This window comes from Sinohyriopsis cumingii, chromosome 13 (assembly GCF_028554795.1).
Source record: "Sinohyriopsis cumingii isolate HCF-2022 chromosome 13, ASM2855479v2, whole genome shotgun sequence".
In the NCBI taxonomy this organism is placed as follows: domain Eukaryota; kingdom Metazoa; phylum Mollusca; class Bivalvia; order Unionida; family Unionidae; genus Sinohyriopsis; species Sinohyriopsis cumingii.
Window position 1 is genome coordinate 40,678,142 of NC_142973.1, and position 231,308 is coordinate 40,909,449.

Below are 231,308 nucleotides of genomic sequence, written 5' to 3' on the forward strand. Positions count from 1 at the left end.
ATGCAGGCGACTCAGGCCTTTGGCCGTCTGGTTTTGATCCGGAGACGACACGATCATCCGGCAGCAGCCTGGGTGACCAAGCAGCCTTTTCTAGGGACATCACTGCTTGCTCCGCATGGAGAGGAGCCTAGAAAAGGTGGCATTACCAAAGCTTGTCTCCTTACCCCCGCCCCCCAGTTGGCCGGCCGCAGCCAACGGGCATCTTCCAACGCGGTCGAAACTTAACAGACAAAACAAGGCATGCCCCAACTGATTCACATCGTGGCAAAAGACTAAAACTGGCTTGTTAGAACATCAGAACAATGCTAGACTCAACCGACAGCAACAGACCATAACGACGTTCTGCCTTAATCACACACGAACTTTCTCGCCTCGCTGTTGACATTGTTCACTTAGCCAAGTCCGCCTTTCAGAGAAGTTTGAGAGAACTCGGCGCTGGATACACGACTTTCAGGAGTCGCTTTCATGGTAAAGGACTCAATCGCCACCAAGTTAACGAACCTTCCCACTGGTTACAACGACCGCATCATGTCCATGCGTCTCCCGTTAGGGAACCAACAACACGCCACACACTTCAGTGTATCTGTTCCAACACTCCAAGCAGATCCTTCTGAAAAGGATAAATTCTACGCTGACCTGCGCAGACTTATCAAGAGCGTCCCAGAGAGCGACAAAATAATAATCCTCAGAGTTTCAATGCCAGAGTGGGCCGAGACTCAGAAGCCTTGAAGGACGTCCTTGGGAAACATGGCGTGGGGGGTGGGGCTGCAATGACAATGGCAGCCTGCTTCTTGAATTTTACGCAGAATTACAGCTCACCATCACAAACACCGTATTCAGCAGAAAGACAGCCTGAAAACTACCTGGATGCATCCTAGATCAAAACACTGGCACCTATTCGATTACGTCATAGTAAGCCAGAGGGACTTAAAAGATGTCCTTCATACCAGAGTGATCCCCAGTGGAGAGTGTCACACAGACCATCGTCTTGTCCGATGCAAGTTCGACTTCCACTTCAAGCCCAGGCTCAGACAACAAGGATGTACCCCGAAAAGGAAGCTCCGGATAAAAAACATGTTGTCTGAAGACGTCAGGGCAGATTTTCAAGAGAGCCTGCAGTCTAGACTTGAAGAATTTAATTTTCCGCCAGATCTACCTCCGGAAAAGATGTGGAATAACATCAAGGCTGCCATTCTGCAAACCTCAGAAGTAATTCTTGGATTCACCACTAAGAACAACAAAGACTGGCTTGATGAAAACAACTAAGAAATTCAAGAACTTCTTGCCCAAAAAAGATCAGGTACCAAACCCATCTCGCAAAACCATCCTGTCCACAGAAAAGAGTAGCCTTCCGCCTTATCTGCAGCTTCCTCCAGTGCAGTCTCCGAGACATACAAAATGAATGGTGGACAAAGCTTGCAGAAAGAACCCAGCTGTACGCTGACACTGGTGACTACAAGGGGTTCTATGAAGCGCTGAAATCAGTGTATGGTCCTTCCTTCCAAATACAGAGCCCCCTACGGAATGCAGATGGCCAAGAGGTACTCACTGACAGGGAATCTATCCTGAACCGCTGATCCTAGCACTTCTAACCCTCTTCAGCACGGCCGTACAGTCCAGGAGGCAGCTATTGATCGCATCCCACAACAGCCACCTAAGATGGAACTTGATGAGGCACCCACACTGCAAGAGACTATAAAAGCCATAGAACAGATGAAGACAGTAAAGTCTGCAGGAAAAGATGGTATCCCACCAGAGATATGGAAGACAGGAGGCCTGGCATTGCACACCAAACTCCGCAAGTTCTTCGTTTGCTGCTGTGAGCGAGGGAAACTTCCACAAGACCTCCGAGATGCAGTCATTATCACTTTGTACAAAAACAAGGGGGGGGGGATGTCTAACTGCTCAAACTACCGTGGGATAACTCTGCTCTCCATTGCAGGCAAAATCCTTGCTAGAATGTTGCTAAACAGACTGGTGCCCACCGATGCCGAAGAACATGCTCCAGAGAGTCACTTTGGCTTCAGAGCCAATAAGGACACAATTGACATTGTGTTCGTCCTGAGACAGATCCAGAAAAAATGCCGAGAACAAAACAAAGGACTGTACATCACATTTGTGGACCTGACGAAGGCATTTGATACGGTGAGCAGAACTGGACTGTAGAAAATCCTTGAAAAACTTTGCTGTCCTCCTAAATTCTTTACCATGGTCATCGAACTACATGACGACCAGCTTGATCAGGTCAGCAACAATAACGACCTGTCACAGACCTTCCCCATTGCAAATGGCGTGAAACTCGGTAGCGTTTTAGCCCCTTTACTGTTCTCAATCTTCTTCATCATGACGCTCCAAAAAGCAACAGAAGACCTTGATGACGAAGATGGCATCTATATCCGATTTCGGACTGATGACAACCTATTCAACTTAAGGCGACTTCATACCCACACCAAGACCTTGGAAAAACTGATTAAAGAACTTCTCTTTTCAGACACCGCCGCCCTTGCTGTCCACACGGAAGCTGCCTTACAGCGCGTAACATCCTGCTTTGCAGAAACTTGCAAGCTCTTTGGTCTTGAGGTCAACCTAAAGAAAACTGAGGTACTTCACCAGCCTGCTCCCATGGAAGAGTACCGACCACCAAGCATCTTCACTGACCAGACAGAGCTGATCGTAGTCAACCAGTTCACCTACCTGGGCCGTGTGATATCCTCTGATGCCAAGATCGACAAAGCAATAGACAACAGACTGACCAAGGCAAGCAGCGCCTTCGGCAGACTCTATAAACGAGTCTGGCACAACGCCAGTCTCAAGACAGATACAAAGATCAGCGTCTACAGGGCTGTCGTACTGACCACCCTCCTATATGGTGCCGAATCCTGGGTCACCTACAGCCGCCACCTCCGCCTCCTTGAACCCTTCCATCAGCTCTGCCTCTGTACCATCCTCAACATCCACTGGAGTGACTTCGTCACCAACACTGAAGTCCTCAAACAAGCTGGGATCACCAGCGTTGAGGCCACGCTCATGAAGATACAGCTTCGCTGGGCAGGGCACGTGTCCAGGATGGAGGATCATCGCCTGCCAAAGATCGTACATTTTTGGTGAGCTGTAAACTGGCCACTGTGATAGAGGGGTACCTCGAAAGAGATATAAAGACACCATGAAAAAGACACTCACTACCTGTGGCATCGATCACCGCCAATGGGCATCACGAGTTGCTGACCGTGAAAGCTGGCGACGTACAGTTCACCAAGCCGCTGACACTTTTGAACAAATAAGACGAGCCATCTTGGAGGAAAAACGATGGCGAAGAAAAAACCGGGAAACATTAGCAGCACCCACCACAACCCAGACATTCCCCTGCAGCCTCTGTGGACCCCTTCCTAATCAAACGAAGTCAAGCCAACAACAATGATGTGGAGATGGTCGCTACCTAATGTGTTATCTTGATCAACCCACCAGTTTGTAAGTTGGGTGCGTATATAGTAAGATCGATTGCTGAGAGGGAGCCATCCTCAGGATTAAGTCAAGTTTAAGACCCATCACTGAGTATGGTTAGGTTTGATTCAGCAATCCATTCTTCAATTAATTTGCCTCTTTTATCCCTTCTACTTTCTCCCCATAGTTCACTGTGAGCATTGAAGTCGCCACAAATGATTAGGTTTCCATGCTGGTTAGTGGAGATTTGTCGATAAGATTCTAAGTTGATTAGGTTGTCTTTGCCCCCCGGCTCATATATATTATTTAATATTTTATATTATTCGATCCAATGTTGACTAATACAGTTTGAATTTCAGTTTTGTTATTTATAGCTATTGGCGTTGGGATCGTTAATGTTTCAGAGTAGGGCAGGGAATCAATTAGAAATATTGCAAGTCCTCTTCCCTTTTTCCCATTGCTACGACTTTTGAATATGTCTGGTGAGTATCCGGAGATTTTGGGTATATGTTTCGGTTTCTCTGGTAAGTGTGTTTCCTGGAGGCAGATGATGTCAGGTTTGTTGATTGCATTAATGACTTTGTGCATTAGTTCAGGTAGGTTTTTGGGTAGGCCCCTGCAATCCCATTGCCAGATAGTAACGTTTTTTTAAGTTATGTTATTTCTTTAGATTGGTGGTGGTTGTGGTTTTGATGGTGGTCTGAGGAGTAATTGTGAGTTTAGCATGATAATGTTTGGTAACACTCGAGTTTAGGTGTTCTATTATGTTTTCTAATGTGGGGCGTCTGGTGCTGTTATATTTAATTATCTCTTTGAACAGTTCAATCCACATCTGCCATGTGATGATGTTTTGATAAGCTTGGTGGTGGTGGTGGTGGTGATGGTGGGGTTACGATTTTTTCCTGATGCATTCCTGCTGATTTGGTTTCAGCTTTTGGTACAGTTTGGGGCGGATTAGTTTTTTGTGGAGGTGATTTGTTTTGTTATGGTTGGAGTTGGGAGGTTAAGTGACTTCCTTTGTTCCAATTTGATAAAAGTTATGTTGCTGTTATCAATTTTTTTTTTTTGTTGCTGCCTGATACGTCAAATGTTTGCATTCATGAAGTTAATTATTTGATTTTCTTTGATAGTATAGAGGCATTCAGATGCTCTGGGGTGGTGTGGTTCTCTGCAGTTAGGGCATTTGATAGTTCTTTTTACATGCCTCTCTATGTTGGCCCCTGCAGCGGCCGCATTTATATCTGTATCGACATCTGTTGGCGTAGTGTCCCCATTGTTGACAGCTGGTGCAGAATCGGGGTTTGTTGACAAAAGGTTCCAGTCTGTGTCTTTCTCCGGAGGGAGTTAATTTTATCAATGTTGTAATTGGTTCTTTTGATACTATAACTGCTTTTGTGGTGGGTAGTCCTTTACAATTTTTAAGTCGGTATGCTTTTTCTATTTTTTGAACCATTCTCATTTTTTTTAAAGCAGTGTTTGGTCATTTAGATCCTTATTATATTCTTTGAGGGTTAGTACTGCTTTGAAGTTCGTATTTAGGAGTGGTTTGGTAGTTTTGTTGTCTGTTTTTGATTCAGAGGGGGTTTTGCTATCAGGTTTAGTAGGTTTATTTTGTATTTTATGTATTTTGTATTTTATGGTGCCTTTCGATTTTAACTCTAGTGTGGCATAGGATTTCCAGTTACAGGAAGGAATTTTTCCACTTGGTTGAGCGCGTGCTGCAGTGAACAATTAGGTAGTCAGTTTTTTGTCTAATTAACCTAAATTGCCCACGGTGTGCTCGGGAAAGGGCGTCTATAATGCTGTTGTTACTTAGGTGGAGCAGTTGCTTGTCCCTACTGCTTATGCATAACGTATGTTCCAGTGAATCAAATCTTGGTTTTACTGCCTGGTTGTTGCCTGAGGGAGAGGGTTTGTTAGTACTTGTATCCTGTTTCCCAGTTTGGGTTGGAGTGTTGGTATTTTTTTTTCTCCATAGATAGCTTTCATTTATCTAAATAGGTTACTTGTTCCCTGGTGCTGTCTATAGTAGAAGGGCAGTTTGATTTAGGGGGTTTATTTTTAGGTGGTTGGCTGTTGGTTTTATTACCTTGATTGATCCCCGAGGGGCCTGGGGTTTGGCTGTTGTGGAGTTTTTCTTTTTTGTTTTTTTTTATTCTTTGAGACATCCTGTTTTCCATTATTATTGGATTTTGCTATGTTGAGTGTGATGGGGCGGGTAGTAGTTTGCTGTGTAGTTGTAGTTGGAGCTGTTACGTTTAGATTGGTTGCTGATTCGTTTACATTAGGAGGTTGGTTTAGTTGTGGTTTGGGTTAGTGAGAGTGAGTGAGGGGGAGTGTGAGAGAGTTTTATATATATAACAAAATCAGCTAAAAAGTATGTGTGTGTGTGTATGTATGTATGTAATGATGTATGTATGTATGTATGTATGTATGTATGTATGTATGTATGTATGTATGTATGTATAATTAAATATCGCAGCAATTAGTATGTTCAGACATGTTTAATAGGAGAGAAAGTAAAGAAGGAATAAGAAAAGAAAGGAAAGATTTATTTATATCCAAGACAGTATATAAATTAACGTTGATGAATATGTCAGTTGAGTTTGAGTCAAAATAATTAAAAGACGCACAAAGCATACAAAAACAGAATATTCTGCAAAAATAATCCAAATGAAAATATAAAAATATTAAAGATTTAATGGAAACTAGAATATTTTCATTGGGTTTTGTTTAATTGATATTAGAAGTCAAGGTAGTGCATCCATACAATGCACGAAATTATTTAAAAGCTACAAATAAAATACAAAAATCTTCCCAAGCGGGGAATCGAACCCCGGCCGCCGCGGTGAGAGCGCGGAATCCTAACCACTAGACCACTTGGGAGTTGTTGAACATCTGCATGAATTATTAGTATAAATAATTGTTATACATTTGTATTTTTTTAAAAATTGTATTTTATATTATTTATTACAAGAGAAAACATTTTACAACATTTTCCGCGAAAAATGGTTGTGTTTTGATTATATACTTTTTCATGCTTCGTTTATTTAGCAAACTTTTCAGCAAACTCAGTGTCTAATATGGCGGCTTACTGAAGCTCAGATGCAAAGTAGACGTATACGTTTCAGCGACTTTTCAATTTAGAATTGATATGGATGGTAATCAGAAAAAATTTGAAACATGCTCTTTCCATAATTATATCGTCCGTAAATCTAAAGGCAAACGCTTAGTTTTAGAACCACGAGTGATCAGAAATGCTTTATGTAATCTTTTTTCGAGGAAGCTTGATTCATGACAAGTTTGGTATTTTTGCTTTAATGTTTACGTTCATAGAAGAATATCCCTGAAAAGGATAAGTCAGGGAAGTTCCTTTAGTAATTAGTGATAACTTTATTTCCTTCTGTACAATAGTAAAAAGTCATACAGGTCATGTACGCGTTCAACACGGTTATTTAGTAAAATCTGCCGTTTTATTCAAAATCAATTTGACTGTACATACCTTTGCATGGCAGTTATTCACTTCATTTGGATCCTCATATGTATGTGTTTCTTTGGAAGTCATTTTTTTGCACGCCCCGATAAATACGTATGGTAAATTCAATGTTAAATTATGTAGACAATTTTAACTTCATACGAGTTAATTATGAACAGATTCGACAGTAGATAATAAGAAAATAATGCTCAATTATAACAGGATGATAATGCAGTTAATTATATAAATTCATGTTAAATACAAAATAAACTGCTAAGGAGTAATTTACCTATTTAAATATTGTTAGTTTTATGGAATGTGGCTTTGTGATATTTTCATGTAACAGTTAATGTACATTTTGAACATCAAAGCATGACATTGAACTGTAGCTGGTATATGTAGGAACTGTCCTGATTTAGTGTCATCTTAGGCTGGAAGCTACAGTAACAGGCATTGCAGCTGACTTCAGAGTAAGAATGGCACTCCTTTGCCAGTGCCTGGTGATGCATATAGATTCATGAAAAAGTGATGACAGAAAGTAATGTTGTTTCATTGAAATTACTTTGTTTTTTATATGAATGGCTATTGATGAGCACAACAGTCAATACAGTGTACAGTTATTTGTATTTATAAATTGTCATATGCATTAGCAATGTTTTTTCAAAGTTTATTACCATCTTATACATTGTATCAAGTTCCCCAAACAGTGTCTTGAAGCAAATGTTTTCACCAGATCCTGCATTTTTGCATTTAATTTCCTTTATTTCTTCATCTGTTTGTCTATTTGCATAATCTAGGAAATATTTCCACAATATGATTTAATTTGCATGCTTATTTAGCCATGTTGTATTTTTTAATCAGTGTTAAATGGGAATCTACGTTAAAATACAGACAAACCATGTTGTTATAATGGTCAACCATGTGTTTGTTGGAGGGACAGGCAAAAAATTAAATTCATTGTTTGAGATCCCCACTCCTGTAGTACATTAGGTGTAACCCATTGCACATATCCAGGGTTGAGTTTAGAATTGGCTCGACTAAACAACATCATTTTGATTATTGTATTCCTTGTAGATATAACAAATATTTGGTAAATGTTGCAACCTAAGTTTGCACTCCATGCTAAACCTTAAAAGCAGAATATTACTTATAATTGATGATACATTGATGCTAGTTCTTTTCAGTATGTTAGATATTCAATTCAACCTTTCCTCTATCAATGTAAACACTATCATATAAACTTCCACAGCAAAAGTGAGAGGTTTTTTGTAATTTTTATCCCACACCATCATAGTTTGATCTAAAAGGAGTTTACAAGCTGTGGAGGTTCACTGGTTATTATTCCAAGTTAGACTCTGATAGGCTAGCAAGCTGAATAGATTAATAACACTATTAAGGATTCAAAGGGTAAGATTTTTTGTTCTCCACAGGTTAAGATTTAAAAAGCAGACAGATAATTAGGTAATTTCAATATTTCAGGCTGACCACATTTTATGGATTATTTAACGTAGTTGCAGATGAGTAGACATGGTTTTAAGTGTAGATTGCATTATGCTTAAAATTAAAATTATAAAACTGAACATTTCTTTAAAAATTCCAGCATCTACAGCTTAATTTACATTTCAAAATGCCTCAAGTTTTTAAAAATATTGCAATATGTAGGTTGAATTACAGACAAGTACCATGAAAATGATAGGTACCTTTATTTTTGTGATACCATGTTTCTTCTACTGATTTCCTTAGAGATTTTCTTGAATTTCAGATTTTATTAGTGATTAGTGAAAAGACTATTTTGCAAACATTTGTATGATTTGCCTGGTGTTGAATAAATTTTGTATGCAAGGTGGTGTATATACAGTTTGGTACCATTCGGTAGCAATGTTGTTCATGCATATTGTCTGCTGGAATGGTACAGTTGCTTTTTATGGAATATGTTTTCTATAGTTAGCATGAAATGAATATGTTTGAGAAATTTGTGTAGGAAGGATGCCTAAAAATTATTTCAATTTTGTTCAAACAAAAGTAGTGGAATTTAAAATATTTATCACTAAAGTTATTTCTACAAAAGTGTTCGATCTGAAGTTTGACAAACATTAAGTCATTCATTTTTAGCTGGACAAACTCATGGACCAATTACTGTAAACTATAGTGTTTCTGGTTTCAAGTACATAGTCTTTTAAAATTTCAATTTTTGTAAGAAAACAATGTACTCATTTTATTGTTTAATAAAAGGAATTGTAGTGAACTGTGTCACTGTTTGTTTTATAAATTTGTTTCATTGGATATTTATTAAAGAATAAGAGAAATTAAAAGAACATCAAAAATGCCACCATGAGTATCAGTCCATATAGTGGCACTTAAAAGGGCACAGAAAAAATGGATATGTTTGATGTAAGAACAAATCTTGACATAGATGAAAGAATCCTTTGTGTCACCACAAGCATTAATAAAGTCATGGTTTGTTATTTTTTTCTTATTGATTTATGCATTTTTCTTGTAAATAGCTTACAGGAAGGAACTGGCTGAGGTGAAGAATGAGTTGAAGGCTGTTGGAGAACAGATTCAGCAGTTGCTAGAGCACCAGGATCGGCTGGAGAGAAGGAAACATGAACTTGAAGCATTATTTCGACAGAACAGCTCCAAATCTGCTCAGGAAGACAAACAGTGGGACAAAGCTGGTGGATATTGTTTATTCTCTTTGCAATATTTTTAGCCCTTCAGGGATATATATATATATATATATATATATATATATATATATATATATATATATATATATATATATATATATATATATATATATGTATATATATGTATATATATATTAGTCAAACCTGTCTACAGCAGCCACCCATGGGGACAGGTGACCTCTGAAGGCAGGTTTAGCTCTTAAACTTGGTTCATAACAAATTTATGTACTATGAACTGAATAGTATAAGCAGTATTATTAGTAGTAGTAGTATCATTATTATTTCATATGTACATGTATTATTAGTAGTAGCAGTAGTATGCTGCCAAGATACATGTATTTATTATAGCTGTTTAGCAAAAAGCAAAATAACAAAATTTGATAAAATAAGTTCCACATATGGATACTGTATCCTCTCTTGGATTTTTCACTTACCAATGACAAGAGGTGTTATTTTCTCTTCTGTAGAGAAATAACTGTGTGCATTTATCAGCACCTGACTGCTTGTTATTTAATGTCTCATAAAATCAATCTGTCATTTAATGTCTCATAAAATCAATCTGTCATTTAATGTCTCATAAAACCAAAATGTCATTTAATGTCTCATAAAATCAATCTGTCATTTAATGTCTCATAAAATCAGTATGTAATTTAATGTCTCATAAAACCAATCTGTCATTTAATGTCTCATAAAACCAATCTGTCATTTAAATACACCCTCATCAAATCAAGAATATGCCAATTGTATAAGTGCACTCATTCATACATCTCTCTCTTTCTCTCTGTCATACGCATACAGACACTTCTATCTCATTTTCAGTAGAAACAGCTCCTAGATAAAATTTCTAATTGACAGCTTACCTGTAATTGTGAAACACATGATTGACATTTTGTCAGGGCAGTTGGTATAATTAGGCATGAAAACAGGTGTTCACATTTTAAACAATTAATGGATTATGTAGTTGCTCATACTCTACGAGATAAAAAGACAGTCAGCTTTTGTTTGTGACTTTTGATGATTAGGTAATGAAAAGAAGCTTCCTAGGGCTGTTGTTAATAGCACCTGCACTGTTAGTCCAAGTTTCCTCTGACCCTTCCCACCTTTTTTCCCAGAATCAATTGCCTATTGAAAAGTTGGAATTTTCTGCCACTTTGTGGTGGCAGCATATGGTAGCCCCTCAGCACCAGGCCTAGCAAAGTTAAATGATGTATGATGCAGTCAAACCTGCATGAAATTGGTAGGAAAATGATTTATTTTCTGAGAAATTGTGAGTACTATAATCATTATATACTTAATCCACAGATAGATGAGACAAAACTACAACATTGATGAAATTTGATCCGGTACTTGCCATTTTTATTTCTAGTCAAATGACTATACATATCTCACAACCTACATGTCAATGACATCAGAGATCCAGTAGTCACATGATATCAACAATAAAATCCCTTTCCAATGTTGTTGTACAAAAATACAAAAATATTAAAATAAAGTTACACATTGTTTGTAAAAGAATGAAAGGACATATAATTCTCAGCATATTATTCTGGGTACAATGACCAGAAACCTGTTGCTGTTACAGCAACTTGGAGAAAGTCAGATTTATCAAGAAAAGAGAATGACATGAGTCAGCAGTGATTTTGTTGTATCTTGTGACTCATGTTGACATGCGCTCTCTGCTTGATGCATCTTTGTCAGAAACCTTTGAGTTTTACTGGATCACAGTAAGTACAATCAAAACATGAAAGATTTAAACATTGATTCAGGTAATATACCTTCATATTTACCATGCCTTGCTCACCAAACAAAAGAATTTTAATTTGTATACTTGGAGCTATCACTGCTAATATGCTCTAATGACTGCAGAATGCAGGGTGAAACCACTGCTTGGTTGAGAAACACCTGGCTGCTGGCCATGGAAGACAGGTGACTACTGATTACATGACATTTATATAGGACATTTGTGGAGGGGGTGAATTAGAATAGCCATTATGATAGGATGGCTTGTTGTGCATCATATGGATGGCCATTAGCACTAGTGTGTTATCACCACCACACATAAACTCCTTTCAGGTTTGCCATACAATTTGGCACACACACAAACACATTCATCCCATGGTCTCATTCTGGGGTCTCCATACTTTATGAGACAAGGGCCATATTCAGTTTTTTAATTGGCTTTGAGGTCGAAGCGATTGTAAAAAAATTAAATATGTGCAAATTGTTCAAAAAACAACACTGTACTGTGTCAGTATTGCATTAAATTCTAACTCAAGTATAAATTTTGCTGTATAATAAATGCAGGTACTGTGAAATGACACAAAATATTTGTCAATAAATTCAAAATCATTTCTACATTAAAAATTCACTATTTGTTATTTCTAAAAACTCCCAAATTTATATCATACAAATACACATATTTAAAAATAACTATTTATTATTTTAGGGTTAGTGAGAAGTAAGGTGCTGATGTTTTTCTGACAAAATTGCATTTAGCTGTGGTTCAAAGTTTGTGTTCCCTGTCATCAAAATTGATTGTAAATGTTCTATGAGACAAGGGTGATCTTTAGTTGGGTTTTACATATTTCATCACTGAAAATGTTTTTCCCACACATGCATAGTGCCAAACACTGACATTAGTCCACGAACAAAGTTTTTTTTACATGAGTATATTGATCACTTGGCAGGCATTTATAGAACTCTTACCAGATTTCTTTCCTTATATTTGTCCTTCATCATGCCATTGGATTGCAGGTCAGTCACTTCCTTTGATGTTCAAGTCGCAGTTTTTCAAGATTGCACTCAGTGGGTTTTGGAAGATCCTTATTTCTCCTGCATTCTCATCAAAGTCAGAGAAATGCTTCTGGAACTGTGGTTTAAGAACAGAAATGATTTCTTGTGCAAACATAGCTAGAAATCATGATTCAGTTTCTTTGTTGAACTTTTCACAACATGTAAAATAAGTAAAGCAGACTTGAAAAGAAAAAGTTTTTGCCTGAATGCTTTCACCTGGATGGACATGTCACAGATAAGCCTGATTTCCCAGTGTAGTCTAAGATTGAAGTCATTCATGTACTTTGTCAAGTCTACAAAAAAAAGCTAATTTCCAAAACCATTCACTGTTTGTGAGTAAAGGTAAAGGTTGGAGTTTTTTTATATATTTAAGAATACTTCAGTTCAGTTTTAAGTTTAAAAAATCATGACAAAACCTTTCCACAGCTAAGCCATCGAATTGAAGTGTGGTAGGGCAATTTGGGATATTCTGATTCTATTTCCACCAGAAATGCTTGGAACTGACAATGGTTAAGTCCATGTGAGCAAATGAAATTCACTTTTGAAACTATGGGTTCCATAACAAATGACAAATCCAAATATTTCCCACACAGTGCTTGCTGATGAAGAATGTAATGAAGAATAATAGGTTTGGGACAGCCTGTACTTTGTTGTTTTGTATAAGCAAACCTTTTTTGAACCACTTGTGTTTCTACCTCCTTTGATTGTAATGCACTTCACTTCTTTCCATTACAGGTTCTGTTGAGAAAGTGACTTTTCAACTAATTTGAAAATGTCTTCACCTTTGGTTTGTTCCATGCTTACTGTGTAAAGAAGCTAGTTCTTATATATCTTCAATTACTACCGACCCCATGAAGAAAGAACAGCAGCTGCAAAGTATCTGAAAAATTGGTTGACTCATCAAGTGCGAGGGAAAACAACTCAAACTTCTTGGCCTTTTCATTCAGCTGGAAAATCATATTACTGCCAATATCATTGATTCTACAAGCAGTTGTTTTTGCTGAAAGGCTAAATGTCTTAAATAAATAAATCTGGTCATATTTCTTTGGCTGCTACAATCATGCATATTTTAACTAGATTTGCCATCAGTAAATGGTTTTCCTTGTTTTGCTAATGAGTGTTCCACACATAAGCTGGCTCTTGTTGCAGCTTCGTTCTCAGTTTTCTTTTTATTAAATAGAAACTGTTGTGACAACAATACTCATTTCATGGATTCAAATTTATCTCACTGTTGCTTTCCCGTAAATTGAGTAGTTCGACAAGTGCTTTGTTTCATAATATCTATGAATGTTGTATTCTTTTAGCTCTGTGATAATTTTGTTATGTATTAAACACAATGCTTTATTAACTGATTCATTAACAAATTAGTCCACACCCCATTGTTCTTTAAACATGTGACATACAGAATCAGCATTTCTCTTCTGTTCTTTTCCCTACATAATCACCCCAAAAGCAATGGACTTAAACACAACAAATATATGTTTGCACAGTAAGTCAAGTTCTCAACCATACTTGTGGATGACTTGCACTTAGGGTAAGGAAGAAGCTTATCTATTTTGGGCCAATAGATCAAGGGGCAGTATCACTGTGACTGAAAGAAAAATGCTTTCAGTACAATAAAATCAGCAGTTTGTCATAAAATTGGAATACACTTTGTGGTTGGCTTGCACTTGCACTCAAGATAAGAAAGAAGGCTACTGTTTTGTGAGCAAATGTAACTGTAACTAAAAGAAAAAATGATTTCTGCACAAAAATTGTATTCTCAACTGATAATGCCACAAAAGTTTATGAATGTCTTAAATATTGGGTCAGAAAGAGGTCTGTTGATGTTAGGTTTAAAAGGTCAAAGGTCAAGGTCACTAAATGAAAAAAGAGAAATGGCTTTTGCATAATAACTAGATCATTTACCTAGAAAAGACTATGAAGAGGGCTTAAGTTATGGAATAGACCTTTTGATCTTCAGGTCATAAGGTCATGGTCATTATGACTCAAAGAAAAATGGGTTTTGTGCAATAACTTTGGTTCTTGAATAAGTTCATTGAAGAAACTTGGTGGGTGACTTTCACTTCAAACCCATTTGACCCATTTTTCACAATATGTGTGTTGGAGTATTGCTGCTCCTGGTGTCAGTCCCAAAAATCAAAATGAGGCTATATCTGCAGGGTGTAGGTTGCTTATTGTCAACATAGAGGACAAGTAATTGCAGGGAAGGCATACTCTTATTTGACAATTCATCAATAATTTTGGGGAACAGTTTTAGAATGTGATCACATTCTCCAAATCCAAGTTGGCTATTTGTTTGAGATTTGTACAAGAACAAAAATAATTGTTTTGCCTTTTACAGAGTGAAGTTTGACAAGATTAGTATATTGGTGATCTTACACTGATTTGAAATGAGTTGATGGGGTGGCGTTGGTGGCTTTTATGACACATTTAAAACATTTTTGTCAGTATCATGGAAATGGGCGCTAAGAGCCTTTCCAAAGGACAAGGCAGTCTACATTGGCTGGTCTGAGCAGGTCTTGAACCCATGATCCTTGAATTGTGCAGGTGGTGCTGTACCAACTGAGTTATGGTGGCTTCCTGAAATGAGTTGAATGATTTTTATCTTTTGTGAGCTTTGGCAGTCGGTGAGTTTCATGAATTTCATTTGAAATGAGCACAGATTCTAAATTTTATTTGTTACAAAGCTGTTTTTTTCTCAATGAATTGCTTGAAAATCACATAGGTTTAGCCAGAAATTAAGTCAGAAACTGTTAACATTATGGTCTTTTTTATTCTGAGATCACAGAATGATGCACCAGCCAAGTAAGTCATCTGTGAACTGTGACACATTAAATGTAAAATGCAGGAGATTAACATAAGGTTCATGACATAGTGTATATAAAATCACATGTTAAGAAGAGGTACATGGACAAAAAGGTATATGTATCGGCAATCAGAACATTTAATAACATGCTTCAATTTACAGATTTTCCTTGGTCCAGAGAACTGGAGGACAAGATGAAGTCAGTCTTTAAAATTCAAACACTACGGCCAATGCAACTACAGACCATGAATATCACACTGTCCAACAAAGACTGTATGCTCATTATGCCCACAGGGGGAGGCAAAAGTCTTTGTTTCCACCTTCCAGCTCTTCTGTCAAAAGGTTAGACATCAATATGCATCTTCATTTTTAAGATCTCCAACACTTTGTTTTCATTTTCTTCACTGCTCCAGTGGCCTAGTGGTTTGAGCATCCGCCTTGGATGTGGGAGGTCGTGTTTTGAAACCCTGTCCAAGTCATACCAAAGACTTATAAAAATGGTGCTAGCAGCTACCTCGCTAGGCGCGCAGCATTAAGAGGTTAGTGTTATGACTGGTTGGCCTGGTATCAGGATAATGTGACTGGGTGGGACATGAGTCTATGGCATGATGCCCTTGTGTTTCACATCACTATAAACTGTCACACTGCAGACATTGTAGCGATATGACTGAAATGTTTTTAAAGCTATGTTAAAAATACAAATCACACACACACACAGATTTTTAAATTTTCCCAACACTATTTATGATCTTGATAGCATCCTGTACACAGCAGTGAACATCTTTTGTTTTCCTGTTTCAAATGATCAGATGATAAAAGCTCAGTTACATGTTCTTATTGTTCATTAATCTTTATTCCTAATATTATTAATCATTGTACAGAATATTGTATTCTGCAGATTCCAGGTGTTAGAATGGAATAACTCAGAACTACTTGCACATTGTTTAATCATAACAATGTGAAGAAATCTCTTAGTGTAGTCACCTCAGAAAAGGAATGCCCCATTATATGCTGAGACTTTAGGGGGAAACAGTAGGCTTTCAATGCATTTTTTTAAAAAAGCATTAGGAAGCTTTACATTTATACATTTAATGTCGAATTAATATTATTATTTTTTTAATACAGGTGTAACTTTGGTTGTCTCCCCATTGGTGTCTCTTATGGAGGATCAAATCATGGCATTGCTGAAATTTAATGTTGCAGCAGCTATGTTGAATGCCTCAGCAAACAAAGACACTATAAAAAGGGTTCAGGAAGAAATGGTTTCCCATAATGCACCCTTAAAACTGCTCTATGTGACCCCAGAGAAGCTGGCAAAAAGCAAACGATTTATGGCCAAGTTGGAGAAAATGTATCAGCTGGGCAGATTTTCCCGTCTTGTCATTGATGAAGTTCACTGTTGCTCACAATGGGGCCATGACTTCAGACCAGGTTAGTAGCCAACTTATTTTTATTTAAATGAAATCTGTTTTCTGTGTGTCTTCTTTCCTTGAAGAAATTAAAACTTCTTGTTATAATGTGATCCATTTATAAGTGGCTAGATTTTTGTGACACCTGGACTATATTATATAAAAAAAATTCCTCTACTAGATTTTACATAAATCATATGCCTTTTTTTATCCAAAACTTTGTGGCTCAATAACCTTTACCGCATAGCATCTGTTGCTAGGGGTGAAACAGTATACCTATGCTGTATTGATATGATTCATGATACACAGCCCTCAGTATGATTTATTATCGATACACATATAAACTTGATGGTCTTTCCATCTTTAGAAGGTTTTGACAGTGGTAGGTGGTGCCCTTTTGTGTGCTGACGTATTGGTTGCATTTCCAGTATACATTGTTCAGAAAAACATAGACTTAGCATTTATCTATATGCCATTCTCATCCATGACAGATAACAAAAATACTTTCAAGAGACTACCTGTTGTCAATGATTTTAAATCAACATCATTTCAGGCTGCCCCATTTGATCAGAGTCATGAAACATCTTGGTCTTAAAAATATCTTATTACCAATTTCCTATCTTCACTTTAACTTGAAAGGCATTAAGGTGTTATCTTAAAAACAGAAGAAATAGTACAGTTTCCTTGTGCTAAAAAAATCTTACCTTGAACAAGCCTGGGTGATGGAGTGGGGATGAATACCAACAACGTCCACATTTTACTTCCTACAGATGCAAAATGTCTCCTGTTACTAGACACTTGTTTTGTTAGTAAAGAAGGAAACCTATTGACAACACCCACTCCCTGTCTATAAAAAATTTCGTTAAAAAAATGTATGCTTGGTCACAAACTTGATAGGTTTGAAATCTAGCCCCTTGCAGATTCTGTGCTAATTATCTTCATCCCATCGGCACTGATTAAATATCTCAACATAAAAGAGACATAACAAATTTGCTCCCATTATGAGATTTAAGTACTTTACAGATCTCTTAATAACCACTTTTGCACCAAGTTTCTCTGTTGCTTTACCAGTACTTCTTGTGTGCCATGCAAGGAATATGCTGTATTGAGTTCTGGTTGGTAGTCACTGTTTATCCTGGACTGGAACAAACTATAACCACGAAACAGAAATCAGTGCAACGTATTTCACTACATGATACACCAGAAGTATAGCTATCAAATTTGACCCAAGTAGACAAGATATGACTCAAAAGAGTAACTTCGAGTAAATGTGGGTATTAAATGATGAGTAAAGTACTATATTATACATGGGGGACAAATTTGAAATGTCTCCTTTATGCTAAACCTGCAGCAGGGATAAGACAATTGGCATGGAATCAGCAAGATGGTGGTGTTGGTGACCTTATGAACCTGTCACCTGGTTTTAATTTGAAGAAGGCAAGTGTATGTTGTCAATAAGTATTTCTTTTTTATTGACAAAAATGAGTGTCTGTTCCTGAAAAATCTGTCAGAGATGAATTTGCAATTTGAAGAATAAAAATGTAAACGATTCGTATAAGATAAGCATTGTTATGGATTGATTGTCCACCTCTTGTATTGATATGTGTGTCGGTATGGCAAAAGTATAAATGCATTGATATATCAGTGAATAGTTTTAGCCCTATCTGTTGTTATTTCGGCTGTCACTTTACATGTTCCAAAACCATGGTATGTAGTGTGCTGACTATAGATCAGATGTTATCTAAATTATTCCTTGTGAATACCATATTTGCTGGCCTATAAGTTGATGCAGAGTACAAGTTGGATGAGCAAATTTGGAAACTTTTCCATCTTTTATCCATATATAAATCAATGCTGAGTATAAGACTAGACCAAAACAATAACTTGGCTTTGTCTTTTTCACTTCATTCCACACAGCATCGTGAATTTTATCCTACCTGTAACTCAGTAACATTTAGGGTCAGGATCATTAAATATAACTGAAAGTACTTAATTCGTTTCACACAAAGTATTTTAAGTGTATTATGTACATGTCGCTACTTAAAATGAGGATGGAAATTTATTGAGTTTCAGATAAAATTCACAATGCTGTGTGGAATTAAACTGTAGTAGCTTCCGGTTTCATAAATATTAAAGGTATCACAATTTCAGATTTCAAACAATAGGGAAATTGTATCATTTATGCTAAAATGCTTTTTCTACAGTTCTTTTTTGATGAGATACACATGGAGAGGCATATATATTCCATGGCATTTTCTTCTTGCACCTTGTGATCAAAATAAAATATTATTGCCTGATATGAGAAAGAGAGATAGAGAGAGAAAGAGACAGAGAGATTTCAGCTCTTAATGTTTTTTTAAAAACCTTACTGCCCCAGTTTAGCTGAAGCTTTTGTCAAAGAGAGATTGATAAATAGTAAATGTAAATTTTGAAAATACATACCATACTCATGAGTTTTTATATTCACAATATTTATATCCATATAGACTCCATTTAGGTCAAATCCCAATAATGACCATTTCACATGCTGTCTAATGTTCTTTGCAGGTGCAGTGACCTCTCCATTCCCAACAAATAGGATTATTTTTTTAAAGTGCATGTAGTCTTCCTGTACCTAGGCGGCAATTGTCTTTGCTCATACTTTAAATTGCTGACAGTTCTATCTGTATGTTCAAAAGATGTCACTGGTTGAGAAATTTACATGAGTAACCAGCATTTCCTTTCATTATACAGTACCATATTCATAATACCCTATCGGTAGCCTCACTAATCTGATCTGGTCTGCCGAATCTTGACCTCAGACAGGTGTTATCTTGGTAAAACCTGACTGCGGCTGTAGCATATTTAATTAGTATTTAAATACCACTATAAAGCCATGTTGTTTTTGGACAATGGAAGTGTTAGCTAAAACAAAAAGGACTTGCTTACCCATTGGTATTTTTTGATAATGGAACAGTACTGCATTGTATATGAGTAAGTTCATAGTCATCAAGTAAGTGAACAATACATTTCTCTCTCTCTCTCTCTCATAATGGGGCATAATTTTTATTTGATCATGAGGTGCAAGAACAAAAATGTGATGTAATATCTGTCTTTGTCATGGTTATTCATCTTCTAACTTGTCAATTCAAATGCAAATATATGTAATCAAATTTAAACGCATAATACTAGTGCATGCTGCTTTTGCACAATTATATCTATTAATTTTTAATACTGCCGATCATGTAATTGTTTTAAATCCTTCTTAATGTGAGGTCCTATATTTTTTCATGCATGATCTTTTCCCAAAATGAAATATTTTTTGCACATATTTCGTACTTATTGGGGAAAAAAATTCATGTGAAAAATTACATGACATGTGATAAAACGATATGGATGACATAATCCATATAAGTCGATTTGGAGTATAAGACCAAGCTAAGATTTCCTCGTTAAAAAAGTATCGTCTTATAGGCCGGCAAAAACAGTAGGTCTTCCTGAAACATCTAGAGCAGTGTAATATATGTTAAGTTCAACCCAAATTTTTACCATTTTACCCTTTTTGTTCATATTTGTCATCTGTTGATATAGTTTTCACTGATTCATGTATTATATGCTTTAAAATTATAAAAATGTATTGATCTTCATGTTACAGATGTTGTGTGACCAACCAACCTTGAAATCTTACAGTTTATTGTCTGTACATGTAAAGCAAATTCATCCAGATCTTATAAATAATCCAAATCATAGTTGCCTACACATTAGAGGCAGTATCTGACTTGCTAATTACCCAAAACTCCGGATAATGCTAAATAAAGCCCATTTCCTTCACTCTGGAAATGGGTGATTCAGATGCAATTACAGTATATTAATAGATTATGACTTTATCTTAAATAGCACCATGTGATGTGACATCATGGTCATTTTCCTCAATGTCTATAGATTCTTGTAGGGTTATTCCCTGAAGGTGGTACTATGAAGAAAAAAAACAGTTAAAAATGGCCAACATTTATTGTTGGCATCAAAATGTTCTTTTATACAGATGGCGAAGAGGCTTCCAAATATGCTTGTATATAAATTGACTCAAGGCATCAAAATGTGCTTCATTACAAGTGTAACAGAAACAACCAGAAGTGTGAGGTTAAGTTTTAAACAAGGAGTGTACAGTTTTGTAGAGTTCACAGCACATTTTAGCAACATCTCAATTCATTCAGATGACTACAAAGTTGACATCATTTATATGAATGGCTTCTGTCTGTTCATCTTTTGATGGTCCATATACAGTACTGCTCTTTATGCATCATTACATTTTCTTTGAATGGAAAGTAATTATAGTGGCTCCCTAGGAGAACATTTTGTGACAAAGATCTCAATTTTTGATTTCTAAAATCTAAGGTAATCCTCAGTAAAATTCTTACTTTATAAGAAACGTTTGAGATGATAGCTAGTCTTCCTGTGCAAAGCAATTTAATGAAATTTTTGCTGTGTTTTTTCTTCTTCAGACTACAAATTCCTTGGGATTATGAAAAGACAGTTCCCTGAAGTACCCATCCTTGGCCTCACGGCAACAGCAACCAGCAAAGTTCTGGAAGATGTCAAGAAGATTCTGAACATTCCTAACTGCTCTGTCTTCAAGGCTTCATTTAACCGCCCTAATCTCTATTATGAAGTAATTGATTTTCAAATGTTTTAAATACATAAGGAAAATGTTGTTAGAAAGTATCCAGCATTATGACTTTAATCACCAAAACTTAAAGAGATTACAAATGGTTCTTATAACGAGGATAAAGAAAGGTCTACGGAATGACAGTAGGTTTTACCCAGTCATTCATTTTCCATCAGGAATGGCAGTAGTGGTTATGGTGTTTGTAGTTACTAAAGGTTAGATTTAGATTTAACCGTGGATTTCGAAGATTTGGAAAAGGAAAGCAAAGCATTAGTATTGTATTACATAATTAAATTAGTTTTGCACCAAAAAAGACTACATATTTATGTTAATATTTTTTTGTAACTTTGCATATTACATATTCTAGAGCAGCTTGCATTTGTGTGAACAGTGACACCAGTTTTGAACTATCAGGCTCAAATTATTAAGGATGGTTGCGCAGCTTGAAATTATATGATTTTTGTTTCATGGTTTCATCGATATGACATCACTTACTACCTAAGTGTATTATAGTATATGAACTACGGGCAAAATTGGACGTAAAATGACTGCTTGGGACTAGTGCTATGAATTATGGTGGAAATTGTATGTTAAATGACTGATTGGGACTAGTGCTGTGACTTATGGGGGAAATTGGATGTAAAATGACTGCTTGGGACTAGTGCTATGAATTATGGTGGAAATTGTATGTTAAATGACTGATTGGGACTAGTGCTGTGACTTATGGGGGAAATTGGATGTAAAATGACTGGTTGGGACCAGTGCTATGAACTATGGGGGCAGTTGGATGTAAAATGACTGGTTGGGACTAGTGTTATGAACTGTGGGGGAGATCGGATGTAAAATGACTGATTGGGACTAGTGTTATGAACTATGGATGAAATGGGATATAAATTGACAGATTGGGACTCCTATCTTTTGTCAAATAATGAACCCAAAAACTGTTTATCAGATTTCAAAACTGTAATAATATGCCTGTGAAAGAAAGTTGTGAAGTCATTGACAAGTATAAGAGACCTTTGGAAATCTTTAGGGATTTTATGACCTGATGTAGATTGGCTGTGCATTCTTCTTTGTTGCAGAAAACTGATGTCTGTACTGAAAAATTTCATTCACTACCATATGAGTTTTTCTTTGTGTATTTAATATGAGTGATCAACCAATGCAAGTTTTTGATGAATTTTTAAATACTTTTATGGATGGTTATTGACAGAACATTTGTCCCTTTCTATATTATGATCCTTACTTGCGGATTCATCTAAACATAGCACAAGAAAATGTACACCAGTTTTTGTTTTTCATTTATTTTGCATTGCTTAAATTTTAGCTATGTTGAGAAGATTAATTTTTCCAAAATTTAAATGCCCTGATATTTCACAGTCACCCTTAAAGCACTGTCACTCTAATTACTGTATATACTCAAGTCCAACTACAGACTATATAGACCCAGATCTACCATCACATACTGTGCATGGCAGAACAGGGCCTATATTGTTTGTTCCATAACATGCATAGACCCAGATCTGCCAACACATCATGTGATGGCAAATCTTGGTTTGTGCATTTTGTAGTTGAATTTATACATCAGTATATATTGTATGTCTGGATTTTTACAGGCGTGAGAATTGCTAAATGAAAATAGGACATGTGAATAAAATGTTACTAAAATATAATCAGTGCAAGATATAAACATTTTATTTGAGTACATTAGCCAGAAATGAAAAATTCATTTTAAAGCTTTCTGTTTTTGAACTTGTTGAAGGCATTCCCAAATTAACAAATTTGAGCCAATCGAAGGAAATATAAAGTTTGTGAAATATACTTTGAGATCTATTTCCACATTGTTTGCCTAAAAGTGGTTATGTTTTTGAACATATGGATGATTATTACACTGAATATGGCAGCCCTAAAAAAAAATGCTGATCTTTGTGAAAATGTGGTCTACTTTGCAATACACAAATGTGCCAGGTTAATTTTTCATGAAATTCTGATGAAAATTTCTATGAACTACATTATTTACCTTTGGGGGAAAAAGAAAGCTCATTGACAGAACATTCAGTAAGGTACATTTTATTTCAAAGAAACATAGTTTAAAGCAGGGGTCTCAAACATGTGACCCATGGACCGCATTCAGCCTGCCAAGCCGTATCCTATGGCCCGCAAAATGATTGGCGTCACAAGGTGTCATGAGAAAATGCCCTCGTGTAGCCCATTGGGCAGATTCTCATTATGTTTGAAGATACAGAACATGGTACACCACTGCCTCGATAATTCGCACCCTGATAACTCGCGAACCCGCTTATAACGTGGTGTCATGCGTGGATCCCATTTTTGAAACCTGAAAATACCCAAAAAAAATTATCCCTATTTGTTGAACTTGAAGAAAATCGCGATCAAAATTGGTAATGGAAACTTTGATGTATCGCTTGTTTTATCATTGAAAACGGTAGATAGGACCTGGAAATTTTAATCAACACTATGAAATATCAAATTTAAAAATAGCTCATACAAGTTTTTACATTTCTCCTTCAAATACGTTCCCTGATCACATTAATGTTGGGATATAAGCCTGCTACCTCTCGAATCCAGCCCTACTAAAAGATGAAAATTCGTCTTTTTGGTCTATCTCATATAGACCAAAGGGCAATAACTCTTGCCCCTTACCTCCCCTTGCCACCGCCAGGTGTCACTAGTTTTTAAGCTTCGCTTGTAGGGATAACACGCACATTATACCTCCAAACAATCCAAGCTATCTTAGCGTTAAATTGGACCATCGGAAGTTAAATTTGGATTTATTGCGTTGGGCAATCATTCTTCCTCAGGTTGTATACATTATTTTAACAATTTTTTTCAAAATTGAGTGACTTTGTCACCCTTAACGGATTTCGTTTACTGAAGACCATGTTACACACGCTATCGCGGAACTCGTGTTGTCAGTTAAGAGTCAACGCGACACTGACTAATTTCGCTTACTCCGTTAGTAACGGTTGTGATATTGGCGAATTAATAACATGCTGAATTGCTAATTTGTGCTTTGTTTTCTTTTCTTGTGTCGTTTCAGTAGAAATGTCAAACAAATGCATGAAATGCAAAAAGTTCAAAGCAAAAGAAGACAACCATGACTCTTGTATTATATGTACCAAGTGTACATCATCTATACCATGCAGCGTATGTAATACTTGGACAGAGCAAACGTGGGCTGATGTAGTCCAGAAGGCAGCAAAAGGGAGGGATAGACGGAATAAGTCGAAGAAAGATAGCATTGATGTCCTCAGTATACATCCGAAGACAGCCTCCATTGCGAGCCTTGTGGGGGACATTGGGGTCCCCCCTCCACCTAAAGTTCGTCGTTTGCAATCGTCAGCCACAGTAACATCAGCGGCAATGGAGGAAAATAATGTTGACAGGGTACAACAGTCCAACTTTGAACAGATGCGTCGTTTGGTCCAGGAAACGACGATGCAGCTGTTGACATCAGGCCAGATATTACCCTTATTTCCCTCGCTTGCTTCCACAGCTTTTTCTGACTCTTTGGGAGAATGTTCCCCCAATTTTAGGCTGCCCAGTGGGCGTAAGTCCCCCCGCATGTCCGAGCATGGCCTTCGGGCCTGTAAGTCAGGATGCATGGGGTTTTTACCGGATCCATCAGATCCATATCTTTATACAACCTCTACGTCACCGGCCGTCCAACTGTCCCAGCATGGGGACCCTATTGCTAAAACGGTCCGACCAAACATGACTTACGGGGATTTTAGTGATAAATCCGTCCATCAAGCTGTACCGCCAGCAACATACCATTACTATGGCGGAGATTTTAGTGAGAAATCTGTCCATCCAGCCAGGCCATTGGAGCAGCCGGTACCGGTGATAGCGGGACCGTCGCCAACATTCAGACCGACCACAAGCCAGACAAACCAGCCGGCAGGATTGGCCGTCATATGTTCACGGCTTATCCACAAGGGAGAGTTAGTGACAGTGTTAATGATGACGGAATCGCGTCATCTATACCACCTGGTATGCTCTATCCAGAAATGCAAGCTATTACAGAACACGACTCGGCACATAGTGAGGGTGACGAAACTCCTGCAAATCAGGCGTACACAGATCCAACCATGGAACGCACTGAGTTTGGCTTCAAGGCGGCACTGGAAGAAATTTATAGGGTGTTGGCAACTTCAAAATGCCCTCCACCTCCCACTGCCACTCAAGACTACAAAGTTAAGGCGTCTGTAGATCTTGACGGGGAGGAAGAGACGCCGTCCTTCCGGCTCCTTCCCCAGTCGGCAGAAATTAAGGAGATCAGTGATCGTCTATCAGGACGAATAGGTGATCTGGGGAATGCTAAGGTGTACTTTTCAGAAAGCCAAGTACCAGCGACGTTCTCGTGTTGCTGGTACAAAACTCATTCAGATGCCTTCAGTACGGATCTTCCGGCCCTGGACAAAAATATGGCAGCAGTTCACATGTCCGCTCCACTGTTTTACAAAGTGGACAAAAATGTGTTCCATGCCACGTCAAAGCTAGTCCGGAACATAGTCGCTATGTCTTCAATGTTAGACTTGGCTTCATTAGCCATTTTCCGACTCGCAGAAAAATCCGACAGTGACCACGCTTGGGAAACAGTGGCCCGGATTGCTAGAGTTACTAACAGGGCAGCTCACCATTCCATGGCTAATGCGTTGACTGCTTCTGCCAACTTAGACCTGATATGACGTGACGCATGTCTGCGGTCCACATCGCTCAAGCCCCATCATACTCTGGCTTTACGGATGACTCCGTTTGGGTTGCCTTTACTCTTTGGAGGAAAAATTGAAGAAGTTCGGAAGCAGGCAGCTCAGGAACTGCCCCTCCAACTCGCCGCCCAACCCTTGCAGGTGTTTAGGGATGATTAGCGGACCAGGGACAAGGGATCCTTACAATCAAATGTGCAGTATAGATCCCAACCCAATGCCAGGAGACAACAGTCTAATCAAGCTAGGAGGCAACCATACAGAGGCAGTAAGAAACAAAGTTTCTCCGTCTTCAAGCCTCCTAACTCTAAAAATCGACATACCCTCTCCACCACCCGCGGACAGCCTACCTGTGGGCGGCCGCCTCCTGCAATTTCAGGACCACTGGACCACCTTTTTTCCTCAGAACGATTGGGTGATCCAGGTCATTTCGGAGGGACTTCAGATTTCATTTATCCAACCCCCTTCCCTGTCCTCCTCTCCCCTCTTCACGGACGTACCGTCCGATCGGGAGAAGGATACCTTTCTACAACAGGAGATATGGTTGCTCATAGAAAAACGGGCGGTGGAGATTGTGAAAAAACCGCAATCACCGGGGTTTTATTCCAGGCTGTTTCTTATCCAGAAGGCAAATGGCAAGTTGAGGCCGATCATCAACCTGAGTCGCCTCAACCAATACATTTTACCACCGAAATTCAAGATGGAAACGGCGAGATCAATCTGTCTTTCCATCTGGCGGGACAAGTATGCCGTCAGTCTAGATATGACTGACGCTTATTTTCACGTTCCTATCCACCCCGCGTCACGGAAATTTCTCTGATTCGCTTACCTAGACGCGGTTTATCAGTTCCAGGTCCTACCCTTTGGCCTCAACATCAGCCCTTGGGCTTTTACCAAGGTTATGGATTGCGTCGTCAGCCTGTTCAGCTCAACTTCATCTACAGGGATGGCAGTGTACTTGGACGACATCCTCCAGAAACATATGGTAAGTTCTGTTCTGCTCAAAGGCAGAAACGATCTTTTAGCACTTTTAGATCATCTAGGCTTTCTCATGAACTGGAAAAAGTCAGATCTCTGTCCATCCCAGCGTTTTGCCCATCTGGGTATGGAGTTTCTGACCGATCTGAATCTGGTATGGCTTCCTCACGCTCGCGTAATCCGGATCGTCAAACACGTCGAGTCTGTTTCCAACAGGACATGGATTTCAGCGAGAGAATTCTTGCAACTCCTCGGATTATTCAATGCGGCAGCGGACTTGATCCTGCTTGGCCGTCTTTTTGTGCGTCCCTTACAAATGACGTTACTGGCACAATGGCGCCCCTTTCCAAGTCCCCTCAATCAAACAATAATGATCATGCCCGAGATACGATTGTTCCTGCGTCAGTGGCACAACCCCAGTTGGCTGTCCATGGGGATTCCTCTGGAGATGCCCCAAGCGGAGATAATGGTATGTACTGACGCCAGTACCTACGGTTGGGGTGCCCACCTGTTGCCGGACTTCGCTACAGTCAGCGGCACGTGGGAGCCAGGGGAGAGGCCTCTCCACATCAACCTTTTAGAAATGAGGGCTGTCATCAATGCCTTTCATTTCAGGAAGGATCAACTCTCAGGAAAAACTGTACTCATTATGTCAGACAACTCTGTGGTGGTGACTTACCTCCTCAAACAAGGGGGCACCAAATCACCAGACCTGTGCATTCTGATCTGGCAGTGTCAACATTGGTGCAACAACCTCCACATCAACGTACAAATCAGACACATTCCCAGCAGTGTCAATGTCTTGGCCAACACTCTATCAAGGAAAGGTCAAGTCATTCACACGGAATGGTCACTCCATCAATCAGTCTTTCTTCGGATTTGCACACTTTGGGGGCGTCCGATGATCGATCTTTTTGCGACAAGGTGGAATTGCAAGTTGCCCACCTTTGTCTCTCCGGTTCCAGACCCAGAGGCTTGGGCCGTGGATGCTCTGTCAATCAGCTGGGAGGGGTGGTGGGCATTCGCCTACCCTGCCATGGTTTTGGTACCGAAAATAATCCAGAGGTTAAGGGGTCAGAACTGTCGGATGATTCTGATTGCCCCTCTCAGATGGAACAAGTCCTGGGTCACTGATCTACTCGATCTAGCGATAGATCTACCCAGGAAGATTCCAACCTGCCCAAATCTTCTCAAACAATCGCGGTCACAGGTGTTCCACCCCTGCCCGGACCGTCTTCTTCTTCATGCTTGGCTCTTGTCCGGGCAGCCTTGCGAGACAATTTAAACCTTCGATTGTGGAAAGAATCTCAAGAGCAAGAAGGCCCTTCACTCTGAAGGCTTACGAGGGAAAGTGGCGTGTTTTCAGGGACTGGTGCCATATCAATAACATCATCCCTTTGAGTGTCTCAATCCCTCAACTGGCCGACTTTTTTCTCTGGCTTTTCGAGGAGAAACAGTTGGCCCCAATTACTATCAAAGGCTAGTGCTCCATGATATCAGACACATTCCGCCATCATGGTAGATGTGATATTGGGCATAACAAAGATCTATCAGATTTTTTAGCCAATTTTGATTTCAATCGACCAAAATCCCTCACCCTGTTTCCAAAATGGAATCTGTCCTGGGTTATAACATGGCTCAATTCAGACAAATTTGAACCTTTAGCCCACACTTCATTAAAGCTGCTATAGTACAAAACATGTTTCTTGATAGCCTTAGCTTCAGCATGCAGGGTGAGTAAGTTACATGCCCTTTCCAGTGACCCGAACTTTCTTCAGTTCAGATCAGATGGTTTGGTGGTCCTCCTGATGCAACCAGGCTTTGTAGCCAAAAATAGGTTACCACTAATTGGCAATCAAAGAATAGTCATTCACTCGCTTTCTTCCATAGATAAGTCAAGAGCAGCAGCCATGCAAGATCCTGTTCGTGCACTCAAGCACTATTTAAAATGCACAGAGGCATGTCGGGACACACGTAAGTGCCTCTTTCTTCCGGTCAAAGCTGGTAAACGGGATATTACCCCTCAAGCCCTTGCTTCATGGCTGAAGTGGGTTATACGCTCAGCATACTCTGAGGTCTCACAAGATCAGAGTCGCCTCATGAAGATTACGGCTCATGAGATTAGAGCAATCTCGGCGAGCCTGGCATTCGAATGCAATGTTTCGATCCGAGATATAATAGAAGCTGTTGGCTGGCATGCAGAGTCAACCTTCTCCAGTTTTTATCTCAGAGATTTGGCTTCTCAGAGGCAAACCTTGAATCTGGTAGGTCCGGTGTCGGCAGCCCAGATGACCACCAGACCCATTTAAAACAATCAGCACAGCCTGTCAGCTTCGCTGGATTCGCCAGTGAAATTTAGTAGGTAAGAAGATTTCAATAACTATCTTCTTAACCGTATATAAGGGTCACATATCACGTGACCCTAGGCTGTGTTGCTGATGAAATTAGGAGAACGGGTTATCGTTCAAATGGGGAATCCAGCCATCATTCCCTAGAAGGCACCCGGGGTGGAGGTAGGATGCTCAGCATTCCCTCCTCCTATTACTTATTCTCCTAACGTTAATGTGATCGGAGAACGTATTTGAAGGAGAAAGCAAATTTTTAGTAAATTGTGTTTCTCCGAGAATACTTACCCGATTACATTACTTAAAAACCCTCCCAACCACCCCACTATGCGAGCATCCTCGTATAATATATATCGATAATATATATCGCTCAGCTTTAAAAAACTAGTGACACGTGGCGGTGGCAAGGGGAGATAAGGGGCAAGAGTCATTGCCCTTTGGTAGAGATAGACCAAAAAGACGAATTTTCGTCTTATAGTAGGGCTGGATTCGAGAGGTAGCAGGCTTATATCCCAACTTTAATGTGATCGGGTAAGTATTCTTGGAGAAACACAATTTACTAAAAATTTGCTTTTCTTTCCAAACAACATTCCTAGTACACCGCAATTAATGATATGTAAGGAAATTTTGATCAATGAAAATGTCACTTACGCCGCGTGGAGGCAGTACTTTAATAAATAAATACAAATTAAATAAAAAAAATTATCAATTGAAGTTTGTGTTCTAGATCCATCTTTTAATTCCTTTTAAGTGTAATCGTCATAAATGCAATGTGTCCTCTTGTAATTAAACGTAAAATGCATCAATCTACCGTAACAGCTATGTCCGAGAGCATTTCTCTGAGAACCTAATTAAGTGCCGACCATGTTTTGATAACTGACTTGCGGAAGTATCTGTTGTATTGTTGCACTGATTTTAAAGCTAAAGTCGTATGTCGGGTGAACTCACTTCATTTGATCAATCGAACACTCTAATAAACGTTATTGTGTATGTAACAGAAACTACCTTAAATTCACCGACTCTTTCATAACTGTGATAAAAAATAACAAGGCAGCCAAGTGAAAAATGAATACTTCGTAAAATATAGAGCTTGGTTTCACAGATACAGACCATTGTGGGCAAGTGAGTTTCAAAGAATTCTTGAACTGGCATTTAGAGATATCCTCAGGGATGATAAGCAATTTCATTATTACTTCCACTGAAATCATGACATTAACATTGTACTAACTGAACAATAAAAAAATTGAGTTTCGACGTAGACGTGTCATGAAATAAATGTTGCATGTTTTTTAAAAATAAAAGGAATCTTGTTTGGTGGTGTATCAACAGCTAGTCTGGTTCCCAAATTATGGACTACCGATTTGGCAAGATACTATTAAACACCATTACGGGAACCAGACTCCTCAAGAAAACAAAAAGCAGTGATGTAATACGCAGAATTTTCGCGTACACGTGATGGTTCAAACCTGTTGGAACGATTTTTCATATAATGATATTTTGAAGATTTTTTTTTTTATTTAAACAGAATAACGAACAACTTCATTAGAAAAAGCGCATTTTTAAAAATTGTTATCGACGTGATTGTAAAATGAGGATTCAGTCATTAAACAGCCCAGTTCCCTAATGCGGCCCACACCCCTATTGTTTTCTCGATGTCAGAGCGATTTTTTTTTCAATTTTTGGAGGTCCCTCAGTAACTTGTGCCTCGCTTATAGTACGGTCTATGTTTGTGTACCCCGTTGTGCGTGAGTTATCGAGGGAGAGGTGTACCTGGTTATGTGGCAGTCACTGGCAAGTGAAACTAGATCAGCGAGAACGATAATTTAACTTTTAAATTTATAGAGCAAATAGTAGACAATAGTTTTATATTTATTTGGTATTATCCTGTATTTTAAACTGCTGAAATATCACTATGAAAGTGATATGTTTGATGTATTGTTCCATGCCTTGCAACCGAATATTGGATTGTGTCCCTTTATATAAGTGTTATTTAGACTGGCAGGAAATCTGCCAACATGTACTTCTTGTCAGAGTACATTGGCATGGAATGTAAACACCCTTTATTGATTGAAAGTCATTTATCGTTGTGAAACTTAGCTGCTTTAATGTGTTACATTCGTCACTCCACCGCTAGTGAAATACTGGTTGGTATTGTCATGACAGGAGACATTAATGCATCGTTTTGAATATGTTGAACATAAGCAGTGAGTTGATGGATCAATGAAAAACCACAGAAATCAAAACCATGAGCTTCTTTTCATATTGAGAGTAAAACAATATGAAAGTTGAAATTGGCACCAGAAAAAGTTAACCTCGTAAACCTTGCATAGGGCATACTCCTAAATTTAAAAAAGGCTGGAAAGGGTGTTTAAATTATAATTTTCACAGCATTTATTTTCTTATATAAACAGGTTAGAGAAAAATCTGGGGTACAAACAGAAGCCATTGATGAAATACATAAACTTATTCAGACTCAATTTCCCAATCAGTCAGGTAAGTAACATATTTCATAAGTTATTTAAATATATTTTGATGTTCAGTATATTTATTTGTGTGAGTTCGTTGGTATTGACAGTATGTTGCATGCCATAGTTATGCCCCCGCCTCAAGGTAAACATCCAGCAGCAAGTGAAGATTAACTTTGATTCTTGTCTTTGTCTGGAGTATAAATTCACCACTGAAAATGTTTTAATGAAACTAACCAGTTGTCTATCATGAACAGATAGCATGTCACATAACATATATACTCGCTTATAAGTAGAGTAAACTGCAAACAACAAAGAACCTGATCTGCCTTATCATAATGTGCCGGCAGATCAGGGTCTGTTTTGTGTGTTTGTTCTATTGATTACTTCTAACAAACTGCACAGACCCAGATCTGCAGGTGCATTATGGGTCTGTGCAGATTGCAGTTGGACTCGCCTTAAAAGTGAGTATATACAGTACGATAATCATGTCCCCATGACATTTGCTGTCATATCACATGCCGCTAGGTCCAGGTCACAGTATGAATAATGTTTGTGGCCTGTTTCCACATCAAGGCTGACACGTTTTAATCCCAACAGATATTTTGATGGAACTTTACACAGGACCAACCTTATCATAAGGTAGACAAGTACCTAGTGCAGTAGTGAAGATGGTACCATGTAGCCACCATTGAGCTTAGATGCCATAAAATTATATACATACATCCGAAAACAAAGTCATTAGTAGAGACAAGGTCACAAGATAGGCACATCATGTCCATAAATCTGTACCATATACATACATCCGAAAACAAGGTCATTAGTAGGGACAAGGTCACAAGATAGACATATCATGTCCATAAATCTATACCATAAACATAATCCGAAAACAAAGTCATTAGTAGGGACAAGGTCACAAGATAGACATATCATGTCCATAAATCTATACCATATACATACATTCGAAAACAAGGTCATTAGTAGGGACAAGGTCACAAGATAGACATATCATGTCCATAAATCTATACCATAAACATAATCCGAAAACAAAGTCATTAGTAGGGACAAGGTCACAAGATAGACATATCATGTCCATAAATCTATACCATATACATACATTCGAAAACAAGGTCATTAGTAGGGACAAGGTCACAAGATAGACATATCATGTCCATAAATCTATACCATATACATACATCCGAAAACAAAGTCATTAGTAGGGACAAGGTCACAAGATAGACATATCATGTCCATAAATCTATACCATATACATACATCCGAAAACAAGGTCATTAGTAGGGACAAGGTCACAAGAAAGGCATATCATGCCCATAAATCTATACCATATACATACATCTGAAAACAAAGTCATTAGTAGGGACAAGGTCACAAGATAGACATATCATGTCCATAAATCTATACCATATACATACATCCGAAAACAAGGTCATTAGCAGGGACAAGGTTACAAGATAATGCATATCATGTCCATAAATCTATACCAATATAAGTTTTTCATTTGGTCCATATAGATTGAATTAAGTTGTTTGTGTGATATTGACTCAGCAAGCCTAAAATCTAGATCCTGGTGCATTTAATTTTGTGGTCCCTATATATTAACAAACCTTGTAATAAAAAATAAATGCAGCTTGGATTACATCTATGTACTTTGTTGTAAAGATCATCTATCAAATGATTTGTATGAACTTGAGATCGATTATTATGTGAAGCAGCTGTATTTTAATAAATTATACATGCTGTCATTTGTTTTCAAGGGATAGTGTATTGCTTTTCAAAAAAGGAAGCTGATGATGTGACAACAGAGCTGAAGAGGCGGGGAATCAAGGCAGGCTGTTATCATGCTGATCTAATGGCAGTGGAAAGGAGCAGAGTTCATCAGGCCTGGCTTGCAGATAAAATTCATGTATGTTTTCAACATAGTTATCTCCCATATTTTTCATCTATCATGAAAAGGATCATCAAGTACAAGAGGCAAATAGAATAAAAAGAGGTGGATGTTTCTGAAAGTTGATGCTTTTACATAATTTCAAGTAAACAACTTGGAGCGTGATTTACTGGTCAATTATGCATGGAAAGATCAGGGTCTATGCATTCACAGCTGTGTGCACATTACACAGAGCTAAATTTGGTATTTTTCATAGAAATTTCTAAATCCGCCAAGGTTGTTCACAAAAATTCTTTTGAATAGGAATTCTGTACACTTTTGATTACAAGTATCTTGTATATAAATACCCACATTTGTCTTTCTTTCGTTGTGTAACACTTGCCAAACAAGAGGGTGCAAGTTTAAAACTTATATTGGCATCACAAAAAAAATTCAAACTTTTTTTTGGTGTTTTTATGCTTCATCTTTCTTTTAAACTCACTCATCACAGTTTTTCATTTTTACTTTTTTTTATTCCCATCCTAGAATGGGAAATTAATCTACTATTAACATAGCTATTGAAGTCCTAATTGGACTTCCCATGGATCCAGCAGAACCATTATTTTAGGTATATTTGACTTAGGCCCCCACCCCAAGGAGGGGTATATAGTTATCCTTGTGTCTGTCTGTCCATCCATCCTTCATTCTGCCAGTCCATCCTTCTATCTGGTACTTGTTAGTGCCACTAGTCCTGCAGTTGTTGATGGATTACCATGAAACTTGGTAAATATTATGGTCACCACCTGAAGATATGCTTATCAACAAATCACTTTGTTCTCACAGCTTAGCCTTTTTGTTGTGTAACAGTTTATGACACAATCTCATTAGAACAACTAGTTCCCCAGTTTCAATTGATTATCATTAAATGGGGTAAATTTTATAGTCATCACTTGAAGACGTAAGAAATCACTTAGCTTTTCTGCAGTTTTTGTTTTTAGTTATTGGCCATTTTTTCTTGGAACTTAATATAGTGTATGACAAAATCTTGTTAGTGCAGTTAATCAAGCAGTCTTTGATGGATTACAATGAAACTTGGTGAATGTTATGTTCATTTCCTGAAAATGTCAACAGATCTCTTTGCTTATACAGTCTTTATTAATGTTAATGCCCCTTTTTGTTTGGTATCTTAATGTGTTTTGTGACAGTCTTGTTAGTGTAACTAGTCTTGCAGTAATAGATTGATTACTATGAATCTAAGTAAATATTAGTCACCAGCTTAAGATGTGCATGGTGACAAGTCATTTTGCCCATGGAATATTTGTTTAATTTATTACCCTTTTTGTATTGAAGTTTAATGCAGATGTATGACACAATCTTGTTAGCACAATGTGTCGCCATTTTTGATGGATTGCAATGAACCCAGGTAAAAATATGTTTATCATGTGAAGACATGCATATCAATAAATCACTTTGCTTCTACAATTTTTATTAGCATTATTGCCCTTTTTATCTTGTAGCTTAACAATCCTGATAGCTCACTGTTTGCAGTGTATGCTGTAACTTAATTACAAGTTTTTCAGTGAATATCCATAACAGGTCTGAGGCATCAATTAAGTTTGCTGCAGGGATGATTAACAGGATGCATTTTGAAGTGCATGTTGTTATTCATATCGCCAGTAAATTTAATAGATGTGTCAGACCTGTCATGGATATTCACTGAAAATGAAGATTTTTTTAACTGTGCATTTGAAAGTTTTAATGATATGATATTAAAGTGTATATGATTTTGCAGAAGCTCTTAAATTTACAGAATGCTGCTAATAATGCAGGTATGAGGAATATTATTATCAAAAAAAACCCCAAAGCAATGGCTATAATTCAAAACAAAATGCATCCATTGTGAAAAAAGCTATGGTTTAATATATCATATGATAATGAAAAAAGGATGGCTGTTTGAATTCTGAAATGTATTAGTTTTTATGACCACAATCATATCTTCAGGGTATCTTAATGAGAAGAAATTTGTACACAAAAGTAACTTCTGTAAGAAAGAGTAACATTACAAAAAGAAAGTGCAGATGCAGTTAGTAGATGCATTAGAAAAGCATTTTGAAATCTACTCAAAGATGGAGTTTTGGTAATATTACTAGTGAAGTTGGTTCCATCATTTTTGATGTTTTTAATGTTGTATTTGGAAACATTGTTACATCATTATGTTTGAAGCTTTTTTTCCCCAAAAGATTGGTGTACTGCAGTCATTATTCCAGCACACAAAAAGGTGATAAAGACATTTCTGAATATTTATAAAAGTATTAATTTACAGTCTATTTCAGTAGGTTGTTGCATCAATTTTAATTAGTAGGATAATTGGATCATCTGAAGAAAAAAAAAACAAGTTAGTAGGTTTCAAGAAAGACTATAGTATTATAGATAATATATTTATTTTGCACACACTTTATTTTGAAATATCTCAGGAAATGCAATTGCAAATTTTGTTGTCCATTTGTAGATTTTGGTATGTTCAAACTTTTTGTTTTTGTTGCACTAATTGTTGATGAAAATACAATTAAATGCAGCTTTTGCTGAACAAATCTAAATCACTTTGTGATGAATGAGGTTTTAAAGATAATCAAGATGATCCTTCAATCCACCACTTCAAAAATCAAACATTTTATGACCTAACAGTGACGAAACTTTTTATATGTCGCTCAGACATATTAGTTTTAAAAAAATTTGTATGACATCTACAACGTACATTATGTACTAGAATTTTTACGATTGTTAGGACGTAGGAAAATTTTACAACTTGTTTTGATTTGACCCAATTGCACAGTTGGCTAACACATTATTGGCATTTTTTATTGTCCATTAGTACAACTAGACTAAATTTGAATAAGTACAGGCTGGCGTTCTTGGGAGTGCATGACATTCATGGCTGGCTTGCCGAGTTCCTTGCCCTCTTGCCTCTTTCGGACATCGTATAACGGTGGAGATGTGGAACAATTTCCACCTGCCTAAAGCTAGGTGTCTCGATGTGACGTCATCATTGCGACCAATCACAATGGGCGTTACATACTGCTTGGGTCAACACCTAGTACAGTCAAAAACGGCCTGAAATCAACTCTTTGTTAACATGAGTGTGTGTTGGGCCCATTCCCACTCATAAAAGCCCTTCATTCAGGTCATTAGAGACATATAGTCCTATGACCTGATGGCTAAATTAGCAGTGCTCCTTGAACACATAAATGCCTGGGGCATGTGGCACTAATTCCTTCCCCCAGGAACATTTAGCATCCTGCTGTGCAGGAATAAACCCATCGCATATGCCCTTTTGGGCGCACACGACGTAAATCCAAGTAATCAATCAATCAATCTAGATAAAACATTTTGTAGTTTTTTGAAAAGGAGGTCATCTAAAGAAGTCGGATAAATTGTCAGCTACCTTTAAATATCTTGGTATTGTTTTTTCATCACATGTGTTTTGTACAAATATCATGCAGTTTTTTCCAAACAAGTATGAATGGTATTGTTTTCTCATCACATATGTTTTGTACAAATATCAGAAAGTCTTTTCCAAATAATCATTAATGGTATTGTTTCCTCATCACATGTGTTTTGTATGAATGTCAGAATGTCTTTTCTAAACAAGAATTAATGGTAATGTTTTCTCGTTACATGTGTTTTGTACAAATGTTAGAAAGTCTTTTCCAAATAAGCATGAATAGTATTGTTTTCTCGTCACATGGTGTTTGGTATGAATGTTAGAATGTCTTTTCTGAACAAGTTTTAATGATATTGTTTTCTCATCATGGTGTTTGGTACAAATGTCCAAAAGTCTTTTCCAAACAAGCATTAATTGTATTGTTTTCTCTTCACATGGTGTTTGGTACAAATGTCAGAATGTCTTTTCCAAACAAGCATTAATGTTATTGTTTTCAGTCAAGAGCAGATTGTTTAAGTTTGGAAAACTGTTAGCACACACACTCTTTAAAGTGTTTGACACAAACATGCTGCTTATTTTATCATTTGGGCTGAAATTGTGGGTTTTAGTTATGCAGTTTTGAGAAGAATCATGCAGTTGACTTTTTCAGCGATAGCAATTTGAATTGGAGGAATGTTTCTTCAAATCTGTACATAGTTGTAGCATAGACTTTTGCTGAAGATATTTGCAAGTTTAATTTCTAAATTTAAACAAATTGTGACAGTGAATTTTCTCCAATATGTTATATACTTTGCAGGTGGTGGTTGCCACAGTTGCATTTGGTATGGGTATAGACAAGCCAGATGTGAGATTTGTGATCCACAACAGCCTCAGCAAGTCCATGGAGAATCTTTACCAAGAGAGTGGGAGAGCAGGTTAGCAAAGTCTCACTATAATGAACCTCTTTATCAAAAACACCTTCAAATACTGAATGCCCACATTGGATGCCAGAGAATTTGTATATGTTGTTATGCCTTATTATAACGAACAATTCACATGGACCCACAATTGTATCAAGGAACTGCTGTATACCATGATGCAGTGTATTATGGTACTGTCTGAAATATTTCATACATTTAAATTTTGTACACAAACAATTATGAAAGTTAATTTTGTAAAATTTCTATTTTTTGTGCAGATATTTCTATATTCTTTTAAAGTGTTTGCAGTTTTTCTAAGGTAAGAATAACTAAAAATTTATGATTAACAGTTCAAAATATATAAAACAATACAGCTGATAGTTATTATGCCCTTTGCATAAAGGAATGATAGGGCTATATTATACTAATCATGTCATCTGTTCATCTACTGTTAATCCTTCCATGATTGACACACCTGATGATCTGGAGAAAGCTTAAATTCAGCAGAAGGTGATCTGTTCATTACTCCACAAGCCGGTGGTGAAGAGAGCTCACATACTTAACTCTCTTAGTTTTACTCCAGGTTAGTCAGAAGCTCAGACCAGTTATAGACTTTGGTCATCTCAACAGTTACAGAGCAGTATTGAGGTTCAGAAATTGAGACGGCATGTTCCTTAGAAAGGTTTGAATTTATGGTCCATTTAGACCTAACCAATTTGCATTTTCACATCCATATAGAACCAGTATCAAGAAAGTTCCTTTGGTTAAGGGTCCAATGAATGACACACCAATATCTTGCACTTCCATTTGGTCTTAACATCATCTCATAGTCCTCATGTTGGTCATCAAGTAACTTGGGTGATTATGATAGCCCCCCGCCCCCCAATCCATTAGGTGGGACAAGTTTAGATAAGGTATATTATGCAGGTGCTCATTGTAATGGCTGGCATGATGTGGAGAAGGGGCCAGACTCTTCACACCAAGTGGTTAGTCAAACTACTCACTTTTGACTGGAATAATCTAAAATCTTTCACTAGTTTTCTAAATGGAATCTGTCCAGGGTTTTAATAAGGCTCAACTCAGTTAAGTCCTTTAGCCAGGACCTCACCCACCAAAGCTGCTGTCGTACAAACATGTTTTCTGACCCAAGCTTTGGCATGCAGAGTGAGCAAGTTGCATGCCCTTTCAGTGGACCTGAACTAAGCTCCAGTTCAGATCTGTTAGTTCCATGGACCTGATAATACAATCAGACTTTGTAGCCAAGAATAGGTTGTTGTCTGTCTGTGGGCAATCAAAGGGTGGTCATCTGCTTCCTCCCTTTGATCAGTACATTGAGGAAAGTGGCAATGCAAGATCCAGTATGTGCCAGGAAAGATGATTCAACCTCTCAAGCCTTAGTATTTTGCTTTGAGTGGGTGATACGCTTGGCATACTCTGAGATCTCAAATGATCATAAACACTTAATAAGTATCTCTGCTAAGGAGATCAGAGTGATCTCTGCAAGTCTCACACTTGAATGTAACATTTCTGAGACATAATAGAAGCTGTTAGCTGACATGTGCAGTCAACCTTGTCAGGCTCTTATATGCATGATAATCGTTCACAGAGACAAGAATTGAATCCATTGGGTCTGCTGTCTGCAGCCCAGATCACTACTCGACCTTTTTGACATCAGCACATCCTCCACGTAGGTGTGAGTTCATCTCTTTCACTGGATTTGCAAGGTAAGGAAAAGTCATATTCCCTTTTCTGGATACTTGTTATGGGTTACAAGACAGTTGTGCTGCCATCAGTTTTAGAGAGTGGTTTATCATTGATGTGGGGAATCCAGTCATTGTTCTCTCAAAAAGTGACTGTGGGAAAAGTAGGATGTTCATCCATTTGCTCCATCTATTACCTATTATTCTAACATTAATATGATTGGTGAATGTATTCAGCAGAGGAAGTAAATTTGTTAGTAAATTATGATATTCCAAAGAATATTTCCCCAATCATATTACTTTTGTATCTTTCCCAATCACATTAATGTTGAACCTTCCCAGTCATCCCCACAAATGTGAGTATAATTTTTGATGTATCACTCAGCTTTTCATTAGTGAACGTCCAACTAATGGCTAGCTACCTAGCAGTGGAAAGGGGATGTAATGATTAAGGGTTCTTACCCTTTGTGTATATGTTATAAAGATGGGAAATATAGCATTTTCATCTTTCAGGGCTTGTTGGATTAGGGAGGTAGAAGAGTTTATTTCCTGATGTGATATTTTATGAACATGTGCAAGGCTGCATATCTTGAGCTGAGACGAATCAGCTCAATTCGCAAATATCTTTCAGTTGATGCCACTAAAACACATGTGTGTTCATTAGTACTTTCAAGACTGGACTATTGTAACTCAATTCTGTCTGGTTCATCTCAATATCTACTCCACAAACTTCAAAAAGTTCAAAACACAGCTGCTCGGATAATACTTAGAGTACCATGATCAGAGCACACCTCCCCGCTGCTCTGTACCCTACACTGGCTATCCATTTGATCCAGAATCAAACACAAAATTTGTTCTCTGTGCTACGTTTCACTGTCGGACTCTAGTCCAACATACCTATCCAACCTCACCAATGTGTACTTACGCTCCACTTCTGACAACCGTATACTCATTATTCCCACTATGAAAACAAAGTCATATGGACAGTGTTCTATTGCATACCAGGGCCCAGCAACATGGAATGAATTGCCCATTGAACTTAGACACAAAGACACAATGATCACATTCAAGAGGGCTCTCAAAACTCACTTATTTCGACTACAAGAACAAACTTAAAGACCTAATAATGTTTCCTACCTTAAATATTCTCAGCATGTTTTTTTAAAAAATGTTTTCTAATTTCATGGTGTTTGTTTTTGTAATCATATCATTATATGTTTTTTATCTTATAGGTGTTGTGTAATGTTGTAAAGCGCTTAGAGCTTCTAAAGATAAGGCGCTATACAAAGTCCTCATTATTATTATTATTATTGGGTAAGTATTCTCTGAGAAACAAACTTTATTTTACCATAAAAATCAGTGATAAGGATTATAATGTAAGAAGTTTTCACATCAAGACTGATTTCGTTATGATCTTTTACAACATTTTAGGCAGAGATGACAAGAAGTCGCACTGCATCCTGTTTTATCGGCTGCAGGATGTGTTTAAGCAGAGCGCCATGGTCTTCACAGAACAGACAGGACTGGAGAATCTATATGGAATAGTGGCCTATTGTATTGATGCCAACCGGTATTTTTAAAAGTTCACATGTTTTTGTTGATGTATTGGCTTTTTAACTATGTCTAGAGGTTCTGGAAATAGAAAGGCTTACAATATCAGCATAAATAGCTCAATATACAACACAATAATGTCACATAATTCATGTTGAATTGTAGAAAACCTTATTACTTTTTATTTTATGAATGATTTTTAGCTCTACTGGTCATATAGCTTATGGCATGGCCTGTGGTTGATTGTCCAACATCTTTTAGCTGAAGTTTATTATCGCTGCCTCTCCTAAACTACTTGGAGGATTGCCATGAAACTTTACATACACACATTCATCCCAAGGTCTAGTTGGTCCGAAATGGAGGATTGCCATGAAACTTTACATACACACATTCATCCCACGGTCTAGTTGGTCCGAAATGGAGGATTGCCATGAAACTTTTCATGCATACATTCATCCCACGGTCTAGTTGGTCCTAAATGGAGGATTGCCATGAAACTTTTCATGCATACATTCATCCCACGGTCTAGTTGGTCCTAAATGGAGGATTGCCATGAAACTTTACATACACACATTCATCCCAAGGTCTAGTTGGTCCTAAATGGAGGATTGCTCCTAAATGGAGGATTGCCATGAAACTTTACATACACACATTCATCCCAAGGTCTGTTTGGTCCTATATGGAGGATTGCTCCTAAATGGAGGATTGCCATGAAACTTTACATACACACATTCATCCCAAGGTCTAGTTGGTCCTAAATGGAGGATTGCCATGAAACTTTACGTACATACATTCATCCCAAGGTCTAGTTGGTCCTAAATGGAGGATTGCTCCTAAATGGAGGATTGCTATGAAACTTTACATACACACATTCATCCCAAGGTCTGTTTGGTTCTAAATGGAGGATTGCTCCTAAATGGAGGATTGCTATGAAACTTTACATACACACATTCATCCCAAGGTCTAGTTGGTCCTAAATGGAGGATTGCCATGAAACTTTACATACACACATTCATCCCAAGGTCTAGTTGGTCCTAAATGGAGGATTGCCATGAAACTTTACATACACACATTCATCCCAAGGTCTAGTTGGTGCTAAATGGAGGATTGCCATGAAACTTTACATACACACATTCATCCCAAGGTCTGTTTGGTTCTAAATGGAGGATTGCCATAAAACTTTACATACACACATTCATCCCAAGGTCTGTTTGGTTCTATATGGAGGATTGCTCCTAAATGGAGGATTGCCATGAAACTTTACATACACACATTCATCCCAAGGTCTAGTTGGTCCTAAATGGAGGATTGCCATGAAACTTTACATACACACATTCATCCCAAGGTCTGTTTGGTCCTATATGGAGGATTGCTCCTAAATGGAGGATTGCCATGAAACTTTACATACACACATTCATCCCAAGGTCTGTTTGGTCCTATATGGAGGATTGCTTCTAAATGGAGGATTGCCATGAAACTTTACATACACACATTCATCCCAAGGTCTAGTTGGTCCTAAATGGAGGATTGCCATGAAACTTTACATACACACATTCATCCCAAGGTCTAGTTGGTCCTAAATGGAGGATTGCCATGAAACTTTACATACACACATTCATCCCAAGGTCTGTTTGGTCCTATATGGAGGATTGCTCCTAAATGGAGGATTGCCTCGAAACTTTACATACACACATTCATCCCAAGGTCTGTTTGGTCCTATATGGAGGATTGCTTCTAAATGGAGGATTGCCATGAAACTTTACATACACACATTCATCCCAAGGTCTGTTTGGTTCTAAATGGAGGATTGCTCCTAAATGGAGGATTGCCATGAAACTTTACATACACACATTCATCCCAAGGTCTAGTTGGTCCTAAATGGAGGATTGCCATAAAACTTTACATACACACATTCATCCCAAGGCCTGTTTGGTTCTATATGGAGGATTGCTCCTAAATGGAGGATTGCCATGAAACTTTACATACACACATTCATCCCAAGGTCTAGTTGGTCCTAAATGGAGGATTGCCATAAAACTTTACATACACACATTCATCCCAAGGTCTGTTTGGTTCTATATGGAGGATTGCTCCTAAATGGAGGATTGCCATGAAACTTTACATACACACATTCATCCCAAGGTCTGTTTGGTTCTAAATGGAGGATTGCTCCTAAATGGAGGATTGCCATGAAACTTTACATACACACATTCATCCCAAGGTCTAGTTGGTCCTAAATGGAGGATTGCCATAAAACTTTACATACACACATTCATCCCAAGGTCTGTTTGGTTCTATATGGAGGATTGCTCCTAAATGGAGGATTGCCATGAAACTTTACATACACACATTCATCCCAAGGTCTAGTTGGTCCTAAATGGAGGATTGCCATGAAACTTTACATACACACATTCATCCCAAGGTCTGTTTGGTCCTATATGGAGGATTGCTCCTAAATGGAGGATTGCCATGAAACTTTACATACACACATTCATCCCAAGGTCTGTTTGGTCCTATATGGAGGATTGCTTCTAAATGGAGGATTGCCATGAAACTTTACATACACACATTCATCCCAAGGTCTAGTTGGTCCTAAATGGAGGATTGCCATGAAACTTTACATACACACATTCATCCCAAGGTCTAGTTGGTCCTAAATGGAGGATTGCCATGAAACTTTACATACACACATTCATCCCAAGGTCTGTTTGGTCCTATATGGAGGATTGCTCCTAAATGGAGGATTGCCATGAAACTTTACATACACACATTCATCCCAAGGTCTGTTTGGTCCTATATGGAGGATTGCTTCTAAATGGAGGATTGCCATGAAACTTTACATACACACATTCATCCCAAGGTCTAGTTGGTCCTAAATGGAGGATTGCCATGAAACTTTACATACACACATTCATCCCAAGGTCTAGTTGGTCCTAAATGGAGGATTGCCATGAAACTTGACATACACACCTTCATCCCAAGGTCTAGTTGGTCCTAAATGGAGGATTGCCATGAAACTTTACATACACACATTCATCCCAAGGTCTAGTTGGTCCTAAATGGAGGATTGCCATGAAACTTTACATACACACATTCATCCCAAGGTCTAGTTGGTCCTAAATGGAGGATTGCCATGAAACTTTACATACACACATTCATCCCAAGGTCTGTTTGGTCCTATATGGAGGATTGCTCCTGAATGGAGGATTGCCATGAAACTTTACATACACACATTCATCCCAAGGTCTAGTTGGTCCTAAATGGAGGATTGTCATGAAACTTTACATACACACATTCATCCCAAGGTCCAGTTGGTCCTAAATGGAGGATTGCCATGAAACTTTACATACACACATTCATCCCAAGGTCTGTTTGGTTCTAAATGGAGGATTGCTCCTAAATGGAGGATTGCCATGAAACTTTACATACACACATTCATCCCAAGGTCTAGTTGGTCCTAAATGGAGGATTGCCATGAAACTTTACATACACACATTCATCCCAAGGTCTAGTTGATCCTAAATGGAGGATTGCCATGAAACCTTACATACACACCTTCATCCCAAGGTCTAGTTGGTCCTAAATGGAGGATTGCCATGAAAGTTTACATACACACATTCATCCCAAGGTGTAGTTGGTCCTAAATGGAGGATTGCCATGAAACTTTACATACACACATTCATCCCAAGGTCTGTTTGGTTCTAAATGGAGGATTGCTCCTAAATGGAGGATTGCCATGAAACTTTACATACACACATTCATCCCAAGGTCTAGTTGGTCCTAAATGGAGGATTGCCATGAAACTTTACATACACACATTCATCCCAAGGTCTAGTTGGTCCTAAATGGAGGATTGCCATGAAACTTTACATACACACATTCATCCCAAGGTCTAGTTGGTCCTAAATGGAGGATTGCCATGAAACTTTACATGCACACATTCATCCCAAGGTCTAGTTGGTCCTAAATGGAGGATTGCCATGAAACTTTACATACACACATTCATCCCAAGGTCTGTTTGGTCCTATATGGAGGATTGCTCCTAAATGGAGGATTGCCATGAAACTTTACATACACACATTCATCCCAAGGTCTAGTTGGTCCTAAATGGAGGATTGCCATGAAACTTTACATACACACATTCATCCCAAGGTCTAGTTGGTCCTAAATGGAGCATTGCCATGAAACTTTACATACACACATTCATCCCAAGTTCTGTTTGGTTCTAAATGGAGGATTGCTCCTAAATGGAGGATTGCCATGAAACTTTACATACATTCATCCCAAGGTCTAGTTGGTCCTAAATGGAGGATTGCCATGAAACTTTACATGCACACATTCATCCCAAGGTCTAGTTGCTCCTAAATGGAGGATTGCCATGAAACTTTACATACACACATTCATCCCAAGGTCTTGTCGGTCCTAAATGGAGGATTGCCATGAAACTTTACATACACACATTCATCCCAAGGTCTGTTTGGTCCTATATGGAGGATTGCTCCTAAATGGAGGATTGCCATGAAACTTTACATACACACATTCATCCCAAGGTCTAGTTGGTCCTAAATGGAGGATTGCCATGAAACTTTACATACACACATTCATCCCAAGGTCTAGTTGGTTCTAAATGGAGGATTGCCATGTAATTTTACATACACACATTCATCCCAAGGTCTAGTTGGTTCTAAATGGAGGATCGCCATGTAATTTTACATACACACATTCATCCCAAGGTCTAGTTGGTCCTATATGGAGGATTGCCATGAAACTTTACATACACCCATTCATCCCACGGTCTAGTTGGTCCGAAATGAAGGATTGCCATGAAACTTTTCATGCATACATTCATCCCAAGGTCTGTTTGGTCCTATATGGAGGATTGCCATGAAACTTTACATACACACATTCATCCCAAGGTCTAGTTGGACCTAAATGGAGGATTGCCATGAAATTTTACATACACACATTCATCTGAAGGTCTAGTTGGTCCTATATGGAGGATTGCCATGAAACTTTACATACACACCTTCATCCCAAGGTCTTGTTGGTCCTAAATGGAGGATTGCCATGAAACTTTACATACACACATTCATCCCAAGGTCTAGTTGGTCCTAAATGGAGGATTGCCATGAAACTTTACATACACACATTCATCCCAAGGTCTGTTTGGTCCTATATGGAGGATTGCCATGAAACTTTACATACACACATTCATCCCAAGGTCTAGTTGGACCTAAATGGAGGATTGCCATGAAACTTTACATACACACATTCATCTGAAGGTCTAGTTGGTCCTATATGGAGGATTGCCATGAAACTTTTCATACACACATTCATCCCAAGGTCTGTTTGGTCCTATATGGAGGATTGCCATGAAACTTTACATACACACATTCATCCCAAGGTCTAGTTGGTCCTAAATGGAGGATTACCATGAAACTTTACATACACACATTCATCCCAAGGTCTAGTTGGTCCTAAATGGAGGATTGCCATGAAACTTTACATACACACATTCATCCCAAGGTCTAGTTGGTCCTAAATGGAGGATTGCCATGAAACTTTACATGCACACATTCATCCCAAGGTCTTGTCGGTCCTAAATGGAGGATTGCCATGAAACTTTACATACACACATTCATCCCAAGGTCTAGTTGGTCCTAAATGGAGGATTGCCATGAAACTTTACATGCACACATTCATCCCAAGGTCTGTTTGGTTCTAAATGGAGGATTGCTCCTAAATGGAGGATTGCCATGAAACTTTACATACACACATTCATCCCAAGGTCTGTTTGGTCCTATATGGAGGATTGCTCCTAAATGGAGGATTGCCATGAAACTTTACATACACACATTCATCCCAAGGACTGTTTGGTTCTAAATGGAGGATTGCTCCTAAATGGAGGATTGCTATGAAACTTTACATACACACATTCATCCCAAGGTCTAGTTGGTCCTAAATGGAGGATTGCCATGAAACTTTACATACACACATTCATCCCAAGGTCTAGTTGGTTCTAAATGGAGGATTGCCATGAAACTTTACATGCACACATTCATCCCAAGGTCTAGTTGGTCCTAAATGGAGGATTGCCATGAAACTTTACATACACACATTCATCCCAAGGTCTAGTTGGTCCTAAATGGAGGATTGCCATGAAACTTTACATACACACATTCATCCCAAGGTCTGTTTGGTCCTATATGGAGGATTGCTTCTAAATGGAGGATTGCCATGAAACTTTACATACACACATTCATCCCATGGTGTAGTTGGTCCAAAATGAAGGATTGCCATGAAACTTTTCATGCATACATTCATCCCAAGGTCTAGTTGGTCCTATATGGAGGATTGCTATGAAACTTTACATACACACATTCATCCCAAGGTCTAGTTGGTCCTAAATGGAGGATTGCCATGAAACTTTACATACACACATTCATCCCAAGGTCTAGTTGGTCCTAAATGGAGGATTGCCATGAAACTTTACATACACACATTCATCCCAAGGTCTAGTTGGTCCTATATGGAGGATTGCCATGTAATTTTACATACATACATTCATCCCAAGGTCTAGTTGGTCCTAAATGGAGGATTGCCATGAAACTTTACATACACACATTCATCCCAAGGTCTAGTTGGTCCTAAATGGAAGATTGCCATGAAACTTTACATACACACATTCATCCCAAGGTCTAGTTGGTTCTAAATGGAGGATTGCCATGAAACTTTACATACACACATTCATCCCAAGGTCTAGTTGGTCCTAAATGGAGGATTGCCATGAAACTTTACATACACACATTCATCCCAAGGTCTAGTTGGTCCTAAATGGAGGATTGCCATGAAACTTTACATACACACATTCATCCCAAGGTCTAGTTGGACCTAAATGGAGGATTGCCATGAAACTTTACATACAAACATTCATCCCAAGGTCTAGTTGGTCCTAAATGGAGGATTGCCATGAAACTTTACATACACACATTCATCCCAAGGTCTAGTTGGTCCTAAATGGAGGATTGCCATGAAACTTTACATACACACATTCATCCCAAGGTCTTGTTGGTTCTAAATGGAGGATTGCTATGAAAATTTACATACACACCTTCATCCCAAGGTCTAGTTGGTCCTAAATGGAGGATTGCCATGAAACTTTACATGCACACATTCATCCCAAGGTCTTGGCAGTCCTAAATGGAGGATTGCCAGGAAACTTTACATACACACATTCATCCCAAGGTTTTGTCGGTCCTAAATGGAGGATTGCCATGAAACTTTACATACACATTCATCCCAAGGTCTTGTCAGTCCTAAATGGAGGATTGCCATGAAACGTTACATACACATTCATCCCAAGGTCTAGTTGGTTCTAAATGGAGGATTGCCATGTAATTTTACATACACACATTCATCTCAAGGTCTAGTTAGTCCTAAATGGAGGATTGCCATGTAATTTTACATACACACATTCATCTCAAGGTTTAGTTGGTCCTAAATGGATGATTGCCATGAAACTTTACATACACACATTCATCCCAAGGTCTGTTTGGTTCTAAATGGAGGATTGCCATGAAACTTTACATGCACACATTCATCCCAAGGTCTAGTTGGTCCTAAATGGAGGATTGCTATGAAACTTTACATACACACCTTCATCCCAAGGTCTAGTTGGTCCTAAATGGAGGATTGCCATGAAACTTTACATACACACCTTCATCCCAAGGTCTAGTTGGTCCTAAATGGAGGATTGCCATGAAACTTTACATACACACCTTCATCCCAAGGTCTAGTTGGTCCTAAATGGAGGATTGCCATGAAACTTTACATACACACCTTCATCCCAAGGTCTAGTTGGTCCTAAATGGAGGATTGCCATGAAACTTTACATACACACATTCATCCCAAGGTCTAGTTGGTCCTAAATGGAGGATTGCCATGAAACTTTACATACACACCTTCATCCCACGGTCTAGTTGGTCCTAAATGGAGGATTGCCATGAAACTTTACATACACACATTCATCCCAAGGTCTGTTTGGTTCTAAATGGAGGATTGCCATGTAATTTTACATACACACATTCATCCCAAGGTCTAGTTGGTCCTAAATGAAAATAGTGCTGTGCATACATTCAATATGGCTACCACATCAGCCATCTTGAGAATCTTATCGCTACTCTCCCTGAATGAATGTAGTTTTTGCTAAAAGACTTTTTATGATGTCTGGTTGTTGCTAAATGAAAATGGTGCCAGTCTGATGTCAAGTAAGACCACAGTGGCAGCCATCTTGAAAATCTTATTATTGCTACTCATCTTGAATGGAAAGTCTTGTCAGCCTAGTTTTCACCAGAAGACTTCTTTTGATGTCTAGTTGATACTAAATAAAAATGATTCCACTCAGACATCCAGTGTGCCTACTACAGTGACCATCTTGAAAGTCTTATCACTGTACCTCATTTGATGGTTATTTCAGTTTGGGGTTTTCAGTAAAAGTTATATTATGATGTCTAGTTAGTTCTAAAGAAAAAACGTGCAGATCTGATGCCCAATATGACTGCCATGACATCCATCTTGAAAATCCTATCGCTTCTCCACCTAAATGAAATTTCATGCTGACATGGCATGTTTTTTTATTTTATCTGATTGATCCTGAATGAGCATGTTGCTGATCTAACCTCAGATATGGATGGCATGAACTCCTGTTGCTACTTCTCTAGAATTGATAGTCATATTTATATTTTCAATGAAGACTTCTAATGATATCTGTTGGGTTCTAAATGAAAATGGTGCCCCCCCCCCCCCAACATCCAGTATGGCTGTCACATTGAACATACTGAAAATCTTGTCACTAATTCTCCAGAATGGATTGTCATATTGCATTTGGGTCTTCACCAAAGGTCTTCTAATGTTATCTAGTTTGTACTAAAGTAAAATATTGCTGATATTAGATCCAACATATTTGCCATAGCAGCTAATTTGAAAATCTTCTAACTTGAGATTATCAGAATAGTTTCAACAAGAAATGGACTTATCTTGAATTCCTAGAAATTCTTTTTGGAGTGTAGAGCATAAGCCCCTTTGAGGGTTTCTTGTATTTGCTTTGTTATCTGCTAAAAAAAACATTATTTATCTGAAGATGATCAGATGACTTGTATTTAAATCAGCCACCATCGTGACTGTACATTATCATAGTTGTTGTTGTTGTTGTAGGGTTTAACGCCATTTTTCAGCACACAATAGGCTATACATGGCAGCCAGTATTAATGGTGGAGGAAGAACACCGGAAAGAACCACCGACCCACGAGAAGCTACTGGCAAGCTTTCTCACATACCCACATTGGCTGAATCCGAGACTTGAACCGACACAGACAGAGTTGAGATGGCAGTGTTCCATAACAGAGAGCGCTTTAGACCACTCGGCCACTCGGGGCCCCCTACATTATCATAGAAGGTAGAATAATAATAATTTAACTCATTTATTGGTAAATAAATTGGTCTACATGATACTTTCTCAGTGAGGGACTGGATGTTGTTATTGTTTATTAATAGCGTAGAAAGATGATTATAAGCTAAGATATATATTGGACTTTTCTGTACGTCAGATGCATTTTCTGTTTGCCAGATGCGTTGTGTTTATGTAACCCATCTTTTCATTTCTTTTGAGTTGAAAAGGTTTTCTTAATGGGTAACAAGTTGTTTATGAACTTTCTTCCAGATGTAGAAGATCTGTGATTGCCAGCCATTTTGGTGAAGTGTGGGACAAAGCCCATTGTAATGGCATGTGTGATCACTGTGACCCAACAAGGCAAAGTATGTACCCTTGTCATGTAAGAGCCATTTTTGTTTGCCAGCTCAAAAATACAAAAAAACATTGGATAACTATGTTCAGGTTTATTGTGGGAGCATCACCATCACATTAAGCTTCATAATCTGATAATCTTTTCTGACAAAGCAGTTGTTGCATTGTGCTTAAGACTTAACTTTTGCTAGTAGAAAACAACATTGTATTGAACAGTTGTGAGCTAACAGTAAGACAGTATTCAAAGTACAAAAACACAGGGTCATATAATGGAAAACTTTACATGATCATTAAAACCTATAAAACTTCATGATGAAGTCATGATAATAATGGCATAAGAGAAATGGCATTTTGGTGAAATTTAGCATGTTTGTTAGTAATACCAAAATGCTGTCAATCAACAAAAGCCTTAGCTGTTATTGATTTGGATTGAATTAACATTTCTCCTTCAGATATGTTCCCCAATCAAATTACATTAGGAATATTAGCCTGCTACCTTGTGAACCCAGCCCTACTAAAAGATGAAAGTGGTCTTTTCCAGTATATCTCATATAACCAAAGGGCAGTAACTCTTGCCATTACATCCCCTTGCCACCACCAGGTGTTGTAAGTTTTTAGCTTCACTGCTGTACTGATAACATTGTACATTTTACCTCTGACAATCCAACCCAATTTAGTGTTCAAATTGGACCATCCAACTTTCATTTTGGATTTATTGTGTGGGACAATCATTGCCCTGCAGGTTGTATACACATTTATTTAAAACAATTTCTGCCAAATTTGTGCAACTTTGTCTCCTTTATGGATTTTGTCTATTTAAGACCATTTTACACAACGTTATCATTAACCTCATGTTGTCATTTAAGAGTTAGTGTGACACTAATTTCACTTCCTCCATTAGTAACAGAGTTTGTTTTAGCAAGTTATTAACATGCTGCGTTGCTAAATCTATGGTTTGTTTTCCCAGACCGCTTTTGTGCCCTAAGTGTTTAGAGCATCTGCCCTGGATATGGAAGGTCGTTGATTTCGAACCCAGGCCAATTCAGACTTATAAAAATGGTACTAATGCTCAGCATTAAGAAGTTCATGTTAAGGCTGGTTGTCCTGGTGTCAGAATAATGTGACTGGGTGGGACATGATGCTAAATATCTGTGGCAATGATGACCCACTGTTAGACATCACTATAAATTGCCACACTGCAGACATTGTTGCGATATGACAAACTATTAAAGCTACATTAAAACCCCAAATCACACACATACACACTTTGTTTTCCCTTATAGCAATTTCAGTAAAAATGCATGAAGTGTATAAGTTCAAATTTTAGACTAGAAAGCCTCAAGTGCAACACTGACTATTTTCAATTGCTCCATTAGTAACGGGAAATATATTAGTTAGTTACATGATTATTGCTTTGTTTTCTCTTGTGTCATTTCGGCAGAAATGTCAACGAAGTGCAATAAATGCAACTTAGGAGCATGGAAGTCTACCATAACTCATGTTTTGTATATACTAAGTTTAAATAACACACAATACACAGGTTCAATAGACACTTTATTATACATATAAAATAATCTTTGGCATAACGGGGGCAAGTCCTGTCACAGCACACTGCACCAGCCTAGCTCTGAATTGTTTGTTCTATAGGAATTACTCAGGAAGAGAGATTTGTGGGAGTTTGTAGGGTTGTGAAGTGTGTCCGACACCTGTATGTGGAGCTGCAAGTGGCTGATACTTGGTATATAGGGACACTGATAACTGGAAACTAGACAAGTCTGATCCTGAGGATGCCATGATAACAAACATCAGCCGATACTCCATACATGCACCTTAGGAAGCGGGTATGAAGTATATATGGGCATAATAGTTGAGTACATTTAAGTACTGACACAAATTGCGGGTTCAAAAGCAAAGTTATGAATGCCTGAAACTTGGCAATGGCCCAAACTAAGTAAAGGGAGCGCTGTGACTATGGAACAGTGTGACTGTAATGAAGGCCCCCAATTTAAAGTAAATGTAAGGATATATATGGATAATAATGATTGAAAATGCATGAAATAAGGTTGGAATTGCATGATAAGCCTGTTGTGCATAAACGTAGAAATGTTAGATATATGCATTAGATAGCCAGTTTGGAATTCATATGTCCACTAATAGGTGGTACAGTAAAGAAATGAATATTGCATTTATTGACACAAGCATGAACCAACTAATGAAGCACACGCTGTGACATCGGTCTCTGTGCAAAGTTAATTCTGTCTGGGTGCACCTGAATTTATCTACAATATGTATTAGAGGACCATTGACCTAAGGTTTGGATAAGATGGTCTGGAATTCCAGCCCTAGCTGCACTGGTAGCCGCCCCTATGTGGAAGGAGTGCCCATTATAACGACGTGAATCATAACCTAACCTGGACAAAACGTTCTTAATGGTAGTGATAAAGAAAGTTCTGCTTAAAGTGCAATCATTGTCCATGAGAAACAGAGGATCAGAAGGGCGAGCTTCAGCTAATATCCGAATACAATGGAATTTCTTCATCACACAGTATGGGTATATAAGGACATCACCGTTCATAGCATAAATACTGATATCCACCCCTTGGTGGAAAACATGTCTTAGATGCCCTAAGATGCAGAATGAATAGGCGCTTATCCGTATGGAATATTATATCCGACAGACACAGATTGTTTGTTGCAGAAAAATGGGCACCATGAATAGTAAATTCTCCACACCTCAAAAAAGCATAAAAAGCAAGTGCACAGGCAGTCTGTAGTAAGAGTTTAGTGTACTCACTCAGTCCATAGTGTTGCAAACACTGCCATATGTCACACAATATATCATATGTAATTGGAAGTTGTTTCTGTCTGTAGTCACATTGTACCTTTCTGACTCCTTTCAATATATTCTGTAATCTAATTAAAGAGCTACTATTAGTTAATGGTGTGTGGACACCAAGATGCAAGTATGAATGCCAAATACCAGCTAGATAAAGTTTTATAGTTTGATGTCAGGTGCAGCATCTGCGTACAATGCGCAACAAAGTAAATCAAGGTGTCCTCATTCACAACAGGTGGCAAACTAGATTCTGGAACCCACAATCCTACCATTAGCAAGAAAGACCTGAAGGTTTGGAAGCCTGTTGAATACGCACATCTGGTGTTCGTGGTCAAAGATGAGTCCCACAAGAAATTTATGGTAGGCTCTAGGTGAGCAGTAGTTTTGCTGGAGGAGGGCACTTGCATGGTTGTTGTGCTGCTGTGGGCGCCAGCTGCCGGAATCGTGTAATCTGTAAACGAGATAAAGCATCAGCTGTAGCATTTTTCTTCCCTGATAAATGTTCAGCATATATGACAAAGCCATTAGTAGCATCTGTCAAAGTTAGACGGCGCATTAATTTCATAATGTCAGGACTCTTAGATCTGCCTTTTTTTATTATTGCAACTGTAGTCTCATTATCACAGTGGAAAAGTATTTTCTTTTGCTGCCATTCCTGACCCCACAACACTGCTGCCGCCACTATGGGATACAATTCACAGAAAGCTATTGACAGTTTATGGTCCGCTTAAGAACGTAACTCATCTGGCCACGAATTTGCAAACCAGCGACTGCTAAAATAACCCCCAAAACCAACAGATCCTGAAGCATCAGTGTAAAGTTCCATATCTGCAGAATCAGAGATACTATCATCATAAAATAGAGAAATCTCATTCCACTGATTGAGAAAACCACTCCACATTTGTAAATCTTTCTTGCATTCTCTGGAAATATGTATGTGATGATGTAGCTCCCTAACAGACATTGATACCTGCAATAAATAAGAGACAAATGACCTGCCTGGGACATTTACATGACAGGCAAATTCAAGTGTCCCAGGAGACTTAAGAGTTCACGTTTAGTTACAGATTTTGTCTGGAGAAATTGAGTCAGAAGGTTTCTAATTCTGTCTATTTTTCACTCTGGTAATTTTGCTTGCATGTTTAATGTATCCAGAAGCACTCCTAAATATTCCAAACATGTGGTAGGACCAAGAGTTTTATGAGAAGCAAGTGGGATTCCCAAACAAGAGAAAAGCATTGTCATGATGGCCATGGTTCTATCAGTCATGGTGTGTGGGTGATCAATTGTAAGGATGTCATCCAACAAGTAGAGCAGATTATCAATGCCATACTTATCCAACTGATTGCTTGTGACAGCTTGGTGAAAATCTTTGGTGAAGACTGAGAACCAAACACTAGACATACATAGAAATAATACTGATTGTTCCATTTAATTCCATGATAGGGACACAGACTAGGGTGGATGGGGATGTTTTTAAAAGCATCGCAAATGTCAAATTTACATAACCATGCCCCTCTGCCTGCCTTTCTAACTGTCTTTATGACATCGTCCACCTAGACATATTTCAAGGAAAATTTCTTGATTATTATGTGGGGCTGAGAGATCAACAATATTTCCTAGAGTGTTTACCCTCAATGATGCCTATTGGATTGACACGGTAAATGGGGTAAGGTGAAGAATCAAAAGGTCCTATCAGAAATCCCTTTAGTTTCTCCTGTTCTATAATATCTTGAACTACGTGTGGCTGAGATCTAGCAGACATTAAATTTTTACATTCAAAGGTTGCTGAAGGTTCTCTCTGCATACCAGTATGAAAACCCTCACGCAAACTGTTTATTAAATCTATTACAAAATCAACATTAGGGTGAGCTCGGAGCTCTTGAAGAAGCACATCAACATTTATAGGGGTAGTGGCAGTTATAGGCATGGAAGAAACATAATTTCCTTGTATCTTATCTAGCGCCACACCAGGAACAGAAAAGAGTCAGTCCTTATTATTTTCTTTAGCATGACTTAAAGTTTTAATGGGGTTATCATTCTCTGATTACATGTGGCCTGAGGGTGGTCGTTCTTGCACAGTTTACATACATGTACTAAACTGCAGTTAGGCTTGCTACAAAAGGTCTCATTGAAATTGTTACAAATTTGTTTCCCATTGAACAGAATTATGGGACGGCCACGCCGATCCATTGGAGTATGACTAGCTGAGTTGAAATTCAAATATTTGGTAGTTCTCTTAGATTGTTGAGTATTCAAAGGCATTGTGAGGTCAGCCAGACAGAATCCACTTGAATGCAGAGTACTGTTGCAATGAATGCAAACCTCAGTCTTTCTACCAGAGAAAATAGCAAAAAACAACTCTGTATCCCTGGAAGACCAATCTACAACAACATTGTGTTGCAGTAAATACTGGGCAGCCTTGCATGAAAATGCATTATGATACTCATAAAAACCAGTTCCATTATATTTCTGATGCAGTTCATCAATAAAGTCAGCATAAGAATCTAATAACTCATGTTTTGTATATACTAAGTTTATATTGTCTATGACATGCAACATGTGTAATACGGAATAACTCAAGAAAGACCACTTAAAGTTCGTCTCATGTGATTCTGACTCATTGGGGGACTGGCAGCCCATAGGGTGTAAGTCCCCTTTCATATCCAAGCATGGCCTTTGGGCCTGATAGTCAGGATGCATGGGGTTCTGTTGTTGTTGTTGTTGTTGTTGTAGGGTTTAATGCCATTTTTCAGCACACGATAGGCTATACATGGCGGCAAGCGTTAATGGTGGAGGAAGAACCCAGGAAAACCCTGGAAAGAACCACCGACCCACAAGAAGCTACTGGCAAGCTTTTTCACATACCTACATCATGGGGTTCTGTACCGGATCCATTGGATCCAACTCATTATAGCACTGCACCATTACTGGCTGTCCAGCTTGTCACAGGCTATCCAGCCATCCCAGGATGGGGACCTTTTCATTGTAATGGTCCAGCCAACTACGATGTTCAGGAATCTTAGTGACAGATCTCTCCATCTAGCTTCACCATCAGTGACATACCTTTACTATGCCAGAAATTTCAGTGAGAAATCCATCTGTCCAGAAAGGTCCTTGGAGTGGCTGGTACTGTCTTCTATATTGCCACATCATGGCTGACCATATGCATGGCAAACTAGCTGGCATTTCCAGAGTTCTGAATGTTCACTGCTTATCCTTATGAGAGACCTAGTGACATTTTCAAATAGGATGAACTTGGAGTCTTCATTGCCACCTGGTATGACTTACTCAGGGCTGCAAGCGGACCCAGATTGGGACTCAAGTCAGTGAGTGTGACGCAGCTACTTCAAATCAACCATCCTCAGATCCGACCATGGAATGAACTGAATTTAGCTTTAAGGCCACAGCCAAAGGAGCGCAATCTACAAATCAACCTTCTAGAAATGCAGGCTGTCATCAATGCCTTTCATTTCTGGAAAGATCGACTCTCAGGCAAAATGGTCCTCGTTAGGTCCAACAACTCTATGGTAGTGACCTATCCCTCAATTCACCTGACCTGTGTGTTATGGTTTGGCAGTTTCCATTTCAATGTATGAATCAGGCATATTCTTGGCAGACTCAGTGTCTTGGCCAACACTCTTTGAGGAATGGTCGAGTCCTTCACACTAAATGGTCTCTTCTTCACTTGGTCTTCACTTGGTTCTGTGTACCTTTGGGGAGGGGTCCTTTTTACAACAAGGTGGAATCACAAGTTACCCACCTTTGTCACCTTTGTTCCAGACCCAGATGCTTTGGCTATGGATGCACTATCAATCATTTGGGAGGGGTTGTAGGCATAGTCCCGATACAGAAAATAATCCAAAAGTTACCGGGTCAGAAATGCACGATGATTTTATTAGTTCCTCTCAGATGGGACAAGTCCTGGGTCACTGATCTTCTTGATCTAGCTATAGATCTGCCCAGGGAGATTCCGGCCAACCCAAATCTTCTTGAGTAACCATGGTAACGGGTGTTCCTTCCCACAGACCGTCATCTTCTGCACTCTTGGTGCTTATGAGGGCAGCCTTGCAAGACAAACAATTTAAACCTTTGATTATGGAGAGAATCGAGAGATCAAGAAGGCCCTCCACTCTGGAGGCTTACAAGGGAAAGTAGCATATTTTCAGGGACTGGTGTCATACTTATAACATCGTCCCTCTGAGAGCCTTAATCCCTCAAATGGCCAACTTTTTTCTCCTTGAGGAGAAACACACTTTGCTACAGGGACTGTCATGGGTTTTAACATGGCTCAGTTTGAACATTTAGGACACACTTTGCTACAGGGACTGTCATACAAAACATGTTTCCTGATAGCTTTAGCATCATCATGTGGGTTCAGCAAGCTACATGCCCTTTCCTTTGACCCAAACTATCTTCATTTCAGATGGTTTGATGGTCATCTTGGCTCAGCCAGGCTTTGTAGCCAAAAGTAGGTTACTATCTGTCAGTAACCAAAGATTAGTTAGTTGCTCACTCTTTTTCATTGACAGGTTGAGAGCAGCAGCCATGCAAGAGCATGTTCACACTCTTAAGCACAAGAAATGCAAAGTTGTGGCATGCGCAAATGGTTCTTTTCTTCTGGTAAAAACCGGAAAACAGGATATCACCCCTCAAGCCCTTCCCTTGTGGCTGAAATGGTCATACACTTGGTGTACTCGGGTCTCACAAGATCAGAGCATTACTGCTTGAGCCATCTCTTAGCCTCGTATTTCACTGTTGGCTGGCGTACAGTCAACCTTCTTGATTTTTTTTATCTAGCTGAGGCAAACTTTGAATCTGGCAAGTCAAGTGGCAGCAGCATAGATAGCCTGGAAACTAAATTAAAGCAATCAACACAGCCTGTCAGCTTTGCAGGATTCGCCAGTGAAATTTTGTAGGTAAGAAGACTTCAGCGTTCCCTCCTACTATTACCTATTATCCAAATGTAATGTGTTTGGTGAATGTATTTGAAGGAGAAAGCAAATTTTTCAAAAAATTATGTTTCTCTGAGAATACTTCATTACTTAAAAACCCTCCCAATCACCCGCCATGTGAGAATCCTCATTAGTATATCATGCAACTAAAAACTAGTGACACCTAACAGTGGCAGGGTAATGTAATGGGAAAACATTATTGCCCTTTGTATGAGATAGATAGGAAAGACAATTTTCATCTTCTAGTAGGACTGGATTCATGAGGTAGCATGCTAATATTCCTAACATAATGTAATTGGGTATGTATTCTCAGAGAAACATAATTTACTGAAAAATTTTGCTTTCTATCCACATTACTGAAGCAATACACTTCAATATCACAACTGTGATTATATGCTATTATCTGCTTCAGAAGCTAGCAAAAAACAATACGAGTGACCTGCTTGATTGTTGAGACAGCCTGTACACTATTTCTGTCAGTTTCAGTTGGAATTGCATAAGGAACAATACGGTACAGTATAAGCCCCCTTTAGTGTTGTTCAGCAGCAATAACCAATGTAGATACATGCAGATGCTTAGGTATTTGTATTGTGGTGACATGTCACATGCCTGGAGTGGAGTTAATCAGTCTTGAGGGTTTAAGAAATTCTCCTGTCTAAGAAATGTGCTGTGGTTAATAGGTGTGAGGCAACAGTTATTAAAGCTTTACATTTCATATTTGAGAAGTGAAAGTGATGCTTTGCTTAGTCCAAAGTAAAAAATATACATTGATCAAACCTAGTACAGATCATTAATATTTACTGATCAGACCTAGTGAATGTATTGCTTGGCTAAGTTAGGATGGAATGATAGGCTGCCAGTACATTCCTCTGAATTGTTTTTTCGTTCCCAGATGTAGCATTAACATATATGGATTTATTCAGCTTTTAGGGAACAGAAAGAAATAGAAAAGCAAATGCCATAGCCGCTAAGTCACGTCAAGAAATGCCCTAATTTAATCTTTCACATAATAGATATTGGTACCAATTAAAAACAAGTCATAAGCCAGATAGTTGGACCCTGCAGAAATTTGCTTCATTCAGTGATATACATGTATACAATGCATATATACATGCTTGTTTGCAACAATTAGTATGGTTAAAGCTCAGTTTTGATCATTTTTTATTTTAAGAGTCCACCCAGAAGAAGGATGTAACTAAATACTGTCAAGATGTGCTGACTGTTCTTGACCATGCAAAGAGACTGGACCAACGACTGACAGCCATTAAAGTACTTGAATCCTGGATGCAGAAGGGACCAGTCAATATGCGTGTCAAAGGGGTGGAGGCCCCATCAAGTAACATTCTAACCTTGGAGAGGATACTGGCTTACATGCTTATACGGGGTTATATAAAGGAAGATTTTCACTTTACCCCATATTCAACTATCAGCTACCTAGTCCCAGGTAAAGAGATAGTTAATTGCATTAAAATTTCATTCCAGGTACTGTAAAAATATGTAAGAATCTTGCCTCTTTAGTTAGTTACCATATTGAATAGCTTGATGTTGCATTTACTGAGCCCCTCTCTTCACTCACCCAATTTCGTTTTCTCCAAGCAACATTAAACTCTATGTTTTTCCATCAATTTATAAATAGTAGCTTTTCTTTCATGTTTCTACTAGCAGGGTGTTTGGTATATTTTTTTTAAAACTATAGCTTTTAGCAGACAACTAAAGAAACATGTTGATTTTTGGAGACAAGAATGACCAGGCTTGACAATCAAATAGCTTCTCAACTTTAGTATGTACTCAACTCACAATTATCCTCCTCTAATACACAAAGTGAGACTTATTATCAGTACCTCCATTAGACACTTCTGAGTTATCAATCTGTTTTGAAAAGTGTATTTAGTACAACAATCGTTTTTCAGTTTGCAAATATCAATATGTACACTCAAGACTCGATTTTTTTATAGTTAATAACTTAAAAATCTTTTTTGCATATGAAATGTCCCTAAATTATATTTTATTACAAAGAAAAATATTTCTTTCTAAAGTAGATCATTTGTACATTTCAGCATCTAAGATTTTAAATGCTGTTCTTAAGCACAATGAATAAACAATTTTTATTTGTTTTGAAGGACCCAAGGCAAAATTGTTGAGCATGGGAATGGAAAACATCACCATGGATTTTATTTCATGTAGCAGCCAGACAGACAGACAGACAAATGGAGCCTCACCAGTAGCAGTTAAGAAATCCTTACCGACAACTTCAGCTGAGAACCCACCGAAACCAAAGTTGGTTGTTATTAATAATGAGAAGTCAGCTTTCTCAAACATGAAATTCTCTGACAGCACTGTAGCAAATTACAATGGTAATGATGATAACCCCTCTCATACTAATGGTGAGGGAGATAACTCTACCCAGAAAGGGGGAATCATTGCTAAGGACAAAAAGTCTGGAAATAGACTTAGGAAAAGAAATCCAGTTATTGTATATGATGATGAAAGTGATACAGATGATATGGATTTTGGAGCAAATATATTGACTGCCAAACCCTCCAAAGCTAAGAAAGCTTTGCGGGACATGTCAATTCCATCAACCAGCACTCGGGACACCATGAAAAATACAGATGCTATATTATTAGACAGTGATAGTGACTTTGGATGAGGACCCCTTCAGTTCATGCAGGACAGAGATCACTTAACATGACCTGCTATGTCAGGCATTAGGCTCAGTGAGCCATGTCCATTTTCGTATGCGAAAGTTGATGGGTCACACTTTAGTCTGATATCTTTGTTCTATGAAATACCAGAACTGCCTGCCAATAATGAGGCACAATGACACCTTTTACACTGCAGTATGTACATGATAATGGAATACACATTGGCCTGATAGTTTTGTTACAGGAAATACATGAACTGCATGCCAGGAATTAGGCATATTATGTATATGCATATTATTATATGCTCATTTTTTTCTCAGCTAACTTTACACTGTCAGAACTGTACAATATTTTATGATATTGCACACCTTGATATTGCACTCATGTGCATGGTATGTGTGCCCAATAGTGTATTAGGAACTACTTTGTAAACAAATCATGATGATTTGTGTAGTAGACACTTCACACTTTGGTTGATTAAATTTGTTTCTGAATGAAGTAAAGCAGGTGTTTCATGGACTGCCACATACCAGCTGCTTTGCAATATTATGCATTAACTTTTTTGATACAATATTTCCAATTTTAGCTTGCAGTAGATGCCAGACATGTCATAAAATTGCTGGGGTCCCTACAAATAACATGCAAGTGACAAGGCATAAACATATCTTCTTAAACTGGTAATAAGAATGGCAAAATATAAACTTAGTTTTACATCCTGAATTTCCTCAAAATGTACTTTCTTAGTTCTGCAAATCCAAATTACATGAGCCATGTCATGGGTTCTAAAGCTTGATTACACATTTCAAAATTGTACTGTAATTTCGACTACATTCCAAGTGCAATAACATCCTCCTTACTGCACTCAAAAGGAAATGAACATTATATTCCATAGCATCTTTTTGATAATTGCAATTCAAAGACTTCAATTTTTTCCCATGTTATGATTCCAAACACTTTAATGACAGAACAGAAACACACTTGCAGATGACAACATGCTGCTTCCTCGCTGCTGAAATCAGATGTACTTCATGCAGAATTGACAGTCCATAATCACAAAATTTAGTAGAATCGACAAAAATACCAAAATCTATTCATTCTAGACCAAATGGAAAAGTTGTTGCAATGTGCATTCATTCACAGTATGACTCTAAATTTCAAATTTAAGTAGACCAAAACACCATTTTCTTTCAAAAGTGATGTCTAGCACGCGACTACGTTGAAATTTTTCTGGGTGGAGATATGTGCACATTAATAATGTTGTTGTGTACTGATGAATCTACACTTGTATATTTAGCTTGGAATATGGCATAAATTCAGGTACTTTGTTTCTTGTAATGTATTTTTGTTGATGAGCATATAATAAAAAGGTTACTGCATTTGTATGGGAAAATATGAACTCGTTTTGTCAGATGGATATACTGCACTCCCAAGGTTGTGCAGTATATCCATCCAAAAAACTTGTTCATATTTTCCCATACAAATGCAGTAACCTATAATTATGGGACACATTGGCCCAGTTCCATTGTTCTAGGTATGTTTTAGGTATGTCTGATGCTATGTTTGTTTACTATAATTATTTAAAAATCTTCAAAGTTTTATCAGCGTTATACCAATATTTTGTCATAATGGTGTGAATATTGTACAAGGCGAAGTACACGGGAATGCCAAGTACAAAAGCAATAGATTATTTCATACAAATCTTAGACAGTATAACTAGCAGGATGAGACTTGGTATTGGTAGCTCTAAGCAACACATGAAGCTTTTCACTACTCCCCACCATGACACTGGTAGGGACATGTGTTATTAGTCTATCTGTCCATCACACATTGTTAGGATTCATGTTTAGGACAGTTTTTAGGCACTGTGTTAGTGCATCTCATTGCTACTGACATGTTTCAATCTTTTTTTTGGGTCTGCAACATGTTTTTATTGGAAGAAAAATATTTGACGTCCATAACTTGAGCATAAAATAAAGCTGGATGATGCATACTTAATGATTTTACTTGGACACATAACCCCAGGACTACAACCAAGATTACAAACAGTTATCAGACCTTGACATGTCTCAGGGTTCTGATATTTGATTTTCAATTGCCAAATCACTGATCAGTCAGACATCACATTTCAGTCTGAGTTGGAGTGTAAACATATTATTTTAAATAATCTTCATGTTTGATTGGCTGGTCAGTTGTGGTGAATACTGGTAATATAGATCAGAGGTACTGGTAATATTGATATAAGGTACCAGTGATATAGATATAAAGTACCAGTAATATAAAGTACCAGTAATATAGATATAAAGTACCAGTGATATAGCTCTTAGGTACCAGTAATATAGATATAAAGTACCAGTGATATAGCTCTAAGGTACCAGTAATATAAAGTACCAGTAATATAGATCTAAGGTACCAGTAATATAGATCTAAGGTACCAGTAACATAAATATAAAATATTTATGTTAATATAAAATATGATGTAATATAAAATCTGAGGTACTGGTAATATAGATCTACGGTACTGGTAATATAGATCTAAGGTACCAGTAATGTAGATCAAAGATTTCTGGTTAATATAGATCTAAGGTATTGGTAATATAGACCTAAGGTAATGGTAATATAGATCAAAGGTGTTGGTAATATAAACCAAGATACTGGTAATATACATCTAAGGTACTGGTAATATACATCTAAGGTATTGGTACTGGTAATATAGATCTAAGGTACTGGTAATATAGATCAAAGGTATTGGTAATATAAACCTAAGTACTGGTAATATAAAATCTGAGGTAGTGGTAATATAGATCTAATTACTGGTAATATAGATCTAAGGTACTGGTAATATAGATATAAGGTACTGGTAATATAGATCTAAGGTAATGGTAATATAGGTCTAAGGTACTGGTGGTATACATCTAAGGTACTGGTAATATAGATCTAAGGTACTGGTAATATAGATCCAAAGTCATGGTAATATAGCTCTAAGGTACTTGTAATATAGATCTAAGGTACTGGTAATATAGATCTAAGGTACTGGTAATATAGATCTAAGGCTACTTCACCAGTAATATAGATCTTAAGTACTGGTAATATAGATCTAAACTACTGGTAATATAGATCTAAGGTACTGGTAATATAGATCTAAGGTTATTTCACCAGTAATATAGATCTTAAGTACTGGTAATATAGATCTAAACTACTGGTAATATAGATCTAAGGTACTGGTAATATAGATCTAAGGTATTTCACCAGTAATATAGATCTTAAGTACTGGTAATATAGATCTAAACTACTGGTAATATAGATCTAAGGTACTGGTAATATAGATCTAAGGTTATTTCACCAGTAATATAGATCTTAAGTACTGGTAATATAGATCTAAGGTTATTTCACCAGTAATATAGATCTTAAGTACTGGTAATATAGAACTAAGGTTATTTCACCAGTAATATAGATCTAAACTACTGGTAATATAGATCTAAGGTACTCGTAATATAGATCTAAGGTTATTTCACCAGTAATATAGATCTTAAGTACTGGTAATGTAGATCTAAGTTGATGGTAATATACATCTAAGGTTACTGCACCAGTAAGAAAGATCTAAGATACCAGTAATTTAGATCCAAGGTACTGGTAATATAGATCTAAGGTATTGGTAATATAGACCTAAGCAGTGCACATCAAGCATGAAACCAAATGTTTGGATCGTAATCATCCTCAGAATCTTAACTGCACACTCATAGATAAAATGAACCCATACACATAAATAATGGTCATGTAACAAGATAAAATGAACCCATACGTATAAATAATGGTCATGTAACAGTCAGAGTATTCATTTGGTTGAGAAAGTGAAGTGAACAAACATTTGATTATAATTTGACATATTCAAATAATGATGATTAAAGGTTTCCTTTATTAGGTTATTTTTTAATACATTTTTTTATGAATTATTTCTGGAAAAGTAAAATGCGTGAATCTTATAGGCGATATGGTCTTCTGTTTATTTACCAGCAACATGGCAGATAAAATGTGCCTATAAATTATTAGACTTAAAGGATACAAGCCCCTTACCAAACTTGAAAACTACATTCTGTATGGACAGAAAGCAAAAAATATCACCAATTAAAATCAATGGTTGATCTGTCCAGATGAACCAGTCATGTGTCTTTAAATTTCAGCTGACACCCAACACTATGCAATACACCATCCAGCCACAAATTGATGAGAAAGTCAAAGGTGAAGTGTATAATTCTGTTTGTGCATCAAGTTTGTTCTCAAGTTACACTGTAAAACATATAATTAAATATATAATCTTACGTCATGATGAATGATTAGCAGAGAACTCCTGCTATCTTTACTTTCACACAGCTACAGCTGCATTGTTTCTCCTGCTGCCACAATGTTGTATCATCATGGCACAATCTTCTGTCTGCCCAAAATACCTACAGTGTATGTTGGCCTAACTGGGCCACTAAATGACATACCATTATGTCAGGCAGACCTCATACTGGCTATGGTGATTGTTTCTGTGATAGTCATTGTTTCTGTGTTAGCCAATAACAGACTTTGCACTAAATACCAGTTATGAATCGACAACATCTACTTCTGCACTCCCTCAACCTACATTTTTGACTTCTGTCACTGGGTAATGTAATCTATGTCCTGATGTACTTAGTCCACAGTGCTGCAACTAGAGTATCCCATCAGAGCACAAAGTACTAGGTCAACCAACACAGAAGATAGATTAAGTTAGAAAACAGGTCACCAAATAGGCAAACCTCATTCTCGCCCAGCGATTCAAGACGATACTTTCAATCCAACTTTTTTACTTTATAACCTCATTGCAAAAAATTATGCCATGCTTATGCTGCTTTTCTGATATCTCAGGATGCATGTGTGGGAAACATTCAACACTTTGCCAAGGAGTCACCTGAGACTCTCGCTAGACTTGAACACTTTTATCATTAACAGACCTCTCAAGTTCCTTGACAACACAACCCCCGAGATCATACTCCAGGCCTTTTTCAGACTGAAGCTGTCTCCACCACACATTCAAGCAACTGAATTCAGGACGGATAGGCCAAGATCAGTCTCCAGTGCTATTTGGGAGGGAGACCTTACAGATCCAAACCACAAGATGAGCATTCCTTGGCAGCAAGACATGAAATTCACATTTTCCTCTAGCCTTGTCTTGGATTCCTCACCAACAAGGACAAATATCTCATTCAATCCCAGCTCTTCATTTATCAGGTAATGGGGTTAAAAACTTCCTTGTTTTGCATTTGTTTCCCACTAGAACATCCCCTTTAGGATCATCTCTGTGGTGTTTATCCTTTCGATTCGTAGCCTGGAACCTCTTTGCTTCTTGGCTCTTCTCAGTGTCTGCAAACCATTTCATCCTGTGCTGCTGGTTCATGAGACCCCCACAGATCACCCTCTTATCTCAGTGGTGACCAAAATGTTGCCTTTACCTTCTGCTAACAATAGTTTTGAACTATACCGGTAATTGGGAGGACCTACTCCAGCTTGCGGCAGGTACCTTGTTGAAGGATTAACTGCCTGAATTCATCTGTATAGAGACCAGCATGACTGATGTTAGTGCCCACCTCCTGCTCCCTCGCCCTCTTTTAAGTGAGCACGGTTTGGCCCCTCTAAAAGTGCTCCATTTCATATCAGCATGAAGTCCATAGTGAATGCCTTTCAATCACAGTAGCTATTATATAAAAAGGGCACTCCTGTCAACTAAGTCCCCAGACCATTTTCTTCCAGTTTGGAATTTTCTCAATTGGTGTCATTGTTTATATATCTTTGTTCAAGTCTGCCACACCCCAGGCTGTCTCAGGTTCCTAGTGGACCCATGGTTCTGACAGAATAAGCAGTTTCTCAATGAATGGTCCTTTCACCTTTCATCTTTAGTTGAATCTGTACCTGCTAAAGGAAATCATTGCAGATGAATTTGTGACAAGGCAGAGTACCAATCTCTGAACCCTCATCTCACCAGCCACAGATGTAAAAGCCTTGGCAGCCAGTAACCTTTCATAGAATGTTCCTGTAGAAAGTAACGGTATCAAAGTGCCTTGTAATCTTGATTGTTCTGATCATTGGGAAAATTCAAGTATTAACTCAATATAATGATGGAAATTCCCAAGCAGTCCTATTTTCTCCATGTGCTTTTTGAGAATATACCTTGGATCAGTCAGGGGGATACTGGTCCACATTTTCAGGCATATTTTGCCAGAGAAGAAAGGATATGGGATAGAACAAAAACCTCTCCAACATTCTAGCCAGTTTTGACTCCTCTTGTTTGAAAGTCTTTGTTCTTTGCCTAAAATGGAATCTGTTGTGTTCTGACAAAACATCGAATTAATCACTGTCCAGAGCCTCTCTTATTCTCCTTTCACGCAGGATTTGCTTTCTGGACATTATAGGTACTGCAGGCATAATCAGTATGACCTATGACCTATTGGTCAGAGAATCTGCAGTTCTGCCACACGGTTTTGGTTTGTGTCCCATTTTTATTGGCAGTTATAAACTCCCACTCAGGAAGATCAGTTATTGGTCTTTCAAACCACCATCTTCTTTGGACTCTTGTTCCATTGGATATCAACAGAATCCCACCAGGGCACAAGTGGCTCCTGAGGTGGGCTGAGCTGATCAGAAGGGGAAGGTCTTGGTTGTAGTTACATCACAAATGAAACATATTACTTCACAGGTTTTGTTGTCCTGGACCCATCTGCTTAGCCAAAAAGGAAATAGTCCAAGACCAGGTGAATTTATTGTATACATTGACTTATGAGGTCTGGACATTTGCCACATCCATACGACTGGGTCCAACTGTTCCCTGACTGGCAGTTCAAAACAACATGGGCTACTCTACTTCATTGAATTTGTTGAAATAACATTTTTTTAAACATCATTGTACTCACCATGTGCTGACCCTAACTCTGTACATCGCAAGTGCATCTTCAAGTTACTGCACATACATTACGAGACCGGAGATATGGCCAGCTCTGGAGTAAGATGTGATCCATACTCCTCTTACATATTCTTCTGTAGTTTTTGCATAAATCCCTGTTTGTTTGTACTCATTACTCATTTCAGTAATGAAAATCTGTAATGTGATGAAAAGACACACAGAACTTAGTCAATTAATTCATTGATTTATAATTTCTAACCTGACTCTGACCAGAGTGGCCCAAACACTGTTGTCATCTGTACATTTCGTGCTTAATGGGATTTCCATACTAACATGGTACTATATTGCGTACACTGTGGGTGAGTCTATTTTCTTCTGACAACAGAGTGACATGGTACATCCTATTTAGTGACTGCCTTATAATTATGTAAATTACCATAAGGTTGAGAGTTGTATCACTTTGCATACATGTACATAGAGCTTTTTAAATCCACATGAAAGGCAAATTTTTGTAGTTGTCATTCATTTCCTTTGCTTGATTCACTTCGTAAATATCAGAAGCAGACCACGTAGTATTTTGCTTCTGTGTACATACATGTGTAGTCATGCACCAACCCTTTGCTAAAAATCTACTTTTCCAGGAACTGGAAATTACCAGCGAGCAGATTGTCTTTTAAGCTGAAAACTTCCATTTGGTATGAAACGTGCAGATGATAAATGTGTTAGGGCCCTCCTGGTCATAATCAGGTTTGAAATTATAAATTGATGTTCTAAATGCTGTGCATTTTTAAAAATCTCATTTGTGATTTTTTTATTTTTTTTTTTAAATTGATAGAGGGTACAAAGAAATATGAGCTATATTCATACTTTAATGTATTATGATCGTGTAATGTATTTGAGGAAGAAACCATTGGGGGTGGTAAAACATGTTTCTTAAATAATACTAACCTATCATATTCTTGGCACACCTGTTGATCTATTGTCCACTAGTAGGGGACATATCAGTCAGCTGCTTAACAGGCAGATAAAATCAGACATGTTCTCAGAGCAATACAGCTTTATTCAGGTTCCTGTGTGTATTCCATATATATTCCATCATAGTCTAATAATAGACCTGTCATGTGGCTACACTGAAAAGTTTAATGGATCTACTATGTTTCTGTTTCAAAATCACTATTTTTAATTATTTGTCAGTGGAACAGTTTCTGATCTAAGATGGATGGTTTGATTGAGTTGTTATCTGATATGCAGTCGCTTGAAATTGATGAACAGGTGACTTGTGTTATAGGCAACACAGATGGTGGATTCATAAAAAAATTCCCATTTAGGTCATCTCCAATGGCAAAACCATCAGTGAAGGGGTTGTTGGATGAATTCATTTTTTTTAATTGTTTTAAATTGTATATTAAAATTATAGGTTCATAATTATCTTTATATCATCGTTATAATGACATGATTGTCTTCTTCAGCATGTTCTTAATGACTTTATCAAACAGATTAAGCCTTTCTGTTTGCTTGCTGATGATTTGGGCTGACATTCTGTGGTTAATCCCCATTTTCTAGTGAACTGTGCTAACTCCTTTCCTGTAAACTGGGGTCCATTAACAGATATAATTAGATAAGATGTGATTGTGGTGGAAATTCTAAATCTTGAAAATTGTTTCTTAAGTGTGATTACAACTGAGATCCATTATCAGATATGATTGTGATGGGAATTCCAAATCTTGAAAATTATTTCTTAAGTACGGTTACAACTCAACAAAACCTTGTTATGGTTAAATAATCCACTTATTTGAAATTGAAAAAATAGTCAATCACAACGAGATGCTGTCTCTCTTTGATTTCAAACAGATCCATGCCTGCATTATTCCTAGGTCTGTCTCCATCAAAGAAAAGGTTCTCATTGGTTCCTAGATTTGCTTTCCTCACATGCTTCACATGATTCAATCATTTGTTTAATTTCTCTTGCCATTCAGGGCCAATTGTATCTTTCATCATGGATATACTATCATAGCCTAAATGAATGTTGTGAAGACAATTTTTCGTATCTGTTCTCAATGACTTGGTAATTATAATTGCCTCTCCACTGACAATTAATCCATCTTTTTATGCTAAGGACATCCCTCATATCAAAATATGGTAACGCTGAGTATGGCACTTTGTCTCTTGCTTCCAGGCCAGCCATCAATAATGAGTTCCATACATAATAGTGTCTTCCAAATTGGTTTTCTAGACTTTTTGCAGTCTCGCATCTGAGAAGTTGTCAAACTTAACATTCAGGGTCCTTGGTCAATCAGTTTCTATGTTGACAGTTTCTATGGTGACAGTTTTTATGTTGACAGTTTCTATGTTGATGGTTTCTAGATAAGCTTTTCTTAAGGCATCAGTGATAAAAAAGTGTTTACCATTCACAAATCTAAATTCGATGTCATTGGAACAGTTTCATCACAATATCTTGTAATCCTTTTGGGTCTTTGCTCAAAGGCTTCTTTATTATTGCAGCTAATGGTCTGTGATCATTTTGTATTGTGGCCTTTCTTCCATATATGTATTGGTCAAAGCATTCTAAACCATAAAGCATTGAAAGAGCTTACCTTTCAATTTGCACCAACTTCCTTTCAGATGGGTTTAGTGCCCTCAATGCAGATTCAGTTGGTCTACCATCTTGAAATAAAACAGCACCTGGTCCATTCTTGGTACTCTTTACTTGTAAAACTTTCTTGTTCAAAATAGGCTTGCACTGGGGCTTCATTCAGCCATTTCTAACATGTCTGGAAAGGATCCTTGTATTCTTCATACTAATTCCAGAATGAATCTTTATGTGCGAGTTGATGAATCAGTTCATTTGCAAGGTCTGGAAGAAATTTTGCCATATACTGCATCATGCCACATAGCCTCGTCATGTCAGAAATATCCATTGGTGTGGACATTTTGTGTATTGCTGTGACCTTTGTATTGTTTGTCTTGACTGCTTCACTGTTGATTTTGTCATTATGAAAAATGATTTCAGTCAATCCTACTTCTTTCTTGTTATCATTTAACATGACGTTCTATTCAATGCATCATTTATACAAGTTTTGCAATTTTCTTTCATTGTCTAGTTTGGCTTGTTATGAGTCTATGCTCATAAAATAAGTGACAGACACAAGTCCTAGTAATTGATAGTCCTGAATAACATTCAGTAAAAGTCCAGAATAAATCCAAGAACTGAAGATGATGGTGTGTATGTGGTAGCTTATAAAGTGTTGATGTGTCAACAGTCTTTTGTTGAATCACAATAATACATTATTCAAGGTAAGAATTCAATACACATTAGAGTAAATGTCTTTATCCAAGAATTTTATCATAGCACTTTTGTATTTCTAGAGAAAATAATCACTTGAATTCAGTAATTTGAAGAAATAAAATTCAGCCCAGAATTACTAGTTACAACATATTTTACAACTTGATTGTGCTAAGACTTAAAGCACAAATGAAATAATCCTCTCAGGTACAAGATATTTAATTCTCTACTTGACCTCCGGTCACAGTTATCATATTCTAAAATAAAACCATTACCAAATGGAAAATAACCTTCCAGAATGATCTTAATGTTTACAAAATAAACACTGTTACCTGGATTACAGTCGGGAAATTCCAAAACCTAGATCCAGATAAACATATTTCTATTAACAATGATCCTGATATTATACCCATACACAGAGAGAATAATTTAGTTATGTATTAGTTGTATACACAGAATAAAATTTTAAAAAAGTCAATCGGATCAAGCAGAAATGAACTCCGTTTTGGACAAGGTCAACTCCAACATACATTGTTACATTATAATAGCATGTAATGAAATAGAAAAATTAAAAGAAAACTAACAAACTTTGTAAATTTAATATACATAACAGGCTTCTTAAAGTCTCCATACTCAGCAACAATTATATGATTGGCAAAAATGAAAACACCTTCCAAATCTCCAAGTGTTTCAATGAATTTTCTCTGAAATATTTCACTAGAGACGGAGTGCAAATGGTAAGCTTGCCCATTTGTAACATCGAATGCTGTAATCATTGTAGTTAGCTTACTTGATTTCTGATTAAGTCTCACATGCCAGAATGTCTCACGGACATCATTTGCTGAAGACTTTGCATTAGCAAGTTTCAGTAACATGTCCTCAAGTGTCGGTAGTTTTGTGTGTTCTCTCATGAGTGCATTATTGAGTGGCTGTGGATCTATGCAAATTTCTATTCTGCTTTTGTACAACAGATGTCTGAGTAACCCATTCAGTAAAAGGTATTAGAACTTATCTTTTGGCTAATTTATCTAGTTCTCTCTTCACATCTTGTTTTAGTGAGAGTGGCAACTTTTTACATGGCAATATTTTCATAGGAATTTCTTTGTTGACTGTACGAGTTGCATCCCTTACATCACCGAGTTTCATAGTGTCAACCATTGCAAAGCTGTCACTTTTAATAGAAATCAATCCCTTTGCTGAATAGTTTTTGATCTGAAGAGATTCATGTGTTACGAGTCTATGCTCTAAAAAAAAAGTGACATAGAAGAGTGAAGACAACAAGCTTTGTAAAATTGAACAAATAATTTCTTTCTCAAGACTACAAAGTAAAAAATTGAGAAAAAAGAACTTAACGGTATTGCGAATTGAATCCAAATTGTAATCCAAGAATTAAAAAACACAAGTCTTATCAATGAAAAGTTCTAAGTGAATCACAGTTCAAATCCCAGATGGAAGGCGATGACATATGCAATAGTCAGTGTTGTACTGATGTGTCAACAGTCTCTTGTTGAATCACAGAAAATATTATTCCAGTTTTTGAATTCTGTATAAATTCCAGTAAATGTCTTTGTCCAAGAATTATTGTAGCACTTTAGTATTTCTAGGGAAAACAATCACTTGAAGTTCAATAATTTGAAGAAAATAAATAAAAATTCATCACCAAATTGGACACACCATAAATCAACTTGACGTCTCAAGTGTTAAGGCACGACTGATAGAATTCTTATCATAACATCACTTATAAGACTAACTAAAATGCAAAACAAATACCTGGATGGAGGGGTCAAGAGTTCATTCTTCTGGAAAAAATAGAAGTTTGTTTACGAATTAACACATGCCTCACATCACGTAGTCCAGGTATGACCTTATTCAACTAAATGATTCTTACTCTGAGAAAGAATTAAATTTTTAACAAATTGTTTACCAAAACTTGCTGATTTTAAGGTCAGCATCTAGATATAATGTTTCTATTATTAGGTATTTACATCAATGAAAAAAAAATCAAGTCAAACAGAATGGAACTTAATTCTGAAAAAAATCAAGTCCAGTAAACAATATTACATTACAATAACTTGTAATGGAATACAGAATGTAAAACTAACAAACAAACAATTAAATTAAATATACATAACACATGTAGCCGTTTGGTACAGTTACTAGAGTAGTGGTTGTTTCTTAGTATGCTGGTTAAGTATTTTCAGGTTAGCTTCTCCAAGTGGTCTCGTGTGTGACTTATTCCACATTTTTAAGGTTAGTGTTGTCAGCCTAACTTGTTCTTTCAGAACATACTTCTTACATATAGTGTTGACATTTGTGCTGCTAACTGGAAACACACTTCACAATCGTCGACATTCATTAATGCAGAAATTCTACTTTTCTGACTGGTTTCTATAGTATTAAGCCAATTTTCATCATCTGTTTGTTTGTGCGTTGTACTAATACTAACTAAATTGATTTTCTTGCATTTCACTTTGAAATGATTTCTCCCTTTTGCGTATGTCGCATGTTTTCCCCTATGCCGGACACTTTTCCTTCTTTAACTTGTATTTGTGTCCATAGAAATTACATTCCTTAAATCAAATGCTGATTTTACCGTGAACTGGTGAGGATAGTTTATTTTGTTGTTTGCCAATCCCAGGTAGACTGTTAGAATCTCTTCCTTTGGCTTTGGGTTTGTGCTTTATTTCCAGGAGTTAATTTATTCAGTCTGACTGCTAGAGGCAGTTTACCTCAGATCTTTTAAATGCCTATTTGAGGGCTCAAATGTACGACATTTTTGTATGGTCTTTTCAAAGTTCAGCTTGTCTTCTCCGAGTAAAAGTTCCTTTACTTGTCCTGTCACTATAAAAACTGTTTTATCATTCTTTGCATCTTTATGAAACTCTCATCCTAAGCCCAGTTAGGAAGCTGTTAAAAGGTTCTTGGCACAGTACATTCCAGAACTTAATATGCATTCCTGCAGAATTATTCGTTTGTACCTTGTCATCTTTATCACTCCACTTGTAGTTAGGTAAATCTACACTTGTCTTTTTCATTCCTTTCAGTTTTCTGAGACATTAATGTCAGTTACATTTAATATTGGAGGTAAGCAGAGTATGCTTTGGAGATGTCAGACACATTACTGTTAGTTTTCCCACCACTAGACCAATGGTAAGTGACACTGTGATAAAGCATGTAAAATGTATAACTTCTGAAATCAGTTTACCTCTAAAACTGCACAATTGTTGATGCATCCTTAGATGGTCATCATTGCCACCATGTTCATCTTTAGTAGGCAGATAAATCAGACATGTTCTCAGAGCAATACAGCTTTATTTAGGTTCCGATGTACATTCACTACACATTCCATCATAGTCATGTGACTACAGTGAAAAGCTGAATTGATCAACTATGCTGTTTTTAAAATAAGCTACCTTAATTTTATTCAACAACACCCTCCCAAGAACCTGCCCTCTGTACTGCTGTTGGCTGATAGTAGAGACATTAACTCGATCATCTGTGTCAATAAAACAAATGAAAACGTCTTGATCTTCTAGTTCTCCTTTATTCCAATAAATAGTTGTCTGTATGCATAATATAAACTGAAAATCCACAAGTACTAGAAAATATACAAAGATATTTAACCGGATATGATTGATAACTGGGAGAGCATATTTTATATTTGTCCAAGTAACATTTATAACATTTCTATTAATCTTGTAACACTAATCTCTTTCTTCACAACAGTTAACAACAATCTGATGCTAATATATGAAAACCTCTATCACAGGACAATAGTTTACACTTGATTTAATCTGCCACATAACAATTTTCTTCTAAGAGAGGACACAAAAGGAAGATTATTGAGACCTATCCTATATTCAAATTGAATATAATAACATCCTGAGTAAACAGTTTCTTTCTGATGAAGAAATAATCCCAAAACTATACTATATCCACACACAGCCACTCACCCATCCACTGCCATGGAAAAATCAATTAAGCCTCAGATTCATTATTTTCAAAGTTGACTGTGCTGCCTTTATTATCCTCTATTTCATTAGGCTTAACATTTCTGTATAATGTTAAAAATAAAAGATCTGGAATGTAAATATCATATAAATTGTAAACGATATCCTTGAAAACTCTCAAGCCATTTCCTACTCCAGTGTGGACCTGTACTTTAATAAAGCCATTTTAATACTGACCTGAACTAAATATTTCAATTCTGGATTCAAATTGGTATCAATATGCTGAGGGTAGTTAAATGATACAAGAAGGGTTGGAAGGCACTTGTTTTTACTGATACATGGTTGGTGGTGGGTACACCAGACTAATTTGAATGCTCTACATCTGCAATACCAATTAATATTTCACAAATGGTGGAATGCTTGAAAAAATCTTTCAGAAACAGCCCTATATCCCATAGCAAAGATATATTTATGAAGAATGTTATTAAATACATGTACATGGATAATTTTACATGTGTATTAGATATATTTATGAAACAAATAATAAAGTTCACAACGGAATATGATTGGCATGTTTTTCTTGTTAATAAGTTTTTATAACTGTCATACTTAGCCATGATATCAATGGTGCAAACAATCAATGCCTGATTTAGTATCAAAGCTCAGGTAACAATTGACAGTCATTAATAGATATGAAGACACTATAGTTAAAAGTCTTTGGTATTATAATTGTGTCAGGCATTGAATGTTTGCAGCATATTGCAGTTGCTGTAATTAACATTTGCTTGAGATTCTATTTATCACAGCTGCACAGACCTTGCATTTTGGCAAGTTTCATGGCAATCAATCAAATATTGTGGGACTAAATTGTGTCATACACTGCTATAATACGAAAGCTTTAGTAAGGTCAGCGTGATCTGCAGACATGTTTCAGATTATGCTCATGGTTATTATTAATATATACCAAGTTTTATGGTAATCCATCCCAAAAAAAGTACAGGGTTAGTTGCGCTAATAAACTTGTGTGCTGGATGAATATAAGATTAATTATTATTATTAATTATAATTACTATTAAAATTATATCCCATTTGAAGGGGATATAAAAACAAGGTAAACTATGTTTATTCACAGCAAGTAAATTTTATGATTTTCGAACATGGTTATTTAATTGTACAGATCTACTAATCTTATATGTTATAAAAGATGTCCAAAAAAATCTGAAGCACCTTAATTTCATAAATGGAATCACCTCACAACTTATGCAAAAAATAACATCTAAATATAAAGTAGGCTGACCACACACTGTTGTTATTTCAAAACATTAACATTTAAATTTATCTATTTAAAGCAATTTTTGTTTTCCTCAATTATCTTTCAAACCAGAATGTAATAAACTATTACCCAACTTGCCTCTACAAAGCTTGCAGTAGTCTCCAGCAGCTATTGGAAATATTAATTATCAAGCTGAGAAAGTAGTTGTTGTTGTAGGGTTTAACGCCATTTTTCAGCACTAGATAGGCTATACATGGCGGCCAGTATAACTGGTGGAGGAAGAGCCCAGGAAGAATCACTAACCCATGAGAAGCTACTGGCAAGCTTTCTCTCATACCCTTGTTAGCCAAGCCTAAGACTCGAACCCACGCAGACAGGTGAGATGGCAGTGATCCGTAACAGTGAGCGCTTTAGACCACTCGGCCACTCAGGGCCCCAGCTGAGAAAGAAAATTATATTTAAGTAATCGTGACAAGACCTTTGTTTTTGCAATTTTAAAAATATGTATATTTTTATAACTTGACTTGTAACACTTTACAGCCACTACTGTGCTGACTTGCTGTTGTATCATATACATACTTTGACTGGGCATAAATCAATGAAAAAGATGAAGATCTTTTCCAATGATATCCGAGTGGAGGTGTAAAGCCAGAAGAATGTTCGATAAAATGGCCTTGCTGTAAGCATAAGATTACTATTAGAGATGCCTACAATCATCTGCCTTGATGATTTTGGCTAGAACTGCTTAAGAAATAAACTGAAGACAGTCAACTGAATCCAAATCAGTGACAAAGTATACATCACAATTATCTACTTTTATGAGGGTGTGGTTCTTATCAAAATACATTCTCTCACCAAGTTTTCAGGTTTAATAACATGCATACTAGTGCTATAACCCAACTAAAATGCAATAACTTAACCAAGAAAGCATAAATGATGTACATATACAAAGCTACGAAACCCACTTTAAACTGCTCTCTTGGACACCGAGAGAATGAATGGCTAAGATCCAGTGAGAATGTACATGTGTATATTTTTATATGTGCAAACACTGATGCCAGGGGTAAACAACCACTCACATCTGCTGGGGGTAGAACAAAAGCTCACATTTATTTAATAGAGGCAAGCTAAAAAATGACTAGAAATGGTCAAGAAAAACTTAATTCTATTCATCCGAATGCATATGATTTAGCTACTGCAACAGCAATAAGGTTAAGGATATACTTAACATGTATATTTGTCCTGTTGATATCCCTCTATTAACCTCATGAAGCTTTCCAAAGTGTAAAAAAATCAGACATCTTAATGGTATTGTCATCTAAATAAATATCCACTTGTAACAGCAATCTAGATTTATATATGCCTCCGATAAGTGAAAATACTGAAAAATAATGCAAAAAAATATATGCACAAGCACCAATATAAACAACAAATCTGTATAAAAAAACAAAATCATAAGCATAAATCCTTAAAAGAATTTTTTTTCTTCGCATGAACAGATCTATATCTAACTTTAACAAAGCTACTGTAAACAGTACATGATATACCCACCTATGTTTAACAATCTTCTACATAGGCACTGACTGGTGGTCAGTGACCAATAGGTCTAAATGACCTTGATATTTTGTCAAGGTATGCAGTTCTAAACTCCAGAATATATGGGTTTCATTCTTACCCTATGTGTGAGACATCCACTGTGTTTGGTCAATGAACTTGATCTAGAACAAAAGTAATTGTTCAAGCCCCATTTTTCTTTGAATCACAATAACCCTGACCTTTGACCTTTGAATCCCAAAATCAATAAGCCTCTTCCTTATCTTAAATGAAAGCCCTCCACAAACTTTGGTCAAGATATATGATGCATAACAAAAGTTCTTAGACAATCACCATTTTTCATTTTTCAGTCAAACTGACCTTAAGCTTCGACTTATTTACCCAAAGTCACGAAGTTTCTTCTTTCCCAAAGTGAAAGTCATCAATAAACGTTGGTAAAGGTACATAGTTGAAAACTGTAATTATTACACAAGTCATGTCATTGTGTAAATAGTCATTTTTCTTCCAGTTTGGGACCTTGATTTATGCTTTTGAAATTTTTTTAAACATAAATTGACCAGTTTCTTTTTTACCCCTGGTGCAAGCTACATAAAATGTCTAGTAATAGTAGATGGTGGATAACTCGAGTTATTCTGCAGGAATGAAAAAGGATGTCAGAACGACTAGACTGATGGATGAATAATATCAAAACATGAAAAGCTCTGCCTTATGGCTGCATTAAATAAAACTGGTCTAAGTGCACTTGTTCTGCTTACAACCCTGTATATGAATCTATATATAACAACATAACAAAAAAAGAAGTATGCATGAAACATTTCTTTTTGTAAATCTCACACACTTTATCAGTGTGCAATGGATGTTCCTAGATGAAGAACACAAGATTCATAACTGAATTGAAAAAATAATTTACAGCAGCATGAGAACTTAACACAAGCCAGCAAGCAATTGAAATAATTATTCAACTCATATTGTGCATGAATAAATATTTTTAACAAATACCATTTTATACTTTTTTATACAAATGTTAAGTTTTATTACTACATTTAAGTTGTAAATGTTTACTTGGGAGAAGACTGCTCAAGGTGAGAGAAATTATTTTGTTATTTATACATGAATCAACAACAACTGTACACGTGAGTGCCGTAAGATGAAGTAGACTGACATATAAAATGAGGTTAAACATCTGAGAAAATGCCTTGAAATAATGTAAATCATCTAATGAAATAACTGTACAATTTAGACTGCCAAGGTAAATGCTAACATTATTTACCAAGCATGTCAGTAGCATGAATTGATCAGATCAACAGTGAAAAATATTAACATCTTTAAACATGAAATGTAGCAATTCTGAACAAAAGAACTTCCATGGGGTCAAATGCTCATGATTTTTCTTTTCATAAAATTTATTATGGGTAATTTTTGCAATCAAGCAGTTTATTTATATCAGCCATAATAAATGTTAATGATGAAAATCAGTCATTTTTCAGACAATAAAAGTTGAAAATTTTGTAATCTCCCCTCTTGTTGCAAAATTAGTACAAAAAATGTGTTTATCATCCCAATATAAAGTTTTTACCTTGACATAAAACAAATGGACAAGTTGGAAATGCAGACAAAATTAAAATGTATATCATCATTTAACATGCATCACAAATTGTATACATTATCAAATATGATCAAATTTGATATCACAGAAAATTTGTGACTCACTGTGGAGAAAAGTTCACAACCTATTATATAACAATTCTGTTTTAAAAGAAAACAATGTAATATTATTCTAAATGACTATTAACTATAAAAAATGGTGGTTCAAGTGGAATCAAACATGTATGGTAGACTTCACCAGTTTTTTTTCCCCAGAAAATGTAATTATAAAACTAATCATATTTTTGCAATTAGTTTTACACATCCATGACTTCTGAGTTTTCTTGAGATTCAAAAAGCAATATAGAGAAAATTATTATAACACACAATATACCAAAAGTTGAAAAATAATTCTCAAATTATATTGTTAGTTGGAACAAAATGAAACCTTGTAATAAAAAAATATTATAAACAAGAGCATTGTAAAAAAAATACTGAAAGTTTTTTTCCGAAGTGATAGCTGCTGAAGAAGCTAATAATAGATATGATATAAATATAATACCTTTATGCTAATAATATTCTCTATGTATTGTGCTTGGAATATTTATACATAAATGAGTAATTTTAAATATTTGCATCAGTCATGAATTTAATAAATCAAGCTAACTGGAAAATTAAGAATGTTATTAACAAAGGAACGTCCTGAAGACACCTGAATTTGAAAGACAATGGCCTTAATGGACAGAATGAGTACTATTTCTATTACTATATGTTTTCAGGCAGTCTGCATCTACAGACGTTTCTGCATCTTAGGATTTTTTGAAATGAAAATTGTGGATATGCAGATGGATAGCCAAAAGTGTGGATTTTTTGCCAATATCAAAATGAAACAATTAAACTGAAAGATTTTTTAAAAAAACTCCTTCAGTTATTACTTATTTTTCCTGCACGAGTTTGTGGAATTCTTAATAAAGCAAGCTCTGGGAAACAATGTCCCATAAACTACAAGTGCCTTTTTTTTACTGATTCCCTATAAATATGGACTATGTTTACAACTGATCAAAAGGACAACATTTTTGCAAAATTTGTGTTCAGTGTGTTTTAAATTAATCAATATGAATGTGGCCAATTAATCAATCAATATGAATGTGGCCAATTAATCAATCAATATAAATGTGGCCAATTAATCAATCAATATGAATGTGGCCAAATTCAGAGCAGATCATGATTATTAAAGATAAATTTAGTTCCAGATAAAAATTATGAAATTTTACAAAACAAAAAATTTAACTGGTTATATCACAACCCAATTTTGCTTTGAAACAGTGTGAACAATGATTTTCATCTTATGGCGATGAAGTTCTGTCATTAGAACCTCAAACAGCCATTATTTAATACTTAGCATTTGACAATTTTTGGACAACAGTCAATCTAAGTCAACAGTATATTCAGTCTAGGAATATTTAAGATACTGATATAATTTTGATTATGCATGGTGACTAGCAGTTAGAAAGATCTGTTTAGACATTTTAGTTAGAAAGATGTGTGTAGATACTTGTAGACAGAAAGATGTGTGTAGATACTTGTAGTTAGTGTGTGTAGACTTGTAGTTAGAAAGATGTGTAGATACTTGTAGTTAGTGTATGTAGACACTTGTAGTTAGAAAGATGTGTAGATACTTGTAGTTTGAAAGATGTGTGTATATGCTTGTAGTTAGAAAGATGTGTGTAGATACTTCTAGTTAGTGTGTGTAGATACTTGTAGTTAGAAAGATGTGTATTGATACTTGTAGTTAGAAAATACAAGCCTTTCTTCAAAAATTTTCAGTTTCAGTATGTTATATGTTAAACATGCATGCATGTTCCCAAACACTTGATGACTAAACCTATATGGTTAAATTGTGAACTGTTTGGAACCTAACTAAGAACCATGGCTGTGTGTGTGTGTGTGTTTATATATATATATATATATATATATATATATATATATATATATATATATATATATATAATACTGTCCAAAGCAGATTTATGTTTCTCAAAGATTATTTGTTTCTTAACCCTTTATCTCACATAAGTGCCTCTGGATGCCACATTCTAATGGAAGCACATTTCCATGCAGTGGTACAGTTTGCATACAAACACAATGGACACCTTTACACCATCTGCATGAAGAGTATTTCGATGCCTGCAGTAAACATCAACTATTTTGAGCTGGATTTTGTAGCACCACTTTTGAGTAAAACCTCTATTAGAAACAATAAGCACTGAGATAAACGACTGTTTATGTGACATCATGTTACTGCAATTTAAGATATAGCCATAATCTGCTATTAAAAACATCTGGGTTGAATTTGCCACTATCCAAAATGAAGACTGCAGATTTCACACAGCCCATTTTTGAGTCTGGGTGATTAAAATTGTGACCAGAACGGCTTCAACAAATCAGATTTAGTTTCCAAAAATGATGTAGGTAAAACTGATTTTCGATAATTTATCTAATCTGGATGATATCATTAATACAACTATTGCCAATGAACACTGGTAGAGCTAAAGGTTGAGAAAGGTCTGCTATGGTTGGTCATACAGTGACTTGACAATGAATGCATTCTCTCAAAAATTTTAAGCATATACAAAATTCTTGGGTGAAAAATAATTATACAGCCATAAATATATGACTGTGCTCTTGGACCTATCTGTAGATAACAATTATCTATAAAGAGGTTAAAATGGTTTGAATTTATGTTGAACTTAGCATAAACTGCACTGATCAAAATTTTACAAGCTGACTTTTTTGCACACAATCATTTAGGTAATAAGTGTTCTATTTATAGCACACTGCACCAAATGACTTTGGCATATATATAATGACAGTCTACACAGTAACAGATGCTACGAGGTAAAGGGTTAAGAGACCTGTTTTAATACCAACCATGGAATTAAGTTTTGCGTTTCCCTTCAAAGTAAATTGTTCAGCCCAATTAAGCAAAAACAAGTCGTGCAAATAACTCTGTAAATGGTGCATTCAAATGTCTATTCCTCACAATATGCCTCCTAATAATGCCAACAACATAGTACTTGCACAATCTGCTGTACAATGGATTCACAAAGGACTTTGAATGTTTCTCTGCCAGGCATAAATTCTTCAATTTTAAAAAAACATTATAACCTAAATGTACACATATATTCTTCTCTTGTTATAACATACTGTTATGAATAAACCATTTTAAGTCCCTGCTAGAAAAGTTTAAAATAGAAGTTTGCAAGTTACAGTCTGTGAAAAGACTACAATCTAAGGCTATCAGGATCACATCTGAGATATTAAAGTACTTTCATCATTTATCTTGCATGGAACTGCGCTGTATGTCCAAGATTGACTAGGGTTATGGATTCTGCAGCAGTTTTGGGGTGGTTTCCATGACCCTGACTAAAAGGTTGTCAATGTACCGTTCCAGGTCCCTGATGTACTGGTCCTTTCGGATCAGCTGAGCCTTGTGGATGATGACTAAACGGGTCAGCTCCTGGAAAGGATAAAAAAATCCGTAAGTTTTACACTTATACTTAAAAATGACAACAATGAGAAATAAAGCAACTTCCTGAAACATAACTGCATGTCTGCTGAACCACATGGTTTTGTGAAGAATTTTGAAATATAAACACTTCCTAATAAATGTAAACATGAAGTACAACAATATATAAATAGTAAAGATGTTAAAATTCTGTCAAATTTATTCAAAATAAAAGAAAATAAAAGGCAAGTAACACATAAAAAAATCCATAAAACATAAGATAAGCCTCTTATGACTGCTTATCAGGCATTTACTTTTCAGAAATGTGTGTAAAGGATCTTGAGAAAAGGCTGTTAAAGGCAGGTGATTGTTTAACAGGTGGTCTTTGTAGCAAGTCTGACTTAAATTTATGTTACGGTGCTGGAATACATATTACCTCTCTGGTCATGTTCTTGTAGACAGCCATAAGGTCATCTGGCAGTGAGTCCTCACGATTCAAAGGATTTTTCACCATACAGGTGTCTGACATGGACCTCTTCTGCCGCATGCCAATGCCTTGAATTGAGTATCTCCGACTGCCTACTGCAAAGAGTCATTATAGAAAAAGTTGTAAACCTTAAAAGGAGCCACAGTAAATACAACGCATGCATGATGGTGAAAAATTTAAGACTGAGATTTTATTGTTAACTGGGGTCTGAAAAATTTCACCGGATAGCCCACCATCTTAAATTCAGCAGCCTTATGAGGGTACTTTAACATAAAACTATCATCATGAGGACTGACAGGTACTCTTCACTGTGAATTATACATGTTTTAATCATTATATTCTGAACAAGAGGAATGGTGATAATTTATTTATCTAAATACACCCCTGCCTCTCCCACATCCTAACCTTAGTCCATGATCAACAGGAGTCTATACTAACAAATAAAGTAAATAAATCTGAAAATAGTACAGATCCACATGCCTATCATCCAGTAATGACCATAGTATGTTCTAACTTTCATAGCAATCCAGTGAAAACTGTAATAGCAGTCGTATTCACAAAATCATGTCACATGGCATCCTGCTTCAAGTCAAAAAGGGCAATAACTTAATAAAATCACTGACATTTCTACTGATTTCAAACATAAAGGAAAAGTGAAGGTCAGATTACTATGCCTAAGGTCAAATGGTCATGGAATAAATTGTCTTAGATTCATAAAGATTCATGCCAAGTATGATGAGATTTTGTCATGAGGCTTCAGAAATACAAGCAAATCACATTTGTTTAAAACCAAAACCTCATTGCACATTTTTTTATGACTATAGCCCAAGGTAAAATGAGCAAATGAGCATGTTGCAGAATGGATTATCTTAGCTTCAAAAAAATTCATGCCAGGAATAAACAAAATCTATCTAAGAGATTTAGGAAACATGCAACCAAAAAAGTTTAACCAAAACCTTAACAATGTGTCAATAATACACTTCTATGTCAAGCCAAGTGATTATTTATTCCAAACTCTAGATATCGCATAAACTGTATAAGATCTTATAAAAACTTTATAAGATCTCTCATAAATGTTTTAAGATACAGTCAAACCTGCTTATCTCAAATACATCAGGGTGTAAAAAAATCGTTGACATAACCAGGTAACGAGACATCAGGGTTTAGTTAACAAATCTATGCAGAACAATGATTATGCATCTGAAGTACCAGAATCTTTTATCAACAACTGCATTGTCTACTGCTTGGTTGTGTATGCAGTTAAAGAAGAAACATACGTCGGCTATTGTTTGGCATACAGAATTAACTTAAGTCAATCACAAAGATGACTTACTAGCTTCACTCATGGATAACATTTTCGATAATGTTTATTATGGCATAACACTTCAAGAACCTGGTGAAATTGTTAAATTTCAGAAGCCATGCCATAATCATATTATATTCAAATTCAAAAGCAAACTGTTCCCCCAAATGATAATAAACATTTTACACATTATTTCTCATTTAAAAAAAAACATTTTTCCAGGTATGATAAAAATACACGTACATGTATTTAAAATTTCTGGTACCACACCATGATCATATTATATTCTAATTCATATATAATCTGTGACCGCTCCAGTGGCCTAGTGATTAGAGCATCCGCCTCAGATGCAGGAGGTCGTGGGTTTGATCCCTGGACAAGTCATACCAAAGACTTACAAAAATGGTACTAACAGCTGCCTCGCTTGGCACTCAGCATTAAAAGGTTAGTGTTAGGACTGATCGGCCTGGTGTCAGGATAATGTGACTGAGTGGGACATCATGCTATATGTCTGCGGCATGATGCCCAAGTGCTAGACATCACTATAAACTGCCACACTGCAGACATCATAGCGATATGACTGAAAAATTGTTAAAGCTACGTTAAAAATCCAAATCACACACACACACATACACGCACTTTTTTTGTATACACTATTTCACGTATATAATAATAATCTGGGTACAAGAAAAAAACATGTACATGTATTTAAAATTTCAGGAACCAGGCCACGATCATATTATATTCAATTTCATACACGATCTCTTCCCCAAAATGATAAAAAAAATGTATACACTATTTCATGTACTTTGAATAGTAACAAATATTCATGAGTGAATGATTATATTACATTTTGGAAGCCAGGGCACAACCGCATTATATCCGAATTCATGTTATAGTGGGGTCGCACTGTAATAATTCGGGCATGCCTGGCTGCAGAAAAAAGAAGACTGGAGGTCTTTTAAATGAGATTAAGTTAACAAGTCACATGTTTTTATACCACTTAAGTTACTGTAAGAATGTCAGTGGTTTAAAGTTCTTTTTATTTCCCTGTGAATTGCCTCATCCCTTTGGTAGCCTCAGTAGGACAATCACGCTGTCCAAAATCTAGGCCAATTTAAGTACATGTACATGTAGGATTATACCTTTTTTCAACACATTAAACCCTGGAGGTTTTTGTCGTTTTCTCATGAAATTTGAGTAGGAAACACATTTTGAAAGCTATTTCTGAACAGATCCGAAAACATCAAATCCCAGGTGATCTTTCAATAACATACTGCCTAGTTGTGTTAGCAACATTGTTTTTCATTGGCTATTTGGCTTGCGCATGAGCAGAAGGGTAAAAGATGGAGTTCTTTTTTTTCTTTTTTTTCGAGACCACTCTTTATTCCAAATGCCCATCTTATCCTGCTTTTTGCAAAGGCTCATCTGTCTGTTTGCAGTTCATACTGGTTTGCCTTAAATCTCTGACCAAAAAGTCAAAAATCCGGACACAAAATCGGATCCCGACCACAGGCCAATTGTGGGTAGAAAAAAATCAGGTCCAAAAAATGAGGTTTTTCCCTCTGTATTTTGTAGTGCAACTAGAAATTCCAGATTATTTGGTATCATTGTAGAGCTACATCTGTCTACCTTTCTATAATACCACCCACTTTAGTGTATCATGCATGACCAGGACACTACAGAGCTCAGCAGTAGGCTACTACCTCCTGCCACGTTAACTCATCGCTAGGGGTTAATGTGTTAAAAAGTTTTTTTTTGTTGTTAGAGTTGACTTGTGACTTGCAGCAAAACATAACTGACCAATACTGTTTGTGAAAATCTATCATTTTTGTTGATCATCAGAGGCTCCTTTACACCAGTATATGCCAGTTTTTACTGATAAAATTTGTCTCTGTACTGGAAAAAATGAGACTGTCTGCATTCATGCACCGACAAACTGTAAAATGTGTTTTAAGCCTTTAAAGTTAATGGTCTCATCATCAAATTATGTATGAAGCCAACTTATTCTTTTCATACAGTAAGAAGCCAACTTATTCCATTCATACAGTTGTAGTCCCATATCCCTCCCGACTTTGATCAGTGGCCATTGGCAAGAATATAGCACCAGAAGGAGAGTTGGCCAATCTCTTTGATGGATTGCAAGACTTTGATATTGTTTCATAGACATTAATCCTACCAGTCACTTTCTGCTTCATTCCATTTGTGTTGAAGAATATGCAATGGCAATGCGATCAACAACATGTTTAAAACAATACTGGGCACTTTGAATATTTTTTATAATACCATTGGTGCTTTTATTTACTCTTGTTCAAAACAAATTAATAACCAAGTGTTGGGGGGAGTGGGGTTTAAGGGGAGGGGGACAAACTAAGTTTGGAATTTTGCAGGTTTCCATTTATAGATTATTGTGAGTTACACGACCTAGCCATGCTTAAGTTGAAGGCTTACACAAGCATCAAGCATGGAAACACTTTAACTATTACCGAGCACAAGTGTTGTACCCATACTATTTGTCTTATTTTACAGTGACCCTGACCTTGACTGTGAAATCAACAGGGTTCTTCTTTCTCCCACATTCAAGCTAACCACAAAGTCTGGTAACTGTAGGTTAAGGAGAACTGAGTTATTCTGCTGTAACAATTTTTATTCTCCAAAGTGACCTTGACATCCAAGTCCAAAATCAATCGGGTTCTTCTTATCTCCAAGTGCAAGCCAACAACACAGTTTGATAATTGTAGATGGTGGACAATTCAAGTTATTTTGTGGAAACCTAATGGTGATGGATGAACAAATGGACATTATAACATAAAATGCTCTGCAGGCATGAAATAGTCTTATCTACTCAATTTAATCAACCTAGAAAAACATAAATTATATTGAGTCTTATAATAGTTTTTTAATATTGGTTAAAAAGCACCATATCAGGCCAGCAGTAAATGAATGGATCGCAATCAAAAGCTACTGTCTCTATACTTTGAATATACAATGAATTGCTTGTCCACAGCAATTTGCTACAATTCAAAAACACAATTGCATAATTTTATCCCTCATTATTTAGAATGTTTTCAACATATAAAATAAATTTTATGGATAGATTTCATACTAAGGGATACAAATTTCTTACAATTTTTGCAGAATTTTTCTTTGTTGCGTCTTCTCCTGATCATCCCATCTAAATCATGGCCTGGTGGAGAGTTGAACTCAAAGCCCCTCTCTGGTGTGACCTTCTTTTTTCTCTTGCTGACAGACCCTGAGGACTCCCTAGAAGACTGCCTCTGGACACGTCTACTTCCACCATCACTCATAGCAAAATCTGATGGTGTATTTTCACCAGAAGCTTCAGACTCATAAAATACTGCCATTTTCTCTCTTAATCTCATTTCCCCATTTTCGGTACTACATTCAATACCAGCATCTGCTTGAGTATAATGCTCATTGTCCTGTCCATGTGTTGAAGAATCATCTCCATTGTCCCGTGCCTGTCCTTCAGTGGACTCTGGGCCAGTGTCACTAGGATCAGATTCAAGCCTGCTAGGGCCACCCAATTTGTGTCGAACTTTTGGCAGCTCAATGGGTCGATCTGAATCATCAGTGCTGGCTGAACTATCCAAGTCAGAGTCAGATGAAGTTATTGTCTCACTACTTCCATGATATTCTCGAGCCAAATTTGGCTGCGGCCGGTCTTCCTCTTCAAGAATGGACTGACTGCATGGATCAGACATCGAGTTGTACACCTCACATTCCTTTTGAAAAATTGACTCCAAATATGTTGACTGATCAGAAACTGATGGATTTTCTGACGATGATGAAAATATTGTGTTATCTAATACTGAACGGTTGCGTCGTTTCAGATTTGGGAGAGTTTGCGAGCCATCTGATAAGTATTGCATGGATAAGCTTTTGAAATCTGAAAAATGAAGCAACTCTTTTGACAGCACTGCTTATATAAAATGCAAAAAACATAAAGTAAATGATTTAATAAGAATGTCTTCCATTTGTTAGATATTTTGGAAAACTGAATACCTGAAAATTAATCCATAAAAATAAAAGAAAAATTTAAATCAAATTAAACAGAGTAATTTGAAGATAATGATTTATGTCAGAGTGATTACTGCACCATCAAATAAAAATATAGTGATAGTTGTTTCTGTTAGAAAGAAAGAAAATCACAATAGCTGATATAGCAAACACAAAATTAAACAACTAAAGCAACTCATCTCCACCATCTTTTGAACAGGATAGGCAAATCTATTCAGTTCAAGCATTTAAATGATACTGCATCGGACACATATAACATGAAAAACCTAATAAATTACTGCAAATATTTTCAACTGCTGTTTGAAACCATTTTGAAAGAAACTGACAAGTTGTTTTATATTTGTTTCATGCATGCTGTAATTACAGAGAAAGCTCCTGGTCTGAATGTGAATGGACTGAGCAATCAGTTCCTTCAGTATGTATAAATATATGTAACTGCATTCCTGGGCAGCGGCTATTAATATTGAATTGATTGTTAACAACAGATTCATCAGCATAGGGCAGTTGTATTGACAGAAAGGGAGACCAAAGACAGATAGACAAATATATAGATGGTTGTACATAGATAATATAAGCAACTGTTGAATATCACTTGTTGATAGAAAAAGAACTTATTAACAATATAATAAATTAGATTTAAATTGTCTGGTTCATCCAAGCTTCAATTAAATCTGTAATTTCAGCTTTCAATTCATCTCTAAATAAACTGCAAAGCCATTCATAGGTGGATGATCAAAGTATTAATGACATGATGCCAGCAGCTTTTCCTGGTATGATGATCATGTGGTTTCAAGCTGAAATGATCATCCTAAAGATTTTCAAACCAATGGACAGCAGTTTGAGTTAAGAGTTTTGTGATTTAATTCATGGTGTTAAAAAATTTAGATTAGGCCAAAAAAATTTTGAAGTATGTAGAGTATCCAAAATGTAAGACCCTACCTCTTTCTTTCCTGGTGACTTTTACAGATCCTGGAATCTGGATTTTATGCGGCACACTGTTAGTACTTCTTGGAAACTGAGAATCATCCTACAGTCAAAATATATACAGTATGTACTCGCATCAGACAACTTGAATCCAACTGCAACAACACAGATCCTGATCACACATCAGGGTGTACATTGTTTGTTTTACTAATTCATCCTAACAAACTGCACAGACCCAGAACTGCCAGTGCATTATGCAAAAGCAGACCTGGGTCTATACAGTCCACAGCTGGATCTGACTTGTATACCAAAAGTACATAAACAACCATCTGAATTCAAATTTGACAAGTACATACCTTAGCTTTTCAGTGTTTTATTCATTTTCAAGGCAAATATACTAAAATGAATAAATACATATTCTTCACTGACCAGTACTGCTGCTTCCAAAATGGCTGAGAGTCGACAGTTTTTAATCGGGTTAAACCCTCATCCAACAAGCATTTTGGCCAAAATGACCGTAAGTTACATCAAATAATGGAAGGAACTAATTATGGAGTTTTTGATTACATGGATTAATTCACGAAATTATCTCAAATAATGGTTCAATCCAAGAAATTTTCAATGTTACAATCAATAGAACATATGGCAGATTAGTGTCAAGACTATGCACTTGACACATTATTAATTAAAATATTTTCAAATCTTATACTGTATTGTGACACATCAAACATCCAGCCATTTCTTTTTCAAAATTCTCACTGAAATTTTAATTGTTTTAAGTTGAAACATGCAAGATAATATCAGTAGATGAAGAAAAGGTGACATGCAATATATGCTGTAAACCTTAACAACTGGTTTATATATTCATAGCACAATACATGGGACAAAAGGCAAAATATAAATGACATTGATGTTATTTATACATCCAATGTTCTTTATGACAGCATGCAAAAAATCAATCAGCATATCCAAATTTGTCAGGCATCAAGCATACAGCATCAGTGAATGAATATTTACAATTGACAGTGTTGACCCCTGTCAGAAATGGCATCAGTGAACACTATCACAATTGACAGTGTTGACCCCTGTCAGAAATGGCATCAGTGAACACTATCACAATTGACACTGCTGTCCCCTGTCAGAAATGGCATCAGTGAACACTATCACAACTGACAGTGTTGTCCCCTGTCAGAAATGGCATCAACATGCACCTTGTTGTTCTTAAAGTACATCCTGTTGCCCTGATAATGAACTCCTCCCATGCAAGCTCAACAACAAAACATTTACATTTTCTCTGAACAAATTACCATTTAATTGATGTCAATTGCTTTCATTCCTTAGCATGCATTTCTGCATTCAAATATTGATGGAATTCATGCATATTTAACATTTCTATGGAATAAGCAAGAAATACTAATGGTAATGCACTGATATTACAACCATCAAAACTGAGCAAATCTTTAATCTTCAAAAGTGCTATTATGTATTTAGAGGGCCTCAAGGGAGAATAGTCCTTGACTAATGAGTCACCCTCTATAAATAAAGCATTATTATTATTATTATTATTATTATTATTATCATTATTATCTAATTTCAAGTGATGTCCTAGGTAAACCACACCAGCCCTGTGTAACAGTCAGGGGACAACACTGATTATAGGGTAGAAACATTGCAAAACATGAATCCAATCAACTATAGCACATTATAACACATTCTACTTAATAACTAAATGTAGTACACTGGAAAAAGCTTTATAACCCTTTACATGCAATTTCATGGCAAAACAGTATATATATATATATATATATATATATATATATATATATATATATATATATATATATATATATATATTCATTATTTGATCCTTTATTGTACATGTATATGGATACTTTCTGCTAATATAGATACTGTTATGTTAATCTGACATTTGGAATATATTTATAGTTCTTTTAATTAACATCTTGGAATAACACATTATTACTCAATCAACTCAATTGCAGAACTATTCTTTTTAAATCTGTTTTTTTCCTTTTCTGTTAACAAAATATGTAGTGATTCACAAAAGTCTTTTAAATACACAGTGAAAATGTCATGTAAATTAAAATATCTGAAACTGTATAACTTATACAGTAAAAACAACAGGAGTCAGACCGCAATACAATTCTTGTGATGTGCAATAATGCAGTTGTTCACATCTAGTTCGAAAAAGAGTTGACCAGGAATCCATTACAAAGTCTATTAAGTGATAACAGAGCTGATCAGGAATCCATTACAAAGTCTATTAAGTGATAACAGAGCTGATCAGGAGTCCATTACAAAGTCTATTAAGTGATAACAGAGTTGATCAGGAATCCATTACAAAGTCTATTAAGTGATAACATAGCTGATCAGGAATCCATTACAAAGTCTATTAAGTGATAACAGAGTTGACCAGGAATCTATTACAAAGTCTATTAGGTGATAACAGAGTTGATCAGGAATCCATTACAAAGTCTATTAAGTGATAACTGATGGGCATCTACTGTGTGCTGACGAAATGTCAACTCATCTAAAACAGGCATAATCAACATTAAAATTTTCGAAGTGAAGGACCATAAGTTACGATGGCCCTTATATTCCTTTATTCTTACGAAGAAATAAATAAATATTAATCACTTTAAAGACAGGTTTGCTACTTGAATAAATTTTTATAGAATGTGCATCCATTATGGACAAACTTGTGTTCAAAATACAGTGGGACCCTGCTATAACACGGTAGTTGGGAGCCATAGAATCCGTGTTATGAACCAAACCGTGTTATAAGCAACCATGTACAGTACCAACACATTTGTGGAATTAACGAGGGGGGGGAGGGGGAGGTGGAGGGGGGTAATAAAAGCGGGTGCGAGAATGCATGCTTCTTTGGCACAATTACCATTTTAGATCAATGTATATTAAATGAGAAAAACATTTGCTGTGATAACATATATTGCATATATAATGTATTACTTTATTCAGAGAACCATGCATTGGTACATACACTTGTATAGTTTATATATACATGTCTGATCTATAGCATGAATAGAGTATCAACACCGTGTACTCACCAGCAAATCTCATAACATACATTGAATCCACAATACAAGTAATTCCATCTAAAATATCCACACACAGATGTAAAATATTCAATAATTTTGTCACAGATCATTATGTGACTGAATTCAATAGAAAAAAATAACAAAAATTACGTAACGGGTGTACGTAACGAATGATGAAACAGTACGTCCGAAGGTTAATTAACAGCGTCTGTATAAATGTCATACCACTACAATTCTCATCCATCAATTGTAATACATTACTATTGTTTGAAAAACTATGTGATTTTCAGCTGCTTTCCGCTACTGTCATGTTTGCTCTTGGCAAAGTCAATTATAGTTCTCAGATGAAGAATTCGAACATAGTCGATATCTTGCATCTCCATCCATCTCAAAGCACACTCTAAACCTTTGACTGCTTCTGTTGCTAATGGTGGACTATCCTCAGGTGTGGTGTCCTCACTGTCATCATCAGAAGCATCACCATTGTCAGCATCACAATTGGTGTTATTGAACTTAATATTTTTAATAATTTCCACATCCGAAACATGGTCTGCAACTGGGCAGTTATTATCAAAATTGAGCCATTCATCAACACTTTCACGTGACTGCATCAGCTCCCCAAATGCCATCTCAGCCTGGAACACATCATTCTCAGAAAATCCATCAAATAAACTATTGTCATCATCACTGATGTTGCCTCTGTTTTCCTGTGTAATAATAAATGCTGCCCCAAGTCCTTTCTCCCAGCAGTTCTCATTGCAGCGTGGTGTAATGGCATCCCAAGATTTGCCGCAGAGTTGTCTCCTGCTAGTCCTGCTTTTTTCCTCATCATTCCCTCACTTTCATGCATATCCACAACCATCTCTCTTAATTTTGCTTGTTCCTTCTTCCATCCTCAAACTGTTGATTCATTCACACCTAAATCTTTAGCTACCTGTGATTGTTTAACACCAGACTCAATCCTGTCCAATGCTTCAATCTTTTCTTTAACAGTAAAAGCTTTACGTTTCTGTTTCCCATTTTCCATCCTAAATGTCCACTAATTAACACATTTACTCCTATTGGTTTGAAAGACTACAGCAAGAATAATTGTCATTAAATAATGGGGGTATATTTGTAGGAAATGGATGACATTATTTACTAGTCAATAGATTGCATAAAACAACACCGCCAAGCCACGTGCACATGATGGTGGCTTTTGTTTCTTTGATGTTTTATAAATCGTTGCCCCCTAATTTGACCAAGTTTAGCTCGGCAGTTGACTTTGATGATAAGCAATGTACTTAATTAATTGATTAATAAATTCTGGCGAGAATCTTTTATCAACCACCGCATTGGTTGTTGCTTAGTTGTGTATGCAATTTAGAGAACATGTGTCAGATATTATTAGAGCAACAATTGTATATGGCATGCATTCAAGACAAAAACAAAGTAGACATGATGGCTTCATTGCTCAAGGATCAGTAATAATAATATTAACACTTATGAGCTGTCATTTTTCAACAATAAACAAAGATCAAAGTTCTCAAAAGGCCCAGCCACTGGTTTGGATTCTCGTATTTCTGATGTTTATTTTGGCACAAAACTATAAGAAATTGGTTACATTTTTTAATTTTAGGAGCCACACAACGATTATTTTATGTTCAAATTTGTGCATGATTTCCTCCCCAAAATGACAATAAATTTTCTACACGTTCTTTTTCGCACTTTTAAGAAGAGTATGAGAATAATACATGTATATGATATTTCAGCCACAGTCGTCTTATATTTGAATTTATATGCAAGCTATTCTCGAAAATGATAATAAAACTCTTTACGTATTTAATTTTTCATACTTATAAGAATTTTTTCGCTTTTGAGAAAAATACCTGTAATAAAATACCTGAAATTTCGGGAGCCATGCCATGACCGCGTTATATCCAAATTCATGTTATAACGGAGTGTGTTATAGCGGGGTCCAACTGTACAGTGCAACCCCCCTATAAAGTGCCCAACTATAAAGTGAATTCGGATATAATGCAGTCATGGCGTGGCTCACAAAATTTTGTATATTCATTTGCAAATGAAAAAATATTTTTTGTTTAAAGTACATGAAATAGTGTATAAAAAATGTATTATTATGGGGAAAAGATCGCATATGAATTTGAATTTAATATGATCTTGGAGTGGTTCCTGAAATTTTAAATACAGTGGAACCTGTCTTGAAAGACCACCCCTTCTGCCAAAACATAATGGTCTCTCATGACAGGTGGTCTCTCATAACAGGTTATAACACTATATAATCTCTAAATCTGTACATGGAGAACCTGGTCTCTCAAGACAGGCGGTCTCTCATAGCAGTGGTCTCTCAAGACAGGTTTTACTGTACATGTATTTGTATTTTTCTCATACAAGGAATTTTTTTGTGTTTTTAAGTATGAGAAATAGTGTGTAAAATGTTTATTATCATTTTGGGGAAGAGTTCACGTATGAATTTTAATATAATACGATCGTGGCATAGCTTCTGAAATTTAACAATATCACCAGGTTCTTGAAGTGTTATGCCAAAATAAACATTATCGGAAATATTACTTATTACTGGTCAATGAGTAAAGCCATTAAGTCGTCTTTGTGATTCTCTTCAATTAACTCTGTATACAATTGTTGCTCAAACAATAACCAACATGTGTTTCTTCCTTAACTGCATACACAACCAAGCAGCAGACAAAAATAAACATCAAATCAACAAAAGCCGCCAACATGTTTGCTGGGCTTGGCAGTGTTATCAGACGCAATCAGTTGACCAGTAAATAATGTCCATTTTATTAGCTGGAAATTGAGAGGGCATTAAATTGTACATGTGTTCAGCTCAAACTTTTTTTTTAAAGTGACTCGTGACCATTGCAGACCTCCTGCACTTAGTTCTTGGGTTTTACATGGGTATGATGTTTGTTTATGAACTCGTTATTAATTTCCTATTTTTTTATAAAAATATTTCACTGTTATGGAAAAGCAAGTTCACAAACGCAAGTCATTCTCTGCACTTTGCGCAATGATTAGCATAGTAGTTTTCACACGTTTCTTTCGATATTCACAAAATCTGAAGTAAAAGTTATTGCACGCTGAAAGCATGTGCTTATTGGTAATTATTCTTGCTGTAGTCATTCAAATGAATAGGCGTACAAGCGTTAATTATTGGAAATTTGCAATGGATAAATGTACATAAAAATGCATATGAGAAAATTTTGGCATTATGAAATTTTTACAGACACCGTTTATAGACCCTGGAGCGTAATGAACCATACACGTGTTGCGTCTTTCTTAACCTAATTTTGCTGTTAACTTTTCCCATTGAATTCAGACACATAATGATGTGTGACAAAATTATTGAATAGTTTAAATATGTATGCAATTTTTGCAATGGAATTACGTATATTATGGATTAATTTCAAGCCCCAACGGTATAATATCAGACAGCAAGTAAATGGTGTTGATACTCTTTTCATGCTGTATATTAGACGTTGAATTCAGACACAATGATCTGGGAAAAAATTAATGAATATTGTAAATCTGTGTGCAATTTTTCAATGGAATGACATACATTATAGATGAACTAAATGCCACATCGTCATGATAGTAAACGGTGTTGATACCCTATTCATCATATACACTAGACATGAATACACATATATGTGCCAATGAGTTGTTCTCTGGAAAAAGTAAAATAATGTAAAACCCTGCATTAATGCAACCTCGATATTAACACGATCCAATTTTTTGGACCCCAATTATCACGTTATAGTGGGGTTCCACTGTATTATCATGGATTAAAGCTGAACTAGTGTTGAAATAATCAAGATAACAGTAAATATACTGATAGAAATACTAAATATTCATTCCTTACGGTACTTGCCGTAAAACACAAGCAACTCGTAATACCGTTGAAGTTAGAGTAAGTAAAACTTACTGATAACTTTATAGGTAACAAGTTGCAATATATACAAAAGCACTAATGTTGATCAAAACTTTGAAACAATTAATCTAGGAAATTTTTGAGTACTGGAAGAAATTTATTTTTATGATGTACATTTCAAAACTTAAACTGATGTATTTTGACTTAACAAAAATATAGATGCATATTTTATGGTCAATTACATTAATGAACTGCAAAGTAAAAAGTTATATCATAAATAAATGATGATAAGTATGAACAATAGACATTTGAAGATAAAAATGATAATTTCCAGGTTAAAAGTAATGAGCTTCTAAAAATAAATATTCTTAAAGAAATACAAACCCCATCTTGTTCCCCTTTCCAGTTGGGGACGTAGATATCAACAGCAGGAAAATTAACGGAGGAATTTTCTGAGGTGTTAGAGTTGTTATAGGCATGCTGTGAACAACCAGGGTACTCGGCTACATGTTTGTTATATTGCTGATAATTGAAGTGGGGAATGATTAGTAGTGAGAAAATGCAAACATGACTTACAGCAAAGTGAATACATTTGTATGGACTAACAGTTTTATTACCTACTTAGCAAAATGAATATCAGTGCTGAAACATCATGTATCAAAAATCTACACTGTAGTTTCAATTCAACATCAGAATTTGAATGCAAAACTTATACCTTCAGAGTGACATCAAGTGCCAAAAGTGAAATCTGCACTGTAATTTGAATTCTGCATTAGCTTCTTAATGCAAATCTTATGCCTTCAGAGTGAATTCCAATTTAGAGAGGAAAAATCATTGATCACATTTTCATGATAAAATCAAAGAGGTTTTAGTAGTGAGATTTTCTTTGTAGTGAGATTTTCTTTAATTTTTATCTCCAGAAAGACAACAAGGTACTCAAACTTTCATGTCATTAGAGATATAGAAAGCTTTGCTTGTTGAAACAGGAGAGGCAAGCATACCTCACTCTGGGTATTATAAAACATTTTTGTTTGTTCACAAGCTGGATTTAAACATGTACAGGCTAACTAGGACTTTAAAATATTATAACAAATTAGATTTATTGAACATTTTCACTCACAGGAGAAGAAAAAGTACAATTATATCAGGCAGTATTAACCACAAGGATTTTGACATCACTCAAAGCATGCATTTAAGGAAATGAATGCTTACCAAACTGTCAAGTGTAACCACTGAGAGATATATGAAAAGGGGTAAGATTTCTGAATATAGGAAGGTATTTTCTAAGGAAACAAGGTGCAGGGGATTTTTTACCCCTTGCCTCCAAACCCAAAATTGGATCAAATGGAATACATCTTTGAAAACATATATTGCTGAAATCTGGAGTTATACATTATGTAAAATATTTTAAAATATTTTATTATGGGATTGGGCCTAAATTTCAATCTCTGTGGGCCAAAAAACACTTGGGGCTAGAGTAAGACCTATCATTATGAAATAAATGGACTTGATCAATTCTGGAAGGTGGTAAAATTTGTGATCAATAGTAACCAATTATGCCCATATGTAGTTTTGTTACATATTTTGCTAGGCACTATATCAAAATTACCCTTGTTACATATTTTGCTAGGCACTATATCAAAATTACCCTTGTTACATATTTTGCTAGGCACTATGATCAAAATTACCTTTGTTACATATTTTGCTAGGCACTATATAAAAATTACCCTTATTACATATTTTGCTAGGCACTATGATCAAAATTACCCTTGTTACATATTTTGCTAGGCACTATATCAAAATTAACCTTGTTACATATTTTGCTAGGCACTATGATCAAAATTACCCTTGTTACATATTTTGCTAGGCACTATGATCAAAATTACCCTTGTTACATATTTTGCTAGGCACTATGATCAAAATTACCCTGGTTCATTTTAAGCAAGTTATAAAGATTGCAACTCTCAATCCACAAGAAATGTATTCACTTTTTCACAAACTTAACATAAAAAGTTGTACATATTAATAATAGCATTTCTTGAGGCTAAAAGCCCAACATGGTGAAACTTGTTGATTCATGTTCAAAGCCAAGAAAGCACATTCTCTGTATTCATGCATGCAAGTCCTTGATGTGATGATGGCAGATGTCATGAGAATTTTACAAGGTTTCACTTATGGTAGCAAACCTAGAAAATGTGTTCAAGGACAATGAGAAATTGTTAGTAAAAGGTAATCCCACTCTGCCACATTTTCAACTTGTATTTTATATATTTATGCTAGTATACAGTTTTAACTTTACTGAATGTATTTCACGTAAGACAGCTATATCCCAGATCTACAGTGCATTTAATCAACAATAATAGAAGTAAACAAAAATCATTAAAAAATAATAAATAAAATAATAATAATAATAACAACAGTAATACTAATAATGATAATACTAACATAATTATCCATGGAGAAGCCCCTATTTGATGGTTATTAAATGTTGACAAGTATTTACTAAACATATTTTGCCTGATAATAAGCCTACCATATATAGTCGCGTATAAGCCCGTTTGCATATAAGCCAACCCCTCCAAACTGAAGCGGTAAAACTGTTATAAAGTGCATGACCCGCGTATAAGCCAACCCATAATTTTTAGACTACCGGTACATCACAAGATGCACAAAGTGAGTTGTGAATACGTTTATTTCAGCAAATTACATTATCAAATAAAATGAAAGTAAGAAAGCTAATTTATATGTTGAAATAAAAACAATTCTAAAGTGTTAAGTTTTAATGGAAATTTAATTAATCCTCATTCTAAAATCATGAATTATAAAAGTTCTATCACTTTTAGAATCCTTCAAAATCTGGCTCTGTATCAGACTCGCCAAACAGTTCATGAAACTCGGCTTCTGTTACGGGCATGTTTTCATCATATACATCGTCATTGTATGATTCAATTGATCAAAATATGATTGGTTTCAGTGTGGACATAATTCAAGCATTGTGACAGTTTATAACTTTGAGCAGAAACCATGTCCACAACCATATCTCATTAAACAATACATCTGATTAGTAAAGTCATTGGCATTGTGCAACAAAACAAACCTATCAGAGATCTCGGAAACGCTTAATTATGTGTATTTGGACGCCAATTTTTTATCTGGGACGCAGAAAATCCCTGAGGCAGGAGTCCTCCGTACTCATGTTATAGGTGTGCGGCAAATTTCAAAGACTTGCCAGTCCTGCTTCAGCCACCCGCTTTGTGGGAAGATGTGATGATAATTAGCTATGCTGATATTTACAATGACAGAATTCAGTGACTGAAAGACCCCTTGATGTACATACATGTTGCCATTATAAGAGTACATCAAAAAGAACATGATGCAATAGCTGTGCGGCAAGATCAAAGGCTTTGATTGACTGGCAGCCAGATGCGAAAATGTACTTATATTTACAGTCATTGAATTCAGAGTCAGAAAGACCCAGAGATGTACATGTGGTCATTTATAAAAGTACATCAAATAAACAACTTTACCTTTCGTTACTGTGTTCATTTCCGAATGTATCAGAATAAGTAGTGCACGAGAATCAAGACATGTTGAGACTTAGACAAAATGCCATTCGTAATATGGATAAGTATTTTGGGGTTAAACGGCAAACTTACGAAGATTGTAACGAGATTCATAAGAGTGCTAAAGCTGCTAGCATTGATAGTTTGGATAGGACAGTAGCCAATTGTAAGAAAGTGTGTGATGCCTAGCTTAGTATTTGGAATAAGTCCTGACTTGGATTGACAAAATTCAGTATCACTGATGGACGAACAAGAGCTATTTAAGAGGTACACTGACTGACCATACTTTTTTTTAAATGCAGCTCGCCTTAGCCGGGTTAGTTTTAGTGTTGTATCAAAATGTATTCATCAGTACATCAGTAGCTAGGCTTAGTTTTGATATCAATTACGTTGACAAACAAATTCTTACCCATTCACAAGCATATGTTTTGATAGCTGACTGACCATTAACCCTTTTCCGAGTAAGGTAGCAACTATCAATTTCCTGCATGATACCCTTTAATGATAAAACATACAAACTTGTCTTTTAAGATCAGAATCGGTGATTATTAACTGCCTTGTGTACACTATTTCTTCATAAAATTAGTCTGAAACTCTAAGTGAACCATTAGGCCTAATGGAAGATAATGGCGGACTTCGTTAAGTCAGGGATGTACCAGTTTATTAGATTGTCTGTTTTCTAAACCATTGGGCAACTATTTTCAGAAAAATATACAGATCATTGAAAGCAACACCAAGGTATTATTTGATTAAAGATTTAACTTTAAATTGAAAATTATGTAGGCCAGAAAACGTATGGGACAATGCTATGTTGTGGAATTCGCAAGATGCGCTTTAAGGTCTAATCTGTGTTCCGACTTGACACGTATTTGCGAAAATACTGGGGGGGGGGGGGGGAAACAGCAAATAAGATTCTATTTAATAATTGCCTAAAATTACTACAAGGACGTAGACAAATAAATACACCAAAAAAAATTGCGATCATGTCAATGGACCATTTGTAATGAAGCTATATTATAGTGAGTGATTACATTACAAAAACCTCTCCTCCTACAAATAGATGCACGTACGTTTATGTTGATTCTGTAGGAAAGAAGGGACTGCAACTTTTGATGGTGGGATTCCTATTTTTACCAAAATGGGAGTCATGGACTCCTAGTTTTAAAATCCTAGCGAGATCTCTGCATATTATCCCCGAGGCATTTACCACAGATTAAGCATATGGTAGCTATTATACAACACTCAACCGCTAACAAACCACTTTGCTTTACTAATAACCAAACAACAGTAGTATATAAACTGTGGCTGCCGATTACTTCTAAAACACCTGTCAAAGAAATTCCACAAATTATATTGTTTTACAATTATTCATGCTGACGGTATATTGCCCTGTTATTTAACCTTCCTAAGCATGCGCGCAACAAACCCCTATGGAGCCTCTCGATATTGTTCCTTTAAGACTATCGTACATGTATTTCTACTCTCGATCAAAATGTTTGTCATATATACCTTCAGTATCATAATTCTTTTATTTTTTTTACGTAGATTCTTTTTACACTGAAATAAGTTAGCGTGCATTTGTACGATACCGTAGAGTTCAATGATTACTGATTAGCTGAGGGTTAAATACTTGACTGGAGATTACTAATATGGCGGTTCTTTTGGAAAATACATGCATCACCGTGGCTCAAATAACACGTATGGCTGCATTTTCTGGTGGATGGACATCTGTCAAATACACGTCAATACATTAAAACATGTTTTTCATTCATTATCCTACCACTTAAGTTAGAAATAAAATATTTGTTTCACTTCACGACAGCACAAATCTTATGAGCCATGTGGCATCATTAGGCATGTGATCTCATCTTCGGCGATCGACTGAAACAATAAATACTAAAAATCAAGGGAAAAAAGTGTTAAAAATTTCAGACTTGGACCTTGACCTGCAGATAAGCCGACCCCCATTCTTCCAGGCCTTATTTTTTTCCTAAATTTTTCGGCTTATACGCGAGTATATACGGTACCTCCTACTTTTCAACAAATTTATTAGGCTTGCCCATGGTCATATCAGTAGAAGCACACCATATAAAGAATAAAAGTCAGAGCAATTCAATTAGTCTACAGCACTAATCTCCCTTGCCCTGTATTACATACCCACACTACAAATATTTACGTGTATATACACAAAGATGTGTTTCTTATACTGGTGCTATTAACAGTTTCACAGAGGGGAGAAAATGATGGAGAGGGACAGTAAGATACTGTGAGGAAAATAAGAAAGGTAATTAAAAGCAGTCTAAACTAAAAGTATCCTGACTGATATGAAATGCCCCAAAAAATGATCAATCATATAAGTATACTGACTGATATGAAACACACCAAAAAAGGATCAATCATATAAGTATACTGACTGATATGAAACACCCCAAAACGGATCAATCATATAAGTATACTGACTGATATGAAACACCCCAAATAAGGATCAATCATATAAGTATACTGACTGATATGAAACACACCAAAAAAGGATCATTCATATAAGTATACTGACTGATATGAAACACACCAAAAAAGGATCAATCATATAAGTATATTGACTGATATGAAACACACCAAAAAAGGATCAATCATATAAGTATACTGACTGATATGAAACACACCAAAAAAGGATCAATCATATAAGTATATTGACTGATATGAAACACACCAAAAAAGGATCAATCATATAAGTATACTGACTGATATGAAACACCCCAAAAAAGGATCATTCATATAAGTATACTGACTGATATGAAACACACCAAAAAAGGATCAATCATATAAGTATACTGACTCAGGGATGGTCCTGGCTTTTAAAAAGCTGTCGCCAAAAAAATCGCCAACCTCAATATTTGGTCACCAATTTTCAAAACGTGTTGCCAGATCAAGTAGTGTACATTTTTTCAAGTGTTAATTTAGTCTATTAATGTAACAGGCAATGAAAATTACAAAAGATGGGTAGTTAATACTCTAATTACAACAAGCATTAACAAAATGTTACACAGTGTTACATGAAGATCCGTCGCGATTTTAGGGCTGCCCACTTGTTGAATGCAGTTTCAAAGTCTAATTTTTCACACCTGTACATGCTCATTCTCATTAAATTCTCGAGAGATGAGATGCAGAGTTTATTTCTGATGTCAGTTTTTATGAGGTTCATCTTACTGAATCCACGTTCACAGTCTACAGTGCTGACAGGTGACACCAGTAGTCTCTCAGCAGCCCCCCTCCCCTTATGGCTAGCTTCACAAAGCTTCAGAGGCGTAGCTGGTGGGGGGGGCAGGGGGTACATATGTCCCCGGGCGCCAAGGTACAGGGGCGCCAAAATGAGGCTTACAACGTTACATTATAATAAGTAAACAAGGGTAATATTCAAAAATGTGATTAAACAGGGAGGGGGCTGGGGCGCCAATTTTTAGTTCGTCCCCAGGAGCAAAATATCATAGCTACGCCTCTGCAAAGCTTGTAGTGAATTGCTTCCTAATTACCAAGAATGATCACTGAATGCTGTATAAATTTTCTCGACAAGCAAAATATGATCTCCATTCCCACGAATGAAACTTAAGGTGTCAACACCTGGCAATACTGGACCGTATATATAAGCATAAATTCACACCCAATTTAGGGATTCTTTCACTCCTGTATTTTGAGAAATAAATAATTGTTATTAATTATGCAAAACTGTTTTTTTTTTGTGCTATTTCTTGTTGTGGAGTTTAAGTCTCTGCAGCCGTAACATGGATTGATGGCAAAAGGAAAAGATCAATGAGTAAAATGCTGCACTGGCGACAGATATAATTGTGACTGAGATTTTTTTCCATTTGCTTTGTATTTATACGCAGTAGTCGGTACTTCAAAGGTTATCAGTTTTCTATGAAGGTTCAGCAAAACTATTATATTGGTATATGTAAAAAAAAACAACAAACAACAGAAGGATTAGCCATTCAATTAATTGTATCTGTTCTATTCGCGTCTTCAGAAGTCGGTCAGTTGTAGGTATAGTTCGGTAGCATGACTGACAGTATCACAGCATACAGTACTCAGCCCAGATGTCAGCATAGCAGATTATGATGTAACAATACACTGTAAAGATGGGGTTGTAATACGAACAAAGGATCGTTTGTGTAACAGATTGATTTCAATGCATTGCTTAGTCAAATTTGTGGCTTCCTTTCGTTCTCCCTTTTAATGTATCCAGTCCAAATCCATGATTGTATGTACAAATTAAATAACCAAAAAGTCTGTCGCCAAAAATATCGCCAGATGGGATATTTTCGTCGCCAATAAGGAAAAAAAAAATCGCAATTTGCGACATTGGCGAAGCCCAGGACGATCCCTGCTGACTGATATGAAACACACCAAAAAAGGATCATTCATATAAGTATACTGACTGATATGAAACACACCAAAAAAGGATCAATCATATAAGTATACTGACTGATATGAAACACCCCAAAAAAGGATCATTCATATAAGTATATTGACTGATATGAAACACCCCAAAAAAGGATCAATCATATAAGTATACTGACTGATATGAAACTCCCCAAATAACTCAATAACAAGTTTATTACAGGATTTATTTTACACTGACTTAATATAAAGTTTATTAAGGGATTTATTTTACACTGACTCAATAACAAGTTTAATAAGGTATTTATTTTCCACTGACTCAATAACAAGTTCATTAAGGGATTTATTTTACACTGACTCAATAACAAGTTCTGACACCTTAGATGACACTCTCTCATCAACTCAGATCTTATGTGACATGCTCTCAATGACTCGGGTCTCATGTGACACATTGTTAATGGCTTAGTATAACATGTTTTTTACAGTGGAGGAAACTACCAACCTTTTATTTGCAACCAAATACTATTAACTGTTCAGAACTCTGGACAATACATATGCAACGTGAGCACATTATCACACAAAAAAACACCCCCCAAGTGCAAAAACTTTGAATTTTCAATTTGATTTTTTATACTAATGACATGAATATGAGGCTTCAGAATTATCTCCCTTTAGACCAATTTAAGAATATATTCAATTGCAATAAGGTCCATATCACACAAAAATGATTTAGTTCCGACTTTCTGAGTAGTTTCAAATTATGTGCTCACTTACATATATTATTTCAAGATTGGAATCAGGCTTTCATTTTACATTATGTGTATGAACATGAACAGGAATCATTAAATGTATAAACATGACACATTTTTCAAACAAATATTTGTCTTCCTGATGCCATAGTTAATTTTCAAGGTCATATCAATTGTGACTTCATAAAAATGTTTTAGGTTTAAAAACAAATTATCATGGAGCGAAATACCCTATACATGTATACATTAAAATAAAATAATTAAAACACTTTTCATGCTCTTCAACAAACAATTCTGACAATCTATATAGCATTTATTTATGTTTGTATGTATTTCTGAATTTTTGATTACCTAACCCATTTTCATGTTCCTAATGAGTTATAACAATAGTTATTCTCTCACTAAGACGCAAGACACCATAAATATTTATGTAAAATTTACAGTGAAGCATAAAAAATCCTGATGGGACCACAAATAATGTTCTTTATGGATAGTCATCCTCTGTACTGAGTAAAAATATACTGATAAACTTGAAAAAGGAAAGTCATAAATGTTATTAATTATAAATTTTGTCCTTCACCATAAAGTGTACTTTATATGGAGGTGTCCAATATAGCAAGCTACAGTGTGCCTGGTAATGTTCATTATCCCTAGAAGCTAATACTAAATCCTAAAATCTATACAAACTGCAGCATCCTGATACAATCTTGTGGGCAATCTATATAAATTGCAGCATCCTGATACAATCTTGTAGGCAATCTATACAAACTGCAGCATCCCGATACAACCTTATACACAATATATACAAAGTGCAGCATCCTGATACAACCTTGTAGGTAATCTATACAAATAGCAGCATCCCAATACAACCATGTAGGCAATCTATACAAACTACAGCATTCTGATACAACCATGTAGGCAATCTATACAAATTACAGCATTCTGATACAACCATGTAGGTAATCTATACAAATAGCAGCATCCCGATACAACCATGTAGGCAATCTATACAAATTGCAGCATCCAGATACAACCTTGTAGGCAATCTATACAAACTACAGTATCTTGATACAACCTTGTAGGCATTCAATACAAATTACAGCATTGGCATTTTAACATAAAGAATTCAAAATTTCAGAATTAAAAACTTTAGCTCATAAACATCAAAAGTAATGATTTTTCTAAGTTCCTGAAAATCTTTCAAATTAAACTTGTTTCAATTAGGATTACTTGCATTCAGTGATTTTTTTTATTTGTACAACTTGTACTAATAGCCAAAGAGAAATATACTTGGTTTTAGGGAAGTAATACCTCACTGACACTTCTTTCATTGTCATTTCTTTTTGGTGATTTTCCCTCACTATGCTTATCTCTCAGAGAACCACTTCTCACAAATTTAAACTTCTCTCCTGAAAAAGAAGCATATTATCACATAAAATTTTACTCCTTCATTATATTGCTGTCCATGGCAGCCTTATAGTAAGACCATCTCATAATGAAGTACATAAATACATCACTCCCTCATTATAATGCTGTCATGACAGACTTATAGTAAGACCATCTTATAATGAAGTACATAAATACATCACTCCCTCATTATAATGCTGTCATGACAGCCTTATAGTAAGACAACCTTATAATGAAGTACATAAACACATCACTCCTTCATTATAATGCTGTCAGGGCAGCCATATTGTAAGACCACCTTATAATGAAGTACTTAAATACATCACTCCCTCATTATATTACTGGTTCTTGCAGCCTTATAGTGACACCACCTTATAATAAAGTACATAAATACATCACTCCCTCATTATAATGCTGTCCATGGCAGCCTTATAGTGAGGCTACCTTATAATGAAGTACATAATACATATAATTCTACTAAGGACATAATATAATGACAATCATCTGAAAACCCACCTTATAACAGGAACATTGTTACAATGAAGGGTATTATAGTGAAGGAATGATGTATATGTCCATTTGAAATGTGACATTAATTTCACTCTGAAAATACAATGATAGCAAATCATTAACAGAAAAGTTAGGCAATCTGTCACATAATGCAACATTGCTGATTGTTTCCTTCATTAAAGGGCATTATATATTCAAGGCAAAAAAGCCACTTGTTTGAATCACTTTTACATTTGCTATTCTGAACAAAAATTCAATTTTTTCTTCTTATGATTAATCCATAAATTGATTTTTAAATTTCTGCAGAAAGATGGCTTTAAGTATTTTAGCATTTGAAAGAGCTTTCATTTGAATAAACAGATCTTCTATACTGACCCTTCATCAAGTTACTGATTGACAATGTTACTAATTAGCAAACAGCATATCTGGGCTACATGAAGTGTATAGCATTAACATAATCAATACCTGGCAAATGTAACATTTTTCCCTATCCAGTGTATAAAGAATGTTACAATCATGAAAAATCAAAGCAGAAAACTGACATATGGATTGATTCAGTAACCATTACCAAAGATTTATTTTGTCCAGAGATACTTCAGAACAAGATCCATTTCTGATTTGTTTCTGTTAGTTTTCAGCAAACTTTCAGGGAATATTTGTCTTTGTCATAAAGTATTTTGTTTATCTCTATTGCAGGCCTTTCTTATTCTAAATTGGAATATAAATTTAGGAAAATCCAGACTCTTAAAATCTTTCATTTCATGCACCAAGTAATATACAAATCTAACACACCTTAATTTCCCCATTAGTCTGTGACAGTGCTGTATTACATTGTAGTCTGAGTTAGTACTCCTTAAAATGTGTAAAAAGAAAGTGAACTATAAGCACTGCAAACAGTACACAATATACTACCCAACTTACAACACTTTCACTACTAATGACCTCAACCACTAAGTTTAAGGTCCTGACTGCTGTATGATAAGGTGTGGACATGGGTAAAGTTTCATCAGAATATTTGACAGAATTAAAAAGTGACTACCTGCATAAAGTAACTGTCCATTAACTTATATTATCCCTTGTTGTGACCTTGACATTGAGGTAGTGAGCATACGACTGTGAACATGTTAGACAAGTCAAGATATATAACATTTCCTAAAGTATCTTCATTGGTTCAAAAGTTCTAGCTCTACATGGATAATAATAATAATAATAATAATAATAATAATAATAATAATAATATTAATAATAATAATGACTTTATTTAGAAACCGTAACTTTGATTATGCATCTTAAGGCCATCTTTTATGTACTATGTATCTTTGGTACTCTATAGTTAATAGTTTTACTTTCAGAAAGGTGATCTTTAGAGATAATTTTTGCATTCTCTCAAAAAGAACTAAGTCAGTTTAGGAAGTTTTCATTACACTGATAGATTTTCAGACTTTCAGGCAAATTTTCGTGGTCTACAAGATCAAAAGCTTTAAGAAAATCAACCATAACAGTGCCAACTATTTCTCCTTTATATGATGTTTGTAGCTGTTTATCAATCACAGATACCAATGCAGTTTCGCATGAGTGATTCTGTCAAAAGCCAGACTGATTATCATGAATAAGATTATAAGAGTTCAAAAAGCTGAAAAAGGAATCATGTATTTGTTTTTCTAGTAATCTGAATTAACAAGGAAGGATAGAGATGGGTCTGTAGTTATTTACATCACCTTTTGTTCCAGCTTTATGCAATGGTGTTACTTTATCAGTTTTCCAAGTCTGTGGAAATTTTATATTGTATTAGACTGAATACTTTGATTGCAAATAAAACCTATACTCTCTACTATATAACAGGTGCAGCTGCCTTAAGTAGCCTTGGTCCAATCATATCTAGTTCTGTGGTTTTATGATCATCCATTTTTGTAATGTAATTCAACACAAATTCAGGACTCATTTCTGGAATTTAAACTTTAAAGGTCAGCTATTTATATTTTCCCTTGCTGTGACAATGCCCCTGAGACAGGGATGTTGCAATGGTTATGTCACACACTGTCTAGTAATGATATAAAACTGGTTACATTTCATTAAAATAGTTTCATTGGTTCAAAAGTTATACTCTAGACAAGGATACAAGTCACAGTCATATTTTGCTTCGCTATGGGGGGTGGGCATGGTTATGAAATGTGACACACCATCAAAACATACAAATATTTTGCTGAAAAAGTTTTATTAGATTATCTTCAGTGATTTCAAATGTATACTAAAAAAACAATATACAAGTCAGAGAATGATACATTTCCTTGATGTAATCATAACCTGCCAGTCACAGCTAATATAATCTACACACTGTCTTGACATGATATATATTTGGGGAAAATTTAATAAAAATCCCTTTAACTGTTACAATGTTATGGGCCTGACAAGCAATATTAATGTATAGGCTTTCATATGGACAACACTATAGCATAATACACCTCTCACTTGATAATTTGTATACAATGGGGTCCAAAAAACACAGCACTACAAGGAAGGGCACAAGTTCCCAAGGGACCTCAAAAAATTTAGAAGGGATGCCATCCTGCTGGACATTGAGGAAGCCTGGAAGGAGGGGTATGGTACACTGGGCTGTTGAAAGAATGAATACTCTTTTTAGAATTATCTTGGGAATAACTGTCAATAACAAAGTTTTTCTAATGAAGCTGCTTGCTTTTTGTAAAAATTACCTTTAGTTTCAAGATACCCAACCTTTGGAAAATCGTTAACAATATTGCTCCAACTGGTTTCAGCAACCATCACATGCACACAAATTCATTAAGTATTATGTAGCTGCTTTTATTGTTGCTGATTCACATCAAAACAAGATTCTTCCCCCACCCAAACAGGGGCATTTATTTAATAAAGAACAACTGTCAACACTGAAGCTTAATTTTTGTTATATTGTTATATTGTTCTATTAGTGAAAAACTGAAGCTGTAATTTAGCTGCAAGTTATAGTGAAACTTCTCCCCATCCTTGAGGAAATCTCTGAGTGCCAATTCTAGAATACTGATTTCACTCTGGAACTTGCTTCTCCATAATAAGCTGTATCTGTGATACAAATCTTATCATTCATCAAGTACTCATTTTGCTCACTTTCTTTGTATTTCAGTTTTATCTTTAAATTCAGTCTGTGTGTATCATCATAAATGACATATGCCCTCTTGTAATCAAACATGAAAAGTGCCAATCAACTGTCACATTGATGCCCGAGAGCATTACTGTGAGAACTCAATTATGCAGCAACTGGGTTTTGATATCTGATTGAAGTGCTTGCTGCATTGTTACAATAAATTAAAATTCACCCTTCCTTGCATTATCATATCATTATGTCTTTTCAAATCCAGCACTGTCAGCATGGGTATGAGTCTTGGATTTGGCCAATGTAGGTATGTGAGAAAGCTTGCCAGTAGCTTCTTGTGGGTTGGTGGTTCTTTCCGGGGGTTTTCCTGGGTTCTTCCTCCACCATTTATAGTGGTTGCCGTATATAGTCTATCTTGTGCTGAAAAATGGCATTAAACCCTACAACAACAACAAATCCAGCAAAGTGGGTAGAACAAAATAAGATAAAATCTGTGCAAATCCTATCTGCAAAAGAGCTAGCAGTTGATCATGTGGCAACTCATTTGAGCTGACCAACCAGACACAGTTTTAAATATTATGTCAAGATTCAATTAACATAATTAACAATAATCAGTGGTCTATGCTACTCACTCAAAAATGTAATCAAGGACAGCAAGGGAACAAAACAAAAAGCATTCTCAGAACATGACAAACTATGTTTAATATACATGGTTCATTATGGGGATGCCAGTTCAAGTTTGTAGTGAACTAAAAATCCCAAATTTGTACCCAGAGGTTTACTGAAGGATGAGCAGAAATTTCAGAATTACCTGAAATTAAATCATTATCAACATTTTGCTTAAAGAACAAACAAAAAAAATTGAGTTTCAGCATTGTTGTTTCTTGAAATAATTATCCATTATTTTCAACAACAAAAAATAATCTAGTTTTTTATCATGAATCAACAGTAACACTAGAATATATCCACATTCAGTCAAAAAGCAGTGATGTAATACACAATGTTTTGACTGGAACACATGTGATGCATGTTGAAACATCTTGGAGTAATGTTTTTAATGATCTTTCAAAGATTAGCTACCTTGAAAATAGCTTGGTTCACAGTATTAAGAGGTTAGGGTGAGGACTGGTTGGCCTGGTGTCAGGATAACGTGACTGGGTGGGACACCATGCTACATGCCTGCAGCATGATGCCCCAGTGCCAGACATCACTATAAACTGCCACAATGCAGACATCATAGCGATATGACTGAAAAATTGTTAAAGCTACGTTAAAATCCAAAGCACACACACACACAAATATATTGTAACTATATATTAACTTTGTACTAAAATATCATATAAATCTGTTTATTCTAATTAACAAGAAATATTAATGAGGCAATGCAATGTAAGGCTGCAGTCTTTATTGCAGGAGTTAAATCTTAATAGAAAAGAAAGCAATCTCTTGCTGGTGAATGCTTACCAACAGCACCAACCAATGACTTGAGTGAGCGTGACTTGTTCCCTTTCATATCTGGGTTGAGGACACCTTCTGTCTTACTCTTAACATGGAAAGTCACTCGCACCTCAAGCTCGCCTCGATTCTTATTATCAGGTTTGTGAGGCTTGCCTCTCAACTGAAGCCATCTAAAATGTTTTGAATAAGGTGATTATCAAACAAGACATGGTTCTTATTAATACAAAGCCTCAAAGCAAATTTGGATTGAATACATTAAGTTGCTAAGAAGTTGATGAATGGAAATGAGATCTGTGACATAAGGAAAGTGGCAACAAGTTGACAAAGGCTTAGAATGTCCAACAACATAGGCAAAGTGAAATAATTTTCTAACATACCTGTCCAGGACAAATTAATTTTTTCGATGTCAAAAAGTTTGACATCTACAGATTTTGAACTGGTTCATAGCCAGAAAGCAAAATCTTTCAAATTAATTAATTTTGCTTTTTCTAATTACTTAAGTAAATGAGGGCATATAACCACATTACTTAAGTAAATCAAATCATTCAACAGAATTTATCAACAGGTCTATCTGCTGTGACCAGCACTCAAAAGAACACATTACTGTACCACCAGCAAACACATTACTACCACCAGCACTCAAAAGAACACATGCCAAATGTGTTCATATACACTAACTGCTGACAATTTGGTGTGTATATGTCAGTCTAACTTGACCATAAGGGTCAGTAAGGTGGCTTTGGCTGGGCAGAGACAATGGATTTGCAGTTCAAGGTTTCATACCTTATATAACCAAGTGGAAGTAATGTACTAATTCTAACATGGAGAAGACCCCCCACACACACACACACACATACACTTACAAATGCAATTCATGGCTCTAATAATACTGATTTATTTAAAACCTGTAATGCTGTAGAGAATGATGATGCCAAACCTACAGTTCAAGTAGCTCTTTAATTGGTGTGCTGTTATAAAAGTAACATCCATGAAAGCAGTCATTCATTAGGACATATTTATGGTGACTGATTCAAAAATTAAATTTAGGCAATGAAAAATACACTATCTCCTTACCGTATATACTGCCTGAACTATTCAATCTAGTTCTTAATTTTTCTTTTGAAAAACTATTGAGATTCAAATTTTGAAAAATATATTGTGACCTCTAAAATAAGTTTTATGTATTTAAATAAAAATGTACAGACTACAGCATGTCGAAGTGAAATACTTTGAATAAAGCTACAGGCGAATCTTAAGGGGCTGGATTTTAGTAGAGTAACATTAGCAAGAAATGTAGAAGCCAACTATAAAAAGATTAAGAGAAGCATATGGTCCCAGATTTTCATCACATACTTCAAAATTCCAGGGTTTATTTCATTTCTTTCTAATTGGTCTGCAACATTAAAATTCTCTCATTATCCTGAAATCTCACAGCAAGGCTCTCTCTCTCTCTCGCTCTCTCTGCATATCTGACAAAATGTGCTTTGATTGTCTGTTTTTCAGACCAAAAATCTGTATATCTGACTAAACATGTTTTCACTGTCTGTATATCTGACTAAACATGTTTTCATTGTCTGTACATCTGACTAAACATGTTTTCATTGTTTGTATATCTGACTAAACATGTTCTGATTGTATGTCTGATCAAATGTGTTTTGATTGTCTGCATGTCTGACAAAATGTGCTTCGATTGTCTGTTTTTCAGACCAAAAGTGTTTTCATTGTCTGTACATCTGACTAAACATGTTTTCATTGTCTGTATGTCTGACTAAACATGTTCTGATTGTATGTCTGACAAGACATGTAATAACACAATAAGCATCCAACTGAACATAATGCAGTATTTCACCATGATGAGAAATTTTAGAATTTTCACATAGAATCCAAGGCTTGAACGACTTACTGGTTTCTGGGTCTGTCGTATATACTGTACTCCCAGAGTGGAACTGAGATATAGCCAAGGAATTCATCAGACAGTAGCCCTCTGTGCATAACAAACACTTCCACTTCGGACTTCAAGGTGGATATGGTGCTGAAAAATTACAATCAACTACGAAGAATTCTTTATATGTAAAATAACGAAACTCCAGCCTATTTTTTGTTGTTGCTTTGTTTAGTTCCCCATTCTTAAACCCTGAATTCCACACCAAGAGGATTTATCAAAATTCTAAAACTACTGTTAACGTGAACAAACCATTCCTGATCGTACTGGAGCGCACTAAGTCTCTACCTTGTAATGATGCAGGTATTGCACAACATTATGCATGCATCCATTCATGCATACAAATGGTACGTATACGATCATATGACCCTATCCTTGCACTGCCTAAATACTCATAAAACGTGAACCATTGATATTCCCGTAACTGATTTAATCTATAATTTTAGAATCAGAACCCCAACAACAATATTTTGGTGTAATACATATGACTGACTGGGGTTCAGATTTCGAATGCTACTATCCAATCAGCCTGGGTCAGCTGTCCTGGTGCATTCTTAGGCAAGGCACTTTACTCCAAATGCAACGGCATTTACAACCTACCAGTACTGCTTTGCCATAAAGCACCAAACCAAAACACAGAATAAATAGATTTTCCATCTTTATTTATGGATGCTTGCTTGGTTGTCTTGATACTAAGCATCCTTACAATTCAATAAAGATGGAAAATCCCACGAACATAAAAAACTGTTTTAATTAAAAAATCCCTTGTCCCTCTAAGAAGCCCTGAACATACCAAGAGATCTGCTGAAGAAGTACAATTTTATGTAGGTCAGAATTCTAAAAGTGAAAGAAAATTTTGAATTTGGTGCTGTTTCATAGAAATCTCAAATTTTTGATATGTAGAAGATTTGTTTTTCTCATCATAATTAATAACTATATGCATAAAAATATGTTTTTAATGTTTTTCAGCAAAATTTAAATTCTGTGGTTCCTCAGTATAAATATATATGAGTCAATGTTTAGATTGATTAGATGTCATCTGATGACCTTCAAGAAAAATGCAATAACTATAATCAAATGATGTCAGAAATAATTTCACAGTATAAATGTTGCCTATTCATGTACTTTGTCTAGCATTCTAATCTGAAATAAACTTTAGGTAAAAAATTTCAAAATGCCTGCAGATCTGCTTTATTCTCTCATTTTTAGACTTGTATAAATGATGTCAGGGACTTTGTTTCTATAATAATTGCTTGCAAAAATGCTCCATTTAGTATTCAATCTAACATTTATCAGTTTGAAGAAAAACAAATTCTGAAAAAATGGAAATTATTAAAGAAGACACCAATACTTTCTGAGTTAAGACTTAAGTTTAATGAGAAAATTATCTGGAACAAAACTCCATAAAGCAGCCATCATCTATCTGGTACTGTAACACTAAGTACTTACATATTTGTTTCGACCATGGTTGTAGTTGGTAACGAATTTGGAAAATTCATGTACCAAACTAGGAAATGGCATTAATTGTGAATTATAGCTGCAAATGTATCATACGGATAAGGTCTTAATGAAACATATATCAAATTTTGAGCAAATACATTGACATTAAAAATGACTAATAATTACAGATTTACTTTAAGGCACAAAAAAATGTTTCCTACTGCACTGGTTTTAAAATTAGGGTAGGTGGGTAGGTATTATTTTTTTTTAACATCATATATATTATATTGATTAGTACATGTATATATAATGTGCTAAGCACTTCAAGTACCAGCCACAATGAGCTCAATTAGATGCGCAAATCACTTTTGGCAATTTTTTTTATTTACCAGGGGGTGGGGTGGGGAGATTACTAAGTTCAGCAATGAAAAGGCCAACCACAAACACACATATTTTTCTTTTGGCTTAAGTGCAAATGTTCATCCTTACCATGAAGATATATTACACTTGAAATCCATCACTGTATTGAATTCCATACTCAGAACACCAAAGGACTATCTTATTAACAATTAGATAACTTGAACCTCTGGCCATATATTGTTACTCACAAGATACCTTCAGGTAATTGTGACTAAGACCTCATCCATTTGAGAGATCACTTTCTTGTGAGACTATCTGTCATTTATTGTCAGATTCCTAAAGGCATTAAATATTTTGCCATAATACATGTAAAAATCAAGAAGCCAGCCTTCATATATATTTGCTAAAATTTGGTAAAAATGAAGGATGGGGATGTTTCTTTGTGTTTTTTTAATTTATATACAAGACCTACCATCATAATCTAAATTTCTGTTTCAGAACTAACTTTTCTGATACAGAGATAAACCAATTATTTGAGGGTCTCAAAGGAAACCAGATTAATTTGTATTCTAAGTGAGCAATCTTCATTAAATTATTATTGTCATTTATGATGATGGGCTTAGCACTGGACAAATAAAGATGCAATAACAAAATCAGTAATGGCACATTATATGGACGCTGGTCGATAATAATCATTTTGAGTAGGGCATGGTTGAATCTAGAGGTTACTGCCCAATGGGTCTCAAATTAATCACCATTTTTTTCTTATCTGATATATTATCACTGTGACCTTGTACTAAACTTATTATGCAAACACAATTTTTCTTCTATCAGTTAAAGTTACCTTAAGGTCTGACCTTCTGATCTCAAAATCTTTCTTAACCAACATGCAGGTCATTCACAAATTTTTGTGAAGGAACACAATCAAAAGATGAAATTTTTCTACAGAAACCAATTTTCTTCTTAGAGTGACCTTGACCTCTGAACCTCCAAATTCATAGGCTTCTTCCTTATGCCAAGTGCAAGCCATCCAAAAAGTGTGGTCGCCGTAGATTTTGGAAAACTCAAACCATTGTGCAGAAACACAATTAGCAGCTGACAGATATATGGACAATGTCATAACATAATATATTTTGCCTTATGGGTAAGTGGTCATATGATAGCATTATTTTGATGCTGAACAAGTCAGCAACCCCATTTCATCAAATATACTCTTCCTGTTAGGTAATTACTATTCCATTATATTTTATGTGCACTTTAAGGAAAATGGCTTTTGTTCACAAATGAAATGTGTGTGTGTGTATGTATGTATGTATGTATGTATGTATGTATGTATGTATGTTTAATAGAATAGCAACATAATCCTGGGTTTATAATGCCAATTGAAAGTTTACAAAATGCAAAGGAAAAGTTTTAATATCTACAGGAAGATATAGCCTTGAAAACAAACATCAAAATTTAGTGCTACAATATAAAATACAAGGTACTGATGTCTTTCTTCATAAAAGAAAATAAAAGACAGGAATGACAAAACAAAATCTTTGAAATATTGGGTCATAATTTTTTGCTAAATAAACTGCATGCTTTTAAAAAGTCCAAGATTTTATCAGGTTTACATCATCAACAATCAAAAGGTGTGTGTGTCACTGGGTGGAAGTTAATACACTTGACAAGAATGATAGATATTGTCGCAGTATGAGCTCTGATCAAGGTTTGCCCTCCAGAAGGTATGCATGGGTCAGGTATGTGTGTCACATATGTGCAAAATACCACCTCATCTATGCAATTTTCTCTATTCAAGGGATCACACTCTCCAATGACAGGTTTGATGTTCTGAAGTATGTTTGTGGAGTTTTCACTCCACATATTTTGTTAAGTATTCTTACATGCAGATTTATATATTTAAGTCACTATATACAATTGTCAATTCAGAAATGGGTAATACCCTAACAGCTTTGGCTGCTTTATCTGCCCTTTTATTACCCAAGTACCAATGTGACAAGGCAGGCAAAAGAACAGAATACTTCTTCCAGATTTTGTAAGCAAATCATATTTCTCTAAGATTTTGGATATTAACCCATTGTCAAATGCAAATTTTGCAATGCTTTTAATGTGGAAAAGGAGTCTGAAAAGACAACAAAATATGTTTTTAAGGTTTTGATGTAATTCAAAAATCTCTGCAAAAATATGAAGGCTTTATCCAGTAACTGGCTCAAGATGGCACCATCCGATGTTGTAACAGCAGAGGCAACCTTGTATCCATTACTCTAACTGTATACAGGCATGTATGGCCATATTAGGGGGCTCTGATTTCAATGTATTTACTCTGAAAAATGAGAGGATAGAGGACATTATGTTATGGAAAAGATCAAATATTAATTTAGATCGGGGGGGGGGGTGAGTGTATGAAGGCAGTGATGGCTTGGGAACAGAAAATATTGCAGTACTGACAAGACTAACTTTTGCTGCTTCAACATGATGATGCATTCCTATGCTAAAAGTTAGAATGAAACTTGGTTTCCAGTCATACAATATTTGGTATCTGGACCTAAACACAACATCATATGTGGGGTTAGGTGGATTACAGAATAGTTTGAAAGTACAGTGTATACTGAAGAGCCAATTTCAGATAAAGTAATTAAATCATCCCAGACAAAATCTAAGTCCCTGCAAAGGATCAAGCATCTGCAGGCAATCCATACACATGTGAGCCATAGTCAAGTTTAGATCTTACTTGAGTCCTGTATAACTGAAGTAAGATCTTCCAGTCTGTGTCTGCCACAACTCTTACTAAATCCATGACATTTTAACATTTGTCTCTAAGGTATCTAATATGCAGAATGAAAGTTAGTCCATGGTAAAAAATTACAGTAGATTGGAAGGCTGTCAATGTATAAGGATTAGTGAATTCCTGGATTAAGACATTTCACTAAATGTTATTAATGTTGCTGATGAAAAGGTAACTGACAATATTTTAACCCGAGGGACATCTATATCCAAAAAATAGTTTTCAGAAAGGTGGTATCTACGTTAATTTTGAAATCTCTATCTTTGAAAATATTGAAAATATAGGTAGACAGAATTTTTCATCACAAAACAAGTATTTTGGGGCATTTTGAACAAACAGACTTTTGGTTCCAGCCTTGCCTCCCTAAACATCTTTTGCAGCATTTTATTTTGACATGGCCCTTTATAGCTGATTAAAATATTAATATCATACATTATAGCTGATTATGTCATTCATTATTCCAAACTTCTATGTGGCATCATAAACTTTCTCCATGTGGAAAAGAGATGCAAGTCTGACTATTGGTAGATGGTAAAATTTTTCTTCTTTGATGTCTAAATTCACACGGACAGTTTTACAGTAGCTTGTTGTCTTCAAGATACCAGATAAATCTCAGTCCTGTGCAAAAATGTTTCCTGGTTTTTGTATTGAAGACTACAAAGTCCTAAGATATTTTGGAATTATCCTGTGATATCCCAGGACATAATGTGCAAAGAAATCCTTAATATCATGGTCCACCAGAAACTGTAGGATACTCCTGGATGTCCTGCCAAGCCAATACAAAGACAGTGACAAACCAGAAATTGTAGGATACTCCTGGATGTCCTGCCAAGCCAATACGAAGACAGTGACAAACCAGAACTTGTAGGATACTCCTGGATGTCCTGCCAAGCCAATACAAAGACAGTGACAAACCAGAAATTGTAGGATACTCCTGGATGTCCTGCCAAGCCAATACAAAGACAGTGACAAACCGGAAATAGTAGGATACTCCTGGATGTCCTGCCAAGCCAATACAAAGACAGTGACAAACCAGAACTTCTATCACCTCAGTTACTGATGATCTAATATACTGCTATACCCTGGTTTTCTCCTCGCAAGACCAAACAGTACAAACCAGGACTACTCAATTTTTTGTTAATTGGCATTAATTTACAATTAAACCTTAATGCACAAGAAGGTGGAAAAGCAGATGCAGGTCAAACTGCTTTGTTTTTAAAGTTTTGTTTTGGAATGAGACATCTCTCTTTGTTAATTACAGTCAACAAGGCTTCCAAAGATACAATCTCTCTTTTTGGAATGTTCTGCATGATAGGCATTTATAAGTGAATAAATAAATGTATTGATAAATTATCAGTATATGTTGAGCCACAGACTGATATAACCTACTTAAGCTGAAATGTTTTAATCATCTATTATTCTACTAAGTTGAATTACTTTTCTCCAATAATCACATAATTGTTTTCATGAAATGGAAGACCCCCTCTTGAAATGAATTTTTTTGTTCAACAATTTCAAAATTAATCTCTGAAGCTTCCTATCAAGAAATGGTGGCTTCCAGCCAAAAGGTTTGAAACAAAGGTTGAAAATCAGCCTGAAAGTATTTATTTGCACAACTAGGTTTATTGACTCTTCATCCTTCTACAACAGTGATTCCCAACCCCCATGTCGACCACATCAGCATCACGAGGATGTTTGCCACAATTTTTTTACAGCTGTAAAACTTTTCAAAATGTGGAAACAGGGTCATGAGGCTCAGAAAAATATTTTTTTGGGCCAAGGCCAAAATAATTGGGAACCACTGTTCTAGATAATAAGAGTTTTATTAATAGATTTTGTAACCAGTCTCTGAATGTTCTCAAAATGAGACCATTAAAAAGTTGCAGATGAGCTGTCATTAACTTCAGTGTTAAAACCCTGTGGATAGACCACAATCTTTAATTAATTAGAATTAGGTAGAAAATTTGTTTTCAATATAAAAAATCTGACTTTGACAGTTGAATGGAACATTATGTCCCTGGAATACACTGAAAGGGCATCCAAGAACTTACCAGGCCCCAATTTCATTAAAAAATGCTCAAATTTTCCTCAAACTAAGATTTAACATCATCTTGCTTACTCTGGTATATAACTTTTGACAATATCAATATTTGGACAGTGGCAGCAACGTAAGATGCATAATCACTTCCAAGTTTTATAATTTAACATGTTAAAACATTTTATTTTTGAAAAAGGGCTGAGGTTTTTCTTAAATTCAGGAAATTCTCACAATTTCCTCAGAGATTAGGCAAGACTTCTTTAACAAAATCTCAGGATTATATTTTAATACCCGATGCCTGCTGAATTTTCCGTAAAAAGATCTTTGTTGCCAACCAAGCAATAACGACATTCACAAATCTACACTTGCTGAAGAAATTGAGATGTTTAGGACCAAGACATCCTATGATATTCCAGGATTTACCACCTAGACATTCCAGGAATTATTGAAACTTGTCCTAATTTCAAAGTTTGTGCTGGGATGTCCGATTTCAATACCACCCGTTTTGTTCTTGTGTCAGGGACTGGGGATCCCAGAATCCCATGGTAACATGTTATAAAATCCCTGGATCATGAGATATAGTGCTTTATTTATGCAGTGGCAATAGTGATTTATCATTTGATGCATGGTTTTGTGTACACATCTTGTTAGTGCTATGGGATGATAGTTGTAAGGGTTAGTATGGTACTTTCCAGATTTAGGTATTGGTGTCACTGTTGCTTCATTTTAACGTCAGATCAACTTCTGCAATGGTTTGGGCAATGAGTAGCGCAAAAAATGTCAAGAGCTCGACGAATTTATTTATTCCCTCTAATTATTGTTCTTTGCCATTCTGTGGTATCAACCATTGTGTAAAATGGTGCAAGTTCATAATTCTCTGAGACAAAAATAGCACATATGGCCACTAGTAGAGAATATTGAAAAGCACTGCATATATATCTTCAAGTCAACCCAAGGATGCATTTACATGCATCTGTAGATGAAGTGTTTTGATCGCATCCATTGTTTGATTTTGTTGAGGAAAGAGCATGGCCCAGTTATGTGTATAATATATATATATATATATATATATATATATATATATATATATATATATATATATATATATATATATATATATATATATACGTATATACTTACAGATCACACTCTTCAAACCACTCCGTTGTATATTTGGGTCCATATTTGATAGTTGAAGTTTGGTATTTTTCTTTGTCCAAATGTATTGTTACAAATACATCTATATTCTTTGAACCTGTAATATCAATAAAACAATTTTTAATGTCAATCAATCAATAAATCAATCAAATGGTCAATTAATTTATATATTATTTAACGAAGTTACACTTCTACCATAATATCATGCAGTTTCAAGGTTTTGTGGATTGGGGAAGGTAACATATTGTTTCTACTGAAGGATCATTGTTTGCTGGGTCTTTTAAATTTATATTTTGTAGTCCATAAATCCAAAAAATTTAACTTCACAATGCTCACATGGGGGGAGGGGGACTGAACACAAGAAACAGATGAGAAGCAGTTATATATGTTGGAGTTGTCAACTTTAGGAGTATATTCCGGTGTGATCCAACACATTTTCTATGACAAGGAACATAAGGCAAAGTTTGAACTCTATCATAAGCAATATTCAAACACTTGAGCACTATTATATAAGCATATACATATTCAAGACCGAATAAAATGCAATCTCCATTTTTCTTAAAATTACCAAATACTGAAAATGTAACAAGCGACCCTCACAGAAACTGACACACCAGTGGCCAACAATAATTTTCAGGAATCTATGTAGGCCCATTTCTTCATTTTAACCTCTGAGTGCTGAAACCATCTCTGATAGTTTTGTATTACCTGTGTTGATGTGACATCCATTAAAATAAAAGTAGCAGAAACTAGATTTTCAATATGGCCTGCATAGAGGCCATTCCAGATGTAATATGGTCAATTGTCATCGTTTACATTTTTGACCACAATCATATGAAGTTTTCTGGTGAAAATTCCATGTTTATATGATCATCCATTCAGAAGAAGTAGCAATAAGAAGAATTTCAAGATGGCCACCAATGTGGACACTATAAGAATTCTTCTAGTGACAAGCGCATGTCAGCTCGATTTTCCATTTAGGAATAGTGCTAAAAATATACAAGATTCCTGCCATGGTGGCCATAATGGATGTCAGATTTGCACCATTGTCAATAAAGACCAATTAGACATCATAAAAAGTCTTTTGGTGAAAACCTCAATATGACCATCTATCCCGACGGAGTAATGAAAGCAGAATTTTCATGATGGCTATCATGGTGGCTATACTGGAGACAGATTGGCACCATTTCTGTTTAGGACCAACCAGAATCTGTAAAAAGTCTTTTGGTGTAAATCCCATTTCAAGATGGCCATCCATCCAGATGGTGTAGCCTTAACAAGGTTTTCAATACCATGTTCATTTGGGCTGAACTTAATAGACATCATACAATTTTTTAGTGAAATCCACATGTCAATATAACTGACAATTGTGGATGATGGGTAATAACAAGAGTTTCAACATGCCCATGGTGGTGGCCATACTGGATGTTTTGGGACAGTTCAAGCAGAACCATTTTCATTTAGGATCAGCCAGACCATGGGATAAATGTGTGTGTACAGTTTCATTTCAATCCTCCAAGTAGTTTAGGTGGATTAACAATGACAGACTAATGGACAATCATACGACAGACAAGAGGCTTTCCCATTATTTCTTCTGATTCATGACTTATTCAAGCTAAGATCTGAATGAAAAATTCTGAGATATAATGGAGGGGGGACCTATTTTATATGCAAGTAGAACATTTATGGATATTAACAGCTCCTAACCATGTATTTTCTGCTTGCTATTAAACAGATGTCATATAGTCTAATGGGACAAATTTACGCTCTTAAATGCCACTCTTAGTATAAACATCTTAGTCCCTGTTTAACTTTTTGATGAATTAAGGAAACACAATTAATAGTCTGTAACTTGGGTAAATTTACAAGATTATACTCTTGATATTACTTTAAACATTAATGAAAAACTTCATGTTTATCTAACCTGGTAACCCATCCTACTTAAACACTGGTAAATAAAAACTGACACAATTATAATGATAAGACCAATGATAACAAAAGCAATTAACAAGAACAAGAACAATAATAATAATAATAATAATAATAATAATAATAATAATAATGATGATGATAATAATAATAATAATAATAATAATAATAATAATTAGTAGTGGTTGTTATTGTTGTGGCCAAATACTCATTTACATTAAAGCAAATATCAGTTGTGTTGAGGTTAGTTAAACACCAAAAAAAAAAATAAAACTGCTACAATTATCTGCTTGACAAGACACTGACTCTAATGAGATTGTCTACTTTAAGTGGTTTATATGAATCAGTTGTATTAACTAAAAATTAACCACACCTTACACAGATGTGATATTTAGTCTCAGCTAAATAGTACATTTAAATAGTGAAGTGATTTGTAATCAATCTTATGTTTCCATTTTGTTGGACTTTTGGGACAGTTAAAATAATACTTTTTGATATTAAAGTGATTTATAGTCCAAATGTTTTAATTTATTTGACTTGTGGGACAGATAAAAACTGATACAGATGCACTAAAAAATAAGTAATTTTAAGCCTGTATGCTACATGTTGTTATTTTAATTTGTGATAAAATAATTATTTCAATCTAACAGTATTTCTAATGCTTTGTCATTTAAAAAAGGTTAAGACATTAAGTAAAAATCTGAAATCTATTTGTGTGTTCAAGTAAAATTGCAAAGGCCCTGCAAGCCATGATTAGTTTACATATTTCAACCTTTTAATCCATTGTCAAAATATATATGTACTTTGAACAGAAAGAACTGAAACTCAGGGAAGAGATTCCCACAATTACTTAAAAAAGGTAAGTTTTCAAAATGTCAATTATGTTTTTGGGTTTAACAACAAATCAGCACAATACTGGTGTTGATTAAAAACAAACTTTAACAATGTAAAAATAAAAAACTGCAAAGAAACTTGAGAAATATAAAATCTTAAAATTTTCTAAATCATGTAATCACTGCATTCAACTGATATTTTGATGTGATGTTTTAAAAATCAGCTTAGAATATTGCAACCGCACAGCTTAGAATATTGCAACCGCACAGCTTAGAATAGACTCTAAATACAGATCCTACTAAAGATGAACATTTTAAAACTTAACGTGAAAGTCCATGCACACATTAGTATGCAATTATGCATTTTCATAAAGCTGAAACAACTGACTCTTACACAATTTCAAGTATAAAGTGAATTCAAAACAAGTCCAGATCATTAATCAAATAAATCGGCCTTGTCACAGCCATAAAATTTGAATTAATTTATTTCAGAATTTTACAAATGAATTGTACATGTTACAGGTTGAATAATGATGGTTGGAATGTTGAGTAAATTTCTTGCATCAAAATCAGGATTTTTTTTTTTTTTTCAGTGAGTGGGTGATGAATAAATAGTACGAGTATTTCAACTGAAGGGAAACAAAATCTAAATGCGGGCAGAATGTATTGTGACATGCTATAGATCTTTCATCACAAAAATGACATTAAATAGTTAACAATAAGAGTACAAATAAGGCTTTTAGAATCAAGATACAGATGGCATTGAAAATATTCATTCTTTTTGTTTAGGACTTTTTAATCCTATAGTAGGGGGCTACATTCATGATCTGAAACCTTTGTTCTCATCTACTCATACCTGAATATTGAAACCTGAAATCAAATTTCATCATTCTCTCTCACCTGTGTAGACAGTTAAGGTAACAAGCAAGATTTAATATTAATTTATACAGTACAAAATGTGACTATTAACACCCACACCAATCCCTAGTTTTCTCATTAATCCTCTTGAAAAACATTATGCCAGATACATTCAACTTTTCTCAATTACTACAAATGGAATTCTGGTTAAAAGGAACATTAACTAGCATATAGACACATGTGGGCAAACATTACCAATAACAACATATCACCAAAAGTGCAGATACAATAGTACCAAAACTGTATAATTGCTATAAACATGTAATCTGATGTTGAGGGCAACAATACAATTTTTTAATCAGATGGTAGCCCAGTAGGCAACCTGGGAAAAAAACCAATAAACCAGTATAAAGGGAAATGTTGTTGTTGTTGTTGTTTTAGGGTTTAACGGCATTTTTCAGCACATGATAGGTTATACATGGCGGCCAGTATTAATGGTAGAGGAAGAACCCGGGAAAACCCAGGAAAGAACCACCGACCCACAAGAAGCTACTGGCAAGCTTTCTCACATACTCACATTGGATGAATCCGAGACTCGAACCAACGCAGTCAAAGGGAAATGTGAAGAAACTGTTAGCATGAAGACTTCTTTCTTCCTTGTTATCGGTATTTAATAATTATTCTCCTTTGTGAAAAAACAATATTTGTGCAAAATTTAATTTTTCTAAAAAAAAGTTGCTCGAATCATGATATCATGTAACAGCCCAGTGGATTACTTTGAGGTCATGGAAGCTGAGTGGTAAGCATGCCTTACTTGCTACCAGAAGGGTATGGGTTCAGATTCTATCATCAGATCAGTACAGGTCAACTACAGTATCATGGTTAATTCATCCTACTATTACAATGATCCAGAAGATTCCAGAATGCTGGATTGCCCCTGGGCCACACCATAGATATGCTGCCCATGTGCACTGTAATTCATTCTTTTTAAAACACAGCCTAACTTAGTGAGACATCAGTGCAGAGCATGAGTCGGGAATTTCGTTAATACCAATATATAAGTATTACATTATATCCTACGGCAAAGGATCAGAAAAGTCATTGGGCCTCATGAAGATCTCCTGATCACAGTGAAAAAACGTAAACTGCAGTGGTATGGGCATGTCTCACGATCATTAGGACTTGCCATGACAATTTTGCAAGGCACTGTACAAGGAAAAAGAAAGAGAGGCAGGCAAAGAAAGAGGTGGAAAAATAACATTCCAGAGTGGACAGGCTTGACATTGAGTGACTCAATGAGAAAGATGGAACATCAAGAGGAATGGAGGAAGCAGGTTGTACAATCTTGTGCGGTGCTCCAACGGTCCACCAGACTACAGGATTGATGATGATGAAGTACTACATTAAAATTACTTTTATTCCCCACTCACACCAACCAACCAATTATAATTTTTTATATCAGTAACACATACCTGTTGCTATTGCATACATTTACCTGAATTTGTCAGCTTGGTGGGAGGCTGATGATCTCATACCTGGAGAATAAAAACAAACACCAGGAATACTATTGCAGGATGGAATCCACATGGATCCACTTTCTGAGTGATGATGATTGGGGCCTAAGGAGAATATCCCTTTGCTTTGGTGACCTAATGAGCTATGGTAAAAGGCAGAGGAAATAGTGTGAGAATGGCAAAAAACAGCTTTCATTACATCCTCCAGATATGAATGAGTTAAATAAGCCCATGAGGCAGCAATGGTTTCAATTTCATGGGCATTACTTTTCATCAATGACAGGTTACCACTGGTAAATTCTCTTGATAATTAATGCAATCCATCTAGAATGATGAAAGTTGAAATATCAAACTATTCATTGGGGAGGAAAAGATATTTCCTAAGCTTTCTCCTCTATTCAGAGGCTACCAAATTAAAACATACAGCTCCAACTGGGCCTAATTTTTTTTATCTTGATCATCTTCAGCAAAGATACAACTTAGACTGGTATCTCAGTTGGGAGTGGAACATATGGAAGTTATTTTTTGCTAAACAAACATGGCTGGCAAAGGAGTAAACCTAACATTCCACTGAGCTTGATACAGCCCTGTGCTATTGACTTAAATGGAGCTTGTTCCTTTGTCTTGCAGATACTAAGGTGAGCAAGAAAACCATCTAGAGGACAAGGTTGTATAAAGCTTCACCCAAAGGTTCAGAGTCGGGGTTATTAAGAGACTACAAAACACAAGAAAGGTTCCATTTTGGCATTTGTGAGTGAGACAGTGGTCTTTGCAGATTGAAATATCTAATAATGTTTGCTAAGTGAGAACCTGTTTTGATAGTCAGGCCTTTGAAAATTTGAGAGTGCTGGATAAGGCTGGTTGATCTTTTTGCTGGAAATGTGGTGAATTCATATGGTAATTGCTACTGAACTTGCATTGTACTGGGGGTTCCAAACCTTCATGCAAAGAGGAGTATGTCTGCTCCTTGTCTCCTGTGGTATGCCACCACTGATGTGTTGTCAGAGAGGACTATCACACAGCGACTGGTTATTCTGTGGATGCACCCCTCATTTCCAAATTGTTGATTCGGAGGGGAGATTCTCCCAGGAACCATGAATCCTGAAGAAGAATCAACATTCCAGCTCCAGATGAGCACCTACCCTGAATCTGACATGTCTACAAACTGTTAGAGTGGGGCTCGGGGACATGTATGGAACTCCATTCAGAAACTGATCCTGATTTGTCTACCAAATCACAACATAGTAGAAATTCTGACCAAGAGAAATCTGAGCATTCAGGGGGTCACTGTGCAGTTTCCAGACTGCTAAAAGGAGAAACTGGAGAGGATGCAAGAGCAACCTGTCTAGAAGAACCAGGTCTGCAGGGGTATTCAAGGTCCCCAGCAGTGTGAGAAAAAGATGAGTAGACAATGTGATTTTTCCTCTCAGTGCCTCAAATGGAGACAGGCTCATGTCTACTCTCTCCCAAGGGATATGGACTAATCTTCTGTTTGTGAGGAAATTCATTCCCACACAGATAAAATATTGAAATGGAGCAAGAACTGATTTCTCTATGGCTGATTATTGCTGCCGGAAAGAAGTCAGCATGTGATGTTTTTTAAATTCCAGAGATTTCACTGGAATGTAAGCCCAGGTCCTGTAGAAATGTCCACACGAGTCGCTTCAGCTTCCAAAGTGGGCAATTTAGTGGGTCAGGAAGGGGTATGAACCCTAAGCAGATGACAGACCAGCCTTTATGTTGTTGAGCAAAGTCTTGGCCCTGCTCCTTAATCATAACCAAGCAACAACAGATCTGGTCAAGAGTCTTCCCCAGAAGTTTTTCCAAACCTGAAAGAATTTTAGTCACTAGAATCGGATGGTTTCTGGCACTGGTAAGTGGATAAGAAGTGGTAAACTTCATTTGTTGAAAGACCAACTGTCTTCCTCTGCTCATGCCTTTACCAACAGGTAAGAAAAGGCAGTGGAAAATTGCGGGGAAGAGGAATTAACCTCCCACCTCAACCCTGCCTCTATTTTGAGCAAACCTCATAATCTGAAGGTGCATGAAACACAGCTGTGACATCACAACCATATGACTAAGGTCCAGAAGTTCAAGGCCACATATACTTTTTTTTGGGGGGGGGTTTCCTAAGTTTAATTATGTAATACTTACTTGCTGCTATGGCATAGTTAACCTATTTTCATGCCAAAACTTCACTATCCATTTTATGTGAATACATCCTCCAAAAGAGTGAAAAAAAGTCAGTGTGACATTTTGCAAACCATTCTGTATGTCTCATAGATACTGTGTACATGTCTACCAAAACTATCACCAGAGAAATTATGCCTGTTGACAACTTACTGCAAGTAAGTGGTCTTCTTCTTCCTGTTTGGATTTAGAGGGATAACAGGGAAGGGGGGATTCTGATCTGATCCTTGAGCATTGGATGCCTGTCCAAGTCCAGTCAAGGGACTCAGATCTGTAGGAAGACCCTTCCCCAGATCTGATGGACTTAGATCTGAGCTCTCCCTTTACCATATAGCTTGATCCCATTGCTGACAAACTGCATGGCCCCAGGGACTGGGGAGGAGGGTGTGTGTGATTCTCTGCCTGCACTGAGTTGTGGGTAAGTAGAGGGTGTTGCTCCCCCATTTGTTGAGGGATGCAACTCACTCTCTGCCCTTTTGGATGAAAGAGTGTGCTGCTTCTCCCCGAGGGAGGGACAACTTGCTCTCTGTCCTAGTTGAGAGAGTACAGCTCCTCACTCATGGGAGGGTATGACTTGCTCTCTGCCCTCACAAAATGGGGAGGGTACTGCTCCTCATTAACAGGAGGGTGCAACTCACTCTCCACCCATTTATAACCTGCTTTGGAAGGGTGCCCCCTATCTAAAGAGACTTAGGAAATCCTTCTCTGAGAAGATGGAAATTCTGTGGAAAACAAGGAAGGATCTTCTTCCTTCCTTTATAGGTATGTCTATTGGTGAGATCCCAAATCTTGTCCAACCATAGATTGCAAAAGGGGCACACATCTGTCCTCTTGCAACCTGTACAAGATAGGCAAGTGACTTGAATGTTCCAGGAGTTTTCCTGTGGCCACACCTACTCACACCATGCTAAGACACTGATGCAAAAGAATGTTGAAAAACAAATATTTATTAAAATATTCTATGCAACTAAATATAAAAACAAAGAAAATGCAATAAGTCTACACTAATACGATAACAAAGAGAAATCACTTTACTTAGGTGAAGAAGAAGAAAAAAATGGCCACCATAGTATAAGACTATTACGTCATTTGTTTGGCTCGAATAAACAGTAACACAAGAAAAAGTAAAAACAACAAGCTTTGAAAAATATACAATAATTTATTTCCCTGGAAAAATTCTGTAAAAATGAAAAAATATGAACTTACGGCTTTATAGAATCAAATCCAAGAATAAAATTTTAGTAGTCCTAATAACAAAATGTTCTACTGATTTCACGTTCAAGTCCCGATGAAGAATCCAAGATGGAAGACAATGATGTATGCTGCAATCTGTAGTGTTGAAGTCTACAGTTCTCTGTAGAAACGAGAATTATCACTCCAGTTTCTGATAGCTGAATAAATTTTTATAAAAAACTGTCCTTGTTCCACAATATTACATGAGCACATGTATTTTCCAGAAAAATAACAGAATTAACCCTTTTGAATCCAAGTAATTTGAAATAACTCCAAACCAAGCAATCTGAAATTACTCCAAACAGCACAACATACAACTAACAGTTTAACAGCCCAGCTTCTAATGAGATTAATTCTCCAAAACATGGGTTAAATCATATTCTAAACGTAAACAATGGGTCATGTGATCATCTTCTGGAATGTTACAGAAGCAAGTACTTGTTACGGATCACATTTACCCAGTGTGACCCTGATGAAAACCAATCATTTTTACTCTAAGAAATAAAAAATAAAAATTGTTTATATCTTAAAGACAAAGTCCCATCATGAACATGGAAACAACCAATCATTTTAAAATAAAATTGAACTTGTTTACAAAGGTTGCTACAAATTCTGAAACAAGGTCAGGATTTAGATTAACACCTGGTGTTTATAAACTAACAGTCACGGTCAAACTATTTTCTGAAAAAAAGTATCATCTCTAGTGTATAAATTTACATTACAGTATCATGTAATAAAAAATATAAAAAAATAAAACTGACAAACAATTAAACTGAAATAAATATATATTAAATCAGATATAATTAAATCAAATATACATAACACTTCCCCCATAAAGAAAAAGAAAGATTTATACATAAAGCTTTCTTTTTACCACAGACTAATTATACATGAGGTTTAAAAGAACTCATAAATTACACAGTGTACATGAAATAATACATTGGTATACACAGGAAAGTGTGTCTGCTATTTATAAATTATCTTTTCTTTTGATGTGCCTGATGTCAAGATTATATTCCTGTAACAATAAACTCCGCCTTTGTAGTCTTTGATTTTTATTTTTCATCTTGCCAATGAAAGTAAAGGGGTTGTGGTCACAAAATACAATAATCGAGGAAGGAGCTGAACTAAGGTAAACTTCAAAATGTTGTAATGCCAATATCAAAGAAAAACATTCTTTCTTGATTGTTGAATAATTCCTTTGGTGCTTATTTCATTTCTTAGAAAAATAGCACACTGGATGATCAACACTACTTTCATCTTCTTGAATCAAAACTGATCCAACCCCAACATCACTTGCATCAACAGACAGTTTAAAAGATTGGCTGTAATTTGGAACTGTAAGAACTGGTGAGCTTTTAAGTATGGCTTTCAACTTTTCAAAAGCCTCCTGACATTTTCAGTCCAAAGGAACTTGTCTTTTTTACTAAATAAATTTGTCAGGGGTTCAGCAATTATAGAAAAATTGGAAAAAAAATTTCGATAGTATCCGGCCATACCTAAAAATCGCATCAGTTGCTTTTTATTTACAGGCATAAGGAATTCAGAGATAGCCTTGACCTTAGCATCTATAGGTTTAACTTGTCCATGTCCCACGATGTGTCCCAGAAATGTAACACTAGCATGGCAGAACTCACTTTTAAATAAATTAATTGTAAAACATGCATCTGTGAGTCTGTCAGAGAATTTCCGAATTGTTGCTAAATGTTCTTTCCAGGTGTTGTTGTCAATGATGACATCATCGATGTAAGCATCACAATTGTCTAGACCAGAGGTAATCATATTCATGAGACAATTAAATGTACTTGGCAACCCTTTCATCCCAAACGGAATTAACCTTATATTGGTAAAGTCCATCTGGAGTCATGAATGCCAAAATTTCCTTTGCTCTTTCCGTTAGTAGAATCTGCCAAAATCCTTTCAGAAAGTCAAATTTGGTGAGATACTTGGAATTCATGATCTTATCAATACAGTCATCGATTCTTGGTAATGGGAATGAATCTGCTTTTGTCACACTATTCACCTTCCTATAATCAGTACACATACAGGAAGTTTTATCTGATTTTGGAACAAGTATGCATGGTGAATTCCAGTCACTTTTGCTGGGCTCTATAAAATCATTCTCCAGCAAATATTGAATTTCTTTTTTCAAATATTCCTGTTCCAGAAGGTTCATCCTGTATGGGTGTTGTTTGACAGGTTTGGAATTTACAATTTCAACATCATGGATAATTTTGTTTGTCCTTGTAGGAACATCTGGAAATAAGTGCTTATATTCAAATAATAACTGTTTTAGTTCATTTCTTTCTTGCTCTTGCAAATGTGAAAGTTTCTGGTATAGATCTTTCATAATTTCTGAAACCCAAAGTAATTGCATGTTTAACCTGGCTATCTCTTTCAATATACTGGTACTCCTATAATTTATTTAGATCCCAGGAGCACTAATATTATTTAACTCATTAATTTTCTTCTTAACCTTGTTAGGGCTATAATATCTAAACTGAAGAAAAATCTGAAGAATGAGCAAGAAAGACAGAACTCCATTATTACGAAACTCAAAAGTTCTCTCCATCGATGTTCTGTCAAACCATAATTTCACTGTTGACTTGAATTGCTGAATGCCGAATTCAAGCAGAAGAGGCTGGAAAGTTCCCAGCCTAAAATTTGACCAGTGACCCGATTGGTTAGAAAGGCCAAACTGAGTAAAAGACTTTATCAAAGCTTTTACTATTATTTTAGACTTTAAATTCCTCAAGGGCATTGCCTCTGGAAACCTTGTTGACATACGCATAATGGTCAACAGGTATTGGTTACCTGACTTGGTCTTAGGTAAGAGACCAACACAATCTACCATAATTCTACTGAATGGTTCATCAAAGGCAGGAATGGGTTATAGATGAGCTTTGGCAATTTTCTGATTTGGTTTTCCTACCATTTGACAGGTATGACAAGATCTATAGTATTTACCAACATCACTTTTGATTTTGGCCAATAGAAGTGAGTTAAGATCTTGTGAAAAGTTTTATTGATCCCTAAATGACCACCCAATAGAGTTTCATGGGCCAAACTAAGTATTTCCTGTCTGTAAGGGTTTGGAACTACAATTTGATAGTTCACTGACCATTCATCATCAGCAGGTACAACGGAAGGTCTCCATTTTCTCATAAGAATTCCATTTTTAATGAAATAACAGACAGGAACTTCAGTAGCTTCAGTTTCACTAATGGCCTTCTGAAACTAACAGATCTCAGGTATCTTTTTCCTGTTCAACAACAAGTGATTGTCATTTTTCACCCTGATTAGAATACATAGAATGAGTCGTTAAAAGAGGATCACTGTAATCAATACCTTCTGACTGATCCAAACAAGGAGTGAAAGTGACCTCATCAAAAATCTGACCAATACATGTGTCAGCTAAAGGAATACTTTCCTTATGAACATCATTCTTTGCCATATCTCTGGTAACTGCACAAGCTGGAAATACATCAGGGAATTCTTTTTCAATTGGATTGACTTTCTGATTCAAGCAAGGCTTGTCAGTTACAAGTGGATTAACCACAACCTTGTCTCCAGCTAGGTCATTGCCTAGTAAAAAATGAATGCCCTCAATGGGTAAAACAGAGACTGTTCCAACTGTCACAGGTCCTGAGACTAAGTCTGATGACAAATTTACACAATGGAGAGGAACATTAACAAAGCTGCACTCTACTCCCTGAATAAGAATACTCTTATTAGAAGAAGACTTCTCAGAAAAAGGCAAAGTACCTGACAATAAAAGACTCTTGAGAAGCTCCTGTGTCCCTTAACATTTTAATAGGGATAGCATTGGCCGAATAACCCAAGAGTGATATTGAACCCTTTGATATGAATGGTTCATAATTCTCCATAATCATATCAGGTTGGGGTTTATTAGACCCAACAAATGTATTGCTTTCAATACATGACTGTGACTTTCACCTCTTAGAAAGAAGAGCATTTGGAATAGGTCTGTCTTGATTCTGATGCCTATTTTTCAATCTGTAGCAATCAGAAATAATATGTCCTTTTTTCTTGCAATAGGTACACGTAGGAAGAGACAAGGATCTTGAATCAAGTGTCTCTGAAGTTTGATTTTTAGAAGTCGTGCCAGTTTGAGTTTTAGAAGGGCTTGTATTAGGTTGAAATACTTTTCTGCCAAAAGACTGTTGAGTAGAAGTCTTATTTACAAAAGAAACTTTATGAGTTAAGGCATAATGGTCAGCACAAGTAACATGTTCCAAGGCCTCAATCTGATGCTCATCAAGATAAAACGTAATGTCACTATGGACACAGTTTCTGAAATCTTCAAGTAATACAAGTTGTTCAAGACTTTCATAATCTCATTCAACTTTCTTGGCTAAGCACCATCAATCAAATAATTTCTCTTTTTCTCTAGCAAATTCAACATGAGTTTGTCCAGCTTCTTTTCTATAGTTTCTGAATTTTTGCCGATAAGCTTCAGGGACTAACTCGTAACCCCTTAGGATGCATTCTTTAACCACATCATAGTCACCACTTTGGTGAACTGACAGTGAATTACAAATATCACTAGCCTTACCAGTGAGTACACATTGTAATAACTGAGTCCAATGCTCCCTTGGTCAGAAGGAACTGCACTAAAGACAACCTCCAATTACCCACAGCATGAAGCTAAATTAAATACAAATCCTAAATACAGCAATCACGAAACTTTCAGTCAGTCCAGTGATGGAAATCAAGAAGGTGCAGTCCACGCAATGCATCTGAATCCCCCACTTGTCAAAATCAGAACATAATTAAACACAGATCTTTTCTCATAGGATCATCAATAATCAAAGGTGTAAGAACAAGAGGATTATATAAAACTGACATAAAAACCCACAGAGGTGCAACTATTAATGCTATAATTACAGAAAAAATATTGGAAACGGATATGTCACCATATCATACTGTAATTCTTCTCATTGGTGGCAATAATTGCAGTAATGGCCAACTTTTAAAGGGCATTAAGGATGATTATGAAAGCTTGTTGTATGCCATCAGGTCCAAAACCAATGAGTGTAAAATAATCATCTCAGGTCTACCACCAAGAAGGGATGTACTTATGACTCCACTAAATGACACCCTAAGTATGTTGTGTGAAAATTTCCAAATACTCTTTGTTCCGCAGTACAGGACCTTCTTCAAAGACAATTGAGTGAACCAACAATTACACCAGCTAGACTGAATCCAATTGTCCAAGAGAGGCACTGCCTTGCTCCTTAAAAATACAGACCAGTACATAAGATTTATAAAAGGGGTTAGGCATGAGTCAGGAAACTGCTTGTGTTGTGGAGGGCACGGTCATTAACACAGCAATGTCTGCATGGAAAACAGATTTGTTGCCATGTTTGTAACGAACTAGGATATAAAAAGAAGTTGTGCACATACCAATAGGTAGAAGGCAATGATGTACAGGCTTATGCAACACATATCCAGCAACAAAATGCATTAGAATATGTGTATACTTTTCAATGCAATAATTATAATTCTATAAACAGATTTCAGGCACTATCTGATTTGTGTACAAAGTGCAACTAATTGTTAACATGTAAACAACTATGTGATACTGTTCAAGTTACTTCTCCCTCTGAGGCTCCTCAAGTGTCTGATATGTCAATGTCTTTTACATAGGTATGTAAATCAGCTTCATATTAAACATTCTCATGTATCAAATTCTACTACATGTGGGGGTGTTCTTCTCTATGTAGACAGTTCCATTAGTTATAACAGATGTGTTGATCTAGAGACTATTGGTGCGGAGAGTATCTAGACTGAAGTAACCCTTGCCCAATCAAAGCAAATACTCTTATGCTGAGTTTACAGGCCACCTAGTTCCACAGCTGATTGGACTGATAGATTTGAGGTGCAAATTCAAAAAGCATTACTAAAGGAAGATTTAAGAAACTATCATATTAGGTGATCTTAACATTGACTACATGAAAACTCCACCATTAACATGGATAAGTAACTCTTAAACTTACAACTTTACTCAATTAAATAACACCCCAACTAGAGTAACAGATAAAAGTACTATCATTGATCATGTCTATACTAATAAACCTGACAACATAAGTGAAATTAATGTGTCAGTATATGCACTGAGTGACCACTATCCAGTCTGAATAACAAGACATCTTCCGAAGTCATCTAAAAATGATCAACACATTGAAATACAATACATGGACTTTAAACATTCTGATCAGGAAATGTTCTTAAATGACTTAGTTTGCAAACCCTTCTAATCAGTCTGCAATATAGCTAATGTCAGCACTGCTTTAGACAAATGGTATGGGATGTTCAGTGCAGCCTTAGACATGGATGCCCCAATTAAAACAAAAAGGGTTAAATATCAAATTACACCCAAGCAGATTACCCCCTAGATCAATGAGGCTACACACCTAAGAGATAATTTCCACAAGAAAAAAAGACATGAAAAGCTATAGAAAGTGGAGGAATAAAGCTAAGCACCTGGTAGATAAGGCAAAAGAAAACTACTATAAACAGGCTATTGATTAAAGTATGAGTACCAAGACATTGTGGAAGTATCTAAAAGAGCTGAACCCACCCAAGAACAGTTGTCTTCCCCCTAGACTTACCAGTAAGCAAAATGATGATATAGCAACATCTGTACAAGACATTGTGGAAATGTTCAACAATTTCTTCATAAGCATCTCCAGTAACAGTATTCAGAACCAGACTAACATCCCAACTGAATTTGATGCTCTTCTATTATTTATAAGAGCTAAAATTCCTAATGATTTTTTTTCTTCAGTATCTAATGTTAATGAAGCTGATGCTTTTGATATGCTAATTAAGGTGAATATTAATAAATCCTCTGGATTGGATGGTATTGGTCCATGAATTCTTAAAATTGCTGCACCAGTAATAACAAAGTCACTAAGGCATATCATAAACTTAAGTATAATGAGTGGTAATTTTCCAGAAACACTGAAATGTGCAACGGTTACACCTATCTTTAAGAAAGGAGAAAAGGAGGATCCATCGAATTACAGACCAATATCATTTCTACCTGTATTGTTAAAATTATTTGAAAAGCATGTTGCCATTCAGGTCTATACATTTTTTGAAACTTACTCTTTATTTCATAAAGCACAATCAGGATTTAGAAAGTACCACTCGTGCCTGAAAGAACCTACCCAATTAATTGATCTTTGACTGAAGGAAATGGATAATGGACATATGATGGATTATTTTCCTTGACTTGAAGAAAACCTTTGATCTTGTTGATCATGAAATTCTGCTGCAAAAGTTGAACTGTTACAGGTTTGACAATCCTTCTTCAAACTGGTTTAGATCATACCTAAACCAAAGGTCTCAACAAGTAAGCATTGGCAATATTAGATCTCAAAACTCACACTGACTCATTCAGGGGTCCCTCAAGGCTCAGTTTTAGGCCCTCTCCTCTTCCTTATCTATATCAATGATCTGTCATTAAATAATGATTCCACAAATACAGATTTGTTTGCAGATGATGCAACCTTGTATACATCTAGTTCTGATACTGAAGTTATCCAAATTAGATCAAACTCTGCCCTTATTAGAGTCCAAAACTGGGCACAACAAAATAGGAAATTAATGAAGTTCAAACAAAATGTATGCTTTTGGGGACATCACAAAAGCTACACAAGTCAGGGAACCCAGAACTATCTCTTGCAATAAATAATCATCCTTTAGAAAATGTCAAACATAAAAAGCTTGAAGGTGTGTCCAGAGATAATAATTTATTGTGGGATGACCATATTGATAAACTTTGTAAAACACTGTCATCCAAAATTGTCCTACTCAATAGAATCAAGAAATATTTACCTATGGAAACTCTCAATCTATACTATAAGTCATATATTCTTCCAACAGTGGATTATTGTTCAAATGGATGGGGAAACTGTCCTAAATCTGAGCTTGACATGATTTATAAACTTCAGAAATGAGCAGCACACATAATTTTAGATGCATCTATTGATCATCCCTCAAAAGCATTGTTTACAAAACTCAAATGGTTCACAATATATGACAGGACAGATTTTCACAAGGCAGTTCTTTTATATAAATGTCTACATGGAACTGCACCAGAGTATCTTCAGGACTTATTCAGGCCTTTCTCAAAACAATACCTGTTGAGATCAATATCACATGGAAACCTTCTATCACCAAAACCAAGAACAGAGCAATTTAAAAAGAGCTTCTGATACTCTGGTACAGGTCTGTGGAACAATCTTACACTACATGTAAAATCTGCTGAAAATATTACAGTAATTAAGAAGAGATATCATGAACATGTATGTGTTTCTAATAGATAATGGAATTTACTATTTTAATACTAAACATGTTAAAATAAACAGTAATTATTGCTATCTTCATATAATGTGCATTGTTATACTTTCCTTAACATTTCCCATCTGTAGGCATGATGAGGCTGTACCCTATTTCCGAGCTCTGCAGCATCAAGGTCATTTAAGATACACCAACATGGGTGGTATTACAAAAAAGCAGACAGATATAGCTCTAAAATGATACCAAATAATCTGGAAGTTCTAGTTGCACTACAAAATACAGAGGGAAAAACCTCATTTTTTGGACCCGTTTTTTTTTCCACCCAAAATTCGCTCGTGGTCGGAATGCAATTGTGTCCGGAATTTAGACCTTTTTGCCTCAGACCTAAGGCAGACCGGTCTGAACTGCACACAGATGGGTGATCCTTTGCAAAAGTTTGGATAAGGTGGGCATTTGGAATAAAGAACGGTCTCCATACGAAAATGATGGGTCCATTAAGCAAAAAAAAAAAAAAAAAATCCAACTTATACCCTTCTGCTCATGCGCAAGCAAAATAACCAATGGAAAATGATGTTTCTAATACAACTAGGCAATAGTCTCATGGAAAATTTGTTGAAAGCCGATGTATTATGATGTATTCAGAAATAGCTCTGGGGCCGAATGAGTTAAGAGGGACTCAAGGAAGAATAGTCCTTGACTAATGAGACACCCTCTATAAATAAAGCATTATTAATATTATTATTATTATTGTCACAAAAAAATTAAAAGAATCACTGATAAGCAATACTAAGCTAAGTACTGAAAATTACGAGATAATGAAGTGAACCAAACTTAACTGAAAGCTACAGAAAATTAATTTGGCCAAATGCCTGCTTGTTAGATTTCTGATAAAAAATGATAATACCAAAGAAAACTATCTGATACTAATTTGAAAATGAACTGTTATTTGACTAATGAACACACGATTTGAAGGTAAAAAGTGATGTGTGACCTTTCTTTCTGAGTATAAAGGTGTGGCAGTAAAATAGTTATGTAGGACTAAGATGCTGTATTACGTCCTGTGTCATACATATTGTAGTTGCAATATAGAACACATGGCACGTTTCATCTCATTTGTGTAATTAAAATGTCAGGCTTTGCAACAGAGTGTTTATACTCACTGTCATTATAACAGTGACAATACATGTACCAGCTGGTACAGTTGAAAGTAAGTTACTTGAACGTTACCTGTCCGAAAACTGAGGCAATGACATGCTTGTAAATAAATTAACCAGTATTTGATTTCCTTTCTTGTATTATGCTCCACAAATATGAAGTGACCCTTGCAATCAGGTTTACTAAACAGGAAATGGAGTTCCATAAACATAAGAAGCAATCTAACTAGTACTAATTTTCCGCACCAGCACTTACTGATCCTGCTTCTCTGCTGTAATCATAGCTCTCTGCAGACTATTTAAGATACAAAATATTTTTTTTCCAAAACTTGAAGGCTCAGCTTAAGGTCCTGTGTTTGATAGAAAATAAATTTGGGCAGAAACCACTAAACCTTACTCTTAGTTATCATCAAGTGTTATTATCCAGAAACCATTTTTCTTCTTCTTTCAGCCACAGTGTACTTGGCTTTTGCCTTTTTGCCCCCAAAATCAATAGGCTTCTTCTATACACTAAGTGTATGCCATTCACAAAGTCTGGTCCAGGTCTCTGATTTAAAACTAATTTTATTCTGCAGAAACCATTTTTTGCCTTTCACTCACAGTGACCTTTGCCTTCTACCTTTTGACCCGTGGCCCCGAGTGGCCGAGTGGTCTAAAGCGCTCTCCGTTACGGATCACTGCCATCTCACCTCTGCCTGCATGGGTTCGAGTCTTGGATTCGGCTAATGTGGGTATGTCAGAAAGCTTGCCAGTAGCTTCTCGTGGGTCTGTGCTTCTTTCTGTGGTTTTCCCGGGTTCTTCCTCCACCATTAATACTGGCTGCCATGTATAGCCTATCGTGTGCTGAAAAATGGTGTTAAACCCTACAACAACAACAACAACCTTTTGACCCCAAAATCAATAAGCTTTTTCTTTACCCAAAGTGCAAGCCATGCACAAAGTTTAGTTCATGTATGTAATGATCTTTGGGCTTTTTCACTCCAAAATGTATTGGGTTCTTGCTTACTCCAGGTTAAAACTATTTACAAATTTGGCATCTACTGATGACAAAAAACTAATGTTATATGGAGAACTTAAATTATCATCCATAAACCATTTTCTTCTTTCAGTCAATGACCTTGATGGTTCACATTTTGACCCCCAAACTGATTGGGCTATTCTCTGCCCAAAGTGCAAGCTATCCACAAATTTGGTAACTGTAGACAGTGGAAACCCTGAGGTATTGAACCAAAATTAATTTTTTTTTATATATACTGTGACCTTGACCGTATTCCTTTTTTTAAAAACAATAAAATCAATAAGGTTTTTTCTTACACAAAATACAAGTTAATGGGTTTCTTCCTTGCATCAAGTTTAAACCATCCACAAAGTTTGGCAAGTGTACATGGTGAAGAATTTGAGCTATTTTCAGAAATCATTATTAATTAATCTACAGTGACCTTGACATGTGAGCATAAAATCAGATGGACGATTGAAGTGGGAAGTCGTGGGTTCGAACCCCAGCCGAGTCATACCAAAAACTGACAAAAATGGTACTAACAGCTGCCTCACTTGGCACTCAGCATTACGAGGTTAGTGTTAGGACTGGTCAGCCTGGTGTCAGGATAATGTGACTGGGTGGGACATCATGCTATATGTCTGCGGCATGATGCCCCAGTGCTAGACATCACTCTGAACTACTACACTGCCATCGTAGCAATATGACTGAATTTTTTTTAAAAGGTACATAAAAAATCCTAATCACACATAATCACACAGATGGACGATTGAATGGATGGATGGTTTAACAGATGGGCATCGTTTGTTCTGCCTTATGAGAAGCATCCAGGAAAAATTGCTTTGGTTGCCCATGGGCATATAATAATCATTAAAATTACATGTATCTGCTATTATAATGGAGGTACTGGTGCATAAAGTGCCAATTTTTAGTAATGGAATATTGGTTTTATTCATGGAGTTTCTGGTTTCTAATTCATCAAACAGTCTCCAAACAGTTCGTGGTTTGTCCTTATTTTCATTAATAATTTTTTGACAAGGCGTCTTGTAGCCTTTCTAATCATGATTGCAACATTATTTCTAAAAATGTTATACTTCTCACTACCAAGTGCTTTCAAGTAGTCTTGTTTTAATAGCATCCACTATATCTGGTGTAATCCTGCCTGCCTGATGATCTTGTTTTATTCTATGCAATTCAATGGTAAATGTTGATCGCTACATTTAAAAACAAATTTATCCCTGTAAATAAAATATCATCGATGTTTTCACAAACTGCAATACAATCTGATGGAATCTCTTCCAAGAAATGATCTGTGGACATGATATGAAAAATGTGTGACTTATTTCCATGTCAGGAGAATGGCAAAATTATCACTGTTGTTTTTTTATGTCATAGTGATCGCCTTTACTTTTTATGTCAGGAGAATGACATGGTGATCATTCAATCCAATCTTAGGAGAAAAGATTTTTTAAAATAATATTTGGTGTATTATTATAGATATAACCAAATAGGGGTTTTCAATTTGCCGTTGTTCTAGGGTTCTTTAACTAACTGGGTCATTCCAAAAGATTCAACAAAATCAGTCCAGCTTTTACATACAGCGTTCAGTACACAAATCTTTGATGATATTATCTAGAATGCAATATGGTCACACACAATAATGTTTCTTATGGGGACACTCACCAGTTATGTACTTTTGAGAGAGTGACATACGGAAGGTGAAGTTGTTTGCATTTGAAACATGCACAGTGGAGAGAATGTTGGCATACCTCTATGCTATTTTGATGCTATCTTTGGATATTGTACTTATGGTAGTTAGTCATGATCTAAGCTCACTGCAAACAAAAATGACTGCTCCCTTGATGTTAAAATGAATCAGCCTGAATTAGTCTAAAGTACACTAATTTTAGTAACTATTAAAATAGAGAAAATGAATTTTGCCAAACTAGACAATACCAGCTTCTGAAAGTTCAATGGATGAATTACCAAATATATAAAATGTAAAAAAAGTTATAAGCTCATTTTTTCTACAATTTACCTCTGAAGTGAAAATGACCAAGTGGAGCTATCAATTTTTTGAAACGTGCACATCTGGAGTAAGGCCAAGCTGTATATTCTAAAACCCATAATACACCAATCAATCATACACCAAAATAAAGGGAATTAAAGTTCTTTGAACAATACCTAAGATATACAAGGGCTTTTTTAAACAGCCAGTATAACCAGTGAAGAAACCTGAGGAAATTGTTCTTCTTTAACATTGTATCCCTAAGCAATCTACAAAACTGTAGAGCGACACCTATTGCACTGGTTTTAAATTAGTGCAGACATGTATTTATTTAAAAACAATATATATATATATATATATATATATATATATATATATATATATATATATATATATATATATAATTATTATGATGATTAGTATATATAATGTACTAAGTGCTTCAAAGTACTGGGCAAAACTGGCTCAGAAACACAAATCGATCTCAGGAATTTAAAAAAAAAATTAACATTTTTATATCATGGGGGAAAAAAGCGCTATGGTCAGCAATGAGATACTTGGGTGGTCAGCCAACCAGAGACTTATTTTTGGGGCCTATTCCTTGTCATAAGGAAAAAGTTTTTCATTTCTAATGAAAGTATGAATTCCAGTTTTCATTAAATGAAATTGGCCTATATATAATTGCACATTTTTAAAAGAATATGTAATTCCATGTCATCCATAATTTGTTTTTATTATTGGTTCTCATCTACCAAAAGCTAAAATCAAGCGAAATAAAGCAAAATAAAATACACTTGAATAACAATGAGGGAAAATTAGAATCTAATGGAATCCATAATAATCATGTATAAGTATGAGGGAATGCATTATACTGAGGGACTTCAGAGTTTGAGAGCCTTGTATAATACTGATCAACTGCATCCTGATTATTATCCACTACAGTACTGAAGACAAATTTTCTATTACATATCACCTTGTTCAAATTATTTCAACACCATCTGTGCCTACCTACATGTAATTTGCCTTACACTAACAGTCAGTCCAAATTATTACCCTACTGCTTGTAAATGAATGATAAGTAACAAAAAAAATTCACAAGCAGGGTGTGTACCATATGTACTCACTTATAAGTTTGGTCTAAATGCAAATAACATAGATCCTGACCTACAACTGCATAATGCACAAGCAGATTAAGGTCTATTTCATGTAATTTGTTCTAGTGATTACTCCTAACAGACTTCATAGACCCACATCTGCTGGTGCATTATGTAATGGCTGATCTGAGCCTATGAAGAACAGTTTCTTGTTGAATCACAATGATGATATCCAAGAATATACCCTTATTTGAATTTCACTATAAATCCAATTCTCTATTTCTAAGAATATTATTTTAGATGAGCACTTTGTATCTCCAGTGAATAAATAATTTAAATAAATAAATTCTAGCCCAAAGGAAATAAAGGACATAACAATAAGACTGATTTCTGCTTCAGATGTTACTGCAAGAATAAAACTTTTTTCCAGTAAATAGTTATAATTAGGTCTGTTACTAACATTATAATAAAGAACATAGTAAACACAATGTCCAGGACTCAGTTTAAAATAATAATCCTAATATTTATCCTTCAGTCAGGAAATGGTTAACGACGTTGTTTACAAAACTGTCCCTGACTTTGGACAAGGTCAGCTATACAATTTTACATTACCCATAGCATATAATGAAATAAAAATAAATATAAAAACAAAACTCCAAACAAACAATACAAATTAAATGTACATAATGCAACTGCAATGACCTGAGTTCACAAATCCCCATACTTAAAATTGCATATTCCAGCATTCACTGCCAATTCACCACCACCTCATAACAGTGACTCAGGGATCATATTATGCAAACTCTATCATTCCTAAATAAAATCTGATAGGCTGATAATTTCAGATTGGGCCCCTCCTGTATTCTAAGTGAGAAGCCCATCAGGCTTGTAGAAAATTTTTTACCAGAGAAAGCCTCATTCGCACTGATGAAATGAAGACATTTATTTTCAAGAAGCTGACCTGCCATAACAAGGCGGATCATGATAAAAACACAATTTTTACTCCCAAACCCTCTGACACAATTGTGTTTTGAAAACTAGAATTTTCAGTAATCTTCAAAAAAAGAACAAAAAATAAACACTTCAATATATGACATTACTTGTAGTATGTATAAATGGTTAGCAGTCATGATTGCAGCTGATGTAAAACTATACCTGAGGCAGTTTAAATAAAGGCAATTAAAAGCAAAGAGATCAGGTATAAACCACCTTTATATGGTTTACTTAACTGGCTCACAATAGCTAGTGTGGTGCATTTGAAGACTGCAGTGGGTGAGCCCATTGTGCTAATTTGCATAGGTAAAAAAATCACGAAGTGGAAGAACCCAATATAGGTAAATCAAACAGATGCTAAATGCATGTAGGCTGTGGCATGACGGGTTGTTATGCCGCCACTGTGGTAGGTGTGTTATAGTTGAGGTGGTGTGCACACAGTATTTTATTTAGATTATTATAGAAGTCCCACCCAGGCTCAATTTTGGTTGGAAGCCAATGTGGGTATGTGAGAAAGCTTGCCAGTAGCTTCTCAAGGGTCGGTGGTTCTTTCCGGGGTTTTCCCGGGTTCTTCCTCCACCATTAATACTGGCCGCCATGTATGGCCTATCGTGTGCTGAAAAATGGCGTTAAACCCCACAACAACAACAACAACAACAATTTTGGTTGGAAGTTAAATTAGTGAAAGATAGATGTAAGGCTCCGAGCCCCCAGTCAGCAATGCTGATGGTTAAATAACTGAATATACAAAAAAAGTGAAATTCAATGAATAACAATTTAATGACAATTCAATAGTTGAATGATTAAAATTTCCCAAGTACTCTCCTTCTACTTGACCCTGCGATAGCCTACTGCATCATTTGATTAGTAGTGTGAGACAGCTTTCCACCTGTCCTCGTGTTCTACTCATCTGTATATTCTTCTCTCCTATTCCTCCAACTCCTTCTCCTCTTCCTCCCAATTTTCTCCTCCTCGATTTCTCTATACCCCTCCTCCTTCTCCACTTTCTCCTCCTCAACTCTCTCCACTGACTAGACTTGCCGACTCTGACTGCTCTGCTAGTCTCACTTCTGTCTCCCCTCTTTGAGACTTGGGACTCAACTGAACCAGAAGTTCTGCCCCCCCAAAAGCTTCTGACCTTTACAAAGCTTTGTCTTTCCTTAGAATCTCCTCTCGAAATTTTACTGCCAAATTATGAGTGGCTTCCTTGGAGTAACTCTCTATTGCCAAGCAATCTTCCTATGTGACACTAAATTTTCACTTGCTAGTTAAAAGTTATAATTCAGATCGAAATTATTATCATAATTCTGATAGGGTGTCGCTTTGATTTGATCCAATCAAACTTAGCAGACAATGTCCTTCTCACTGTCTGTCCATGAGGGGACAGATTTAGAACATGCCTCATTTCCTCATGGATTCCTTTCATCTTAGGAAAAAGCTGTAACACATAGGTGGGAAGTCACGCTATCTAATGCCTGTGCTGATTCAAGATACAGGTCGTCTCTCTGGTCACGGTAACCTTGCGTAAGAGAATAACTCTAGCCTGTGGCAATGCTTAGACATCAAAACATGGCTTCTAATAACACCTTAGTTTATACACGTCTTACGATCTGTGGCTGAGCAAACATGACATGGGTGAACAACAAAAGTTATAACATATTGTTTTCAATGAGAATGCTTAAACCATCTGTAGTAAAGATTACTGTCATGTTTGTGAACAGCAACAACATTTCTCTGAAGTTGGATTTTACCCCATATATCTAAAATGGAAAGCATGATTATTTCAGTTGTTGAAATAGTGTTCAAGCATGATTAAATTTTAAGGCAATTTAGGAAGCAAAGTAAGCAAAAATCAATTTCAGAACACTTGTTGATGGAATGCCAGACCCCCAAAAGGAGGGTGGGTCCTTTTAATTCTTGGCACAAGTGGCAAACAACATATTGATATATGTCATTTCTGTGTAACATGTGTGTCAAAATAGGAGACCACCTGAATATAACATATTCCACACAATGAACTGAACATTCCAATTACATGTAGTTAATTTACCTATGATTTTCAGCATGATTTTAGCCATGAAATTGATTGATGACCACTCCAGTGGCCTAGTGGTTAGAGTGTCCGCCCTGGATGCAGGAGGTCAAAGGTTCGAACCCCGGCCAAATCATACCAAAGACTTTTAAAAATTGTACTAACAGCTGCCTCAGCATTAAGAGGTTAGTGTTAGGACTGGTCAGTCTGGTGTCAGAATAACATGACTGGGTGGGAGCGGTATGATGCCCCAGTGCTAGACATCACTTCAAAGTGCCACACTACAGACATCGTATCAATATGACTGGAAAATTGTTAAAGCTACGTTAAAAATCTAAATCACACACACACACACACACACTGATTGACGGACAATAATAAGAAGAGGCAAGTTTTTTGTACAGTTGATCTGTGTGAATAAAGCATAACCACCCATACTAGACAGAGGCATTTAACTGCACTCAAGCTTGTGGAATTTGTGTCAGGGCTTGCGATTTTTTTTACTCACCAGCCCTGATTCAATGTCTAAAAAAAATTCTTTGAGCACTGATGATGCATCTTTCTGCTGTGACTGCATACACTTAGTATGGTAAGTAACAATTGAAACTGTCTTTGAAATATATGTGCATTTGAAAATGTATACCTTCCAGTAACCCCTGGGGCAGGATTCAAGTATGTCACCACTCTTGCAGATGTTTATCACTATTGAAATATAGCTATAAATGTTCCATGTATTTCTATGCAGCACTTCATGAAAGGCAGTCAAACTATGATGGGCAGACAGACCAACATTCCCCAACTCACGGGTGGGAATAATTATCTGTTATAATATTTTTTTTAAAAATAATTACTTATTAGACAAATCAAACAAACCCTTAAGAGAAATATACTGATATCCGAAGACAGGAGCATTAATGCTTACCTTTGATGTGCAAGTTTCGAGCTCTGATAACTGAAAGTTAGAAATATGCAGGATAAATAAGAAATATTCCAAATATATCAAATACTATATGTCTTAAGGATGTTATTGTATTTCATCTAAATAGGCAATGTAAAGCATACAGCAACATAAAGCACACATGTTCCTGCTGCAGACCAAAAACAGTCCACAAAGTTTCTCACCTGGCAGACATCTGCTTACCCTTACAAAAATACATGTAACTTGTACCTGGTTTATAAGTCACTTATATTCACCACTTGTATCTTAAGTAGAATTGACAATTCATTTTACTTACTGGTCATAACAGAAACAAAGGTTAATGATTCTGACTATGTAAATTAGGCATTTCACTTATAAATGAAGTATACATCACTTACAATTGAAATGTGAGCCATCCATTTACTATATTTATGGGTCAATTATAAGTGACATGTAGGTGAACCATTCAGATTTTAAATGTAATCAGGCATATTTCACTTATAATATATTCTAGCTATTAATCCACAATAGGTAAAACGCAAGTTGAACTGGATAGCTTCCTTGCATGTATCAATAAATACTGTAACAGTCTTTGCAATAATGTAATTCTGGAATCTACAATGTTCAAGACATGATCTATGTGTTAATTCCATGTTTGTTGATCAATAACTTAAATTAGTCTCCTAGGAATGTATATCATTCTACATTTTATTTATTCATCATTTACAAAGAACTAAAAGGGTTTTTGCATGGATACTCTCATTGATGTTCCTACTTATGACTCTTTGATCTTAAACCAAGTAAAAAAAAAAGAGTGAAAACCAACAAGTTTTGTAAAATTTAAGAAATAATTTATTCCCCTACAATACAAAATGAAATTCATTTTTTTAAATCACAGTAATGGGAATTAAATCAAAATAGTTCAAAAAGCTCTATCACTAGTCCTAATGAATCAAGTTCTAATTAAAGTTCACCAGTGGTTTTCAAATTAAGATCCAGCACTTAAGGTATTGATGTGCCTGTAGTATTGAATATACTAATGTAAAATTATTCTGAAGTGTGACAACAGTCTTCCAGTTAATCACAATGTGTAATATAATCTACAATTTACTTATCTGAATTCACTACAATTCCAAGTTAATATTTCTGCCCAAGAATATTATAGATCAGCACTTTGTATTTCCAGTGAATAAATAATCCGAATAAATAAATCCAAATCAAATAATGAACATACGGTAACAATAAGACAGATTTTGCCTAAAGATGTTAGCGCAAGAATGAGTAATTTCTAGACAAACAAGATTATAAAGCCCTCTACCTGACATAGAACACAATTATCATTTTTTTTTTTATAAATACTATGACTTGATGGAATTTTCCATTCTAGAACATTCTGGGTTCTCAACAAGATAAAATCTATTACCAAAATTATAAGGGTGTAGTAAACATCAGGTAGGTTAGGTATTTTGATGTGGGAATTCCAATAACCGTGACCCAAATGTTTACTTCTATTGATATTGGTCCAAATATTAAACCCACACACCTATGAACATATCAGCTATGTATTATTTGTTTACCAAAATAAGAAACATCATCAGTGTCTGTAGTCAGGAACACAGTGAACATAATCTGGACAAGGTCAAATACAAAATACAATTATATCTTATAATCATTGAGAAGAAAAAAACCCAAATACATATTAAATATATGTAACACTAGCAATAGTGTGGTCTTTTGGGTATTTCTATACATTCCAATGTCATAATAAGATTCAATGATATGCTAAGATCGTGCTGCAACTGTTCTTTGATTCTGTTCCTGTACAGACCAGATGTGTGCAATCTTTTATTATCTGCATACATATTGGTTTCCATGTTCTATGTATACAATGGCAGGCCCATTCATGTACAAGAGAAATAAGATAGGTCATATGCTTGGGCCCTGAGGCACACCATATTTTATTTGACCAGTCTTGATAGGGTACTGTTTAGTTGCACTTCCTGGTCATGTCATTAAAATAGGACTATATCCAGTAATTGGTTAACAAGCCACCTCATATGCTTGACAATAAATCATGTCCTTAGATACACCTACCTACACAATTAGTCATTAGCTTGAAATAGGCTATGACTAAATTCAGACCTTATAAAAATCTTACTGCTAATCAAATGACAGTACCTGAAATGATTCCAACACATTGGCCTGCTTTTAATCACCATATTTACAACAGCTTTCTCAAAATAATTTTTAAAAACTGACATAAAATGAAAGTGACAACCATAAATATAATTTATTTTTAGTAATAAACACATTTTTTCTTTCAAGGATACATCTCAGGTAAAATCTCAAGTAACTCCTGAGTCTGAATGAAACTTTTGACTTGCTGGCAACATTGGTTTTCTTTCAGAATTGGATGTCCAATTTACTTAAACTAGTGGCTCAATGCCAGCTCTAAAATTAGTTGACATTGTTTTAACCCTAGTCTGAGTTTCCTCTGACCCTTGTCACCTCAATTTTGATACTTGGACATTTATGCCGGGGTACTCTAACACAGATGTCCAAATTTAAAAAATGGGATGACAAGGGTCAGATGAAACGGACTATTTCAACCCAGGAATACAAGAGTATAAATGATAATGGAAAGCCTAAAGAGTGAACAAAAGAAAACTGCCATAGGGAACAAAGTGATCTAGTTAGATCTGCAAACCACCATTGTTTAAATTCAAGTAAAAGGTAAGGAAAGGAGGTTAAGCCTAATATTTGATAACTATCTTCTATGATTACCCCATTTAGTGTCATACCATACCCCTCCCTGCAACATATCAAAAACCCATCAGCTTGTTATTTCAACTCTAACATGTTTATTTCTTGGTGAACAGGTACCAGATTGGCACTGCTTCTGAACCAATAAAACATTCTGAATGATACTGTGATATATTGGAGATATACAATATAAAAATAATTGTACATTCTTTGTACTGCCCAAAAATTCCAGTTAATGATGCAACAGAACAGAACAGCTTAATGTATAGGCAGTTAGGCAGCAAGAAATGTATTTACAAAGTATTTGAACTTATTCAAATTATAAAATATTCTACTTTGAGAGAAAGAATAAATTAACTTTCAATCAAAGCAATGAAGCAGTAATTAGAATAATAAGTACGTGATCATTATAGTAGTACATGTTCTAGTTAAACCATGACCAAGGAATTTATGAAATTGAATTATCAAAATGTCTTTTGAAATGCCAGATAAAAATCACGGGTACAACACGAATAGGTTTTGCAATGAATGACATCTGATTTTAATCCTGAAGCTTTTTGACAGTCTTGAGTCAGACGCATTTGTTGTAGTATATATACATTAGCTAGCATTGACCGAAATCATGCCTTAACCTGTGTATGATATGCATACATGCACGTGGCTATGAATGATTAGAGAGACGGCACCCCACCGCCTACTATCCCAATACAATTTGCTTCATGTTATGCGTGACTCATCAAGCAATATCAACTTTTTACACTGCATCAGATAGCTTTATTTATCTTACCTGTAAATTGTACATGTGTCGGATTCCAAGTCATTACATCAGATGGTGTGGGAAAAGTTATCGTTATCTTTTTTATATGTAAGAATTAGTTTTTCGTTGAAATAAACAGCAGGAACTGGAAACACTGAACAGATTACCGTGTCATAAGCTTTGTAATGCGTCCCCGACAGGTTGGAGATACATCCATTAGACTCACAATTGTTCCAAAGGCAGTAAAATAATACTGAAAATTCAGATGCTCGTTGAACGAAAGATACGCTCTCTGTACGTGTTTTCTACAAACTTAATATGTTTGGAAAATAGGCTGGCCAACAAAGTTTTGGAACTTGTTGACTAATTCCACCTGTCAATGTTGTCATCCATTGCGCATGTCAACTTTAACTTTCCAATATGGTATTGAGGTAAACATTTCCCAATTAAATTTGAGACCCATGTTGCATTTAGTACAAACAGATTTTGCACTTATTTTATTTCCGCTATATTATTAAAACAACAAAAAGAATAAACCACTTTACGTTTGATTTGTAAATTATACTGCCTGTGTGATGGATTAAAAATAAAATAATCAAATAATAAAAATATATTCCAAAACGGATGGTCTGTGTTTTGACTGGTTCCCAAATCTTCAAATGTGTTCTCGTACTACTAACTCTGTCATAGAATCAAACTCAACAGGAAACAGCATGGCTTCTTTGCTTGATGAACTAGCGAAGTTGGTTGATCCAACACCAGCATTCCCTGATCCAGAAGATGATGCAAGAGACGGTACATAATAAAATAACTTTTCTTTAGTTTGTAAATAATGAACACGCATAACATTTAGGACATAAATCAATTATAATGTGACCGTTTTTTATTATTAATAATAGGCACTTGTTTTCGCGGGTACAATGATACGTGAAAACAGGTCCATTTCTTTTCTGAGAATTTGAATTTATTAGAGAAAAGACATCAGGGTAAGTAAAGTGTGACAAAAACATTATGACTTTACTTTGTAGAAAAGCATCGTTATTGGTTGCCAGTTGTGTGAGATATTCCTGAAAATTTGTTAGTCTACATCAAAACGCGTCACAATGCCGTTAGTTATGCTGTAAGACCTTTGTGACGTTTGCACGCATTGGGGTGGGGTTCTTCCAATATAATTTAATTAAATTATGATGAAAGTTCCACCCTGGCTCGTGAGGTTAGAAAGTTAAATTAGTGACGAGGTAGATTTACAGCTCTGAGTCCCCAGTCAGCAATGCCAACAGTTAAATTATAGAGAACACGAAGATAAAATTGAATCAATAACAATTTAATGAATTCGATAAATTAAAACGATAACTTCCAATCACTCGTCTTTCCCTCAACCAAGTGACAGCCTAATTCATCCCGTGATTTACAGTGTGAGTTTGATTTTCCCCTGTCCTTGCATCTACTCATCTATTTCTTTCCCGCTAATTCCTTCCTTCTTTCTGTTCCTCTAACTCCTCCTTTGCCTCCGTTTCCCTCTCTACTATCTCCTCCTCCAATTTCGCTCCCAGACTTCAACTTCTCCTGACTTCTTTCCTTTCTTCTCCTTTCCTCCATCTCTGTATCAGAGACTACGGGACCAAACTGTAACTGGTCTGTCCCTCAAAGCTTCCTGTGAAAAACCACAAGGCGTTAACATATGTTTTATCGAATCTCACCTCACACTATATCGACAATTAATCATCAGGTAAGGCTATCACGGTTTCTGTCACGCATGCGTACACATCGAAATTCCCACACACTTCTTGCAGGGTAACAATGGCGTAATAACACGGTATCAGCAAATTGTCATACAGACATGAATACATTGCGTCACATCAGTATATACACATATATATATTTAATCTCGTGGTACTACAATCTGACAACAATCAGACGCATGTCTGTACATTACAAATATTCAACAATGGCAAAATCTATAATCATATGAACACATGTTAGTCTACTATAAAATACCCACATAGCGAATTACAATATTAACTCTTACGACGGCTAGCAAGCTATATAATTCTTTACAAATATCAACTCATTTCTTCAAAAATATGCAAACATATTTACAAAACAAAGTAATTCTTCGTACTGTGATTCTAGTAATAATAAATTATACATACGACCTACAATTAAAATGCAGTCGCATTCCACAAAGACCGAACAAATAGCTCACTGACCTTATTTGAAGCTCTCTGTACTTAGAATTTCCTGCTCTAAGATTTTCCCACCAATAACGAATGGCTATTCGGAGTTACGCTAACCTCTTCTCTGGGTAATTTCTCTTAGCGAACTAATTCTTGCCGGAAGACGCGGAGATATCATTCTACCCAAATCAGGGTCTCTCCCCATCTCGATTCTGATTGGGTGGCGCTGTGACCCTGTCCAATCGTCTTAGCGGCCAGTTCAACCTGTCTGTCTGTCTGCAGGGAAAGAAGTTAAGACACTCCCACTTCTTCAGGCAACTTCTTTTGATCTTGGACAAACATTTCCACACCTACGTGATAATTGGCTATCTGTGGCTTCGCAACTCCTAAGTCCGGCTCTCCACTTCTAGCTACGGCAATCTTATGTAATGGATTAGTGCTAGCCTTCGGCAATGTTTGACATCAAACAATGGCTTGTCAGAATTACCTTGATTATACATGTTTCAAACTGGGGCTACTCTGGGTCGGGGTAAACATGACAACCTTCACCCTCCAGAACAAAAAGATCGGGTCATGTGTCTTTCATTGTAGGACTAGATGAAAATATACCAACTTGTGACTTAAATATCAGTACATAAATAGCGATGTGTGTTTAAAGAAAATACTAATCATGGCGCAAAGTAGTACTAATATTAGTACCCTTACTCGTACCTCGTGGACAGGGTACTAACATGAGCATATACGTGTTAATGGAGCAAGTTGGGTGTGATTCACACCCGGCGCTCTTTTAGCCTAATAATAACACTTTAAACATATTCCTTGCATATAATCCAATAAATTGAGTAGTCCTCTTATTTAATACTGGAAGTATCGAAAATCATTGAGGAAATAGTTGCAAAATCTCCTTTACCTTTTTTTGCCGATATTTTCGTTTAGCTCGTCTGCCATATTATTTCAAATAATGATTACTTCCGTTCTCAGCCTGGTTTGTTTGTGTGCCATATAAGGACATTGACACCTTATTTGGAAATGTAAACAAATCGTAGTAAAAATTTGGGGCCGTTTGGGTCAGAAATTAGGCGCAAAGTGCAGAGAACGATTTGCGTTTGTGAACTTGCTTTTCCATAACGATAAAATATTTTTATAAAAAATGGGAAATTAATAACGAGTTCATAAACAAACCACCATACCCATGTAAAACCTGAGAACTAAGTGCAGTAGGCCAGCAATGGCCACGAGTCACTTTAAAAAAATATTTAAAGCTGAACGCATGTACAATTTCATACCCTTTCAGTTTCCAGCTAATAAAGCGGACATTGTTTACTGGTCAACTGATTGCATCTAATAACACCGCCAAGCCCAGCAAACATGTTGGTGGCTTTCATTTTTTGATGTTTATTAAATTGTGAGAATCTATTATCAACCAACATATTGTCTGCTCTTGTTTGTATATGCAGTTAAAGAAACACATGTCGGCTATTGTTTGAGCAACGATGGTAGAATTAATTGAAGACAATCACAAAGACAACTTACTGGCTTTACTCATGGATCAGTAACAAGTAACATTTCTGATAATGTTTATTTTGGCATAACACTCCAAGAACCTGTTGAAATTGTTAAATTTCAGAAGCCAAGCCACGATTGTAATATATTCGAAGTCATACTCGAACTTTTCCCCAAAAATGATAATAAATGTTTTACACATTATTTCTTGTACTTTTAAAAAGTAATTTTCCGGGTATGAGAAAAGTACACGTACATGTATTTAAAATTTCAGGAACCACGCCACGATCATATTTTATATTTGAATTCATACGCGATCTCTTCCCAAAATGATATCATCTTTTGTTGTTGTGCAAAGTGCAGAGAACAGATTGCGTTTGTGAACTTGCGTTACCATAACGGTAAAATATTTTATAAAAAATATAGGAAATTAATAACGAGTTCCTAAGTAAACCCCATACACCTGTAAGACCAGAGAACTAAGTGCAGCAGGCCTGCAATGGTCACGAGTCCCTTTTATAAATTTTTTTAAAAAGCTGAACGCATTACTGGTAACATGTCCGATAATGTTTATTTTGGCATAATACTTCAAGAACCTGGTGATATTGTTAAATTTTAGAAGCTAGACCACGATCATATTATATTTAATTTCATACACAAACTCTTCGCCAAAATGATAACAAATGTTTTACACACAATTTCTTGTGCTTAAAAAAAAGAAGAATTTCCAGTACGAGAAATATACACATACATGTATTTAAAATTTCAGGAACCTCACCACGATGATATTAAATTCGAATTCATACGCGATCTCTTCCCCATAATGATAATACAATTTTTTTTATTCACTATTTTGTGTACTTTGAACAGCAAATATTTGTTCATGTGCGAATGAATATACCAAATTTCGGGAGCCACGCCACAACCGAATTATAGATGAATTTGCGTTGTAGCGGGGTTGCACTGTATTAATATTATGTAATTGAAGATTTAGCCTAAAATATAATTATGTATGGGTAGAAACTTAAGGGTCAGTGCTGTTTTGGAATATAAATAGCGCTGTAAGGTCAAGGTTGTTTTCTATCCTCACTCATTTTTGTGAAAATACTATATAAAGAACCAGCAAAGCATCTACTATTTAATCAATGCATGACATTACTACAAGTGCTTTGACAAACATTAAAACCATAAATTTGCAATCCTATCAATGGATTGTTGTAACAAAGCTAGAAAGTGAGTCGTTATGGTAAGAAAATACCTTTATAAAAGTATCTGTATTCATATGTTGGCTGTGTTGATTCTCTTGAAAATTCATAATTCATATATTAACTTCATTAGTCTGTGACATTGTTTTAGTCTTTTACATTGTTTCCCTTTACCCTCCTTTGTGCTTCAGAGACCACAAAGTTTTAATCTGACCCCCAATTTATGTTACCAAAGTTTGTTATTTTACTCAGTTTTACCCCCAGTTCTGACACCAAGGAGATTTGTGACTCTCAATCTTGCACCCCTATGGGATACACTGTGGAAATAGTTGCAGTAAAGTGTTAAGAGAAAGAATGGATATAATTCAGATAAGAGTACAAAGCGATCAGCACACCCATACACACATATATATACATCGTGACCCCACTTAGTTATAACACAAATTCGAATATAACATGATCGTGACATGGCTCCCAAAATTTCTTATAAATGTATTTTTCTAGTACATGAAAAGATTTTTTATCTTCTTAAATGTTCAAAAAGTAACATGCAACAAGTTTATTATCCTTTTGGGGAAGAGATCATGTATGGATTCCAATATAAGATGATCTTGGCATGGCTCCTGAAATTTCATATACATGTATTTTTCTCATAGTTTTTTTTTTAGTTCTTCTTTAAAGTATGGAAAATAACATGTAAAAACAATAATTCAGGTATCATGCTGGGCTTCACCAATATCACAAATTGTTACATTATTTCCTTATTAGCAACAAAGTGTATGGTCTGGCAATTTTTTTTTTTTTGGCAACAGTATTGTTGGCTTTGTAAACTTGTATTTACAATCTCGGGTTTGCAGTGGCACCATGAAAGGGAGCTGCAGATTTTTATATTAAATGCACTGTAATCTATATATTGTTTTATAAACAAATCAAGTCAACCAAACTGTGGCTGATTCTTTATTGTTATTTTAATGTACCCATTAAAATAGTTTTGCTGAAACTTCAAAGAAAACTGATTACATTTGAAGCACCTATTGTTCTGTATAAATACTAAGCAAATGAAACAGAATTCAGTCTCAGTCAGTGTTGTACAATTATTTGATGCTGCCACTGCAATTCCAAATGGGCATTTGTTTGGTCCTCTGGAATTGTCCTTTAGGAGTGACTTTAATTAACATGCACCCTTCATCAAAGCAAGCTGTCAATTTTCAGTAAAACAACATTTTCATTAAAGAAAGTCAGCACCAAACTTAAATACAAGCAATGGAATCTAATGGATTGTTGCGTTTTCCAAAGTGACTGTATTGTGCCGTGAAGGTTTCCCATTTTCACAGGAAAAAAGTTTACTCTTATGATCACTGCCATAAAATGCAAAGTAAATTTCCAATCTTTTGAAACTATTTATCTGGTCATCACATTAATTGAATTTGGGGCATCTTGGGAAGAAGGTTGTTAAACTTTTTAATTTGTTCACATGTTATCTTTTCGCTATTAGAAGCCTCATCCAATTGGTAACCTTGGCAAGATGAAAGCTCTCTCCAGCTGACCAAAATCTAGGCCAATTTAAGTACTTGTATATGTAGCATGTATCCAACTATAGCCACATGCTGACAACATCTTAGAGAATTGTTTAGTGATGTGTTTGTTAATAATGGGATATAGATGAAATGAAGACTACCATTTTTCATATTTTTATTTGTGCTTTCCAATGGAACTTCGCCGATGCTTGAATTTTATTGTACGTGAAATATACTCGAGTTCATAGATTTTCTATGTACAGTACTTAACACATTATGGATTGCACTACACAGATATAAGTTGTCAGTATACAAGTATATTTCAGACTGGTTTGTCTTCATTTAATCAAAAGCACATATTTTTTGTACCTGCTTTTACTACATACCCACACCCCACCCACCCCGGCCATTTCTTTTTGGTACATGCATCATTTTCTTAGCAAACTGGCTTGGTAACCTGGTACATAATACTGTTCAGTAGATAACTCCATTGGATTCTATGGACCCCAACCATTGTGTAATAAAAGGGTCACTACATATATATATATATATATATATATATATATATATATATATATATATACACACACACATACATACATACAGTGTGACCCCGCTATAGCATGCTCTGTTATAACACGAATTTAAATATAACACGGTCATGGTGTGGCTCCAGAAATTTAATATACATGTAATTTTCTCAGACAGGAAAAAAATTTCCAAAATCAAGGCCAAAACAGCTGCTCTGCATTTTGGCTTTTTAGGTCAGAGTGAGTGAAGTGAGTGATCTCAGACCAGCTTAGTCCTCTTGTATTTCAGATACATCTGCCAGGATAATAGAAAAGGGAGAAGAGAACTTCGAGCATGAGACGAGAACTTCACAGCCCAGCAAGTTACGACAAAAAGTGGGACTTTCTTTGGCTGATTTTGGAACCAAATATGCTGGAAAGAAGACATCTCGCAAAAAGCTGAGGGAGTCTGAGGGAGGTATGTCTGGTAGTGATTTTGTTATGATTCGGTAAAGTTTAACTCACAGTATTTGAGTGATAATAGCAAGGGACAAATGTTTAGCTGGTATCCTTGTTTACCCTCCTTTCTCCCTTTTTTTTTCCTAACCAGTTTTGATCATTTAAAAAAAAATATACATGCCTTGATTTTGATTCATTTTTTTTATCCATCTGCATAACACAGATGAATAATATTATGATTCTGCTGGCTGCAGTAAAATTCACCTAAAGATACAACATTCCTCATATCTTTTGAATGGTTCCAGAACTAATAAGGTGATTGGTAAGAATGTGGGGACTCTTTAATATTTTCCTGAGTATGCCAGGAATAGCTGCCATTGTAGCATCATGATGATTTGTCTTGTAATGTTCTTATTTTTATCTTTTGTTCTTTATATACTATCTATATGCAAAAGAAACATATTCACTATCCAAAATTGTATGGTATAGTGATGTAGCATACACATCTGAGTGCGTATCACAATATCTTCAGTAAAAACATTGATATATTGTTCATTGACTTGAAGATATATAAACAAATCATGTTTGGTTCTTCTCAAGGGTTTCAGAATGTTATCAGACTGAAAATTGGATCTAACAAAATCACAGACAGGAGACAGATAATTAATGATTGCTGAAAGGCACCAGTAATTCATGCATGACACAGTATTCTGTGCAAAATAATCAAGAGTGTATTTGATCCAGGTTAACAATATAACAATATTTTGCAAATAAAAGTAATTTTTAAATATTTTCACTGTGAGTGTAAATGACAAGATTTAATAGCATGGACTATAAAAGCCTTCCTAAAGAAAATGCTGTGTATGCTATTGTACCCTGCAGACATCAGTGTTTGTTTGTATCAACTATGATAACAAGGTGGAAAACAGTAGAAGCTTGGGTGGTGAATAAACAAACCTGGTAGAGAGAAATAAGTCAGTTGTTTCAGTTTGGGCTGTCAGATACATGCACAAAGGTCATTTTATTTGCAAAGCAGGCCAACCTCAGAAGCAAAGCTGACTTTGAATTCTTGAAGGATGCTAATTTTGTTATATACAGAGTAGGCAGACCTTGGGAAGATGACCTCGGTTTCTTTTAATCAATATTCGCAGAAATATCAGAATGAAGTTGAAACAGTTGGGACTCTGTAAATGACACTTTGAGCATATATTAAAGCATGTGCTGCAACTAAACAGGCTTCACAGGAAGTTCAAATAAACTGTTAAAGGTCTATAGGACTACTTGGCACTGAACAAGTATTATTTGCAGCTCAATCAAAGGGTTGAGAAAACAAAGTAGGTGCTTCCATTACAAGCTAAGGGCTTTGTGCTCACCAGATAACTAAGGTAACATTACCTGGAATTAGACCTGGCTTTTAAAATAAAGTCAAATATTAATCAGATCAGAATTTTTATTGCACGGCAAAATACAAAATTATAATTTGAATACGAGTTGTTTGGGACAATGGAAGCAGTATACTGCTAGTAAACACCCAGGGGTAAGGAACATTGATGGATACTTCACTATGTGGCAAGAAATATTTTATTTAATATTTTCAATTATTAAATTCCAATTAAATGTATTTACAAGTATTGAGTAATGAATAGTGTAATAAAAGGGATAAACACAGTGCATACCATGGTCTATATGCATTTCTTCATGGGAATAGTGGAATGATAGCATACAAATATTTGAATTGAAAGTATTTTGTATGTACTGCAAACATCTAGAGTTTCCAATATTGCACCTAGATTTATTTTAAAAAATGTTCTTTAGAAGTTTGCTGTTCAGAAGAAATTTGTATGAAAAAACCACACCTGTTTTTTTATTGTTTTTTTATGATTCTATTTATATTTCCTACAATTGATACCCTCATTAATAATTTTACCAGCTACACATCAATATTTTGATTTGAAATGTATCTCAGAATATACAGCTGAAGAAAAAAAGATCTGTCCTAGAACATACATTGCACAAAATAATTACTGTAGAAATTAACTTATGGTGTCCAAACATACATGGTAAATACATTAATATTCATTAAAACTTATAACCAGTCATTCATTTATTCGTATGGTTGAAAATGGGTGCTTTTGAATGAAATGCCATTTCTGTCTTTCTGTATTCATTCAAGAGGCTTTCCTGTGTTTGAATAATGATTTCTCTTTAAAATTATTTTGTCAACTTGACATGAGGTCAGTGTCTGCAGTCTTGTGTAAATCTACCACCATGCATTGTTGTTTTCTGTAGCACTTGTTTACAGAATATTTTAGTGACATGATGAAATGATGCTTAAGTCCAAATCAAAACGGGGGATTTGCTGACCCTGTCCTTTATACCCTCCATGCTAGCTATATTCCTTGTAAAAAGTTACTTTGGTGGGCAGTGTCAATGAAAGGGAAACTGTTCCTCAAAGAATGGTCTGTCCCCATGTTAATTCAGAGCAGATTCCCTGTTCCAACTATTGGGGAAAACCCTTGGTGGACTTGTTTACAGGTTGCTTCCATTGTTCTTGTTTCCCCAGACCTCATCTTGAGGACTTGTGCAGTGGATGCTTTCAGTCTGAAGTGAGATCATCTGTTCAGTTACGTCTTCCCGCCCTTCATTATCATCCCTCTGGTACTTCACTTGTTCAGTTCATTTTGATAGCCCCTCTGTGATTCCAACAATTATTTCATCCTGCTGGTGGCCCATCCCAGGATAATACCTGGAGGAGGGATTTCAATTGAGGAACACAGGGTATCTCTCTCACACAATAGCCTGAAAATTCTCTTCTTTTTCACTTGGCTTATCTCAAACGATCTCTCCACCAGGACCAGTTTTCAAACACGTTGCCCAGGATATTAGCTACATTTAAGGTCTATGAAACCAAGTGGAAAATCTTTGGCAATTGGTGTAGTAGAAAATGTGTCAGCCCTAAAAGCCCAGCTATGAGTGCTGCAGTAACCTATTTCTTCTCTTCCCATTAGAAGAACACCAATGCTCAATTTCTGTTATCAAGGCTATAGGACAGCTCTTATCCACTCTCAATTTTCAATGGGCCCGGTCATGGGAACTGACTGCCACAAAGCAAACCTGTTTATGTATTTCAAGCTGCTAAGACTGGTGCCTCACATGCTAATGCCTAGATGGAATCTGTCTTACATCTTGCAGTCTCTAGCTACAAAAAAACCTATGAAACATCTGGTGAAGCTTACTTCAAGAACATTTCACTCCTTTTTGTTGTTGTTGCTGTTATTAGTTTCTGTGATGAAATGAGGCTGATGGCCTCTTCATTAATACAAGTTATGAAGGTTGAGTTGAATTATGGGTTAGCTTCTCTTCTTTGCCAGCCAGGTTTATAGCTAAAGTTTCCATTGGTTACTCTACTTCTGACTGAGATCATCAGTTACGGTTGTATTGCTGCTGGCGATGATCCAGTTTATGCCAAGTTAGTGCTTTTATTTGGCATCTTTTAAAGGGTAGGAAATGTCTTTTACTCCCCTTAAGGGTTTAGTTGATCTTTCAGCTTCCACCAGTCTGAGGTTGATTGCATTAATTCTATCAGGAGAGCTCATCAGTCCCTTCCTGAGAGGGGCATTTCATTCATAAAATTAAAGTTTGTGAGGTATGAGCCATTGATACCACATGGACTTGTCTAACTCATTAGTGTTTGGAAAATGTGATGAAAGCCATATTTTGGCAATCTCATACTGCCTTCTCCTTTTTTCTTTGCTTGTTGTTTCACCAAAGCAAAGGTATATTTTCCTTGGGTCTATTTGTCGTAGCTCAAAAGTGACCTAAGTGGATACCATCTGGCAGAGTCTTTTTACAGACCAAATGTGGAATCATCAGCCTTCCACCAAATTGATAAATTCATCCGTGCATTAGCATCAGCTTTTATATTCCTTATATTAAAATGAAGATGGGTGTGGGGTGTAAAACAAGTTTTAATGATGTAATACTTGTTGCTATTGCCATATCTCCTCATCCTGCACTGTACTGATTTCCCACTAGTTTGGAATGTGCCCTAAAATGAATGAAGGACAGGGTATATGGGCAGGCTGTTAGTATCTGATCGGTATTCCAAGGGCGATCTTGTGTTTTACTTCTGGTTTACCTTAATGAGATGGCTAATTCTTGTCATGGTTGGGATATTTTATGCCAGGAAAAGTTCCAGCTATGCAACAGTAAAAGGTAAGTATCACATTATTAAATTTAGAGCTTAATCTATCATGTACTTGATTATAAGGCATCCTCAGTATAATGCAGTGGTTTTTCCTTAGTTTCATTGGAATAGTGTTGTAATGAGGGAGTGTCTTTATTTAAGTTTCTTATCTCTGAGACTTTTTATGACAACAAAAGAACTAAAAATACTTGCCTGAAAATTTTCAAGACGTATTTAGCAATCAGATTGGATATATAGTTCAAGTTAAATGATTATTCGAATAATTTTTAACAGATGAGTCCATTGATTCAGAAGAAGCAGGAAGTCATTATCTCCAGATGTCAGATAATGACTCAGATTCTGTATCAAATGTTGATGATGATGATGATGATGTCAGTGATGAGAAAAACAGCGAGGAACAGGATCAGGACGATAGAGAACTTAAGCAGTTCAAGGCAAAATTAAATAAATCAAACATCTTGTCTCAGGAGTTCAGGTATTTACTATAATTGTTAACAAGACCTGTCCCAGGAGTTCAGGTATTTACCATAATTGTTAACAAGACCTGCCTCATTAGTTCAGGTATTTACCATAATTATTAATAAGACCTGTCCCAGGAGTTCAGGTATTTACCATAATTGTTAATATGCACGAATACAAAAATTATAATGTAAGGAGATTGTTGAAAGAATCAGGGAAGGGTTTTATACATCCATGAAGAAACATGATTTGCATCATCTCATCGAGGTGGAGCAATACTGAGATTATGATTCTGAAAATAGATATTGGATTTTACAGCTTCAGTATAGAATGTTAAAGTTCATTTGTCCCTCTTTTGAAAGGCTACCTAACCAGTAGCCACCCACTTTATATGGCCAGAATCCCATGGCACTGACTAGTTTGTGTTAAAAAATATCCAAACAAGGTCACACACCCTCTTTTGACACCTAGGGAAATTTTGACTGTAAATCTTGCACCCCTATGGGGAAACACTGTCTTTATGTGTTTGGTTTTGTCACTTTAGTAATTACTGGCTATTATTACCACTGATAATTATCAAGATGACAGAAGTGCATCATTGTTCAGCTCAAGTCTGTGTGACTTCCAATAACCAGGGGAAAAAATGGCTTTAATTTTTCCGTTCTGGTTCTTTAAGGTTTTTGGGAGCTGAGTAGGCGATGATGATAATCAAGCAACTCTTCTAGTCCTTTACTTCTTCACCTTTGGTATGAATTCCTTCAAAAACCAATTTTCAAAATATTGTGGCTGTCACACTTGCAGTTTTGCTGTGATCATACAAAAAAACAACTGTGTTTTCATGTTTAAGTGATGGAAGCGGTATATAGATTTGCATTTTCCAATAGCCAGGGATTTTCCAATAGCCAGGGGTCATAGTTTGTGGCCTTGCTTGTTTGATCGTGCAAGGATTGAAATTCTGTGTCTTATTTGTTTAAATCCCTTTTTCCTTTGCTCATCAGATTACATGACCAGGAATTTGTAATGTACAACTTGATGGCAATCCAGTCTTGGATAAAATGCCTGTTTTTGTGGAAATGTCTCTGCTGCAACACTGTCAGCAGACTAAATTTCTTTACACAAGAGCTTAATGTGAGACAAGATTGGAAGTGTTATAACCAACTGGTGCTGGCTTGAAATTCTGCATCTTGCCCATTTAACTTTTTTCAAACCTCTCCTTGAAGGTTTAGTATTGCACCTGAACCAGGGCATTGCAAATTTGATAAAAGTCATCTTGCTCCAGGGCAAGCAGTCTTGAACTCGCTCTTGGGAGATTTAAGCATGCTACTAAACATGACTACACAATATCACAACAAAATTTTTTATTTAAAATATGGTTAAATTAAAAAAAAATGGCATGTTTCCTGAAATTGCATTATACTTATTTTGCATGTAAAAGAAATCATTTTCTTTGTTGATATTTATTTGCACTGTAATTTTTATCTGCTGTTCTATGTCATTACACAATGTCTTTTGGACATTATGACTTTCAGTGAGCACAGCAGAAACATACGTTGTAATTAATTTTAACTGATGAGTACCTAAATTACAGTATGTAATTATAACTACCACTTAAACTTGCAAATTAATTTTTTTTTAATTTTCTGAAACTTCACTAGAAAATGAGAACAAAATCAGGATCCTTCAGATTTTGTCAAATTTTGGTGAAGTTTTGAAAACTGAAATTTTTTAATTTGTTCTAGTAGCAGTGGATTAACTATTTATAAAGTCTCCCCTGTTATAACACGCCATGTTAGATCACGATTCTGAATATAATGCAGTACTACTATGTACCCCATTATCAAAATCATACCAGTGTAAAACAGTAAGGGTTGAAAGAAAACAAGGTGAAACTATGACTTATTCTTCAATTCCTTTTTAAAACACCATCATTTATAAATTTTTGATTGTGCCCACTGTACCACTGTTACATATATTTTGCTTTTCTCGATGAATTATGATTACATACATATCATGGTACCCTGTGTAATGCAGTTCAGTACATAGTACAGTTGACAGTGGGGGACACTGACTTTTGAATTATAATGAGGGAGTGCTGTGCCTATTTGCTAAATAAAGATGATGATATATCAACTGTGGCAAGATCATGGAGTAAAATCTTGCAGAAGATGAAGCATTATAAACTGACCATAATGCCTCACCCACCTTCTCTCATTCTTTTGGGACTTGCCCCGTGGGCAGGTACCTAGTAAACTTGTGCTTACCGAAGCTGTTTTTGAGTTTGTTCTGGGCAAAATCAAAAGAAGCTGTATATGGCTATTCTTTGTGACCATGAACTGAAACTAAATTTAGATTCAAGTTTTAAATATGTAATGACCCCTGAACCTAATGAAAAGGGATTGTTACTCATATCTTTTCGTAAAAATTAACTTTTTTCAGAAATAGTTTTTGCTTTCACAGGCAAATAAAAGATATTGTAAAATGCCTGTCACACTGGCATAAAAAGCGACTTTCATTTCTGCTGCGATAACAAAAAAATTTCCACCATCCAGCAAACAGATTGCTTCAACCCCCTATCCTGATGATAAATACTGCCTCACTTTTAAATTTGATACATCAACACCTTTGGGTACTGCTCAGAAAATCTGATAGGCTGGTGCCCAGCTCAACAAAATTCTAAATGAGGTGCCCTTTGGGGTTGTTGAAAACAAAACAAAAACAATTTCTAGAAAACTTTGATCACACAGATGAAATGTGGAAATTTATTTTGAAGATATTGACATGCCATAACACGGTAGGACATGCTAAATATAAGTTTTTAAATCCCCAAGACTGCTGACACTTTAATGTTTTGAGAGACATGATTTTCAGTAAAACTAGAATATAGAAAGAACAAAACCAACCACTTCAGTATATGCCTATTACATGTAGCATGGACCGCTCCAGTGGCCTAGTGGTTAGGGCGTCCACCTCGGAAGCAGGAGGTCATGGGTTCGAACTCCAGCCGGGTCATACCAAAGACTTACAAAAATGGTACTAACAGCTACCTCGCTTGGCGCTCAGTGTTAAGAGGTTAGTGTTAGGACTGGTCGGCCTGGTGTCAGGATAATGTGACTGGGTGGGGCATCATGCTACATGTCTGTGGCATGATGCCCCAGTGCTAGACATCACTATAAACTGCCACACTGCAGACATCTTAGTAATATGACTGAAATTTTTTTAAAAGCTACGTTAAAAATCCTAATCACACACACACATCACATGTAGCATGTATAAAGAGTAAATAGTCCTGATCGGAGCAGATGTAGAACTGTGTATGGGCAATTTAAATAGTGACAATAAAAAGGCAAAGAGGTCACGTGTAATTCACCATTTCACCTGTTACTTGATTGTCTAACAATAGCTAATGTGATATGTTTGAAGACTGCAGTGAGTGAGCCTGTTGTGCTAATTTGCATAGGTAAAGATCATAAATTGAAAAACCCAATATAGGTAAATCAGAGAAATGCTAGAAATGTGTAGGGGAACAAAAGCATATCATTGCCTTGAATGAGAATTTTTAAGTAGTCTGTATTATAGATATTGACAAGTTTGTGAACAGTGATGATGTTGCTTTAAAGTCAGATTTTACTTTACACATATAATGGAAAACATGATTATTTCCATAGTCAGAATAGTATTCAAGTGTGATGCATATTTTAAGACAATTTACGAAGCAATTAGCTATCAGCAGAGCAAGCAAAGTCTAGCAATAATAAATTTTAGAACTCCTGGTTGACTTGAGTTGTACTTTATGAAGCATGCTGACAAACGTTTAGGGGAGTGTATGGCAAACAACATATCAACATACTTCATACCTGTGTATACCATGTCTGGCCCCCAAATGAAATGGTCACCCCCAAATGTGATGTATATTCATATTTTTCGTAGAGACAACCATATCTCATGATCAGACTGCATCAGTTACAGTTGTGACAATGCTAACGTTATGGTCATCAGAACAACTTGGTTCTGACCAGGATTCATTCAGAGAATCCAGCAGAGAAATTTAAACACCAGAACCATCCAGTCTTCAGTGAGTGTAGTGATGAAAACTAATGACACTTGCATTACCTTCAAACCCTGTATTGAATTCATATCTGAAGTGTACCAGTTGCAGTCTTGTGTGACAAATAATATAAAAAGGAAATTTTGGGCATGTGGAAATTGGAGTCTGTGTTTGTAGTATTTTTTATAGTGGCCAGTCCAGCGCCTGTGTCTAAAACAGTTTCTTTGAGCACTGCTTTGAGTTACATTGTCAGTGAAACTGGAGTATGAGTACAAGCGAGATAAGAAACGTTTGCACATTAATTCACATCCTGTTCCTTCATCTAAACAATGCCTTCACTGTTTGCATAAACTGAGTAGTCACTGTAGATATGCACTAGTGACTGCATCAGGCAGAGAAATCACTGTCTGGTTAGGAAAAACCCTGACCATAGAAAACAGGTCACCGTGACATACATGACATTAATATAGCATATTTGCGGGGGGGGGGGGGCAGGATTTTTAGTTACATTATTCAAATTTGCATCTATCAATGATTGTCACTTTCTTGCTGTGATTGGATAATACACTCTTTGTTGCATTGAAGCATACAAGTTGCTGGTTTTGCATGACAAATACAAAAGATGCGCTTATTGTGGGCCATTGTTTATTGACACCAGATGGCAACAGATCACAGGAGAGACTGGTAGTCGCATAAGACATGCTGCTGCTGGTTGTTTTTGTGATCTGTAACTGCTCAGGTGTCAATAAACAGTGGCTTACAATAAGTTCATCTACTGTGTTTCCAGTGATTAGTTTAGTTACTGATTGCTGGAGTGGCTTAGTGCTATAGGACATTTCCACAGTCCTATCTACTCTTACAAGCTGATGTAGACTGATTACATTAGTGGCATAGAGACATATGGTTTTTAGGGCATCTTGTATCTTGTTAGGAATACAATATCTGACATTGACTGACAAACACTGTAAAAAGAACATTGTGGTGATGTCGGTCAGAATCAGGTACAGTGCTTTTCATGTACATTTTTCATTTGATGGATATTCAAATTCATAAAATGACAGTTTTGCTCATATTGTCCATAATATTACATGTAATGTGTTCTAACCAGCACTGCATTATAACAGGGGAGAACTGCATTCTGAATATTTTTTTTCTACATTTGCATTTTAGTAGTTATTTTCAGTTAAATTGTTTTAAATACAGTCTATAATTTTACTTTTGTTATCTCTCAACAGTTTTGATGCAGGTGGGGATTTTAGTCAGTATGCTGATGATTTTGAAGATGAAGAGAATGATGAGGCAAATGATGAAGATCATGATGATGAAGATGAAGACAGTGAGAGTGCACTAGAGGAAGAAGGAGATGGTGATGAAGAGGAGGACGTGGAAGGTTAATGAAAATGATATTTCTAGCTTCATCCATAGTAAAATAAATTGACAAGATTGCATGTACAGTTGGCTTATAATATTGACGAAGACTTTGAAGAACAGTGTTATTGGCTGCTACTTACAATGTTCAGATTCCATAAACTTACTCTTTTGGACCAGTAAGGTGGACCTATGATGTAAAATAAAATGCAGCTTTGAAGAGATGGAGATTCATATAACCTCAGCAGTATTTTTATAGAGACAGAGTTAATGCTGGGTCAGTTCCGGGGAATAGTCACCAAGGTTTTTATATTTAATTTAACATATCTAGGAAGCGAAGTTGGCATGGCTTTGTCTGAACCTGCAGATTATATGTTTACTAGACCTGCCAACCCTTATGATTTGGCTTTAAGTCTTATGAAAATGTCCCTTAGAATATGGACTTACGAAAAGAAAGGAAATACTTTGGAAATATGATTGTTGCAGTAAAATCTGGATAATTGGCTTGTCCATGTTTGATTTGGATCTGGGTTCCACATTAGCTTTAGTGAAATTAGTCAGAGAACCAGTATAGCTTTATCATTGTACCTCAGATGCTTTAAATTGCACATATTTTTCCATTTGAAGCATCTGCATGATTGTTGATTATAGAATATTTTAAAATGGTGTTCAGCTACCAGTACATCTTAAAGATGAAAGGAAAAAATAAGCTCTTAAAAAAAGTTTTAATGATCATTGCAGAAGTTCTGAATTAAAGTAGGAAAGGACACAATTACGTTTATTGGACATCAGGTGTAGATTTGATTATGTCACATGGTGGAAGTTACAGTTGTCATCATGTGAACTGCAGAAAAAAATTCCAAGAATTATGTCAGGTTGAGAGATAGTAACAAGCCATTGAGCTGCATAAGATTTCGAACATAGATGTCAATGTATTCAAAGTTGTATTAATTCTCAGTCTTGTTTATCATCCCTCTCCACCTGCTTCGCCAGCTTAGTTTTAACTACCTGTACATTAAGATTCTGTGCTGCTCTACTCTTCAAAGACATGCATTTACGCATGTCATCTTCATCCGATGAAACCCATGATAAACTTTGCATTCTGTGTAACCATTGAAAACACCTTCCAGCTCTGTCAATTTCATGACTTGAACAGAGCAGCCTTCCCTCAATCAGTTGTCACATTCAGGTTATAATTTAATTCTAAAGTGGCAATTTCTGTTACTGAATTGTGATTTCAGATCAACATATACGTGTACAAGAATATTGTAATGATTATGCACTGTTTTAAGAGTAAGATATAATTTCAACTTTTGCATGACACATCATTAGGGTATTTTATAAAAAAAAACAATTGTGGGAGGTCACTTAAACAAGGCATTACAAAATACCGTAAACAATGAAAAAGTAAATTTATTATTAAAGCTGAATGTTCACAAAATATTTCTATATTACCATATGTTAGAAATATGCAAATTTCAGCTTGAAATAACCACGAGGTTAAGATTTTGCCAAAAGTGACCAAAGACCAATATTAAAATGGTGGATGGTGTGTGGTATGAATTTATTTGAAACATCATAAAGATGAGTTCAATTTTGATTTCTCTACACTCAAATTATGCTTAAGACATTAAACTTTAAGAGCAGCATATAATTTCAACATGTGTATAACTAAAGAATACAGTATTTCACACAGACATCATTGGGGGGGGCCACTTGATAAAAATGCACAGAAATGTTTCCAAATAACCTGGAGCACAGGAAAAGTCTATTTATTCTTATTGTTCACCCAACATTTCTATATACCTATATGGAGGAAATATGCAAATGTCAGCTTGAAATAACATGAGGTCATAATTTTGCAAGTGACCAAGAAAATTATTAAAAATGGTGGACGGTGTACATGTTTCAGTGCTTCCTGAGAATTTATCAGAAAAGATAACATGAAGATGAGTTCAGTTTTAGATTCAGCACACTAGAATTACGCCAGAAACATTACATTTTTATTCAAAAATTCTGAAAAATTCATCCCCTATTGCTATCATTACTGATTAGATTAATAAACTTGTCACATGGTTAGGTCTGGAAATTTTTAATTTTTGGTCTGGAAAAGGTCTTAAATCTTTTTTTAACATTTTTGGCAGGAACTCTGGGTTATGTCACTGATATCCAAGACACAAGTGTGCCTTCTTACCTTGATTTTTACATTGACCACTCACATCAGACTTCTGTCTGGCATTGTGCAGGACCAGCTGGGTTTTTTATTTTATATAATGAAGCCCCAGCACTTAACTGACACAGTGCAGGTTGGAGTACATCAGAATCTTTTTCTGTATGCATGGACTGGAAAAGATTTTGCGACACTATAAATTTATTCATACACAGTTTGGGTCACCATGGCTATTTTTTCAGTAATCTGAGCATGGTCCTGATCCCTTCAGTGAGAACTCTGCTGTGAGATATACCTGGAATTCAGCTCATGCACTTAGCACTGCAGCTCAGCAAACACTCTCCAGAACTGCTTTCATTAACTTCCAGCACATAAAAGAGATGAATTCCTATCTACGTCAGTTTTGTTAAAAGACTATCACAAGACCAATCTCAGATCACAAGACCAACTGCAAGCTTCTATTCCACAGCCATATGGAGAAAGTCAGGAAACAGGTCATCAAAGATACAAACCACTCACACAGGCCATGTGTCCAAAAGCCCAGTCATGGTTTTCTAAGAAAAAAGGAGAGAAGTAGATTAAAACCTATCCAATCCTGAGACACTCCAGATAGGAAATAAATTCTGTATACGTTTTCCTTGGTGAGTACACCATTTTTGACAGATGATGATAAAACTTGGAATGATGGACTGGTTCTGACCAAGTTCTTCCTTAGACAGCCTTTCTGCAGAAAAGATTGTCCTTTTCTGGCTTGTCATAAAGAGGGATATATGCGAGAGTCTCTACTTTGATGATCTGTGGGTCCTGTTAATAGTCTTAGAAGGCATCCAAATCACATTCACCGACCCTCCCCATTTGTCCAGGGTTCCCCTGAGTAATACAAAGCCAATATTCTGCAGCAGGAAATAAACAATTTCCTTTCAGAAGGGGCAGTAGATGCTGTTTAGAACACAAACTATTATGGAGTAAACTCCAAACATTTTCGACCACTCCGGGTCCTAGTGGTTAGAGCGTCCGCCCTGAATGTCGGAGGTCGTGGGTTTGATCCCTAACCAAGTCGTACCAAAGACTTATAAAAAAGATACTAACAGCTGCCTCGCTTGGCATTCAGCATTAAGAGGTTAGTGTTAGGACTGGTCATCCTGGTGTCAGGATAATGTGACTGGCTCGGACATGATGCTACACATCACTATAAACTGTCTCACTGCAGACATCGTAGCTATGTTAAAAATCCGAATCACACACAGACCAAACATTTTCCTTCTGCCAAAGACCAATGGTTTAAACTTTTTCAGTCTGCACATTCTGGAACCAAGATTAGTTCACAGCACTGTTAGGAGGGATATTTTGCAGGCAGCCTAGACCTCCAAGATGCATACTTTCATACTCCCACTCACAGGTCTTCCCAGAAGTTTCTGAGTCTGAAATACAATGGCATCATTTACCAGTGGAGACCACCACATTTCTTGGGTCTGAATGAAGTCTCTGGGTCATCGTGAGCAGTATGGGCTTGTTGTGTCAGTCTTCAGAACCATATCCAAATCCATCACATCAACTATCTTGTTGACATTCTACCAAAGCTTAAAGCAAGCAGTCTTTTTTACCAACATTTGAAATCCTTTGTTTCACATTTGCTTTGCCATGGATTCCTTGTCAACAAGGACAAATCAATTTGTTCCATCCCAACATTGTATTTACCTGGGCATGAAGTTCACAACCTTTTCGGAACTGAGCTTGTCTTCCTAAGTAATGTGCTTTAAAACTAATCTCAATAGTATCTTCCATTTTCACAGAGAATTAGCCTTGGAATTGCTTTGCCTCTTTGATCTTATCATTTGGGGACATTTGTTCATAAAAACCTGTACACCTATCCCAGTTGCAGCCAAAATTTTGCCCCTTTTACCAAATGATTACAGTTTGGGACTACGTGAGTTCTCATCTCAGCAAAGGGGAGATAATAGGTTACAGGATAAACCAGCTGAAATCTTGATCTGCTTGTATGCCAGCACAAAGGTTGGGGTACACGCTACGTACCCTCATTTCAAGAATTGAGTTGGCTTGGCCCCCTTCACATGCATTTCATGCACATCGGCCTTCTGGAGATGAAGACAGTAGTGGATGCTTTTTGATTATGGCAGATGTTATTTGGAAAATATGTTTTATTCCGTCCAACAACATGACTGTCATCAGTTACATCAGAAGGTGAAACCAAGTCCCATGACTGCTGTCTCTGATTTGGGATTTTCTCTGGTGTTATCATTGTTGGTATTAAATTCTGTCACATCTCATCCTTGTCCAGGCATTGACAATGTGCTAATCCTAGTGCATATCTCTCATGGGATTTAAAACTGTAATATATTTTAGGAGACCATAGCCAGAGCCAACTGTGGGGTGAGGGGATGTAACTCTCTCAGCCAGGGCCAACTGTGGGGTCAGGAGATGTAACTCTGCCTCTGACCTGTTTTCTTGATGCATTATCGTTAAATAATGTATATACAGATGCAGGGATCGTCCTGGGCTTCGCCAATGTTGCAAATTGCAATTTTTTTTCCTTATTGGCGACAAAAATATCCCATCTGGCGATTTTTTTGGCGACAAACTTTTTGGTTTTTTAATTTGTACATACAATCATGGATTTTGACTGGATAAATTAAAAGGGAGAATGAAAGGAAGCCACAAACTTGACTAAGCAATGCATTGGAATCAATCTGTTACACAAACGATCCTTTGTTCGTATTGACAACCCCATCTTGAGAGTGCATTGTTACATCATAATCTGCTTATGCTGACATCTGGGCTGAGTACTGTATGTTGTGATACAGTCAATCATGCTACCGAACTATACCTACAACTGACCGACTTCTGAAGACACGAATAGAACGGATACAATTAATTGAATGGCTAATCCTTCTGTTGTTTTTTGGTTTTTTTTTTTACATATACCAATACAATAGTTTTGCTGAACCTTCATAGAAAACTGATAACCTTTGAAGTACCGACTATTGCGTATAAATACAAAGCAAATGGAAAAAATCTCAATCACAATTATATCTGTCGCCAGTGCAGCATTTTACTCATTGATCTTTTCCTTTTGCCATCAATCCGTGTTACGGCTGCAGAGACTTAAACTCTGCAACAAGAAATAGCAACAAAAAAAAAGTTTTGCATAATTAATAATATTTGTTTATTTCTCAAAATACAGGAGTGAAAGAATCCCTAAATTGTGTGTGAATTTATGCTTATATATACGGTCCAATATTGCCAGGTGTTGACTCGTGTAAGTTTCATTCGTGGGAATGGAGATTCTAGTTTGCTTGTCGAGAAAATTTATACAGCATTCAGTGATCATTCTTGGGATTTAGGAAGCAATTCACTACAAGCTTTGTGAAGCTAGCCATAAGGGGGAGGGGGGGGCTGCCAAGAGACTACTGGTGTCACCTGTCAGCACTGTAGACTGTGAACATGGATTCAGTAAGATGAACCTCATAAAAACTGACATCAGAAATAAACTCTGCATCTCATCTCTTGAGAATTTAATGAGAATCAGCATGTACAGATGTGAAAAATTAGACTTTGAAACTGCATTCAACAAGTGGGCAGCCCTAAAATCGCGACGGATCTTCATATAACACTTTGTAACATTTTGTTAATGCTTATTGTAATTAGAGTATTAACTTACCCATCTTTTGTAATTTTCATTGCGTGTTACATTAATAGACTAAATTAACACTTCAAAAAATGTACACTGCTTGTTCTGGCGACACTTTTTGAAAATTGGCAACAAAATATTGAGATCGGCGATTTTTTTGGCGACAGCTTTTTAAAAACCAGGACCATCCCTGCAGAAGTAACCAATGTTAGGAGTAAAATGTTTTTTTCTTGTTGATATAATACATACATGATCATAACATGGACAAATCCTCTAAGCTATCCCTATAGTTACATTCCTGAAGAATCATGAACACATGCTCTTGCATTACTGACGATTCACAGGCTTTAGCACCAGTCAAAAGGGAGACCACTATTGTCTGACTTCTGTTTTGGCAGGCATTTGATGTAGCACTTTTGCTGTTAAAATGAAGCCACATGACACAATAAATGTCCTGTTTGGCTTTGGAGGGCAGGATTTGTGAGGAGATGGTTGGACTTCTAATGTATTATGATTTAGTTAGTATTATGAAAAAAAGATTTTGAAGAAATATTTAGAAATAAAATTGATTTCTTATGCAAATACAGGCTTGTCTTTTGCATGTTCAGCTTTCAGGGACTTTTTTTTTACATTAATGAAGCAACGGCTATCAACATAGTATTTGCAGTTTTAAAATAATAAACTTTATTTAATTTGATGCTGTGGTCATAAGTTTTAAAAATTATTGATGAGCAATACACATGATTTTTACACATGCCTTACACTGTTGTGAACATCAGCTTACAAATATCAATTTTGTATTCCAGAAGAGAAGGACTTTCAGCAGTTTTCTAAGACCAGTGCCGGTGATGAAGTAGCAAAAGGGTTGGCTTCTCGGCAACAGCTAGGTAAGAAATAGCTGTCCAACCCAAAAGATGTAAAAAAAAAAAAAAATACGTACCAAAGATCCAAAAGAAAAGTATATGCTAATTATATCAGCTATAGCACATATATCTGAACTCACAAGCTTTCTCTATAATAGGTCTGAATTGCAATACTTTCATGGTACATGATGGAAATGTTCATGTCATGGGTTCCAAGGATAGGCATATAAATTTAACTGAGATAAAAGCTAATGGAAACTGGAATGATGCTGGTTTGTTGATTTTTTTTCTCCTCTGCAACTTGATTTAATTATCTTGGTTTTATGTTGTCTTGTGTTGATACTTCAGACACTGTCGATTCAGAAAGAATTCAAAATCACTTTTTAATGCTCCGGTTACCTAAGCAGATGGAGCATCCACCATGGATGCAGAAAGTCACAGGGTTGAACCCTGGCAGAATCAAATTATTCTAGCAGCTACCTCACTTGTCACTCAGCATTAAGAGGTTAGTGTTAGAACTGGTCAGATTGGTGTTAGGATAATGTGACTGGGTGGGACATGATGCCCCAGTGCTAGACATCACTATAAACTGCTGCACTGCTGATGTAGTTATGATATAAAGCTGTGTTAAAAATAATAAAATACACAAACAGACAAATCACTTTTTAATCTTGAAATCAGTTAAGGAATTGCAGAGGGTTTTCCACAGAGATAAAGCAAGTCTTTTGAGGTAAATTCAAGATTTTATTACTAGGAATTCAACAGAGATAAAGCAAGACTCTCTTGAAGATTTCATGACTATTTTGATCCCTTGTGTAAAATGTTCTGTGGAAAAAAAAAATCAGAAATCTCAGTTTGAGGAAAACATATTTTGAGAAAACTGAGACCTTACTGATTGATGTTTGCATTGATTCATTGCTTCATAGTCCACTTTCAAGCTTTTCAGTCATTCCAAAGTACAAAATAAGTGCATTAAGGATGATGGCTTGAAAAATGTTGAAGTATTTAACTTGTTAAAAAATGTATGTTTATACACAGTTAAAGAGTCTGAGCAATGGAGGATATCCTTGCTGTGCTTGTTGTTGAATGTCTGTCCCCATGTAAGGATCATTATATAGAAGAGTATGGAAAGTGTACCATGTCTCTAATTGCCTTAAAAACAATGGCTTAATGAGTATTTTAAAATTCCTCAAATTTCCACAGTTTGAATACCATAGACTCCTCTCATTAAATACACAAAGAAAAAGGTATGTAGGAAAGTGAATTATTTTCACTGACATGTCAGTTTTCTGCACTAGAAAATTTGCACAACCGTTTTATAGTAGATATTGAATTACAAAAAATTTCCAAAAGGTAGTGTATATCTTTGTTGACCATATTAATTTCTTTCATTGGACTTATTGCAAGTATTGAAATTGTTTTAAAAAATGTCATTATTGAATAAGAGACAGAAGTTGTAGCAATATCATCTTACATCTAATATCTCCCAGAGTTCATTGAACTACAGTAATGCTTTGAGTGAGTTGATTTTATTTAAAGATACTACCTTAAGTGATGTCTGATGTACTCAGTGACCCTATCTGTATGTTTCAGGCTTCAAATAAAGATGTTTCAGGCTTCAAATATATTTTTTTATTATAAAAAAATCCAAAACAAAATCTTTGTAATCAAAGTTTGAAATTACATTATTGATGTTTTAATAAAAGTGTCTCGTATATATTTCATGCATCTGTTAAGGTTTGTGTATCTTGTTTATATTTCTTGCCTCTGTTAAGTGTACGTTTCATGCCTCTGTTAAGGTTTGTGTGATTTATCTGTTGTGTATATTTCATGACTTTATTAAGGTTTATGGGATAGCCTTGTAGAGGGGAGAATAAAGCTTCAAAAAGCTGTTGCCATCATTAACCAGCTACCTCATCCTGATGCATGGAAGATAATGGAACAAACAGGGGAAGACAATTTTACAGTGGAGGCAAATAAAGGTAAATCAAAGTTAATTCCTTACCCATTTAACTCACTTTGTTTGGTTCTTCATATATGTTGCACTATCATAATACTTTAGTTGTAGATCTGCTACCATGTAAATGTAGTCCTTACAGGCTAGATAAAATGCTGGCTAGTTTAACAACAGAAGAGCTCATAGGTCATCTGCTTCCGAAAGTGGAAGCCAAACTAGTGTTGTCTTCCATCAGAAAGGGATTGGCATACATGCCAACCATTATGCTTTTGGCATAATTGTTACGCTTTTTTTTTCACTAAATTATGCCTTACGCGTATCTGTTCGGATTACACGTTTTCGGTATATCCCCCTCCCCAAAAAATTAATAATTTGTTTGCTTATGCAAGTGCCTGTGGAAGCCTTTACTCCATTCCCATACAAGCGCCTTTGGATGCCTCTACTCCATTCACATAATAGCGCTTTTAACGCTTCTACACCATTCTGATGGAAACGTCTTTCGACGCCTGCTGTAAATGTCAGCCAATTTTGGGCAGGTTTTCGTAGCACCATCTTTGGGAAAAACCCCTATTACATACTACATTCATTGCTGCAAATGACCTTTGTGTCAGATCACGTGGTCGCTCTTTATGCTCTGGTCGAAATTTGCTATTTAAAGTAACTGGGTCATATTCTCCACTCTCCAAAATGGAGTTCGCAAATTTCGTTCAGTACTTGAGTTCTCACGATTAGAATCACAACTATGAAAGCTTCAATAACTTAGGTAAAGGCTCTGATATTGCTGTAGGCAGCAATTAGTTTTTATAAATTATCAAATTCAGATGACTTAGTGATGTAGACGCAGACAAAGAACTTGTAAATTTTGAGTATGAGAAATGGCAGCTAAGGTTGGTCACACGGCTTCACTGACTTGACGGTGCACAAATTCTCTCAAGATTTTAAAGCACATAAAAAAAAATTCTTCCTTGAAAAATAATTACACAGCTATAACGATCGGACTTTACTCTTAAATTTTTCCACGCATAGTAGATGTGAACCAAAGATGTAAAATGGTTAAAATTGCTATTAAACGTAATATACACTTCACTGCTTAACAGTTAACAGGCAGGCCTATGTGTATGGAGTCGAATAGGTAACAGGTTTTCTATCTATAGCGCACTGCACTCAGTAACTTTGCTACATGTGTATCAAAGAGCTAAAAAGCCGTACACTCTTTTTAGAGTCTGTGTAAGAGACTTTGACAATGAAAAGGGCAAAGTTAGAGTGCTCTTCTTTCATTACCAGAATTAACAGTAGATTCCACTGGAGAAAACATTTTTTATTTGCTTGATAATGCTTTGAATAAACATAACTGAGAGATTGTTAACTATTGTTAACAAAAATAAAACTGAATTCAGATCCAGGCTCAGTAACCCAGCACTTTATGCTCTACTACTGTGCATAGCAATCATGGTCTCAGCTGGTACAAAGTGTTTTGAAATGCAGTACGAGAGTCTATTGCTTTTTAAAGCTCAAAGTGTTATATACAAAAACTTGAAGCAGTAATTGATGTTAAAAGTCCAGAGGGATAAATAAATCATTTTGTACATATGCTCATTTAATTTTTATCATGTTATGTGTGGATTACTCTTTTTCTGCTCGGATTACTCTTTTTGTCCACTTGGATTACACTTTTTCCTTGCCATGGATTGGCACCAAGTCCAGTGAGTCATGATTTACCCCTTCCATTGATGCCATGTCAGCATACTCCTACTCAGGGCCTCTCAAGTATCAAATCCACTTTTGCCTATTCATTGTTTGGATGAATCTTGGGAGATTTCTTGCCTCAGAAAAATATACTCCAGATTCTTTATCTGTCTGAATCTTGCTCTGCTCAGTCTTTTGTCGTAGAGTGAATCATGTTAGCTTGCTTGGTAGAGTATTGGACTCGTATTCAACAAGTCACATGTTCAGTACATGCCCAGGCCGGCCTGGGCTGGTGACCTTGTAAAGTTTTTGACATTTTGACCAAGCTATTTTTACCCACCAGAAGTCAAGCAGACTCTAGGTGTATTCAGATATTTTGATGAAGATACAGGCAGACCTGTGAAAGCAAACAGTGGGATCTAACAAGAAAATATATTTGCTGTTGTAACTAATTACTTCACAGAATATTGTGTACTTTATTACATGCTTAGTGTGACTTAGTGAAATAGATGCCTCAGGACCAGGACTGAGCCTGAATTTTATTGCAGCATCCAGATCAAGACAATTTTTTCACCAGTCATAAAATCATTTAGGTAATTTCTTTTTGCATTTTTCTGTATAAATAGTAAAAGTTCAGCATGATAAAATAAATTAAATTTTTTTTTGCATTTTGTCTGTTTACAGGTGTAAACACATGGGACAGGATTAGGTGTTTAGGTTGTAAGCATTTCAAACTGACCACACTACCTGTACAATTTATATGGGGTGCAATTTGGGCCATATATTGCAACTTGTTTTCATGTTAGTCTTGCCAAACAGGTTGACTGAGAGAGATAAGACACACGTAATCAGTGATGCAGATGCCATAAGTATTGGTGCTAGTGCTGTCTCTTATGACAGTTTCATTGGCACCAGTCCCAGACCAACACAGTGAACTCCTGGAAATAACAGTTCTCAAGCATGGACAGATCCCCAGCCTTGTTCATCATCCTGCTTGACCAGCTCAGTCATCACACCAACCACAGGAGGCATCTTTGTTACTCAATTCTGCCAAGTTAGAGATCTAAACACATGAGTGCCATCTTTCTTTTTCTATCCAGCGCGGTTCAGTGAAGATGTTTTCTGGCTTCTGCCTACTGATTTTTGTCCACTTCTGTTCACAAAAGTTCTTGCAATCATCATTCTCTTAAGTCAATAAGTACCAGCTTACCTTTAAAAAAAATTGCCACAGTCTTAAGTTGCTGACATCCTACATCACTGTGAGAAGCAGCTCCAAGACCCAGCATGCCAGTCTTTTTGCATCAGTAGCTCCTTTCAAATTTCAAACAACTGCTCTGGTGGCCTAGTGATTAGAGCATCCACCTCGGATGCCAGAGATTGCAGGTTTGAAGCCCGGTCAAATCATACCAAAGACTTATAAAAATGGTACTAACAGCTACCTTGATAGGTACTCAGCATTAAGAGGCTAGTGTTAGGACTGGTCGGCCTGGTGTCAGGATATTGTGACTGGGTGGGACATCATGCTACATGTCTGCGGCATGATGCCCCATTGCTGGTCATCACTATAAACTGCCACACTGCAGACATCATAGCGAATATGACTGAAAAATAGTTAAATCTCCATTAAAAATCCAAATCTCACACACAGACAGTTCAAACTGGCTTTCTATAAGACCATGCATACTGGTATTTTCCATTTTGAAGTCCCATCAATCAATACACATTGCAGGCCGGGGTTGTCGAAACCTTCCTCTGTGCATATAGATTGGAAGTCCTTCAACATGCAACAGATGGTTCAGAATGTAGAAATAATATCCTGGGTTCAAGTTTCTGGCTTGGCCATGTGGGTATGTGAGAAACCTTGCCAGCAGCTTCCTGTGGTTGGTGGTGGTTTCTTGAGTTTTGCCTCATCCTTCACCAGTTATTCAGGCTGCCATATATAGCCTATCTTCTATTGTGTGCTGATCCCCCTTACACACACAAAATCTGTTTATGGCAAGATTGAGAAGGACAGAAAAAAGGCAAAGAGGCAAACCTTGGAAGTCAGCAACCCAAAGCATGCCACATTTTTCTCAGGATTAAAGAAACAGGAAGAACCCAACTGAGGCATGCCAAACAGGAGACTTTCCTCCAAGCATTTTTCCTTGACTTGAACTAAGTTTCTAAAGGCCACTGATAAAAAAGATATAGGGAGACACATATTTGTTTCAAGCCAGTCAGTCTTCCAGCAGAAAATGATGACACGTTCACACTACCCTTTTATAATTACCAGGTTGATTTTGCCATGGACTAATAGAAAGTCTGTCCCAGTGACCCTTGGCTCTTGCAGTTTGGCTTGGAGGTCATCCAGATCATATTAAATACCCCTCCCCTGATTGTCAAAGACTCCCTTCTTTTCTCTGCAGTTGAAAAGGGCAGTCGATACTGTTCACAACACGAATTCAACAGGATCTTATTCCATACTTTTCCTATTTCCAAAAGTCATTGAGAAGTTTCATCTGCTCTTAGATTAGAAATTATCAGCTAATTCATTTGGGCAGAATGGAGACACTGTGAACCATTATTGGCACTTTTCAGGATGGGGAATGGGAAGTCAGCCTAGACCTCCAAAATGCATGCCTTCACATTTGTATTCATAGTTATTTCTGGCATTCCAGAGATTTGCTTACAGGACACTATACCATTTCAAGACACTTTCTTTCCATCTGAATATCACTTCGCAAGTCATTACAAGAATCATTGACTGAATTGTGTCACACTTCCAACCCACCTTCATGTCTGTGACATTCAGCTACCTAGGTAACTTTATACAAAGCACCAGGTAAACTCATGTATTTTGTATCAAGACAAGAAATCACTTCTCTTCTGCACGTTGTAATCCTTGTCACCAAGGACAAGTTTGATCTTATCCCATCCCAATATTTTATTCTCTTCGATATAGAGATAGAAACCATTGTAAACCAAATCTGCCTTCCTCAGGAATGTGCCTTGAAAATCATCTTGATAATGTCATCCATTAAGTGACAGAGAAATCGCTGCAATGATAGGACCTCAGTTGATTTATATCTGATAGGAATTCCACTGTAGGATCATCCAGCTTCTAATTAAATTCTGCACAGATGCCATCATGTCAGGCTTGGGGACTCACCTCCTGCCTTCCTTCCACTGAGTGGGAATGGTCCCTTCAGGATCCACTCATAATTCTCTCGGAGACTGAGGACATAGTGGATGCCTTTTAATCATTGCAGAAGATGTGGTCGAGAAAGAACAATCTATCCAACAACTAAAAAGTCATCAATTAAATCAAAAGGCAAGAGGGAACCAAATCCCCAGACCTCTGCTTTCAGGTTTCCAGTCTAATTAATATTAATATTAGCAATATTAGTATTCAAGTTTATTTGTCTGTTGCGTCTTTACACTGGATATTATTCTTTATTGTAAATTATACAATTCATATATATATATATATATATATATATATATATATATATATATATATATATATATATATATATAAAATTGGAAATTATCAGTCAGAATGACCCCATCACTGTTGCATTTTGTTTCATACTTTTCATTCAGATTTGTTTCAGATGCATATTTTCATTGAAATATTTTTTGGGATTCCAGCTCAGCTTGCAGTAAAGACTCTCCTGGACAATCTGATTCAGTTGCAGACATTATTGTTGCTTCAAAATATGGAAACTAAGCATATTGTGAACAGTAACCAGTCAGAAAAGATGCACAAAGGGAGGTAAGCTGATAGTACAGATATTCACAGATTCAGACTTCATTTGTGGTTGGTACATTCTTTATTGTTGTACATTCATTTTTTTCTCCATTAACTTTGCATTGTTAGAATCGTGCATGTTTTTCCATACTGCATGACATATCTAAAAATAGTATTTGTTAAGTATTACCTTTGATTGTAAAAATGCAATGTACGTTCATGTAGCAGACACTGGAGCTTTAGATTTATTAGATTTGTTTGTGGATGAACTTAACAAGATGTTTGGTCCATTTCAAAGTAGAGATGATAAAGTTGACAATGTGGATGAGTTAATTCTGTCACAAAAGAAACTGTCAAGCAAGCAAACAGATGAATGTAGTATATGTATTGTTCACAAGAAGCATGAGTCATGCAGTATTGAAAATGCCATTCTGATCATTTAAACAGATATTTGAGAAATATTTATTTGCAAATTGAATGGTTCAGACTATGAGCCATGCTCTTAGGGTCAATAAAAATATGCTTACCTTTTTGCATCTTGAATTTCCTTTCTGCTTATCAGAATTACACGAGTTCCAGAAATTGGTACACACCATGAAATTTTACTGTAATTTTGACTACATTTGCAACAGAAATCACTTTCTCCTTACTGCACTCTAAACAAAATTAATGTATTATTCCTTTGCAAACAATATTTAATCCTGTATCTGTTTGATGATTTCAGTTAAAAGAATTCTTATTTTTTCCTACATTATGATTCCAAACTATCAGTGACAGAAACAAGTGCAGCTGCATCAAGGCTAGTCCCTCCAATCACATATACATCATATGGAATTGACCCATCTAATAAATCCAGTCCATTACATCTAGAAAAGCAGAATTTCATTGGATCCACAGAAAAACAAAATCCCTCCATTCTAGACCAAGAGCAAAAATTGTTTCAATGCATATTCATTCACATTTATGACTCAAAATTTCACTTTTAAGTTGACAAAAACAAGATTTATTTTTTAAACAAATGACTGAGCACACAATACGCTACCAAGTTCAAAGGTCACTGGATAGTACTATGTGTGCATTAATACTGCTACTGTGTATTGTTGAACCTACACAGTTGTGTATTTACTTTGGAATCAAGCATAAATTCATTTACTTTTGTTTTTTTATTATTAGTGAGACTTAGTTAGAAATGCAATATGAGTATTTAATAAAAAGTTTACTACCACGTTTGTATAGGAAAATATGAATTCATTTTTTCTGAATAATGCTGCACTCCTAACATTGTGCAGTATTGCTCAGAAGTACTTGATCATATTTTCCCATACAAATGCAGTAACCTATAAATATTGCATCAAAACAAAATAGCCATGAAAAGATGTATTGGATATTCTTACAGCAAATCTGTCAAAAGTGTCATTATTACTTTCCTAAGCAAGTGGTTGATTGGTTGATTGCAGTCAGTATTGCATATGTGTAACTCCATGTCATCTGACAGTTTAGTTTTTAATGAACATTCATGAAAGCCATGTCCACTTGACTCATTGGTATTTTTGTGCATGCATGTAATATGTGTATATGGTCATTACATCACCCTATTTCCTACTTAAAAAGTCAGCTAGACTAAATGCATATCGTTATAGAGCCAGGCTGTGTTGAACAAACGGTCAACAGGTCTGTGTACAACATTTGTCTTGTAGTACACTATACTCAGAATTAGATAGCATGTGACCTATTCATCTGTTTTGACCCAGTTTAAAATCAGTTTGTATATCTTCTTCTGCAATCATTGCAGCAAATCCAGCAAAGCTGACGATGAAGACGATGAAGAAATCACCAGTGAATCTGACATGGAAGTTCACAAAACGTCTTCCACAACACCATCAGTGTCCAGTCCTCTAGCAAAGCCAAAAAAGAGGAAGTTACAGATAGCCGAGTTCCCCGAGTGTTTGGAAAAGAGACATAAAGCATTTGCTGAGTTTAGGTATAGCTTTTGTTGGAATTAATAGCAGGACTGTACTATTTTACTGCAAAATAATGGCAAGGAAAATTAGGTGGCAGGGTTCACTGAGGTGAGCAGTGAGTTAGAACGCATGTAGTGCATGGTGCCATGTACAGTTACCAAACAATTTAGCTCATTCATCTCTTCTTTAAATATGTTACCCAGGCCAAATACATAAGGACTACATTCACTAGCTTGCAAAAATCCAGCCCTCCAAAGCTAAAAATTATGCTTACCATGCTTTTTGGATTATTTAAAAACAGCATGAGTGCTAATAAATTGTCTTCTTGTCAAGACAGATGTCAGACAAGAGTGGTCTTTCATCGTATTGAAGGATTAGTGCCAGATTCTATCCGTTACCAACTAATACTTCCACTAATGCATGTTCTTACAAGAAGCCACACAGATATCCTTCACCTTGTGCCTTTTCACCACTATGAGTTATCTTCCGAGTTTTCTCGCCTCGGGGAAGTGTACTCCATCTGTTACTCAATCTTATTCTCTATCATTATACACAAATCTTTTGCACCCTCAGCCTACAGGGATCTAACCAAGGAACTAACCAAGGACCATGAGGTTGGGATATTACCAATACTATCGCATTTAAGCATAAATTCCCAAGCTAACATCATTTATACCATGGAGTGATGGTCAGAGAAGACAGTCTTCATTTATTATCTCAGAGAGCTCAGTTTGTTTTAGCAGCAGAACTATTTTCCCATGTGGTACAGCAATTTTTTAATCATGTGGATTACTCCACTTCTACTGGATTAGTGGGACCAAACAAATTTGTACCAAAATACTTCATTTTATTGACCATTTCTCTTCTTTTTCTACAATTAGTGTGTGTGTGTGTGATTAGGATTTTTAACGTAGCTTTTACAATTTTTCAGTCATATCGCTACTATGTCTGCAGTGTGGCAGTTTATAGTGATGTCTAGCACAGGGGCATCATGTAGCATGATGTCCCACCCAGTCACATTATCCTGACACCAGGCTGACCAGTCCTAACACTAACCTCTTAATGCTGAGCGCCTAGCGAGGCAGCTGTTAGTACCATTTTTGTAAGTCTTTGGTATGACTCAGCCGGGCTTCGAACCCACGACCTCCTGCTTCCGAGGCAATCTCTATATCTAAAGAGAGATCACTCAAACCTGACTTTCATCTCAGCAAGCAGATGATATTGGTTCACATTCACTGCTAAAACAAGTCAAAGGAAATGTTGAATGTCTCTTATTAGCACAGGAGGGCTAAATTTGCAAGGTATTGATTGTACTCCGAAAATGTTGGGAATACTGTTCTGATACAAATGCTGATAGGGATCGACATAGTACCAGTGCAACATGATAGTACGGGTTAAAGGTTAACAGGCTGGGTCAACTGAGTACATTAAGTAGATTTTACAAGGATTTAGTTTTTTGCTTCAGATTTGATTACACTTCATTTCATTCTAAACTGCTAGAAAATGAAAGCTAGTGTATTTTTGGTAAAATATTTCTTTGCTAATATCTTAACTGAGAAAAATATTTTAGGAGTACACTGACTGAATGTGAATGCTATGATTTTCAGAGATAATACCATACAGAAATGGAATGACAAGACAAGGCTGGCTGGAGGGAAAATCAAAGGAAAATCATTCAGTGCATTTGAACAATCTGCACTGGCACAGATACAGCAGGCAAGAAATTTTTTAATTCTTTTTATGCCCCACTATCATCGTGCTCCATGGCATAGTATCACTCTTCTCCTTCCATCCAACACACCTTGTTTAAGCTTTGCATTTTGGTCTTTCCAGGCATTGTGGTGGCCCCAGGTGGCCAAGTGGCACTTGCTTTTACAGATCATGCACACATCTCACCTCTGTCCGTGGGAGTTTGAGTCTCAGTTCAACAAATGTGGGTATGTGAGAAAGCTTGCAAAGAGCTTCCCGTGAATCTGTGATTCTTCCCGAGGTCATCTTGGGTTCTTTATCCACCGGATATACTGACTGCCAAATATACCCCATCATGTGCTGAAAAATGGCTTTTGAAAACTAGCTTCAAAACAGAATCAAAGTCAGGTATTGTGGTGGGGTATCCATGTTCCACTGACACATTTCTAGTTTATTCTTTTCATAAAAATAAAAATAAGATTTGTTCTGATTTTATACAAAGTACATTTAATTCTGACGTTGTACAATGTGGCTCATCCTGAAAGTTCTTTACTTAGCAAGTGTCATTTTAAATTTATCAGTTCCTGCAAATATCATTATACTGTAAGTTCAGTTTTACTTGTAAGGTACTAATTTTTATGTAGGTTGTGGCTGGACAAGCACATGCTTGTAAGCCACCACACAGTTTCTCATCACTGTAGATCCTAGAAGAAGAATATACCCAGCTTTTCATCAGTCACGGAAAGAATGAAACTTTTCTAATTTTTAAATTTTCAAAACAAAAAAAAAACAGCAGGTTCATTTTCATTTTATTTTAACTTATCCTGAGAATTGAAAATAAAGGCTAGCTTTTTGTACGTTTTCCTTTTTAGCATCAAATTAAGTTTTTATCATCATTATTTAAAACTGTCCGGAAATCTGGCAACACATTCTTTCAGTCAAGGTGTTTTCCACACAGGAAAGTAACACTTTGGCGTGACTGATAATAAACACCAATGACACATCAGTGAAGAGATTTTCATTATCGTAAAATAAAAAGGAGATAATCCTTAACCTAAGATAATCCTTAGTCTGAGTTACTCAACAACAGCTAATGGAATAGGTGTTTTGTCATGATTATTTGGTGACAGAAAACTTGGATGGCATTGTTTTGGGTGCAGTGAACTTGAAAATTAAGCTGATTTATAAATGAAAACCACAGAATATCAGTTTATAATTAGCTGTTTTGTTTTTTTATTAAGTACATGTAAATTTACTTGATCAATCAAAGCTGAAACTTCAAAAGTCGGAATGAAATATTTAAACTTTTTAAAACTTAATGCCATTTGGTTTGAAATTAGAAATATGTTGAAAATGATGCTTGAGTTAAGATAAATCTTTCAAACAAGTAAGTAAAGTTACAAACAAGATACACAAGGATCCCAGGTGTGTTGTCGATATCAGCAGAAAGCTATGTCATCATAGCCTACATAGAGGCAAAATATGGCATTGTTTAAGTTAGTTGTGCAGTAGGTCAAGATACACTTGTTGCATACAAGTGAAATACTGCAGTGTTTAAAACTGATGTGCAGTAGGTGTCAAGTCAAGATACACTTGTTGCATACAAGTGAAATACTGCAGTGTTTAAAATTGATGTGCAGTAGGTGTCAAGTCAAGATACACTTGTTGCATACAAGTGAAATACTGCAGTGTTTAAAATTGATGTGCAGTAGGTGTCAAGTCAAGATACACTTGTTGCATACAAGTGAAATACTGCAGTGTTTAAAATTGATGTGCAGTAGGTGTCAAGTCAAGATACACTTGTTGCATACAAGTGAAATACTGCAGTGTTTAAAATTGATGTGCAGTAGGTGTCAAGTCAAGATACACTTGTTGCATACAAGTGAAATACTGCAGTGTTTAAAATTGATGTGCAGTAGGTGTCAAGTCAAGATACATATCCTGCAAACAGGAGAAATACTGCATTATTTAAAATTGTTGTGCAGTAGTATTTGAGTCCAGATAAACACTCCAGTAAGTCCAGATACCCACCCTACACACACAAGTCCAAATACACAACCTGCATACCATTGAGATACTGCATTGCTTGATACATTGGTATCCAATAGGTGTAAAGTCCAGATACACACCCTGCATGCAGGAGAGATAGTGCATTGCTTAACATTGTTGTGCAGTAATAAATAAATCCAGTTACACATGCTAGACACAGGCAAGAGACTGCATTGTTTGAGACATTTCTTTCCATTAGGCCTTAAGTCCAGATACACACCAAGTATACAAGTGAGATACTGCATTTAAAATTGTTGTGCAGTAGGTGTTAAGCCCAGATAAATACATTGTATACCAAATTGCTTGAAATGCCAATGATTCACAGTAAACCAACAACAGAGGAGCCTGCAATATCATGTAATGTACAGAACAAACTTCCAAGAGACTGGAATCTCCTTCCTAAGCTTTTCTTTTTAAGTTGTCCTTCCTTGTAAGTTTTCTACTACATGTGACCCATTGTCATTGGATCACCTTCAGTCATTGGCAGTTGTAGTGATTTTGTATACAGGATGTGATATAACAGACATTGTTTTGTTTTGCCTAGATTCTGAGTGACAAGGAGCGACTGATAAGGAGAACTCAGCTGAAGAGATCAGTGTACCAAGTGGTGGGGCAACCCGAGAAACTAGAAAAAGACGAAGATAAGGTGAACTATATAAAGAAATGATTTTGATGGGGAATGGAATATTCACAAACAGTAATTACATAATTAAGCATTATGATTATCAGAGACATGCTCTTTACAAATATATGCTGTTTACAATAAGTAATTATATAATTGAACAGTTCAGTTACCAGATATGCTATTCACAAACAGTAATTACATAATTAAGCATTGTGATTACCAAAGACATGTTATTCACAAACAGTAATTACATAATTGAGTATTGTATTTACCAGAGACATGTTATTCACAACCAGTAATTACATAATTGAGTATTGTGATTACAAGAGACATTTGCAAACAGTAATTAACGTAATTAGGCATTGTCATTACCAGAGACATGCTATTCACAAACAGTAATTACATAATTGAGCATTGTGATTTCCAGTGATATGTTATTCACAAACAGTAATTACATAATTGGGCATAGTGATTACCAGAGACATGTTATTCACAATAAAAAGCATATTTTTATCAAATATCCTATTGTTTAATTGAATGTTAAATGTTGGAAGATAGGATGAATATGTTGTGAGATACCGATGATTTTAGATTGAGGCTTATTTTATATGGAATTTTTAATTTGTTTGGAACAGTTGAAATTATTTGGTATGCGTCACAAATTTCTTGTGGGTCAGAGATGAATACAAGATATTATCACATAACAAACAAAAGGTTTTCATCATTAAACAACCAAAATTGAGCATCATGAGTAGACATAATCCAAAACAACCTGTTCTTTAAATATTGTGTCATGTGATGTGATGATAGTATACATTTAATTGGTTATTAAAGGTCATACCAATAATATCATCTAATATAGATTGCTTTTGAACAGGAAGGTGAAGATCCATCATCGTCCAAAGATAATCTGCAAGACTATGACCCCGAAATATTTGATGATGATGATTTCTACCACCAGTTGCTTAGGGAACTGATAGAAAGAAAAACATCAGAAATTAGTGATCCCATAGCTCTCAGCAGGTAATGCATGTGTCACTTAAGTTTTATTAAAACCATTACTAATAAAATGAGTAAGTCTGATTGAAAAACATGTAGAAGTTTGAATGGCTTTAAATTAATTATATCATTGGTGGTGCTGTATCGGAGTTTTAGTTTGGTAATCAATGCGAATGTTAATATTACTATATATATTTGCAAGTAAAATCACACAACTGTGCAGTCCCAGATCTACCATTGCATAATGCACCAGCAGATCTAGGTATATGCAACTTGTTAGGAGTAATAAGTACAACAAAAAAAACATGGACCCTGATATGCTGGCACATTTTATGCAATAACAGATCAGGATCTATGTTGTTTGCTGTTGAACTTGACATATAGATAAGTATATATTTAACTTTATATCTTTGGAATCTAGAAATAATGATCTTTTTGTTTGTTTTCCAGAAATTAGGAAGGTAAATTGGGAAAATATTACCCAGAAAAAGCTCCAGAGATTGGGTTGGGTTGGAGCAGAACAGCAGCTTTGCAATTTCTATTTTGATACATTGTTAGGCTAGTGACAAAAGCCATATACGTCATAGCTGGAGTATCTTCAACAGCAAGCATGCAAGTGTCAGTGTGTGTGTGATTTGGATTTTTAACCTAGCTTTAAGAGTTTTTTGTCATACTGCTACGATGTCTGCAGTGTGGCAGTTTATAGTGATGTCAAGTACTGGGGCATCTTGCCGCAGACATGTAGCATTATGTCCCACCCAGTCACATTATTCTGACACCAAGCTGACCAGTCCTAACACTGACCTCTTAATGCTGAGTGCCTAGTGAGACGGCTGTTAGTACCATTTTATTTTTATAAATCTTTGGAATGACTAGGCCAGGCAAGTGGCAGAGCATAAACATGTCTTCTTTAGCTGGTAATAAGAATGGCAATGAATTTACTTGCATTTTGCCGCTTGAATTTCCTCAGAATGTACCTTCTTAGTTCTGCAAATCCAGATAACACAACCAGTGTCATCCTAACCAAAACTTGATACACACTGCAAAATTGTACTGTAATTTTGACTACATTTCCAACTGAAATCACATTCTCCTTACTGCACCCAAAAGGAGATGAATGTTATATGACATCTTTTTGATAATTTCAGCTAAAAGAATTAATATGTCTCATACATCATGATTGCAAACAAGCAATGACAGAACAGAAGCAGTGGTTTGGTTGATTCAGTGCCAGTCCACTGCTCAAATCACATGTACATCGTATGGAGTGACTCAGCTATTTAAAAAAATCCAGTCCATCACAATCTGAAAAGCAAAATTGAGCTGGATAAACAAAAAGAAAAAATCCATCCATTCCAGACCAACTGGAAGAGTTAGTTTCAGTGTGCATTCATTCACAGTATGACTCTAAATTTGAGCTTAAGTAGACTAAAGCAAGAATATTTTAAACTATTGTCGTGTACTTGATGACGATCAAAGGCCGCTGGGCAGTGCTATGTGGGAATTAATATTGCTACTGTGATTGATAAATCAACAGTTGTGTATTCATTTTGTAATAAAGCATAAATTTAGTTACTTTGTGTCTCATAGTTTATTCTTTTTTATGAAGCCTTAGGTAGAAAAACAAAATGAGTATATCATTAAAAGGTTACTGCATTTGTATGAGAAAATATGAACTCATTTTTTATATATACTAATACTGCACTCCCAGTGTCGTGCAGTATTACTCAGAAATATTTTCCCATATAAATCCAGTAACACGTATATCATTTAAGGAACTGCTAGCATGAACACAAAAGATGCCTATTTACCATCTAGACCAGTTGATGAATGTTACTCCAAGCAGAGTAGCATGTTAAATGGTACTCATTTCTATCCTATACCTGGAAGCTATCCAGAAATAGGTATTATTCGTCTTAAGGTACAAGCCTTATTTCTACGTTTCCCCTTGAGACCAAAGTATGACAAGCCTTATTTCTACATTTCCCCTTGAGACCAAAGAATGACAAGCCTTATTTCTACATTTTCCCTTGAGATCAAAGTTTGACCAGCAAACAATATTGTCCCCACTTTGAACACCTATTTGCATTTGGCTTGTAGTATTTAAGTTTTCCATACTCTTTCAGACAATGGCTTGAGATTCAGAAGCTGAGGAAGAAGGTGAAGAAAAATGTGGATACAAAGGCTAGTAAAGGCAGGAAAATTAGGTAATTAGGGCCCCACTCAACAAAGTCAGCAGAGATTAATAATAATAATAATAATAATAATAATTATTATTATTTTTATTTATTTCTTAAATTTGTTTTTAATCTATATAATGAAGGCAAATTAGTTAGTACCTAATACAATATTTGACATTCTACACTCGATTTAAAAATAAATACACATACAGACACTCTCACATGTATACACATCTACACACACACACACAGAAGTTTGTTACCTGATACATTGTTAGTATGAACATGTACGTGCAGATAATATGAAGGTAGGGTAAAACATAGTAGAATAATTAATATATACACAAAGATTTCCTTGCCTTTATTTCTTGTATTCTAGCCTTATCTAAATACCTCTGTTTGAACTTCATTTATCTGCTGATATTGTGTTTTAACTTTATTTAGATCCCTCCATTTGAACACCTTGACTGTCTATGCTGATTGTGTATTCTAACCTTACAGATACCTTTGTTTAAACTCCTATGGTCTAGGCTGACCTTGTGTTCTAACATTGTCTAGAAGCTTTGAAAACCTACTGTCTCTGCTGATCTTGTGTTCTAACATTGTCTAGATAGCTTTGAAAACCTACTGTCTCTGCTGATCTTCTGTTCAAACGTTGTCTAGATAGCTTTGAAAACCTACTGTCTCTGCTGATCTTGTGTTCTAACCTTAGATGCCTTAGTTTGAACACCTCTGCTGTCTGGGCTGATCTCATATCCTAACCTTATCTACATGCCTTAGTTTTAACACCTGATGTCTCTAAAATTCTTTTGCTCATATACAGAGAATTCCATATTCTTTACCATTATGTTGGAAGAAGCATTTGCATTTTTTTCATTGTTTAGGTAATTTTACATTTTTATAATGAGCAGATCTCATTGTGGATTGAGCTATTGTACTCAGAATGTTTTCACAAATTAGAAGATGTCCATTAATTCATTTGTACATCACTATAGCATTATATAATTCACCATTCTGTGTACAGTAAGCTAATTCATTTTAGGAAAAAAAGTGGGTAGAAGTTATATCAGTGGGGGGCATCCAGTATGATTCCTGCAGTTCTTTTATTTCGTTCACTACTATGCCTGGTACAGTTTCCCTGTATTAATGAATGGTTGTCCATAACAGATAAAATAAATGCATTACAACACAATATGCCTAGAGGTAAATATTTCCAGAGTCTACTTAGTAATGCTATATTTGATGAAATATATTGATATACAGCTATCTATATGCTTATATGACAACAAGAAGTTTTTCATATTTCACATTTTCTGTATATGTACCACAGCTGCACACACCAAGGCTTGTCTTGTGTAATCTTTTTAATTTTTTGTGATGAACTATTCACAGTACATTTTGTCTTAACTTTATTTATTATTATTCTGTTGTATTTTGCCCAGGATTCAGAGTTTGCCATAACAGAATTTAATGTTGTTTCTACTTCGTCAATGCATTTTTCTGATAATGAGTTTTGAATCATCAGCAGTTTTGTATGATTGCTTCGCAGTGTCAGGGAGGACATTAATAAAAATGAGGGGAAAAAATGACCATATAAAGGATCCTTTTGGTAAACCATATCTGACAGTTGGTACTTTGATTTATCTCTATGATGGACACTTGCTATGTTTGATAAATCAAGTAGGAAACAAACCCATTTATTGCAGCTTAAAATTAGATTTTTGTTTTCTGATCAACAAGATCAAAATCCTTTCTAAAATATTGAAATATCACACTTGTTAAATTGCCTTTTTCAGTCATCTTGATAATACTTTATGAGAAAAGGAAAATTGGTAGAACTGATCATATGCTGTGTTATCCATTTTTCATGTAAATAAGTATTGGTGCAACAATATGCCGTTATATTGCAGTTGGTGTACTTACTGCAATGTTCTGTGTACTGTTATACTGCAGTTGGTGTACTTACTGCAATGTTCTGTGTACTGTTACATTGCAGTTTGCTGTACATACCGCAATATGGTTTTGTGTATCACAGTTTTTTCAGTCTTGCTTTCATCCAGCATTTCTATGTATACATGTCCAATTTAATTCAAGAACCATATTTCTTTTATTCCTAGATGCATACTTAGCATGAGATTACAAGAGAATATAAATCAAAATGCACAGTACCATTATTCAAGCAAAGTTTAATGGGGTGGTGGTGGTGACAAGTCAAGACCAGGGGATATGTTTGCAGTTATAAATAATAATTTATAAACTTCACTTTCACACTGTCCTGTTGGTAATGACACTAAATGAAGAGTACTCAAGAGTCCATATTCATAAATACAGTAGTCCCCCTCTTATAAGGCCACCCATAATGCAGCAGGGAAGTGGCCTTATAATGCGGGTGGCCTTTCTAGAGGGGGATGACAAATGCGAATATGAAGAAAGTCACAAGTACATTTAATTTTAAATATTTAATATTTTCATTAAAAAATCACATGCATGATGTGTAATAAATGTAAAACAAACTGTGTCATCATTTTCAAAAGAATACTATGAATAACCATTGATATAGTTTTAAAACTGTCTTTATAATTATGTTACAGATCACGTCATCTGTCACTTTGTTGGTAACAGTCTAAAAAACAAACCAGTCTCATCACATTAAAAATATCCTTACTGTCATATCCCCTGCATATATTGTTTAGTCTTTTGTTCCAATCTTCGACAACTTCATTATTAACATCAGCTGATTCTCCACTAAGGACAGAACACTTAATATTGTGTCGCACTTGAAATCTGTGCAACCATCCGTTACTTGCGGTAAAGTCATCATATCCCAAATCAACTAACAAAATTGTTGCTTTTTCTTGTCATTGAAATCAGGATACAAACGTCTCATGGCTCAAACAATCTTCCTTTCTCCGTCCATTTCACCTTCCCACTTCTGCAGAATTGTTTCATTATCTTTCACGATATTGTTTATCTGAGTCTTCCTGACATTAGTTTTCTGCAAGGATCCTCGACGACCCCCCACCACCACCACCACGGTCAATTGAATTACTTTTCACTTTCTCTTCTAAACTGAGAATTTTTATTTTCCTCGATGACATGTTGATCTTTTTGCAGTAAGTTATTCATGTTGCCAACTACAATACTGATAAGGGGGCCCCGAGTGGCCGAGTGGTCTAAAGCGCTCACTGTTACGGATCACTGCCATCTCACCTCTGTCTGCGTGGGTTCAAGTCTCGGATTCGGCCAATGTGGATATGTGAGAAAGCTTGCCAGTAGCTTCTCGAGGGTCGGTGGTTCTTTCCGGGGATTTCCCGGTTTCTTCCTCCACCATTAATACTGGCCGCCATGTATAGCCTATCGCGTGCTGAAAAATGGCGTTAAACCCTACAACAACAACAATACTGATAAAACAATTTTGTATGCATCTAAACAAATTGCCATGTGTTTTTAAAGGAAGTGATCTTGTTACATGATTCGTTAGTCGCAGTCTGGTACCCTATTGTTTTTATAGATTTCTTTACACTAAGTGAGAGAAGCCAAAACGGCTTCGATATGTACCATTAACGCAGATTTGACCTCGTGGCCATTAGGATTTGTAATTTTGACAATTATTGTCAGTAGTAATAGCCACTGATTATCAAAGTGAACAAGTTCAACATCTTACTAAGGGAAGCCATAAAGGCTATCAAACCATTTTCCTGCTGACTTGAGTATTGTACATCGATACTGCCACTTCTCAGCTGTTACTACTGTTCAATAATTGTAATTTTAACAACTATCAGTGACTAAACCAGACATCTTATGATAGCACAGCAGTAAGGATAATTGGATTACATGTACGTACCCTTTTGTATGGATTAAAATTTGAGTCTTTCTCGGTTCTTATGGAATAAATTTGGCTTCTCGTGAGGCGTAAATGATATATTAACCTTAGTGGTAAATGTACTTTACTCAACACTTCTTTCAGTAACGAAAACCTGACATCGGGGAAACAGAAATCGGATTACTTAACACACGTTATGAATAAAATACTGGTTCTGGATACATATTCAAATAAAATGCGACCGTTTGTGAGGGGTAAATTTTGTATTATTGCACTAATATGCTGGTCGCGTTAGCCGGGTGGCCTTTCGCGAGGGGTACTTTTGAACACAAACTTGTCGGTGCCAACGGATTCTGGCCATAAGGAGCGGGTGGCCGCTGGTCAGGGGGGCCGTTCAAGAGGGGGACTACTGTATATTCCTCAATAATAATTTTTTTTATATCTAATACTCAGAATGTACATACAATAAAGCATGCAGCATTTGCTGTTATGATTGACAATTCAGCTTCAAAGAATAAAAAGAGAGCAAAACATTTAAACAATTTCACACATAGTTATGACAACATGTACTCATCCTGTGCATGAAGTTTTTGTCAGGCACTGGGTATATTGTTGTTGTGGGCCATTTTTCAGCACAAGATAGGTTATGTATGGTGGCCAGTTATATATGGTGGAGGAAGAACCCAGGAAACCCTGGGAAGAACCACTGACTGATGGGAAGCTACTGGCAAGCTTTCTAATGTACCCACATTGGCCTCACCTTAGACTTGAACCCATGCAAATAGACATATGTCAGTGATATGCAAAGATGAGTGCCTTTGACCACTCAGCCACCTGGGGCTGCACATTGGTTATATATGAAATATATATGCACCAATGATTAAAATCAAAGGACACTATTACCCCATCCTCAGAATAAATTTATTTAGAGACAAAAAGCTAGATGATTCATTTTCTGATGCCATAAAGCCATGAACTTGAACAAAGAGTTCACTAGCTGTACTACAGTGAACATATGACAGCTTGATGTGTGCTTTTCTAATAAATTAACATCATCAAAGCAACATCAAGCAGCATCAACCTTTTACAATAACAATTGAATCTGGAAAACATTAAAGACAAAGACGTCATTCACCCCAGATATCATGACTCTTGAAAACGATAATCACCTTTTAAAAGCAAAGACAAAGATCCAATTTTTCCCCACAGCCCATTCATTCATCATAAAATTTTTAAAATGTTACACCTGGCATACAAATGTTTTTAATCAAAATGAACAAATTTCAGCTTTAGATTGGTCAAAATATTATAGAACAAGATTTGAATTATATTGTTTTCTATGTTAATTTCAATAAACTTCAACTCAGCAAAACCAAAACCCTTCTACTATGTTTAATGGCATGTCAGCACAATACTAGCTATTTGGGATATTGGTCTTGCAAGGAATTACCAATTTTAATACTTTTTAATGCTATTGTAATTTTTGCAATTTTCTGTTTAATGTATGTACTCGTTGACAAGTTAAGTCCAACTGCACACAACATAGACCATGATCTGCCAACACAAAATATGCTGGCTAAACATGGTAAACTAACAAATGACAGATCTGGGTCTGTACACTGTGCAGTTGAACTGACTGGACTTGTATGGTACCCTCTTTACAGGTACGACGTCCACAAGAAGCTCATTAACTTCATGGCCCAGTATGAAAATTCAACGTGGCCGGATGAATCAAGGTAAACTAATCATCTGTGAATTCCATCAGATCTATCAGGTCCCATTTTCTTGTCTTTTCTCATTGAGTAAATTATTTATTATTGTCAGGTTGGTCCACCATATGCAATAGCCGTAATTCTTTTATAATTTGATCAAGGCAGTACTTTTACTTATAAAGGCCACAAGGAGGATACATTTTAATGATAACAGTTTACTAAGGTGTTTTATGGCACAGCGACTCAACGTAGGTTATGTAGCGAAGAGGCAGTTGTAGTAAATTGCTTTGCCTAAGGACAAACCACGGTAGCTTGCATGCAGACAACTGAGCTGCCCTAGTTATTTGCAACTTACAACATGCAGGAAAACACATCCAGCCTGTTCTGTGAAATATCTATACAAAATATACATCAAGCCTATCCTATAAAACATGACAAAATACATTAGGTTTCTTTCCAAGTAAATGCATGCCTACTTTGACTCGTACACGTCTGTTAGAATACAGGCAAACATGAATGCACAAATGTTTCTGCTAATGATATACATGGTCAAGCAGCATCGCCTTAACTGGAATCATTCACTTCTAACATGCATTTTTCTTACCTGATATTGCAGGGATGACTTGTTCAAGTCTTTATTTGGGAAGCGGTTCCAAAGCACTGTGACCGAGAAGGAATGAAGAAGTTCAGAAACCAAGGAATTTTGTGGGTTTTACTCTCCAGATTTGTGTTTGTCTACATATAGAGTACATTACATTTTGTGTATTTACTTCAATAAAATATAGATAAATGATGTTAAGAGTTGATTAAGTGCCTTTGCTAATGATTATCCTCTATTAGAAATTCATTAAAACCACATGCTCTTTGGGGGCCAAGTGGTCAAAAGCACTCACCATTGCGGATCACTGCCATCTCACCTGTGTGGGTTCAAGTCTCGGATTGGGCCAATGTGGGTATGTGAGAAAGCTTGCCAGTAGCTTCTCGTGGGTTGGTGTTTCTTTCCAGGGTTTTCCCGGGACCTTCCTCCACCATTTCTGCTGGCCGTCATGTCTTGTGCTGAAAAAGGGCATTAAACCCTACAACAACATGTTCCTTGCCCACCCTCCCCCATGTAGTAAAACTGAGGAAACTTGAATTTAGTCAAATCGATTGTATGAATCAGCTTTCCCTCTCCCATGGATACATAATTTACCCTGCATAAATTCCACACCACCAATGACTTAGACAAGTCTTCCAAAAGATCCAAGTAACTTGCATTTTACTTTGATGGGGCAAATATCAAAGTCGGACAAGGGCCTTACCTTAATCAAGACATTTTTGGGTAGGAAAAGAAAGGAGATCTAGTTGTTTAGGTCTTTTTTATGGGTTAAAACCCATGCCAAGTTTGGTTTTAATCCACTGTGCCCTTCAACAGCTAAAAAATGGAAATGACAATATTTGATGGACCGAGTATTTTTAAGCATCTATCTCTCACACAATGAGATAGTATTTTCAAGCATATCTGATTGTGTGAGAGATAAAGGGAGAGTTACTAGTATTCATTCTCAGCATAATCTCAGTGTCCAGGTACCGAGATGACTGCAAAAGAGTCAAATAAATAAAGAACAATGTTGAGTAATTTAATAGTCAGTTTTAATTTGTGTTGCAATGTTAAGTACAGTGCATGATTCTATGTCAAGTTATTTACATGGCTGATGTGTATATTAATGACACTAACTGATTTGAACATGAAGCCACAAAAAACGGGGTTTCAAGAAAAAAAGAACAAGTATATATTATCTCAGAAATAAACTATATCGAAGAAGATTTATGAATGGTAGTATATTAACATATGAACATGTTCATTACAAGAAGATTTATGAATGGTAGTATATTAACATATGAACATGTTTATTGAATGGTAGTATATAAACATGTTCATTACAAGAAGATTTATGAATGGTAGTATATTAACATATGAACATGTTCATTACAAGATTTATGATTGGTAGTATATTAACCTATGAACATGTTCATTACAAAATATATAAGTAACTTGCCTGTAATTTTATCTTGTACTTTCTAACAACCAGAAAGAACTATTCAGGAAAATACAAGAACACTAGCCTGACTTCGAGTTGATTAAGTGCCTTTGCTAATGATTATCCTGTATTAGAAATTCATTAAAACCACATGCTCTTTGGGGGCCAAGTGGTCTAAAGCACTCACCATTGACTTTTCATGTACTATGTCCTGTGTAATTGGTAGACAAAAAAACCCTGGCTGAAAGGTGTTTATGATTTATATAGGACAGGAACAAAACAATACATATTACATCTACTAAATAAAAGGGCCAAAACCAGTTTAATGTGGTCACTCTTTGAACAGTAGAAAATGTTCTTGAATTATAATCCATGTGCTTAAAATGCTGGATCAAACTGACTGTTGGTTAAATAAGGATAATTGCTTGTAACATAATAGAGTATTTTAATTTGTTAAAAACTTGATGTTTTACCTAGTTTTGAGGCAAAGCAATCCCAAAATCATTTTTTAACCTCATGTATTTTGTCGCCTGCAACCTTAAGAGAGATGAAAATTGGGATGCCAATTGGAATAATAGTGCTTCCGAGAAGAACACAATCAGGATCAGTGTTTGTGACCATATATTTACAAAAATATTACAAAGGAATTGACTTCTCCACTGTCTTATGCTATTTACTTAATGTGAAAATACTCAGTATGACTCTACTTTAATGTCAACTTTAGTTTGAATAAGACATTTCTGTGGTCAGCTCAAGTAGTGTCATCCTTATTCTATCGATACATTACACAGCACATGGATGAGCAAGAGAGGACGAAACGTGATGATTTCAGTGCAAGTTCAAAGACAAAATATTTGCTATCCCGGAGCCCAAAAGTATACAATTATAACCAGTTTTTGTTATCTAGATGTACTTAAAATTCCCGAATTTTAACTTCATAATCAATTTTACTGAACATTTAACAGACCACTTTCATTTTTTCCCTACTATATTTGATATATAATGGAAAATCAGTCACTCGCGTCAAATGCTGGGGCCTCCAAATAGTATTATATTCATAATGCTGAACTCAGAGAGGTTAGTTAATAAAATCGTACATCATGCAGTCAGCACAATCTTGCAATAGTGCTTCCTGTATATTAATTATCTTTTGTATTGTTTAGTAGTTTGTGGGGTACCTGCAAAGCCTATGGAATATTAAACTAATTTCACATGACAATGAATTGTCACATTTTAAATCCAGGTTTGAGACATTTGATAGTCAAACTTTATAAAATAAAATAAAGATCATCTAACAGTCTGAGCATCAGTCAGGATAAACTTCACCCCTGTCCATCTTTTTCAACTCCAACTCAACAGGACTTTTTTCATCTGCCCTCTCCATTTTTCACCCCAATTCAATCAGACTAAAATGGGAATTCATCTCCCCTATTTTTCACCCGAACTCATTCAGACTAAAACAGGACTTTTTCTTCTCCCCTCTCAGTTTGTCACCCAAACTCATTGGACTAAAAACATGATCTCCCAACATAACAGAAATCTGACAGGCGCCAACAAAAGTTAGTTATTTTGGAAACTCCCCCCACTTCAAAAGTTAGTTATCTTGGAAACTCCCCCCACTTAGGAGCCTCTTGGTTAAAGCGATGTCTTTTGTTTTAGGGAGAATTACTGTTGACGATATGTTCTGCAGGATGTTTATCACTTTCTGCATTATGAAAAACTTTAACAATATTGGGAAATCAAAAAGAACACTGTCTCATATAGGGCTACTCATTGGTAAGTAAAGCTTTATTTTATTCTGACCTTAGCCAAACTCGAACCTTAACCTAAACTGATTAATTCATAGGATTACATTGAATTCTGAAACACAGTTTTAAACAATCAATTCTGAAATTCGGTTTTAAACAATCAACATACATACATGCATTTACATGAAATAGAACATTACTCTAATAAATTTGGTTATGTAAAATGTTTGGCAGTACAAATAAAGTTCCAACCTAGAAATTACAACACTGATGCAGTCTACGCAAATGACGAATGTATGTATGATGTATGGGGGGGGGGGGGCTAATTACAAATAACCCAATAAATAGATAAATTAATGGAAGCAATTGTACCAGTGTATTATCAGGATCTTCAGAGCATGGGGTGGGTGTAATATTTCTGCATTCTCAAGTTCGATCCTGTATGCAAGCACACGATACAGCAAGTTACTGTAAATCCAAAGCTGGTGACTTCAAATGGGCTCTCTAGATCTCCCGAAGACACTCTTACATTCCCGTATTAGCAATCCAAAGTATACCAAAGGCTGACAACAATCAGATTTTTCTCATAAAGGCTGAGAATGTTATTTTTACATATCGAAAATGAATCATCATCTGAATAGGTGACTAGACTGGTTCCGATTATTCCCACGTAAATCATGTTTATTTCTCTACTCAATCCATACATCTACCATTACAACATAACTTGCCTTAAAAATACTGAGATTAAAATAAATAAAAGCAAAATTATATTTTCCCACAAGAAATGTTAGTATTAAATGTGCGGTCGAGACCTGCTCTGGAAACAAAAAAATGCACTAGAGTCAAAGTTTGTATCAAAAGTCTATCGAAAAGTCGAGTCCTTTGTCTTTGGTTAACACAAAATCTCAAAATATGTCTTGCATGTTGCATGATCTGAAGTTCTGGCCCAAAAAGCATTGAAAGAAAACTAATGTCCTGTTAACATCTATTTCAGATTGTACAGCCACTTTAAGAAAGAATGTAGACCGAATGATCATAAAGGTGTGTTCATCAATCGGAACACTTAACGGCTTTTCTAAAAAATTCCAACTTTGATGGAGTGATACAGCATACAAAGTAGGAAATTGCCAGAAAATGGTGCAGAACTAAGACACACTCTTTAGTACACTAAGCAAAAACTGAACTATGTCAAAAGCATTAAGATGTCTTTATGATGTTATCAGTACAAACGCATTCAAAGAAAGTGATCTGATGAGTTCATGCTTAAAATAACCTTGGGAATGTTTTGGCCATGTTGCTTGTAATGAATGCAGTGATGATACTTGAAGAGGACATGATATTGGTAAATTAGGTACATGTATATACAATGGCAGATACAGTACTATTTTGGTGGTGCTTCCAATTACTGGCACAAAAGCCAGACCAACTGGTATTACCAATATGACTAAACCTTCTGCGTCTAACAAAACGTATTTGATCACTGACAAATGGGGTTGATGATAAGTATTTGTGATAAATGAATTATTTGATTTGGTGCTTCACAGCACAACAACAAAATGTACTTGGACATTACTCTCTGTCTTCAGAAAGGATCATCACATGCACATAGTTGACCGTAACATTCCTATGACAAAATGGTTCACTTTTGTAGTCAAGAGTCAAAATGATGGTCACACTGACTAGAGTTTTCTTGTCCAACAATTCAACGGATAATGGGTTTGACATTAATATTTGCAGCTGTTTAAAGCACAATAAAATGCCTTCATTGTCTTGGGAAGTATTTAGAATGGTAGTATAATTTCCTTTTTGGGACTTAGGACCATAAAGGTCATGCCTGAACTTAATTTTTAACAGTAAAACAACCATTCTCCTTCCAAACTTTTTGCTCCATCAAAATGATGAAAAAATTAACAATCTCTCATTTCAGGATCACAGAACCATGTTAGTTGTTTTACTTGTCTCTACATCAGTAGAAAACCACCATTTATGTCCTAAAATTCAAGTTCAAATACATGTCAATTGTATCTGCATAAAAGGAGACTAGAAGATAAATCTACTTATGTGAACTGGTTTGACAGATCTGAGCTTATTCTATGTCAAAAGGATTTTTATCTAATAATGTTATGGCCTTGTATGTAATGAGAACTGGTATGGGAAAATCAATTATATTAAGCCAAATGTAACAGATGCAACTAGATATTAAACCCAAGGGATGAAAAGAAACCTGGAAAAAAAAGGAGCAGCCTTCCCATCTTCATTAGCCAAAGTTCTGATATGTTAACACTATCTACACATTGCTGGATAGATCAGACATTTTAGTGCTTGGTCGTAATGACATTTACTGGATGTCATGAGTAATAAGAGTATGTAACAGCAGTGCATTCTACATGGGTCGACAATTGTGGAGGCAGTTGACATCAAAAGAATACTTTGTGTGTGTGGAAACCATGCATTAGCACTGATCAAGGACCAGTGTGTGTGATTTGGATTTTTAACATAGCTTAACATTTTTTCATTTATGTCATTATAATGACGTCAAGCACTGGGGAATCATGCTGCAGACATGTAGCATCATGTCCCACCCAGTCACATTATCCTGACACCAGATCGATCAGTCCTAACACTAACTGCTTAATGCTGAACGCCTAGTGAGACAGTTGTTAGTACCATTTTTATACATTTTTGGTACGACTCAGCAGAGGGGTCGAACCCATGACCTCCTACATCCAAGGCAGACATTCTATCCACACATCAGATCCTTGGCTAGCGAAGATGCAGCCTTCCATAAAGCTAAACTTGTGACATCTTGTCAACGTTATAAGTATACAGAGATGCAAGTTAAAGTCTAACAATCTTGCAACTGATGTCCATTGGCTACCAGGATGCTATCCGGGCAACACCATATTTTTCAGTTTCCCAGTGACTACCAGGATGCTATCCGGGCAACACCATATTGTTTAGTTTCCCAGTGGCTACCAGGACGCTATCTGGGCAACATCATATTTTTCAGTTTTCTAGTGGATTACTGCATGATATTACAACTTGATCCACAGAACAGGCCAATCATCAACGACATGCTGGCAGAAAAAGAGGAAAACTGAAGTTGACAGAAGATGAAGAAAGAAGTTAATGTGTAATTTACTTCACTGGTTAAATCAAGACTTGTTGACAAAGACTAATTCAGTGCATGTTCAATTACATACATTATTTGAGTGAATGTTCTCAGTGATCAAGCACTATCATTGTAAATGTGCACAGAACATCTGGAACTTGACTCAGTAACATAGTTCCTATTGATCAAACACACCACCATAAATCATGAACAATGCTTGCTACAAGAGCAATATGCTAAGAACTCAGAAGAAAATGCTTAAAATATGGATGCTTTGCTTAATCTGAAGACAAAAAAAGTCCCTTACAAATTTTGAGTCCATTTATTTGCATCAAATACACAAATATACTGTTTATCTACTGCTCTGTTCAGTTTCAGATTTAAGAGCCTTCTCTGGGCTAAGGAATTAAACCTGGGCTACTGATTTTGTTGTTCTACCACCACTAATGGTTAAAACAAGAAAAATCAATATAAACTGAATAGTGCCTTTTAAATTTCTTATATTATGAAACGAATTGCAATGTGAAAGCATGATCCTGGAGAATTTTGCAACAAAATGAAGTGAACTGGAGATTCAACAGGCCAAAAATGCATCCAACATTACCCATGTGAGGTCAATATCAGGGTACCAAGAGGCTACATTTGTGTACTGTCAAAAATATGCCTCCTACAAACTAAAATTTTGAAGTCCATGTTAGAAACTTGTGTTTTAGCAGACTTGTCTACAGTTGAATTTCTTTCCGTTTTATACAAACTGACATTTACCCTGCCAGAAGAAAGGGTTCAATATATGGTCACAGTAAAGTATAACAATGGGTTATTTACAATGCAATTTTAAATACATTTTGTTGTGATAGCACACCTGTAAAAACTCTTAATAAATGATTATTCTTATAAACAACATGTTAAAATATCAACAAACGTGAACAAATGTTCATATACATATACAATATACTATTATGATATTTGTCATCAACAAATACAATATTTTAGGTCATTTCAGTGCATATACAATTTGACCATGTCTTAAGCAACAGTATAAAGTTTTACTTCAAATGTAAAAAATATGTCATTCCGAACAAGGAACAATAATCAAAATGTTATGAATTTCAGATCTGGTGTTCCTGTACATTTTTAAAAATATTTTCAAGCAAAATGTAATTCAATGTATCGATTTTATCCCAATCAATTTATGCTTGGTAAATGAGCTTAAATAATCGTCATGGACTAGGAATTTAAGAAGAGTCTAATCTGTATCAGGAAATCAAGTTGAACTTAATGATATTTCAAAGAAAAAGACAACCTCTCAAGAGATGGCAAAGTGATGGATCAATGATTCCTGCTAAGGACCAGTAGCAGCTGATAAAATAAATTATACAATATCGGTAGATGGGAAAACCAGCTACTAACTGGATGTGAGAGACATTAGAAAGCTGACCACTAAGGGAACTCAAACTAATGTGAACAAGAAGATCTAAATAAGATCATTTTCTCCCACACCCACCACAAAAGACGTGTGCTGGGAATCAAAGCTGTTTATGCAAGTCGTCTAAGGACAATCATGGGCAGTAACTCCTCATTGTCTGATCAAATCTTTTTGTCATTTCCAATATGAATCTTCATAGCTAATTTTATGGAAAGCAAAATATTATGAATACTAGTTTTCACAAGCCATTAGAATTCTCTCTCAGTCATTTGCCAGAACTATAAAATACGGCCAAAATCTGCAGATCATTAAAATGACTCAAAATCTTGTTGATAAAAGTCTTTTCAGGATATTGGGTAATACAATGTGTATTACAGAATGTTCACAAGACAATGGGATGTTTTATCGTAAGCGTATTGCAAGTCCAGGGCAATAACACCTTGAAATATAAATCGTGTTCTAATTAGGATACGCACACAAGTCCTTGCTGAGAAAAAAATTCAAAGTAAATATGGTTAAATTAAAGTTCATACATGGACAGATTTATGTTCATACACCAATTCCATGGCCCATTGCCATAGCAACAGGGGACAAAACACAAAAGTACTTTCTGTTTACCAGTAGTCCAGTTCAAAAGAAAATCAATTACAAAGATTCAATCATGTAAGATAATGGTCTTGTGTATATGCTGCTTAATAAATGAATTGTAATTAAATATGAATGACATCATGGCATAATTTATATACTAACAATGACATCATGGCATAATTTATATCCTGACAATGACATCATGGCGTAATTTATATATTTACAATGACGTCATGATTTTCTTCACAAAATGAAAAATCTATCAATCTTTTTACAAATGAGATCAGTCATACATTTTTTAAAAAATGATGTCTTGAATGGATGTGTGATTTATGATTCATGGAAAAAACATTGTAAGATGTATGTTAAACATGCAAAACAAATAATATCAATATGTACTATTTGTATCACATGTATGTTTTTAAGTCTTGTTATAAACTCTTCCCTACTATTACAACAATTACAGAAAATATTTAGTGTTTGTCATGAAATCTGTATTCATTTACAGAACTCTACTCTTTTCTGTCAACAAAAACTGTATTCATTGTACAGCTGCTCAAGAGATGGCAACGTTCTGTTAGAATCCAAGAAAAAAACTGAATGAATCCATGATTACACAGCTTATCTAAAACATCTTAGTTATCTCCAGTTGTGAAAGTAAACATTAATTATCATGCGGAAAATAAATTCAGACTAAAGTGATAGTGACCTACAAAATGTTAGCCTCCTATGACTGGACTCAAACATTTTAAAACAACACAAAGATACTATAAAATGTTGATAACTGCTGGTGAGGGGTTGCTTCAAATCATCGCTCATAAAATCAGCTTCAAAAGCTATTTTAAGTGTCCATCACATGATGCCAAGAGTGACAGCTGGTATAATTACTAATAGAAGCATAGTTCATGCATTAGTAATTAACTTGATAAACTATTAGCAAAGGTCTCATATGAAATGCATACAGTTCAATCTTCAAATACACATTCATCTACTTGCACAATACAGTTAACCTGTTGAGAGTAAACTATCACAATATACCATGTATATATGCAAAGTTTACCAATGAATAAAAATATTCCTACTTTCAACTTGTATACTGGTCAGAATGGGCCTGTGTTGGCTTGGATGTATATAGCATGCCAAAATCTATATCGGTGTGAGCTAAACACAAATAACCTTGTAAAGCACAAAATATAAGGTACAGTGACATTTGGTTGCTAGGTAATACTGATATGTCAATTTTCTAGATTCTAACATTAACAGCACCCCAAAAATTAACTTAAAACATGACACATCAATGAAGTTACCAAGCATTAAAAATGTAGTTCACTGAGACTTCTTTTTGCAGAAAGATGCATTGACTCACCAAGGTTTGGGATTATTGGAAGAATAGTATGCATACAGCAAGCCAAAATGGCAGATCATCGCAAGCTAAAGGCAAAACCTAATCAAAGCCAGTAACAGGTGAAATACATGTCAATGTTAACCTCTCTGTTGTAATAGTGCAGTGCCTGAAAAACTAAACATTCCCCATCAGCAAAACGTAAAAGTAGGCCATAATGACCAACTTTTGAAATGAGGGATGGCATTCATTTTAGGCTTTACCATTGTATCAATGACTTTGCATATTTGATTCCAGAAGGTTCCCTCTATGACACCCATAGGGTACATACAAAAGACTCTACAAGCTTACTTGCTGAATAGTGTGCTCACTGCCAAAGAAGCAATTCTAGATTCAGGGATAAGATGTATACAGCATGCAAAAGACCTATAAGGTCAGTAAAATGAAATGTAGGTCACAGTGACAAGAAGCCAATATGGTCATAAACTAAATGCAAAAACTTAACAAAGAATGTACAATAAAGTACATGTATATACATGTACAAACTTAGCCACAGGAGGTAGGAGTTGTGAAGCTCACTCCAAACTGTCATCTAGGACCTAAGAAGCAAGAATGTGTGGAAGCCAATTCTTGGAGCATCACAATAGCCAACTTCCATTTCACAGAGGCCAAACTAAAAATCTTTAATAATTTTTGTTGTACAATGAAAATTTGTGAGTTTTCGTCAAAAGACTTAACAGTTGGAACAAAAACTTTTGCTGAAATTACATGTGTTGAATCAAAAAATATAAATTTTCCATTTAAAAAATATCAACACATTGTCTTTAGTTGTACAGTTTTAAAAAGTCTGGACTTGAACTTTATATAGATGATACATGGGTTTTACAAGACCTGATGAAAATGGTTTTTCCAAGATGTGGCAACAATTTCATACTAATAACTTACATGACTTATCCGTAAATAAAATAGAGTTAGACCATTGAATATCACAGGATACAGCAAGCATTATTTTATGGCACAACTTGTTTTTTATTTATTAAATTATATCTATACAACTTTCTAACAGAAATAGGCAGATCTATAATCTAACCTATAAAAATGCACCATCAGCTAGCCTTTACTTATGATAGAATCCATCATCACAAGCAAAGAAGGGTACAATCTGCGGCACTCCTTTATCACCCATATGAGGATATAGCCACATTTATCACCAGTAACTATAATAAAACTATATAACCAACAACAAAATGTAACAAACTTGTACTGATTAGCGAAATGTGCCTGCTTTATCGATCAATAAGTTACTGTGTCTGAAAGAGAACTTCTGATTGGCTCATTCAAGCATTGTTCAAGGTCATGCTGGGTCACAATGGCAAGAAAATTTCAATTACATTCACAGTAATTTGATAAGATCTGTTCCACAAACATACCTGGAACCCAGGGGAGGTAATTTCAGTGTGGAGAAGTCACCCACAGATGCAATTTAGAATTTGGTAACATCTTCATATAAATTGAGTAATTAAAGTACCCTGGCATACATTCTTAGAAAACTACCTTCTCTGGATACCATGAATGCTTAAATGGAAAAGCCAAAGTAGGTTTATGCCACACAGGCACTTGAGTGATAAAGTCGCACAGTGGATTGTCACCATGGTTTGATGTTGTTGTAGGGTTTAACACCATTTTTCAGCACACGATAGGCTATACATGGCGGCCAGTATTAATGGTGGCGGGAAAACCTAGGAAAGAACCACCGACCCACGAGAAGCTACTGGCAAGCTTTCTCGCATACCCACATTGGCCGAATCCGCGACTCGAACCCATGCAGACAGGTGAGATGGTAGTGATCCATAATGGAGAGCGCTTTAGACCACTCTGCCACTTGGGACCCCCCACCATGGCTTGAAGTGATGGCAAATGTCCAAATAACAACAAAGTTGTACGCAACACCAACAGGAACATTTGGACACGATATCTTGAGCACAAGAATTTAAAAACATGGATTCTGTCTCACCTGCATACAACTCTATATGCATGAAACTAATTACCTGCATCTACCCATCAAAAACATGCTTCCATCTGTAAATGGCATGGACCCAGATCAGATTTGATTACTGTCACTAGAAAACCTGTGAACAAAACAGCAAAGACGCTGACCTGTAAACAAGTTACATGCAAGCCAATCTACATCTACACCATTTACAGCTTAAAACATGTTAACACGAGCAAATACCCCCAATCAATGAAAAACAAAAATCTGCACAAAATCTTCACACTGTTGACAATAACTATGATGCCATTGCTGAAAGAAAATGGTACTTATGTCTTGCTATATGGTGAGCAGGTGAGACAAAAATGTGGACTGGAATGTTATATTCTGTTTCAGCACAAATGATTCATAAACTATACCTGGATTTTTAAGAAATAATTACATACATGCATAAATGAAAAGGGACATAGCACACAACCATTCATTCCAATGCACTTCTAGCTGTAAAAGGTCCTGAGTCAAGAGAAAATTTTCGAAGAACACTGCACCAATAACTAAATTGTTATCCGTTTGTTCTCAATTCTTTGTCGATTGGACTTGCGTGTGGTTAGTTTGCTGTCTTTACAATGCTGGCAAACATAAACTTCCGGAATATTGGTTTTGCGGATTTTTGCACAGGACAAATGGATCCAAGTATTGCATTCATTACATTCTATCATGGGCCTTCCAGCATATGGCTTCAGGCAATGACATGTGATAAGGTCCCAAGAATCATCATCTGAAAGGGAAAAAACAAATTATTAGATTGAAAACCTAATTTTTTTAAATTTATTTTAAGACTGAAACAAAAATCTGAAAAGTATAAATGCTAGAAATATGCAGACATATGAACTTCCACAAGTCTGAAGAAGAAAAAAACTTAAAAAATGAAATCCTACAGATTTCATAATAAGTCAAAAAGAAAATTACCAATAAGATTTCAGTCATTTTTAACAAACACACACTAGTCCCTTGCTTTTACTTTAAGGAAGCTTATGATGACAACATTCTTGGTTATAATGCATCAGACCCTTGTCTGCATATACCTGTATAAAAGAAAAAGTTTTTGACATGAAAACCTTTTTATATCTCTTGTTAATGGCCCTAAAATCATGTCATTATTGAAAGGAACTATTTTAATTTGTATTGGTCTCAATGTCAAATGTACTGAGACTTTAAATTGACAACATTTCACATAACATGGTATAAAGACAGGAAATATTAGATAACATGGTAATCAGCGATTGAAAAAAAATTTCTACACAAGTTACATGAACAGCACAATGCATAATGTACAATCAGGATGTCCTATCCTGTCCATAATTTACATTTAAGTTAGTTGTCAGCTATGGAGGCTTTCTATATGCATCTGACAATAATGACTGATTTCCACAGTACTTCATTATATACTGAGAGGCTGAGTATAATGACTTATATTAAGACTGCCTGATAATGAAGTACACCATACATGTAATTTTACTACCACCTAATGAAATGGTATTAATGACAATGAAAGCCTTACAGTGAGGAAGTGATGTATACAGACGATGAATCATCCGTGACCTCTCATGGCTCATTGTGCACAATAATAAGCAAACAGAAAAAAAGTAAAACAAAATAAAAATATACAAAGAAACCTCCTTTTGTCAAGCTTATCTGTTTGTGAAGCTATAAGTAGAACAATTAACAGTGTGTAATCTGAAACAATTTTAAGACCGGCTTTAACCTAGAGTATGGATTAAAGATGCCAACAGGTACTTGTATACCCTCCCATTGATAATAACCCGGGTAATAAAATGAGACATAGGGTACTGTATATAAGTTTTCTGACAGTGCAAATAAGGGAGCACTCACTTTGTTGTCAAGATGACAGTCTTTAAGATGCATTGGCCAGTGAATACATGTACTTTTTCAGTGCCAAGCAGACGTCTGCCTCTTCCAGTAAATAACTGACCTTAATCCCATTCCTTGTTCTTCCATTTGGCAACTCTTTGATTGAGCTGCAAGTCTGGTACAGTGGCAAGAATCAGAGGGCAGTTATTTGGATCTTGCTGCATAACTGACACGTGTTCAGTTGCAACCTTTAATAGATATCATGAATTGTAGAGTCTAAGCCAATCTCTAGATGAGCATCTTTTTTCCAAAATGTATATTTTCAAGTCCAAAGACCAAGCATCTTAACTGCAGTGTTGTACCTGGACTTAACTGTCCGGTATTGTTCTGTACCTCTTTTGACCATTGATACATGGGGATTTGTCAAATTTTGAAAGAAAGTGTCAGCTTCTGGTAGGCAAGCATTTCTGAGGCTTGACCAAAGTACAGTAATGATTCTATTGTACATCAGTATATCAAATATATGTATGATGTGACTGAACCTGCCAATACAAATGTTGCAATATTCATTGATTATATCAACATAATATGAAAATAAAAATATTCTTATGAAATTTTATTATTTATACTTAATATTAGCAACCTTTTCCTGCTTGACACACTATCCAACTGACATGGGAGAATTCTGAATAATGACAATGCAACATTACATAATGGTGAATCTTTTGTTGCGCAGTTCTTCATCTTAACATTTTTAGAACTTACCTTTCACATGGCCAGATAGCCAGAACTGCATTGATATACCATTAAACTCTAAATACACATACACTGCCTTTAATCTTGATGGACTACACCAGGTAAGCGCAACTTAAAGCCCACATTTTATCAGTTAATTTATATTATAGGGTGTAACCTTTAAAAAATCACTTATTCTGCCCATGCCCTGAACAAACTTTGTCAAGCCCTGGATGAACTTGTACATGGCTGCACTTGCAAGGATTTATTTCCCTTAAATTTTTCTCAGTTTTTTCATCATTACTTTTAGAACTATACTTTTAATTGATACTATAGTGTCTACTCTAGAAATGAAAACAGTGGGTTGGGTAGTAATAAATTCTTCCTCCATCTCAAAAGAGGGAAGGGAGGAAAACTGCTAAATATTCCGGGATTTAATTAATATATGTACAGCTTGAAAATATTATGCACCAATTTTTTTTAACACATTTAGCTGATTATTTAGGTGAGACTTTTTGGGATACAAGTACAAACCCGCTTCCTACAAAGACTGTGATACTAGCATGCATATCTCTGCTGAACATATGTCTATGTTGATAAGCATGGACTTTTTAGCACATTCTGAAAGCATTATAATGAAACTACATGTAACATGTACAGTGTTGTTGTATTTCTACACTGTAGAACCTACCAGAATCCTGCAAATCCCCAGTGCTCTCATCTCGACTGCTTGTGGATAAAGTTGACATGGTGGTATCTGAGGAGTAGCTGTCTGCAATGCTGCCACTGCTCCCCAGTGGGCTGGTGTTATTCTGAGCTCTCAGCTCCTGTAATTATACACAGGAGTTATAAACTAAGATTAATTCTATTATTTATACAAGCTAGTAGATGTCCTAAACTATCTGACTCCTGCAAGAGAGAAACAGGGTATTCTCACCGATCCCCACCTACCTCAAAATCCCACCAATCAGCCTCTCCTATTACTAATAGACCTCATTAAAACCTCTTTTCATGTACATGTATTTAAGTGTGATGCATGTCAAATACCAAGCAAGTGTGCTTTTGACTGTTTCAAGTACCAATAAATAATTTCCTGAATTTAATCATCAGCAGCATGTACCCAAAAAAATGACTCTTCATTTGAAAAAGTGCCAGTATTAGGCCAAATAAAAAAAATGACTCTTCATTTGAAAAAGTGCCTGTATTAGGCCAAATAAAAAAAAAATGTGAGGTTCTGAATATTTAAAAAAATAAATTAGGATAGGTAGGTTAGTAGAAACAATTGGGGGAGGGGGATCCAGATAGATTTAAAATGAAACATGAACCAGAAAATAAGTGTAATTCACATCCAAAATTTGACTTGGAACACAGTTACATCCCTCTGTTCATTTTTTATTTCTTTTTTCGAAAGCCATCCCCCCAAAATATAGGGTTGGCAGGAAAAATAGGGTCGGTGGGGTAATAAGAACCAAAGTTTTACTTTAAAAGATGCAGCAGTTCTTGCCCATCTCTCTGCCAAATTTCCTACTTGAAGCAGTGCTGCATTGAAATAATTCATTACTGGCATTAAATCAATGTCACCAACACCACCCAATGTCAGAGCTATAAAAAGTAAGAATCCCAGCTTTTAGGTCCTCCAGTTTCAAATCCTGGATTTTCAGTTTTTTAAATTGGTTCTATATATTTCTTTATAACAAAATCTTTGAAAAAACTTGAACGGGGTCTAATAAAAAGAACTATTAATTTAGAAATAAAACAAAAAAATTACTGGAACCTGAAAGCAAATTTTGACAGTCAGGCTCACTCAATGTTATGTTAATAATGTACCAAGGAACATTTTATTACTCCAGTTTATGGTTAAGCAGGAATAACATTTTTTAAAAATGAAAAAACGAGACAAATAAGAAAATTTACAAATAATCATAGGATTGTAAGAACTGACCTCCTGCTTCGGAGGCTCATACTGTGTATAATCGAGGACCCACGAACAGAAGGCATAGAAGTCCTTTTTGGTTCTCCCTTTCTTAGGTGAAGAACCATCAAGCTGAAAAAGACAGATATCAAAACAAAATAAACATCATGTCATCAAAATGGAGATAGGCCCAACTACTCAATAGCAGCAGTCATGAAATATGTAGGGGGTAATGGGGAGGGGGTTAAACTAATGTTATTTATTCAATACTTATTTTTCATTATTTTGCAGCATTTACATTTTCATCTTATCTGTTCAATGTGAATAAATCCCCATACAGAGGGGAGAACTGACAACAACACACAGCCCACACATCATGCACCTTACATGATCATGTGCAGAACAGTCATTTTTTTCCACAGACATTACACAAGGACATAGCGATCACTAAGTATTGCTTAATTAAAATTAGTTTCACCTATCCCCCTTTGCATTTTAATACCAGCAATATCTTACCTGTCACTGTTGCACAGCTTAGGTGGGCTGACTGATGTGTTAAACTGATCAAAAACAGAAAATGGAATGTACTCACCATCTGAGGGAGATACCCACTTTACGAATTGTTGGTGTCCCTCTGGACCACATGTTGTGTCCCCATAAAAAATACCTGCACTTTATTGTGCTAATGAATGAAGGAAAATGTAGTATGCATCTTTCATAACATCCTCCAAGGAGGAGCAAGTTTGATAGGCTTATGAGGTCGCTTGAACCTCATGGTCTTTTAGTTTTAAACAAGAGTGGTATCAAACCTCAAACAGCTATTAAGTTTTGTGGATGTAAGTGCTCCCTCTTGCCTCTATGTGCAGGTGCACAAAACAGCTACCGTACTATCAACAGATAATGCATTAATTCCACTGCATATTCTCAGACACCAAAACAAGTATTTTATATTTTAAAAATAACTGTTTCAAGTGTGGGGTCTTGAAAAGAAGCCTCTCGTTTATAGAAGGTTTTGTTCTTTCCTAAAATGTGGCCAACTCAGAGGGTGATGTTCTCTGAGGTGGCACAGTGAAGGTTCCAAACCTCCATGCAAAGCAAAGTGACATGTTTGCCTGCCTCCCTAACATTAGAAACATCCTACAACAAATGTGTTATCTGAGGAGACCATGACACATCAATCCACTCAGACCATCTAGAGATGCTGCTTTAATTTCTAGAAGAAATTATGCCCTCTGGCTCTAAATGAGCACCACAAAAGTTATCTCACGTCACTGAACGGATAGGAATGGGAGTCAGATGCATGGACAAGGACCACCAGACCCAAATCATCTGCCAGTGCAAACAGTGATAAAACACTGGCCCTCGAGTAATCAGTGCAATGATAATGCATGGTTTTCACTCTGGAAGGAGAACTGTTGAGGTCGCATATGTAGACATCTTACATGTTGGGGAACCAAGCCTACAGCAGTGTTCAAGAATCCCAACAGATAGGTAAAGATGAACAGACAAAGCCTTAAATAGTGCCAGAATAAAACCTATCGGATCAAGTGGAACTCAGAGTTGGATTGAATGTACTATACACCAAGTCGCAGGCAATTAAGATAGTGCCATTGGGCTTAATTAAGTCAGATAATTTACAAATTAACAAACATAAAATGACTAACTTGCATGATTTTAAACATGCCCCCATGTCCCAACCCTGCCAATTTGATGATTATTTTATCACATCAACATAATCAGCTACATATCAACATAAAAAAATACAATCCATATTTGTTTGCCACGTACGATTTAAGTACTTTTCTGATCATTCAATAACCACACTATGAAACATTTCTTTGTTGCTTCATGTTTTCTCTATTTGCACTGAATCTGAGGGCTATACATCCAGAGTATCACGCAGAGAAATGTCACATCTAGTTTAGATTGGTGGTTATTCTTTGTTCAAGTCCAGAGTAAAAAAATCAATAACCACTAATCAGAACCAACTTTGGTGTACATACTATTCACTGCAGGACACACCGGAAGTACTGGCATCCAAACTAGGTTAATATAGATACAAAGCAACAGTGAAACTTGGTACCAAAGCAGCTATTCAATGATCTATAAAAGCAGGGATCGTCCTGGGCTTCGCCAATGTCGGAAATTGCGATTTTTTTTCCTTATTGGCGACAAAAATATCCCATCTGGCGATTTTTTTTGGCGACATACTTTTTGGTTATTTAATTTGTACATACAATCAATGATTTGGACTGGATAAATTAAAAGGCAGAACGAAAGGAAGCCACAAACTTGACTAAGCAATGCATTGGAATCAATCTGTTACACAAACGATCCTTTGTTCTTATTGACAACCCCATCTTTACAGTGCATTGTTACATCATAATCTGCTTATGCTGACATCTGGGCTGAGTACTGTATGCTGCGATACAGTCAATCATGCTACCGCACTATACCTACAACTGACCGACTTCTGAAGACGCGAATAGAACAGATACAATTAATTGTATGGCTAATCCTTCTGGGTTTTTTTTATACATATACCAATACAATAGTTTTGCTGAACCTTCATAGAAAACTGATAAGCTTTGAAGTACCGACTACTGTGTATAAATACAAAGCAAATGGAAAAAATCTAAATCACAATTACATCTGTCGCCAGTGCGGCATTTTGCTCATTGATCTTTTCCTTTTGCCATCAGTCCTGATTTACGGCTGCAGAGACTTAAACTCCGCAACAAGAAATAGCAAAAAAGAACAGTTTTGCATAATTAATAATAATTATTTATTTCTCAAAATACAGGAGTGAAAGAATCCCTAAATTGGGTGTGAATTTATGCTTATATATACGGTCCAATATTGCCAGGTGTAGACTTGTGTAAGTTTCATTCGTGGGAATGGAGATCCTATTTTTCTTGTCGAGAAAATTTATACAGCATTCAGTAATCATTCTTGGGATTTAGGAAGCAATTTGCTACAAGCTTTATGAAGCTAGCCATGGGGGTGGGGGGCTGCTGAGAGACTACTGGTGTCACCTGTCAGCACTGAGGACTGTGAACGTGGATTCAGTAAGATGAACCTCATAAAAACTGACATCAGAAATAAGCTCTGCATCTCATCTCTCGAGAATTTAATGAGAATCAGCATGTACAGATGTGAAAAATTAGACGTTGAAACTGCATTCAACAAGTGGACAGCCCTAAAATCGCGACGGATCTTCATGTAACACTTTGTAACATTTTATTAATGCTTGTTGTAATTAAAGTATTAACTAATCCATCTTTTGTAATTTTCATTGCCTGTTACATTAATAGACTAAATTAACACTTGGAAAAATGTACACTACTTTTTTTGGCGACACTTTTTGAAAATTGGCGACAAAATATTGAGGTTGGCGATTTTTTTGGCGACAGCTTTTTAAAAGCCAGGACCATCCCTGTAAAAGTATGTGAGGAACAAGTAGTTTGCCACGTCTCCTTTTATGCCAGTACATGTAATCAGTGACCCAACATGCTTACTGGATACAAAAAAAAATTAGCACAGAATTGGCATGGGGACAGATTCCAAACTGCACAAATTATAGTCACTTAAATTAATACAAGCTGACAAACTCATATGATTTGAAATATACCCCCACCAGACAATTCCATTCTAATTGCCAACCATTTCTAACACTAACTTCTTAATGCTGAGTACCAGGTGAGGCAGTTGTTAATAGCATTTTAACAAGTCTTTGGTATGACTCTGCAGGGGTTCAAATCCGTGACCACCAGCATCTGAGGCAAATGCTCAAACCATTTAGACCACCAGTGGTCTCCTCATGTGTGATTTAAATACCTATCTGATCATTAAATACAAAACATTTCTACTTAAATTTTAATGCTACACTTCCAGTGTGGCATGTAGTAAAATATGCAACATTTAAACTTGAACTCTGTGAATGACACTTTGATTATACAGTCTGTGAAATCTATTCAAAGATGTAACTCAACAGGTCTCAGGATCACAAGAAATTCAGATAACCACTGTTACTTGGTACTAGACAAGTATCCATTTTGCAGCTTGATCAAAGAGTTGTCATGTGGAAAAACGAAGGTGCTATGAGTAAGTTAAAATGTGGACAGGACTACTTGGCACCAAACAAGTATCATATTCGTAGTTAGATAAAAAGGACTGTCAACTTGAAAACAAAGACTTATCAGTCCACATGCACTGGCAGGTAACTTGGAAAATATCTCTAGGGAAGGTACTAAAATTTAAAAGTTAAAAGGTGGACACAAAGGTACAGGCTACTATGCACTGAACAAGCATCATATTCATGGGTAGATCAAAAGGACTGTCAACTTGAAAACAAAGTCCTATCAGCCCACATGCACTGGCAGGTAACGTGGGAAATATCTCTAGGGAATTAGATCTGGCTGATGGAAACAACATAAATAAAATCAACTCTTACTGCATAACAACGTGAACTGCTTATACAGCAAAACACAAAATATAAAACAAAATACAGTTTTTCAGACTTGCATGAAAAATGAAGCAATACATTTACTAGTATATACCCAAAGTAAACAAAACTGATGGCCACTTCACTCTGCATTTCCTGTAATATTTTCAGATCATTAAAATCCTACTAGCTGTATAAAAAAGTATTCTGTAATATATATAATTATGAAATGGATCAATAGGCAACATATACACATTTGTGAATGGGAATAGTGGCATGAAAATATAAAAATATTTTAATTTCCAGTTTTTGTGCATAGTGCAAACACGTAAAGTTTCAAATATTACCCCGAGATTTATAAAACTTTTGCATGCTGTGCTTACAATTTTCAGTAAACAAGATGTTGATGCACAAACGAGTACATAAGAAAAGTATGAAATATAGGTCACAAAGACTTATTTTAACTGATGGCTACAGTACTCATGAAAAGTTTACACGCCATGTCATGTGACTCACAAAGCAACTGAGTATTAGAAAATATGAACTCTACCCATTATATTGATGCCTTCTTTACTATCATTCATCTAAAAGCTGAATTGCCATAACGGTCTGCAAAATATATGCATCCGCATATGCAAACAAATATGCCTGCCAACTTCATTTGTCTACTTTTTGAGTTAGTTCTGCACAATCTTGCTAAGTAGCTTCTCTGCATGGGCATACAGGACCAAATCAAGATGTTATGACTGCAAGCAGCATAAAAACAGCGAGAAAATCAACATACTAAAGAACTACATTGTAAACTCTTCTACGGGCCACAAGTTATTCAAAAACCAACATACCCTAAAAAGTGTTTTCCTTTACTAAATACTGTAATATACAATGTTGTGAGAGACTTTTAATGAGCTGTGTTAACAATGATTTAAAATGACACGTGGAAACAAATTAAAATCCTAAACTTGACCACTGTCCGCAAGATAAGGACCAAATTTCCACCTTGACATAATGAAAACACTATACTGACATGACTTTCCATTCTGAATTAGTAATCGAGCTCTAATAGTCCACTTTAATTATTCTTGTTGGAGACATATTCTGGAATAAGGTTTGAAACTTAAACATCTCTGCCATGTATTGATACAATTCATGACAGACAGCCTATAGTATGATACATTATCAATACATACATCAAATTTGACGGTCTTCTCATCTTGAAAATGTGTGTCAATGGTGGGGTGGTGCATTTTGGTCACCATGCCCTTTGTTTTGCACAACACAAATGTTTTTAGATCATCTTATCACCAAATTCATATCTTCACTTAAATTTTGAAGTCACAATTTGATAATGCCAGCCAAATCCAATTAATCACCCCTCTTACATAGAGGGCGACATTACAGCTACGATGTCTGCAGTGTGGCAGTTTATAATGATGTATAGCACTGGGGCATCATGCTGAAGACGTGAAGCATCATGTCCCACCCACTCAGATTATCCTGACACCACACTGACCAGTCCTAACACTAACCTCTTAATGTTAAAAACCAAGTGAGGCAGCTGCTAGTACCATTTTTATAAGATTTTGGTATGATTTGGCTGTGGTTCAAATCCACCAGTCTCCCACATCCAAGGTGGACACTAACCACTTAGGCCACCAGTCAAAAAAAGTAAAATGTTTAAATTCTTAAGGGTCAGTGGTATATACTTTCCAATAATTATGATGTAAAATTGTTGGCCAACATCAAACAAAATGAATTAGGTGCAAACATGCATTTTGACATTGCAAACAGAAGTTATGAATAGAAACAAACCAAACTTTTACAAACACACAGATATTAAATACAAAAGACTCTTTTGGAATTTTTGTTTTTAACTGTCAAAATATATAATCGACATAAAGATGAATGATTCCTCTACATTGGACTAAAAATAACTTATAACTCAGCCCTTCCATGTGTCAATCATATCTGCTGACAAGCTGCATTGACTATCCTGGTGCCAATCAATAATGTCTACTAGCATCCTCTGTGGTGGAGGTGCAAACCAAGTGATACTGGAGATTTGCTGGGTACTTACCCGTTCATGAGTACCAAGCATGGAGGGGTCAAGTGCCCCAATGCAATGAGTGGAGAAACAAAATATTGTGTGGGTTGCACTATAGTGGCTGAAGAGTGGTGTCAGATACTTAACTGTGACTTGTTAGTTTTATGTCCTATGAAATGACTACTGATTTCAAGCATAAATATTTGTTCATCAGTTATACAATGTTGTGAAGATAAATGCTGCAAATCACTAAATATATAAGCTGCCCTTACACCCTTTGCTCAAATATATGATGTATGTACCTAACCAGTAAAAAAAAATGTACCAAGCACAGAACATATGGTGCAAGTACATATATTTTCGTGTTAGCATTGCAATGAAGGATTGGAGTGTTATTTAATTGTATTTATGTTAACAGGTAAAAGAAATAAACTTATAAATACATACATAGTTGTACACGCAGTGGCTCAGTCAACGTGTCGATCTATTAACATGCATGTTTACGCCTTTAAACAAAATGGTTCAAATATAACTATCACATTATACGAAAACAATGTAGAACAACGAACATCAATCGTGCTTCATACGCAGTTCTCCTTTGTCCTGTGAGCAAATATGCAATGGCTGACAAAATGGCCGCCATGTTGTACTAAGCAGTATCGGTTTCCTTTGCCAGTGAAATCTATAAAAACCATAAAGTGTATTACCTCAATATCATGTTGACTGTATGATCTCTTGTTCCTCGGAGCTGAAAATAAATAAATTTCGAAAATGTTATGTCTGATTTCCTTGAGTGCAGTGTATTTAGGAGACCACCCGTTAGATTTAAAGAAGACCCCTAAGTCACTCATTAGAACGCGAATTCCACATTTTGAAGAGCCGATAAAGCTTGACAAGCCTCGTAACCTAACTTTCACCTATTGCCTGCTTAAAATAAAAACAATCTTTAATCAAATTTTGTTCGAAAACTTGAAATGTCAACGAAACTATCAAGCACGTACGACGACGAGTGTCAATTTTAAACCGACTGGCCCACACCAGCTAACTTTATCAACTGCATGCGCTTCAATAAATGAATATGACAATTAAATAAGCAAAAAAATTGTTTCCCATACCTTTGAATACTTCATCTGTCATCTCCATTCTAAAAGCTTCCCAGTATAATGACAGAAATCACAAGAAAAAAACATCCACTATTCAGACAGGTCACAGTTCGAAAACCTCGCCTCGACTATAATAATGTTGCTTCCCCTTTTGCGGCTCCTTGGGTCATGACCTCTTAAATTTCCATAACTCATTACTTATTCCGGACGTAACCAGCTTGCGGGTCACATGCAAAAAGGCACAGTTATTTTGGTCACGTGCCTGTCTGTCGCTAAATAGTGGATACTCATTATTTCTGAGATTTTAGATTATCTTTCTTATACTAGCTATCATTAGTACAATGAATTTTGTTTTCTTCACGGAATTTTCAGCATGCATCTTGAATATTACTTAAAACAGCACCCAGGTTTCACTGAAATTCTAAAACATATTACTTCAAGGTTATATCAGACAATATCTTAACAATACTTAAGACATTGTCAATATATTTCTCAGACGAAGAAACGTTTGCAAGGATGCAAAATCACATTTTAGTTTTAAAATTAAAGTCATGGAAATCTGTTTAAGCTTTAAACAATAGTCAGGTAATTCATCAAATCTGAGAAAATCCTCAAACTTTCCCCAAAGACAAGCTAGACTCTTTTACCGGAAAATGTAAGGTTTTATCACTGCGTTTTAATCCTGGGTGTCTAATAAATATTATTATTATATGCTCATTTTTTTAACCGTTAACTTTACATTGTCAGAATCGTTCAGTATTTTACGATATAGCACACCTTCATATTGCATTTACGTGCATAAAGGAACTACTTTCTATTGTAAACAAGCAATGGACGCAGACTCCAGCACTTTTTATTTGTAAACAAATCATGTACACTCGCGTAGTAATCGCTTTACGTTTTGGTTGATTAAATTTGTTTCTGAATGAACTAAAGCACATGTTTCGTGGACTGCCACATACCAGCTGCTTTGGCACATTTCGCGTTAACTTGTTTGATACCATGTTTCGGATTTAGGCTAGCTATACAGTAGACGCCAGAAAGGGTCCTTACAATTAACATACAAGTGATAAGGCATAAGCTGTCTTCTTTAGTTGGTAATAAGAATGGCAAAAAAATATAATTACAGTTTTACATCCTGAATTTCCTCAAAAGGCACTTTCCCAGTTCTGCAAATCCGAATTACATGAGCTATGTCATAGGTTCTCAATCTTGATTACACCTTTCGAAACTGTACTGTTAATTTCGAATATAAGTGCAATTACATCATCCTTAATTGACTCAAAATGAAATAAGCATTAAATTCCATAGCGACATTTTGATAATTGTAATTGAAAGACTTCATACATTCGTCACATTATGATTTCAAACATTCAATGACAGAAACAGAAACACGTTTGCAGATGTTTACACGCTTCTCCCTCACTTCTTCAATCCGATGTATTTCATGTGGAATTGTCACATAAATCCAGTCTTTAATCACGAAATTTCGTAGAATCGAAAAAAATACCAAAATCTGTTCATTCCATATCAAATTGAAAAGTTGTTGCAATACGCATTCATTCACAACATGACTCCAAAATTCAATTTTAACTAGACACGCCATTTTCTTTTCGAAAGTTATGCCAATCGCGCGACTAAGTTCAAATTTATCTGGGCGGAGTTATGTGCGTAGTAATAATGATGTTGTTGTGTAATGATGAATCTGCGCTTGTGTATTTAGTTTGGAATACGGCATACATTCAGTTACTTTGTTTCTTGTTGTGTATTTTGTTAATATAATTAAGCATTAGGTAGAATAAGAAAATGAGCATATAATAAAAAAAAGGTTACTGCATTTGTATGGGAAAATATGAACTCGTTTTGTCGGATTGATATACCTCACTCCCAATGTCGTGCAGTATTTACATCCGATAAACCCATTCATATTTTCCCATACAAATGCAGTAACTATAAGTATTACTCATTAAATCATCTTTACCAACAAAGCAATATGAAAGTTATTCAAACATCTAAATCTGAAGAAGAAATTGTTACAAGTTTATTGAAATTGGACATGATTATTGTATTCTTCTTTCTTTCTGTTGGGGAATGGGATGATGAAAGGGACAACTTGATAGTAAGGATATCACCGCAGTCAGGACTAATTAGATTGAAAGAATTTATATCCTCATAGTGCCACGAAATAGGAATCCGTAAATTCAACATTTCAGAAGCAAACAGCTTTCTAACGAAAGCGTGAGTCAGAATGTTATATTATATTTTATCTAGTTCCCGATGTAAACCAAACTTTCATTGAAAGTGTTAGTTCCACTTTGTTCGAATAAACGGGATTTTCTTGATTCTCAGGACTGAAACAAAAAAGTACCTGTATACATTACCTGGAACGTGTATTCAAAAAAGATATAATTTATGCATGCCTTACTAACTAATCTTAACAAATATCAGTAGTTATGGGGGATGATCTGGTAAACAATACAACAAATATCACTCTGGGGAAAAGGGAGTAGTATGATGATAGAAATTTTGCATATTTGTTACTGATGTAGGTTGAAGCATTCTACCCCAACCCCATCCCACCTTTGTCCTCAAATCACACACGCACGCATGCGAACCCGCTATTGAAATCCGCTGGTGTCTCCATGCAATACTCTTGTCATATAGAGGCAAAAGACCTCAACCTAGATCAGTGACCAATAAAACTGTCTTTTATGGTACTCAACGTGACAAGTACATGTGCACGTACAAGTAAAATACCAAACTCCAACTGCATGGGCGGATATAGCGCGGGTGTAAGATATTTACCACACTGTAATGATTGACAACTCTTGCGAGGTAAACGAACCGACAGTAGAAATATGAGCGAAACGGGGGACAAAGAGCCCATGGGGTGTGTGGGAATTTAACGTGTGAGAGCCTATCGGTGGACAATGAAGATTTAACACGGGACGACCTATCGAGGAACAATGGACATTTAACATTAGAGAACCTTTACAGCCTCAATGGAAATTTAACATGGGAAAGCCTCCACAGCCTCAAGGGGAATTTAACATGGGAAAGCCTATACAGTCTCAACGGGAATTTAATATGAGGAATCACAATAACCGATACACACTATCCAAAAGGCTTTGTGTTAGCGTAGAGATTAAAACAAGGAGACGAAACTCACAAACATACCATCCAACAAACCACCTATACCATCGAAGACCCAAAAATGACTATCCCAAACGCCTTGTTTATTCTCCACGGACCAACTACCAAACCAAACGGGAAAGGGTTTTAAACAAACTACATAAAATGCAACAAAGATAATATCCGTTGCATCACCTCTAACGTCCAACACCCCATACACACTATCCAAAACGTCTTCTGTACTCGTAGAGTTTTTTAAAAAAAAAAAGATGAAATCTCACAAACATACTATCCAACAATCCAAACACAATATCCAAATCGCCTTGTCTAGTTGTCCCCACAACAACTATCAGAAGAAAAGGAGCAGAATGAATAAGAGGAGATGAAATTGCACAAATATACTACCCAGACGCCATCTATACTATCCAACATCCTATACACATAATCCAAAATGCCTTGTCTAGTGTCACCACAACAACTATCCGAAGAAATGGGTAGGGTTTAAAGGAAGGAGATGAAATCGCACACATATCATATCCACCACATCATCTCTACCATCCCAAACGCCATACACACGATCTATAATCCTTGTTTTAGCACAGACAGTTTAAGAGAAGGAAATTAAATCTCACGAACATACTTTCCATTACACCATCTGCACCATCCTGTACCCCCCAAACATACAGACAGACATACATAAACATACATACATACATACATACATACATACATACATACATACATACATACACGTTTACTATCAGAAGAAACTGATAGAGTTTTAAAGAAGGAGATGAAATCTCACAAACATACCATCTAAATATACCTATACCATCCAGCCCCCCCCCCCCCCACACACACACACACTTGGAAAAGAGTTCAAAGTTGGAGTTGAAAACATACACAAACACACAAAGACACAGGGATAAAACAAAATACACATTTTTTGGCAAGAGTGAAAAAGTATCTTTTCGATGTAAGTGAGTGGCCCTGACAAGGACCTTTTTTTATCCCTTCTAATTTTTTTCTCCTTGACCTCCATTTCTTCCAACATCTTCTCACTTGTCTAGGAACTTCACTTACTCTTTTCATCTTCAGGTATCCTGTCAGGATGCTCCGTCTTTCTCATTTTCCTGCACATTGACACAGTTCTCATTCAGGCGTTTCAGATCTTGTCGTTTCCTCTCATTCTCTTTTTCCTTTCCCTCCTTAGCCGAGTTAGACTTGATCTACTCCTCTTCCTCTTTAATCACCTATTTGATGAGATCTTTGCTCTCTGAAGTGCAGCTGCTTCCCTTCTCAATGGCATAAGGTGTACCACCGAAACTCTACATGTTCTAGTAGCTACCTAGTGTTCACCAGGACGTCTACTGCTTCTCGTAACTTTTCTGTCATTTCATTCTCTTGTCGGATTGACGATGAACGGTACAACTTGGATTAGAGTTGTATTCGCCAAAATGGCACGCACGACTAGTTTATGCCCACAAGGTGGGGAACTTAATTTGTTGTGTGGAGGGGAATCAGAGCCACACACCCACACGAGTTTATGCATTCAAAGTATGCTACTTAATTGGTAATATTTCGGGGCAATTAAGCTCCATGTGGACATAGTTTTTAAAATGAGTGAGAATTTAATCACACACACAGACACACAGACACACACAATACACACATACAGACACTGACTCTCTCTCTGTCTCTGTCTGTCTCTGTCTCTCTCTCTCTCTCTCTCTCTCACACACACACACACACACACACACACACACACACACACACACTCATCATAATGCAGTCAGTATGGCATATGAGATTTTGGGTGAGGATTAAAACCATACACATGGCGACACCCCGGTTCTGTGCGTATACGCTGTTCAGTGTCGTTGAGTACTAGATGAGTGGGAATCGGCCCACAGATTTCATCTTTCTATGTCCTAAGATGAAAAGGAGAGAAAGGATATAGATGGGAGGCACAACGTCGACCGGAACGTTAACTGCAACACCATAGATGTAGAAGAGTAAAATCCTGCCCAGTTATGCAATAGAACATTCCCTATTGCCAATTATGTGTTATCCACAACTGCAACAAGAGTCAAGCAAATTAAAGTCAATTTTCCTTACCATACTTTTAAATTTTGGTACAAGTGCACATAATAGGCTGAATGTACAGTAAATGTAAGGTCAAAATAACCAATTGGATTTTTATTCCCATCTGATGAGGTTACTGCTGATAATTTTGAACGGTGTCCAAAGGGTCAAGGTATATTTCTGATGTTATCGAGGTTTCCGAACCAAAATGGAAACTCTTGTTAAATGAGGCATTTGGTAAGTAACAGCCATTAAAAGGCCTCTCCCTAAGGTCTTCTTCCCAACATTCCGCCGTGCTCTGAGTTTCTTCATACAGCTGTTTTGGGAATGCCTCGAACCCATGAATTTCCGTTAGATATTCAACAGCTTTCACCAGGGTAGACACGTAGGGAATTGTTCATAGGCATACCGGTAATAATTTGAGAGGATACGGACTCTAAGCTGCCATCTCTGTGACCTGGGTTTTGAGACTTCAGGTATCTCTAAACCAGGTATTTTACAGCACTTATGAAATTGTTGACCTTATTAGAGTCATCAATAGTGTCCTTTAGTCCTATATCCATCATTCTTTGCCCGTCTTCCTCTTTCTTCAACATCTCTATTATTCTCTTCTTGTGCTTGCTCTGTTTCCTGCTCATTTGGAACAGTCTCAACATTGGAGGTGGCCCTTGGAATATTAACCATGCTAATAATTGTTTGTACTTCTGCATCAGATGTTATTTTCTTCCGTGGTGTTATCGGGGTGGTTTTGGTTTTCTGATCCTTTGTTTGGACGGCCATGCTTTTGTTTTTGGAAGAGCAGGTTTATGGCTATCTACGATGATCTCTACATCTTCAGTAAACTTTCTTGCAGAGATATGCTTTTCCCACAGAACATCAAGATCCAGCTCCAAGGACTGTTCCCATGCGTATTGACTTGCTTGAACATATACAGTTGAAGTAGCATTTGTTGCTGATTTTGGGAAAAGGGAGTAGTGTTCATTTCTTGCTTCTGCCCCTTGTTCTATGGCAATTCGTTCCGTGTTTTTTTTTGGTGAAATGTTGGGAGTTGGCGTTGGTTGTTTCGTTAATGTTGAAGATTTTGTTGGCTGTACGGTCCCAAATTCCATTCCAGAGGGTGCCTCGGTTGGAGGTTGTGTTCTCGGAGAGCAGGCCTTCTCTACTTGTTTATGCCTCTCCAGTGACCTAGTGGTAAAGTTCCCGCCTCAGATGCGAGAGGTCGCGGGTTCGATCCCCGGCCGAGTCATATCAAAGACTTATAAATTTGGTACTAACAGCTACCTCACTAGCGCTCATTATTAAGAGGTCAGTGTTAGGACTGGTCGTCCTGGTGTCAGAATAATGTGACTGGGTGGGACGTATTTCTACATGTCTTCAGCATGATGCCCCAGTGCTAGACATCACTAAAAACCAGTGGTGGTACTAGGGGTGTGCGGACCACCATCAGAGGGGGTGACACCAAAATGACTCTATAAAATTGTTGAATTTTTGTTTAGGAAGGAGGTCCATGGGGTTGCCACCATGGGTTACCGCACATGACTGTCTATAACAATTTCGAATTATTGTGCAGGAAGGGGGTCGGGGTGGGGGTGGGGGCACTGTCTATACAATTTTTTAAATTTTTGTGCAGGAAGGCGGTCCATGGGGGGTGACACCATGAGTTACCGCATTGGGCGAAACCAACCCTAGTGATGCTACTGCTAACAACTGCCACACTCCAGACATCGTAGTGACTGAAAAATCGTTAAAGCTACGTTAAAACTCCAAATCACACACATTATCTACTGATTATGTTTTGCTCTGGGTCCCGTTGTTTGGACCTTTGGCTGTTGAGTCTGTGTGTGTTGTCTCATTGTAGTTACAGATGGGAATGGTATTCTTATAGAATACGCCCTTTCTTGCGTCTGTAGTTGTACAAGGTTTAAAAAATCACCTTGTTAATTCATTCAAGTTGGAATTTAGAGTACAAGTGTACAATCGTTTCCAAAATTTAACAAATCTTCTGAATTAATTTTGTATTCCTCAATACATGAAATTACAAACGATCTATATAATTTTGATGGCGGTATGTAAATTATAAAATCATAATTTCAAGAACAATAGAGAATTATCGAAAGGGGTTTTCATTAACCAAAATTTAAAAAAAAAAACAAAAACAGAGTCAGCCAGTCTTGGTTATGACTCGGTTTCTTCCATGACGAGTTCACTAGCGGAAGATCTTCAAGCGTGGATATATTCTTCCGACGGTATGTAATTGCATTTCGTTAATAGCTGGTTTTTAGGATTGGTGCCTCCCGTCAAACGTGTGGTTTTCCTCGCTCCTCTGCCATGCAAGACATTTGCGGACTAATTTTGATATCATTTGGGTTCCCTTCCAAAGTAGACTGGTGGCTTCCTCCTTTACTCGAAGTGACTGCCTCCCAGTTCAAGTCTGGCGGAATTCCTCGCTGATATATCTGTCTGCTACAATTCGCCTGTTGCTTTTTCCTTTCACATGATGGCGTGGGCCTTTCGTCTCTGTACTTTGTGGTAAGAGAGCTTTGATGCATTGGATCCCCAGAGATTTCATTGTAGGGAAGAAAAATCTTTATGCCACTTGTTCAACATTTTCTCTTCGGAGATGAGAATCCAAACGTCATCCAGATACTCTTCTAATTTTTGTTCTTGTCTCCTCATCATACATTTGTCGTGTTGAATCTGACTGGGATGATCGTTTTGACATGCAAAACAATGTTCCGTGGGTCAAAGCTGTAATTCTTTCAGCCAGATGCAAAACAGAATACTAAATGTTCTTTCTGGTCATCTAGACATCATGACTATCTCATTTTATTTTTTCTTCTTGTTCTGGCTTAAAGACATCATCGTCAGCCATCTCCAAAGTGGCCCGTACCGTATTGCAAAGAGCACTGGTTTGTTCTTTTGCTTCTAATAGTCTCTCAAGACGTTGATTTCCAGAGTATTATAAAATTTTGCATACCAGATGACATTCACCGTGTTGGCTAGAACTTATGCAAACTGAAGTTGGACGGATTTTATAGGGTGGAAATATCCATCGTCGCTGCCTTGGTTAGAGGTGAAATCAAAAACCCACAAAGCATGTACTCCTGTATAATCGTCGTACGAAATGCCGTGACTGTTGTTGGTACCTAAATTACCCATAGCTTCATAAAGGGACAAGTAAGATCTCAAGTACTTTTTCTGTTCAAAGTTAGGTTCGAATAGTCTGGTACACAAGGTCTGGCCATCTCGACTGACTTTGATCTTGGACACTTAGTAGTGTTTAAACTAGAAAGGAGTTTGATCGATGACTCAGTTGAGGGCTGCGCTGCTGACTAATGGTACGATGTGCTTTACTTGGTAGAAACAAATTTGGGTTAAAGTCAGTGATACTGGCGTTATGATGATG

The 231,308-nt window shown here is 36.1% G+C and overlaps 5 protein-coding genes and 1 non-coding gene across 7 annotated transcripts; 3 read left to right on the plus strand and 3 right to left on the minus strand.

The window, feature by feature from the left end:
- The first annotated feature begins 2,208 nt into the window (after positions 1 to 2,208).
- LOC149785269 (uncharacterized) lies at positions 2,209 to 4,619 on the plus strand. Its single transcript, XM_089979896.1, has 2 exons — positions 2,209 to 2,847; positions 4,572 to 4,619. The coding sequence occupies exons 1-2, from the start codon at positions 2,209 to 2,211 to the stop codon at positions 4,617 to 4,619; spliced, it is 687 nt and encodes a 228-aa protein (XP_089836022.1).
- Positions 4,620 to 6,255: 1,636 nt separating this feature from the next.
- Trnae-cuc (transfer RNA glutamic acid (anticodon CUC)) lies at positions 6,256 to 6,327 on the minus strand. Its single transcript has one exon. It is a non-coding gene; the product is annotated as a tRNA-Glu (tRNA).
- A 135-nt stretch (positions 6,328 to 6,462) lies between these two features.
- LOC149785271 (ATP-dependent DNA helicase Q1-like) lies at positions 6,463 to 63,490 on the plus strand. The gene is made up of 12 exons (XM_089979138.1): positions 6,463 to 6,602; positions 9,421 to 9,594; positions 15,371 to 15,550; positions 16,334 to 16,639; positions 21,099 to 21,265; positions 31,727 to 31,808; positions 33,556 to 33,704; positions 37,904 to 38,021; positions 41,138 to 41,276; positions 50,976 to 51,070; positions 60,022 to 60,294; positions 60,971 to 63,490. Exons 1-12 carry the CDS (start codon positions 6,596 to 6,598, stop codon positions 61,498 to 61,500), a joined length of 2,220 nt encoding a protein of 739 aa, XP_089835264.1. The 5' UTR covers positions 6,463 to 6,595; the 3' UTR covers positions 61,501 to 63,490.
- An 11,728-nt stretch (positions 63,491 to 75,218) lies between these two features.
- LOC149785272 (rab11 family-interacting protein 2-like) lies at positions 75,219 to 152,322 on the minus strand. Of its 2 annotated transcripts, XM_089979139.1 has the most exons (11): positions 151,840 to 152,322; positions 148,293 to 148,322; positions 122,187 to 122,301; positions 114,382 to 114,510; positions 112,485 to 112,648; positions 107,309 to 107,406; positions 97,675 to 97,812; positions 90,334 to 90,421; positions 88,481 to 89,263; positions 84,000 to 84,145; positions 75,219 to 83,575 (listed from the first exon to the last, which is right to left on the minus strand). In XM_089979139.1, exons 1-11 carry the CDS (start codon positions 151,871 to 151,873, stop codon positions 83,438 to 83,440), a joined length of 1,863 nt encoding a protein of 620 aa, XP_089835265.1. In that variant the 5' UTR covers positions 151,874 to 152,322; the 3' UTR covers positions 75,219 to 83,437. The 2 variants fall into 2 exon arrangements, with proteins under 2 accessions (XP_089835265.1, XP_089835266.1); XM_089979140.1 differs by lacking the exon at positions 97,675 to 97,812 and having other exon boundaries at positions 151,840 to 152,321.
- Positions 152,323 to 152,509: 187 nt separating this feature from the next.
- LOC149785273 (protein AATF-like) lies at positions 152,510 to 199,144 on the plus strand. Its single transcript, XM_089979141.1, has 14 exons — positions 152,510 to 152,604; positions 159,031 to 159,198; positions 163,660 to 163,861; positions 169,126 to 169,280; positions 175,884 to 175,964; positions 177,785 to 177,922; positions 183,214 to 183,337; positions 185,106 to 185,294; positions 186,882 to 186,990; positions 189,557 to 189,658; positions 190,515 to 190,660; positions 192,763 to 192,843; positions 198,304 to 198,375; positions 198,968 to 199,144. Exons 1-14 carry the CDS (start codon positions 152,523 to 152,525, stop codon positions 199,029 to 199,031), a joined length of 1,713 nt encoding a protein of 570 aa, XP_089835267.1. The 5' UTR covers positions 152,510 to 152,522; the 3' UTR covers positions 199,032 to 199,144.
- Positions 199,145 to 199,966: 822 nt separating this feature from the next.
- LOC149785274 (uncharacterized) lies at positions 199,967 to 222,837 on the minus strand. The gene is made up of 5 exons (XM_089979142.1): positions 222,698 to 222,837; positions 222,290 to 222,330; positions 215,128 to 215,229; positions 213,877 to 214,012; positions 199,967 to 211,356 (listed from the first exon to the last, which is right to left on the minus strand). Exons 1-5 carry the CDS (start codon positions 222,723 to 222,725, stop codon positions 211,133 to 211,135), a joined length of 531 nt encoding a protein of 176 aa, XP_089835268.1. The 5' UTR covers positions 222,726 to 222,837; the 3' UTR covers positions 199,967 to 211,132.
- Between the last annotated feature and the right edge of the window lie 8,471 nt (positions 222,838 to 231,308).

What these genes read in the sequence shown, in the direction of transcription:
- LOC149785269 (XM_089979896.1), top strand. Translation starts at nt 2,209, where the DNA reads ATGGTCATCGAACTACATGACGACCAGCTTGATCAGGTCAGCAACAAT. An exon ending in TCAGCGTCTACAGGGCTGTC is followed by an intron (nt 2,848 to 4,571) that starts GTACTGACCACC and finishes TTTCTTTGATAG; the next exon opens with TATAGAGGCATTCAGATGCT.
- LOC149785271 (XM_089979138.1), top strand. An exon ending in CCAAGAGAGTGGGAGAGCAG is followed by an intron (nt 38,022 to 41,137) that starts GTTAGCAAAGTC and finishes ACAACATTTTAG; the next exon opens with GCAGAGATGACAAGAAGTCG. An exon ending in TATCAGCTACCTAGTCCCAG is followed by an intron (nt 60,295 to 60,970) that starts GTAAAGAGATAG and finishes TTTGTTTTGAAG; the next exon opens with GACCCAAGGCAAAATTGTTG.
- LOC149785272 (XM_089979139.1), bottom strand. Translation starts at nt 151,873, where the DNA reads ATGACTTGGAATCCGACACATGTACAATTTACAG. An exon ending in TCGAAACTTGCACATCAAAG is followed by an intron (nt 122,302 to 148,292) that starts GTAAGCATTAAT and finishes TTGATATTACAG; the next exon opens with GTTCAAAGAATATAGATGTA. An exon ending in GTCATTGGTTGGTGCTGTTG is followed by an intron (nt 107,407 to 112,484) that starts GTAAGCATTCAC and finishes CTTCTTTTTCAG; the next exon opens with GAGAGAAGTTTAAATTTGTG.
- LOC149785273 (XM_089979141.1), top strand. Translation starts at nt 152,523, where the DNA reads ATGGCTTCTTTGCTTGATGAACTAGCGAAGTTGGTTGATCCAACACCA. An exon ending in GAAAAGATGCACAAAGGGAG is followed by an intron (nt 183,338 to 185,105) that starts GTAAGCTGATAG and finishes CAATCATTGCAG; the next exon opens with CAAATCCAGCAAAGCTGACG. An exon ending in GATCCCATAGCTCTCAGCAG is followed by an intron (nt 190,661 to 192,762) that starts GTAATGCATGTG and finishes ATACTCTTTCAG; the next exon opens with ACAATGGCTTGAGATTCAGA.
- LOC149785274 (XM_089979142.1), bottom strand. Translation starts at nt 222,725, where the DNA reads ATGGAGATGACAGATGAAGTATTCAAAG. An exon ending in ATGAGCCTCCGAAGCAGGAG is followed by an intron (nt 214,013 to 215,127) that starts GTCAGTTCTTAC and finishes GTATAATTACAG; the next exon opens with GAGCTGAGAGCTCAGAATAA. An exon ending in TGGGGATTTGCAGGATTCTG is followed by an intron (nt 211,357 to 213,876) that starts GTAGGTTCTACA and finishes TTTCCCTTTCAG; the next exon opens with ATGATGATTCTTGGGACCTT.